The 288,358-nt window shown below is 42.5% G+C and overlaps 1 long non-coding RNA gene across 1 annotated transcript in view; it reads left to right on the top strand.

Annotated features, from left to right (window-relative positions):
- Positions 1-281,939: 281,939 nt before the first annotated feature.
- Positions 281,940-288,358, top strand: part of LOC140594755 (uncharacterized) — a 9,998-nt gene continuing 3,579 nt past the window's right edge. The window contains exons 1-3 of the long non-coding RNA XR_011995995.1: positions 281,940-282,074; positions 285,813-285,919; positions 287,348-288,358. The exon at positions 287,348-288,358 is cut by the window's right edge and continues 3,579 nt beyond it. This is a non-coding gene — a long non-coding RNA (uncharacterized lncRNA). The remainder of the gene's footprint in view (positions 282,075-285,812; positions 285,920-287,347) is intronic.

Raw genomic sequence — 288,358 nt, 5'->3', positions numbered from 1 at the left:
ATTTCCTGGTCCTTTACATGTAACTGGATTAAATCCAGAACATTTTGAATGTTTTGTTGTGAAGCTCTAGGTCTTACTAAAATAAAATACTATAAAATGTCGATTTGTTGTATTAGCAGGTGATCAGTTAGGTCAGACAGAGTTCTAGCTCACCTTCTGTGAGTGGTGGTTCCAATGTCAATTCTGTTTTTCAAAGCCTTCACTATGCTTCCTTTGGTCTATTCCATACATTTCAGTTTGGTGAGTTAGGGATGTGTGTCACTTTATACACAGACTCAGGGATCCTCTTTTCTAGAACTCTTCCACCATGATTTCCCACACACTCTTTGTTTTCTATGGAAACCAGAAGTTTCCCTTTCTGAGTCCTCTGGCTAAAAAATCAGAGTTCTTCTTGTGCTATTGAGAAAGTCCATGGACATGTGCCTACCCTCAAGACAAAGTGCCTTAAGGAAAGAAGAGGGTAAAAAACAGGGATTTCCTCTGTTCTTTGAGAGAGGGTTCTTTTTCAAGTTTCTTTGGCCAGAAAGACAGTTTATCCCTAGTGGACTTAGAAGTCCTCACCATGACCACCCTGTCATGGGGCTGGCACCAGGGAAGGACAAGGAGAAGCCCCACCTCAAAAAAGCAAGAATATCCTCCTATACTCTCCAGGTAATAAGAGGCTCCTGTTCTCAGTCCTCAGGCTATAACACAGAGGAATTTTTTCCAAATTTTGTTGTATGTCCCCTCTCTGCAGTATAGGACTCTGTCTACCTTTAGGTCAAATCTGGGAGAAACCAGGGAAAAAAGACTCTGAAACTCATCCCATATAGGCATCATTATTCAACAACAGACTTCCCTCTCAATCTGCCTGTTGTTGTTAGTGTTTGGAGTCCTTAAATTGTATTATTGGGCAGCCCCAGTGGCCCAGTGGTTTAGTGCCGCCTTGCAGCCCAGGCTGTGATCCTGGAGACCCGGGATTGAGGCCCACGTCAGGCTCCCTACATGGAGCCTGCTTCTCCCTCTGCCTCTCTCTCTCTGTGTCTGTCATGAATAAATAAATCTTTCCAAAAAAATTTTTTTTAATTGTATTATTTTGTATTTTTTCATAAGTTTTTATGACAAATTAATAATCAGTGAGAGAGATAGGCTGGAGTGATCTTACTCCATCTTGGCTGGTGTTTAAATCCATATGTTCTTTTTTTATGTGTCAAATACTACACAATACAATTAAAGATAACAAACAAACAAAAAAGGCCCATCCCCAGAGGGTCTCATAGTTCACTGGAGAAGGCAGATTCTAAACTCACTGTTTTAGGAAATTTGGCTCCAAAAAGGAGAAAAGAAAGGAGTCAGAGGTAAAAGGAGACAAAGAGTAACACTGAATGAGAGGGTTTTTATTGTGAGTTCTTTCTAGTTTTTTTTTTTTTTTTTTTTTTTTGTAGTAAGACTTAGCTAAGTGGGGTTTATAGCTTCTCCTACCCATGAAAGTACATTTCAATTATTTTATATTTATTTAAAATAACATATTTCTGCCTTCCTTCTGATACTAAGCCACATGAAAGCAGGTCCATATCCGTGTGGTTCACCCTGTGCTATTCCACACAGTAGGTGGTCAAGATATGTTTGTTGACAGATTGTGTAGAATCTGGCATTACTTATTGTACCAGGTGCCATCAGGGCTTTGCCCATATCCTCTTGCCTTTACTTCAGTGCATACCAACTAAAACTCTAATTGCCAGATGCCAAATTTCTCTGCATAAGGTCTCTCTCAGGCTTCTAAAACATGTTTTGTCTACCTACTTGGCAGGTAGTTAGTGCCAGGTAATTAATATCTGCTAGAAGAAGGTCTCAACCAATGACTGACAGAGTTGGTTTATAAAAGCCCTAGCCCCATCCCTTTTGGGTAGATTTACTGTATTCTACACTGACTTTCAGAATTTCCCCAGCAGAATTTAGTTCCAATTGCCCACAATGATACCTGGTTTGATGATGCATAATTTATTGGCTGCCTTTTCTTTGACTAATTTTACCATCCTCTTTTGATATTTCTTTATCCTCTGATAATAAAATACTTTCACCTTAACCTTAACTTCAGAGTATACCTCTGGGGCAACCGGAATTAAAATAGTTGCATACTACATACATAGGCATGGTTTTTTATTAATAAGTTTCCTTGTAGCCAGTGGAGTGAACAGAGCACTGGACTTCGTAGCAGACAGTCCTAGTTTATCCACTTATCAGCTAGGTAACCTTGAACAAATCACCTGATTGCTCTGAGGCTCATATTTCTTCATTTGAAATGTGCAGTTAATAAAATCTACCTCATAATATTCTTGTGAGTATAAAATAAAGTTAATAATATATGTGAAAATACCTATCATGGAGGCCAGTGCATAGTGAGTACCTAGAGCATTAGTGTGTGCTGGTTGAGTGTAAGTATAAAGAACTCTTTCTTGTGCTGTGAATCATCATGCCTGCTTTATTTTTTTTTTTTTCCTGTTGTAGAGTGGGGGTTATATTAACATGTCCAGTCAACATCAGGAATTGCTAATGGTGGGGAAATGGAAAGCTTGTATTGTTTCATCTCGAGGAGCATGCTTCTAATTAGCCAGAGCCTGTTTTATTTCAACATAAATGAGCAATGGCTCGGCGGATGGTCCCACTATTCCTGAGTCCCAATGTGCTCCAGAGGAAATGTACAACAAACACTTCAAAAAAAGCACATCGTCTTTTAATTTATATGGATTTCTCTTTTATTTGAGAATTGTTCCATGAAGTTTTCATGGCTTCATAGACTTTTAGGTCATAAAGAGACCACAGTGATCAAGAACAGTCAGACGCCATTGTTGTAAAGTTGAGGAATCAGAGGCTCCAGTAGCCTCTCTTCTCTTATAGTATTTCGGGAACAATGACAACCGTCTCCAAATATCTATAGGATTAATAAACAAGAGAACAGGAAGTTTTATTAAAGTGACTTCAAAAATTAAAGGTGGTGAGAGCATTCTGAATTCCACTGAAGAGGAAGCTTCTGTCAAGTAGAGCTGTTCACAACCAAAGAGATGACTTCAGCTCACCATCACTGGAGATATGCAAGAGGAGAGTGAACCTATATGGAGTACTCTACAAGGCATTTCTGCTCATGAAAGGGAGACTTAATTGGGCACTCATGTACCTTCCAATTTTACGATCCTATAGTTTGGGATTCCTCCAGGAAATGCCTGCATAGTACAGAGCTTTCAGTATATGCTGAGTAAAAACCATGATTGATTACTATCAAACCCCATTGGGTCCCCTCAGGTTGCCTGAGAGATAACTAATTCTCATTTCACCTCTATGAGTCCCTTGGTTTTTCACACTGACACTCCATTTAGGTCCTGTTGATACCATTTCCAAGCAGGTGTTTGACACAGGTAGGGGACACAGGAAGCCAGGCCTGGCCACAGCGATGAAGATGGTTGCAGCAGCCATGTAAGTGCACCACTTGGACCTCCTGTCAAGAAAGAATCTGCCATTTAGCTGTCAGGAGCAATAAGTTGACAGCCTCTAGCCATTAGCAACTTTAGGATCCATCTTAGCTTTTAAGTCGAAGCTCTAGCATTCCCAGGGAGCCCTCACTGCTGACTGAGCATGGAAAATGTATCTAAGCCTCTCCATTTCAGCCTGGATTGGGACTCCTCTTTCAGGCTCTTTGCCCTACAGCTGTTGGACAAGTGACTTTTCAGACCTGATCTGCAGCTCTCCTGCCCTAGTCTTTCTTCTTACCTCCTTTCCTTTCCCAGGTATCAGGTCTACATCACAGGCTGAGACTTTCCCTACCTGCCCCTGCTTCTCTTCCTATTACCTCTCACAGACACCAACCCCAATAAATCTCTTACAGTCCTAACCTGTCTCCACCTATACTTCTAGAAACACTAATTGACTCAATGGCTGACCCTGCAACTATGGTGCCTAAGGCAAAAGGGAACAAGAATTCACATCCAAAAGAAGGAGAATCTGAATCACCAACACATCTGAGGAGAATGAGAAAGCAGGAAAGACACCTGAAGAATAGGATGTGCCACAAAGACCAGAAGGCAGCACCAAGGCTTTGAGAGGCAGAGCTTGGAGAGATCCCTTGAGAAAGAGTGCTGGGTGAGGAAGTGTTTCCATAGGAACCCACAGCCACACTGTCACTGCTCTGCAGACAGATGCCTCCTAATAATGCTTGGTCTTTAAAGGGACCACAGAAAGGAAGGGAAACTGCCCATGCTCGATCCATTGACAATGACTTTCCAGAACAGGAAACACTGACATCAGCAAAGAGCTTGATAGATGTGGAAGTGCCAGCTTTTAGGGAGCAGATGATAAATACAGTTAATATATATATTTTTTAAAGCACCTTATTTATTTATTCATGAGACACACACACACACACACAGAGAGAGAGAGAGAGAGAGGCAGAGACATGGGCAGAGGGAGAAGCAGGCTTGCCTCAAGGAGCCCAATGTGGGACTCAATCCCGGGGCCAGAGATCACACCCAGAGCCAAAGGCCGACTCAACCTCTGAGCCACCCAGACATCCCAAGACAATTTATTGCATGCTTACTATGCATCAGGCATCATTCAGTGTTGTAAGGTCATTGATTATCAGTTTCTGAGGTTCAAGAATCTGGAAGCAGCTTGCTGAATCATTTTGACTCCGAGTCTTTTGTGAGGTTGCAGAGAAGCTGATAGCCAGGGTTGTAGTCAATTAGAAACTCACCTGGGGCTGGAGGATCCACATCCAAGATCATTCCTGTGGTTCTTGTCAGGCCTCAGTTCCTCACCATGAAGGCCTTTCCATAAGGTTGTCTGACCTGGCAGCAGATCCAAGACAGAGAGGTTGCCAAATGTGGAAGCCACTGCCTTTCAAACCCTAATCTCAGAGGTGAATTGCCTTCCTTTATGCCATATCTTATCACCACACAGCCCAAACCTCATATAATGCAGGAAGCATTACACCAGGGCATGGACACCAGGCCAGGAGACAGGGGTCATCCAGACTATCTTGGAGACTGACTGCCACAACCTCTAGAACAATAATATAAAGTAGATATTTTACCAATGAGGAAACTGAGGCACAGAGAAACTACAAGACAGGTGACAGAGTCACGATTTTAGCTGACAGTATATGTTCCTCACCATTTTAAGTACTGTCTCCCTAAGTAGAGGACCAGGAGGCAAAGAAGGAAGGGGGTGGATGTGTTTAAACTTGAAATTGTGAGTTGTTAAGAAAGTATGTCATAGGTAGTGATAATTTGTACAGAGGTATACGGCTAAACAGAGCAATTCTTCATTATCAAGGTGCATTTTACACCAAATGCACATATACAGAATTATTTTCCCATTTTTCAGACAACAAAATAAAAATTAAAAAAACTAGGTGCTTTACCCATAGTTACACAATCAGTACACAGTGGAGTTAAACTCTGATCTTCATCCCTAAGTACAGAACTCTTGTCTATACCCTAGCTGTTCTTTCTGCTAAAGAAAAGGATAGATATTTCAAATTCTCTGGGGTAATAAATAAGGTAACTAAAGTGGGGAAGAACACCTAGAAACTTGTAAATTGGTTAGTTGTGAAATAAAGGAGGCTTGCACTAAAGAAGAGACTTTGTTTCTTTTCTTCCCCCAGTGTTTCTTAAAGTATGATATACATACAAAAAAGTGCACAGGAGTGTGTGGCTGGTTAGATTTTGTAAACTTAAACAAACTAAATGAAAAAACACCCATAACTATTCATTCCCAAATCTCCTTTGCTCTCTCTGTCCCTAATTCGCATACAGTAACCACCATGTATTTACATAATCATAGATTTGTTTCACCTGCTTTTGTAATTTATATAAATGTAATCCTATACTTTCTGCAACTGGCTTCTTTCACTTGATATTATGTTCATGAGATTCATCTATATTGTTGTATCTACCTGATGTTGTGTAGTATTCCACTGTGTGAATACATAATTTTTAAACTGTACCAGAGGTTGGCAACCTATATTCAAATTTGGCCCATGTCCTATATGTCTATACAGCCTGCAAGGTAAGAATGATCTGTGTATTTTTGAACATTTTTTAAAGATTTTATTTATTTATTCATGAGAGACACTGAGAGAGAGAGAGAGAGAGAGGCAGAGACACAGGCAGAGGGAGAAGCTGGCTCCATGCAAGGAGCCCGATGTGGAACTCGATCCCAGGACTCCAGGATCATGCCCTGGGCCAAAGGCAGGCGCTAAATTGTTGAGCCACCCAGGGATCCCCTATTCTTGAACATTTTTAAAAAGCCAAAAGCATTATTTATAATAGCCAAGATATGGAAGCAACACAAGTGTCCATAATAATGAATGGATGAAGATGTGTGATACATACATGTGCATGCAATGGAATGTTACTCAGCCATAAAAAAGAATGAGATCTTGCCATTGACAACATGGATGGACCTAGAGGGTGTTATGCTAAGTGAAATAAGTCAGAAAAAGACAAATACCACATGATTTCATTTATATGTGGAATCTGAAAAGCAAAACAAATGAATAACAAAAAGCCAGACTCTCAAATACAGAGAATAAGCTGATGGTTGCTAGGTGTTGGGGGGGAGGGTGTTGAAATAAAGGGTATTAAGACATATAGATTTCCATTAAACTTCCAGTTTAAAAATAAAAAAGTCACAGAGATGAAAAGTACAGTATAGGAAATATAGTCAATAATATTGTAATAACATTCTATGGTGATCATGCTTATCATGATGAAGCACTAGATATAGAATTGGGTTTTTTTTTTAAGATTTTATTTATTTATTTATGAGAGACAGAGATAGAGAGGCAGAGGCACAGGCAGAGGGAGAAGCAGGCTCCATGCAGGGAGCGGGACGTGGGACTCGATCCCGGGTCTCCAGGATCACGCTCTGGGCTGAAGGCGGCACTAAACCACTGAGCCACCCGGGCTCCCCCTGGATATAGAATTGTTGAATGAATATGTTGTATACTTAAAATTAATATAACATTGTATATTAATCATACTTCTATAAAAACTTTAAAAATAAGTATGACAAAAATTCAAAAAAGAAAAGAATGATACTGTACAGCACATAAAAATTACAGGAAATTTACATTTTTAGCTAATCTGGCTATGCCCTTGCCTTGATCAAATATTTCTGGGAACTCACTATCACCTGTAGCAGTGCTCTCCAATCTTTTTTTTTAACTGAGATATAATTAACGTGACAATCTTTTTGATTCTGCACTACTACATTTTTGTTCATAGATAACATTTTATTGGGCCACACCACACTCACTCTTTTTTCTATTACCTATGGCTGCTTTCACACTACAATGGCAGGGAGGCAGTTGCAACAGAAAGCTTAGCTTATCAGCACTCTATTGCTTTGCACTGTTGCTGGGGCGCTGCAAAGAGAAGTAAAGTAATTATAAGGTAATTTTTGCCTCTTGGTCCTTGCAGTTTGAATATTGATTACCTGGCCTTTCACAGAAAAGTTTTGCTGAGCTCTGAGCTACAGTAGTGATGAGCATTTGAGTAGTTTCTATTTGGATACTATTATGAATAGGGCCGCTTTGAACATTTTGGTTGATGTTTTTGGTGAACATCTGAAAGCATTTACTTTGGGCACATACCTAGGAGTGGAATTGCTGACTAGTGGATGGCGTTCAGCTTGGTGGGCACTGGCAAAGTAGCTTGTGCTCATTTGACACTCTAACTAGCAGCATATGAGAATCCCAGTTGCTCCATATTCCTACCAATAATTGGTATTTTCTGTCTTCGTTCATTTAACCATCTCGTAAATGGGTAGTGGTAATGTGAGAATGGTTTTGAATTGATAATTACAAACTCTTTGTTTAGGCTATGCCAAAAGCTGTGCTAACAATTTCACCTACATTATCACTTTATTGGCAAGTCCATTTCACTGATGTGGAAATAGTGTTCAACAAGGCTAAGAAATTTTAAGGTCACTGATATTAAGTGGCAAAACCAAAACTCAAACTCAAGTCTGATTGACTTCGTAGCCTACATCTCTTCTACTGCACGACATCATCCATCTATGTGACAATGTGATAGGATATTATACCCTTGGAAAGTATCAGCAACTGAGCTGTCGCTAATTGGCATTTAAAATTTGTTAGGAAAAAATAAAAATAAAAAAATAAAATTTGTTAGGAAAAGGGATGCAGCAGAGCTACAAAAGGTGGGTATGGGGAAAGTATGGGCAAATACACCCTCATTTCTGCTGCCTCCTGCTACAGTGGTTAACTGGACGCTTTTTGCTTCCCTCCAGCCCTCTGGCTGGTTGTGTTTATTACATGTTCTGACAGTTGAAGCCCATGGTGAAAAATGATAACAGATTTGTATTCTCAAGATCATCTCCAGATGCTGGCCAGAAGCACCTCTGGATTCATGAAATATTTGTCTTTAGTATTTCTTGAAGATGGATGATTGGAAAAAAAAAAAGTTCTAGGAACATTTCAGTATAAATCACAGGGAATTCCTTCCTTTGGCAATCTGGAATGCATTTCTCTATTTCTTTAAGAAGAATAATGTGTGTATTAATAACTTGGTTGGAATGGAGTCTGGGCCAAGAGGAGATGATCACGAAAATCATTATTGATGGTTTCTTGTAGCCAAACAATCTGTTCCCCCAAACCTGGAGTCTGTCATCTGCAGGTGAAAGGCCACACTGGAGTCACTTGCATGAATCCCCTCCCCTCTATCCTCACTGTTAGTTCTCCACCCAATTTTTCGATCTGAATTGGAAAACGCTCACATCAGGTTCATTAACGTACCCCCTGCTTCTGCATAGGCATTCAAGTTGACACTAGAGTTGTCCTGCTAATCTGGCTATGCCCTTGCCTTGATCAAATATTTCTGGGGACTCACTATCACCTGTAGCAGTGCTCTCCAATCTTTTTTTTTTAATTGAAATATAATTAACATGACAATCTTTTTGATTCTGCACTGCTACACATGAAAATGGCATTTATTTATGAATATATATTGTTTACATTTATGTTTGACATGTTTATGAATTTATATGTCTCACATGTAAATTTTTTTTAAATACTTATTTTTTAAAGGATGAGGTAATAGATACCAGAGGTCAGCAAACATTTTCTGCAAAGGGCCAGATAGTAAAGATTTTAGGCTTTACAAGCTGTAAGGTGTCTGTTGCAACTCTCAACTCTGCCAACTACTCAACTCAACCATAGGTAAACAAATGGATTTGGCTGTGTTCCAATAAAACTTTTATTTACAAAAACAAGCAGCAGGCCAAATCTGGCCTGGGGTCCCTACTTTGTGGACGCCTGATACACACCTTTGGCCACTTCAGATATGATGTAAATTTGAATTCAGGTACTCACATACTTCTGATTTCTTGTTCTATCCCGGCTGTGCATCTACTTTGTTCTCCCTACACCTACAGTGTCCTGCTTTCCAGACAACTACTGCTTATAATACAAAAGTGAACACTGGCCCACATCAAGGTCCAAGTTTGACAGGTGTAGTCCATGCATCCACACAAAGAGCCCTATTCTTTCTTGATTCCAGAAGGAATTCCCCAGAAGAAATTCACTGGCCTAACTCTGTGTGCCTTTCTCATTTCAAATAACACTGTATTACCTGGAACTGCTACCACAGCCACTCAAATAGAAAGAAAAGGGTAAGTTCTCCCAAAAGCCATATAGGCAAAGAATCTTCTCAGATATCTTCTACCATAAAGGGTAGCAAAGAGAAGGAAGTGATTATCACAATGGTCTGGATCACTTTCAGAAAGGAGAACAGTTGTAGCTATAAAAAGAACTTGAGAGACACATTGTCATATATTGCTAATCACTGTTGTGCACACAACACAGGTGGTTTCCTTTTTTTTTAAGGCAGGTTATCAACTTCTTTTAGGCCCTTTGTCAGAATGAATGACGTATGTTATGCTATGATAACAAACAACTCTAAAATCTCAGTAACTTGAGGAAACATGCATGCATGCATGCAGTGTGAATAAGAATAGCTTCTTATTCAATCATGAGTTGGTCCAGAGCTCTGCTCCACTCTTTCTATCAGGAATACAGGTATACTGAGCAACCCCTAATGTTCCCCCATAGCATGGAAAAAGGAAAGTGGGAAATAATGCAATGGTCTTTAAAGGTTCCTTCCCACAAGCGACACACATAACATTCACTCACATTTAATTTGCGTAAGCAGGAAGCTTCAAAGGGTCTGATGTGCGATTAAGCTGTGTGCTTGGATTGTACTGCTGGTACCAATTACTTGCTGCCCTTCTGTAAAAGGATTACATGTCCCCACCCACTGTCATCTGATTATAGGTCAAGTGTTCTTCCCCACTTCATTGATACCAGGCTCAGCCAATGAAATGGAAGCAAAAGTGATACATGTCACATTTGAGCAGAAAATTTAGAGCCATCTGAATGTTTTTGTTGTTGTCCATTTGTCACAAGAATGATATGTCCTCAGTAGGAGCTGTTTATGCAGCACAAATTCTAGAATGAGGAAGATTCATGGAGTGGAGCCATGTTCTATCTATAGCCAACAGGTAACATGTGTGAGAAATAAATTCTTGTTGTTGTAAATCACTGATAGTGTGGAGTCATGTGTTACGGCAATACAACCTAGAAAAAGATGATTAATACAGAAAAGCACCAGAAATGTCAATAAATAGTCCTAATGACTAATAAGGTCAGCCAAAATTTTTACTTTACTCTGCTTTCTGCACACACACACACACACACACACTCACTCTTCTTCATAGAGTCACCCCAAAAGTCTAACAGTGCACTGAAGCAAGCACAGAGTTCAGCGCATCTAGATGTGATAGTTATCTAGGGCTACCATAACAAATACCCGACACTAGGTGGTTTAAACAATAGAAATTTATTTTTGCACAGTTCTGGAAGCTAGAAGTCCAGATCAAGGTGTTGCCAGGCTTAGTTTCTTCCAAGGCCTCTCTTCTTGACTTGTAGATGCTTATCTTCTCCCTAGGCCTTCAACATGGTCTTGCTTCTTGCCAGTCTGTGTTCTAATCTCTTCTTATAAGGATACCAGTTATCTTGGATTAGGGCCCACTTATATGAACACATTCTACCTTAATTACCTCTTTAAAGACCTTATCTCCAAATACAGTCACATTCTGAGGTACTGGGGGTTAGAATTTCAGCATATGAATTTTAAAGGGACACAGTTCAACCTATAACACTGGGTGATATGCAGCAATCTCTTCATCAGAGCATTATGTAAGATGGTGTCTTTATTAGGTCCAGATGTGGCTTCTCTTGATCCAGAGAGCTCTGCACTATAAAGACAAATTATCTGTCCTCCACACACCCAATATACAACAGAATAGAAAAACCACAGTAAATAATTCCATTTAGAAAAGGAAACTAAAGGAGACACATAGCAGACACTGTCCCATAGTAAATCTGAAATCCTACTGGGCAAATCTTGAAGGTCCCTACTTAGGAGTGGGGAATGTGCCTAAATCATGCCTGACTCCACACCTGAGGAGTAAGATCCCTTGTACTTTGTTCCCCATTGTCCTTGGCTATGATCCCTGGAGATTATTACCTTTCCATTATTCTTTTAGGTCACATCTGAAGGTAGGTATTGGGCAGTATGTTCTGAGGTTGATAAGGGGGCAGGAGGGGCTAGACTATTTTATTAGTCTACTGTCTGCCCATAGAATTTAGTGGTCTCAGGGATTTTTTTTTAAAGATTTCATATATTTATTTGATGCAGAGGGAGAACACAAGTAAGGGAGCGGCAAAGAGAGAAGGAGAATCAGACCCTCTGCCCAGCAGGGACCCTGATGCGGGGCTCGATTCCAGGACCCCAGCATCATGACCTACAGCTGAAGGCAGATGTCTAACCAACTGAGCCACCCAGGCGCCCTTGGGAATTACTTTAAAGTTCAGATAGTCAGAATCCCTTTTAACACAGGCAATTTTGTTGTTGTTTTGGGGAGTCTTTTGCCTATTTGTCTGTGTGTGTGTTTTGTTTGTTTGGCAGTATAACAGTATCAAAATCTTTGTCAGTGTTTCTGTCATGGCACTCAGCTCTATATGCAGATAATCCACATTATTATCAGTCACCAGGGAGATGTAAATTAAAAACACAATGAGATACCACTGCTCACTAATTAGAACAGCTACAATCATAGACTAAGAATGCCAAGTGTTGATGAGGAGATAGAGAAAGTGGAATTCTCTAACACTGCTGGGGGAAATGTAAAATAGTAATTCTACCTTGGAAAAGTATTTAGCAGTTTTTTAAAATGCTTAACACCATCCATAATCTCCAGCCATTTCACTTCTAAGTATTTACTCAAGTAATTTAAAAAGAATGCATTTTTGATACACACAACAACATGGGTGAATCTCAAAATCAGTATGTCAAGTGAATGAAACTATAGACACAAGAGAATGAATACTATAGGATTCCGTTTACATAAAGTTCAAATCAATCCATAGGGACAAAAATAATATCAATGGCTACCTAGGGTGGCGGGGTACAAGAAGGGATGAACTGCAAAAAAGAATGAGGCATCTATGGGGGATGATGTAAATGTTTTGTTAGCACCATGGCTGAGGTAGTTCACAGGCATATACAGTTTTCAGCATTCATTAGATTATGAAATTTAAATAGATGCCGTTTAACATATGTAAATAATTCCTGAGTAAACTGAGTAAGGAAATTCATTGAATTCTATGAAAACATTGAATTCTAAGATTTGCCTAATCAATCTCATGAAGATTTATTCCTATATTTTTCATTTAAGAGTTTTATAGTTTTAATGCTTGCATTTAGGTCTATTTTGAGTTAATTTTTGTGTATAGTATGAGCATATCGATATCCAGTTGTCCCACTTGTTGAGTTAACTCTCCTTTTCCCATTGAATAGTCTTGGCACTCTTGTTAAAACTCAACTGGCCATAAATTCAAGAGTTTATTTATGCACCTTTGTTCTATTCCATTGATCCATATATATTTATCCTATACTAGTACCATCCTTCATTTTCTTGCCTTTTTGCCTTGGCCAGAACCTCAAACAATGTTGAATAAATGTAGCAAGAGTAAACATTGTTGTTTTGTTCTTGGTTTTAGAGGCAAAGCATTCAATCTTAATTATGATGTTATGTGCAGGTTTTTGAAGATGCCCTCTATCAAGTCAATGATGATTCTTCCAATTCCTAGTTTTATGAATATTGAATTTTATCAAATCCTTTTTTATATCTATTGTAATTATATTTTTAAATCTTTCATTTGTTACTATGATGAGTTGCATGATTAATTTTCAAATGTTACACCAACCTTACATTCCTGAAATAAATCCCAATTGGTCAGGAGGCACTGTTCTTTATTCGTTGACTCTCTCCTTGTTAGGGTTGTGCCCTAATGCTCTGGTGGCTCTGGTTACCCCAGGGCTCTTTCACCTGGTTCATCTGGTCAAAACAATGGCAGGGATTTCTATCAGAATTTTTGTCACTTGATGCCACCTCTATCATGATCGTACTTTCAAAGTAAAGCCACAAATACAAGGAATGCATCCTATTTGGTTCCCTCATCTCATTTCAATTCCTCTCTCATATCTGCTGCCTTTGTTCAGTCTCCATAGCTTTTGGTTCCTGTTTTATAATTTTTTTTAGAGTTCTGTTATATGCAGCAAGTCACTACTCCATTCTGAGGGTGAAATTTTAATTCAATTTTTAAAATTTAACAATTTCCATCTAGTTTATGTTCAAATGTATAACTTTAAACTTTTATGAAGTCACTAACTGAGAACAATAAAGATGTTTTTCTAAACACACAAAGTCTGAGATTACATTTTACAATTCCCAAGCTGTCATTTTATTTCATCCTCAGCATCCAGTTTAATTTCCTATTTTGTTTTGGCCACACATTATTGAGAAATCCTGATTTATATGGGTATATGGCTGCAAAAATAGAGTTTTTTAAGAAATAATTTATCTTAGGATATCAATCAATAAAATAGAAGTTTTATTTTGAGGTCTGCATAAAGAGGAGTTAAATTGGCAACATAATCCCCTAATCCAAGATTTTATAAACATTTCATGAAAAGCAGACATCTGCTGTCAAATATATTTGGGGAAATTTGGCTGGTATATTTCACTGGAGAGATTTTGATGTGAAATCTTTCAAATTTAACATAACCTCTGTCTTCCCCAAAATAACTTGCCACAGAATCTTTATTTCAAACATACTTATTAACGAATTATAGAATCAGCGTTCCAAATTTTGGTAAGCAGAACTATACATAATCCCAAAGGAACAAGAAAAGGAATGGCATCTAGTAGGTACCTATTATATAGTAGGCACTGTATTAGATGTACATAATTTTATTTAATCCTTCTAACACCCAAATGTGGAGAATTTTATTTTCACATGCAGATGAGGAAACTAAGACACAAGAAAGACTTTGCCCCCCCCCCCCAGTTTTACTGAGATTTAATTGACATTTAACATTGTATCAGTTTCAGGTGTATGACATAATTGTTTGATATATGTTCATATTGTGAAATGATCACCACAGTAAATCCAGTTAAAATCCATCACCTCCCATAGTCATAATTTTTTTCTTATGATAAGAACTTTTAAGATCTACTTAGCAATTTTCAAATATACAACAGTATATTGTTAACTGCCATCACAAGGCTGTACATGATATCCATAGGGCTTACTTATGTTATATCTGGAAATTTGCACCTTTTGACAACCTTCACCCATTTCCCCAAACCCTGTCTTTGGCAACCATTAATCTGTCCTCTTTCTGTGAGTTCAATTTTTTTTTATTTCCTATATATAAGTGAGATCATACAATAGTTTATTTTCTCTGACTTATTTAACTTAACATAATGCCCTCAAGGTTCATCCTTGTTGCCACAAATGTCAGGATTTCCCTCTTTTTATGGCTGAATAATATTCCATTGTATATGTATACCACACTTACCTTATCCATTCATCCAGCAGTGAACACCTAATTGTTTCCATGTCTTAGCTGTTAGGAATAATGCTGAAATACACATGAGAGGTACAGATATATTTTCAATACCCTGTGTGTGTAGTGTATTTTATATATAAAACACAGGCTCATATCCCACAGGGCTTGCAATATCCTGGCACAGGCAAGACCTATTACTCTTGGTCACACCCAAGCACCAAAGTGGACTCAGTGGAAATGGAACTCAACAGGGGTCAGAAGCCCAAGAATTCTCAGACTAGTAGCCAGGGAAGCCAACTAGTATTGTAATGGAGGACAGCCAACATTGTGGCCAGGAAAATGGGTCTGAGCAACAGAAGTAAGAGAGCTGGGAAAATAAAGAGGGAATTTAACAGCAATATGAACAGTTGAAGTCAGGAATGGGCAGACTGAGAAAGGACAAAACTAAAAAAGAAGGCAATCCAAGACTAAGGTCATTGTACAAGGGGATCAGAATCTTCTATCACAATGAGTGCAACTATTTGAAAAGATTAAGAAAAGATATAGGATAATTTTTAAAAAGATAATTTTCTTTTTTTTTTTTTTTTAAATATTTTTTATTTATTTTTTTAAATTATTTATTTATTTATGATAGTCACAGAGAGAGAGAGAGAGGCAGAGACACAGGCGGAGGAAGAAGCAGGCTCCATGCACCGGGAGCCTGACGTGGGATTCGATCCCGGGTCTCCAGGATCGCGCCCTGGGCCAAAGGCAGGCGCCAAACCGCTGCGCCACCCAGGGATCCCTAAAAAGATAATTTTCAAATGAGAGCTAGGGAAAAGTAATGCTAAATGATGTGCCAGGAAAGAGTGAAGGCTTTTGAGCACAATAGTCATGGAGGCTTCTTAAAGAGGTAAAGACATGAATCAAGTCTTGAAGTCAGGAGAGGATTCATATGGGCAAAGAAAGGAGGGAAAACATTTATATAATAATAGTTATACAACTGTCGATTCTATCCTTACCCATCAGATGCCACGTTTGTATCCTCACCAGTATAAAGCTTCGAGGACAACACTGCGGATTTCATATTTTACTGAGGACCAACTATGTAAGAATTCTCAAAAACTAAAGTTGATATTTCTGTATTTTAAAGCATAATGATTAATTTTACCTCAAGTGACTTTAGCAAACATCTTTTGTTCAGTTTCTTAAGGTTTGTATATATAAAGTAGACTTTGTAGAGTGGAGAATAAATTAGACAGTTGGTATAACCCAGTGCACAAGTTCCTGGCTTCAGAATCACTTTCCACTCTAAAATTATCTTTGTGAGACAAGTGACAATTGATCTTGCTATAATTTTTAAAGTGGAAAACTGATTTTTTCCAAAGTATTTTGACTTCTAGTGAAATGTCTTCCCAGCCTGGGCTTTTATAAGACCACAATCTACTTTCAATCATCAACTTTGTGCTAGGAATCTTTGCGAGCAAAACCTATGTCCCATGTATATTTCACTTTAAAGTAAAAATCATTTATCCTATGAAGTGATTAAATTCAGAAAAATAGAGAAAATGTCACGTAGTCCTTTTTAAAAAAAAAAAAAGATTTTATTTATTTATTCATGAGAGACACAGAGAAAGAGGCAGAGACACAGGCAGAGGGAGAAGCAGGCTCCACGCAGGAAGCCCCACACAGAACTCGATCCCAGGACTCCAGGATCCCGCATCAAAGGCAGGCCACCCAGGGATTCCCTGTCATCTTAATATCCAGGGATAACCTCTGTTAAGAGTTTGCTGTGTTTCCTTCCAGATTGTTTCTATAGCATTTTTTTAAAAATAATTGTGATCAAATATTACATTCAAAATATAATATGGAAATTTTACCATTTTCTGATTACAGTGCTATTATAGGCTAATTTTATGGAATTTAGAATTTTTGAAGAGTATTAACAAAACCATAAATGACATGAAATCCATTTATCCAAAGACAAAATATGTATTTTAGTATATTTCTTTAAGATTTTGTCTCTTTTTAAAACCTAGTTAAATTTATGTTGTTATAGAGATCTTTAAGCATAATTAACACTGAGACATTTCATGGAGAGAACCTAGAACCTAGAACCTGATTATTTGGAAAAGGGCTTGGTGAATGATGAGATCTACGACTAGCTGGTTTCTCAGCATTTTCCAATATATATTTTTTAAAAACTTAAGTCATTTAGTGTAGGTTTTTAAATTATGGGAAAAATGTAATATGTTTGTCAGAACAGAAAGATGTATATGTGTATATGGGTCAGCATTAAACCATTTATTTGGTATCCTCCTTGCTCTCCCCTATGGAGGAAGGAAATAATTTTCTTCTTATAGTTAACTTGCATACCTCAAGTCAGCTAACATGCAATAGCTGGTCTGCTCTTACAGTTAATTTAACTGAGTAAATTTTAAAGATCTCATCTTTATTCAATGATTCATAAATCAGATAGTACCCAATCTAAGACAAAGAAAGGAGCTGAGGAGCTGTACAAAGTGAAGGACTTTTATAGGCAGAAGGGAACAGGAACAAGGAAGTTAAACTAGGCCAAAAAAAGCAGATTGGTTATGGCAAAGTTACTTTGCTTTAGGGGCTGCCAGGGGTCTATGAGGCAGATTATCTAACTATTCTGATCAGGTGATTCCTGATTGACTGGTTTAAGGTTTCATTTCTAGGAAAGGGGAAACTCTACTTAAGCCTCAGTTTGCCAACATGGGGCTCAGTACAAGTGACTCCATAAGGGCCCTGTTGTTTTGTTTGTAGCTTTGGCAAAGGTAGAGTTGCTTTGTACTCATTGATTATAAGAAACATCTATGGAATTGTAGAGTGAAGATGAAGGATATAATGTGAAAAACACGTTTCTAGTACTAGAGATTTGTAACAATAAACATTAGAATATGTTAATAATAGCTACTGTTTTGAAGTGCACACTGTTTCTTAGGGATTGTGTTAACCACTTTGTATGCATTATGACTTATATTTACTCATGCATTCAGTATACGTGGGCTACCTGCTAATGGCTGGGAATGCTATAATGGGAAAAGAATCAGTCTGAGAAGGAGCTTGATTTGTTCTCATGGAACTTGGTGATTAGTGGGGAAGGCAGATGTAAGGTGATGCTAGTATAATTGAAGGCCACAGGCCAGTTGGGGAAAGCTTATACTTTGGGTGTGGGTGCTAACTGCTGAAAAGAGGGATGAGCGACTTTGTGAGAAATCTACTTGGCAAAGTGTGTGTCATACTCGTGCAGAGCCAAGGTATGGGGAATTCCAGGAGCTTCAGTGTCTGAACCTCTTGGCCTGACCTCATTGCCATGTTGAAGGAATAAACTGTTCCCACAGAGTAGTGGAGCTGGACTGGGCTGTACTCAGTCCCTGGGATGGGGAATGAGGAGACCAGGAACAAATGCACAGTGAAGCTGCAGTGAGCCACATCAGGTGCTACCAACACCAGCACAGGAGTACTCAGGAAATGCCCACCCTTTGACATTGTTACCTTAAATCCACAGGGTCTCATCTACAATCGTGAAATTCAAAAAACTTTGAAAAATTGAAGGTGTTATTTTGTTTGTAAGCAGTAAACTCATTTGGCAGCAAACTCACCCTAAATTTATGTGAGGCAATTTGTTCTCTTTATATATGCCACATAGAACAAGAATTCAAACATTTTCCTTCAGGAAAAAAAACAAAACATGTATCTCATTATGGGGTGTTTCCTAGACCCAGCTGAGTGTATTTTACAATATTGTAAATTCCAAAAATGTTTGAATTTTAAGACACTTAGGCCTCAAGTTTCCAGGTAAAAGACTGCAGGCATGCATTTTTATAACCCTTACACTTAATATTCCTAACCCCTCAAGGAGGGTAATGCTTTTATTATTCCTGTACTATAAGTGAGGATTACCAGAAAGATATTATTATTATTATTATTATTATTATTATTATTATTACCATGTTACAAAAACTTAGAAAAGACTCAGAAAGGTAAGTGGCAGAATCAGAACATGGACACATATCTGTGCTTTAAAACCCAAACAGAATTTCTGTTGATATTGGTCAATAAGAAAGTATATTGACCTTGATGCCTTCTCTGACCTCTTAAGTACTGGTGTAATTACCAACCACTGTTATCTAAAGAGCAAATTGGTCATTCATGGCTCCCAGGCCAGGTGTAGTATGAAGCAAGCTGAACTGGAACCTTCTCCTATTCCTATGCTCTGAACCTAATAGAACACACAGAGAACACGGGACTTTACAGCCCCCAAGAGGCCTCCTACTGGCCCTCATTGTCTCCTACTCTTCTGGGAGGATATACCATTGCATGCTACCATCAGCAATCCTCCCGCTGCTCCTTCCCCAACCACAGCTGTGGTCTCAGAAACAGAAGAGATCTAGTCCTAGGGTTGAGCATTTACTTGTTTCCAAATTTCTGGTCAAAAATTAACTGTCAATCTAAATTTCGGTATTGGGAGTTTTCACCTAGCTCTGTGTCACCCACTTACTTTCAACTAAGGAAAGTCCTGTCCATGGGTAACCAGATGGTGTTTTAAAATGGTAATCCATTAAGGGGTTAGTATCCAAAATATATAAAGAACTTAGAAAACTCAACACACACACACACACACACACAAAAGCCACAAATAATCTAATTAAAAATGGGTAGAAGACCTGGACAGACATTTCTCCAAAGAAGGTATACAGATGGCCAACAGACACATGAAAGGATGCTCAACATCATTCACCACCAAGGAAATGCAAATCAAAGCTACATTGAGATATCACCTCACACATGTCAGAATGGCTAAAATCAACAACACAAGAAATGACAAATGTTGGCGAGGATGTAGAGAACAGGAACCCTTGTGCACTGTGCACTGTTAGTGGGGAATACAAACTGGTGCAGCCACTATGGAAAAACAGTCTGGCGGTTCCTCAAAAAATTGAAAATAGAATTGCCATATGATCCAGTAATTCTAATACTGGATATTTACCCAAAAAATATGAAAGCACTAATTCAAAAGGATATATGCACCCCTGTGTTTATTGCAGCATTATTTCCAATAGCCAAAGTACAGAAGCAGCTCAAGTGTCCATCAAATGATGAATGGATAAAGATGTGGTATATATTTAAAACTGAATGTTATTGTCACAAAAAAAAATTGAAATCTTGCCATTTGCAACAACATGGATAAATCTAGAGAGTACAATACTAAGCAAAATAAATCAGAGAAAAACAAATACTGTATGATCTCACTTCATCTGTGGAATTTAAGAAGCAAAACAAATGGACACAGGGAAAAAACATATTCTTAACTTTCTTAACTATAGAGAACAAACTGATGGTTACTAGAGATGAAGTGGGTGGGGGTGGGGGAATGGATGAGACAAAGGCATGGTGGGGATTAAGAGTACACTTATAATAAGCACTGAGTAAAATACAGAATTGTTCAATCACTATATTGTATACCTGAAACTAGCATAATACTATTTGCTAACTATGATGGAATTAAAATAATTTAAAAAATTAAAAAATTAAAAAATAATAAAATGGTTATCCTGTCCTATAATTTCTGATACCTCTATCTTCTAAAGGTTTTAGCACAGTTGTCGGATAGTAGATCTTGAATTAGTGCTATCTAATCAATTACACGATTAATTAAGGGACAGATTCTTCTGAAAGAGAAAGTTTTTATCTGCACCAATCGCTGTTTCCAATCTTCCTTAGCCTGCACATTCATGGGCTCTAAGTAAAAATAAAATAGGAAAGTAAACCAAACAAATAAATAATAAATCCTAAAGTTTACCTAGAGAGTTTTTATCATTAACAACATGTTCACCCCCATGGCTTCTGTATGGGGTGACAGGCAGCAGGGTGCGTGTTGACACCTGTAACTGAGACGGGAGGACTAATACAGAGTGGTTCAGAATGTTGACCCTGGTGCCCACCCCAGTAGCTCAGTCCCGTCTAAGCACTAGCCCTGAGACCTTGGAAGGTCATATGAATCCTCTGAACCTTGGCTTCCTCATCAATAATACAGGAGTAATAATAATACCATTGCTTATCTCATTGGGTTTAGGATTAAATTGAGCTAATGTACGTAAAGCAGCTGACTTCAACACACTCAAACTCAGTTACACGTGTTTGCTTCAAGTGTAATATCCTAACGGTATCAATTCAATCTCACTGAGTCCAGCCTGTGTCTTTAAACTTTAGATTCAAAATAAGCAATAACAGCACAGTAACTATGAAGACAAAAACACAAAACTTGAGTTAATTCAATTTTATCATTCTATGTGACCACTTAGAGTTCTTATTTGCATCTAAAATGTAAAACACTGAAATGGTACAAACGGAGAGGTGTGATATTTTTGTTTACACTAGGATATTCATTTTTTAGTTTTTCTTTTTATTACCAGGATACTGTATACCAAATACAACTTTTAAAATTTTCATTGTCTGCATGTCTGTTCTCATCACCATTATTATATGTTTTGTTTCATATCTCCTACTGCATTAAAATAACTTTGACACTCTGGGGGCAACGGGGGTATTAAATGGTCTGTTTCAGGTGTCAAGTAGGTTACGGTTGCTACTCTTAGTAACTGCTAACGTGCTTCTGTGACATGGTAATGATTCACCATACCCTCAGCATTCTCTGGTTGCCTTTGAACCTTGACCCTCTGCAGAGTCAGTAGTGTGGCCCTGAGCCTCCTCTCTCTTTCATGTCAGTTCCCACCTGGAAAACAGAAGCAGTAACAGCTCTCCTGCAGAGCTGCATCCCCAGTTAAATGAAACAGCACAGCACGGGGGCTTCCCAGGGTAGGCCCTCCTCATAGGGCTTCTCCCATCATTTCACCTGCATAAAAAAGGATTATACTTGTCCTGCGCCCTCACCACCCTGACCCTGCCCTCTGGCTGGGACTGTCTCTGATCCTATGATCATGACGGGACACGCAGACAGCAACATAGGGCTGGATCTCCTGAGGTCCTAAGTAGCCACTTCCTCCAACTTGGAAACCCTCTCAGTCCTGAAGATTCAGATGTGCTCAGCAGACGCTTCACATTCATTCCTGGTTCCACAGTGATACTATTCTATGTGTATCCAAGGTTAAATACCATATGTGCTCCACCAAATATGCTGCTGCTACATATTCCATGGCTCACATAAAACTGGATAGAGTAGTTTGGCAAATAAAATACAGCATTTGCAAAGTATGGTCAAGATTTGAGGGTGGGCAGTTCTGCACGAAATAAGGCATTTGTTCTATTGACAAGCTGACGATTCTATACTCCCTGTTTCTTATATTAAGTATGTTGGCAAATTGAACACCAACAAAAAAATAAATTTATTAAAAAAAATAAATAAATAAAAATAAAAATAGGTTCTCTAGTTTAGGAACCTCAAGAGCCCTCCTCACAACTCCAGATCTCCCTGCAGAGTCCTTAAATTCAAGGAGCTTTTGTTTATCAAGATTAGAGCCAAACATATTTGGTTTTTCTACGTGTTCATCTTTTAAAAGTTGAGTAAATTGGGACACCTGGGTGGTTCAGTGGCTCACAAAAAAGTGTCTGCCTTTGGCTCAGGGCATGATCCCGGGGTCTCGGGATCGAGTCCCACATCAGGCTTCCATCATTAAGCCTGCTTCTCCCTCTGCCTGTGTCTCTGCCTCTTTCTCTGGGTCTCTCATGAAAAAATAAATAAAATCTTTAAAAATAATAATAAAATAAATAAAAAATAAAAGTTGAGTAAGTTTAGTTTCTTTGAGTTTTGGCTGAAGATCATTTCCCTTTTTCCAACTCTAGGATGACTATAGTTTCATGAAAAGAAGGATAAATATATTTATCATAATTAGCATTCTAATTACAACGCCTATGTGATTCCCTCCTTACTACCGACAACACGCCTACCCTTAAATTTCATGTATCTTCATGTACACCTGTACACACGCACTCACAATGCTCCCAATGCTGATATTATTCCCATTATATATTAGGCCCCAGAGCCTTTGAGAGCTGAAGTGGCACAATGGGCAACACAGGCTCTCAGGTCTGTGCTCCATATCCTGCAATGCCCTGTGCTTCTCTGTACAGTTTGTAGATGAGGACCTCACTCCCTCCTCCCCAGGGCTACAACCAAGTCAGTATCCTAGTATCCTTTATTTCCCTAGAGTTAATATACATAATAACTTCTCAAAAAATATCTGCCAAAGAATGGGACAAAGTTCTGCTCTTACTAACATTTGTTACAAGTAACATTTTTTAATCAACATATCAGTTCTTTCTTTAATACCATTATATAATCCTCTTGGTAGAGACGAAATGGAAGTGCAGGGGACTAAATAAAAACTTCAAAGTCCCATAGCCAGAAGAGAGGTAATGAAAAGACTCGAACACAGGTCTTCTAGAACTTACTTTCTGAGTTCTTTCGAAGAAACCATATTGACTTTTTTGAGTGTAGCTGTACCTAAGAGATGAATAAGTATCCTAGCTACACTGCAGACAGGAATGCGGAAATTACCCTTACTCAGGTGAGGAGACACCGGGATCCTAAGAGAGCTCCAGGGTCACAATAAAAGGACGAAAAGGCCACAGAGGACTTGATGTGAGCAACCAGAGGGAAATGGCCAGGGCTCTGGGTGGACTCTGTGGAGTGCCTGAGTGATGCCCCAAAGAGACCGCAGTGAGCATTGTTCTGGAGGCAAGCTCAGACCAACCACTGAGCCACAGGACCAGCGAGGGGTCCTCTCCTGGCCACAATGGAATCACACAGCCACCTCTTTACCCAGAGAGCCATCCAAGAGAGGAAGAAGGCAGAGAGAGTTCTAGAAGACCAATCATGTATGAGAGAGACTAAGTCACTCAGAAGAGGTAAAACAGATCACGTTCCCTGTTAGTCCCTCTCTCCTACACCTCATTGTCAAGCACAAGGGTGAGGTTCATGAGCAAGATTAGAGTCACTGTAGGAAATAAGCTTCATTTTTTTTTAAATCAAATCTGAGTCTGTGATAAGCTGAGTAACACAGAGGCATATAACATCCAGTCCTCCACACTTAAAGATGAAATTTTTTAAAGCTCATTTTAAAATTAACTGGTTAATTTCTACACATTGAGGGGGCAAAAAGAGAAAATAATTTCTGTAGAAGATCTGTAGATTTATCTATTGCAAATCATCGCATATTCATTCGAAAAATAGTTCTGGGATGCCTGGGTGGCTCAGCAGTTTAGCGCCTTCCTTTGGCCCAGGGCGTGATCCTGGAGTCCTGGGATCGGGTCCCATGTCAGGCTCCCCTGCATGGAGCCTCCTTCTCCCTCTGCCTGTGTCTCTGCCTCTCTCTCTGTGTCTCTCATGAATAAATAAATAAAATCTTTAAAAAAAAAAAGAAAAGAAAAATAGTTCTGACTATTGACTATAAGGTGTTGGGAATGGAAGAATGAACAAAACAGAAGAGGTAGTGAATTCACTACATAAAGTCAAGCTGAAAAGTTTGGTAACTGGTCCAAGGTCAAACCACAATCTCAACTCTGGTGTATCTGATTCCGAAGCCCATATTCTTTCTGTCTCCCCATGGTAGTTAAATATGAACTAGAAAAACACAGAATTTCATGCTTATAACTTGACTACTCTTTTTTCTTTTTTTCTAAAGACCAGATGTACAACTTGTACTATTTAATAACTCTCTTACCTCCCTTAACCTGCCTTAAAGAAGCTTGGGGCCTTATGTCTGTGCCTTTGTGGCCACTAGCTAATGATGAAGCTTGCATTTCAAGAAAACCAAAGTAGCCCATAAGAAATTAAATTCTATAGTAGTGGTTCTAAAATGTGGCCCCTAGACCAAGACCACTAACTTCACCTGGGAACTTGCTAGAAATGCAAATTCTTGGGCCATACCTCAGGCCTACTGATTCAGAAACTCTGTCTGGGACCCAGCACTTTTTAACAACCACTCCAGGGAGCTAAGATGCACACTAGTTTCAGAACCACTAACATAAGGGCACAGGGCAGTGCTAGTTCTCCAGAACTCCGGCACACCTCAGGATCCTTCTTGACATAGAGATCCAAGAAGCCATGCCCAGTGGTCCAGAGTCAGTGTTTATAAACAGACCTATTTGCCACTAGGGTTAATTCATCCAACTAATTCCACAGATGGGAAGATGAAGCTGAGGGAAAGAAATGACACACATAAGGTCACAGAGCAGAAAAGGGCAGAAATAAAGTAGACTCCAGTTTGGTCCTTCCAAACACCACAGTGGTTTGGCTTATGTAGTATTTCCTGATGAATAGAACGTGAAAAGGCAGGGGTAGGGATTGGGTGGGAGTTAATAACTTTTATAGGCCAAGATGTGGGATCTGGTTGAGGAACCAGGATACCATCAGGGATTGAGAAGGAACCTGACACCCAGTTTGGGACTGGAACAGGCCAGCATAAAGCAAAAGAGGCAAAGGAGAAATCTGAGCTGGAAATGGAAGGGCATCTCTCCCCCTTACCCTGTTTGGGCCACATCCAGCTCCCCCAGATCCTGCCTCTGTTTTGCAATTTGGATGAATTAGCTCGCTGGGCGCCTGCTTCCTGGACCCTCCTCCACCCACAGCTGCTGGATCTGATCTCCATCCATCTTCACCCAGGCGAAGAGCCCAAAGGGGGCTCCAGGGAGACTGCAGTCTCCAGCACAAATGAGAAGCAGGACTTCCGGGAAGACCTCTGCTGATAAGTAGAGTCAGGGAACATGATCACCCAATCCTCATGAAATTACTGGATGTGATGGAACAGGTAAAGAATGTTTTGTTCGGGGATAATAAAACAAAACCAAACCCCTCCACGACTCTGGGTTTACCAACCTCTCCCTTGGTTGTGGCCCTGTTGTTTTTTGTGAAACCAATCCCATCTAGAATATTCCTTCAGTGTATATTTAGTACCGAAGTGTCTGAATTGGGGAAAACAACTGGGGTTTTTTCTCACCTTCAGTCCAGATGCGAGTGATTTCATTCTAGTTGGAATTTCCATCACTTAACCAGCCTGGTAAGATACTTAATATCTTCAAGCCTCAACGGTTTCATGTGTAAAATTAAGATGATAATTGAGATAATTCCTGCCCCATTCATCTCATAGGATGAAGTCAAGTGAGATAATAGTTTTGAAAGTGCTTTGCAATCTGCTAAATATCACAGATGTGACTATATGTTACTAGTATCACTTCTGACTAGCTTCTAGAGCACAAATTTACTGGTGTATTTTATGCCTACATCCTGAAGCTTATCATTAAAAGGAAACGTTCCACCCCTGACATCTTCAACTGTAATATCCAAATCTCTAGGTCTCACTTCCTATCAGTCCAGTTTTCCTTTCCGTAACCCTACCACACATTTTTTTTTTTTACTTCATTACAACCCTCCCGTTATTTGCACTGTGAGCCTCCTCTTGCTTTTACTTCCTTCCCTACTCCCTAGAGCTACATGGCCCATCACCATAATCTTTTTGCAGTCAACGCCTTCATGCTCTCAGTCTCTCTTCCACCACATTGTACTCAGATCCGCAGCCTCGTATCACTGTAGGCATCTGCCTTCTCCCCTTCTCCTTCCCTAGTTGCTGAACACTGTTGGAAGAAATGACACAAGTAGATGGATTGCTGCCACCCCAAATTTATGGTCTCCAAGCTCATTGGGCCTCTTTGCCAGAGCAAACATTCCACATCGTACTCTGGTCAAGTCACCTTCCTAATTGCTGCTCCCCTTCTCATAGCAGATAAACGGGTTGACTTTTCAGAGAGAAAACTGAGACTATCAGATAAGTACTTGAAAACTCTCCTTCAAAACCACAAATTACAACATCTACATCTAAATCCAGTGTACCTCCTGGGATCTTGTGCCAGACCGATAGACATCTTTCTCCTTTCCAGGTAAAGTCTTCCATCTCTTTCCCCAGCTGATCTTCACCTAACTCCTCCAAAAATGTTTTCTCTCCTGGATATTCAATCTCTAAAAGGTCAGAAGAAAGTTGCTCCATGTCTTCTTCTAGCTTCTGTGCCCATGTCCCTTTCTCTTCACCAAATCTCCCAAACAGTGGTCGACCATCATTGTCCTTACCTCCCTAATTCCCATCCAGTCCTCCATGTATGACAATCTGCAGCTCTTCACTGCTCTACTGAATCTGCCTTAGTTGAAGTTAACAATCATTGCCTAACTGCAAATTGCCTGATTGACAGTGATTCTCAGTCATGGACTTGGCTGACTGTCTTGGGGCATTTGATAATGCTCTGGCTTCCTCTTCTTCTAACTCTCTTTCATTGGCTTCTGAGATGTGACTCCTTACTGAGCTTCCTGACCCACTCTGACATTTCCTCCATGCTGGTACATATGTACGCTTATATATTTCCTTCATGGTTATGTGTATATTACCTTCTTGGAGATATATTTATATATAGATTCTTTATATCTGCCTCTCCTAAAATGCCAAGTTTCCCAATTTGACTTTTTCTTTTTTAGCTATTAATATTTTCTGAATAATTTCATCTGCTCCAGGGTTTCATGTTGATGATTCTTTTATTGAGGCTGATTTCTAATTATGAAATTCCAACCTGAAGTGTGCAGCCAACTGGCTACCGGACACTTCCATTCAACTGATGCACTCAAAAAGGAATTTAATACCTTCCCCCCAAATCTGGCTTTCGTCCTATGCTCCTTCACTTGGTAAATGCTATGACTAGATACCTAAAATTCTGTATATAATGTTGACCTTTCTATCCCTCACTGTAATAGCATCAAGAGCTGTTTATGTCTTCTCTCCAACTCCTCTGCCTCTGGTAAGTTCAGGCTTTCCCTGTCTCTCCTGTGGATTGCTATCATCATTTCCTGATTGGTTTTCCTGCCTCCAGTATTAGAGCCTTCTAATACATTTATCATGTCAGAGTAATCTTTCTAAAACAAAAACCTATCCATGTGTTCCTACCATTTATTATATGTTCAGTATCCTGCTAAAGTCTTTATATTAATTGTTACATCTTAGCCTCACAGCAATCATATGAAGGAAATGCTGATAATTATAATTTCAGAGGAAAAAAATACCATGTAACTACTACATAGGCAAATCAGCAATTAAACCAAAGCCCACATGCTTTATGTCCATCCACTAATATGCTTCTCCTTGGCTCAGAGAATAAATCCAAACTCCTTAGCATGCCATGTCCCCAGAAACCCACTCATACCCTAGTTTCTTATTGTCTCTACATGAAATTTTAACCTTGCCCTCCTCCCCCCTTCACACGTGAAGAAATGCCTGTTCTTCCTTCTACACCCCCACTAAACTCTATGGAGACTTCTCGCAGAGTGCCAATCCACCTTTATCTTATTCGTTAATTTCTTTCCCACAAAACTGTGTGTGAGCATCTTGAGATCGTCTTTTGTCTCTAAGACCTAACACCATCTTTGGCCTGTAGTACATAGGTTGGCAAACTATGGCCTGTGGCCAAAATCTGGCCTTCCAATTGTTCTTGTATATAAAGTTTTATTGGAACAATGCTACTTCTAGTCACTTACCTGTTATCTATGGCTGCTTTCATACTACAATGTCAGAGTTGAATAGTCAAGTAATTTCAACCAAAACTGTATGGCCCATAATCCTAAAATACTTACTATCTGGCCCATTATAGAAAAAGTTTGTCAGTCTCTGACATAGTAGCTGCATAATTAATGTCAGTCAAATGAAAGAGTACATGCAAGATTGGTTGAATGAATCTCTGAATAATTGGATCATTCTCTACTTTTTTAAGATTTTATTTATTTATTCATTAGAGACACAGAGAGAGAGACAGAGGGAGAAGCAGGCTCCCCTCAGAGCAGGGAGCCCAATGCAGTACTCGATCCCAGGACCCCCAAGATCATGACCTGAGTGGAAGGCAGATGCTTAACTGACTAAGCCACCCAGGTGCTCTGACTGAATCATTCTAAAGAATAGTACCTTTTGGCAATGGAAAGTGAGCAATAAGAAAATTTAGATTTGAGCAAGTGTTTCCTGGCAATTAGCAATGATCTTGGTTTTTTTAAGATTTTATTTATTTGAGAGAGAGCATAAGAGAGAGAGAGAGAGAGTGAGAGCAGGGGGAGGGGTAAAGGGAGCAGCAGACCCCCCATTGAGCAGGGAGCCCGATACAGGACTTGATCCCAGGTCCCTGGGATCATGACCTGAGCCAAAGGCAGACACCCAACCGACTGAGCCACCCAGGTGCCCCAGCAATGATTTTGTTTTAATCATTGCTCCTGAGATGAACAGAATAAGTGGTATTTCATCTATCATCTATCTATTTATTTTTAGAATAAAGTAGAGGTTTGTGGAAGTAGTCATGAGCCTATGGTCCAATGACTAGCTCAGGCTGGAGCTAGGATTTGGACTCTATCATTTATGGAAATCCAGAAGTCATGAGATCCCCTTGTGTCTTTAGAGATCAGTCTCCTGAGGCACAGAGCAGGGCAGTAAAGGACAGGAGGCAGTAAAGGACAGGAGTAAACCCCAGAGGGACAAGGGGAAATATCCAACATTAATAATAACCACTCTGAAAAAAAAAAAATCACTCTGCTTACCCTCTCTGAGTGTTTTTGAATGAACAGTGTCATTTATAATGTACTTAGAAAACATAAAACCTTGCATATTTAGAAGATGACAAAAGACTTTTCTAAATCTTGCTCATTTCACCATTCCATCAAACTGTAAGAATTCCTCAATGAAGAAATAGGTAATTAAGATCAGAAAGGTTAAGTTTCAACCGATCAGTGTTCAAACTTTGATCTCTCCAGCTTTAAAATCCATGCTCTTTTTACCACTCCAGGCCACTTTCCTTTATTTGTAAACACATCAGTTATAGCTTGAAGAAGCCCTCATTTCCAGAGACTTTAGGACTTGCCGTACACCCCTTTGTGGCCTGCCATCCTGGCAGTGTGTTACATGCATACAAGATTTACCAGGCACTTTTGAGAAGCTTTGATTGTCACATTTACATTGGTGTATATTGTTGTTATATTTGTTATATCTGATAGTTACATCATTGTCTCTGCAGCTCTCCCAGGGACAAATGCTGAATTTGTTTTTCAAGCACTCCCAATGGCTAGAGCTAGCCAGGGTATTTGGATAGAGGGTGTGGAGGCTTCCCTAGCCACATCACACCCGCCTCGATAAGGAGACAGGATGCCACATGACCTCCCAACACTTGCCAAAGAACAGGCTAGCAGGGGGATCAAGAGAGGGTGGGCGTGCCTAGTTAATCGGGCAGAGCAGACTAAACAAGCCTACACATTCTGACCTTTTCCTTCCTTTGGGTTTTTAATGAAAATTCTTTCTACCCAAGAACAAAACCAGTCATTTGTTCCTTCACTTAACATTCACTGAGCACCTATGCCAGGACAGGCCTTCTTTCCTGCAAGGAGCCTGCCAAGTGGTGGACAAAACAAACATGTAAATAGACAATAAGGTGGTGGAATCACAAGATGGTGAGAGTCCTATGAGATCTTGGAACAAAGCTCTAAAAAAAAAAAAAAAAAAAAAAAAAAAAAAGCAAGTCTTTCTCTCTAGGACTTGGAGAAGCATCACAGAGGAGTTAACATTGGAGCTAGTTTTTAAAAGATAAGTTGGAATTTACCAAAAAGAGGGTAATAATGATAATAATGATGTCAGTGATTTATTGACTACCTATTATGAGTCAAAAACTAGACTGGGAACCTATCCTTACTCACTAATTCTCACTTCCAACACACTTTAGAAACAATGAAGTGAGTTCAAAGAAGGAATCCAGCATGCCCAAATTCATAAAGGCAGTAAATGGCAGAGCTAGGTCTGGGCCCAGGTTTTCCTGGCTTTCCAAACTGCATTATTTCTGATACTTCTATTTCAGATGAGGAGCAGAGAGGCAGAACATAAAATTTTACATCCCAGGGAAAAGTAAGGTGTTTGGATGAGCTGAAACACACAGCCATGGAGGAAAGGAGCTGAGGATGAGAGACGATAACAAGCTCTGGTCTTGAAGGGCCTTGTATGTGTCGTCCACCATCAGATTTCTAATTTACAAATGTCATCCCAGCAGAAGGCAGGGAGACCAATCACAAAGCTGTGGCCTTCTTCCAGGCCAGCGATCCTGAAGACCTGGAGGAAGAATGTATTTTCACATGATCAAATTTTCAAGATCAATGTGAATGGGAGCAGCGTGCTGGGATGGGTCTCTCAGTAAAACATGACTGCTTTCCTCAAAGAGCCCTTTGAGATCCACTGCATTTTGTAGATGGAAAGTTGAAACCCAGAGAGGGGATGACTAGGGACACAGAGGGCGTCAAGCCTAGACCTCCTGACTTTTGGGGTCTGATGCCTTTCCCCCTTCCTGACAGCCCTTCATGGGCGCTAATAACCCAGACTTCCCCCTCCCTCCCACCTCATATGGGCTGCAGCCATTTCTCTTTCCCCTCAAGTCATCCTGGAATATCTCCCAGTACATGGACAAGATCCAGCCATCTAGGAAGGCTGGCAGGAGGAAGCCCCTAACAATGAACAAATGTTCAGGGAAAACCCCCAGTGATTTCCCAAGCAAGCTGAGACAGAGCAAATCTTCCCGGCACTCGTGCTTCTCTGAATGGGACCAGGTGATGAGGAAAAGCAGGATGGTGGAGCCTGCAATGCCCCAGACAGGCTTTGAAGCAGAAAGCCAAGTGCAATCAGTTTAAGGGATATTACTTACCTTCCTCTGCATGCCAGCAGTGGGTGGGGGAGGAAAGGGAACACTGTGCAGAGACATTCCTTTACTAGAGAACATGGCTTGTTTAAGATTCTGGTCTGTGTTAAACAACGATCACACCAATTCCAACATCTTGCACAGGCTCCTACTGACCTCCCATGGCCACCTGTCCAGCACCCTGGGAGGCTCCATTGGCTAGCCCCCATTTCCCCCTAGCCAACACATGAGCTCTGTGACCCTCAGCAGACAAGGGGCTGACATCCTTCCCTCCTAGTTAGTCCCACTCCTCATAGGGAGAAGCCAGCAGCAGGGAGACAGCCTGTGCCAATAGTGAGTGCCCTTCCCCAACAAGTGAAGATCCCAAGAGCCTTGTTCTTCTCCCAGAAGAGAGAAGGAGTCTACACTGGGTGACTAAGTGAGTAGACCTGGTGAAGAAGAGAGGAAAAAGTAGGATGCTACAAAAAAAAGGAACCAGACAACTTTGAGGACAGACAACAGGGAGCTCTGAAGGACTTTCAGCCACAAGGTATAAACACGTGCAGTATGTTCATGTGTGTCCTCAGTGCCAACTTATTGGAGTGAGACAGCTTCTTCTCAAGAGGCCAAGAAAGGGAACAAGGCTCCCTTTATGGTGTTCTCCTACCACCAAGAACCTTCCATGAGAGCCAGCAGAAAATGTTCTAGCCAGTTCCACCTCCCTGCCTTTGGTCATTTCCTTTTCCTGCCTGGCGTCCTTTCTGCACATTCCCTTAACCCATAGTGAATGTTCCAGTTCATTTCACACCTTCTCTCCCAAAAAGCTTTCTGCCTTAGGTTGGTTTCCTCAGAAAACAAGAGCCCCAGTCAGAGACTTGGATGCTGGTAGTTCATTTGAGATCTATCCCAGAAAGCAAAAATGAGGAGTGTGATGAGTGAAATGAAGAGGGAAAACCAGCATTAGGTGCACTGTCAATGTCGCCATTGCCAGGGCGATGCACGCCTCCTGAGAAGTGTACAGTATGCCTCCCAGAATTCTCCATCGGCTGGATGAGACTGAGGCACTTCTCCTGGGGCTTCTCTGCTACATCCCCTCCCCCGCCCCATACCCAGATGAGGGTTGCCGAGAGCACTGTCTGTGTATTTAAGTTCTCCTGGAAGCAGATGCTGAGACAAGGATTCAAGTCCAAGTCATTTGAGAAGTGATGCAAGGAAGCACCCATAGGAGAGGAGGAAATTGATACTGAGAGGGCCTATGGAGGCCAAGAAGGGTGTGTTAGCATGCAACTAACCATGGCTGGGCAATTCTAGGAGCCAGTATAAAAACAGGCCTCAGAATTACCCCTGCAGAGAGGAGAGGGTGCTGGAGGTTCTTTCTCTCTGTCCTTTTCCTCATTTTTTGAGGTTAGAAGCCTGTGCCCTAGGCTGCAGATAATTTAAAGCCCTTCAAGCATTCCCAGCACAGAGACAGAGTGGGGTCTGGCTGTGGGAGAAAGCCCAGAGGCAAAGAATTATAGCTACTGGCATTGTAATTCAGGTCCATCCAGGTAAAGGATGTAGGTGTGGCATTGCCAGCTTGCTGAACAAGCTCCTCAAATCCAGAAGGCTCTGAAGTAAGGAACTGGAAAACAGGAACTCTGCCAAGGGGAGTGGAGTCTGAGGTGTCCACCACAAGTGTGGTGGCAGTGATAGGCAAGCCAATTGCAGAGCACCGATGCAGCATCTAGTGACATGGCTTTATTATGGCCGGCAACACTGACTTGCTCTTCCCTTCTTTTCAATATCTGTTAAGTAATCATCAGATACATGTAAGCTGCCCCATATGCACATGTAGGTTGAATACTTGAAAGTAGATTGCAAACTTTTGGGGGTCAGAGTTCTGCAGCTTAGTCTTTTCGTCTCCTTTAGTACTTAACACAAAGCTTTGTACCTAATTACAATTTGTCTACTTTGCAAAAAATATTGAAGGCTTCATTCAGGAGTTCCCTCCCTTCTCTATCCATATAGTTATCTTCCTGTGTATATGCCAGGCCTTACATCTCTTCTTTCTGTCTTGGAAATAACAAGAATGGGATTTCTCCCTTTCCTGATTTTGGCCAACTCGTTTGCTCGCACTTTTGACACAATTGACTCTGCCTCTCTTCTGCTGTCCTCCTTCCATCATTTCTTCCCTCAAATTTTGGCCAACTCGTTTGCTCGCACTTTTGACACAATTGACTCTGCCTCTCTTCTGCTATCCTCCTTCCAGTCATTTCTTCCCTCAAATTGTCTGCATAGCAGGGATGAGGGCTGGGTAGGAGTCCTGAAATCTGAACCATCCCACTCCACTGAGGGTTTGTGCAATGTGTCAGAGGAGGTCTCCTAAGGAGCCCTTGGGATGAAATGCAGGATCTGGAATGCACCATCAGTTCTGGCAGTCCAAAGGCTGGTATCCTATCTGGCTTGGCAAGAAACTCCATTCTGCATGATCATTTGTGAAACGTTAGCCTGGGAAAGGGGGCATCTGCTTTGTTCTTCCCTTTAGACCCCTACAGGGTGACCTTTCAGGACTGGAATGAGGTGCAGAAATGCTTGAGTCAAGCCCAACACACATACTGTCCTCAGCTTCTCCCACTAATTCCAAGGTCTGCCATTTCCTAAGACTCAGCTTAGCCTTTGGAAAATGAATTGTTCCTTGTCAAAATCACTTAGATGCCTTTAGAAAATGAAAAGTTCCTGTTGACCTCCTTGGAATCTAGAAAGTCAAGCGGCTCAAAAAGTGGAATATGGATCTGAGAAGTATAATAGTCTTTCCGCCTCCTCAGATCCTTTTGGGAACAAGGTTGGAAGTGAATGAATAACCCTACATAACTTTACAAAATTAATTTATGCATAATCCTTTTCTTGCCTCATTCTATCCTTATCCCCAATCTAACTCCTATTGCCCTTCTTGCCACAGGTCCCATGAAAATGAGGTTGAATTATATCTTTAAATATCCATGTATACTTGTAACACATGTAGTGTTGGTTGGGAAGCATATACGTCTTTAATTTATATAAATCATATGGTGTCGTAAACCTCATTCTGTTTCTTCCTTTTGTCACTTAGCAATAGGATTGGGGGTGGCGGTGGATGGGTACAATGTTTGTTTTTTTCTTTTTTTCTCTTGAAGCATATCACACAAACAAAAGAGTGCATGGTCTTTGAAAACTGTCCATGTGAACTTCCCTGATATTATGTCCCTCTCCCACTATAGTGAACATTATGTTAATCCCCCTGAAGTGAACATTATGTTAATCACTTTCTCTGTAGTGTTGTTCCATCTCTGCACAATATTCCGTTAATTGTCTGGTTCTGCTGTTTATGTAAATGAATCATACAGAATGTGTTCCTCTGTGGCTTGCTTTTTCAGCACAACTTTTTTTTTTTAATTTATCCATGTTGATGATGTAGCTGTAGTTTATTCATTTTCATTGTTGCAGAATATATTGTAGAATACAGAATACATGCTGATGTTTTTCATCTGTTTACCATAAGTAGTCATTTGGATTGGTGGTGGTGGTAGCAAGACCATTCTGAATAATGTTGTTATGAACATTTTAACCATGTTTCTGTGTGCAATGGGGCAGGAGTTTGACAATGAAATAGGTCTAGGATTGGAACTGCTGAGTCATGGGGCACAGACGCACTCCTGCTTTAAGAAATGCCAAACTACTTGACGGGGTTATTACATGAACTCAGTCTCTCCCACACTATGATGGTTTTCTTTCTCCACATCCTGGGAAACACTTACATCGTCAAACTGTTTACCACTGTGAACATGGCAAGCCTGAAAACATCTTCATTTTGGTTTGACTGTGTCTTCCTCAGATGCCAACGAGCTTGAGCATCTCTTTATAAGTTTATGGAACATTTGTGTTTTCTATAAAATCCCTATTTGAATTTTTGCCCAATTACCCCTTAAATTGTTCATCTTTTTCTTATTCATTTATAGGAGTTTTTAAAAATATATATCCTGGATACTAATCCTTTATCATGTATATGTGTTCCACATATCTTCTCCCAGTCATCAGCATTAATTTTAGCTATGTTTATGGCATCTTTCGATAAACAGAAGTATCTAATTTTAATTAAGTAGAACTTATCAGTTGTGTGTGTGCTGTGTCTTGCATAAAAAATTATTTTCTTGTGGTCATTAAGATATTCTTCCAAACTGGTACACCATCGTGGCTTTACTCATGTTATTTACCTTCTCTGAATCTTGGTTTGAAAAATATTTGTGTCCTGGAGGTTTTATGAGGGCTACATGTGATAAATGTGTGTGAAAGAACTTAGCAAAGCACTTCACACATAATTGGGACTCAATATGTATAGTTCATCCATTGGAGTATAGTGCAGGTTCTATCTTTCACAGATGTTCAACTTTGCAAGTAATTTCATTTTAAACCGTCAGTATTTAGAGTGTGTCATTATATGCTATACAATATGTTAAATATTTTATTGTTCACCAAAACCTTGTAAACAATATTATCACCACTATCATATTGATGAGGTAATTAATACTCAGAAAGTAAGTGATTTACCTTGGGCACAGCTATTAAATGGCAGAGCCATTATTATATTTCCTATCTGCCCTTCTATCGAGACTGTGAAATACTTTATGGGACAATTTGTGTTCAGAGAATGGCAAGAGCCCTGTAATGTGGAAAATAGGTTATATAAGTATGTATGTGGGGATGTGGTAGAAGGAAGAGGGTAAAGGTGGTCTACATATCCTTTTGCTTTTCACTTTATGGAACATGTGATATAATTTGCTCTCGTCTATATCTTCTATCCCCCTGAGACCTGACTCAGAGTCTTTTGAAACCACCCATCCCCCAGAGTGTTCCTGCATAAAGATGTTGTCCATAATTGAACCAACCACATTCTCCTTGAACCTACAGCCCTCCTTCATAAAGATGGTGTCCATAATTGAATCAACCACATTCTCTTCTCTAAGGAATTCCACATGAAATGGAACATTGCTCCAGTCATAATGTAACTGGACTCCAGTGAGTATCTTTTTGTAAGAATCTTGAGTCACCCAGGACACATGTGTCAACAGGGCTTAGAGCTCTGTTTGTTTGCTTCCCTAGACAGATGTTGAAATAGGATCTCCCACCACCAAACTGCCCAGACAACCAAGCAACTCAGTAACCACTTGCTAAAGCTAACACTGGCATTCAGTTTCCCACCAGATGAATTATAGCATGGTGTACTTTGGGTCCATTCAAGTCACTGAAGGTTAGATCTGAAAAGACCTTAGCAATCATCTAAACACCTTATATGTTATAGCAGAAAGGGAACCCGATTCAAAGACCGGATGCATGGAAGTAAATCTCTACATTAAATGTACATCTTTACTTGAAGAACATTGTATAATGGCCTTCATCTATAAAGGGAAGATTAAAAAAATACTCCCCCTTCTTCCATCAAAGGGTTGTTATTAGAATCAAATCAAATATTATACATGCTTCTGTGATGATCAACTTTAAAACGTTGTATATGTAAGAGAAGAAAAGCAAATGCAAACATTTGTTGGCCTAGTTCAGGCTTTTACAAATTCAACTCTATTTAATTGTCCTATAAAATGCATAGCTAAGAGACTGGGAAATTTTTGTATGTGTCCAGATCAAAACAAAGCATAGGGCAGATTCCACAGAGAAATGGTCCATTACTCCCATTTTTAAGTTGTGCCTACACAGAGCATAGATGCCATTGTTCGGCCCTTCCCTTGCTTATGGAAGACACTAATTAATAGTGGCTATCTTTCCTTTTTTTGTATATTTTTTTATTGGAGTTCGATTTGCCAACATATAGCATAACATCCAGTGTCCATCCTGTCAAGTGACCCCCTCAGTACCGGTCACCCAGTCACCCCAACCCCCCACCCACCTCCCCTACCACTACCCCTTGTTCATTTCCCAGAGTTAGGAGTCTCTCATGTTTTGTCTCCCTCTCTGATATTTTCACTCATTTTACCTCCTTTCCCCTTTATTCCTTTTCACTATTTTTTATATTCCCCAAATGAATGAGACCATATAATGTTTGTCCTTCTCTGACGGACTTACTCAGCATAATACCCTCCGGTCCCATCCACATCAAAGCAAATGGTGGGTATTTGTCATTTATAATGGCTGAGTAATATTCCATTGTATACATAAACCACATCTTCTTTATCCATTCATCTTTCGATGGACACCGAGGCTCCTTCCACAGTTTGGCTATTGTGGACATTGCTGCTATAAACATCGGGGTGCAGGTGTCCCAGCATTTCACTGCATCTGTATCTTTAGGGTAAATCCCCAGCAGTACAATTGCTGGGTCGTAGGGCAGATCTATTTTTAACTCTTTGAGGAACCTCCACCCAGTTTTCCAGAGTGGCTGCACCAGTTCACATTCCCACCAACAGTGCAAGAGGGTTCCCCTTTCTCCGCATCCTCTCCAACATTTGTTGTTTCCTGCCTTGTTAATTTTCCCCATTCTCACTGGTGTGAGGTGGCATCTCATTGTGGTTTTGATTTGCATTTCCCTGATGGCCAGTGATGTGGAGCATTTTCTCATGCGCTTGTTGGCCATGTCTACGTCTTTCTCTGTGAAATTTCTGTTCATGTATTTTGCCCATTTCAGGATTCGATTGTTGTTTCTTTGAACAGCTATCTTTCAGATGAGCATCTACATGGTTTTAGAATCTTCCTCAAGACAGGAAGTTATTCCAGGAAGTCACTGACAATTATTTCTCAAAATTAAGTCTTTGATATTGTTGAGAAACAATGAGTTCAGCTATATCCTATGATAAATCCCATGTAATAAAATTTGTTTCAGTTATCTTTTGTTACTTAACTTACAACCCCAAAACAATGGCAACTAATTTTGTAGGGTGGCTTGAAGTTTCCTCAGATGGTGTGGCTAGGATTCCTCATGCAGCTGTGTTTAGCTAGAGATCTGGCTGGGCTGGAAGGTCTAAGATGGCCTCACTTACAAGGCTCACAGTCAATGTCGGTTAAGGGCTGGGCTTCAGTTCTCCTCCATGTGACCTCTCATCTCTAGAAGACTAGACTGACTTTCCTTAGATGACATCTCAGGGTCGCATTCTAAAAGGTCTTATAAGGTTCAGCTTCAGAAGTCACATAATTTAACTTCTGCCATATTCTACTGGTAAAAGCAAGTCACTAGGATATCCAGCTTCAAGAGCATCAGATATAAATTATATAATATTATATATCTATTTACCTATCTACCTATATATGTGATGAAAGGAACAGCAATATACTGGGATGCGAGGAATTTATGGCCATTAAGCAATCTATTAGAATCTTCCCTCTTCCCATAAATTATTCATATTCTTCCCACATGTAAAATGCTATTATCTCCAAACTAAGACCTCCAAAAGTCTCATCCTAATTGCCTTAATTATCTATTGCTTCACCAATTATCCCAAAACTTAGCTGCCTAAAACAAAACTAAGGGTTCATTATCTCCCACATTTCTGTCAGTCAAGAATTCAGGAGGTTAGTTGGACACCTTTGTCTCAGGGTCTCTGATGTGGTTTTAACCAAAATGTCAACCAGAGTTGTAGTCATCTGAAGGTTTGAATGGGACCAGAAAATCCACTTTCAAGATGGCCCACTCATATGTCTGTGAACAAGAAGCTTCAGTTCCTCATTACACAGATCTCCTCCTAAGGTTGGCTAAGTGTTCTCATAATATGGAAGTTAGCCATCCCCAGGGTAAGTGATGTAAGAGAGAGTAAGGGAAAAAAACTAAAGTACCTTTTATGAACTTGCCTTGGAAGATATATATAGTTATTTCTATATCTTGTCCATTACCCAGGCTAACCCCATTCAGTATGGGAGGAGTCTACACAGGAATACCATTTTGGAGGCTGGCTGCCACATAAATTATGGTATCAAGATAACAGTCCAGAATTTTACAATCTGCTTCAGTCCAGATGCAAATGAGTCTCCATAAGTGTGGTTTTCAGGGCAGCAACTCTTGAACATCAGCAACTCCAGAGACCTGTGAACTAAAAAGACAATATGTCTTCCCCAGACACACTCAACATACAACACTGAGATGGGGGAAATGATGGACAATAGACAATTCCATTCAGAATGGGATAGCGATACCCACACAGAAGTCATTTATAGCACTTCTGATATCCAGCTGTCACATGTTATCAGCTCCTCACCCTGGGGGTGAGAAGTGTTCCTGGATTAGCAACACCTTCTTCTGCCTGAGAGTTGTCTCGCTGTTCCCCTCAGCTCTTCACTCTCCCTCCTGAGCTCTAGTTCTAGCTTTCTGAAAGGCTATTCTTTTTATATAGGAAATGGTTTGAGCTTGTATCTGAGCAGCTTTCTCAGGAGCTTATGCTTCCTGCTTCCCACAAGCCTCTTTTCATTTGAACTATCTCTACCTCTCTCAGTTCAAATTAGCAAAGTGCAAGCTACCAATGCTACTGACATTATAATTCTCTTAAAATTTTTGTGGGTTTCCCACGATCTCATCCACATTCACTGCATGCCCCCCAAAGCCAATTCTATCATTCTTTTTAAGACCTCTTTATATTACAGAGAAGTCCACTTCTTTGGGACAATGTCACTGAGATCATTAGAAGGTCCTTTTTCTAGCTAGAGGTGCTTTCTGGACACCTTAAATTTTGTGAGATCTTAACAAAAGGCATTGTAGCCACACACTTGATCTTTGTCCTGAAGCCATTTTTTATTTTGATAATCTTCTGCCAGATGTAGAGACAGGAAATATAAAGAACTATTACTTTCCAACCTAGCAAGTCCTTGTTCTTTTATATTTTCTTCAAATTCTGCTTGCAAATGCTACAGTTATTAGCTCACCTCTCTTCCCTACTTTATCATATGCAGTTGAAGACACGATCTGGTATTTTTATCTTTCTGCTTCAATATCTCCTTAGCCAGATCCAACAAGTTTATGAGGCAAATTTCTATTGTGCACATTCCTACAGTCTGCCAGTTTATACCAAAAATTGTCTTTTCTTACTTTGTCTTCAATAACCATTTCCTTTCTGCTCCTCTATCCTCTTTTCTCTCTTCTCTTTCCAGCCTCTACTCACCACCTAGGTCTAAAGCCAATGCCACATAGTTGAGGTTTTTCTTATGGCAGCATCACACTTCTAGTTAGCAATTTGCCTCAGTTTTCTATTGCTGTATAACAAATCATCCAAGATTCGGTGGCTTAAAACAACAGTGCTTTAAGATATCTCACAATTTTGTTTTGGCTAGGTCATTCTTCTGAAGGGTTTTGGAGAACTCACTCCTTTATTTTTGATTTCCACATTTTCAATCTTCACAATTGGGTGGGGGTTGTCATGGTTAGAGGCCCAGGATGTTGCTACACATGCTACAGTGCACAGAACTCCCCACAACAATGAATTATATAGCCCAAAATGTCGATAGTGCTGAGATTGAAAACTCTGTGATAAGTATTTTGTATGCAATATCTTCTTTAATCTTTATAATAGTGCTATTAGTAGGTAAGATCCTCATTATTTACAAAAGAGAAAAGTAAAGCCAATTCGAGTTAAATTATCTTAACAAGATTACATGATTAGCAGAGGGCAGTCAGAGCTTTAATACATATTATATGCCTAAGCTCTTAACCATGATACTATTTGATGTGCATTCCACTTGGATTGTTGATCTTCATAAAAGATCAGAGTTTTCTAAATATTAAAACCATACCAGGCAATAGTCTAATCTCTCCACCAATGATTTCTTCTTTGAGTTTTTCCATTCTATCTTAGCTGCTTTTCCTAGAAATAGAGCCTGAGGCAAGGATTAGTAGGAATGCGTTACTTAGGAGGTACAATACTATTGCTGTAAAAGTGAACCAAAAGAGAAGTGAGGCAGAGAATGGGAAAATAATGCAAGGGTATACATTACAGAAAGGTACCTATATGAGGCAGCTAAATGGGATGTCTTAGGCTATTCAGAGTGGGGATGCTCCTTGGTTCAGTCCATTGGAGGGAAGAAGGGAGAGGAAATTTATTTGCCAGATCCTTCACATCTCCTGAGTTCCACTGCTCTGTTTGCCTTCTAGGGGTTTAACTCCTCCACACTCCCAGCCTGCCTCAACCCCTGCAGCAGCTGCTCAGGAAGCCAGGTCTTATACCTGCAGCTCAGTCTTCATCCGAGTCCAGAAGTGTTATGAGATACAAATGCTTTCAGACCTGTTGTTGGTTGACCTCAAGTAGTTTAACTCTATGGGTCAGTAGAGAGTCAGACAGCTGCAACAACTGGAATGGAAAAGGTATCAGAAGTTCAGGAGACAGGTGAAGGCAAGAGAATCTGCGGTATGACCTAAGATGTGTCTGATATACTCTTCAACATGCTCCCCCATCACTGGAAGGAAACCTTTCTTTCTGCCTTGAATGAACTAAGGTATCAGTTGGGATTCATTAAGATTTAGAAGGTAGACAACCCAGATCAAACAAGCTAAAATGCTAAGAAAAGAAGGGAAGTTATTGGCTCGTATATCTAAAAGTCCAGAAGATCAGCAAGTTTCAGATTTCTGACTCAGTCGTGTGACTCCAGTGGTATGGCCTTGAAGTTCTCATGGCTAAGCCTCCTTCCATGAGCCAATTTTATATTCATACTGGTAGTGACATGACCTTAGTAACCTTAGGTCTCTCACCACATATGACTATATCCCGATATGCAGAGGAAGAAATGAACTTTCTCCATTTGATTCTCTCTTATAAGTGAAGGCATTTTCCTAAAGCGCCCCGCAGGGAGCTCTCCCTTGCAGTTCTCATTGCCCAAGTTGGGTGTGGTCCATTTCTCAATAATCCCCATTTAGAGGGGCCTCAAGCACACTGATTGGTGGAAGCTTAGATCCTGGACCAATCATTGTCAAGAAAGAGGGATTACCGCCACAATTTACACCAACCAGGGCCCACCTCCTGCACTGGGATATCCTTTAAACTGCAACACTATAAAATGGAGGTGGAATACAGAGGCAAACTTGACATCAAAGATAAAACCACGATGTCTACAGAAGACAGCCTTCCAAAGCTCTTAAAGACACAAAAACCAAGCTGCCATCTGCATTTCTTAGAGTTATCATGAGGTCCTGACTCACTTCAAATGCACTTCTTCAGGGATCTTGCTGTTCTTCTCCCCACCCTCCACCCCTCAGGAAGCCATCTCTCCACCATCCCTGCCTTTGATGGCCTTATTCTCAAGCTAATCTCAAAGGCTTTCCCGGATGGTTCACAGTCAGAAAACATAGGCTATAGAAAATGAAGATTTTAGAATTAGTAGGGATCTTAGAAACCTAGATCGGGTTTTGTCATACTGTATGTTATAGAGTCCCAAATGCTCAGTAGAGTGCTGTCAGATATGGCCTTCAGGGACTAAAGGAAAGAGCTAAAGAGTGTGGCTCTGGACACTCTGCACTCACCCAATCAGGGTACTCATTTGATTTAGTTTGAATTGAATAATCAAATCAAATTTGAATTTATTTATTTTACATAGTTGCATATTTTGTTTTAAGATTAACTTTCCTTTATAGAAAGGATTTCTTGAAGATGGGAAGGAAGGTTCCAAACAAAATCCATTTATCATAAAAGTGAGAAAACTGAAGCTCAGAGAGGGGTCCGAGGCATGTTTTGAAGGTCATGGTGCTAATCTGAGCCTCATCCTCAGGACCACTATGCCGTATTTGGAAAGATCCATTCTGTGCCTTCTGAGTCTTATCTTTTCCAGAGCCAATGGCCTAAGCTCTTGGAAATCTTGCTTACAGAAAGACATTCCAAGTCATCCCACCGATTCATAGTTCAACTCCTTGTTAAAATCACACAAAATTGTGTAGTGCCAAGAAATGAGCATGATGACTCAGATGCATCTGAGCAGCAGAGAGAAGACCAGGACTACCTCGTTCCCCATCAGAACGCTGAACTCCTAACAATGCAGCCAGGGATCACATTAGCTACTTGGCAGGCACAAAATACCATTGCCTCATACTGTCCATTGAAACTCTTAAGACTTTTTTTCATAAGCTGCTGCAAAGACTTTTCTTCCCATTTTGTTTTCAACCACTTGTTTACTTAGACCCAATTTCAGGACTTAACATTTATTTTACTTAGTCTAAGAATTGACAATTATAAGTGTCCAACCCTGTACATTTCTGGGCAATGAGAATTCTAGGACAGGAGTAGCAAACTCACCTCCCTATAGGGACCAGCCAGGGAGGGAGGGACATAATGTTAGTAAATGAAGGCAGCCAGGTACAAGTCAAACCTGTGATATAAGAACTCTGGTAAGCTGGAAAACACAGCCCTATTTAAGGAGACAACATCTACTCAGCTTCAGCTCATTTTTGCATTACTATGCAAAAATCAAGCCCAGCATTGCTCTGTCTTCTGATTTTGTAAGAGAAGCCAGAAATATGGATATTTACTGGAAATATTCAGTCTTAAATGTTGGCCACTAATTTAAAAAGTTCTAATATAATCTTTAGGCCAAAGAAAATACATCTGCAGGCTGGGTTTGCCCATAGACTCCAAGCTCACAACCTTTGCCCTGTGGGGATGAGAGAGTGAGGCGGCACTGGTTATTGAGACAAAAGTGTAAGATGATGTATTATCATGGATTTAATAGCATAACATTTATTTTTAAGATTCCCTTGTTAATCACACGCTTGGGCATTTTAAAACTAAAAAGAATCTTGGAGATTATATTGTTTAATTTTCTTGTTTTTACAGAAGAAGAATCTGTGATGCTCAGAGAAGTAACTTGGCATTTAATTAAATATATTTCAGTGAAATGAATAAAAAAATAGATTCTCAGAAATAGAAGGAGCTGGCATGGTCCCCCAGTTCAGGGTTTCTCAACCTCAGCACTATTGACATTTTGGACTGGTTAATTATTGTGGGCACTATCCTGTGCCCCGGAAGATGTTTAGCAGGATCCTGGCCTCTACCCACTAGATGCCAATAACACCTCCCCACAGTCTTGTGGGGCAAAATGGAGGCAAAAATATATCCATATATTGCCACATGCCCCTGGGGAAAAAAAATCACCACTGCCATTCACCTACTCCTTTGTCTTACAAATGAAGAAACAAAGCCTCTGAAAATTGAAGTTTTGTTGAGGTTACATGGGGAGTCATTGGCACAGCTGGTACTAAGTCTCAGGTATCTTAATTCCCCATAGAGCACTCTCTTCTCCAGGTCCTGAAAATCTGAGCTACAATTTCATCAGCAAAAGAGCTGTCTAAAATTGCATTTTTTAAGTTAAGAGGCAAGATGATAGTGAGGAGCACAGCATCTAAGACTAACATAAATGAACTTCAATCTTACCTCTTCTACTTACTAACTTTGTCACACTGACCAAATTAACCTCTGGATATTTGTCTCCTCATTTGAAAAGGTGATTCTAAGAGATAAAGGTTTTTGTTTTTGTTTTTTAAGATCTATTTATTTATTTGAGAGAGAGAGAATGGGCAGGGTGAGAGGGAGAGAGCCTCAAGCAGACTGTCCATTGAGTGTAGAGCCCAGTGCAGGACTCAATCTCATGACTCATGCATTCACGACCTAGGCCAAAATCAAGAGTCAAATTCTTAACCATCTGAGCCACCCAGGTGTCCCAGAGATAAAGTTTAGTTTTTAAAATGGTGGTAAAATGTATATAGTCCTTGCCACATAATAGGCACCAGTCAATGAAAGTAGTTATTTTATTATACTCATAGTTATTACCTGGCCTGGGGCCATCAAACTACAGCCTCCAAACAAAATCTTTCATGTCTTTTTTAATATGGCCTATGAGATAAGAATGATTTTTACATTTTTAAATGGTTTTTAAAACGTTTTTAGTTATGTTATTTATTTTTTTAAGATTTATTTATTTGAGAGTGAAAGAGAGAGAGCATGTGCACACCAGGTGGAGGGGCAGAGGGAGAGAATCCTAGAGAAGACTCCCCACTGAGCTAGGAACCCAACGTAGGGCTTGACTTCACAACCCATGAGATTGTGACCTGAGCTGAAACCAAGAGTTGGATGCTTAACTGACTGAGCCATCCAGGTGCCCCCTAAAATAATTTTTATAAATACTGTTTCGTGATAGATAAAAATCATGTAAAATCAAATATCAGTGTTCACAAATAAAGTTTTATTAGAACACAGCCATGCTTATTCATTTACACATAGTCTATGGCTGTTTTCACAAAGCAGAGTTGAGTAGTGCAACCTAGATCATGTGGCTGGCAAAGTCTAAGATATTTAATGGCCCTTTATAAGAAAAGACTGCCAGTCTCTTAACTAGATCTTTGATCTGCAAGGAGAAAACAGGCAGCCACAATTTGCACAAAGCCCTCTGATGTATGGGAGGAAATATAGCAAAATAATCCATCATTGCTTTTTGGTGCTCCATTGCTATTCTAGTGCCTCTAACCATGTGTTTAACTCTGTTCACCTGAGATATTTCTCAGCATCTGTGTGCATCTAGTATTTTCAGAAATAGTTGTCCGAGGGACATGAGAAACCTTTACTTTTTATATATGTTCTCTTTTGAATAAATCCCATTGTAGACTTGATACTTAGAGGTATTTTTCAAAATCTGGAATATTTATCAGAAAGAAAGGAAATGGTTTGCTCAGTGTTAAGCCAACCACATATTTTAAGTGTTGCATGATTTGGACAGGACAATAAAGAAGGATATCCGGCAAAAAGGAAAAATAGATATGAGTTATCTGCCAAGACTAAAATTTAAGAGATGTTGTCATATCACCTTTATGTGTGTGTGTGTGTGTGTGTATATATATATATATATATACACACATATATATGTATGTGTGTATGTATATGTATATATGTATTTTATATACAAAATACGCTGAGCATCTTTGTTTTTATTTAACCTGACTATAGGCCAAGGGTTTAAAAATCAGGATACCTGTTTATTTTTTTTTTAATTTTTTTTTATTTTTATTTTTTTATGATAGTCACAGAGAGAGAGAGAGAGAGAGGCAGAGACACAGGCAGAGGGAGAAGCAGGCTCCATGCACCGGGAGCCCGATGTGGGATTCGATCCCGGGTCTCCAGGATCGCGCCCTGGGCCAAAGGCAGGCGCCAAACCGCTGCGCCACCCAGGGATCCCGGGATACCTGTTTATAGTCCTCGCCTTGCCACTAACTAGATTTGTGGTTTCTGGAATTTTTTTTCAACACAATACAAAACATATATTGACTGTCTAATGGTGCCAGATGCTGGGCTGGGCATTAGAAGTGCAAAGATAAATCGGACATGGTCTTTGTCCTCAAAGATTTCACCAAGGGTGTGTTTAAGTCATTGAAGTCCTGTGAGGGTCCGTTTTCTCATCTGGAAGTGTAAGGCACTGAACTAAATATTTCACCCACTCTAGAAACTGATATTGACTTCCTTTGTCTTGCCATACCTTCTAATAACAAAGAATAAAAATAGAACTGTATCATTATCATCATTCAATTTTAAAGAATGCCTAGTCACACTCTGTGAAGTAGTTCACAGGTAATTATATTACAGTATAATAAATGCAAAATAGGAGTATGAAGCACATGAAATGAAGCTACCAATTTTTTTTCTGAATGAAGAAAGGCAGGCTTCACAGGACAAGTAACATTAGTAAACTGAATGATGAACAATGAATAATGATGAGTTCATTGATGATGTGGTATGTTGGGCACTCTCATCTATGAGAAGGGGTAAAAGCAAACCAAAACAAATGTAGGAGATGAGGAAGAAGATTGGCCAAGAGAAATAGTCCCTCCCCAACTAGAGCTGGCAATTAAAAACCAAGGAAGATGAGCAAGATTCAGTCTAATCCAATCTAAGACCAGGGAGAATTTGATACAAAGAGGGGAGGGGAGCTATGTCATTCAGGCTTCAGGATGGTTAGTGTTCTTCATGCCACAGGTAAACTAAAAAGGTTCACTCTACAGGAGATGATGGAAGTCAGGCACAAGGCTCCCCAGGGGAGAGGGGTGATGAATACCAGGAGAGTGTCAGGCCAGTAGATGACTACTCAGTTTTTGAGATTTTGCTCTGGACCAGTAGGACAGAAATAAGTACCCAGGCTCAGAATCAAAAGACAGCACCACCATGCTCATGGGTATCTGGAATAAGGGACGCACATGTGAAGGTACAGATTATTCCCAGACCTCATGTTTACATGGCAAGAGAGCTTTACATGACTTGTCAGTCCTGGGGATCATAATCTTGCTAGAGTGGGTACCATGGCAGAAAGCTCAGGCATTGAAGGGGCAGGCAGGATTGGTTGCAAATATAGAGAAGGAGGAGAGGTCTTTATAAATGGAAGCACAACATGTGCAAAAGCACACAGATGCACTTCTAACTCTTCAACAACCCAGATACTCCCCTTCTTGCCTTCCAACTTGTCATCTGCAAATGTATCTATAACACAAATGAGAGAGGCCCCATCATGCCTCTCCATTTGTTAAGTCCTAAGTAATTTGGCAAGGGATGTAGGATTCATACACATTGTTTAATGTTTTCCTGATTCAATTTAACTAAATTCCAAACTTTAATCCCATTGTACAAGGCACTGGATATAGCCAGACCTGCCTTCTTCAGGAAGGATCCCTTGACATTCAGACCCTCCAGAAACTTTGGATGCCTCTGCCTGACTTGATAGCCACATCTTCCCCATTTCCCATTACAACATCACTCCACTTACTCTTCCATTTCCAAAGGTCCCCTGTACACGCCTGTCCCACTGCAGACAGTTCAGAGCACACCTGGCCAAAGCTAGTTATTGACCTCCTGTCCCCACCCCTCCACATGGGACCAAGGTCTTACCAAGCTCCCCAGTGTGCTGTGCCAAAGCCTTCCTCTCTACCCACCCCCACACTCAGCCTCCACTCTACTCCTAGGCCATAGTGCACTTGCGGGAAATTCAATCCATATGTTTCCTTTTCTTCCTACAGAACGCATCCAGCCATTGTTTAAAGAGGGAGGCAACAGCCAAGAAGAGCCACGTGAGGCCTGTCTTAGCCTTCCAATCCTTCATTAGGGAGCAAGGAAAGAAGGACTTTGCCAAGAGCAAACCTGAAACATTCCTTTGGGTTTGGTTCAAAGACTGCAAGTCCATGCTTCCACACAAACGTGTCCCTAAGACTGAAGACTTAAGGCACTGTTCAAAGGATCTCTTGGGCATGAGGAGATGAGAATAGCCACCACCACCACTGTCCTGGCTCTGAGATATGTGTGAAGGGAATCCATTCGTAGGAGGCTCTTTTACATGATTACCTTCCAAAGCTGATACATACCCTCTCTGAGAATATCAATTCTTCCTAATTATAAGCACACACTACTACAGATCAACAATATTACAGTTCAAAGAAACCTGAAATATGCATTAGGTGTGTCTCAATTATCTCATTTTAAAATAAAAGAAAACAGACTCAGGGAGGGCAAGGGACTTGCTCAAGGTCAAACTGCTGATCAGTGTTTCATGAAGAAGCCAGGACTTGTGATTCCAAGTTCAGAGCTTTGGACTCAGTGCTTCATGCCCTGACCTCATAAGATGCTAAGTGCCTAATACAGACAAGATTCATTTTCTTTTCTTTTTTTTTTTCCTCTCTCTCGGTTTTTGGTTTGTTTTGGTTTTGATTTTGGTTTCGGGGTTTTGTTTTGTTTTGTTTTTACCATCACAAAACTTTGGTTTTGTTTAAGATCATAGATACAAAGAACAGATTAGTGATTGTCACAGGCTGGGCATGGGAGGCAGGGGGTGGTGTGTGTGAGTGAAATGGGTAAAGTGATAACTGCTATAAATGTACAGTAATAAAAGTAAGTCATGGGGATGTAATGTATAGCATGGTCACCATAATACTGGACTGTATTTTTTTCATTTTTTAAAATTTAAATTCAATTAATTAACATATAGATTATTATTAGTTTCAGAGATTCAGAGTGCAATGATTCATCAGTCTTATGTTAACATCCAGTGCCCATTACATCATGGGCCTTCCTTAATGCCCATCAACCAGTTACCTCATCCCTCCTACCCCTCTACCCTCCAGAAAAATTCATTTTCATGTTTAACCTTCCTGGCTTATTCTGGACCAATCCTTTTTAAAACTTTTCTTTAGGGACACCTGGGTGGCTCAGTGGTTGAGCGTCTGCCTTTGGCTCAGGGCGTGATCCCAGGATCCAAGATTGAGTTCCACATCGGGCCCCCTTCAAGGAACCTACTTCTCCCTCTGTCTATGTCTCTGCCTCTCTCTCTCTCTCTCTCATGAATAAATAAATAAATCTTTAAAAACAAAAATAAAATAAAACTTTTATTTATTTATCTATCTACTTTCTTGTGTGTGTGTTTGGGGATTGGAGGGAATTCTTTGAACCCACCAGCTAGGGACTCTTAGGTATCCTAATAAATGTCTATATAGGCTTTCCTTAAATAATTTTGAAGACCAGAGCTCACTGCCCTCTATATTGGCTTGTTCCATCCTTGGGCAAGCTCTAGTTACTAGAAAGTTCTTTCTCACATTAAGCAGAAGTTTGCTTCTCTAGCATTTTCCCCACAAACTCATATGCTTACTATGATCTCCCAGATTTGCTTTCAGTAGGTGCCAAGTAGGGAGGTTCCAGTGCTCTTACAGAGTGAGCACTGCCTTGCCAGTGTAACAGCACCTTTATCACCATCACCCCTGGGGCTTCTGTCTTTACCCATAATCCCATCAGGGAGGGTCTTCTTTTTTTTTTTTTTTTTAACTGAGATGTAATTAACATAGAACATTTAAAAAGTTTCAGGTGTACACCATAATGATTATATATATATATATATATATATATATATATATATATAGTGAAGTGATCATCACAGTAAGTTGAATTCACCTTTATCACCATACATAATTATAAATATTTTTTTCTTATGGTAAGAACTTTTAAGATCTCAGCAACTTTCAAATATTCAATACAGTATTATTAACTATAGTCACTATGGGGAACATTACAACCCCAGAACTTATTCATTTTATAACTGGGAATTTCTAGCTTTTGACCCCCATTACCCATTTTGCCCACCCTCCACCTCCCACCTCTGGTAACCACCCATCTGTTCTTTGTATCTATGACCTCAGGGGTTTTGTTTGTTTGTTTGGGGGACAGAGTTGTTTCTATTCTACATATAAGTAGCTGATATATTATTTGTCTCCCTCTGTCTGATTTATTTCACATAGCATAATGTCCTCAAGGTCAACCCATGTCCGTACAAATGACAGGATTTTCTTCTTTTTTATGAGTGAACAATACTCCATTGTATGTACGTATACGACATTTTCTTTTTCCATTCACCTGCTGATGGACACTTAGGTTGTTTCCAAGTCTTGGCTATTGTGAATAATGCTGCAATAAACATGGAATTGCAGGTATCTTTTTGAGTTAGTGTTTATGTTTCCTTCAGATAAATACCCAGAAGTGTAACTGCTGGATCTCATGGTGGTTTTAATTTTTTATTGTATTTTTTATGAACATTGTGATAGTTGAAGACCCAAGATTCTATTAACTAAGATCCCATCAGAATCTAAGAAAAGACTAACAAGCATTATAGTAAAAATGTATTTTATAGGGCACCTGGGTGGCTCAGTGGTTGAGTGTCTGCCTTTGCCTCAGGTTGTGATCCTGGGGTCCTGGGATCGAGTCCCACATCAGGCTCCCCATAGGGAGCCAGCTTTTTCCTCTGCATATGTCTCTCTCTCTGTGTCTCTCATGAATAAGTAAATAAACTCTTTAAAAAGAGAGAAAGAGAGAGAGAGAGATGCAAGTAAGGAGGAAAGGTAGAGGCTGGATTCCAAGGAACCCTGCAGATAATAGTGGTTATGGAGCGTAATGTCATTTAATAAAAAAAATATGGGGACTTCAGAGTCAAGCAATAAATGTCCAAATCCCAAATTCTATACCAATTGTTGGAGAAGGTGTTTAGCCTTCAGCCATTAACCAGTATAAATCCCTATCTCATCATCTGTAGAATGCAGATCAAAACATATTTCCAAGGATAGAACGAAATTGTAACAAATATAAAGTGTCTGACACACTGACCAACAAACATAAAATTCCCGTCTCCCACATAGAAGATGAAGCCTAGGAAGCAGACCATTGCTCTGCCCTTTGCCAGTCTATTCTAACACCCGATGGCTCTTTGCCACTTGACAGGGGAATCCTGAAAATTGGAACCTCAAAACAATCAAATCCCATGGGCTTAAGATCCAGTTTGGCAGTTATGAAAGGATATATTTCTTTCCTTCAACCAGTGAGCACAGTTTCATTCTTCCTATATATACCTTGCCTTGGGCAAAAATGAAACAAACCCAGATATCAAGATGTTCATGAGGTGGGATGGGGGCGTGGGGAGCAGGACACCAGTCTCCTAGTGTGCTAGGGTATTTGCACAGCTGCAGTCAATTAGATGAAACTGTAATTGTTTTATACTTTTGCTCAGTGCTTAATCCTGGAGAAAGAAGAATGGATTGTTGATTTTCCTTTTTCATCTTTCAGTATTTTTGTTTTGTTTTTATTCTCATCATAATATTTAGATAGTATTTGTGTAAGGAAAAGCAATCATAATGAAATGGATAATCAAATAGAGTGCTCTAAGGCACATTTACAAGAGCCTTCATCTCAGAAATGCTTCATTTACTCAGACAGTGGGCAGCCAAGGGCATGGGAAAGTCTGTTTCTATGGACAGGGAAGTGATCCATGCCAATCAGCTAGAGGGTTCCTTTTTCAAAATGCTCCATATACAACACATAGCATAATAAATCACATCAACAAGCAAACAGGAGGCACCATACGCCTTCCAGGTGCTGAACCCATGCTAAGGACTGGAGGTGCCAAAATGAGTATGAGCCTCAGGGCCAGGATGAGGGTAAGGAGAGTGAGACATGCGCTTTAGGAACAGACTTTAAGGGAATGCTCCCAAAATTTCAGTTATCAAGATAAAAAAAAAAAAAACTGTAAAGCAATATTTTAAAAAAGAAAACTTAATGCAACAAAAACCCACAGTGAACAAAATATCAAAACTTTGGTATGTTTTTACTTTTGATTATTAGTTGAATGTTCATTTAGACTGTGCAAAATTTTAGGAAAGCCACTCCTGGAGTTAAGAAACAAAAACATTTATCTTACAAATCATAAAAGCTACCTCAGTGCTGAATCCAAAAAATACAAGATGGAGAAAGGGCAAGAAAAAAGATACATGAAAGCCAAAAACATATGACACAAGACAATTATAAAAAGAACTTTAAGTATTTTAAATCTTCCCCCTTTAAAAACTGAAACTGATAGTAACTTTTAAAATAAAATCCCTTGATTTAAAATTTGGGAATTAGATTAAGAGTCAAAAAAATATTCACTTCCTTTGACCTAAAAATCATACTACAGGGAATTTATCAAAAGTATAACTGAAATGTGGAAAATGTATCATTTGTAACCAAAAAATTTTAAAAGAACACTCAACAAAATATTATTCAGTCATTAAAAATAATGGTCATGACATCTAATGTTAAAAAAACGATGAAACAACATAATAAAGTGAATAAAGTAGGAAGCATAAATACATATACTGCAGTAATAGCTACATAAGACGTCACAGAAAACAAAGGTAAACACGTTAAAATTATAATAGTGTATTTATTTTGATAGTAGAAATCTGAGTTTATTTCCCTTCCTTTCTTCCTTTTTCCTTTTCTTCTTACTTCTTTCCTTTATTTTTTCCCTTTATTTCTTCCTACCTTCCTGTTTTCAGGAATTATATTTTGATGTATTTTGTATTTGTATTTTGTGGTGTATACTTTAATATTATATGGCATTATTCAGGGTCCAGGCAGGGAACAGGTGGCATACTCAGAGATCATTGAAAATTTAATTATAAGAGTACTTTCAGAGCTTTGAGCAGAGTTAAAGGAAGCATCAGGAGATGATAAAATACAACGTCTAGCAATAGCTGGGAGCTGTTACTATTTTTAGGTCAGAAGAAGAAAGAGGAAGGAACAGTTTCTAAAAGTAAGAGAGAACTGTAACTAGGAGAAAGTGTTCAGGAGGAAGAACAGCCACTACAAAATCCCGGTACAGCATGAGAAGAAATAGTCTGGTCACTCTCTCTTCCCCTCTTCCTGTCTCCTGCTGGTATCTGCCACTGGCTGAGTTGAGCGAATGCTAGAGGACAAGGGAACCTACATAATGAGGTCTGCTGAGGTAAGTGTCTCAGGGTACAGAGGAGGTAAGGACAAAGGTGAAAAGTACATCTGGAGGGACAAAATCACTATATCATTTTATTTCTAAAATGTATAAATTAAGTCAATAGCATTTGAAACTCACTTTTCTAATCCATCAAAAACAAATAAAAGTAATTACAACCTTAGGGCACCTAACTCTTAATTTAAGTGTCCAACTCTTGATTTCAGCTCAGGATTGAGAGATGGAGCCTTGCATCGGGCTCTGTGCTCAGTGGGGAGTCTGCTTGAGATCCTCTCTCTCCTCTGCCTCTGCCCCTCCCCACAACTCACACGCTCAGGGACTCACTCTAAAATAAATAAATTAAATAAATAAATAATTCGTACCTCATAAGGTTACTGGGTAACCTTGAAAATCATCAATGCTGTTGTTTTGTCATTATTATTATAATCATATAGTGATTATAGTGATGATGGTAGTGGAATTAGTAGTGATAGTGTGGCCATGGTGGTGGTGATAATGCTGGTGGTGATGGTGTTGATGGTGCATATAATAGTAACAGTTGTAGTGATGGAGGTGGTGGTGATGGAGGTGGAGGTGGGGATGGGATGGTCATAGTGATGATGCTGCACACATGACAGTGGTGATGACGGTTGTTGCGTCATTGACACCTTATCCTTTTACATGAAATGTGGGTTTCCTATGTTATCAAATGCTACCTTTAAAGTGCATACAGCTCTATTCACAAGTAAGTAATGGCATTAAATATATCTTCTCTGAGATCAGATATGATCAAATGGTAAGACATTGATCCCTCAGGACATCTCTATGACATCTCTATGACACTTCTTTAAACTATGGAAAAAATTAACTCAATCCAGAGTACATTCACTGGGAAGTTACTACATGGCATCTTCAGAAAGAAAGTTTCTATCTTCATCGTCTCTACAGCTGACAAGGACAGAAAGTAGACAGACATACAATACTGTGAACACAGCCTGTGAGTAGTGCCTGGTTGAGCGCCTAGCACCTACTGACCCTGAAAATATTTACTTAAGGAGTACTCAAAAGCTCTATGGATTATTATGGTAATCCAAACCAGCTTGATCATGTAGAGAGAATGAAACTGAGCACTTAACTATTCTAACCACTTCACATGTTTCAACTCAGTAAATCTCAAGTCTTACAAAATAGATACTAATATTATTCCCATTTTAACAGATATGGCAATGGAGGCATTCAATTAGTTCTATGTTGGAAGACTCAAAAAGTTCTATGTTTGTACAGCCAGCAGGAGAATAACTTAGAATTCAAACCTGGAAAAAAAAAATCAAACCTGGAAATCTCAGTGCTAGAGCATGGACTCTTTCTCCTAATGTCCTCAGAAAAGGCTTCATGGTAGAGGAGGTACAATTAGAACTGAGCCAAGAGGAAGGGGTAATGATTGGAAAACTCTAAAGAGGGCCATTTAGGGCATAGAAAATAGCTTTTGGCAAAGACCCAGAGGGAAACCACAGAAGTAGTTTGAATGATACTCTCAGAGATAACTTTCAGGAAGACAACCTGGGCCTCAAGACACCAGTAGATTGCACGGACTCATGTTTGGAACAATGAAATAAAGAGAGAACAAGTTGGAAAAAGTTATCCTGGATTCCTTGGGACCACAAAGGATGTCTTACTTGTCTTCAGAGGGATCTCTCTCCAGCATTAATTTGCAAATGTGAGCAGTAATGGTGGGGATGGGAAGGACACACCATTGTCAATTTGATGCTCTTTTTGTTGTAACTCTAACAGCACAGCCACACCTGGGGCAAGCAGGAATGAGCTCAGTGATGATCCTGACCTATACATGGGAGGTAGTACTGGGTGTGGGCAGAGGAGCAATAATACAGAACAAAGAAGGTCCAAGATGAGAGCAATGTCTCAAGCCCAGGAAGGAATGGAATAGAAAACCAGAGCCTGGCTAGGTTTCACAGGAGAGCATGGCTAGGCTCCAGCAGAGGGCAACTTGGGGAAATTTCTCTGCAGTTTCCTGTTTCCCAGCTGCCTTTTATTGGCTCAGCCCACCTGCTCCAACCCTGCTCTCTGCCCAGCACCTAAAGGCACAGCAGCACCTCTGATTGTTTCTGCTACATTAAGACTGGCTGGAAAAGATGAAAATTCACCCTACCTCAGGACAGGAAGATGAATGAGTTACAGGGAAATTATTTTAAACTCTCCTCAAAATAAAAACTATAATATCAGGGTGGTCAAGAATACAAAAGAAAATATATACACAGGCAGAAAAAGGCATGAGAAGAAACCTCTGTGCATGTGTTTTCATTTGGCTAGGTTTCTTTCAAATAAAAATGTTGTTGGGAAAATATTCTGAGTGAGAATTTCTTTTTTGGCACCAAGTTGGCTGTGTTTGGGCTCCCTTCGCAGAACACCAGGGCACTTCAAACCAAGTGCAGGATGTTGAGTGTGGTTACCTGCCATAAGCCTTGCTGCCAGCCTGGACTTGGCATGTGACTTGAATTCCTCCCCACGTTCCCTGGCCATTTCATCCATCTTCTTTGACAGGTGGCTTGGGGACCCTGCTCTTGCTCAGCCAAGTGACTTTACTTCTTGCTTGCCTCAGTTTCCTCATTATAAAATGCAGTTAAAATGGCTTGCTCAATAGCCTTCACCAAAATGAAGAGCTCATTCTTTGTTTAGGCTGTAGGGGGCACGTGAGTGCATGGACAGATCACTTATAGGTGTCTGGACAGGAGGTGGGACATTTTCAGAGGGATGCTTCTCATAATTGGGGCAGTTGGCACCTTCCAAATGCAGTTTGGTCAGGGGAAGGTGGGAATCAAAGGAAATTTACAGCCAATGGAAATTTTTAAAAACATATATTGGTTACCTCTTCTAGGGAGAGACGCCAAACAAAATTAAGGGGCCCTTTTAATAGTACCAGTGTGACAGTCATAGTTGAAGTATTTCGTTTTCATCCATTTACTCATTTGGTTTAATTTTTTGAAGTATTTTTAAAGGAATTTATTTATTTATTTATTTATTTATTTATTTAAGACAGAGAGAGAGAGAGAGAGGGTGGGGAGGGGCAGAGGGAGGGAGATAATCTCCAGCAGACTCCTGCTGAGCACAGAGCCCAACATGGGGTTTGATCTCAGAACCCTGAGATCATGACCCAAGCTGAAATCAACAAATACTTAACCCAATGAGCCACCTGACACCCCTCATTTATTTAATTTTTAATAAATATTTAGTAAGTGTCCTCCATACTCTCAGGCACTAACTTAGTACTGGATTATAATAGTGAAAAAAATCAAAGGGATGCATCCACTCCCCAACAAGTCTTGCCTTTCAGTGAAGGATGCAGACATTAAACAAATACATATATACATACATACAAGTTCCCATAGATGCTATTCCTGGAATGGAATATTATCCTCTGAAGATGATCCCAGGGGCTCAGTAAAGTTTGCAAATTCCAGACTACAAACACCACATTTGAGCTAAGACCTGAAGGGTGAGCAGGAGCTAGCTTGAGCAGAAAGAGCATTCTAGGCAGAGGGAACAGCAGGTGGAAAAGCACTTGGCAAAGAGAAGGCCAAATTATTTGATGACAGATGGTAAGGGTATAAGGATGAAGCTACAATCTGAGGAAGAGACAGCACAGTCCTGTAAGTGGCATTCAGATCTATGGGGCTTATTTTAGCAGCAGTGGTAATTTGCTGGACAGTTACTGAACCACAGGGGAATGAATGACATGAACCACAAGAGCGGGAGCAACAAACAAGGGAGGAGGGAGGCTGTCACCAGAATCTGAAAAGACACAAGGTCAATGAGAGCTACAGGGATCTTGGTGCAAGCTAGAGCAGTTTGGAAGGCTCAAGTTGTGGGGGTTGTTTTTTGGGGGGGATCCCAGGGACTTGGCTTACTGATGGGGAATGGAAAGGGTAATGAAGATGACAGGGAAAGCTGCAGGAGTCCCAGACTATTCCAGCAGAGGGATAGAGGTATTATCTGTGTGGTGGGTGAATGATGCGGTCAAAGCAGCTTTGGGGAGCCTGCAGCCTGACACACAGGGAGGACTTCAGGTGCAATGCAATTGCTTATTGCCAAGCTTGAGGAATATACAAAGTCTTACGGCAGCAGAAAGAAAGGAGTCACTGATTCTGGCCAGAATTAGAAGAAAAGGAATCACAGAGGAACAGTCATTAAAGCCTGCTCCTGGAGATGAGGAGTATTTAGTAGGTTGAAAGATCTTCCAGGAAGAAGAACAGCATTTTCATATCTACAAGTAATAATGCCAATCCTACAAAACATTTGAGAGGATTAAATAGGATGATTTATGTGAAAATATCTAAAACTGTGTCTTGGAATTTATTGATGGTGCTTATACACACCTGTCACCAACCCATCTACCAGCCTGTGTTGTACATGTTCATCTTATTCTTTGTCAGCCGAAAGGAGACTAAAACTCAAATTGGCTTCCTTGCCTCTTCCTAACACACCTGAATAAGTATATGAAATAGTCAACATGTGTGGCTCTGCTCTACTAGTTACTGAAGGTTGCAAAAATGGAATTAAGGTGTAAGGCTAGTTGTTTTTATGCATTGCCTTTTTAGTCATATTCCTTTAAGTTTTAAAGTAAAATTCATTTTGAAAATTCCTAGTCTCTCCATCTGTCTCTCTACTTCCTTCAGTCATTAGCGCAGGATCTAGCTCAAGAAGATGCTCAACAGAAGTCAATGAAATAATATGAATCAGGAGAACATTTACGGGGTACTTCCCATTTTCCAAAAACTGTATTAGGTGTGGGGGCACAGAGATAGTTAAAGCAAATGTCCTGTCCTCAAGAAAGTCAAAGAAATAAATCTAAAGGAATAAAAACACATACAACCATACTTACATTCAGGATGATAAATGTGTCCCAATAAGTATATACAGTCTCTCTCCTGCCCCCCAAAATTCAGAAGTTAACAGAATACAGCCAAACCAAAATATTTTTCAATCCGTAAGCATTTGCAGGCTTGAAATCTCCAAAGCAGAAACTTGAAGGTACCAAAGCATACTATAGTATGGTCAGTGGAATTCCTTGAAGTTACCATAAATATTGGCCAAGCCTTTCCCCAGTCCTACATCTCGTCATAAATCCCCCTGCTTCTTTTCAAGAACTTTTACATTTGATCAACGATGCAGGGTGATGTTTAAACCAGGCCATTTGGAATATTCGATTTTCATACATAGTTTTAAGATTTTAATTTCCAGTCTGCAAGCCGGCTTGGATTTTCCCTGTCCTGAAATAAATCAGGATTTCCAAGACATGAAAGCAGGCTCCAAGCACAGAAGGGCTCTCTGAACGTTCAGCCTGGTTGCACTGCTCAGTCAAGTCATACTTACAAACAACTTACCTCTCACCTCATCTCAGTCCTGAGGGGATAGCCTGGAAAACTGGCAGCTAATGTGGTGAGAGAAAAATACCCAGCACTCAAGATCAATCTGTCAAAAAGAGGCAAGAGCCATTCATCAAAGGAGAGGGGGACAAACTCAAAGATGTGAAACATTTACCCAACAATTCTGAAACTAATTGGCCCCTCTACTTAATCTCTTTCTCCCCTCCACGTCAAGCTGGTGGCCCACAGAGCCATAGAGGGATAGAAGCTCATAACTGTAGAACAGATGATGTACATAGGATATTGCTAACATATCACAGAATCATCATGATAAGGCTAAAAAGGTCTTTGGAGTTCATTTACCCCGGTTTGGACAGGTAGCACTAGGGAGTAAGAAGAGTCCTGAACTCAGGTCGGACTGGAATAGGTTCAAGTCTTTCACTCATTATTTGCAAGCTATGTGATCTTAGGGAAGTCACTTCAACCTGTCTGAAAATTGCCTCATCTGTCAAAAGGGAAAAATGTCTTACTCATAGGGATGCTATGAGAGTATGATAATATTAAGTAAATGCACCTTGGAAATGCTACTGAACATTTAAGTGGGTGAGAAATTATTATTATTGCAAAGAATACAATAAATGCTACTTGAATCCCAATCAATAGTAGAGTAGACTTCACTAACCTTCACCTAACTGACCAAGTAGAATCAATAGCTTCCATTCATTTTGCAAAAGACAGAGTCATGCCCCTGGCACAGAGAATGTCCAGTGCTAGTGTCCTGGTCTCCAACATGCTAAAAACTTTATCTCCCACTAGTTCAGTTGATATGATGATCACAAGTCACCGATATTTGGTCCCCTATTCGGTATTCTGTTGTATTTCTGAAAATAATTTTTAAATTTGATTAAATATTATATAAACTAATAAAATATGAATTATATAAAAGGAGTTGTTATATGAAAATATACGTGACTGCTATGCAAAAACTATTTAAAGACAACTTGGTAAAAGACACTATTGTCGAATTAATAGCGAACAGACTATTGTAAAAGACTAGGAAAAGAAATCACAAAACTCTAGGAGGCCCATACATGAAAATTTCCTCCAAATTTCTTTTATATCTTGCATGACTTTAAAGAAACTGAAAAATTCGGAGCTTATGAACCTAATAATTCAAGAGAGTGAACTGAGCATAGTTGACATCCATCGATGGCTACGTGGACAAAGCAAAAGCCTTAGTCTTCCTTTGCAAGATTATTATATGAATTTTGCATTAATAGGACTTTCATTCTAACTAAATCAAATAATTAACCAACTACTAGTTTTAACTGGCTTGTAAGTAATTATTTATTGTCACTTACATACATGACTATCTGCTGATCTGTAGGAACTTTGAATATAAATCATGTTTAATGTGAGCTTGCCATTGAGGAACCCACAATCTAGTTACACCCTAGTAAAATGTGAAATACTTGCAATTCAATTCTTGACATACAATTTAACTTAAAATTACCCTCCAAGTATAATGGTACCAAGAGAAGAAACTAGATTTTTAAGAATAGCTGGAGCACTATTGTTTCTATTTGCCATTGCCATGAACTACCTGATTTTGTTATCTCATCAATTCAGGGATAATGTTTCCTTATTATCAATTCTCCTTCAGCACTTAGAACAGAGTAGCTTTTCAACCGGTATGAGCAACTGGCATGAAAGGTATGAGAAAACATACACTGCACTTTGAAGGTGGGATTAAATGTAGGGGACAGTCCAGGAGGCAGGAAGAGACTGAGCAAGGCCAAGAGAAGAAATGTCTCCTGGATCCATTTGTTTTTGCAAACATTACTTGAGCCTCTCCCTGGACATCAGAACCTCTCTTCCTGTGTGCCAAATCTGACCAGTAGCCTTGTTTAACCCAGACAATGGGGATTTTGAAATTTGAACTAGTTGCCATCATTTATGTATCAGGAGATGTCATGTAGAGATTTGCAGTTTCTCCTAAAATATGTAAAGGTCCAGCAACACCAGCATTCCCATATGGAAGCAATGAGCAGGCACTTTTCTATGTAGCCACTCTTCCCTGGAGATGAGACATGACCTCCCCATTATGTCATGGCCACCATTGCTCCCTGGTTGGCTTCGCTCATTTATATTCCTGTGTGCCCCTTTGGCAGTTAAGGTTTAACCCCTTCCTGGCTTTGTGCCTTGCTCTCTGGAGATGCTGGGCCCCTGCCTTGGAGGCGCTGTGAAATAACAGGGAGTGATCCAGGTGGCAGGTGACCTTAACCTGAACAAAGAAATGGCAATGGGAAAGGAAACAGAAATATTTGTTCCAGACATTTTTTTAAAGATTTTTAAAATTGATTTTAGTGATGGAGAAGGGGTAGAGGGAGAGAGCTGACTTCCTGCTGAGTGCAGAGCCAGATGCTGCTCAATTTCATAACACTGAGACCATGACCTGAGCCAAAACCAAGAGTCAGATGCTTAACCAACTGAGCCACCCAGGTGCCCCTATGCTCCAGACATCTTTCAAAAAGTAAAATCATGGGGATCAGTGAAAGATCTTTTCTAGAAAAGCAGAGGCAGGGTTTAAGTAATTTCAGGGAGGGGATTCCTGGATGGCTCAGCAGTTCAGCATCTGTCTTCTGCTCAGGCCATGATCCCAGAGTCTTGGGATCGAGTCCCACATCGGGCTCCCCGCAGGAAACCTGCTTCTCCCTCTGCCTGTGTCTCTCCCTCTCTCTCTCTCTCTCTCTCTCTCTTTCTCTGTGTGTGTGTGTCTCTCATGAATAAATAAATAAAATTTAAAAAAAAATAATTTCAGGGATCTTAGCCCAAAACACCAAAAGAAAGGCAATTGAAATGGGATAATTAGGGAAGAAAGAAGCAAAGGAAGGAGCAAAGGAGAAAGGAAGGGGGAGGAGGCAAGAAGGGAGGGAGAGAGAGGAGAAAATATTTAAGTGGCTGCTTTAGCAAGTATTTTCCACATAAGCTGGTTCTAGGGGGATACTGGGATAAAATTTTGAACATTCTGCATTTTGAGGCTATTGCACTCCAAGGGATGATGTCCATTGGGCAACAGGGAAGAAAATTGATTTCTTCAACACTCTTTAATAATAAAAATAATAATGACAAAACATTTAATCTGCATTGAAGATGTACTCTTATGCCAGATACTATGCTAAACCCTTCCTAAGTATAAGCAATCTTTTGTGATCTATCCAACAATCATCAGAGGTGGTGGTAATAATAAAAACAATAAATAGAAGCAGCTGATAGAAAGTATAGGGTCGGCTGCCTGAGTGGCTCAGTCAGTGAAGCGTCTGCCTTTGGCTCAAGTCACGATCCTGGGGTCCTGGGATCGAATCCTGCATCAGGCTTCCTCCTCTGTGGGGAATCTGCTCCTCCCGCCCCCTCTGCCTGGTACTTCCCTTGTTTGTGTGCACGTGTGTGTGCTCTCTCTGTCTCTGTAAATAAATAAATAGAATCTTAAAAAAAAAAAAAAAAGGGTACAGAGTCACCGTGCCAGACCCTGTTTTCAAGCCTTTGCGTATTTTAACTCATCTGATTTTCACAGCATCCTTGTGAGATAAGTATTTTGTTACTGACTGCATTTTATGGATGAAAAAGTTAAAATCAGGAGGACTTAGAAAACTTTCCCATGATTACATGACTGGTAAGTAACATCATTGGACTTTCCACCCACATCTGTCTGACTCCGTGGTTTAAGTGTTGGGCCATTACAGTCTCCGAACATTCTGTGCCAGGAAATATGCTTGGCACTAAGCTCAAACAATAAAATAAGATAGGCGGTCTCTCCTGTCAAGGAACTCATGGTCCCAAAGGGAGGGGCAGATGTGTGCACAAACACTCCAGGCTAACACTCAAGTGCTGTCTTGGAGATGTTCAAGTACCAGGTGCTATGAAAGCACAGAGGGTGGGGAGCAGAATCTATCTGGAGGCACAGAGGCTGGGGCATTAGACAGGCAAGTGAGTCTGCACAAAATCCCAGGACAAGGAAGCAGACTCTGGAAAGATGGATATACATTTGCTAGGCTAGGAAGAGGTAGGGTGGGGGCGGGGGGGTAGGAATGGAAAAAGACATCCAAGTGTGGAAGTTTAGACTTTCTTTGGGGGAACATCAGGATGTCTCCAATGGCTGGGAATTCCCAAAGGCAGCAGAGGGTGGAGGAAGAGGAGAAAGGTAAGAGCCGACAGACCTGGACGGAAGACCTGAAGGGCCATGCTAAGTGAGGAAGGAATGAAGGAAGCTAGTCTTTCCCGTGAGCACGGTCATGCAAAATGGGTGGGCTTTTGTCCTGCAGGTAAGGCGGAGAAATTGAGAGTAAGATGCTCAGATCTGTACCTGAAAAATGTCCCTCTGACAACAAGGTAGACATTGGATTGTGAAGGGGTTTCAACAGTTTGAGAAGAGGCATTTAAGAGACTGTGGTGATGGTCCAGGTAGAAAAGAATGAGGGCCCTGAACTCTAAAGGGCAGGGGGAAAAAAAGAGAAATTTCTGAATTCTAAGGTTAACCGATTATGCAAACATGTCTTTGCAAGGGGAACATAATCTCTGGCTTTATAGCAATCATTTGGAAGACAGTACAGTGGTAATATAACTTCTACAAACTCCGTTCATTTTGACTATGAATAACCTTTACTCAATTGAAAAGGAACATGGCTATTTTTGTCCCTATATTTATAGCCACGATTCACCTCTTACAAGGGATCTGAGGTGAGACTCACTAAATGAAATGCAACATTTGGCAAGTGGCTTCTTCCTAAGAGAACTAATCCGGCTGCATAAATCAGCCTGTCGTGTCAAATGAGACAAATTCAAGTTGAAGAAATCAAGAAATATCCTCTACGTCAGCCTGGGACCACAAGTTACTGTCCCTTCCTTTGTCTGGAGAAACAAATGGTGAGAAAGTGTCCGGTTTGCTGTACTGCTAAGTTGAGCATTTCTCCGGGAAAAGGAAGAAATATTGAAACCGGCAGGGAGTTTCAAACAGAGCTTCCACACCCTTTCCTGAAGACACTTAAAATTATATAAGAAGACACGTAAATAAATCAAAACTTTAAATAGGTAACACCTTAATCTTAAAACAAATGGACTGTAAGGAAAGTAAATTTTATATATAAAATAAATGAATACATATACATAAAACAACTCACATTTGTGCACAGAACATTTTTGGCTTCTAAATCTCACTGAATTCTTGCAATTAGGCTAGGAAAGAACTATTATCCCCATTTTGTAAATGAAACACTGAAAGTCAGAGATTTAGGGACCTCTTGAAAGTCATACACCTTTAGTTGTTAGTGATAGAATTAATTCTAAGCATCAGTTTTACTAATTCTCATTTTCACGAAAATGGGGTATTATAAAAACAGTAGGAGCTAACACTAGAGTGGTTACTATGGATCCCCTGGGTTAGTCATGAAGCTCTGCCCATTATATACATTATCACATTTAAATTCTCAAACCCGCTATGACAGAGGCAGTATCATGGTTACCACTTTACAGAGGAGGAAATTGAGGCTAGATTTGGTCATTACATCAAGGTCACACAGATCATTGTTGGTGGAGTTGGGGTTCAAACCCTGGCACTCGGTGTCAAATCTAGCTCTTTAAGCAAACACACATCTATTTCGATCTTAAATCTTGCCTCTACTAGCTATCAACTGTCTAGCCTTGGACAAATTATTGCATGTTTGGGACCTCTGTTAAACAAAATTGTGTGAGTGTGTGTGTGTGTGTGCGTGTGTGTGTGAGAGAGAGAGAGACAGAAAGAGAGAGAGAGAAGCCTGGTTTAGCATCTTACTCTTCATAGGCCACCAATAAATATTAGTTCCCCTTTTTTCAACCACAATGCATTGTCACCAGACATTTTTATGACAGAAATAACCATGTTAATCTAACATCATAAAATAGCAGCACTTCTATTGACAGTGGCAAAAAAAAAAAAAAAATAGAGAGTATATCTTAAGCTCATTTTAGAGTCATATTTCACTGCTATCCTCAAAGTTTTCTCCCTGGGTTCTTAGCATAGAATTAAAATAAGGAAACAAAACTACATTTGTTCATAAAATTAATCATCTTGCCAACAAAACCCCATTTGTTGTGGAATTCCCCAATGACCTAAGCATATTAAGTCTATGATACTTAGTAATACTATAACTTAAATAAGTAAAAACTTGTTAATCAAAGACGGGTCCCAGAAAATTATCCTTTAAACCTACAGGCTTTAGAACTTCAAAACTGAGGCACTTGGATTTGAAACTACGTCATGCTTGAAAACCAGAGTTCCAGTGTTCTGGTTTCTGAGCCCAGGTAAATGTGCTCCTTTTTAAACATAAAAGAACTTCTGGATTGCCCCCTGTCATAATAAGAAAAACAGTATTATTAGTTTATGTTGAGTTTTAAAGCTGCAGTCATAAAAGTGGCTGTGTGTTCATGAATGCATAATATAATTTCTATTTTACCAATCCTGAATATCTAATATACTATGTCAAAAAAATGATAATACTTTGAGCTGCTAGGCATATTTTTACAGCATACAAACTCTTGTGCCTATATGGATTTATGGATCCCTTTCCAAAAAATCTGTAGCATCTCACAGTGATCTACAGGGTAGAACCCAGTGTTCTAAAATATTAGGACTAGAAGGGGGCATTTAAGGTCATATAAACCATCTCAGTACCCAATTAATTCTTCCTAGCTTTAATAGTTTGAATGCTACGCATGTGCTATCTATAGGAACATACTTAAAGAGGTGGCAGTTGGGGACGCTGGAGCAGAGGAAGCCTGGCCAAACAGATAAGGGTGTGCTAAGCACCTCACAAATTGGTCTACCCTGCTGTGGAGATATTAGGAAATTCTTCAGAAGGAACTTAAATCTGTTGCAATCTTTGATGTCCCTGGATCAGTCAGGGTCTCACCAGGAAAATCAAAACCACACTAGTGATTTCAAATGGGAGGGGGAGGGGTAATACAGGCTCCTAGTTTTTTTTTGTTTTTGTTTTTTTTTTAAGATTCTATTTATTTATTCATGACACACACAGAGAGAGAGAGAGAGAGAGAGAGGCTGAGGGAGAAGCAGGCTCCAGGCAGGGAGCTCGACATGGGACTCGATCCCAGGTCTCCAGGATCACACCCCAGGCTGAAGGCGGCCTTAAACCCCTGGGCCACCGGGGCTGCCCCAGGCTTCTAGTTCTAAAAGCACTAGAAGGCAAAGGAAGCCAAAAGGGGGTGGGTGGGTAATCCCAGGATTAGTAACTGCAGAAAGCTACAACCCAAAGAGCTGGAAGCACTAAAGGAAGGAGGCAGCATAGGCTGTGCCCATGAGCACCCTCACTGCCCACCCTGCAGCTGCCTAAGGAGATGGCAGCTATAGCACCTGCTGCTGTAGCCAGGACCGCTCCACCTACCACCTACTGACACTGCTCTAACCTAGCAGTCACAGACAATCAATTGCCCATCAGGTCTACTGCTACTAGATCTACTGAAGGCAGCTGTCACACACAGCCACCCCTTTCTATCTGACAACACCAAAAGCAGAAATAAAAGAGCAATGACCTTCCCCCTTCCAATCCCCTTTCCCCAATTCTTCCTCTGCTTTACAGTCTAGTGCTCCTTCTTCCCACTGGTGAAACAGAGGAATGCCAGCCATCAGGGGTGTTGGAGGAGTGCCACCTGCAGAAGTCTGCCCATGCCCTACTGGCCTGAGCGCAGAAACCTTGGAAGGCTGCTGACAGTGACACCAAATGATCTGTGCGGCCCACACCTGCAGCTCTCTGTTTAGGTCTCATCTTTTTAGCTACCTTTGACTTCCATCAATAATAGAATTGTGATTCTACATAATCCGATGCACTTCCTCCTAACACAAAGATCCCTCTGCCTATGTCTCTGCCTCTGTGTGTGTGTGTGTCTCAAGAATAAATAAATAAAATCTTCAAAAAATGGAAATTCTGTAACCTAAAACTGAACTAGGAAGAAAGTTACCAATAATACTCTTCATATAAAATATCAAGTGTAAGGGAAAGAGACCAAAAGAAAGAATTGGCCAATACAAAGGATACATAAAATATAAGAAAGAATGCAGATACAGCTGCTTCAGTCTTTGTTTCTGTAATGGGTCATTTATTCCAAATGTGGTATTTATCTCCATCTCCTTGCTCTTGGCCAACACCCTGATGGAGAGACTCAGAGTTCACCTGTATTACTTACCATCACTCTGAGCCTTCCTAAATCCAGGTGCAGCATCTTCCAGACTTAGCTCTGAAAAGTTAGCGGGATTGGTTGTACACTCTCTTAAGTTTAGGTCAGTGTGACTGTGACAATCAGTGAATATATGACCTTATGAAAAGTGTTAGTAACTTCAGTTGATGATTTTCTTTCTGATTATGAAAATATTTTTACCATTTACATGTAACATCCTTATCAGTGGATGTGTTTAAGACCACCATCTTGTTTTCTATTTGATCCATCTGTTTTTTGGTTTCTTTTATTCTCTTTTTTTGATTTCTTGTGGATTAACTGCATAATTTCTAGTGTCATCTATTTTATCCTTTTATTGGTTTGTTAACAATAACATTTTGTTTTATTTATTTAGTAGTTGCTTTCAGATTTACATTGAACATCTTTAATTTAACACAGCCCAGTTTCAAATAATAGTAAATTACTTCACATGAAACATAAGAAGCTCATAACAGTATATTTCCTTTTTAAATTTTCTTATTTTATTTTTTATTTTAATTCCAGTGTAGTTAAATACATATTACATATATATTATTACATATTAATTTCATGTGTACAATTTAGTGATTCAGCACTTCCATCCAACACCTGGTGCCCATCATCACAAGTACATCCTTAATCCCCATTCCCTATTTCCCCCATCCCTACACCCTCCACAAGCATCACTTTGTTTTCTGTAGGTAAGAATCTGTCTTTTTTTTCCTCTGTTTGTTTGGTTTCTTAAATTCCATATATGAATGAAATCATATATTTGTCTTTCTCTGACTGACTTATTTCTCTTATCGTAATACTCTCTACCTCCATCCATGTTGCCATGTTGTTGCAAATGGTAAGATTTCATTCTTTTTTATGGCTGAATAATTTTCCGTTGGGTATGTATGTATGTGTGTGTGTATATATGCATATATATCACCTCTTCTTTTTTTAAGATTTTATTTATCTATTTAAGAGAGAGAGAGAGAGAGCATGAGTGGTGGGAGGGGCAGAGGGTGAGGGAGAAGCCTATCCCACACCATGCAGGGAGCCTGATATAGCACTCGATCCCAGGACCCTAATATCATGAACCTGGCAGAAGGCAGACATTTAACTGAGTCACCCAGGCACCCCTATAGACCAACTCTTCTTTATCTAGTCATCTATCAATGGACACTTGGACTTCCATAGTTTGGCATTATAAATAATGCTGTTATAAATATAGGGGTGCATGTATCCCTTTGAATTAGTGTACGACAGTGTATTTTCATCTTCCCTTTCCCTTACTTATTCATCATATATTTTTCCTCTGTATATGTTATAAATTTCACAATATACTATCATTATTTTTTATTTTAAAGAATCAGTGCTCTCTTAAAGATAATCTTTTTAAAAATTTTTTTAAAGATTTTATTTATTTATTCATGAGAAACACAGAGAGAGAGAGAGAGGCAGAGACACAGGCAGAGGGATAAGAAGGCTCCATGCAGGGAACCTGATGTGGAACTCGATCCCGGGTCTCCAGGATCAGGCCCTGGGCTGAGGGCAGTGCTAAACTGCTGAGCCACCTGGGCTGCCCAACAGATAATCTTTTTTAAAGAGAAAAATATTTTATACTTACCCACATATTTACCAATTCCAGTGCTGTGCTTTCATCATGTAGATCCCAGTTTCCATCTGGTGCCATTTGCCTTCAGACTGAAGAACTTCCTCGAACATTTCTCATTATGTGGGTGTCAGGTGACACATTCTGTCATCTTGTACTTGTTTGAAAATGTCTGTCCTGCCTTTCAATTTTGCATGGTGTGCACTTTCTCCATTAGAGCCTTTGGCATTTTCATCAGAGTTACTTTTAAATTCTCGGTCTGATCATTCCAAAATCTCTGCCCTAGCTGAGTCTGGTTCTGATGTTTGCTTTCTCTTTTCAGATTGTGTTTTTTTGCCTTTCATGTGCCTTCTAATTTTTTGTTGATAGTCAGACATGATGTATCAAGTAGAGAAATGAAGTAAATAAATAGGCCATTAGTGTGAGGTTCAGTGTACATCTGGCTAGGAGTTAAGCTGTGTTTACTGTTTGTTGTAGCTGTAGATGTCAGAGGATAAATTTCCCTCTGATGCCTTTGTTTTTGTCTCCCCTGTTGTTTTTGGATGTCCTTAGAGACTCCTTATTAAATAGGACCTGAGGCTTGCAATTCTTTCAGCTGTAACTCTCTGTTATTACCCAGTAGCCAAGCTGATATGGTGGTGTGTGGTACAGACTCCAGCAGCAGGCTTCTGCTCCTGGGCTTTCTCCCAGGAAGCTGTGATTCCTTGTATTCACCTGTCCCTCCAATTTTCAGGGACCCCAACTCTCTCATAAATCTTAGAAGAGTTGCTGATTTTCACTTGGTTTGGTTTTTTCTTCCTGTGAAACGGGAGTAACAACTTCCAAGGTCTTTACATGTCAGATCTGAAACTGGGAGTCTCATTGCCTTCCATTTATAAGGGGATATTTTTTCTGGACATAGACATTTAGTTTGACAATCTCTTTCAGCACATTAAAGATGTTGTTCCATGCTCTTCTGTCTTGTGTGTTTCTGATGAGAATTCAGTAGTCATTCCAATATTCTTCTCCTTTATATTTGATGTGTCTTTTTCTCTGGCCACTTTTACAATTTTCTCCTTATTGCTGGTTTTCAGCAATTTGACTATGATGTGTCTGGTTGGTTTTTAGTTTTTTGTGTGTTTATCCTGTTGAGATTCTTGGAAATATTTTGACAATTATTTCTTTATGTGATTTTTTCTTTTACCATCATCTATCACCCTGTCTTTTCTATTTGCATGAATATTTCTGTAGATGATTAAGGTTTTCGGTGGGTTGATTTTGTTGTTGTTGTTGTTGTTGTTGTTTTATACTTTTTCCCTCTATGTGCTCTCACTCAGTTTCAAGCTTGCTAGTCTTTTTTATTTTTTTTTTTTGTCATTAAGCTCATCCAGTGAGATTTCATTTCATTTACTGAAAATTTCACCTCTATAGTTTCCATTTGGTTCTCTTTTTTTTTTTTTCACTTCTTGACTACTATGTTTCTAGTATTCTTTAAATCCTTACAAACATTTATAACAGCAGGTCAGGAATCCTAGTCTGTTAATTCTATCATCCCTTGTGACTTCTGGACCTATGTCTACTGATTGACTTTTCTTCCAGTTATGGGTAACATTTTTGTTTCTTTGCCTGTATAGTAAATTTTTATTGAATTGTAAGCATTGTAAGTTTTACATTTTTGAAGATCTGGATTTTATTGTCTTTTTTTAAAGAGTCTGAAAGTTTTGTTTTGTTGGGCACTTAATTTGTTTGTGAATCAGCTTCATGCTCTTAAAGCTTGTATTTACACTTTATTAGGGTAAATCTAGAGTAAGACTTGCTCTGCTTGTTCCCTTGCTCTGCTACTGTCCCATGAGCCTTCTTGGGTCATGACAGGATGTCCTGGATGTCCAACAAGGTCTCTATACTCTGGCTATTCAGAACTCCAAGTCCTTTGTGGGCTTTAGGATTTGTTTGGCTTATACCTCTTGGCAGATAGTTTTTGCTGGATATTTGTTGTATGCTTGACTTCAGAGAGTCCCACAGACTCAAGGGACCCCTATGCATATTTCTGGATCTCCTTATGGGCTTACCTCCCTCTCTGTGGTACTCTGCCCTGCAATTCAAGTGACATAGGCCTCCTCAAACATTTATTTCCTCAACTCAGGGAAACTAAAAAGCTTTACTTGGGTCCCCACTCCCTGTCCCACATTCCAGAGAATGCCTCAAGGCTAGAAGCTGATTATGAGACTCACTTCATTTGTTTACCTTCTCTCATGAAGCATGACCCCATACTCTGCAATGTCTTTTAAAAGAGATATAACGTATATTATTCAATTTTTCTAGTTGCTTATAGCAGTGAATGAGTCTATAATCAATTACCAATAGATATTTTTAGCATTTCAGTATAGCAAAAGGTATATAGGAGATTCCACACATTCATTTATGCATTAATTTAACAGAGTTATTAAATAACTAAGAAATCCCTGGCAATGTGCCTCAAGAGAAAGCAAAATTGTACACTAGGAAAAGTCTAATACTTGGAGTCAAGAGGTCTTGGTTTCGATCTTGGTTCTATTTTTTCACTGTGAGACAAGTCACTCAACCTGAATCTTATTCCTTACTGTTAGACCAGGATAACAACATGCCTACTTTGCAGGATTATTGGTAGGGCTACATATATTGTATACAAAACAACTAGTGAATTTCTGGCACATAGCCTGAGCCTGATTAATTGCAATTATCATTTTTATCAAATGTACTATGAATATAATTGAGGAGACAATAAATCTGCAGATTGGAGTGAAAAATGCCTCCATCGGAGGCTAGCAATAACCTTGTATCCAGAAGTAAAGGCATAAACTGGGAGATATCCAAGAGAAAGAAAGAACAATGAAAACTGAGAGCTTAAAGAAATAAACTTTCCCTCCAGTTAAGTAAGAGAAAGCCTCACAGTATGCAGTCTGAGACTTTCAGAATAAGTCATACAGGCTTGGCCAAGCACTGAAAAGCAGACCAGCAGCTACTGATAAAGCAACTGGATTCCTTAGAGACAGAAGACAGAGTACCAGGAACAATGGGACCCAGTGTCAAGAAAGTTAACTGTAGCATATGACCACTGATAGCAAGACGGCCCTCAATGTCAGATGGCCCTCAATGTCAGTATCCATAACTCAGATGGAGAGCTACAGCTAACTCTCAGATTTCATGACATGCAGAAAGAAAACTGTGCCAAGTTAATGAGCCAAACATGAAGAAAATAATGTTTCCAGTTAATTAACCATATGAGTAAAACTCTCTGATTTGAGTGTGTGTTCTATTTTTCAGAAATACTTAGAAGAGCTGCAAGAAAAGATTATGGGTAAAGGAGGAGGGGTAAATGCTACATCATAAATAACTCATGCTACTAATTAACTGGGGATTTAAATGAAAGAGTGAATCATGTAGGTATAAAGCTTTACATCAGGCCATTTCCCAAAGCACACCAAAATCTACTTTCTGTTCCAACACCATTTTTCCAAGTAATCTTAACAGAAATATTTTTAAATAAATTAACATTGTGTTAATTTCCTTGTGTTCCGATTTATCTCTTTTAATAGAATGTAAGCACCTTGAATTCAGTCAATGATGACTTATTTTTCTTTATATCCTACTAGCACCAATTGCTGATGTGTGGCCCATATTAGGTACTCCATAAGTGTTTTAAACATAAAAGTTTGACTGAATTAATGGATGGAAAGAAAATCAACCTTTCTGACATAATTAGCAAGAAAAAAATTATGAAGGGATGACTTTTCAAAAGAAGCTGGCCACTGACCAATCAGAACTCTGACAGTTATTAGTGTTAGGGCACATTTTTGCCTAAAGCTTTCAGACAAATCATTACCCTGTCCCTCCCCAACCTCCTAACCCAATTTAGCCTTAGAAATACTCATGGTTATGTTGAGACAAGCTCTCAGATGCACTAAGAGCAGAAAATAAACCAGAGCAATTGATGACATGAGAACTTGATGAGATCTTAGAAATTTTATGTATAGTCTCACTTTGGTTGGTTTCCACTTTACTCAATTAAAATTATTTAAAATACAAGACAATATCAATCAATAAATTCAGAAGGAAATAAGACTTGTTAAGTGACATTATGTAAGAGAAGCTATTTATGAGATTTTGTCCTCCATTTGTATCAGAATCATCAGATATGGGCTTATTTATCAGTGACATTCCTGGGATTACTTCTTAGAGTGGATCCTTTGAGAGTGACCAAACTATGCTATTGAATAGATGATATAATGTTTTCAATGTGGTTAATTTAAGAACAATGATATATGATGTACCAAATAATAGCAATAACTGGATTCGTTTAAAACACAACTGAGAGCCTGAGGCTACTGTCCAGACTGTTGTGAATTCCTTTATATGCACAGTCCAAGTTCAATGACACTTTATCCCATCAAGGTGTCACTTTTGGTATCAAGGCTTTTATTACTATTTAAACAGATCTCTGATTTCCACAGTCATCTATATTTGCCCAAAGTCCAAGAACCAAATCTATATTAATTACACCTTAGAAGTTTAAGTGTCATACATTTCCCTGGTCCTGCAAAATCATCTCTTTCTATTCTCTGATGGCCTATCCTCTCCGTAGTCAATATTTATTTTTATTTGAAGCCAATAGCCTTGTGTTGCCTATGCTCTAATAAGTGTGAGAAATGCTTTAAAATCCTTTCCATACAAATAGTAACTGCTTGACAAGATCCTAAGCCTCAAAAATTTGCCTTTTCCCCATTAGACAAAAATCAGTGAGGGTTTTTATTAAGATTATATTAGATATAAATATTTAGTAAAATTACAATACTAGTTGTATAATGTAACAAGCTTTAACAAATGTGTGCCCCCTGTAAAACTTACATTTCTATCAAAATACAGAATATTCCCATTGCATTCTCTCATAGACTTTACCAGGCAATCTCCTATGTCAAAGAGAGTCCTTCTAAAATTTGTATTCTATAATAAATTGGGTTTTGCCTCTTATAAAATCTCATATCAATTAAATTACATGAATGTACTATGTTTTATCCACCTTTTTTGGTTTACCATAGTGTTTAAGAAACTTATCCATGAAATTTGTTCATTGCTGAGTAGCATTTGCTTCTCCATTTACCTGTTACTAGACAAAACGGTTGTTTCCAGTTTGAAGCTGCTATAAATATTCTTGTGCAAGCATTTTTGTGGACATTTGCTTTCATTTCTCTTAGAACTATACTTAAGAATAGACTTACAGGGTCGCAGGGTAGGTGTATTTTAACTTTATAAGAGACTGCCAAAACTCTTCCACAGTGGTTTAGCGGCCGCTGTGCTGCCCAGATTCCCCTTCCAGGAGTAAAGCATGCATTCCCTCATCTGCTAGAAATGTTGGCAGCTCCCACCAACAGTGTAAGAGGGTTCCCCCTCTCTCCGCATCCCCACCTGTTGTTTCCCGTGTTGTTAATTTTAGCCATTCTGGCTGGTGAAAGTGATTTCTCATTGTAGTTTTGATTTGTATTTCCCTGATGATGTGTGATGTTGAGCATCTTTTCATGTGTCTGTTGGCCATCTGTATGTCTTCTTCTATTCGTGTCTAAAAATCTATTTATGTCTTCTGTCCATTTTTAAACTGGATTTTTTTGGCTGTTAAGTTTTATAAGTTCTTTATATATTTTGGACACTAACCCTTTATCAGATATGTCAGTTTGAAATATCTTCTCCCATTCCATAGGTTGCCTTTTAGTTTTGTTGATTCTTTACTGTGCAGAAGCTTTTTATCCTGATATAAAAATATTGATTAGAAGGGATACATGCACCATAATGTTTATAGGAGCATTATCAACAATAGCCAAATTATAGAAAGAACCCAAATATCCATTGACAGATGAATGGATAAAGATGTGCGTGTGTGTGTTTCTGTGTGTGCATAATGGAATATTACTCAGCCATAAAAAAGAATGAAATTTTGCCATTTGTAACAATGTGGATGTAGCTAGAGAGTATTACACTAAGCAAAATATCAGCCAGAGAAAGACAAATACCATATGATTTCATCATATGTGGAATTTAAGAAACAAAACAAATGAACATGGTGGGGGGAAAAAAGAAGGCAAACCAAGAAACAGACTCATAACTATGGAGAACAAATGGAGAGTTAGCAGAAGGGAGGTGAGCAGGGGGATGGATCTAAATGTGTGATGGGTATTAAGGTGAGCACTTGTAATGAGCACTGGGTTTTATATATAAGTGATGAATCACCAAATTCTATGCCTGAAACTAAAATACTGTTAACTGGAATATATATTAACTAACTGGAATTTAAAAAAAAAAATTGGAGAAATTGAAAAAAAAAAAAAAAAAAAACGTTGGCAGCTGACAGCAGTAAGCTAAATCACTTTCTGGGACATGCCCTTAGCAGAAGAGAGCCACCTCATCCAACACCCCAACACTCAGAGCTGGAGCTAGTGTGAAGCAAGCAATGTATGTAGGGTACAAAATTTGTAGAGATACTGCTCTGAGGTTGGTGCATGTACTGCCCCTTGTTTCTCCTGCAAACATATATCTACACACAACTTGAGAAGCTCTCTTCTCTACCACCTTTAAGGGCTAGGCCTACTATCAATTTTAGTATATGTGCTGCTGAAGCAAGCACTAGGCCTACTATCAGATGAAAGGTAGCAACTTACAGTTTTTGCCATCATAATAACTTTTTCTGTCTGTAATTTGTAACTTACAAAGCATTTTCATCTGTAGATTCTCTTTTTGTCCTTGTATGAAGCTTAGGAGGTAGAGAAGGGCTTTATAAGCAATGAGATTGATTCAAGACATTAAGTCATCACCAATAACGAAGCCAGAATTAAAACTAAGTCCTAACACATGGCAAGTACCAACCTTTTCTATAACTGCCTTCCTAATCTGCTAGAAATTCCTTCCTAACAATTGGCTTACAAAGAGGAAACGGTAAAGGACTGAAAAATGCATGAGGACTGATGATAGAGACTTTCCTTCAGCCAAACTATAAGGCAATAACAAGGCATACTGGCTCTGCGGTAATGAACTATCTCTGGTAGTGAGAATTCTCTAACGTGTGAAAATTGCTTTCCTCATTATATGTAATTGTTTCCTTTCCCAGCACTAAACTATTAGTCAGTAGAGGTTTATTCTTGTTCTTTAAGAAATTGGACTATCATTTTAGGGCAATCATATTACATCTCATTTTCCTCATGTATAAAACTGGTTCTCAAATTAATGTACAATTTCAGAGACTATATGTGTGTGTGCACATGTGTGAAAACTACCGTACTATTATCACTACCAATCTGACATTTCATGAAAGAATACAATAAAAAGCAATCCTTTGAATAAATTCAGCTGATGAGACCAATATAAACCAAGCCTGAGCTGAGGACTAACCTTTAGAAGTCACAGTCTCAGGTGATCTTGAAGACCCTCTTAATTTCCAAAGTTACCAGTTTCTCTAAAGGCAACATGACAGTGTTTGTAAAAAGCATGGTCCTTGATGGTGGTTAACAGTTTATAATATTTCTGATTTTCTGCAGGAATTTCATGAAGAGGCTTGCTGCTGTGAGCTAGACACCAGAGGATAGGCCTGACCAAAAGAAATCTGGTAATGAAAAGCAATGTTTGGGATGCCTCAGTGGCTGGCTCAGCAGTTGAGCATCTATCTGCCTTTGGCTCAGGGATGATCTTGGGGTCCCAGGATCGAGTCCCACATCAGGCTTCCTGCATGGAGCCTGCTTCTCCCTCTGCCTATGTCTCTCTCATAAATAAAATCTTTAAAAAATTTTTTTTTAAAAAGCAATGTTTGATTGTCAATTTATTTTGTTTGGGGACCTTTTACATCCATAGAGTACCTGAAGTTTTCAGAGCCCCACAGATAACATACCCCAGCAGCACTGGGGGCCCAACATAACTGATTGGATCTGCAGCATATAATGGCCCTTGAACTTGATGGCTGAAGTAGGCAGTAGATCTTTCATTCTTAACAATCATTTTCAATCAAAGCAAACTTGAAAAGACACCTCTGACACAGTCTCACAGGGAAAGAGTTCCAACTAGCAGTTTTCAAACCCCATTTGACAGAAAAACAATTCAATATCATCTTTACATTTGGCCTTTTACCATTTACTTTTGTTTAAAGCTTTTATTTAAATTCCAGTTAGTTAACATACAGGATGGTATTAGTTTCAGGTGTATGATATAATGCACTTGTGATGAGCACCTAGTGTTGTATGGAAGTGTTGAATCACTATTTTGTACACTCATTTACTTTTAAAAGTGTAGGATGTAAACCATTACAGTACTAAGTCTGATGTTATCCTTCATAGTTTGTAAGCAGTATTTTCTTATGATCCCTCATTTAATCCTATTAGCGATCACTCTTTTCTCATACTGAGACACAGACCAGAGACATGACCTTCACAAAACCCTGGAGCCAGAGGCCAGTGGGGTCAGATTATTTGCCTGGATTACAGTTATTCCAGATTAAAATCTCTATAGATGGACACCAAATTTGTATCCAGAACAATAAGTTCAATGCCCAGTGTGTGAAAGTCACCAATAACTATTTTTTGACTGACTGAATGGATGAATAATCATACTAAGGAACTAAAGAGTAAGATTTATCCTGCTTTTTAGCCATCTTTGGCTACACATAATGAACTTCCTGAGAGCTTCTGGAATTGCAAGCATGGAGATGCCTGTGGACACGATCAGCTTCTTATTTTACGTAATACATGCACATTGAACTACTACCACATGAAAGGCAAGATGTTAAATATTATAAAAATTTTACAAGAATATGTGTGGACTTTATTTATTTATGTCTGGAAAATGATATTAGTGAGTAGAAAAATCATAATTTCCCACACCCATTCCACCTCTTCTTCCCACCTCATATGCTGCCGGGTTCCCATCAATAAGACTGGTATATGCAAGCATTAGCCTATAGAGTCAGGGTTGATGTTAAGACTTCCTGTTATTCATCCCAGATTTCCATGACAGTCAAACAAACAGGGAAATAACAGAAGGATATACCAGCTTTTCCATCATGACCATGTTCCTGTTAAATTAAATACGTCTTATTAAGTAAAATGCTTTGTTCTACTGACTTCCAGTAAAACTGGACAATTTCATTTTCATTTACAGTTATCTTCAGTTAGTAAGAGTTCCTAACAAAAACTTATATTAATAGTTCTCAATCCTGAACACACTCACCAGGGGAGTCTTAAAAACATATAATGCAATTTCCTGACTTTACCCCAGATAAAGTAAAACTGAATATCTTGGTTTCATCTTCAAGTTGCTTTTCCAAAAAAAGAAAAAATTAGGAGCAAGTATATAGTTTTGCTATTTAGGGATCAGAGAAATGAGGAGGTAGCTGGAAGGGGGATGTGAGGTAAAGGGAGTATTATTTTTAAAGATGAAACATCTTACACTGTGTTTATACCCTGTTGGGAAAAGTCCAGTAGAGAGAAAGGAAAAATATATTGAAGATTCAGGAAACAATGCAATTACTAGAGGCAAATCACTGAGTAGGTAAAAGAGGATGGAATCCAGTGTACAAGGAGAAGGTCTGGTCTTTGATAAAATTGTGAATGTTCATCTATTTAAAGGAAGAAAGGCAGAGTATGTTGGTTGGTAGATGTCATGGTGAGAGTATGTACAAATTTTACTTTCTCAATGAAACTGGAAGCAAGGTCATGAAGAAAACAGTAGGGATAGAGGGGAGAGGTACATTGGAGGCTTGAGAGGCAGAGCAAAGATGAAATTCTTACCTAGGAGAGGAGCATAGTGATTGAACCGGGAAATTATGGAGCATGCAAATGCCACATCAACAAAACAGACAAAGACCTACTCTTAGGCATTTACATTCCCATGATAGAAAAAATAAACAAACAAATAATTAGCCTAATGTCAGATAAACTCTATGAAGAAAATTATGTCATGGTAATGCATAATAAGGGCAGGATGCCCCTGGTAGGAACAAGACCTCTTGATTAGATAACACTTGGAAAAGATCTGAATAAACTCAAGGAGTAGGATTAGGTATAGGGGGAGTCATCATTCCAAAAAAAAGAGAGCCCTAAGCGCCAAGTCCACAAGGGAACACCTTTGGTGTATATAAGAAACAACAAGTAGATGCCTGTGGCTGGAATGGAGTGACCAAAAGGCAGAGTGAGAGAATGGAAAAGCAGAGAAGAGGCCAAGGGAAAGACTGAGATGGGCCTCATAGAACATGAAAAGGATTTTGAGTTTCTTTTACATATTTAGGGAAGCCACTGGAAGGGTCTAATCAGGGAATCACTACTCATCAGACTTCTCTTTTAAAAGAATCTCTCTGCTTGTCTACTGAGAATAGACTTCCAGGTGGCAAGTATGGAACCATGAAGACCAATTAAGAGATGTTTTCGATGATAGTTCAGGGGAGAGATGGTGGCAGTTTGGGAGTGGTAGTAATGGAGTAGTGAGAAGTGGTCACAATCAGAATATATTTTGTAGATAGAACCTAGCAAGATTTATTGATGATTTGGTGTGAAAGAAAGTCAAAGAGGAGAATCATAGATGACTTCTAATATGTTTGCCTGGGCAATGGAGCAAATGGCAATGCCATTTATAGAGATGGAGAGCTCTTGGGGAAGAGGGAATCAAGAGTTTAGTTCCCACCTAACCTCCAGAGAGGGAAGAGGGGCTAAAGAGGGTTGAATCAGTCACAACAGGCCAATGACTTGATCAATCATACCTATGTAACAAAATTTCCATAAAAATTCCTAAATGCATAGTTTTGGAAGCTGGGTCAGTGAACAGACCAAAGTGCTGGAAGAGTGGCATACCTAGAGAAAGCAAAGAGTCTCCATACTCCCCTGCCCCAATAGCTTACTCTCTATGCATCTCTTCTGTTTGGTTGTCCCTGAGTCATGTCCTTCATGAAAATCAGCAATATTAATAAAGTACCTGCCTGAGTTCTGTGCATCATTCTAGCAAATTCTCAAGCCTGAGAAACAGGGGTTTATGAGAACCCTTCCAACTTTGCAGCCAAGTCTGAGAGAAGTATGAGTTACCTGGGGACCCAATACTTATAATTGGTATATGAAATGATACAAATTATACAAGACTGAGGGCAGTCTTGTAAAACTAGGCCTTTAATTCTATGAATTCTGATGCTAACTCTGGATAGTTAGTGCCAGACCTGAACTGAATTGTAGGATACCCGGTTGGAATCCTAAGAGTTAGAGAATTGGCTGGTATGAGAAAAAAAGAATCTCACGTATGTGGTATCAAAAATGTTGTGAATAAAAACATATCAGAAGTAGGTAGCCCTTAAAATTCACTGAACAAATCTTTAGTCTATTGAAAGATTAACTATTTGCCAAGAATTTATTATTTATATGTGCTTTAAATCATGAGACCATAATGTAACTTTATATCCAATATGAAAGGTATTTTAAAAACACAACCAAAGCTTCTTTTTTAAAGGGCTTACAAAATAAACTTCTAGCAAGCTTTATTTTAAAAGAGAAAGTAAAGACATAAATAAGCAATATTAGGAATAAAAGTGTCTATAGCGGGCAGCCCGGGTGGCTCAGGAGTTTAGCACCACCTTCAGCCCAGGACATGATCCTAGAGACTCGGGATCAAGTCCCACGTTGGGGCTTCCTGCATGGAGCCTGCTTCTCCCTCTGCCTGTGTCTTCGCCTCTCTCTGTGTGTCTCTCATGGATAAACAAAAATCTTTTTAAAAAAAATTTTTTAAGTGTCTGTAGGTAGAAATTCTGTAAATCATAACAGAAGACTGTCAATAATCTAGGTTGAGAAATTTTAAAACTTAAATAGATTGGACAACTTCTTAGAAAAACATAACAAACAAAATTAAAAATAGAACTACTATATAACGTAGCAATTTTACTACTGGGTATCTATCCAAGAAAATAAAAACAATAATTCAAAGAGATAATATGCTAATATGCATCCCTATGTTCATTACACTATTATCTAAAATAGCCAAGGTATGAAAACAACCTACAAACTTTGATAGATGAATGGATAAAGAAGATGGATGCTTAACTTACTGAGCCACCTAAGTGCTCAGTAAGTTAAGCATCCAACTCTCGGTTTCGGCTCAGTTCATAATCTTAGGGTTTGTGAGATCGAGCCCTACTTTGGGCTCCATGCTAAGCATGGAGCCTGCTTAAGATTCTCTCTCTCTCTCTCCCTGGGTCCCTCCCCACTCCCTCTCTAAGGAAAAAAAATGTGATATATATACAGAATACTACTTAACCATAAAAAAGAATGAAATCTCAGTATTTGCAACAACATGAATGGACCTGACGGCATTATGCTAAGTGAAATAAGTCAGACAGATAAAGACAAACACAGCATGATTTCACTTTTAAGTGGACTCTAAACAAACAAACAAACAAAACCATACCAAAAGTCATAAATCCAGAGAAAATAGTGGTGGTTGCCAGAGGGGAGGGGTCTAGAGGAGGGCAAAATAGGTGAAGAAAATTAAGAGGTACGATCCTGCAGTTATAAAATAAATAAGCCATGGGGGATCCTATGTACAGTATGGGGAATGCAGTCAATAATACTGTATCAATTTTGTTGGTGACAGATGGTAACTAGACTTAGTGTGGTGATCAGTTCCCAATGTGTACAAATGTCAAATTGCTATGAAACTAATATGGGATCTCAATTATAGTTCAATAAAAATACATAAAAATAAAAACACACAAAGTAGAAGTCACACTTTTGAAAGAAGGAAGGGAGAGAGGTTTGATTGTTTCTTTCCCATCTTCCTTTTTTTTTTTTTTTATAGAGGGCTGAAACAAATATGGCAAAATGTTAATATCTGTTTCATCTTTGACATAGATTATAGGTGTCTTCAATGCATGATTTTTCTATGCATGAAATCTTTCATCATTTTAAAAATATTTTCTTTTTAAAAAGCATAATATAATTGCTTTAAACACTCTTTGTGATAAAACTGGGCAGTAAATCCTTTGTACATAAAAGGGCAGTTCATTCTTCTTGATTGTAAATAGTGAAGAAAAGTTTTCTTGTGTGTTTGTTTGTTTTGCAATTGGGACATTAAATGGACAATTTTCTTTAACATATGTTGGTTGTCTTACAAAATAATCTGGATCCCTTTACAAGTCAGGTTGCTGAGTTGATCATATAGTGAAAGACTAAAGGAAATGATTAGAAACAGATGTGACATTTTAAAAGCTTCCACCATAAAAAAAAAAAGGAAAAAGGACAAAGAGGGAGCCAGGGGGATAGTTGAAGTTATAGTACACTTCCACAAGCACCCTTTCACCCTTACTAAAGAAAGTGCATCACCACACTCCATCCCAAATATACAGAGAAGATACTTTTTACCATATAGACAAAAAAAAAAAAAAAAAAAATGCTGATTCAGGAGCTGCTTGCTCTGAGACACAATTAAGAATCAGAGCAGTATCAGTAGATGAAATCTCATGATGCCTACTCAAAAGGGGGTTAAAAGCAGGGATGCAGGATTTATATACTGTAAAGTTCTACAGAAACTGAAATACAGTAGAGAAAGAAATACAGAGTCTTAAGAAACCAGGGTAGTTATTGAATTAACTAAGTAGACTAATTTCCATCAATTTCTGGACCCTGGCAAAAATCTCTGTGGGTCACTTTGCTCTTAACATCAAGTATTACCTAGTTTTGCTTGGAGGCAAGTCATTTCTGCACATCTTCTGAGGAAAGACACTGAATATTTTGTTCTACACTAATGTATCAAGGATAAATAGTAAACTACTGTAGAAAACAAACAGAGTCTCCATTGAGAACAGAAAGCAGGTCTGTTTGCAGTCCAACAGAAAAGATAGAGGTTTCCTAAGCTCAAGATTCCCCAGCTGTGAAGCATCTACCTGGGTCCTGCCACATTGCCCCATAGAGTTTGGAAGTCAGGGGAGCCAATGAGAATAAGAAGCTCAGGCTTGCTGTATTGTGAGTAATAAACTCTGTTGTCTCTGATCCAGTGGTCTTGTGACTTCGGTAAGCACCCACAGAACTGTGGCAGGGTAACCTGCATTAGCTTCATGTTAGAGTAAAATCTCAAACCCTGAACAATTCTTAATTAGTAGTACTTCTAAGGCTGGTGGTTGAATATATGAAGTTTGGGCTCCACAAATAAATATTGATTACTTACTATGTGTCAAGCACTCTGCTAAGTAAGCATTTGCCATCTGTTGCGTATTTACTCCTCATATTGGCTCTCTGAGGAACTGAAGTATATAGCAAGGTAACACAATCTACCAAAAGTCACACAGTTCGTAAGGAAGAGCTTCAGGCTCCCAGTCTAGGCAGCCTGACTGGAGCATCTACTCTTAATGACTTCTTTTCTGTGCAGCAACAATTTGAAATTGCACTTGTGGTCCCTATTAACAATAAGGAAACAGATTCTGAATTGTTCACGCTTCCTCAAAATCACAAAATTCACTGATGTGAAGTTATGATATCGACTCCATTATGAAATCAAAAGGCAATGATTAAGTAAAGAAGTAGCTTTTGAACCCTTTCATTAAAATCTTGATTCTTATAATAATTCTTTATTTTGTAAGTCTTTTACTAAAAGCAAATGAAGCAAATTGTGGTAAATAAGATTACCTGAAAGATGCTAAAACTAATAGACAAAAGTTTGAGGAGAAACAAGGTTTTCATAATTTCAAATTGCCTTCCCCAAACAACTTGACTGACTACAAAGGAAAATACAGAAACTTTATAGTACAGAAATTCAGCAGACACTAACTTATCAACTCAGTGATGAAGCTGTGTTGCCAGCAATATGACAATTGACATCATAAACTCCTTGATATGAAACAGTGAGAAGGACAACATCATTTTCCTGGTATTCTTGCCAAAATAATGGATCTCTCATTCCAATCATGAGAAAACAACAGACCTACCCAAATTGAGGGATATTCAACAAAACAGCTAACCAATATTCCTCAAATGTGTCAGGGTCATGAGGCTGAGGAGAGACCACAGGCCTGTTATAGACTAGAAGGGACAAAGGAGAAACAACAGTGAGATGCAATGTTAGATTGTGGATAAGGATCTTGGAACAAACTGAGAAGAACATTCACATTAAAACTGGTCAAATTAGAAAGAGGTCTATAGTTAGTAAGATTAATTTACTGTACTTGATAACTACATTGAAGATGTTCATGTTCACAAGAGCAGGATGAGGAATATATGGGGGAATTCTTCGTATTCTTTTTTCAACTTCTCTATAAATCTGAGCTCAAAATAAAAAGTTTTTAAAGATCTAAATTATTCTGTCATTTATATGTCTTAAGAAATGTACTATAGTAGTTATGGGGCACCTGGCTGGCTTAGTTGGAAGAGCATGTGACTCTGAATCTTGGAGCTGTGAGTTTGAGCACCACATTGGGTGTACAGATTATTAAATAAATAAACAAACTTTAAAAAAAATTAAAAAGTATAAATGTACTATAGTAGTTAAGAACATGTTCTCTGTATTCAAACTCCCTCCAAAATTCCTACTTATTAACTATATACTAACTGTATTAGTGTAACTTTGGGGGAAAGTTATACTAATCATTCTGTGCTCCAATTTCCTCTTCTCAACAGTGAGTGGCACAATAATTCCCACTGTATAAGATGGCTGTGAAGCTTAAGGAAGGAAACTATTGCTAAAAGGCAAAAAACAGAGGTGGACACAGAATAAACACTCACTAAATGTTGTCTTTTTTGTTGTCAATAGGCACTGGTTCACCTAAGCCAGGCGCCCTAAGGCTTCAGCTGTCACAAGATGGTCTAATCAAAGATATCAATCAACTCTTGGAAGTGAAAAGCAGACAAGTATGAAGAGCAAAGTTGTAGCCTCACTAGAGCTTGCTCTGAACCAGGCATTGTAAGCTCAAATGCCAAAGGAGACTGTGCCGATAGCACCAGAGTGAAGTCAATCGGGGCAAGAATGTGGAAAACCGAGATCCATACCCTGTCCGAGAGAACAGTTGCACTCCTGCTACCACCATGATGCACTGTGGCCTGGCGCTGTCAGATCTTACAATTTTTCAAGACAAACAGGGGATCCCTGGGTGGCTCAGTGGTTTAGCCCCTGCCTTTGGCCCAGGGCGTGATCCTGGCCCAGTCCCGGGATCAAGTCCCACATAGGTCTCCCTGCATGGAGCCTGCTTCTCCCTCTGCCTGTGTCTCTGCCTCTCTCTCACACATCTCTGTGTTTCTCATGAATAAATATGAATATGAATAAATAAATAATCTATAATCTAATATATGAATAAATAAATAAAATCTTAAAAAAAAAACAAAAACAAAAACAATAATCGTGGCTTTTTATAAGAAAACTTGCAACTTCTAAGTGTTGGAAAATAACTTAAAAATATAAAACCCTCTAAGGCCAATACCACAAAGGCCAAACCAACCATGTCAGTGAACCAGATACAGCCAATAGCCTCCATTTTGAATGGCTGACTTCACTGTGGGTACAACTAAAGAAACAGAAGGAGAGTGGGTCTTTGAGGTCAAAATACCTCGGTGCAAATCCAGTTCTGTTGTTAATTAGTGTTACCTACACATACATGAATAAATGAATAAACATACGCACACCTTTCACCTGGTCTTATAAGCTTGGGAAACAGAATGACATAGAATGAAACACAATTTTTTTTGAACTGAAAGTCTCAAGAATCTTTCATATGCTCAGCTACATTGTGAGTCCACAGTCACAGCTACGGTACCCATTTTATTTTTTTCAATTTCATCCACATCGGGCCTTTTTTCATGGGAGCCACTCATGGGACAAGTGCTGCCTGATAACACTTGAGGGACATCAGACTAAATGGTCTCTGAGGCTCCTCCCTACCCTGCCCTGCCTTGCCCTGCCTCTCCATGATTCTGGACTCAGCATCAAGGTCACCTGTCCCCCCTTTTCCTCACAATGCCTGGTGCATGGTGGATTCCTGGTCACCCCATGACCCAGCCATGGCTCCTGCAAAGGACTTTGGGGCTCATGATGCAGCCTGTATCTTAGGTTAGGAAAAGAAAAAACAGCAGGGAAACAAAGATGCCATATTGGGCTGAACAAGCTTGGACTGTGCAAGCTGGCAGGCTCCGTCAGTTGGCTTTTATTGCTTACAAAGGAAAAGCCAAACAAAGAAGGAGGTGGAGTTTATTTCTGTAAACAGCATCTTTCAGAAAGAAAGAACTCAATCTCCTCCAGAAGAGGTGGCCTCGTTGCTTTTACAATCAGAAAACATTTGCAAACAATCACTTGGTTAGAGAAAACAAGTTCAAACAGTAGAACTGTGGATTTCCTCTGCGTGTTGGGGTGTGTGTGTTTTAGAAGGAAGGCAGGGGTATATGCAGTAGCAAACATCTCATCTCTACTTTTAAGAGCATTTGGTATCTGAAATGTGAAAGTAAAAGGTTTACACATGTAGTGCATTTAAACTCTAAGGCAAGGGATTTTACTCCAAATACTCAATTAGCTGATGTGGAAAAGAAGTCTCAGGTTGAGTGGCTCTCCTAAGGAATCAATTCCACCCCATTCCCTTCCTCCCTTCCATCCTTCTGTCTCACATTCTCTACCCAAAATGCTGCCTCTTAAAGTACAGGAGCATTTTAAGCCATGGTTCACAAAGCTACAACTCTAAAAAAATAATGCCAGCAACGGCAAAACATACAAACATGGGAAAAGCCAAGTGTTGGTCAAGGTGAGGAGCTCAACTCTAAAGCAACAAAACCACGTACCAACATCCAAAGAGAATCTAATGACATCGCTGGGAGACATAATAAACTATTGGAATAATAATAACTCTGCCTAACAACCAACATTTAGTCAGCTCTCTGTGCATGCCTTGCACCATCCTGAATGGCATCACCATTTTAATAGAACTCAGGGTTAGGAGGCCTAAATAAGTAATGCCCAAGGTTACCGTTGAGAAAGAAACAAATGAGGATTTGGATCCAGATGGAACTGGTTCCAAAGCCCTGCATTGTTCTATGCACCAATGAGAAGCTACCTATGCATTATGATGTGTGAGCTGATTTTTGCATATCTAAGGAAAATACTCATTCCTTGTCTACTGGGTCTGGCATGCATCGCTTTCTGTGATCGGTGCTGAAGATGAAGCAATGAACCAGACCCCATTGGGCACTCAAAGTGGAATCTGAGAGTGAGGAAGGCTATAAGTACTATGATTTGGGGAAGGCAAGAGCACTGTGGGGGCCCATAAGACTCGATTGGAAGGCCATGGAAGGGTATTTGGATTTGATGGCATCGGAGGTGATCCTTGAAAGAGAACAGCATTCTCAAAGGAGAGGCAAGAAGAAAATGCTGCTCTGGACACAACTGAAGTTCTGGAGAGCCAAGGGTATGGGGATAAACACACGCACTGGAACATGACTGGGTCATGGGGTGTGTTGAGAGGCAGAGGGAGATGCAGGGGAAAAACCTGAGGATCTTGAATTTCAGGCTGAGCTACTTGTACTTCATGTTGTAGGCAATGAGGATGGAGTGGGCCAGGTTCAGTTTGGCTACAGAAATGACCCAAATTGAAATAGGAATCAGCCTGTGGGTAATGCGGACTAAAAAGGAAAATGAGCTTGTCAAGTCAGATCTATGTTAGAATTCCAGTTCTGCTACCCACTAGTTGTAGCACCTTAGATAAATTATGTCTCCAAGCCTCAACTTCCCCATTTGTAAGATGGGAATAATAAAATCGTCTCGCTCACAAGTTTGCTGTGAGAGTTAAAGAAGAACCGACGCAAAGTGCTTTTGAAAGTGCCTCACACATGTGAACTATTATTCACATGGTGGGTCCTGATTTGCATAATGTTTGGTTTGTCAGTGGTTTGGGGTAATCAGTGCCAAGGTCTTTTTTCCTTTAAAACTTGCCCTCTGGCTAGGATTCACAGAAAGCTGGTGGTGTAGCAAAAATGAGCACTGGTTTTAGAGACAGGCAGGCTCAGTTTCTAATTCTGACACACCAGTTGTTGGCAGAGACCAAACTGAGTAACTTTAGGGCAATTATGACTCCTTTCTGAGATTCAGGGGTCCTCTTTTGGCACAGGGTTAGCATGGCGCTGATAATCATCACACATATTGGCGCCCTTCTCTTCCTTTCTGGGCCTGCTGATTCAGCAGGTCACTTCACTTCTCCCTGCCTCAGTTCTCTCCTTAAGAAAATGGGGCTAACTATCTGCACTGGGTGTTTACGGGATTATTGTGAAGATCAAATACCGGATGGGATAACATGAACCGATGCTCTGTAAACTGAATCTGTTTATGAACACATGTGATCATTATCCAGTCAATGTTTGGGTGGTTCCACTGAAATTCAGAGTCCCTGAGGCAAAAAGAGATCAATATCTGGAGCAGCCACAAGAGCTCCAAGAGGACTGACAATGAAACTTTCATCCCCTGGCCCCATAATAGTGAAAAACAGTTTACCTTGGTGAGGCTCTTCATTGCCACCCCATGAAAACAGGGCTAATGGCTATAAAATGAGACCCGTTAAATCTACACAAGTCTGTTTCCTGGATCCCCTCAGCCTTCCCTTTCTCCTCCTCTTCTGAAACACAGCCCCAGCCCCCACCCTTCTCACAGCAGGAAGTCCACCATCTGTGAAAGTCATAAAACACACAACCCAACAGGGAAAATCACCCTGGTGCACACAGAGACACTCACACAACACGTGCAGGACATGTCACCCCTTCCTGACTATATCTCTGAGGAAGGAGGTGACCAACCGGGAAGAAATGCATGGATGGAGTCACTGAGCAGCCCTGGTGATGTGGCCATGAGCATTTCCTGAATCCTTTCTACAGGCTCTGCCCAGAATCCACCCTCTATGGACGTTTGCAACTAAATGCTCTTTAATAAACGCTGATAGCATTTGTTCCAAGGGTCTTCAAGAGTTGCCGACCAAGGGGGACTCCCCTTAAGGTTTCCTCTTCTGTCATGAGAAATGTTGCCTCCCAGGTCACCCACAAATGCATAATGCCCCAATTTGGAAATGTTATATTTGTTTTTATTCCTGCTTGTGCTCCCCTGGGAACAGCCTAAAAGAAAAAGATGCAGAAAATATACTGGACCAGAAGTGAAACAGCCCAAATGCAAATACTAATTGTATTCCTTGTAAGTTAGGTCATGGGTGCATCATCGCTCACCTGTAATATGGGGTAATAACACTACCACCCAAGATCCTTGGGAGGTTAACAGAAGCATTTCAAAAATAAAAGAGTCTTTTATACTTATAGTGTTGGGCAAATGTGAGCGGGCATCATTCTAGAGTGCAATGAATAGGAGACAGGAGACCTAGGGTCTGAATCCTGGTTCTGCCATTTAGTAGGCATGACCTTCACAAATGATGTCACCTCTTGAACTTGCATCTTCCTCACATCACTGAAGAAATATTCATGAAACTTCTATCATGTGGAAGGTAATGTGGATCATTCCATAAAGTGGTCGTTAAATATAAGGGATAAACATTATATTACTGACTAATTACTACTAGTTAATTATGTGAATCATATAAGGTCATCACTTCAGTGTAGTATCTCCCATTTTGATCTACATTTCTAGGTTGAACTGTTCTCTGAGATCTTAACCTTCTATTCTAATTTAAATTTAACCAGTTTTGAGATATTAACTTTTTTTTTAAGATTTATTTGAGAGAGAACTCAAGCAGAGGGAGCAGGGGCAGAAAGAGAGGGAGAGAGACAGAGATGAAGGGAGAATCTCCACCAGGCTCCTCGCTGAGCACAGAGCCCAACGCAGAGCTTGACCTCACAACCTGAGATCATGACCTAAGCCGAAACCAACAGTTAGACGCCCAACCAGCTGAGCCACCCAGGCACCCTGAGATATTAAATATTTTTAATTTCTACTTTACTATTTTAAGATAGTCATATTGAGTAAGCTGCTACAAATGCTTCGTAGGATGAAATGTGATAATGATGTATCAACAAATAATAGCAGAGGAAAATGTTCCAGGATGAAAGTTCACTGATTACACTTAAGTAAATCTGATATCATTCTTTGATTACTCAACCTCAAACCTATCCTAATATGACTATTAAAACAGAGATGCTTGCTTTTATAAGATTAGATAATGCAAAAAAACAAAAATAAAAGAAGGAGAAGAAGGTGAAGGAGGTGGAGGAGAAGAAGAAGAAGGAGGAGGAGAAGAAGAAAGACACTGCTCTGGAAGGTTGCTGTAATTCACATCATTGTAAAAAATAATATTAGGAGTTTTCCTGATAACTAGTTTTGAAAATGGGGGAAAATGTTGACATCAAAGAGTGCTGTCTTTTGAATACTATGGAAACTGGTGATAACTCCCACCCGGAAAGGGATGGGAGGAGAAGAACAAAGAGGAGGGCATGATTAGCCAAAGGCAACTGGTTTTGTGAAAATACCCACTAGGCATCAGATAGTGTCTCACAGCTACCCACACATTTAAATCCTCACAGGCCTATAAGGAAGATGGCACTATTTCCTCTTAACAACTTAGCCAAGCCCACGTGACTGTGGATTCAGCCCCCAATTTCTCTGACCAAATTGGCACTGTCTTTTCACTCCACCATGCAGACTTCCTCTGTACCCCTTCCCAGCTTTGCTGTTAGCACTCCCTGGGCACACACTCTGCTAGTGCCCTGTGATGTAGGTAAGCCCAATGGGGGCCAGGTACACCCAACTCGCACTATCCTCCTTTCCCTTCTGACCCCTGGTCCGTTGCTGCTCCACAGTGCCCACATAAAGGACAGAGCAGGCTTAATAAAGAATCAGCCAGCATCTCCGTGTATACTCTATCCGGGGTGTGGAGGAGAAAGTTTCTAGTTATGCTTAAGAGAAATTATCTTCCATTTTAGAAGTTTCCATTATGTGAGACAACTCAGATTGGCATAAGGAAGGAGCCCAGAACTTTGCCACAAAGATATGAGTTGAAGCCCAGTCTCTATAAGCTGTATGATAGTAATTTCTAGAATGACAGAAATGTTCTGTGGCTGTACTATCCAATATGGTAGTCACTAGACACATGTGGCAATAAAGCACTGGAAATATGGCTAGAGAAACTGAACAACTCACTTTTAAATTTTATTCAGAATTTACTGATTTACATGTAAATGGCCATTTGTGGCTAGTGGCCACTCGGTTGGATAGCACTTGCCGCCTCGCTGTGTTACCTTAAACAAGTCATGTTTCTCATCCTGAGCTCTCTCAACTGTTCATGACTCTGTCACCTTACAACTTGGCTGGATTGACAACGTGAGAAAAGAACCATTCCAGTGTCTAGCACAAAAACATATCCTTAATAAGTATTCAAGAGGTTTTAGTTGAATCTGAAAATGTGAAGTTCATAAGAGTCCAAGAGAAATGCATGTTAAAAGTCTAAGCCTAGATTTTTCTCCAGAATTGATTCCTTATGATTGCTTTATTCATCCAAATTTCATTTGCCTGCCAAGAATGACCTCGGAGAAAAGGAGGGCTGAAGAGAGGCACGCCAGTGACAGGACTGCAAGTACAGTCCCTACCCCATTACTGCCCTGCTTCCCCCTGGAGCTCCAGCGGGTCATTTTCTCCAGGTTGTAATGATGGGAGTAGCCAAAAGCAAGGCAAAGTGCTATGCGCATCTGATGTAGCTAAACATCTTTGAGAGTTTTGCCAAAAACTTCTCTCCTTCTCCACTTTTTAAACACGTTTTCAGGAAAATTTACCCATCTGGTTCTGATTCATTTGCACTTAACTCATCAGAGGGTGGTGTTGTAATACCAGATTGACTTGCAAAAAGTTCCAATTCACATATCTCCCCAGCTTCTATCCTTAGAAACTGGGGAATGGGTTTGGCCAGCAGATGAACAAAGCACACTAAAGAAGGGACAGAAGGCATGAAATGGCAGTTCCAGCTCTGTTGCAAACACTCCATGTACTCCGAGCTGTTCCTAATGTCTGGGGTCTGGGCCTGCTCTCCTGGGAAATGAGGGTTTCAACTGAGTGACAACTCAAATCCATACAAAAAACTAGCAATGGTTCTTTAATATGGAAAAGCCCAGTAGTCGTCACAAAGAACTCACACAAAATTGGACAGAATGATGAAGTAAACCTAAAATATGTTTTGTAATGATCAAAAAAATAAAAAAGAAGAAGAAGAAAATGTGGTCACCAGAAGTTTGTGTGCAGGAAAATCAAATAATTCTAGATTAGCCTTGTTCTTTAGTTGGTAAAATCACGAGATTACTAAACCTGGCCTGATTTTTGGATGGCTCTATACTGAACAAGGTCTTCTGGGCTGGTCTGTGAGATAAAAGACAGCAATAAGGATGGGAAGATAGTACGGTTTAAATGGCAAATCCAGACCTTATCTATAGGGCAGTGTGAAACCAGAAATCTTTCTCTTTTCACTCAACCATTTGGTCCAGCAAGGGTTATAAGACCTCCTATGATTAGTGCTCATTGAGATGCTATGGGGTAGAGTGTTTCATTGAGCAGAGGTCATCACTACATGGTTCCTCTTGAGATGAATGCTTGTAATTGCATAAAATGAACTGCAGGATTTCTTAAGTAGCCATCTCAACCAGAGTTCTTAGGATTCCATTCTCCTTGAATCCTGAGGAGTTCCCTACAAAACTCACTGACTACACATATGAACACTGCTGAGATGATTTCCTCAAAGTCCTTAGTTTAAATGATCTCCTCCAGGATAACAACTCCCAAAGTACACCCCGAGACTATATTTTCTTCTGATTTCTTCTCATATATACAACTTCCTCCTTAATATCTTCACTTAGAGGTCTTACAGGAATCTCATACTAATTATGTCCAAAATAAAACTTAACATTCTTCTCCCACAACTGTTCCCCATCCAATGTTCTCTATGTCAATAAAGAGCCATGCCATGAACACAGTGGATTGAGAAACATTAGTTCAAGAGACAGCAGGTTCAGCCACTCTAAGTCTCTCATCTTTTTGTTGAACTTGGTGAACCTGGAGGCTAGAATATTTTGAGCTAAACGGAATCTAGATCTATCTTCTTGAATCTCTCACTCACTAAGGCTGCTGTTAGTTAAGACATTATCTTCTGTGAACTTCAGATTGTTGATTCACTTCCCTCCTAGGATAGGTGTTCTTGCATTAGCCTGTGAGGTCTGGAGAGTGGAAGGAGTACATTCTGACTGTTCTAGATTCTTAGCACAAAGCAAGTACAACAAAGTGAAAGAGATTCTGTTCTCAACATCCTCCTGCAATTTCTTGGTACCTTCCTTCTAACATTATCACACAGGCTGTAATTATCTCTCTTTATGCTTCCACACTAGATTGTAAGCTTCGTCTTCCTTATTCATCTTCACTATCTTGGCACGAAGCTCATAGCCCAACAGTTAGTGTTGAGAGACTATATAACGAATGCAGCAATGACTAACTGAATGTATGAATGAAGAGTACAGAAATAAAGGAACTGATGAGGTGTTCAGTATACCAGCCAGTCCTGGCAAGCCCTGAACATGCTTTCCAGCCCATGTCTCCTCACACACATTCCCTTTCCCCCCTACCCCAGGCCACTCTTGGGAAGAAAGCTTCAGGAAGTGCTTAATGTTCAGTGGAAACTTCTCACCAACAGTCAACACCCAGTCATGATTATCTCTCTCTCCTCTTTCCCTCCCTCACTCTTTAAAGTCACTTGTAGTGTCTTTTCCTCCCTCCAGCTTACCCATTATTTACGATAATGACTTCAAACACCAAGCACTGCTATTCAGGGCACAGTGAAAATGTGTTTTTCCCATCAGTCCGGATGAAATAGTTTCCACTGTCTGTTTCCCTTGCAGATAGCAATCAAGGTCCGGGCGCAACAATTAAAAAAAAAAAAAAAAGTCCAAACTCTTGTCCGATATAGCATCTAAAACTTGTCCTTGGAAAGCGACACCCCAGGGAATTTAATCAGAAATCCTCTTGGCTTGGCCCAACCCACTGCTCTTGAATACAGAGTATTTGGAATGATTTGTTTCTGGGAGCTGATTTCCCTATGTTTCCCCCCTATTCTTCCCAGAAGGCCAAAATAAGAGCCCTTTGAAGAATGTTATTCCCTTTAGACATGGGCTGGGATCTCCAGAGTCTAACGCTAACCTATGAATTCTCACTGTCATCTTTTCTCTACATCCTCTGGTGACAGCCCTTGAAGCTCTGACTGCATTGTTCCCTGAGCTCTGTGCTCCCTCACTTTGGTTGACTTCGTATCACCAGGTCAATGTCTATTACTTACTGTATCACCAGTTTAATACCTATCAGGGCCCTATCACTTATTGGTTATATGACCTTAGACAACTATCTTACTGCCTAGCCTGTGTTCCCACTGTGTCTCACAGGCTAGCTGTCGAGGTTAAATCTCATATAGCAGACACTACAAAAGAATTGGTCCTCAACCATTTGGAGGACCATAGATTCACCTTCCCCTTGTCACTCACTCTCTTCTCTGAATTTTTGTAGCAGTAGTACCATATGAACATAGAATTCTCAGCCAGAATGGCCTATAGAGATGGTCATCTGAAAATTCCCATTTCAAATGCTTAGTACACACACACACCGGCACAGTACACAAACAAACCACACTACACCACACACACACAGCAGACAACACAAGACACAACACTTGCATACACCATACCACTCGTACATGCCATACACACACACCCCCACGCACCACACCCCCTATAAAACACACACCATAAGCTAGGCATTTAGACATTTGTCACTTCAAATTCCAAGGATGGCCTGTTTCCCTCCACTGAGGAGGGCACCCCTGGTGCTCGGTCCAAGGACTTATGAGGAAGCACCATGGGAAATAAAGAAAAGGGATGTGCTGTTTTTCTAAAAACTTTTGTTCTTTGGTGAATTTAGACCCTATTTTTTATGCCCATTGGTGATAGTCATTATTAATAAGTAACTAATAGGTAATGTAAATGCAAAATATTACCCTCTATAAGGCACGATGCTTGTACATTACATGCAGGATGTGTTTAACCCTTACAGTATACTTAAACACCTGCAGCTGCTACACAATCAAATTGCAGGGGGAGCAGTCATCCTGCCATTCTCAACTGCCAAGGATCCAGCCAACTTTTGGACCTCCCACTCAGTTTTACTCACTGACAATTAGCAGAACAATTGTACCTCAAGCTGGGATGATCAATGATTAGCCAGCCAAAGGCACCATGAGTATCAGTCTTACTATGTTCCATTCATAACTAATCCAAAAAAGTAACAGGTGGGCCTCCAGGGATCAGGGACTATGGGTGTTTTTGTCATTTCATCATGCTACAAAAATGCCTGATGTTGTGGTGCTAGTTCTGGGCATCTCCCAAGTAATTCCAGATTCCATGTGATGCCTGAAGCTCCTGGCTCCAGATTGGAATCAATAAACATGGTTTTGCTCTTCAAAAATGCAAAACAGTTTATGTAGAGACCAAGCCAGCTATTCTCTGCCAGAGTATTGGCATTAGGTTAAGAGAAAGTTGTGGGTTTTTGCTGGCAAAGGGGCAGAACTAACAATCTACCCATGTTGTTATCATACACTACTGGGTAGGATATAGTTATCCCAGCCCCAGAGGTTGTGGAGGTGTTATGTTACATTAAGCCAGGTACCTGGAATTCTAGTGATACCATGTAGGGAGAGGGCTGTAACCTTTGGGACAACTTAGCCATGCATATAATATTTTTAAAAAACCCTGCTCTTACCCCTTTCAGTAACATATACAGAGCACATATATCCATATCCATATATATATATGGAACTCCTAAAGTTCTGAAACAGTGTAAGACTTGAAAGAATTGGGTCCTGGTAGGGTCAGCATTTTCTATTCCTTTTTCCATCTCAGTGCTGGGTCAGATGCCCTATGACCAACTTCCTCCCTTTAGTCACATGATTTCCAAAGTACTTTCATGTTCATTATTTCATCAGTCATTCACAATGACCTTGAAGGGTTATCATTTGTGTTTCCCAGATGTGGAAACTAGAGGTCAGATAGGGTCGGCAACATGCCAAATATCCTACAGCCCACAATGGCAGAGATAGAACCATATGACTGTTTGGGCTCCAGCTAGCCTGGATTTCTACCTGCACCTTGGTACCAACAAACATTATGGGTGATGACCTAGACTCCCTGCCCTAGGTGACTGGAAGAAACAGTCCCTTTTAGACTTTGCTAGACTCTGTGTCTTCCCACATGCTGATCCCAACTGGTCTTTGACTCCAATTCAATCTTAAATTTCCATTCAAAGGACTTTCTCAAGGTGGCCTTCTCTGACACCCTTATGTTAGTTAGGGGTTCCACTGTCACGTATGTGCCCAAAGCATCTTGTTCTTCCTGTTTTGTAATACCACAATTACAATAAACTTTTCAATTGTTACTTTCTTTGCTAAGCTGTAAGTTCCAAGAAGCAAAGGCTATATTCGGCTAGCGTAATTCCTAGTATCTTTTAGGCACTCAACACAAGTATAGTATGAGAGAGCAAACCATTCTGTCTCATGCAGAAGTCTAGACAGGGCCAAAGAGCATCAACCCATCAATCAGAGGAAGACTGACCAGGGGATCCCTGGGTGCTCAGCTGTTTAGTGCCTTTCTTCAGCCCAGGGCATGGTCCTGGAGTCCCGGGATCGAGTCCCACATCAGGCTCCCTGCATGAAGTCTGCTCCTCTCTCTGCCTGTGTCTCTGCCTCTCTCTCTGTGTGTCTCTCATGAATAAATTTTTTTAAAAAATCTTTAAAAAAAAAGAAGAAGACTGACCAGAGGTAGCCAGAGAACAAGTACAAAAACATGTCCAAAAGTTCAGCAGCTGATAGTCTGGTGTAAGCTACTTATTGGCAAGTCTAAACTGAGGCTAGGAACCAGGAATATAAGACAAGAGGCAAGGGGAGGGGGTTTGTTTCCAGTAGGGTGAGTCACTCAAAGCTCCCTTCTAGGGGCCAGAGGACCAACATCCCAAATACAGGGCCGGGAAAACCAAGTTCACAGCTCTCTTGAGGACTGTTTAGTTAAAACAGATGGCTCTGTACCTTGACAGATGCTTTCCTTTTGTTGGATGCCCAACCATCGCATGTACTAGAAGAGGAACTATATATCAAAGCACTGATAGACTATCATGGCAGAAGGTATGTTTTACTTTTTTTTTTAAGATTTATTTATTCATGATAGACAGAGAGAGAGAGAGAGAGAGAAAGAGAGAGAGGCAGAGACACAGGAGGAGGGAGAAGCAGGCTCCATGCCGGGAGCCGGACGCGGGACTCCATCCCGGGACTCCAGGATCGCACCCTGGGCCAAAGGCAGGCGCTAAACCGTTGAACCACCCAGGGATCCCCAGAAGGTATGTTTTAAAAAAAATTATCCTGATAGATAGAGAAAAGCTACACAAGAATCAGTAAGGCCACCTAAAATGCTAACAAACAACATAGAAGGAATGAGAGCAGAAATGACAATAGTGAATATCCAAACAGAATGAACAAAATTGAAACGTATTACAAACATACGCCCTGTTGAGCTTGAAAACTGATAGGGTACATCATAGTATCCCCTTTGGACTGGCTTCCTGTTTACTAAGTACTTTTATGTACTTTACCTCATTTGAGCCTCATAAGAAGCCTATGTGTTGGATGGATAAGGAAACAGGCCCGATGGGTGACCTGCCCAAGTCACACAGCTTAGAGGGGCTGGGCGGGGGCCTGGAGACCAGGTGTGCAGAGCACCATCTCTGAGCCGTCCATGCAGCATGGGGCCCTTGTGTAACCCAGAGCTTTGGTCATAGGAGTGCACTCATCTCACTCCCCAGGGATCAGGCAGTCTTTGATCCTGTTTATGTATTCATGTTTATGTAAATGCACATTTATAGCTGTGCATTTCCCAGCAGCGAGGTCTGAGGATTCCTGTCAGCTCTGGGACTCCGATAACAGTCTCAGCCCTGCCACACTGAGACCCCAGTGCCTCATGAAAGCTCTGCTCCCTGTGAGTCAGACCTGTTTTTCGTCTTTACTGTTATTACTGATTACTAAAGAAATCCCAGGGTCCTTGTAAAATATCCAAAGAAATTTGAAGAAGATAAAATTCTATATACTCTGCTACAACTTCACTTTTATTTGATAACATAATACCAGACACTAACATTTATGGAGCTAACCCTAACCCTCAATTAATTGGCAGACAGAGGGTGAGGCATTTTTATACACAGTATCTCATGTAGGCCTCACCACAGTCTCAGACAAGCACTATTAGTACCTCTGGCTCTCAGATGAAGAAACTGAGGCTCCCAGAGAGTAACTGACCCTGATTCACAGAGCCAGTGAGTGGCAGAGACAAAATTCTGGTCAGGTCCTATGATTCTAAAGGCCACACACCTACCTGCATCCTTATGTCATGGATATCTTCCCAAGTCAGACATATTCGACTGTATCTGTTTCTTGCAGAAAAGGTTATTGTCTTTCCCCAAAATATTTCTTGCATTTAGTTACCTAGAGTGAAAGGGCCAATCCACAACTCATTAAAAAAAAGATAAAAGTCACATTCTTTAAGTAAGCTTTAGCAGGTTCCTTCCTATCTACTTGCCAGGCCAAATATCCTCATAGTTATGTCCCTTTGTCTGTGGTGACAAAGCTTGGCTATTGGGTTAGGTCCTGCCTATACCACTCACTTACTGAGTGACCTTGGGCAAGTATGCACTCTCTCTGCATCCCGGCCTTCTCATCTTTATAGTACGAAGTCTGGGTGGCCTCTAAGGACCCTTCCAGTTACGACCTACTATAACCTGTTATTTCTCATGACTTCCTGGAATGTGGATGGGCTATTTTTATAAGATCATTTATTTAAAATGAAATTTAAGTGTACATCATAATATTCAAAATGGTAGATTGCCAGGGAAAGGAGATGGAGGGTATATTAATTTCCAATGGCTGCCATAATAAATTATCACAAACTTGGTGGTTTGAAACAACAGAAATTTATTCTCTCTGCTCTGGAGACCAGACTTTGAAATCTGGTGGCTGCTGGCATTCTTGGCTTATGACTACATCGCTCCAATCTGTTTCCAGTCTCTGTGGTCATGTTGCCTTCCCCTCTTGCTCTGTGTGAAATCTACCTCTGTCCTTTCTTATAAGGACATCTGTGATTGTATTTAGGGTTCATCCAGATAATCTGGAACATCCTTCCCCATCTGTACATTCTTAACTTAATCACATTTGTAACAGCCCTTTTCCAAATAAGATCACACTCACAGGTTCTAGAGATTAAGATCTGATATATTTGAGGGTCAATGTTCAGTCTACTACAGAGGAGCACTGAAAACCCCATTTCAGCTGCTTTGTGATGACACTCAAGGTGATCTCACAACGGCGTCATCAAGAACAACAAAGGCCAAGCACAGGCAAATTTAAACATGCTTCGGGTATTTGATAGATGGCACAGACAGAAGGAGGAAAAAAGGTCAAGAGAGCCTCACTGTAGTGGTATCATTGTGTAATGGAGAAGCAACACACAACAATATCACACTGATGGGCTGAAGTGTTGCATCCCACAAACCAGGACAAGGCCATTAAAAAGCCCCAAATAAGCCAATAAATGAGTAATTTTATGATGCTAACCATTTGTTGTAAAATCAAATAAGCTCTTGGTGTCAAACTCTCCTCTGAGCTATCCTATTCCCTGTAATACACTTAACTATTTTTCTTTCAGGAAAAAATAAGCCACATTTTTCATTCCTGCTGGTACTACACATGTATTCCTTAAAGTGGCATGGGACCTCTCAGCTCATCTTTTGTCTTAACAAACCACTAACTTCAGGAAATGTTCTTAAAAATCAAGGTCCAAATAATAGTTTAGTAAACCTAAAGAGGTCTACCTTTTTGAAAATTTCCTAGGAAGTTTGGATTCAAGACTAGATTTTACCAAGTACCAGCTGGGTTCCTTGGGTAAAGTCATACCTTACTCAACAACCAAACAGCTCAACCACTCAGAGACTGGCCATCCACCATCCACCCCCCCCTCCCCACCACCACCAAAGCCACATGCTCTCTCTTCTGATTTAGAATAATCTTGAAAAACGTCTTATCTACACTTTTAGACCATGAGCTCCTAGGTGGGAGGGGAAATGTCTTAAAGAAAATGATGGCTGATTTACTGAGCCACGTGTTCCCTTTAGCACTCAGTAAAGTTCCTATAAATGATGGAAATTACTTCTATTTTACAGATGAAAAAACTGAATGCTTAGAGAAGTTAGTTGACTATCTCAAAACTATACAACCAGAGAAGGAGAAGTCAGGATTTATGCCCTGAGTCCAAACTTCATATTCTTTTCCTCAACTCATGCTTTTTCTCTTATCTCTAGCTACTATAGTACCTAGAATGTGGGAGATCCTGGAGAAAACAACTGATGGGTAAGAATTAAGGAGTGGAAAATGAAGGGAAAAAATACTTGTTTGTACTATGTATGCACTATGCCACCTTCAGAATGTTGGAAATCATGAGGTTTGTACATGAGAGAGAGCAAGCAGGGGCAGATCAGAAGAGAGCAATGATATACAAAATAAAGCTTTACAAATTACAGCTTTGCACTGCCCACAGCAATTTTCATAGGTATTATTCCACTTGATTCTCACAAAACACCTGGGAGATATGAAGTATGAAGAAGTATATTTTCACTGCCAGTAATGGAAATACAATCTTTGATGTTAAGTAACTTTGACTTCTAAGTGGTGGGGCCAGGATTCAAAGCCAAGTCATAGGACTTCTTTCCAGTGCTTTTTCCACTGGGCCTCACTGCTTCCTCTTCCCATGGACTTTCCTTGTAGGCCACAAAGCCTTTACCTATCACTTGCTCAAAGGCTCTGAGGCCTGCAGCCTTCAACCAGCCTCCTACTATCACATGCATACACACACACACACACACACACACACACACACTTCCTTTTGCTATATTTACAATGCCCTAGGAGTGAAGAAACAAGGATAGGGAGCCCCAAGAAAGGATAGAGCATCTGTTAAGGGCATAGGACTCATGATTTGATCACCACAGCTTTCCCAGAAGTTCTGTATATGTGTATGTATTTCTGGGTGTAAATAACACCCATGACATAAAAGAAATCATAGATCTTTTATGATTGCCAATACAGGCACAGTGTCCTAGAAAACTCAGACTTGGGTGAGCACCTAACTTCTCCTTCCCCTCACTTCATCTACAAAGGGAAACTACAGATGATTTTTAAGAATGAAGGTGTTCATCAGCACAAAGTGTCTTACACAGATTTAAGCAAGAAATTATCACTCAACTTATTTAGTTAACCTGCTTCTTGTATAACATGGTTGCCCTTACATACTCCTTTTTTTTTTAAATGTCCTGATTCCACTGCATGAGTTCAATAGCTCTGGCAAGTCATACATTATGAGTTAATTAGAATCTGATTATAAGCTCCCCCAGGCCATAATCTCCAGGAGGACAGGCATGTTTTCCTTATTTAACACTCTAGTCTCAGTGTAAGATACAATGTCTGCTACTTGGTCAACAGTCCACTAGTAACAGAGTAGGCTGAATAAACAATGCATGGGCCTGAGCAAAAATACCAGTATAGGCAACTGAATTTTTTTCCTCATACATATATATATATATATATATAGAAGGCTTCAAAAGAAGCTCCTTAAGTGTGTATTCTGATCTGAAATTCATCTTCTGCTCCAAATGCAGAAAACTTTAAAATGATGTTATCTTTGCCAGACACCAAGAAATCAAACTTACAGTTTTGTGTAATGAGTTTAAGATTCCTAAGTTGTCATGTACTATATGTCAGATAAGCAGTGGGCATTTATTGTTTTGCCTATTCATTCTCTTTTCCCTCATCATCTGTATGTGTCAGCCCAATTTTTTTTTGAGGACCCCCTCACGCCAGTTGGTCCATGCCATTCAGGGAAGGCTGATCCCACTCCCTGCTCCATGGGTGGGCATATGACCCACTGACCAATGAGAGTTCAAAAAAACCACCATGATTGGACCAGAGAGGTGCACATGACAGGCAGTCCCAAGATTTTAGTTAAACTATTGGAACAGCAATTCTGTTTCCCAGCTTAGATTGCCAAAATAGTAAAGTCTATTCCTGAAGATTTGAAGATGCCAGTGGCCATCCTACTGCTACAAGAATTTGCTTGAGAATGAAGCTGGTCAAAGGAAAGCAGGGCAAGGCAAGGAGTGAGGAAGACTATTAAAGATAATCTGGGTCCTACCATGACGGGTGAGATAATAAATTTCCTTTGTTTCTTAAGTCGGCTTCAATGAGTTTCTTTCTCAAACAACCAAAAGACTCATGTCTAATACAAATTATCACCTCAAAGTCTTCAGCAGTTTAAGAAAAATTGATAGGAGGAAAGTATAAAATTGGGAAAATTCTATCCATTAATTAAATTCACTGTGTAAGGCAAAAGCACCATCGTTCACTTTTCAATAACTGACACTCATTGAACACAGTCAATATTTACAACACTCTACTATGTGTTAGGCACTGGGCAAGGCCATAACATGGACACGGTCTGAGCTAGCAGCTGCCTCTGAGAGCTGACACACTGAAAAAAATGCCAGTGCAGGAGGGATGGATGAGTCTTCCTTCAAAGAGCCATGAAGTCAGCTCTCACTTGCGTCTGGCATGAAGCAAGCAAATGACTCTAAATGCTTTTATTAAAAAGTGAATTAAGGGTCAGAGGTGAATTTCCCTTAGTCCCCAATTTCCTGTCTGTGTGCAAAAAAAGTAGATGGGGGACGGGTTGGGGGCATGACTTGTTAAACACCAGATGAGGATCCATGGTCGCTGGGAGAGCTGCACCATAGGACCTGGCCAGGTGGGCCTGGAGGCTTTAGATGTGGAGAAATAGTTCTGTATCCCTATGATAGAATGTCTAATATTGTTAAGGACACTGGTTGCAAGAGTGATTAAAAGTGTGTGGGGAGGATTGTAGGGGGTGGATTCAGGGATTAGCATTTAAGCAGATAACCAATAAGGGTGAGAAGCAGAGGGTCATTTTCATTAAATATAGGCAATTGAGAACACAGAAGAAAAATACCAATATTACTTCCTACTTTTGGTTTTCTTCTCCTTTCATATGTCTGAAACAATCCTCTTCTGTGGGGCTTTCCTCTAAATGCTAGATGATATTAAGGGATCAAACCACCTCAGTATTGAACAAAGGCTCTGCCACGGGTTATCAGTATACTACATAGTACATTACAAATTCTCTCAGCCACTCTTTCCTTACCTTAAAATCAGAAATTCATGGGACCCCTGGGTGGCTAAGTGGTTGAGCAGTTGCCTTTGGCTCAGGGTTGAGTCCCACATCGGGCTTCCTGCATGGAGCCTGCTTCTCCCTCTGCCTATGTCTCTGCCTCTCTCTGTGTCTGTCATAAATAAATAAAATCTTTTAAAAAAAATCAGAAATTCAACATGGACCTCTAGGATGGTGTGAGAACTGTATGATGAGATGGGCAGAAGGCTTAAATAAGCCTTGTGCATAGTAGGAACAAAACAAGTATTAGTTTTCATTCCTTCTCTCCCCTGTCTCAACATTGTTTCCAGCAAACATAGGACACCTTATGGAGCAAGACAGTAGAATGGACAGACAAATGAATGGGGTCAGGCAGCCGGAATTTGTATTTTACATTTGCTGTCTACTATCCATGAGACTCTGACAGTTTTCAAGTTCATGGGGGTTTCTTATCTTTAAAATTAGCATAATTACGATTGCCCTGTGTACTTCACAACATTGTTAAAAAGAATAAAATGAATCAATGAATTTTAAAATGCTCTGAAAATGAATATGTGTTACATCCATATATGAGTATATGTGTGTGTGCATATATATATATAGTTTTAGATATATTAAATTGTACATGATATAAAAGATAGACTAAAATATTCACAAACATTAAAAATAATCTTCATGACATTAGTGCAGCCTGGGTGGCTCAGCAGTTTGGCACTGCCTTCAGCCCAGAGCATGATCCTGGAGACCCAGGATCGAATCCCACGTCGGGCTCCCTGCATGGAGCCTGCTTCTCTGCCTGTGTCTCTGCTCCCCCCCCGCACCGTGTATCTCATGAATTAATAAATAAAATCTTTAAAAATAATAATAATCTTCATGACATTGAATTTGGCAATGGATTGTCAGATCTGACACAAAAAGTGTGAGCAACCAAAGAAACAATAAATTGGGCCTTGTCAAAATGAAAAGCATTTGTGTACACAAGGGCGTTCTTTATCAAGAAAGTAAATAAACTATCTACAGGGCAGAAAATATGTGCAAATTGTATATCTGATAAAAGCCTAGTATCCAGAATATTTAAAGAACTTCCATAACTTAACAAAAAGACACACACACACACACACACAACTTAAAAGGGGCAAAAGATTTGAAAAGACACTTCACCAGAGAAAATATACAAATATACATTAGCCAATAAGTATGTGAAACGATGGTCAACATCATGAGTCAATAGGGAAATGCAAATTAAAATCACAATAAGGGGGGGGGTGCCTGGCTGCCTCATTTGGTTGGTGGAGTGTGCAAATGTTGACCTCAGGGTCATGAGTTCAAGTGCCACGTTGGGCATGGAGCATATTTTAAAACAAAAACAGAAATAAACAAAAACAAAAACAAAATACCACAAAGGGTATTTTGGTATTCATAGCAGCTAGAATAGCAATTTTAAAAAATAGAAAGTAACAAGTGTTGGCAGGATGTGGAGAAACTGGACCCCTTGTACATTGCTGTTGGAAATATTAAATGGTTCCACTGCTGTGAACAAGTTTACCATCTGCTCAAAAAGTTAAACATAAAATTACCAAATGACCCCTCTTATGCTCTAGACCAAAAATAATTGAAAATAGGTCCACAATTCCATTCATAGGTCTAACCCAAAAGAACTAGGAAAGGTACATAAGTAAGTAAAGATGTGTAGATGTTCATGGCAGCATTACTGACCATAACCACAAGGTGCAAACAGCTCAAATGTCCACCAAAGGGTGAAAGGATAAACAAATAGTGGCATATATATGTAAGTGCAATATTACTCAGCTATCAAAAGGAAGTCCTAATACATGCTGCAACATGAGCAAACCTTGAAAACATATGCTCTGTAAGAAAGAAAGAGCCAGACACAAAAGGTCACACATTATATGATTCTATTCATGTAAAATATCCAGAATAAATAAATCCATGGGGAGAGAATGAATTGTGGTGGTTGCTAGAGTCCTCTAGAGTGATAGAAATGTTTGGGAAGTAGATAGAGGTGGTGGTTGCTCAACATTGCTCAACTGAATGCCACTGAACTGTCCATTTTAGAATTGTTCCTTTTTTGGGGGCACCTGGATGGTTCAGTCAGTTAAGTGTCTGACTCTTGATTTCGGCTCAGGTCATGATCTCAGGGTTGTGAGAGCTCTAGCCTTTTGTCAGGCTCCGTGCTGAGTGTGGAGCCTGCTTGAGATTCTCTCTCTCCCTCTGTCTCATGTCTCAGTGCTCACTCTCTCTCTCTCTCTCTCTCAATATAAATAAATAATAAAATGATATGGTTCCTTTTTTGTGTGAATTTCACCTGAATAAATTATTTTTAAATAGGTTGACAACTTCAATAATGTGAAAAGATGGTCTGTTAAAGAATGGCTATGTATCAAAATATGTTGGCTTTTTAAGAAAATATAGTAGTCATCCCATAAATTTTTTAATAAACTAGTAAATGCATCAATAAATCAATTAACAACATTATCTTAGAAAAACAGATTATTGGAAGGAGCACAGAGAAGATTCCAAATAAACTTTCAAGCAACATAAAAGAATCATTGCCAATGATATCACTGTTTTGTGTCAAACCATTACCAAGTGAAACTGAAAAAAAATTAAAACTATCCATAAATTTGCCAAGATAGCGTGTAATACTATGACATAATGGTGAGTTTTTCCAAAGTATGTTATTTGTTTATTTTATTTTTTGGTAATCCCTATCCCTGTCTCTACTGAAGAATGTTCTTTCTTCAAATTAAAACTAGCTAAAAACTATTTAAAGAACACTAAGTGACAACATTTGTCTTAGCTCTGAGGCTCAGTCAGCTGAAAAAATAAAGTTGAAAAACTTATGATTAATTTTGTTGCTATTAAAATGCAGACCATTCTAAGTTTGTTTATGGTTTTGAAATGTGTTTCTATTGACAGGATATTTTCTTTTGTATTATGTGTTTTAAGGTTTCAAAGTTTATTTACATAAAAAGATTACATTTTTGAAAAGAGTGCTGTTTGATTATTAATAAAATTCAGCCTATATGCTAGTATATATCACTCAGGATCCAACCAGTTAAACAAAAACTGAGTCTAAAACAGAAGGAATCGGGCAGCCCGGGTGGCTCAGCAATTTAGCGCCGCTTTCAGCCCCGCGTGTGATCCTGGAGACCCAGGATCGAGTCCCACATTGGGCTCCCTACATGGAGCCTGCTTCTCCTTCTGCCCGTGTCTCTGCTTCTCTCTTTCTGTGTCTCTCTCATGAATAAATAAAATCTTAAATAAATAAGTAAACAAATAAATAAATAAAACAGAAGGAATCTGGTAGAAGGAACTGGTTGCAGAAGTGGTGAAAGAGAAGCGACATGTGACACCTAAGGTGCTCCAAAGGTTAACAGTGGCAGGAAGTTGCTACCTCCTTGGACTAAAAAAACAAAGCAAGGTGCCCAAGAGCCAAGATCACCTGGCAGAAGCGGGAATCATAAGCCAGAGGCTATGGAAGAAACAAAGCCTCAGCCTGAGATACAAGACACACAGGGAGAAGAAATACCCAGGCTTTTCCCTTCTTCCCACTCTCCAGTCTCTCATTAGTACATCACACTGGGGAAACCCAGCCAGAAGCCAGCTGCTTGGTATAGAAGCGTAGGCAACAGGCTTTAGATGCCAGCCCTCCTACAACATAAAGACAAACAGGAAAGGATGAGAATGAATCTGAGGCCGAGAAGGTCAAGGACCAACAGAGAAGGCAAAACTGAAACTAATTTGCATGCGATGGCTGCACTATTACACGAACCAGAGACACTCAATCATATACATTCAGTCTCTGCCTCAGGATTTTACCAGGTACTCTGGGAAAATAGGCTGTTTGGTGATTAACTTATTAGTACATAGTTCACCCCATCTATAATAAAAAATCACACAAATAATAAGTAAAACACTTTATGTCACAAGTAAGAAAACTAGCACTTTGCATAGCACTTTCATACACATTATTTCCATTTTTGAGATGAGGAAATTGAAGCTTGAAGAGTTGCCATGAGCCTGAGCCTGCCATGAACCTGGATCACTACTATCGCAACAAATAATTTCTCTGTGTTCACCCCGTTCTCTTCCAATTTGTTTTTCATACATTGGCAGTGACCTCTTAAAAAAGCACAAACATGACACTGCTACTTTTTTACTCAAACCCCTTCAAATTCTTCCTATTACTCTTGAATTAAAGACCAAAATCTTTAATGTAACCCAAACCACAAGGCAAAGTCTGGCCTTTCCCCAACGTTTCATCCCCATCCCATGCCCTTTCTCCCTAAGCACCAGCCACACTAATTTGCTGTGTCAATTTTTCCAAAGTATAGGCTCCCTCTAACTTCAGGGACTTTGCATATGGTGGTCTTTCGGCGCAGAATATAATCCCCATCTCTCTCAGGGGGCTCACTCCCACAATCCTAGTTATTAGGAGACAATAAATAGCTTTTTTATTTCTGGAAAAAAATGACTTAGTTTATTCATTCAACAAATATTGATAATTGCCTCACACACACACATTCTCTGCATAGTAATTCATCTCCCTGCTTCTAATATCCACCCTTTTTGGTTTTTCTTATACACATTGAATGGCTTATTAATAATAGCAATAATAAAGGACAAAAGTAAATGCTACTATTTATTTTGAATTCTAAAGCCTTTTTGTCAGTCTGGGCCATGGGAAGAACTGAGTCATTGGATTCTTAGATTCAAGTTGGCCACAAACATATTGTTGGTGATGTGGCTTTTGAAATCCTAAACACGGCAACAAGAAAATCTGAAACCCTTTGGCCCCTATTATTATTTTAAGTCCTCACCCTAATAATGACTAGCATTTTTCCTACTTTTTCACTAAGGAATTTCAAGAGTCCTCCCTTCATGGGGCCCTAGTTGGCTTTCTTACTATATCAGCAACACCAGTTTTCTGCAAGAATTATTACTGCAACAAAATGAATTCCACTCAGGCAAAAGCCTCTGATCCTGAGGGGTTTTGTATGGAAGGATGATTGCTCCCACTCTCTATCCTAGTTCTATGAGAGGAGGAGGGCTATTGGCTGGCATCCTTCAGATGACCCTCTACCCCCAGAGTTACCTCTTCTACTGGCAAGGAAGAGGGGAGGGGCTCATGTCTAGCCCCTGAGTGAGATAATGAATGTAAAAAAATGAGAGAGCCTTGAGTCATGCCTAATCACGGCCTTGGAAGTCAAACAGACCACAGTTCAAATTCAAAATCTGCCACTGACTGACTAGCTGGGTCTTCTCCTGCAGCTGTGCTATCAAATATGATAGCAACTAGCTACATGAGCTATTTAAATCAGTGAAGGCAACATACAATCAAATACTTAGTTTAAACTGATGAAGACAACATAAAATCAAATACTTGGTTTCTTAGTTGTACAAGCTACATTTCCAGTGACCAAAAGTCTAGTGGCTATCATACTGGATAGCACAGACAGATTACCTCCATCATCTAGAAAATCCTATTAGATAGTGATGATCTAGAGAATGGCACACAGCCCCTTTCTCAGGGCCTCCATTTCCTCACCTGTCAAATGAGATCATATATGAGATCATCCATGTAAAGTACAGTGCTTGGCACAGAGTGAACCCTCTCCCTTCCATTCCTCAAGGAATATGGACTATTGAGGGTAGGGATCTCATGTAATCACTTTTGTATCACCAATACCTTCCTACCACAATATCCCACTCAGAGTGCTCAATAAATACTTGTCAAACTATACTAACTATACTAACATTTCAAACCAAGCTCAAACCTAAATTTTCCCTACCATCATCTGAACGCACTAGGGATGAAGAAAAGAGGATATTATATGTAATACATACACACACACACACACACACACACACACACACACACATACAGATACAGGGCCCAATATTAGTAAAAGAAGGAAGGAAGAAAGCAAGGCAGGAAAGAAAGAAGGAAGATTCATTGACAGCTATTAAGAGTTAGTCGAGGGATCCCTGGGTGGCTCAGCGGTTTAGTGCCTGCCTTTGGCCCAGGGCGCGATCCTGGAGACCCGGGATCGAATCCCACATCGGGCTCCCGGTGCATGGAGCCTGCTTCTCCTCCCTCTGCCTGTGTCTCTGCCTCTCTCTCTCTCTCTCTGTGACTATCATAAATAAAATAAAATAAAATTCTTTAAAAAAAAAAAGAGTTAGTCGATGCAATGTGAAGCACTTTCTTCATATTGCTTTATGTAATCCTCACAAAAATCCTATGCAATGTCATTTTAAAAATTTTATTTTAAGTAGGCTCCACACCCAACATGGGGCTTGAACTCATGATCCCAAGATCAAGAGTCATGCTCTACCAACTGAGTTAGCCGGGAGCCCCTGAAATGTCATTTTAATCCCTATTTTACTTGTAGAAGAACTGAGGCTCAAACACCCAAAGCCAAAATTCAAACCCATATCATTCTGAATTCAAAGTACATCCTCTCGCCTATTGTATACTACAACCTTCCAGTGTGAAGGCAACCTATCTGTCGCTTGTCTGCTCCAGTAGATTCTTGTGGTGATAAAATGAGATAATGATTGTGAACACTCACTGTAACTCTAAGTATCGTGCAAAGTGGCCATTATTATTTTGTACTTATTATTGTGAAGCTCTCCAAAGCTCAAGTCATAATGCCTAGGTTAGAATACAGGCCAGCTATAAGTCACCTAACCTCTCAAGGCCTACCTCACAATCAGAATAATAACGACAGGATAATACTACCACGCATGCCTCACAGGATTGATGTGGGAATTCTACAGACTAGTACATTTAAAGTAGTTAGAATAAATTCTGGTATGTCTTTATCTCCATATAGATGTTAGCCATTAATATTATAACTATTACTATTATATGATGAAGACATAGGAATGGAAATATTTTAAACTGAAAAATATCCTGAATAGAGGTAAAGAGTCTAGATTCTTCAACTTCTTTTTTATAAGTCAAAGTAAGGGAAAGGGATATTATCTATCTTTCAACCAGACCTCCTATGGAGATAATCCAACTGGAACACTTTGGCATTTGGGCATCAAAGTTCTAACCAGTTATGTATGGCCACCAGATATATCAGCTGATGGAGAACCTGGTGCAGCTCAATCTGTCAGGTGGAGACATTAGAGAGAGAGTGGTTTTCATGTCCCAGAGAATAGAAACTAAAGACTGACAAGTGAGCCAACGTCCCATGGCAATCACAAAGCAAGTTTTAGAAGTGTGGACAATATGTAGCAGTGACTATTAGACAAAATTCCCCCTTCTGTGGTCTCCTGGAAGCCCCAAAGGTAAGAGAATAAGAATTAATACTAAAGTCCATTGTTGGTGGTGTTTATTACTTATTGGCTTCTATTGTCCCAAAATGACTTACTGCACCTGGATGTCAGAGAGCTTGTCTCACAAAATTAATTGTTTACCTTAACTCCACTTGGAGGGTAGAGGCAAGAGAACTTGATTCAATTTATTACCCAATGTCTGCTTGTTGCCAGGGATGTTGAATCCAGTCCTGAAAAGTTAAGAGCCTCAAAAATGAGAGACACACACTTAGAATAATGCATTTCAAGTGGGTGCTCTTGTTTTTTCCTTCATTTGAGGAAGTATAGAGAATGACTCCTCAATAAAAATTCTGAGAACCTGACACAAGATGTTAGCAGCACTTGTACTGCAGGCAAGTTGTAGAAAATAAGTGACAGGAATTCCTAGAGTCCTAGGTCACTGAGAATTAGCTTCATAAGCAGGAGGGGCTTGAAACCAAAATGGGGCCATTGGAGGATGCTGGATGAAAAGTTTCCATTCCTGACATAATCTACTGACCATGACTGGCAGTTGGTTAAATGAGGGCGACAAGGGGAAGAAATTTTTTGAAAGACCTCTAAGATTTTCCTTAGCATTTGAGAAGATGGTGGTGTTATTTATTGAGAGACAGTCCCAGGAGGAAGAATGTGGTGCAAACGAGAAGAGAAAGAAGAAGAAAAAAAAAAAAACAGCTTATACTGAGCACCTCTACATACTGAGCACAGAACTAGACACTTTCTATGCATTTTTTTGTTGAATCTTCATGGGAATCTATAAGGTAGGTATTATTATTCACATTTAACAGATGAGAAACTTCAGAGGGTCAATGATTTGCCAATAGAACCAAATAGCGTGAGCCCAGCTGCTGGAGACAGATAAACCCTGGATTCAAATCCCAGTTGTATCACATATCAAGCACATGGCGTAGACTATTTAATTTCCTTGTGATATGCAGAAGTAACAATATATGCTTTATGAGGTTGCCATAAGGACAGAGAGAGGCAAGACATGTCAAGTGTCTGTATGGCATGAGTTCTCAAAAAATGTGGGTGCTATTTTCGTCATTATCATCATCCAACTCACATTTCTTTTATGCAATTAAATAAAAAAATAGATAGGACACAGCACACTACATGCTACATAGTAAGCATTCAATAAATGAGAGCTACTATCTTATTAGGGGTATTAAAATGGCCTTTGCACTCTTCTTCTGACTCAAAAACCCAAAAGGGAAGCCCCTATGCTGTCTCACCAGCAGGATTTCCTCCACAATAAAATCCTCTGAGTTCGCTCAGGTGCAACATGATCTCCCTTCCCCTGGACTCTGGCAACCTCTGTCAACCTCCACCTTCCCCCAGGCTCAGGGCAGAATAATATCCCTGTCCTTCCTCTGAGGGATGTAAAGCGGCTTAAATAATTAACGGTTGTAAGGTGCTTTGAAAAGAGAGTGCAAAACACCATAAATCCCAAGAATTAATTCATAATATCAGTGGTGGGCTTGACAATTATATATGTCATATTTGTTCAGCTGTGAGAATGGTTTAGAACGTCAAAGTTTGGAGTGTGGTCCAAATCTCTCAAGACCAAGGATTTCCTGCAACTTTATATTGTCTGTATTCTCTAAGGCGAAGATTGTAAAGTTCCAATCTCCTAAACACAGCACTAGGAATAGTTGCATTTTATTAATTTAAAAAAAAGTTTCTCTACTCCTCGGGCCCCACTTGCATTTGCAGTCAGGGTTTTAGAAGGCAAATGGCGGAGTGAAAAGAACTCAAGATGCAGAGTTAGTAGGGTATCTTCAGGGTTCTAGTTCCATCATTCCCTATCTGGAAATGTTTTCGTTCCTGATTTAATCTGAGTCTTCATCTCCTTCTTAAAAAATGGCTGATAGTGGCACGAGTAATTCAGGTTGTGATAATGAACTAATGACCTAATGCTTTCACATATTTTCACCAGGAGTTTACTGAGTATCTTATCCTGTGCCAGACTCCTCCTAGACACTGGCAATCACAAAACAAAAATTCCCTGGTCTTAAGAGCCAAGAAAGACAAACGTATGGCTGATTGCAATAGGATGGGCTAAGATCTTGCTACTCCAAGTGTGGTCTATGAGCCAAGTGGCAGCAGTGGTGTCATGAAGATTATTGAAAACACAGAATCTTAGTCCCACCTTCAACCTGTTAATCAGAATTGGCATTTTCACAAGGTTCTAGGGGGTATTTCTATGCATATTAAAGGCTGAGATGCTGAGCCCTAAGGGCAATGCTAAATTACATGCAGGCGTTGTGGGGCTATGAACTGGACAAAATATGATGCAGCTGGTATCTAGATGGGAGTGAGCAGGAGGGCAGTGAGGGGAGACTGGTGCAGGCTGGTAAGCCAGCAATCCAAAGGGATGGCAAGATGCAAAAGCACAGAAGGCTGAACCAACATGCAGCCTTCAAGCTGCTATAAGGAATTCAGTATTTCAGCATTGGGCTTGGGCCTTTTTTTGTCAATAGTTTAAATGGCAGTGAGTTGTCAATTCAAATATGATAATCCCCGAAAATCATTTAAGAGCTTTTCAAGATGTTTATATTAGTATGCCTGTGTGCACATCAAATTGCATTTGAACTTCAGCTTTGATGACAAGTGTTTCTCTCATATAAACTGCAAATGTGTTTACTGGCCAAGAGTATCCAACAGTAAGTGAACAGTCACATTAAAATCTGTAATTGTGGCTCCTTTCAAACGTGTTTGGTGTTGTTGGGTCAAAAAAAAAGAAAATGAGAAAGACAGACAGACAGGGACCCAGAGAAGAAAGGGAGGAAGGAAGGAAGAAAAAGAGCAAAGGGGTGGGGTGGGAGAAGGAAAGAAAAAAGAAAAAAAAAAAGGCATAACTCTTTTCAAATCAGCTTATCCTACATTTTGTGTAAAAAAAAAAAAAAAAAAAAAACAAGTCAGTCAGGCTTGACTGTTCTTCATGCCTGGTTTCTACTCTTCATGGTCACTCCATCATTTGAACTTAAGTCTTTTTACTGTCTTGGTTTTTAATTGACTGCAATTTTGTTACTTTCTGTATGCAGTTTTAGGGATGCTCTGCACTAGTTCAATATATTTGAATTTGTCCTAACTCCTGCGGTCTGGCTCACAAGGCCTTCATGACAGGACACTTGCCTGCCTTGCTGGCCTCACTCAATTCCCTATTCCCAACCTACAAATAAAAACATATTCCCTTCCTAGAGATTATCCAGATCTGTCACATTGAGCCTTTTTAAAACACTCTTCCCTCTGCCTAGAAGCCTTTATCCTTAGGAAAATCCTCACTCTTCAGTAGGAAGAGTTTGCTGTGGCTACCATTTACCTGAGACTTATTACATGTTCTCAGCAATTTTTATTCACTCTTTTCAAATTTTTTTTTTTAATTTTATTTATTTATGATAGGCACACAGTGAGAGAGAGAGAAGCAGAGACACAGGCAGAGGGAGAAGCGGGCTCCATGCACCGGGAGCCCGACGTGGGACTCGATCCCGGGTCTCCAGGATCGCGCCCTGGGCCAAAGGCAGGCGCCAAACCGCTGCGCCACCCAGGGATCCCCTATTCACTCTTTTCAAATTACTGAACATGCAACCTATTATCTGCACCCAAGTACTTGTGTCAGGTTCTGTTTTCTAGAGAACCCAAACTATAAGGGCAAAACACCTTCACATGGACTATCTCATTTTAACCTCAAACTATCCACAACTTCTATATATCAGTTATATTCAACCCAATTTTAAGCACTGATCATTAAACAGCAAGTATTCTCTGAGCAGCTACTGTTATCCTAAGCATCATTCAGTACAATTTATTACTCTAACTCTCTGGCACTTTGGGAATACCTGGGATTTAATCCTTGCCTTTTCTATGCTCAGACTCCCAGATTCATTTGGCCTTTGTAGTCATTGGACTCAGACTTTGGCCCAACACAGAGAGCGCAGCCAGAGTACTCCTGACCACGAGCAGCTTCTACTCCAACACTTTGTGGGGGGAGGAATGCCTTCCCCACAAGGGCATTCTTCAGAATATCCTTTTTCATGTTCAGCTAAAATCTTCCTATTGAATCTCCACCCACCAGTTCTGGTTCTGCTTTTTGTTCCTTCAGAGTGTCAGCTTTCACTTCCATATCATTTTTATAGAATCTGAGCATATGAGTATTAAATGAAACTCAAAGAGCATCTTCTCAATTTCCTCATTTCAGAGATAAGAGGATGAAACAACTTGTCAGTGACAAAGTGCATATGAGATAGATACCCACACTTCAACCTCCTCCGTTGTAGGTGATGCTCTGGCCCCAACAGCCTATGGCCTCTCACTTATCCTGACAGATTCAGCCAATGTGGGGGCCACTTGTGCACACAAAATGTGTGTGTCCTTCCTGTTGTTTCTGCTCACAATTCTTAGCTTGGACAAGACTTGTGAAATAAACAAAGATTTATGACTTTAATATGCTTTATTAAATGCTCAGTTGTTTCTAATCAAAGTCATCAAATTATAAATGAGTTTGCTAGTTTCTCTCAAAACCATGGTTCTTTTACTAGAAGACCAATTTATCATTCATTCAACAAATATATGTTCAGTATGTAGCATTTGTCAGGCATTGCTAGGTGCTGAAGCCACAAAATTGAAAAAGACATAGTCTCTGCTATAGAAAGCTCACAGCAGTCAAGCAGGGAAGATACAGACACTAATGTAGAGGTTATGAGTATGAACTCCAGTGTCAGAAGGGCCTGAGAGAGACTTCCAGCTCTCCCACTTTCTAATTACATAACTCTGGACAAGTTAGTTACTGTCAGTAGATCTCTATTACATCATTAGTAAAATAGGGTTATGTAATATATTATTAGCTTCAGTGTATTCTAATGATGATTAATGACTCAATAAATTATAGGCATCTTTATATGGTACATAATTACTGCTTAATAAGTTATAACTATTATTATAGTTATTATAATTAATAAAAAATCTGTTAATTTAGCAAATGTTTATTATCTTTTCTCTGAGAGGCCATCTATTATATATGGTTGACATGGATACGAGCCATCCAGAAAGCAGAGACTTTCTATCCAGCTGCAGAGGATATGATGAAAACACAGCCTCCAGCTGCCAGTAACATCAAAGTCTGCATTAGTGGGAAGGAGCTGCTTTGCCCATGGTCACAGCCTTCCCTAGGCAGCCTATGTCCAGAGACCAGGCAAAGTGAGGATCTAAATTCCAGCCGTGTCAGCACAGGTCAAATCAACTCTCATGAGCAATACCCTTCCAGCCTTCTTCATGGGGGCCCACCCAGTTAGACTGTTCCCTCTGACCAGTCCTGCTTCCTCACAGGTGTTGATCTCTAAGAGACATCCCACATCCTAAACTGTATCTCCACATCTGCTTTCAGAACACCTAACCTACAACAGTACTATAAAGTCAGTAAGAACATGAGCTCTGGAGCTATACTGCCTGGGTCTGAATCCTTACTTCTACCTTCTGGGCTCTCTTGGTTGTGTTACCCAGTGGTCTGTTATCTTGGGGTTTTTTTGTCCATAAAATGGAAGTTATATTACCATCTGCTTCATAGAGGCATGCCGAGGACCAAATGAGTTAATCCATGGTACATACTTAGAAGCTGCCTGACATTGTTTACCACTCAGGAAAGGCTACTTGTTACTATTTCCAACATTATTACCATAGACTAGTATGGGATGGCCACACCCTGGGAGCAGAGAGAAATTAGGCATGGTGACCCTTGCCCACAAGATGTCTGTGTCTGAATGAGAAAGATCTGCTGTGGTTGTGGAGACAATCCATAATTGGAGCCTGCTTCTCTCTCTGCCTAGGTCCCTGACTCTATCTGTGGGTCTCTCATGAATAAATTTTTAAAAATTCTAATCTAAAAAAAATCCATAATTGAAATACAAAATCCTCCTGAAGATGGGGAGAATAGGAGGACAACTAGTAGAGGCCTCCATAAAGGAGGTGACACTCCTGTAATGACACAAAGAACAAAAGAAAGTGAAATGAGATTCAAGTCTGGCCCTGATCCCCAGCCTACCGTACTTACTTCTGCCCCTAAACAATGGTAAACACTAATAATGATACCATCTAAGAGTACATAAAAGATCTTCACTTCAATTCTCTTTCCATCAGCTTCTTCACTTCCACTAAAAGGCAGAACTCTAAAACCCCAAACTGCCTTCGCTCCCAGGTCAGGTGTATCCCTGCCACCAAGCCTGCCCCACTAAAAGCAAAACAAGAAAGTGTTAAGTCAATTGGATTTCTGAGAGTTTTACTCAGGAAATACAAGAGTTATTTCACCTGAAGTAATCACAAGACTATGCACATCATGAATACTACAGTCAGGAATTTCTCCCATTCACAATCTTTACCAGTAGGGACAGCTAAAAATGAATATATACAGTATTGGTCCCTCTGAGCTATTTTTTCTCATAAATTTTATTTATAACACAAATAAAAAGACAAGGTTTGTTACTTATGCTTATAACCTATTCAAATATGGAGCAGGGTGATTTTTACATTTGATTACCATCTCGTTGACTTATGCATTTCAATAAAACCAGCAATGTGTGCATATTCTCCCAATATTCATGAGAAGTCATGGGAACTATAAATTACTTAAACATTAACTTGCTTAGGACTGACACTGTTACATAAAAACAAATGACATATTCAACTTTTTTTAGTACCAAGTGGAAAAGAAAAGCATAAAGAAGAAAATGTGTTCATTTTATCCTCCCAACAACTTCCATGAAATAAAAGTGTCATTCACATTTTACATATGAGAAATAATGAGGTTCATAGCTGTTGTCTGTAGGCCAGGTAAGCAATGACCGACAAAATCACGACCAACACAACACAATACAAAAAAACAGGTGCTCTGTTAATGGCAGCCATGTTGCATGGGAAGAATTAAACCACAGAGCCCCAAAGACCCAGGTTCGAATTGTAGGTCTGCCACCTGCTCTGTGTGATCTCGGGTGTGTTTTTGAACCTCAGTGTGCCTTAGTTACCTCAGCTGTAAAATGGTGGGTAGAGCAACACCTGTTGCATCTTGGACTTCTTGTGAGATTCAGTGAAGTGCAAGAAGCAATGGCTGTTTAATAGCTATTATCTTCCTTTCCCACTGCCTTCCAATATTCCTAGCTCCTCTCATTCTACCAAAAAACGAACAGTTTCTAGGGTCAAAATATCAAATCCTGATCCCCCTCTCCATTGATTAGATCACTACAGAAAAGAACAGTTGAGTTGAATCCCCCTTCCAACCCAGCCCAGCATCCTAATGCTGCCTCCCCAACCCCTCTGATAACATCCAGAAACCCTAAAGTACTTCATTACTAACAACGTCCTTTAGAAAGATAGTTCAAGTATGAATCAAAACCTGGAGCACCTAGAACCATGGCACTGGAGGGACTTTCTTATACATCCAGCATAGAACTTTCCCAAAATGAGTTCTACCAATGACTTGTTCCACAGTGTATTGATTAGCGCAATATGTCAGGTTAATTAGTATGTCTTTTTTGGGGTGTTCCGGTGCCCTTTTTCATATCAAGTGAACCAAAAACACCCGCAGTAAAGTCATGTCCTTAACTTTATTTTCCCTACCCTTTCAAATGCTGACTAAACTCCCTTTTTGCAGATAACATTTTGTAGAACCAGAATTCTACAAACTACAGTTTCAAAAATGCACCCTCAAATGGAATTACTTGGCGGGGGAGATGACTTCTAATCTACAGAGACCCTTGCTAAAACCTTAAGTTCTAGAACTCAGAGGGTCAGGAGGTATTAAGCATCGTCTAGCCCAGCACTTCCATGGAGATAACCATGGTCACTGAGAAGCTCAGAGATGGCCCAAAGTCAGCCAGTAAGCTAATGGCAAATGTGAGACCTGAACCCAGCTCCTTGAGCCCCATGTTTATGTTCTCCCCTGTAATCACAGGGCCTTTTGGTTTTAGCCTAAGCCATACGGTTGAAGTAAGAGGGTTTGTCTAATGTATCCATTCATTGATTCATTCACCCATTCCTTTACAAATCCTCCTGCATGAAAGAAAATACACAAAGTACTAAAGACATAAAAGCTCTGGTCTCTCCCTTCTAAGAGTTTCCACCTTAGAGTAAATTAAGATATATATAAATGAACAAATAGCACAATGCAGATCTGCTCTCAGGGAGGTATGTACAACAAAGTAGGAAAATAGGAAGATTCTAGAAGGAAAAGAAGCATGTGCCATGTGATGAAGGTCTGCAGAGGAGGATCAGAGAGGGCATCCCCAACAGAAGACAAGGCTTATATTAAGGCATGGAGACTTGGCACACCACAGGGAGCTTGAAAGATTGCTAAGAAGCCTCACTTGGAGACTGCCCTCTGACCAGGAGCTTTTGGTGTTCCCGAAGCTTTGGATCTGTCACTTCCCTTCCCACCCTGCTTATTCATTATTAGTCCATTCACTTATTTATTCATTTAATAATGCCACTGATCAGCATTCACTGGGGGGTTCTGGATATGTAGAATATATCAGCAAGTCCTTTCCAGCTACCCTGCCTCCAAACCTCTACTCAGCCTCTCTTCAGACACACACACATACACACACAATAATTTTCTTGCTCTTGGTTTACTAAGCACAGTAAAGGACAGTGACTTCGTGCATATGAAAGAGACTCCATCAATTAAAGCTCTCCTTGGACTGATAAAACTCTCCACTGACTTTTAAAAGGATCTGCCCTACTGGCTTGGGGCAGTTCTCTCACTTCATAACTCTCCACATCTGTCTGTTCTTCCCCAGAACCCTCCAGGGTAATAGCTGCCTTTCAGAAGGTTGCTGCTTTCCCGCTCCATGAATGTAAGAGAATTCTGTCTCCAAATTGTCCACTGGATAACTCCAGTATTCCATTCCTCTTAAGAATTGCCAGAAATGCTTCTTATATAGCTCAGGCCCAATTTTTTTAAATTTAAAGTCAATTAGCCAACATATACTACATTATTAGTTTCAGATGTAGAGTTCAGTAATTCATCAGTTGCATATAATAGCCAGTGCTCATCTTCTCACATGTCCTCCTTAATGCCCATCACCCAATTACCCCATCCCCCCCAGCCACCTCCCCTCCAGCAACCGATTTTGTTTCCTATAGTTAAGAGTCTCTTATGGGTTGTCTCTCTCTCTGATTTCTTCCCATTCAGTTTTCCCTCTCTTCCCCTATGATCCTCTTCACTGCTTCTTATATTCCAAATAGGAGTGAAACCATATGATAATTACCTTTCTCTGACCGACTTATTTAGCTCAGCATAATACCTTCCAGTTCCATCCATGTCAATGTAAATGGTAAGTATTCATCCTTTCTGATGGCTGAGTAATATTCCATAGTATATACTATATATGTATATATGTGTACATATATATGTATATAGTAGTGTGTATATTGTGTGTATATATATACACACTATATCCTACATCCATAGTGTATATATGTGTGTGTGTATATATATACACACACACATATACACACTACTATATATTTATACACACACACTACATCCTCTTTATCCATTCATTTGTTGATGGACATCTGGGCTCTTTCCAAAGTTTGACTATTGTGGACATTGCTGCAGATGCCCCTTCATATCACTACATTTGTATCTTAGGGGTAAATACCTAGCACACAGTTGTTAGGTTGTAAGGTAGCTCTATTTTAACTTTTTGAGGAATTTACATACTGTTTTCTAAACTTCAGGCCTAATTTTTAATAGATTACCTGCCTCTGAGATTTAGAGAAGTGCCATCTATCTTGAGACAATATATCCTCACTTCTTTTCATAAGAATTTCCTCTGGGGGCAGCCCCGGTGGCCCAGCGCTTTACCTGTGCCTTCAGCCCAGGATGTGATCCTGGAGACCCAGGATCGAGTCCCACATCGAGCTCCCTGCATGGAGCCTGCTTCTCCCTCTGCCTGTGTCTCCACCTCTCTCTCTGTCTCTCTGTCCCTCATGAATAAATAAAATATTTTTCTTTAAAAAAAAGAGACAATTTCCTCTGGGAAGATAAAACATGAAATGTCAGCAAAGTACAGAGCTTGGTAATCAGACAGAAGTGAATTTGATTCATGAACAAATTATTTTACCTTTCTGAGACTCTTTATTGTATCAGTAAAATGGGGATTAGTAGGATCTACCCAACAGGGTTATTACTAGCATAAAATAAGAGAGCATGGGTAAAAGATTTGATATACAAGAGCTGTTTAGTGACTACTCCAGAAGTAAAGAAAGTTTCAACCATGTGGTCCGTGCTTCTTGACAAATTGTGAGGTCTTAAGTCTCCAAAGGCAGCCAAGAACAAAGATTGCCCAAAAAGAGTTTAATAATTGGCTTCTTTGACTATTTCCTTGAATTAGTGACTCATCAATACACCTGCAAGCTAGAGGTTACACTTCTTTGTGGATCAAATTACAAATGCTATTAACCTGTGGGAAATTCCATATTTAATTCATAATTTATTAATGAAACCAGAATGGGTTTTTTTGCGGTTATGCACTTGTAAGTTCCACTTCTCACAAACAGCTATGTGTCCCTGCATGGGTGACTCAATCTGCCTAACATAATAATTACATATTTCACATAAATATCACAAAGAACAAATGAGATAAATGTACATACAACACTGTATTTTTCAATATTATTTCCCCAGTAAATAAAATTGAAAGAAAATTGAAAACTCTCCCTGCCTACTATCAGCTAGTCTTTGAGAAAAAGGAAAGACAAACAAAAGAAAAGAAAAAACAACAAAAAAACAAACACAAAAAGTTAGCTGTAAAATAAAGAAACATTCATTATGAATTTTATTACTCCAACTACTGTAAACTGTGTAGGAATCAGAGCTGCAAAGCTACCCATTAAACTGTCTGTTCTTTCCTGTTTAAACAAGGCCCCTCTTGGGTCCTGGCTGCCTGAGCCTTCATGGGTCTGCATCCAGGAAGGAAGACGTTTCTACGGTAACCGTTGAGGCCTTCTCTGGAGGTTCTCTGGGAGAGGCCAGGGTCTGGTGCAAGTGACAAACCCCAGCTCCCTTGATAATGTACAGAAAGGTAGCAGCCGTGATGTCCAGGCATGAGCAGAATGAGAGCATTCAGGCGTGAAATCCCTTTCAATTGGCCGTTTGTTTCCCCCAGTTGGAGAATTCACTTTGTGCAGCTCTTTTGAGAAATGGCCGACCCAGGCTCAGTGGTGTATAAACAATAAATATTCCAGAAGGAAAGATATTTTGGAGATTTGGGAAGGAGGATAGTAGGCATCCCATTGTAATTTGGTTTTAGTTTTTAGAAGGCCTGAAAGTGTATGAGATCACAGGGAAGAGCCCAATAGCCTAATTTTATAAATGGGGAAATAAGTCATGAGAAGGATTGGCTGGGGGGGAGGGGGTGCGCGGCAGGGAAGATGGGTCAAAATCATAGAACAAGGTGGTTGGTATCCAAATACCCTAAGCTCCTGATGAATAAGGCCTGCATTGTATAACTGGGACCATCACAATCCAGTGTGGTAAGTAGCCACGTGGGGAGCTGGACAAGAAGCAGCGGGGATATGAAACAAGGAAGAAAGAGAGCTTGAGCTGAGACTCAAAGAAAAGTAGAAGTTGCTATCATTATTTAGCTTTACATTGTGCACTATCTCCTTTAATCTTCACAAAATCTCTTTTATAAGTGTATCACCACTGGGCACTTAAAAAAAAAAAAGAAAAGAAAGAACAGGATTGGGTTAGTCACTTGCCCACACAGCTGGCAGATGGCAGGGTCAGAATTCAAACCCGGGTCAGTCTGATTTCTATACCCATGCTCTTTATGGAGCACTAATATGCTGCCTGTCATTAGTAAGTGCAAGAGTCTAGCATGCGGGTGAGTTGAGGATGGTGTTTTGGGTAGGGAACCAAATAGCACAGGCGAAAGGGACAGAGTTAAAATATATAACATCTCCATCTGGTATCTACCAACTTCAAGTGGCACTGTCAATCTCCCATAGCATTGTCTAGGCATAAGAGAGCTGCAGCATTGCTTCTGAATTCTAAGAACCTGTTCTTGGCCGTAGTGGGACAATCCGAGACTTACTCAATAATAAAATCCTGCACACAGTTGGTGGCCTGGATGCAGCCCCTACATCCTCCATGGAAGTCGGAGTAGTAAAATCTATAATGAACCATTCTCTCTTTTACAACTTACTTTTACAGCTCATGAGTTTCTGTAGGCTTTAATCATCTGCATCCCCCTTCATTACAGATACTCAGAGTATAAAGAATTTCCATCTCAGTTTCTTTCCACGGGGACATATTGACCCTTGGTGCCTAGAGCCAAAGTGGTTCCAGTTCAGTAAAAAGTTTTTCATGGAAAAATCCATGGTTGAGCTCGATGGAAAAACTGTCTGTTCATTAGGGACCTACCCAGTCCACGCAGGAGGCTACACCAGTTCATGCCAAACAGAGTGAAAAATAAAGAAGGTTATCCAGATGTCAAGGCCAAACTGGCCATGCTTATGTAGGAACTATCTAGGTTATAATAGCCATAAATGACTGCTTGCTCTGCAAAGAGCACTCTATATACAGAGTCTTATCCTCTTCAAAATCCTCTTTGTCATGGTACAGATGAAAAAACTGAGTCTCATAAAAGTTTAGCTGCTTGCCTAAGATCATATAGAGAGTAAGTAGCCAAGCCAAGATTCCTACCCATAACTCTGATCCCCAAACCTCTACTCTTCCCACATTACTTCCAAATCATCAATCCAGCAATCAGTTGGAGTTATAATTTTTGCCACCATTCTGTCCTATGCTCCACAGAAGCCCACTGGTTAGAACATATGATCAAGCTCAGCAGACAAGTATCTTTTATGCCACAAGTGCTATGCTAGGTCCAGAAAAGTTAGAGATTGTTTCATTCTATAGATTAGTCAGTCAATGAATACCTTCAAGTGCCAACAGTGTGAGAGATGCTGATGCTAAAGGGGTGAGCAAAAAGCAGAGATGAGGGGCACCTGGGTGGCTCAGCCAGTTGGGCATTTGCCTTCAGCTCAGGTGATGATCTTGGGGTCCTGGGATCGGGCCCCACATAAGACTCTTTGCTCAGCAAGGAGTCTGCTTCTCCCTTTCATTCTCCCTCTATTCTCTGTCTCTCAAATAAATAAAATCATTTAAAAAAAAAAGGCAGAGATGAAAGATCTCACACTGCAATAGGTGCCATGAAGAAATGGTACATGGAGCTATGGATAAAATGGGAGTTGGGAGGGGAGAGGCACTGTCATTAAAACCGGAGAAAGAGTCTCTGAAGAAGTGAGGAGTAGGCAAGACTGGAGTCAGAATTGAGGCAGGTAGAGAGAAATTGGAGGATACTTGTGCAAAAAAGAAGAGAAAGGGATAAGTAAACTGGTAACTAACTGTAAGGTAATGTGACTTGGTGTTAGACACCATGCTTCCAGAAATGGAAAGAAAAGGTAGCTCAATTACCCCAGGGTAGGGATAGTTGGAGAACACTTTCAGCAGACAGTAGTATCTAGGCTGAGAACTGAGGGATGAACCAGAATCCAACACACAAAGGATTGGTGGACTTGTGCACACAGAGGAGAGCGCCCACACAAAGATCCAGAGACAAGAGAGCATGTGACATGCTTGGGGAATTGCAAGTACTCTCATGTATCATGGGACTAAGAGAACAAAGGAAGGGCCAGGATGGAGGTGGGGATATTACAGACAGCAGCGCTGGTAGCAAATAATGATACTACTGAGGAAAATCATTCTGATGGCAAACTCGTGGGTCAGGGCAGATTTGTTTCCATATGGATATTTATTAATAAGACAGATGCCAGCACCATGAAAAGGAAGAGGAAAAGGAATTGGAAATGGAGCCAAAGTTTATTGAGCACCTACTAGGCCCCAGAAGGCGCCTTTTAGGCTGAACTCCATCCTGTGGATAAAGAAACTGAGGCACCAGAAGATGAAGCAATCTAATCAAGGTCACACACGAAACAGATGGTGAGTCAGCATTCATACTCTTTCCTTCTGAGCTGACTTCTGGATCTGTCTTGTGACTCTATTTCCAAGGGCTTTCCAATCTGACCAGAATATTACCCAAGTGGGTGATTAAGATTGGCAAACAATAATGGCATTAGTCAGGACTCTTATCTGTAAATGACAAGAATCTAAATTCAACTTGCTTAGGATTAATAATGGATGGTAGGTATGTCAGAATTGAGGAAATAATTAAGGAAATGTTTAGCACTGGGGCATAAGAGAGGTAGGAAGCCACCAGGACCTCAGGAACAACTGGACTCCCTAGGGCCCTCTGTCCCTCTTGTCTAACTTTCTACCTATGGGCTTTATTCTCTCTTCCACCCACCATTGTTCTTCCTCCATGCAGTAGGAGTCTGGTTGATTATACATGGATGTGGAGCCTCTACCACTACAGAGGGACCTGCTCTCTCTGTTTCAGTTTTTAAACCCAACCAAGGAAAGATCTCTGATAGGTCCCGTGTGGATAAGTTTCAGCCCATGAATCAATCAACTACAACAAGGCTCACAAACATAGCTACTCAAGTTCATCCCTGTGCATTGGGAGGTTATTCTCCAAAATTCTTTGTGAATCAAGAAGCCACTCCAAAGAGTACCTACTAAATTAAATAACATTTATCATTTAGGGGAGATTTAACATATGGCAGTCTCTGAAATGAGAAAGTACATTGTTCTATCCTGACTTCATTTCGTTCTGCAACAGCCATGAGAAGTAGTACTTTCCAATCTACATAGAAGGAAACTGAGGCAAAGACAGGCCCATTTATTTGCCCAAAGTCCCACAGCTAGTAAGTGGTAGGGTTAGGATTCAAATCCTGGACTGACTCCAAAGTCCTGCACTTAACTCACTTAACTCACTTAACTCCCACACTTATATACTCTCTACTGCCTGTGACTAATGCCTTGTGCTTTGGCCTCCCTGGAACTAAAGCGAGATGGTCCTAATCCAGATGTGCTGGGATCCACCTCTGCTACCGTCAGATGATGTGGCATTGGATGAGACCCCTAATCTCCGTGCCTCCATTTTATTGTGTGCAAAATGAGAGTAATAATTTATGCTTACCTGCTTCTAGGATCACAAGATTAAGTGGGCCTGAAAGCAAAGTGCTTACCAAAGAATTCCATTTTAACAAAAGTGAGCTACCATTATCATTTTATATGTCATCATTCCAGTATGCCATGATTTTCAAACTTTCACAATGGAAACCAAAACCTGCCCTTTGAAATAAGAATGTGTTTGTGAAGAGCCAATAGGCAGACCCAAATGTTTTGGGCTATATTTTTTTAGAACTCCAGATTGACAGAATTTAACTCAGAAAACAGAAATAGAGTTAATTTATCCAGGATCCAAATGGTGGTCTCCTCTTGGTTTTGTTCAAAACAGACATAAACATTGCTCCTCTGGATTCATTCTACACGGACACCACCTGGTTTCTGCTTATTTTTTCATTTCACCCGCTTCAGGGATATTGAATTATAATTGGTTTCTGCTGAACTTTCTCATGCTGTGAAGTACTGATTAACAAAGAAAATGAAAGTGTTCTTTCATTTGGTCAACAAGTTCTCCCCTGCTGCAGTGTTTCAGATGGCAGTCCTTTAAGGAATTCAGGCTCTGGGGAATAATCTCCATCCTTAGGAAACAACTGCAAGGCTCTAACGGGAAACCTCTGGAAGCTAACATTCTGTGGATGGCCTATCAGCCACAAATTTGCCCAAATGAGGAACTGTGGCATAATCTTCCTGCTCCTAAATCCACACGTGTACTCAGGCATTAGGTCAGGTGACGGTCTCCAGTCTATGTCTTCTCTACTCTTGTCATATCTCAGCACAGACCTTCTTCCTACCTCTTCTCCAGGACTGTTTTTATTTTCTTTTTTAAAGATTTTATTTATTTATTCATGAGAGACACACAGAGAGAGGCAGAGACATAGGCACAGGGAGAAGCAGACTCCCTGTGGGGAACCCGATACAGGATTTGATCCCAGGACCCCAGGATCACACCCTGAGCCAAAGGCAGATGCTCAACCATTGAGTCACCCAGGTGCCCCTGCTCCAGGACTGTTTAACTAGCCTCCTAACCAGTCACTCACTGCCACAATGGTGCCAGAATGAGCCTCTCGAATCACAGATCTGACCATGTCTACCCTGCTGAGTGACTCCCTATTAGCTAGATAACAAAGCCCAGATTATTGGTGTTCTCCATAATTTGACTTCTGTATATCCTTCTAGAATCATCATATCACCACTCTGACCCACCACACCAACAGAATCCATCCTGCTCTGTCATCAGGACAGTGATACTACCTTGCTATCTTTTAATTGAAGCCCTACAACATGTCTGGTTCTGTAGAGCACTTTTTCACAAATTCTCAGAAACCTGTGAGATATTTTTACACTTTTATTACACTGAGATTCAGAAAGTTAAGGAAACTGCCTAAGATCACCCAGGTGACAGAACAGAGACCCAAACCTGCACTTTCTACACAACTAGTATCTTTGTGATTTCTCTTCCCTCTGCTTCAATACCCTCTCCCTTTCTTTGCCGGCTGGCTAACTGCTACCCATCCCCTAAGATTTGGCTCAAATATCACCCTAGATGAAACTCAGAGACACCGCAGACAGAGAAAGAAAATGAACTAGAGTGGGAGGAGGGGAAACTAGTGAATCCTCACTCTCTCACCTAAGCCTGCTTGTCTATAAAACAGGGGTAACAACCCACACCCTGCCTAACACCTGGAGTTTCGGGGAGGATCAAATGGAATTCTATATTTGAAACCACTTTGCAAACTATCAAGCCCCATATAAATACAAGTTATTATTAATTGTTATATTAATTAAATAATTAAATCCCAGCTATAATAATGAATCTAAGAAATTACTGTTAATGACTACTAATCAAAATGCATGTTGGTAGTAATTATGCTAAGTAAAATTCTCAATAATAATGATAATTAGCCCTGATACTGAGAAGTGGCTCATGGTGGTGTGGACTAACATGAAACTGGAGAGTAAACATCATAAACGAGAGTTGGCAAAAGGACACAGACATGGCAAATGAACCAAACAAGTAGATTAGCCTTGAGCTCCCTGGCCAAGTTCCATGGTGCTGAACACCCAAACCACCTACAATGCTATAAAAGCATTTGAGTTGCAAATGTGTATATATATATATATAGGTATATGTATATATATCTATCTATATATATATCTTTTCCTGTGGGAATACTTTCATATTAAGCTTCACTGTGTTGACTTTTCATTGGTCCACAGACATGCCGTTCCCTAACACCACTTACACATCACATTGCCCATGCCTCCTAACAGACCCAAGACCCTTCATGTCCTAGTTCATGGAAGTTATCAGTGAAGTCTTCCTGGATTTTTTCTGGAAGACTAGGGATCTCTCTCCCTTGTATTTCTCCTCACCTTTAGTTCACTGGTCTACACTACCAGTATCTTTGTGATTTCTGGAATTTATGATCCCAGTTTCAACCACTTGCAAGCTGTGCTTCTTTAAGAAATTACTTAAAACATGAGCACCTGGGTGCCTCAGTCAGTTAAGTGTCTGACTCTTGCTTTTGGCTCAGGTCATGATCTAAGGGCCATGAGACTGAGCCCTTCATCAGGCTCTGAACTAGGCATGGGGCCTGCTTAAGATTCTCTCTCTCTCTCTCCTTCTGTCCCTCCCTTCTCTTAAAAAATAAAACAATACCGGGATCCCTGGTGGCGCAGCAGTTTGGCGCCTGCCTTTGGCCCAGGATGCGATCCTGGAGACCCGGGAAGGAGTCCCGCATCGGGCTCCCAGTGCATGGAGCCTGATTCTCCCTCTGCCTGTGTCTCTGCCTCTTTCTCTCTCTGTGACTATCATAAATTAAAAAAAAAAAAGATATAAAATAATAAAACAATACCAAAAAAAAAAACAAATAGAAAACCTATGATTACGCTTTAATTGTCTTATCTATTATATGAGGACAATAGCAGCATGGGCCATACAGAATTGTTTTCAGAATTAAATAAGACATATACAATTTTTAGAATAGGATCAGACATGTAGCACTTGATTAACATAAATTATTATTATTATTTATCATTATTATATTTGTCTCTATATCTATTGCTCTGCCAGATAGTGAGCTCCTTCTTTTTGGGTCCCTATCTCCTATACTTGCCACATCATAGCTGTTCTTTTCATTGTTGTTATGAAAATGGGAATGAATAGAGGATGTCCTAAAGAAGCTCTGTGGACAAGAGTCAAGGCAGTAGGGTGGAAAAATCATTGACTATGAAATCAGATTTGGTTTAAGTCTTGGCTCTGCTGTTTGCTTAGACATTGGCTTTGTGCAAGTCACTTCCCTTTCCTAGGACTCAGTTTCCTCACCTAGAAAATGGAACCAATAACCCCTGGCCTACTTCCTCACAAGGCCCATTGTGGGGTTAGAATAAGGAGACGGATGTGAAACTGCTTCGTAACTGGAAGTCACTAATCAAATATAAGATACTTTCCCTATTATTGGAACCATCTGGAAGTTGTTTAGACTTACAAATTGATAGAATCAGTCAACACCTACTTGGCTTACACAAAAAGTGGTTGTTAGGCTTGGTACTTTTAAAAGCCCTTAACCTACTATGCATATTGCGGGTCTTCTCCATATTCACCTCAATTTGAGAATTTTCAAGTATCTTTCCCCAGAGACTGAGTAACAACAGGAATTAAAAATATAGCGAAAGCTGAAATTTCACAAGATTTTCAGTTTCTATTTCCCTTACGGGAGTTTTTAGAGCCATGGCTAATAGCTTAGTCATTAAATGCAGCTCAATTTACAGGGTTTCAGAGGTGTCAGGAAGGTCAACCTTGGGGGTTACTTTAGGATAACAGGGAGTTCAGATTAAGATAGCCAGTAAATTTGGGAAAGAGAGAGAAACACAGAGATGATAAGAGCACTGGACTAGAAGTCAGAAATCCTAAATTATCATCTAGTTCTATAGCCTTCTTAGTTAGGACAACTTCCCTAACTGGGCTTTAGTTTTCTTGATAAAATGTAGATAAATCCCCCCACCCCCACCCCATTTCATTACCATTCAACAAATCACCTTAAACTTAGTGACTTTTAAAACATTAAGAGTTTGTTTCTTACAATTCTGTGCATTGGTTAGACAGGCACACTCAAGGAGTATACGGGCCCTCTCATGGAGCTGCATCCAGCTGCATCCCAGGTAGCTGGGATCTGAGCTAGGTCTCTGAGTCTTTTTGTACAGTCTTTTTGTACTTTCATATGAAACAAGACGACATGTGTGTGTGTGAGGTGTCCTTTTTTCCTGGCATAGTGTTGTACTATAGTGAAAGTGGAAACTGTATGGACTCTTAAGGCACAGCCTCATTAAGCATTATTTCCTCCATATTCTACTGGTCAAAGTGATGGGGGAACACAGGGCTAGCTGAGGACAAAGCACGAGCCTGGGGCAGCACATTGATAAGTCCTTGAAACAGGCAAAGGGACATTCCTCTAGGTACTCAACTGCCTCAATATTCATACTTTGCTAAGGGCAAAAGGCAATCTTAGCCCAAACCCCGGAGCCTGGAAGCCTACTTTCACATATAAAAATTCCTTAAGAAATTTACCTTTATCTCTAAACCCCCAAGATACCTGTTGGCAATCATCCTCCAAGCACATGGCCCATCGATATACATCCAAAGGGTCTCATGACTCAGGTTTTATTAGATGGTAACAACTGACATTTTCTCAACAATTAGCCCCCTCAAGGTCCTGGAAACCTTGCTTCCAAAATTCCTTAGAGAGTACACTATCCTCAAACCCCTCACAACTCCCAGGTATATAATCAGCCACCCCCTCACAGGCCAGGGGCAGCAGCTCTTCCTGCCCACAGGTCCTGTCCCTGTGCTTTAATAAAATCACCATTTTGCACCAAAGATGTCTCAAGAATTATTTCTTGGTCATCGGCTTCGAACCTCATCTATATTCCAAAACTTCATCAAAAGCAAGTTATACAGTCAGCCAAGAAGTATGGGTTCAGGAAATAGATCCCGGTATTTGATGGCAGAAAAACAAAGTCAAATTATAAAAAGGGACATGGCCACAGTGAGGAATAATTCATTGGAGGCCATTTTTGTATCAATCTAACACACATCTCTCCTGCCTCTGGGGTTATTTACAAGCAGATAAGCTGATATAATTATAGACACTTTGTAAAGACTTAAGTGTTATGTCATACAGATGGAAGAGAATTTAATTTTTGTCCTAATATTTGCATTTGTATTATTTAACTGGTCTCAAGATGATCCGGGTTATGTTTTCAGATTTTGATTCTCTATTAGTTAAGAAAAGTGCATAAGAAAATAAAGGAAAGAATCCCAGATAGCTGATAGAATTAGAATGTAATCATTTTCCAATCTATAATAAATTAGTGGGTACAGGTTTTAAGCATCAGTAACTGCAACATCACAAAAACTAAGACCACTACATATTATGTGACCATTAAGGGGGAGCACTACATCACCTGTGAAGTTCTCTTGCTAGAATAAAAACATTGACTCTTGGTGATGCCTGGGTGACTCAGTCAGTTAACCGCGTCTGCCTTCAGCTCAGGTCATGATCTCAGGGTCCTGGGATAGAGCCTTGCATTCAGCACCTTTCTTGGCAGGGAGTATGCTTCTCCCCCTCCATCTGTGCTCTCTCCTTCTGTGTTCTCTCTCTTGCTCTCTCTCAAATAAATAAATAAAGCCTTAAAAAAAATTGACCTTAAATCTGATCAAGCCTCTAGGTACAACTCCTCCCAATTTTCAGGAATGACAAAAAAAAAAAAAAAAAAAAGAACATGTTAAATCATACCACACAAGTGCAATCAGCAAAATCTAGACTGAAAACACTATAAGAAAATAACCTCCTTTTTAAATAGATAAATTAGAAGGGAATATTGCCAAAATAGAGCACTGAAGAGGAAGAGGAGGGAGAGATAGAGAGAGAGGCATTACACTGATGATGGCAGTGAGTGGCCAGTACCTCAAGCATCCATTGCATACACAGTCCTGATAAGAAAATTTTGTTTTCCACATACCTGTATTTGGATGCCCTACTCTTAGGCCCCACTTCATGGTGCCTGAGGTCAAATTTAAAAACTGTGACTTTGATGATTTTCTGATTTCTAGAATCCATCCTCACATTAAATTCTTACTCATGGGTCTGATGAAAAACGAAAATATAAAAACTAATAGATTGAAAGGAGCATGACTTCTGTAGATGGATAGACACTTCTTATTCCTTCCACTAAGTACAGCTAAGCTACAAATCCTAAGCACTATATGTGGAACAAATGCAAGAAGATTCTGAAAGGTGTGGAAAAGAAAGATCAAGAGACCTTGGTGATGAGGGAGCAGAAGGCTACCTGAGGACCAAGCTTAAGCTGACACCTTGCAAAATCCTCCCTCCCCCACTCCTAGGGTAAATCTGTGTTACATTATTCCGAGAAGCTCCCAACTGTCTTAATGCTAATACTTTACTAGAGGGAAAAACAACCTTAATTTGTCAAAGGCAAGGCATCCAGTATCTTGTAGGTCCTCTTTAGCATATGAAAGTTCTTTTGAAAACCTCCCTTTTTCCTTTATCTTCCCCAACCCCATAGTATATAATCAATTGCTCCTTACAATCCCCATGCAGCTCTTTCTGTCTGCCCATCCTGTTCCTGTGCTTTAATAAAACCACCTTTTTTGCACCAAAAGAAAAAAATTACAAAGGGGGGAAAAAGAGATTGAGAAGAAGCCTAGGCATTAAGAGAAACCAGTAACAATGTATGGGACTTATTTGGATTCAAATAAACTAAGAAATTACGACATTATGAGATAACTGGAAATTTGTAAACTGTATAATTGAGGAAATGAAGGGATTAAAGCTAATTTTAGGTATGAGCTGGTATTATGATTACATCTTTTAAAAAGACTCCTTAGTTTTTAAGAGTACCTATTAAACTATTTACCTGGGAAATGATATAGCTGAGATTTATCCTACAGAGTGGAGACAAGCAGATGGGGGTACAAATGAAGCACGTACGAATGCCCATGAGCTCATAAGTGTTAAAGCTACCTAATGAGTACATAGGTATTTATTATACAATTCTGGCAACTTTAGTATACCGTTGAAATTTTCCATAGTAAATATATACTTTTTAAGAGTTGCACAAGTGGTCAGACGGCATTGGGTTCCAGTAGCAGCTCCCACATCTCCTCTCCTTAATTGTATATTCTTGAAAAATTCATTTCACTTCTCTGAGCTTCCATTTCCCTATCAATAAATAGGGATAATCTCCCGTCATTAGTTTCACGTAGTGCCATAAGAACCAAATGAGTTCATAAATATGAAAACATTTGATAAACCATGAAGGGCAACCCACATGCAAGGACTGTTTTTGTCACTATCACCACTGACCTTGAAAATAATTAGGATCTGTTGGCCCCTGCTGCCGCCTGAGTAACAGTATCTCTTCACAGTTGGTCTGCTCCCGTGAGAAATTAAGCACAATGGACTCAAAGAGCTCTATGGGCAGAGGCTCTGACCTTGACAAAGGGCTTGAAGATTATTTTTTAAATCTCATCTTTTGTCTTGATCTTAAATCCAAGTGAGGAGAACTTCTGCTTCTGGTCAACATGGAGCAAGAGAGACTGGATTTATTCTCATCCATATGATACATATTTTTTTTCATATGTAGTATATGTTTCATATGTATATGTATGAAACATTGGTTTTCAAGAGATGTGGGAAATAAATAAAGCTGAGCCCCACAATTGCCCGGATGACTGCCTTGAAAGAGATTTCAGACAAAACCAAAATAAAAGACATCAAGACTGGAAAGGAAGAAGTAAAATTGACTTTATTCACAGATAACATCATCATCTATGTAGAAAATCCTATTGATTTTACAGAAAAAAAAAAAACTACTAGAAATAAGTGAGTTTAGCAAAGATTAGGGTACAAGATCAATACTGCAAAGATCAGTTGTATTTCTAAATAGTAGCAATGAAAGATCAGAAATTAAAATTATAAAAAGGTATTGCTTCGAATAGCATCAAAAATATAAAATATTAAATATATATATAAAATATTTAGGAATGAATGTGAAATAGCTATGAAATACTTATGTACTGAAAACTATAATACATTGCTGAAAGATGTTAAAGAAAACCCAAATAAACAAAGAGATTACTGCAATCGTTATGGTGAATGACTCAGTATGAAGATGTCAATTCTCCCCAAATTGAGTGATGGTGCCTATATATATATAGGAGACAAACAATAAGCTAGTATAATATGAAGTACATCATATGGTGAAAATACTATGGAAAAATATAAAAAACAAAGAGGGATAAAGAATACATTGTATGTACGCTGGAGGGCAGGGGTTCCTCCAAGGCCTCTAATAAAAGGTAACGTTGGAGCAAGGACTCAAAGGATGTAAGAGAGTGTGGGGCATTCCAGGCAGAGGGAATATCCGCACCAAGACCTAAAGGCAGCAGCGACACCAACAATCCAGGTTAGAGAAAACGATCATCGGCCTCAGTGGCTTGTTTCAGAATCAAGCCTAAGCCCAGTGTGGCTACAACACTGGGTAAATTACGGAGTACGGTGGTAGCAGACACAGTAGGAGATGAGTGTGACGATGTGTACAGCCTGGAAGCTTCCCATAAGGACTCAGACTTTCCCTGTGTGAGACAGGAAGCCATTGGAAGGTTCTGAATAGCAAAATAAGGTCAACTGACATGTGCTTTAAAAATGTAATTTAGCGGGATCCCTGGGTGGCGCAGCGGTTTAGCGCCTGCCTTTGGCCCAGGGCGCGATCCTGGAGACCCGGGATCGAATCCCACGTCAGGCTCCCGGTGCATGGAGCCTGCTTCTCCCTCTGCCTGTGTCTCTGCCTCTCTCTCTCTCTCTCTGTGTGTGACTATCATGAATAAAAAAAAATAAAAATAAAATGTAATTTAGCTAAATGTCCATTGACCAGTGAATGGATAAAGAAAATGTAGTGGGGGAACCTGGGTGGCTCAGTCAGTTAAACATCTACTTCAGCTCAGGTTGTGATCCCTGAGTCCTGGGATCAAGCCCTACATCAGGCTCCCTGCTGGGTGGTGAGCCTGCTTCTCCCTTTCCCTCCACCACTCCCCCTGCTTGTGCTCGCTCACTCTTGCTCTCTTAAATAAATAAAATCTTAAAAAAAAAAAAAAAGAAAGAAATGTAGTGTATACACTACACACACACACACACACACACACACTGGAATATTACTCAGTCATCAAAAAGAATGAAATCATGCCATTTGCAATGATGTGGAGGGAGCTACAGCATATTATACTAAGTGAAATAAGTCAGCCAGAGAAAGACAAATACCATACAACTTCACTCATATGTGGAATTTAAGAAATAAAACATGAACATATGGTAAGGGGAAAAAAGAGGCAAACAAATCATGAGACTTAAGGTTAGAGAACAAACATGAGTGTTGGAGGGAGGTGGGTAGGGATGGGCTAGATGAATGAGGAGTATTAAGGAGGGCACTTGTTGTGATGAGCACTGGGTATTATATGTAAGTTATGTACCACCAAAACCAATATTGCACTGTATGTTAACTAGGATTTAAATAAAAATTTGAAAATAAATAAATAAGGCACAGGGTTAAAGAGCACAGCATAAGGAATATAGTCAATAATTTTATAATAAAGTACGGTGACAGGTGGTAATTACACTTAATTTTATAATAAGGTATGGTGACAGATGGGAATTACACTTATCATAGTGAGCACTGAGTAATGTATAGAATTGTCAAAACACTATATTGTACACCTGAAACTAAAGTAACATTGTCAACTATACTTTAGTAAAACAAACAAAAACCTTAAAAATTTCAAAAAATTTAAAATTAAAATTAAAATGTAGCTCAGTTACAATGTTGGAGCAAGGCAGGAGGGGAGCAAAAATAGAAGCAGAGACCCACTGGTACAATAATCTAGGCAAGAAATAATGGGGTCTCAGGAAAGGGTGCAGCATGTTGTGGGTAATAGGTGGACAAATTCTAGGTATATTTCTAAAGCACTCGTAGACAAACTAAATGTAGAAGAGAAAGAGAAGACACACAGAAAAGGCAGTAAGATTTTTGGTTTGAGCAACTAGATGGAAGGGGTTGATGAGGTCTTTTCCAGCTTTGTTGAGATATAATTGTCACATAACATTGTGTAAATTCAAGGTGTACAATGTGATGATTTGGTACACATTATCTATTGAGAATGACCACCACAATAAATCACTTAACACGTCCAGTACCTCATGTAGTTACTTTTTATGTGTGTGGTGAGAACATTTGAGATCTACTCTTTCAGCAACTTTCAAGGATATAATACACTATTAAAACTACATTTGCTATGATGTACATTGGATCCCCGGAACTTACTTATCTTAAAACTGAAACTTTGTACACTTTCACCAACATCTCCCCGTCTCTCCCATCTCTCGGCCCTGGCAGCCATTTAGCATGATGCCCTCAGATTCTACCCATGTTGTCACAAATGGCAGAATTTTCTTCCTTCTAATGGTTGAATAATATTTCATTTAATATAAATATATATTTAATACACTCATTACACCTTCTGTATTCATCTGTAGATGGATACTTAGGTTGTTTCTATATCTTGGCTATTGTGAATAATGCTGCAGTGAACATGGGAGTGCAGATATCTCTTCAAGAACCTGATTTCATTTCCTTTTGTATATATACCCAGAAGACAAATTGCTGGGTTTTATGGTAATTCTAAGTGTAATTTTTTGAGGAATTTTCACACTGTTTTCCATAGTGGCTGTACCAATTTACATTCCCAGCAGCAATGTACAAGTGTTCCTTTTTCTCCACATCCTTGTCAGCACTTACTGTTCTGTTTTTTATTTTTTTATTTTTGATAGTACTAACCATTCCAATGAATGTGCAGTGGCATCTTACGATGGAAGACTATGAAAGAAATAGATCTTGTGTGACAATCGGGGGGATCCAGGAGCTCAGCTATAGGAAATTCCAAGTCTGACATTTTTATTATCCAGGTGAGATGTCGGATTGACAGGAACACTCCGGATTTCACTGAAGAAGCCAGAGCTAGAAACATAAATTTACGACATGTCAACACAATGACAGCATTTCAATTGTTGGGCTAAAAACGTGGACAGACAACTGGTCAGCAGTTTTGTTTTGTTTAAATATTTTATTTATTTGTCTGAGAGAGAGAGAGAACATATGAGAAAGAAAGAGAGAGAGCTTGAGCAGAGAGAGCTTGATCCCAAGACCCTGGTACCATGACCTGAGCTGAAGACAGATGCTTAACTGAGCCACTAGGCGACCCTAATCATCAGTTTTAACAATGTAGAAACTGGTGATCTGGACAAGAAAACTTTTGTGAATAATATGGTAAAAGCTTAATTGGGGAAGGTTCTAGAGAGAAGGGGAGGAGTGGAATTTGTGACAGAAGGTAAACGGGGCTGCCATGTGTTATTTGCCTGTGGCAATCGCAGTCTATACCTGCAGGCCAGTGTTATATCCCATTAAAGTGTCCCTATCTGGATGACAAATTATATAACAATTCAAAGCACAGGCAACTCTGTCTAGGGATCTATTAACATACTCAACCCATTTGCTCATGTAACCGTGCACTTCTTCCTATCTGACTTTTGGGATGTCACATCACTCCCTGTCCAAAGAATAAAGGCCTGGAGGATTCTCCTAGGATGATCATTCTCAGTGGTGACTGCACAGTAGAATCACGTGGGAACCAGAGCCCTACCTCAACAAATTTAATTCATTTCACCGGAGGTAAAGCTTGGGCCTGTATTTCCTCCAAGAGACTCTAATGTGTAGCCAAGGATGGGAACCACTGCCCTGAGTAATGAAGAAGCAAGCAGCGAGTAGGTCCTGATGAGCTTATTATACACCACTCTTGAACAATCTCTCCAGGATCCTCCTTTCTGCTCATCCTCTGCTCAGTGATCTGGTTCATATGGTCATTTTCTCTACCTTGGACTACAGATGCTTCTCTCCAGAGAGTTTCTCTGCCTCTGAGCTAACCATCCCCAGTCTGTTTTCTTTCAGATTAGCTACATATTTCTCTTAACTAACTCTGTTCTTCCTTTAAAAACTTATGATGTAGCTTTACTAACTTTACATTAAAGGTCACCTTTCCTAAAATGCCATCCAAATTCCCATTAGTACTCAAGAGTTGCACTGTAAATGAGGAAGGATTAAGCTCAGGCCACTGGGGTATACAGAGGCATAAATAGTGAATGACAGGACCAAGCAACATGGGCTTGGATGGTTGGCTTTTTTTTTAAGATTTTATTTATTTATTCATAGACAGAGAAAGAGAGAGAAAGAGAGAGAGAGAGAGAGAGAGAGGCAGAGGGAGAAGCAGGCTCCACACAGGGAGCCCAACATGGGACTCGATCCTGGGTCTCCAGGATCACACCCCGGGCTGCAGGCGGCGCCAAACCGCTGCGCCACCGGGGCTGCCAGGATGGTTGGCTTTTAATGTCTCATCAGACAGAGATTTAGGAACTTATGGATCTATGATTGTAAGGAATTTCCCACTTGACCCAAATTCTTGAGCACATTTTCCTCAGGCAAACCTTACCTGGATAGGAGTTGGGAAATAGGGAAGGGGGAAAAGTAGGGAGTGAGATCCCTCATTTCTCATTCATTCTTACCCCATTGTTAGCCCTGTCCCATTGAGAAACTACAATTGTTCCTTAAACAAGGCACACTCTCTCACCTCCAGTCTTTTTTTTTAATTTTTTTTTTAATTTATTATTTATGATAGTCACAGAGAGAGAGAGAGAGAGAGGCAGAGACATAGGCAGAGGGAGAAGCAGGCTCCCTACTGGGAGCCTGATGTGGGACTCAATCCCAGGTCCTGGGATCCTGACCTGAGCCAAAGGCAGAGGCTCAACCACTAAGCCACTCAGATGCCCCATCACTTCCAGTCTCTAGCACATATTATATTCTCCTCCTGGGTTGCTCTTTATCTCCCTCCTTCAGGTAGCTAAATTCTATTCATCCCTCTGAACTTAGCTACAGGATGAATTCTGCTGACAAGGTTTCCCTGGCATCTGTCACTCCCTTCTTCACCACCCTGACCAAGTCTCGATTGAGGACCTTTAATGCAGCATCCCCCAGCACCCTATAGTTCCCTCACTATAAAAATTGTTACTTTACACGTCCATCTTCCCAACTAGACTGCCAGGGCCACATCTGTGAGTTCAAGGCTCAATAATTCTCTGTTGAATGAACACTAATATGAATTCAACATAAAAAGTCAGTGGAAATATCTAAGATAAGTCCCAAAAATCACAGGTGCAGAACTTTCCTTTGACATGTGACAGCCCCAAGGATGTCACACCTAACCTGGGCCTTGTTCTGCCCAACCCCTGCTGGTGGACGTGTGCCTCACTTTGGCCCTGGTGCCTGCAACGTATGATTCATGCTGAAAGCACATCTGAAACTCTCATCTTTATAGCTCTTTTCTGAGAAAATTACCCAATCTGGCAGTCCTTCTGGCCTCACTTGACAGATCACAATGAGCCAGGCCAGATGGGAGGGGGAAAATGAACTCCACCATCAAATTGTCCAACGCCTGAAAAATGTTGGCTTTGGAATGATGCAGGCCCTCTCTTGTGCATCGACTAGAACTGGAGGAAGGTGAGCTCTACCAGGCCAAAGCAGTGAGGTCTCTGTGTTCCTGGCTGAGGCCCCCAAGCCAGCTCTGTCTCCACAACAGAGCTCCCTGCCAGATGGGGCGTCACAGCTGTGGAATCAGAGAAGTTGTGCAAGAAGAGAAAGAAGTTTCCAACTCAGCAAAAGAACAACTCTTGGAGAGCGAGCTTGGGGAGAGTGGGAGTGCGAAGTGAGGCCAAGAATCATGAAATAAAGTCCACGTGGCAAGAACTAAGGATCTTAGCAACTGCAAGATCTAGAGGGAAGTGAATGAGCAAAAGTTAGGGGGAAGAATGAGTGTGGTCAGGAACACATAAGGAATTCCAGTGTTTCCTTACAATCTGTTGTTTGTTGCAAAACTTTGTCTATGGAGTCAAGTTGTGTATTAATTAATTCGCCAAGCATTTCTGGAGCCTTTATACTTAACTGTTGATATGTACCAACTCCTCTAGCTTCTACTGTTATTGCCATTTTAGAAATGAGGAAATTAAATCTCAATGAGGCTCACAAGTGATCAAAGTAGGCTTTATGCCCAGGATGTGTCTGATCCAAAGCCCCCGTTCTGGATTGGAGCCCACCCCAAAACCCCTCCTGGGCTGAGCGACGCTGGGGAAAGTCATTTTTTCTTACCTCATCTATAAAATAAGGATGTTGTAACCACTGACATAATCTATACGAAATGATTTTGTCAACCATAAAGCATTATGCAAATTTGAGTTGCATGTATTTATTTGCCTGCCTGTTTAATTTTTTTTTTCATTCTGCAATGAAGCCTACATGAGACCACACACAGTAAAATAACCCTGTTCAGTAATCTGAATACCAGTGCAGGTATACGAAAGAGATTAATTCCTCCACCTGGTAAGTCTTCATGGAGAAAGACTTTGCAGGCACAAATAAAACCCAAGGATTCCAATCTCACATTCATAAAATCATTCATTCAGCAAACCCTTACTAAGCCCCAGCATTGGGCCAAACCTGAGTGAATGTAAGTGAATAAAACACAGTCCCTGCCCTCAAGCATCTCAGAGCCTAGAAGAGAAAACGGAGTAAGAACAGGCCACTTTACAAGAATGCCTAGCACCACAGAAGACAAAAACACAGCAAGTTGCAAGTCTGGGTAGTGACAGAAGGGCCCCGAAACCAGAGCAAGCATTCCTGGGGACAGGAACTTCTGAGCTTTTTCTTGAAGAACAGACTAGATTCTGGGGGTAAAAGAGCAGGAATACTCACACCCAGGGAGGAGGGGGTGTGTCAGTTGGCAGTTCTGTGGAAGCTTCAAGTTGTAGGGGAGAGAGGGATATGGATGATGAAGCTCCTCGAGCTAAAACAGCTCCCCTGGTTCTGCTCATGAACGTCCCCATTCCAGAGTCCAGTGAAACATCAGGGAGTCTTCCAGAGTCTTCAAGGGCTTTGTGCCTCACTCAGACACTGGCTTTTCCAGTTGCTCCTACAGCTGGGCTTTAGTGATCTCTTACCTATACCACATATCACTTTATTTGTAAGCAAAAAAAGACAAGCTGCCCCAAACTGGAATAGATTATATAACCATTTTCCTTAACTAAATGGTGCAAGCCTTGTGTTAGGTCATTGGAGCCCGCCATGGCCACTGACTTGCTGCATAAACTGGGCAAATAGTTTATCTTCTTGGCCCATTTCCTCATCTGTAATAAAGGTGTAATAGCTTCTACCACATTAGGTTGGTGTGAGAATTAAATGAAATAATACATACAAAGAACTGAGTGCAGTGTCTCACACACAGCAATGATGCTATGTAACTTAACGATCGTTATGATAATTGCCTGAAGCGCCAACTTCTACAATGCCAGTCACTTTATTTTTAACTTTAATCATTTCCAGTGACTGGGGAAATACACATAAAGAGTGAGAATAAGGGGAAAATGCCCACAAGAATCACTGATTAACATGGGGGAAAGAACACAAAAACCCAGACCATAAAGTCTCACATGGCTGCTATGGTACAGTTTCAAGTTTGACGTCCAGTTTCCTGGCAGCCAAAGCAAAAAGGAGAACCAATCCATAATTACTTTCCCAGAACAGAGCTTCTGAAGGAATTCCTTCCACCGGCTTCACAGAGGAGGCACTACGTGATATAGTGAACCGTATTCACAGCGGTGTCTAGTCTGTTTGATCCACCATAACAAAGTACCAAGGGGGGTGAGGGGTACAGCTTACACAACAGAAATGTATTTTCTCCCAGTTCTGTAGGCTGGAAATCAGAGATCAAGGTGTCAGTGGAGCTGTTTCTTCTGAGTTCCCCTTCGTTGGCTTATAGATGGTCTTCCCTCTGTGTGTGTCTGTGTCCCAATTTCCTCTTGTTATCAGGACACCAATCATACTGGATTACAGCCTACCTACAGGACCTCATTTTACCCTAATTACCTCCTTAAAGGCCCTATCTCCAAATATAGTCACATTTTAAGGCAGTGGGTATTTGGACTTCAACATATGAATCAAAGTGGGACACAATTCATCCCATGACAGGGTTTCTGACCCAAAGGCTGTGAGGATATAACCCAGCTTGATTCTGCAAGGCACCCTGTGGATGCTTCTACCGCCCTTCTGATGGCTCAGCTTGATTCCAAAAGAGAACCCAGAGCATCCAGAGAAGTGAATAAACTATGTACATTCCAAAAATCTTTTGGGAAGATCACATGCCTCAGCCAGTGCTGGAGGGTGAAGGTGAGGCAGGAGAAACAGAGACCCTTTTTCTCACTATGGGCCTGGAGTACATTCAGTCTTGGATGCTCATAAAGGCTCCTAAAGGTAGTATTATTTTTAGGTATATTGCTCTAGCAGTGGTGTATAGCTAAGACAGAATAGGGAAAGCAATTAAGAAAAGGCTGTAACTACCCAGGTCAAAGATGCAGATCTAAAACTGGCTTCACAGAGGTCATGGTTAAGAGCAGGAGATCTGCAGCCCAACTGTGTCAATTCAAAGCCCAGCTCTACCGTTTACTGTTTGTGGGAACTTGAGCACATTATTAAGCTTCTTAGATCCTTGGTTTTCCCATTTGTAACATGGGAATAATAATAGTACCCAATCCCACAGAGTTGGTCTAAGGATCAAATGAGAATAATGTGATCAACCCTACATGATATACATGTGCTGGGTGAGTAGGTAGGGGTCCAGGAAGGCTTTCCAGTAAAGGTTACATTTGATCTACCTCCTCAATGAAGAAGTAGGAGTTGGCCAAATGTATGTGAAAAGAAAGGACCGTCCAGGCTAGAGGAACAGCCTGACAAAGGCAACTGTATCCTATTCAGAAAGCCACTGAGAGCTCCATGCAGTGACTAAGGATGGCCACGAGTATGCCCCCATTCCTTTCCTTTCAAGCACAGGTTGGGACAGCACTGCTCCACCTCTGAAGTTAAATGGGGCCTGTGACTGGCTTTGGCTTATGAAATGTGAGTACAAGTCTGGTATCATTTCTACAAGCCACATATGTAATTTTACATTTTCTAGTAGCCACATTATTTTAAAAGGCAAAAAGAGAATGATGAAATTAATTTAATAATATATTAAGTATTCTAACTTCATATATTCAAAATAGGATCATTTCACCATGTAATCAATATACAAATTATTAATGAGACATGTCATATTCTTTTTCATACTAAGTGTGTTGTACTCTAGGTGTGTATTATACACTTGCAGAACATCTCAGTTTGGACTAGCCCCATTTCAAGTGCTCAGTAGCCTTATGTAGCTGGTAGCTGCTGGTTGGACAATCATGGTACATCTTGTAGAGGCTCTGTGACCCTCAACTAGTGATCAAGAAGCACAGAGCAGGGGCCCAGCCAAACTTGGTGAACACATGGCATAATCAAGACATAAGTCATTGTTTCCATAAGCCATGAAGATTTTGTTATGTGTTTCAGCATGACCTCTCCTAACCAACATATGCTTCTTGTTGCTAGAATATAAAGGAAACCAAAGTAGACTGGAAAGAGGCAGGAGTCAGTTAAGGAGAGGTCTTTTATGAGATACTCAGGCATTTGGATTTGATCCTGAAGGAGAGCTAATGGATCTCATGACACCATTCGTTCAGATTTGACAGGCCATCCTGGAGGCAGGGAGAGCAAAAACAGGGGGCTGGTGCAAAATCCAGACAATGTGGCCTGGTATAGAGACCAAGGAAAGCCCAAACAGAAAGGCAGACATGCTGTTCTCCATCGACCTGCACACGGAGCAATCTGTTTGATTCCATGTACAAGGAATCAAACAGATTCTGTTCTGTGGCCAAGCCAGTGAGGGAACCATCAACCTGGTCTCATGTGATCTGCTGTGGCTTCAGTTTCATCCTGTAGCTGTTGGCTGTGAGGCATCATTCCACAGATCCATCATGGTAGAAGCTTTTGCCCCAGTGAAGCATTTTGGATCTGTTTCAAGGTCATTTTCACATTTCAAGGAAATTTTCCTCTTGTTTTTCTTCCAGCCCAGGCCAGACTTCAAAACCTCCAGCTTTTCAAAACGCTCCAGCTGGGATGGGGAGTGTTCCCTCCTATATTTTTTTCTTCCACAAATGATATGTCATAAAGAAGAGACAAAGAGGAAAAACCAGTGATTGGATAATTCTGCATCATCCACAGAGAGGAGGTCAGGGACGGGGGTGGCTAAGGAAAGCCATGCAAATAGATAGGTGATGATTTGAAGTCACCACATCAAAATCCATTCCATGGATCTGAACTATTGTATTTTGAGAATTCCAGTTATTTATCTTTTTTTTTTTGAGATTTATTTATTTAGAGAGAGCGCGTAAGAGGGGAGAAGAGGAGAAGGAAAGAGAAAGAGAGAGCCTCAAACAGAATCCCCGCCGAGCATGGAGCTCAACACAAGGCTCAATCCCAGGACCCTGACATCACGACCTGAGCCAAAATCAAGAGTCGGCCTCTTAACCGACTGAGCCACCCAGGTGCCCCTGGTCGTTTATCTTTTTAAACACGAGGGAAGGAAACATTGTTTGAGTTTGCATTACCATAAAAGACCTCTATAGAAAACATCTTGGCAAAATGACAGTGATAGCCAGGACAGAAGTTTGTTTAAAAACTACTTTGGAGGTTAAGAGACACAAACTTCCAGTTATACTGTAATAACATCCAATTGTATTAGTTCCAGTAATAGTGTAATAACTTTGTACCATGACAGATGGTAACTACACTTACATGGTGAGCATTTTACAAGGTATTTAATTGTTGAGTCATTATGGTGCACACCTGAAATTAATATAACATTGTACGTTAACTGTACTTCAACTAAAATATAAAGAAAAAAATAAAAATTAAAAAAAAACTACTTGGAGGCTTTTCTCTAAGATTTTTGTACAGAATACTTCCTATCAGTGATTTTCCTATTATTTAATCAGCCTTGGCCGAGAGCAAGTCCCAGTGATGTGGAGATAAAGCTTACGCAGGCACACAGACAGCAGGACTTATTTAACTGCTGTGTAATGAAGCGGAACTCAGACCGAGTTGGAGTTCTAGCACTTTCCTGCTATGTGATGTCAGGCAAATCCAATGGGCTAGCCCCATTTCAAGTGCTCAGTAGCCTTATGAGCACCTACAAATTTCTGTGCCTTGGTTTCCTCATCTGTAAATGGAGGGTAATATTCCTACCACCCAGGGTGGTCATGATGATTCAGTGGGAAAACTGGCATGTTAACTGCTGTTCCATAAATCTCGGGTGTTTATCTGGATAAAGAAATACATGGATTTGAAGCCAACAAACAGAGGATAAAGATCCAGTTCCGGCATTTCCCAATCATGTGACCTTGTACAACTCACACACATCATTTGTCTATATTCTATAAAATAGGATGACAGCACTTGCCCAGATTAAACAGCATGATGTATTTGACATTCAGCTTAGTCTTTATCCTCTAGAAAGCAGTCTGAGGCAAGGACTAAAGGGCTCCTTCATGTTGGAGGTGCAAGCCAAGTGAGGCCAGCGTGAGGAAGCAAAGCATAAATGAGCGGAAGAAATACGCAAACTAATGTGATGTGTACATTGCGATGATGCTACTCTTTGTGAGGAGTGGCAAAGAGATGCACATCCTGCAAATGCATGTTCATTCATTCCTTCAGTGGATAAGACTTTCTGGAAGGTCTGCAAGCAGACACTGCCACTTGGCACTCCACAGAAGGAGGAGAGAGGAAAGTGTCTCCCTGCCTCCCTGGTCAAGGCTGACCCTGGGGGTCGAGGAGGGGGGGCTAGCCTCCCGCACCTCAGTGGTATCACTGGGCCCCTGAATAGCTTGACCAGGAAGCATTTCATCTGTCTCAGTGGAAAGGTGCCATCATGTGGTCTAGCTTGTCCTGTGGGTCATGTGGGCCAGGCAAGCCTGGGCCTTGTGACCCCAGATGTCTCACAGACAGATGTCACCATTGTGGCCTCAGAACACCCCAGTCCTCCCATACTGTGCTCTCTCCTTGTGCAGGGGGAGGAGGGGACATCAACTTGCACACCAGGAGTGAGATTCCCATTTTTAAAAGGTACTTTAAAAGTTTAAATGTGACCTGAACATTTTAGAAATGAGGAACTGGAGGCTCAGCGAGGGAAAGGGACTTCCCTTAAGTCACAGAGCTGCCACTGGCAAAGTCCCTCAGACCCGTGCTCCTCAAATCCCAACACGTCCCTCAATCTACTAGTCAATCTTGTTAAAAAGGAGATTCTGATCCCGTGTGTCTGAGCTGAGACAGACATGGGGGCCTGTGGACCATTTTTTGAGTAGCAAGGTTTTCAGCTGCCACAGTCACTTTGGAAATCCACACCAAGCACCACACAGGTGAGTTGGCATTCTTCCTTCTTTCATCCACTGCCTTGATTCAGATTTGTTTTCCTTAACCATCAACTGCACCTGATTCTGTCCTGCTTCTGAACTTCTGACTTTGCCTCTTATTTTCTTCATGCTATCCATGCTGCCTCGGCCTTTACGAGATGACTTAATGCTTCTCCCTTCTTTCTCAGCTCAGATTTTGGCTACCCCCCGCCCAAACAGTCCCACTTGAGCATATCACTTTGGCTGCCCTGCCTCAAGCTGCTTTGAGTAAATGTTCTCCCTCGGCCCTCCAGCCCCAGTGCACTCCTTGTGGTCAATGCCTCTAATGGACTCTACTTGTTCCTTTTTGTGAAAACCACACTACAGAGATCCCAGGTCTCTCGTGCACTTTCCACTATACCTTAATTCAGCCTTAATTCTAAGATGTAATAAGGCTGAAGGGGATTGGTAGGGCACGAAAATATTTTTGTGCTGGAATGTGTGCTTGTTTCCAAAAAAACAAAGCTTATAGTCAAACAGGAATACTCTGGTTTCCTAAAACTCACAACCAAAATAGACTTTCTTTCCTGTTTATCCTACGTATGAATCAGATCATGCTTCAGTTACTGATTTGCTGAATGAATGACTAGAAGCCAACCCGAAATATTTATTAAAGCCTACTATCTTTAACAGCATAGCATACAGAACAAAATGGCCCAGAATCGGTCAGTAAAGGAGAAACTGAGTCTTCACAGGGCTGGTGTAAGCATTAAATGAGTTAATCACTTAACCGTAAGCCATATACATTTTTCCCACCACATAATAAGCACCCAGCAAATGTCAGCCAGCATTATATCAGCTGAAACTCCTCCCCTCTGACTCCCACTCAATAAATTATATTGGAACATAAGTGAGTGAGAGTGAAAAGAGAAAACGAATCTTAATAAATTTAAGAAGATTAAAGTCATAACAAGAATGTTTTCCAACCACACTGGAATATATTACAGATATAGCAGGAAAGCACTTATGCTAATTTTATCAGGAACTGAGATTTTTAGTGTGTAAGAAAAAAGATATAAGGATCAATCTAATAAACTTAAATGAAACTCTGTATTACTACATTTGGATTGGAAATGATTAGCTCAATCCTGTTATTTTTAAAAGTGAATCTTCCCTAGTTACGTCCCCTAAAGAGGCCCAGAAGCAATCACAACCTCACAGTAGTGAGCATCACTGGCACCCAAATTATGGATTATAAATAGCACTCCCCTCCAAAACAAACAGGATTCCTCTGAAAAATGGATGATGTCTAAGATTTAGAGCAAAAGATTTCTAAGGACTTCCTGTACCAGAAGGTAGGAAAGCTATCAAGGACTACTGATGGTTTGATAAAACAATGGTCAAAACAATGACAGCTGCAATGTATTGAAACATAGTGCATTGAAAACCCCATGTGTTCGTTATGATACTCAACAGGAAAATAAATAACCTCAACATTCTCAGTGTTCACATTAGTGGTAACTAGGCACCAACTCTTAACTGAATATCAGCAATTAAAAAAAAAAAAGAAGCAGCATTTATCTTGCCTTTTCTCAAAGAAAAGGTTTTCAGGATAATCAGATATTCACAATTTGTGAGCATAATAGGTCTTTACAGAGTAATTCCAGCCCATAAATGTGAAAAGATGACGGAATTTTAAGAATTGCCACTTTTCAACCCCTAATGAAATAATTCATTCAAGCAAAGATTATCTATAGATGAAACCATTAGACGAAAGGTCAAAGGGACATTTCAGAACAGAGATATCACGATATCACCATCTGAAACCCTGGATCAAATTAGCATCATTAACATTGTTCGGATTTCACGTGGCTTCTAATGTGATGCAACATGAAGTACAAGGCACCAACAATGAAATGGTCTTGAAAAAGAAGTTGGACTTGAATCCCATCAAGACTTTAAAACTAACTTCTAGTTATTGTTTTTTTTTTTAAGATTTTATTTATTTATTCATGAGAGACACACACACACAGAGAGAGAGAGGCAGAGACACAGGCAGAGGGAGACATGAGAGAGAGAGGCAGAGGGAGAAGCAGGCTCCATGCAGGGAGCCTGACGTGGGACTCGATCCCAGGTCTCCAGGATTAGGCCCCGGCTGAAGGCAGTGCTAAACCACTGAGCCACCTGCGCTGTCCTTAACTTCTAGTTTTACTATAAACAGAAGGAGTAGAGAAATCAATTAAATGAGAACACATGATGAAGCAAATATAGACAAGTTCAGAATGTGGGACTTTCTGCAAGACCTAGTTTCTTCAACAAGAAAATGGTATAAAATGGGAGAGGACAAGGAAGGAGGAAGGGAAGAGGGGAAGAGGCTGTTCTAGATTTAAGACAAAAGGTTTAAAAACCACAACAACAAAATGAAATATGCATCAATCTTATTTAGATCCTGATTTAAACAGCAATAGTGACATCACATTTTTTAGATAATTGGAGAAATTTGAGTATGACACCAAGGCATCAGAGTGAATTGTTTTTAGGTATGATGATAATCCTTTGGTTAGCTTAGAAAATGTCTATATTCCTAAAAGATGTATCTTGAACTATTCATAAGTGAAATGAAATGAGATCTGGAATTTGAAAACACAACCCTTGCGTAGAGTTTGGGTAGGGGGCAGAGATGATGAAGCAAGAGAGGAAAATTCTCTCTCTCTCTCTCTCTCTATATATATATATATATATGATATATGGTATTGGAGCTTATTAAATTGTATTATGTTATAATAGTAGCAAATAGTATAATCTCCCCATGTTTGTATATGCTTGAAAGTTTTTATAACAAAAATATTTTTAGGGGCACCAAGGTGGCTCTGTCAGTTAAGCATCTATCTTTGGCTCAGGTCGTGATCCCAGGGTCCTGAGACGGAGCCCCACATCAGGTTCCCGGCTCAGCGAGGGGCCTGCTTCTCCCTCTCCATCTGTGGCTCCCCCTACTTGTGCTTATTTGCTCTCTTTCTCTCTCTCTAAAATAAATAAAATCTTTTAAAAATAAGAATATTTTTAAATAACATAGGAAAACCTTGAACCAGATTTAATACACATTTTGTTAAAAATCATTTACACACCTTAAGTTTTCTTTTTTATTAATAGCAAAAACTACCCTGTTGCACGACCCACCACTATGCCAAACATGGCATCATGTTTGCTAACCACTAATGCTGTGTGTGCTCCATCCCTGTGCAAACTGGTTTGAATTAAATGAGTGTGCTCATTTGTCACCCACCAGACTGTGGCTTGGGAGCAAGAACTATGTCTTATTCAAGTTTGAACCCCAGCGCTGGTACATAAACAGTGCTCAGAGTAGATGCACCTAATCTGTGAATATTCCTAAGTATCAGCCAGAAATTGTTCAAAACTCCGATACCTGGGCATTAACCCTAGAACTTCTGATGGAGAGAGTCTGGGGGAGAGGGGTCAGGGGAATCTTTGCTTTTACTAAATTTTCCAATGATTCCTATGCACATTATGTGAAGCCCACACCTTGAGAAACATTTACTTATCTGGACCTTATTAAACAGTCATGTAGGACAGTTTTATAGCGGAGTTCAGCAATAAGTAAAGCCAATTAGCAAATGGATGTCATGTGTGCAGTTATGCACAGGTTTCAGAGGCTCTGATTTCTGAGGTTTAAATAACGAGAAGGACCAATAACTAAACGCAAAGGAGGCAGAGCAGCTTCAAATGCAGCATTTGATTTCAATTTTATCTTCACTTAAATGGAAACTTCTGCAGGAGTCAAAAGCAAAGCTTCTTGATTACAGACAGCGCAGCCATGGATACATATAAATCCTAGCCTTCTAGACAGCTTTGTGAGAGGGATAAGGAGCACACGGCACTAACCAGCATGATTATACGAGGCATGTGCTTATAATAAGACTTAAACGAATATGGGCTTCCTCAGAGTCCAATTATAAAATTTCTCATTCTCTCCTGTCAGCCCCATAGGAATCTGCTTCAATCAGCCAGCTCATTGGTTGGAGTAATATTGTTTCCATACAATTCCTTATCCCCATGCCAACATACTGTTAATGGTGGGTAGTTCGTTGCCTGATGAGCCTAGAATTGCCCACCACTAGAGTTCAAGTAGAGGACAGATAGATGGTCAACGAAGGATCATGCTGTCACTCAGTGTCTTAGAAAGAAAGGCCCAGGGGCACCTGAGTGGCTCAGTGGTTGAGCGTGTGCCTTTGGTTCAGGTCGTGATCCTGGGGTCCTGGGATTGAGTCCCACTTAGGGCTCCCTGCAGGGAGCCTGCTTCCCCCTCTGCCTGTGTCTCTGCCTCTCTCTGTGTGTCTGTCATGAATAAAATCAGAAAGGAGGAAGGAAGGAAGGAAGGAAGGAAGCAAGGAAGGAAGGAAGGAAGGAAGGAAAGAAGGAAGCCCAAGATTCCTGCAAACTCTGTTCTAGTTGTCCCCATGTTCCTGCCCATATCCATGCTTGACAAATGCTCTGCATTTTGACTCTTCTCCCATGCCTCTGCTTGCCCAGGTCCCACTCATCACTGAGCTGCAGCCCCAGGATCAGCTATGTGGGGCTCTGACACCAGGCTGACAGAGGAGGCCCCTTCTCTGTTCTCACCTAAGCGGCCTGAGCTTACCTCCATCATAATATCATCAACCATTACATTTTGTTATCGCTGTCACAACCATGAGAACCAGCTCTCACTCTCTGCCATATTCCAAGTATCCTGCACAAACCTGATGCATTGTAGGTACTCAACAAAGGCAGTACAACTGACAGAGTGAATTAAGGAATAAGTACTGAATCTGCAGGTCTGAGTTACTCAATCAAGCTATTTCGAGTGAAGTGTGTCCCCCAAGTTGAATTATTCAAAACGTTTTCAGGAATTTCTAAAATATTAGAGAATTAGAGAAAAGCCAGAAGACAGGAAATGGATAAGGAGTATTAGTTTCTCAAAAAGCAACTGGAGGTTAATTTAAAAAATCACAGACAGTTTAATGTAAAACTGATTACTACCAAATTTAGGAGCATTTTAAAAATGAAGAAGTGATCATTGGGATAGACATAGCTTTTCAAATCATAAATCCTGAAAAATCCTCTCCCACTCCAGAGTTTGACAAATCTTGTATAATGTCCCTGTGAAAAGAGAAAAACATCAGCAGGAAGATGATGCCATTTGGACAGATCTGTACCTGGTCAAATTCATATAGTAATGAATGTATCAAAATCTATCTGGAGGGAAAGTGCTCTCCTCACTTCTTGGCCTTTCCTGTTTAACTACAGTACAAGTTACGTAGCAAAAATTTATAAGATAAGCTTACTAAAAACATTCATCCATTCAACAGACAACCATTGAGCACTTACTTTGTACCTTCCCTTGAGGAGGTCACTGCATAGTAAACAGCCAGTTATACTACACTGTGATGGATGCCATCACAGATTCTGAAGGAGAATGGCAAGAGGCTGACCTAAAAATCACTGTTGTTAACAAGTGGCCCCAAATAATCCTTGTTGTTACCAGGCAAGATTTGGGAAATCATGGTAGATAACACAGTCAAGTTTAAAATACCTCTCTCTAAGGACAAATAAATGTAATTAAGGAAAAAAATAGGAACAAAACTTTAAAATACCTCCATTGACAAGAACCATGAGTTGAAAGATAGAAGAAATGTAATGATGGGCAAAAATTGATCATAACCAATTTTACAACAAATTAATGTATGTTATCTGGTCTGACAGGTCTGTTAAAGGGCAGGCGTATCCACACATTCTCTAACTTACTATCTTTACTACAGTAGGAGACAAAAATAGAGTATGACCCTAGGAATATAATTTCTTTTCTGAGGTTCAATGTTCTCATCTCTCTAATGGACATAATAATAGGACCTGCCGTGAAGAGTGGTGTAGGGTCTCCAGGTATGGTTGTACAGGAAAAAACTGGAATATTTATTTATCAAATATTTACTGAGTGACTACCATATTCTCATGATAGGCTCTCGATGCACATTAAGCACTTGGCACCATGCTTACCACATAGTAGATGTACCCCCAAAATGGCAGGTATTATTATTACAAGTCCAGTTGTATTGATCCTGGCTATCCATCCCGAATCTAGAAACTGTACTTGCTTCTTAAGGTTCAACAATGGGAAGGTCTGTGCTGGGATACTGTAGTTAGCACATCGTAAATCTCTTCAGAGCTCTTCCCTTATCGAGTGTCATTGAGAGTTCCAGCCTCTCAGGATGATGTCGCTGTGGCTCGACTTCTTAGGAGAATCAAGTGTTTTGAAATCAACTCATGATTAGTTCCCTGCCTAAAACAGCTTTCACTGAAATTCCTCATGTCTGAACGTCTAAGCATTGTTAGCCTGGGACACACAAGCTAGCACTTAATTTCACCATCTTGGAGTAGAAAGAACGATCAAGATTATTTTAAAAGATATGAGTTAAGAGCTTGGGATTTTTGGAGTCAGACAGTCCTTTGTTCAAACTCTTACTTGTCTGACCTTGGGAAAGTTAGCTTAATGCACTGTGCTGACCTAATGAGATTATGTACCCAGCAGGAACTCATGAAATGGGAGTAGTCAACTGTATCCTCAAAAATGGGCTGCTCTAGTCAGCGATCAAAAAGAATAAAATGTGGGGGAGCCTGGGTGGCTCAGTCAGTTAAGCATCTGTCTTTGGCTCAGATCATGATGCTGGGGTCATGGGATAGAGCCACCCATCAGGCTCTCTGCTCAACAGGAAGCCTGCTTATCCCTCTCCCTGTGCCCCCCACCCCCACTCATTCTCTCTCTCTCTCTCTCTCTCTCTCAAATAAAGTCTTTTTTTAAAAAGTACACAAGAAAAATGAAAAAGAAAAAAGAATGAAATCTTGCCATTTGCAATGATGTGGATGGAACTAAAGGGTATTATGCTAAGCAAAAGAAGTCAGAGAAAGACAAATATGATTTCACTCCTATGTGGAACTTAAGAAACAAAACAGATGAAAACAGGGGAAGGGAAGAAAATATAAGATGAAAACAGAGAGGGAGGCAAACCATAAGAGACTCTTTAACTATAGGAAACAAACTGGGGGTTGCTGGAGGAGAAGTGGGGGTGGGGACAGGGTTACTGGGTGATGGGCATTAAGGAGGGCACGTGATGTAATAAACACTGGGTCTTATTTCTTTTAAGATTTCATTTATTTATTTGAGAGAAAGAGACAAAGAGAGAATAAGCTGCGGGGAAGAGCAGAGGGGAGCGAGAAGCAGACTCCCCACTGAGCAGGGAGCCTGACCAGGGGCCGAATCCTAGGACCCTGAGATCATGACCTGAGTGGAAGGCAGATGCTTAACCTACTGAGCCACCCGGGTGCCCCTGAGCACTGGGTGTTGTATGCAACCCAGGAATCAATAAATTCTACCTCTGAAAGAAATAATACACTGTATGTTATATAATTTGAATTTAAATAAATTTACAAAAAAATAGGTTTCTCATTGGTTCAAAGTCCTCCAGGTAGTGAACCCAAATTCTCCTTCCTCTAACTTCATTCTTCCCAGTGGTCTAAAATCACCCTCTGAAGGTTCATATAGTCAGTTTACCTCCTATCTTTATCTGAGAAAGCTCTTTAGATAGTCGAAGATAGCACTGATGTCTCCCTACAGTGACCAACTACCCTGATTTGCCCAGGACTCGGGATTCCCTAGGATACAGGGCTTTCCATGCTAACATTGGGAAAGTTCCAGGCAAACCAAGACAGTTGGTCCCCAACCCCTCCCTGTTCCTCTCCAGGCTGAATATTCCCATGGTCTTCAATCACTGCTTTTGTGACACATTGTGTGGTCCCCTCATCATCCTATTATCCTTTCCCATAGGCATTCATTTTTTTTTGTAATGTCCCTCTAGAATTTGCCACAAACCAAGAGTGGGTGGGACTCATGAGTCATGGACATATATGCATTTTAATTTGCCCAAGTAGTGCCAGCTTGTTCTCCAGAATGACAACACAAGTCTGCACTCCCACCAGCAGTGCATGAGGGCTTCTGGTCTCCTTCTCCATGATAACACTTGATATTACATAGCTAAAAATAATGTTGCCAACCTAGTTATGATGCCAAAGTCAAAAATACATTTGTAGTGTCCCACTACCCTGTCGGAGCTGATTGAACTTGATCTCTGACAATTTCTTCTGGTATTTCTGACATGGACTGCTGCCAAACTAACTCTCCTCAAGCCAGTATTTCTACATATAAGCTTACATTCTGGACTTGACATTTATCTTTGTAAAATGTTACTTTAATAGTATTAGCCCAGTGCTCTGGTCTATCGAGATTATTTTAAAGTCTTTATTCTGTTGTCTATTTTTTTAGTTGCCCCTTTCCACTTTGGAACAGTAAAAGGAAAGGAAAATGGTGTTAATTTTCTATTTTACACACAGGAAACTGAAGTTCAAAGAAGCTAAGTGACTTGCTCAAAGTCTTGCAGTGACAAGTGGGAGAAGCCTGCTTTGCACCAGGTAAAGGGTCTGAAGCCAAAGCCCCTCACACACAGGATTATACCAGACTTTGCAAAATCATGTGTATGGGATACCCGAGGACTAATCTAGACCCCCTTCAGTTTAACCATTTAAACCACTATTTTCAGAATCACAATAGTACCTTTTCTGACCCTTGTGAGTAAAACTCTCATGAAAAGACACTAAACATGGCTTCCTGGAAAAATTTTCAAGACCTCAAAAGATATCATGGCAAAAAAGAAGTTCAAGATAGGAAAAATGTGTTGTTTTTTTTTTTTTTTTAATGATCTGCACACTTTCACATGTGTCACCCACCTGAAAATCTTCTTCGTCCATCTAGACAACTCCTGTTCATCTCCCAACACTGGAATCAATGTGATCTCTTCTGTTTTGTCTGTTCTGACCACCTCCTCCTCACTGGAGAGATTTAAATCTAGGTACTTTGATTCCAGAAACCACTCTTTTGACCCTTATATACATAAACTAGCATGAGAAGAAACATGAAGCAAACATATACTATGGAATGATTTACCTTACAATAGATGTATGACAAAGGCAGAAAAGAAACATGGAGGAAGAAGCACCCCATTGGGCTGGGAGAGTCATGGAAGGTTTTCAGAATAAGTGACTATCGAATTGACTCTTGAAGAAGGAGTAGAGTTTGCCAGGTGGACCAAGTGAGGAGAGAATTTCAAGAGAGAGGAAACTGAGAGCTAAAGCTGGGGAGGAAGGAAAGGGCATGTTTCTCCCCAAAACACAATGATACGCTCTTCCCCCAAGTATCAGTCAATCGAAGAACCTTTTGGAGAAATAAGTCTGGATCTTAGGCATCATCTTTGAAGTAAATTTTTATTTTACCCTTAAAGGGAAAGAAACCAGCCACCAATCAATCAGTGGTATATAGCGAGGATTAATCGTGTTTCCCCAAATTCTCTGGTAAGAATTGTCTGGGGTTCTGACTAAAAACACAGCTTCCCAGGCCTTCTGGAGCCTCTTATTCAATGGGTCTGAGATGAAGCCAGGAACTAGCAATATTTAACAAGTACCCCCAGGAGATTCTCATTATCAGAGAAGTTTAGCCAACATTGGGCTAGCCTGGGCACTAGGGTTTAGGGCCTCTCCCACCAGTCTTTGCTGGGGAAGCAGACCCCAGCATGGAAGTCAGCCTTCTGTTCAGTTAACAATTCAATCATACGGACCACTGCCCTGGATAACTCCAAGATATATTTCACTAAAGGATATGACTTATGGGGTCAGCAACCTTGTACCACTTTTCTCTTTACAAACCCAGACTGACACTTTTCCTACACTGTTCCATCTAACCCCCTCCACAATCCTGCAAGATAGATATGTTCTACATTGTACAGATTTGGAAACCAAAACTCAAGAAGTTTGGAGACATGCAAAAGGTCCTCCAGCTTATAGTAAGTAGCCAACTTGGAATTCAAAACCAAATCCACCTGAGTCCATGCTTTGCCCATTATCCTGGCTTCTGGAAGGGTCTCTGGTACAGCCCATCCTCAGAGAGTCAATCTATACAAATGGTTAGCCATAGTTCAAATCCGCAGGGCTTGATTCAGGATCTTGCAATTTTAGGTTGACCCTTCACTAACCTCTACTCCCCCATCCCACCTGCTTCATAGCAAAAAGCTATCCTGTTTGCTCCTTGCCACTCTGCTACAATTTTCCACCCTGGATTATTTGTGGCTATAACAAGCAAGGCCACGCCAATGCCTGGCATTAAAAAAAGCATGAGCCTTCATTCCTAAGGTAATGAGACCTTTTTTTTCCAAGTTCCTTCCTCCAAAGTTCATGAACTTTAATAAAAAATAAAATAAGACTGGCTCTCTTACAGAGCAGACCTCTGCTACAGGAAGCCAGGGCTGATTGGGTAAAGGCATTGCCTGAATGAAAAAGAAAATGTATTCATAGATTAGCTCCGTCTTTACTGACCAAATCTGTAGAAAGCCACAGTAGGAAGCACCGAGGCCCACATCTGAGCTTCCTGACTGCACAGCGCAGGTATTGCTCGTAGCTCAAGGGCAGAGTGGATGTTTACAGCATTTTCTTTCCCTTGGAAGTAGAGCTTTAGAGAAGCATGACACTCAACCCTTCAAAGTGATTGGAGACTTGCATCCATCCAATCCCTACGTACCACAACTGCCCAGAATAGCATGAAATGCCCAGGAGATGAGTGGGAGTTGGCTCACATTCTGACCTCATTGGCCTCTTATTCCCCAACGCCAGTGGCCACTGCCACATGCTTGTATGCAGCTGCCCCAGAATGGCCCACAATGGTTCCTGTCACCATTCTGATGGCTCCTCCTCTGAGACTCTTCAAGTCCACTACCCACCCCTCTCAGATCCCCAGCTCTCACAGCTCACTCACACAACCACTACTCTGGGGCCCCACTGGACCCTCCGGGAACTTGGCTTGCCTGTCCATCGATCTCCTGCTAGCATTCACACACCTATTCAGTAGACACCCTGTGAATGCCAACCATGAGCCTGGTGTGAGAGATTCACCTAGAATAAGCCCCATCCCTGCTTTCCCAAACTAGCCTCAGTCCCTCTGGCCAACCTAGACCAGCCTCTCACCAGCCTCGAGACCCTTCATCTGCTCCACCCAGTCACTCACCCTCACTACCTGAGCTGCCAAACTGCCTGGAGAAGTTTACCTTATGATGCTGAATCGCACCGGAAAAGAATTAGCAAGCTCCATCTTCCCTTCAGCTGCTATCCTGCAAGGCTGCAAGAGAAAGAATGTAGACCCCCCTGACATGCTGTGTAACACCACCAGGTATTCAACAGATACCACTACCACCCATCCGATGTTTGAAGTCAGCCGGGCCTCATGGTGGAACTGGAAATCCCGTTCCAGTGCGCTCTGAGCCACAGCCCCCTGGTCTGTAAAACGGAGGCAGGGAAATAATAACCTCGTGAGGCTGGAGAGAGGATTTAGGAACAAATATGTCAACAATGCATATTGTTGAGTTGAACATATTGAGTTTTCCTGGGCCTTCCCTGAATGACCATGGTCCGTCTGGGCTTAGATCCTCCCCTACACTGTTGCCAGGGTCCTAGGTGGATTTTCTGACCAGCAGCTTCACCCCATTGGATCCGAGGAGCTCAGCTGATGACAGGTTTAAGACCTGCTAGGCTCCTAGAACCTATGCCACCGCCTCCTAATTCCCAGCTAAGACCACTGAGAAGATCGTGGAGAGGTTCAGAAAACAGCTATCAGGAGCTCTTGAAGCCTTGGAGGTTTTGTGCAAGGGAAACGTAACATTTCAGTGCCTGGAGCTCAGCACTCCCAGGCACCAGGCCCCCCATCCCAGATGTGGTGGGCAGTGATGAGGAGGAGTGCATTGCATTTCCTATGAATTAAACCATCGGCCCTGAGAACAATGTTGTCATTGATGGGGAAAGGTCGCTGAAATTCCAAGGACACTTGAGGCCTTTCACTGGGCTGAGACAGAGATGCCTAATATTAATCCTACGTAATATGAGTCTCTGACAACCCACTTTCTAAGGGGCCTGCTGGCAGCTCAATTGGCCAATTCACTGTGATTCAGTGCATCCTCAAGGAAGTGGTTTGGAAGGGGGAGACTCTTTTTTTTTAATCTATGATCCAAAGCTCCCCCCAAAATATATTAGCACAGACCATGCTGATTCTTGGGGGGAAAAATACTTTCTGTACTGAAGGCTTATTTAATTCAGGGTGGGAGGGACCAACCTCTGAGCACAGTGTAATTAATGTTCTTTCATTTATTAAGCACACACCAACGTGGTGCCAAATGTAACTAATGCACAGACTATTTCTGCTGCCCTCCTGATGGTGACCTTGGATCTAGGGCCATCTCTTTGCACTCCCACTCTGACTGGTGCTTTAGGGGTCATTTATTTATGTGGCAGACACTTAACCACCACATCCCCTAATCCAGGCACTAGAGGGAGGGATCAAATGGCAAATAAGACAGAGCCATTCTCTCCCCCTACATAGTTTATTAACTAACTAGAAAGTCAAGCTATGACTTTTATTACAATGAAGAGGGATGGGTGTTACACTAGGGGACCTTCAGGACCCTGTGAGTACATACAACAGGCAGTCCAACCTGTAAGGGCAACCTGCAGAGCATCTTTGGAGAAACTGACATTTCAGCTGGGACTAAGCAGAAGGTTGAGTTAGCCTAGGAAAGGGGAAGCAGGAAACAAGGGGCCCAGAAGGAGAGCACTCTCACTAGGCTGTGCAGAATGAGGTGCAAAAGAGGGAAACCCTGGCTGATGCAGAGCCAGCTGATGGAGGGAAGGGCTGCCCTCACCACTCCCTTCCAGCTTGCCAGGGTGCACATAATTTTCAGACCTTCTTTGGCTCCATGCTTGGCAACCAGCTCTAAGTGGAGGGAGTAGGGGGTAAGGGTGTGGGAGTAAGGGGTAAGGGTGTGGGAGGGGGAAAAGGGGGAGAACTGAGGCCACACCCATTCTTGTGTCTCCTGGGTCTGAATCCTGTGAAGGGAGAATCATGGTGAACTGGGGAGATGAAGGTTGTCTACTGAGCGATGCTGATGGTGTAGTGTTTCAGCGATGGCCGGGGCGGGGTGGGGGGGCTACATTCCTCTATTCCTGTTCTGTATCTTCGCAAGCGAGAGAAATGACTTTCCAGAGAGTAGGGGGCATCATAAGTGATCTCTGTTTCCCCAATTGAATCGTCATCTTCTGCCTCAGATTAAACTCTGTCCCAGAAGTGAGAATTTCTGCAGATGAAGTTTTAAGGAAACATGAAGAGCAAGAGCAGAGCTGAAGGACGGGAATTTGACCAACACTATTTTTATTTTCAACAATGAGAAAAAAGTAGACGAGTAAACTTCAGTGGTGACCTTGACATGGACACCAAGCCATGATGGGGATGGGGTCATCAAGAGGGAAAACTCAGAATGCCAGAAAAGGAAGTGGTAGTGACTGGGAGAACAAGATCACTCACCTGGCTACCTTTTTGTGGAGAGCTTAGTGAAAAGTCTACAGTTTCTCTGAGATTCGACAAGACATAGCTCAAACTCTTCTTTGGCAATTATTTAATATGCAGTCAGCAAACATATTGCCAAATGTGGTTATGTCTGCAGAGTGAAGGCCAGAGTGTTGTGAGGACACAGAAGAGAGTCATCTACCCCAGCCTGTAGCAAGGCTGGAAGGCTTCCTGGAGGAGGGAGACCTGGGCAGATATATGTAACACACATCCAGCATATGCTATAGGACAGAAGCATGTAGTACAGCATGGTGTGAACTCTTGACCCAGACTGAGTGAGGTCAAAGTGGGCCCTGCCAATCACCAGCTATGTGACCCTGGGCAAGTTCCCCTCACTTTTCTGTGCCTTAGTTCCCTCACCCATAACATAAAATAAGAATAATAGTACTTAGCTCACAGGCTTGACGTGAGAATTTTCATGAAAAGTCAACATATGCAAAGTGCACAGAATGGTATCTTATGTGATAAGTGCTATATAAATGTTGGCTATAATGAAGGAGATGCATGATTATTTTTTTTAATGAATAGACTTTAAGCAGTTTTAGGTTTATAGAAAAAATTGAGCAGAGAATACCGAGTTCCCACACACCCGTTCCCTCCACACACCATTTCCCCTTTTATTAGCATCTTGCATGAGTGTGATGCATTTGGTGCAATATTGGCACATTACTAACTGAATCCACATTCTACGCTAGAGTTCACTCTCTGTGCTGTACATTCTATAGGTTTCGATAAACGCACCTCGTGTACCATCCATCACTGTATCATATGGAATAGTTTCACTGCCTAAACATCCTCTGTTTAGGAGGATGTTTTGCTCCTCCCCCAATTTCCTATCCTCTGGCAACCACTGATCTTCTTACTGTCTCCACAATTTCACCTTTTCCAGAATGCCATATAGCTGTCATATGGCATGTAGCCTTTTCAGACTGGCTCCGTTCACTTAGCAATATACAGTTAAGTTCCCTCCATATCTTTTCCTTGGCTGTATTTTCATAAAGGCTAGGTGTATTCACACCAAGTTGAGTGACTATACTCAAAGGAAGCTAAATGAAGGGTCTTTACCTCATCACTCCTTAGTAAGTTCTGCAAATCTTTGCCGTTGAAACTCTATTTCTAATCCTCCGTTGAAGGCTTTCCCATCACTAAGGCTTTTTGCTGCTAGTGAAGTGACCCCGTTATAATACAAATGTTCCTAGGAAGTCACATTTTATTTTTTTAAGGCTTTTATTTATTTATTTATTTGAGATAGAAAGAGTGAGAAAAAGAGAGCATGAGCAGGGGGCAGAGGGAGAAGGAGAAACAGATTCCCCACTGAGCAGGGAGCCCGATGCAGGCATCGATCCCAGGACCCTGAGATCATGACCTGAGCTGAAGGCAGGAACTTAACCCACTGTGCCACCCAGGTGCCCCAAGGAGGTCACATTTTAAATAGGACCTGGACCCATAGCATTTTTCAGCGGGAAGGATCTCAGCATGAGCAGTTATTTTAATGGAGAATCATTATTTTAATGATTTCTTTATTTTAATGGAGAATCAGGATAGAGGCTTGCTAAAGAGTTTAGCACAATCACAGCCAAGTGACATGTCACTCACAGCATGTTACCTGTCACCTGAATGCAGGTTTGGATAGGGGCAGTCACCACACACCTGGACCAAAAAACTACATCGCAGGGTTCAACAAAAAATCTTTTGAATCTTATCCATGAACATATACACCATTAAAAGATTATATAACCCTTCTCAATAATAACAACATTTAGGTAAATCGGACTATTCCTTTACCAATATGTGTAAGACGATTTGTCAGGCGTGCAGATACGCAAGGTGAAAACAACGTGCGCTCTCAGAAGGCGGACATAAGCCACTGCCTGAGGCAATCAAGGAAGGCTTCCCAAAAGAGGCGACATTCGGTCGGGCCCTGAAGGATAAGCACATATAGGTGGGAAAGGGCTACAGACAAGCAAGATGAGGAAAGTGTATGATGTTTATCCAGGAGGATGGAGCAGTTCGGCCTGGCTGAGAAAGGGCACACCGGCGTCTGACAGACACGAGGCTGGACACCCCCACGTATGGTGTCAGGGTGACCGTAGCTACAGCTTGCACTGTGTCCTCACCACTGTTCCCAGGGCCGGGGCTGCTCCTCTAGGCTGAGCGTGGAGCACGTCTCCCTGAACACTTGACAAAAGGCAGTTTCCAGCAGGTTCTAGAGAACTCCGGGACCCTTTGCTTCTTCCCGGTGTCCTTGGCTGTTGGGTGTCCTCACTGTGTCCCCAAAGAACGTTTCCTTGTTCCTGAAGGGCAGACAATAGAATTCTTCAGAGACTCTCAGGAATGAGACATCGGGGCAGCCTTAATTCAGCCTAAGGGTAGAGGGTGGGCTTGCCTTCCAGGAAAGCCAGCTCCTCAACCAAGTGCCTCCAGCCCTCCTTCTACCCTAGGGCAGCCCTGCGCTTCCTGCTCCTGCTGCCCCTGGGAAAGAAGCAAGCTCCCAGCCAGCCTCCTGCGGAGACAAGGCCCCAAGTGGCTTCAGTTTAGCCGCCAGAGATGCAGGCCTCCTCCAAGCTGCCTCCTCAAGCCCGTCAGAGTATAGGGGGCTCCAGGCCTGCAGATCCCCCTCACAGAGACACCAAGGCCACACGCCAACGCCTGGGCCCAGAGGAGTCAGGGGTGTCGTGGACCAGGTGCAGCTCTTGGGAAAGGGCGGGCTTAGGGGACTGATTTCCCACCAGCCCTTCCAGTACCTGTCTCCCCCTGGCTGCCCCCGTCTCTGTGGATGAGCAAGCACTCGGGAACACGCACAGCACATACATCACATGCACACAACACATACATAACACACAACACACATCATACACGTACTACACAACACACACACACAAAGCCACGCACATCACATGCACACAACACATACATCACACAAAACACACACCATACACATACCACACAACACATGCATCACACACATCACATGCATATAACACATACATCACACACACGCACGCACACATACAAGCAGCACAGGTGGCCTTCTTGTTCCCTGCCCTCACACCCAGTGCCTCTCCACACTGTCAATCGTCCCTGACCAACCGCCCCCCCCCCCATTAATTCTGACACTCTCAGGTACCTGCACACTGTAGCACCACTGTGGGCATGGAGTGTGGGGCAGTGCTCAAACCGGATGGACCAGGACTGTCCGGCCACCCAATTACATACCTCTGTGCTGGTGTGTAAACCTTTCTCCACCTCATTTCCTTACCTACAACCAGAGGAGAAAGAAAAAGAATGGATTAAAGAACGTCAGATACATAAATAACAACAGTAGCTGTCGTGGAGTAGAATCTCAAGTAGCTCCCTCCTGCAGCCACCCTCAACAAGTAATTCAAAGCTTTCAAAGGAGCACACATTGGAATGCTCCTTGGGGGTCAAAGAGAGGCAATCAGATGGGGGAGGAGCAAAGGCTCAGGGGCAAATCCTGTCGCATTTAGTCCAATTTTTATTGTAAAGAACAGGAACGCCACTCAAATTGCCTTGTAAGAGGTTAAAAACATTATTGCTTTGGCAAACCTGATCAATACTCCTAATATCCCTCCTTCTGTTCTTCCCTTGCGTTGAGCGCACCCTGTCTCCTAGTGAGACACACAGGCTGTGTCTCTCTCCTCCACACCCACTCCGACACCACATTTCCTAGCCTGGCTTGCACCTGCCTGTGAGCACGCAGGGAAACATAAATGAAGGAGAGGACTACCATTCTCATGTCGCTTCTTTAAAGGAGAAACTAACTGCTCCTCTATCTTCTTCTGCTCTTGCCCCTTGGCTGAGAAATGGATCCCTGGCAGCAGTCCCTCTAGATGGAGAGATGGGAGGCATATGCTGAGAATGGCAGAGCTACTCTTGCAGCCTTGGACCTTTTACCTCTGGACTGTGATATGAGACAGAAGCAAACTTCTATCTTATCGAAGTCCTGCTGCTGGTAAGTCTTTGTTGTAGCAGCATACATACCCTCTCACTGACTAACACAATTCCCTTCAGGTGTGGCTTGATCCAGCAGTTTCCAACCATGTCACCCAGGATCTACTTCCTTTCGTTGTCTCTGATGTGCTTCCAATGATGTCTGTCTTATTCTCAGAATCTACATGTCCCCTTCCCTAACTGGTCCCTATACCCTCACCTCACCCTAACCACAGCCCTCAAACAGCTTTGGGGGCTTCTGTGATGCTAACAAAAATTGCTTTTATAAATACAGACTTCACCTTCTCACAGAACACACTCTAGAGAAGAGTGGTATTTCCTTCTATTAGTATTGACAAGGGCAAGAGGGACACTGAACACAGAAAGATAAGCTGGCAAAATTATATGACCTGGGTCACTCAGTGATCTTCTTTGCACATCTTGTTTAACTGTTTATCTAGAGCCATTAGATCAGGATTTACATGGAGTACAATGGCCTCTAATGTTCACAGGGTGTGCTTCCAGGGCCCTCTTGGGTTTCTATTGTAGGAGGCAAGCATCTATTTCCCACAATGTCCAATCAAGACACACAATGGAGGAAATAAACTCCCCTAAATGAAATTAAGTGCTGTTAGGAAGTAGAAATGAATACTGGGAAGCTAAACAATGGTAAATGTCCACTCCATCACCTATATGCTAATATTATCCAAACCTGTCACTAGCCTGAACCCTCTCCAGTGGCTCGGGACAGGACATGTCTCCAGAATCCATCCATTTCTCAGTCCCACCACCTTATGACACTAGCTATGTGGCCATCATGTTTCCACTGGACATCACCCAATAGCCCTTTCAACTGGGCCTTCCCATTTCCCATCTTGCTTTCCTCTAATCCTTCTTCTTCTTCTTTTTTTTTTTTTTTTTTTTTACCATAATCAGAAGGGTCTTTCCTAACCTGCCTTACAACATCATCCTCTAAAAATCTGGCCCCTCCAACTCCTCCAGCCTTAGTAATTACAACCAGCCATTGCTGCACTCCCACCACCTGAGAGCTACACCGTCTGCTCTTACTTAGTTCTTGAACCACTCAGTCCTCCAGTGCTTTTCAATGTGCTTTCCTTCCACTCACACACCTCCCCTATAATTTACTTTTTGAGTACTCAGGTAAACTTCATTTCCTCCAAAAGGCCCTCCTGACCAGTGAACTAGGTGAGCCTCCTTCTCTTTTTCATAACACAGAATTCTACTTTTGAAACACTCATCAGATCTTTTTTTTTTTTTTTTTTTGATACTCATTTACCATGTGCCTTCTCTTCTTGGCTGTAAGCTCCTTGCATTGCATATCATAAATCAGATAAATGTTTTAAGTAAGAATCAACTCTGCAAATTCCCAAATTACCACTCTGCCAATGCCTCTGCTTATTCAGGTATCACCTTCTAAGCTTCCTTCAGGTGCCAAGTCTTTCTTTGCTAGCCCTTGAAGCCGCAAAGAGTAAAGAGGTGTGATCCATACTTCAGGACCCTCAGAGTCTAGTATGTGAGTGAACAGCTTTAAAGGCAGAGGCCTTGGTTCCCTCACCTGTAAAATGGGGCTGTCTGCTAAAGCAGATGTCTCTGGTACCTTCATCACACCCTAATTTCAGCTGCAACTATGAGGAGTATTTCCACACAAGCTCAGAATCGTCTTGTACTGCCACCTTTCCACCTCCAGCAAGCATCTTCCATCATTCAGCATTCTGCCCCAGGGAGCCCCAGGGCTTCCTCCAATATTGTCATCATCTACTTGCCCTGTGTAGGTAAGCTCAGTTCAGAAACGCAGAAGCATCAAGGACCCCAAGACCTCAGGACAGTTCCTAATCAACATGGCATAACTGGTGGGTAAATGCTCCAGCCACCCACTTTTCTAGAAGACAGAACTGAACCCACACTGTCTACCACAGTGACCTCAAAAACACAAATTTATTTTGTCTTTTCCTCTTTCCCTGTCTTCCTCACTCTGGTCCCTCAATCCTTCTTGGGATCCTCTGTACAGGTACCCACGCCCTTGTATCAGGCTCTACTTTGAGTGAAACCCAAATCAGGGCACCATATCCACAAAGTTATTCCAAAAATTACCTATAGTAACATGAGTGACATTCTAAACAAATTTCTTAGCACACTGTCCACGCTTAATAAATTGTGGGTATTAATGTAAACTATTATATTCTTGGTGGGGGGAGGATCAAGTGTAATCCAATAAGATGAATGCTATAATGGAAGCATAAAGTGGTTGAAAGCACAGAATGAGAACAGGTGAAGCAGCCCTGAAATTTGGAGGAAATCAAGGATGCTTCACGAAGTTTCTCTCAAACTGAGCTTTCCTAAAGGCCCACATATCAGGAGAGAGAATTCCCAAGAAGGGACCTAGAAAGAATGCAATAATGGCATATGAAAGAACACGGCATGCTGTGGGAAGCATACAGAGTTCCATATCACAGGAGATGGTTTTTAGGGGTAGAATTGGAGGGCACAGAGTGCCTTGGTCTCAAGGAGCCCCTACCGAGGGGAGAGACAAAGCCTGAGACACCCCCCAGAGATGGGCCACCAGGGCTCTCCTGCAGATAGCTGCAGAGAGGGATACACAACGTTCACTATCCATCTACACACATGCTTTCCATGCTTCTGTTTATTTACACTCTGCCTGGCTGGATGGAATCAAGGCATAATTCATGACCCACCCCTTCGGCACCCTGCAGAGAGGGGGAAGCAGGGACCATCCCTGTCAAGTGCCAGATGTTTGGCAGGGGCCTAAGGCTGCTGATGGCTTTGGAGGTAAAACAGGAAACTCTTCTAGGGCAGGAAGCCTGGAAGTGCAGAAGTCTGCCGAATGAAAGACAAGTGGCTTCAGAAATGTAGAGGATGACGAGACTCGGAGCACAGTCGAACACATCTGGGCTGCAGTCCCAGCCTTGCTCCCCGCCTGGCTGTGTGGTCCCCAGCAAGGCACTTCCTCAACCTGAACCTCAATTTCTCCAACTGATGTCCCTTCCAGCCCCGAGATTCCCAGAGTCCATGAGGCAGGACATGGATCGAACTTCACTTTGGAGCTTGAAGAGGATGGTGTTATCCCAAACCTCCTTTTCCCTCTGAATGAGCTGGTGGAATGAGAGGTCTTTGAACCAAAGGAGTTAAAAAAAAAACAAAAAAACAAAAAACAAAAAACAAAAAACAACAGAACAAAAACAAAAACCCTGAGGCCTAATCACCTGGCTTTGGAGTAAACAATGACTTTTAACCACTGAGACACCGAAAGGGTAGATGGGATTGGGTGTGAAGGTGGGTGGGGAAAGAGCCAGACTGGCTCTTTGGAAATGCTGGTAGGCTAACTCACTTTCATCTGCTTATGTTAGTTCATAAGCTTATGTTTCATCTGCTTATGTTAGTTCAAATTTGGTAGCCAAGGGCTCAAATTTGGTGAGCCACCTGGGTGGCTCAGCGGTTTAGCACCTGCCTTTGGCCCAGGGCGTGATCCTGGAGCCCCAGATCAAGTCCTGCATCAGGCTCCCTGCATGGAGCTGCTTCTCCCTCTCTCTCTCTCTCTCTCTCTCTGTGTGTGTGTGTGTGTGTGTGTGTGTGTCTCTAATGATTAAATAAATAAAATCTTTAAAAAAACAAATTTAGTAGCCAAGAGCTACTAAATTTTTGCTCAAGGTTTTCCCTGTCTCATGTCCCTCTCTGCATCCTGCTCTAGCCGTGTTAGATGAACTACTCTGCATTCTCCAAAAATGCCTTTATCTCCTTCTTCTTTTTCTTTTTTCATATTGTGCATTCATTCAACCAGAAAAGAAAGAAAATGCTGATCAGCTGCAAATTTGAGATTTGTTTTTAAGTGAGTAACTTATTTCGCAATTAGTAATCCAAATAATGCTCTGGTACATGCTGTTTTTTACTTTTCTAATTGGTTGCGTAGATGTTTTATATAATTAGTAAAAATAAGCCATGTATGAAAATTCTAAACCTGCCATTCAAGGAACGGATCATAAAAGTCCTTCACTGGATTTTAAAGACATTCAGCTATAATTTCTCCATAAGCCCGAAGGCTGGCTGTCAAAGTGATAGAAGCTGTGAGGTTTCTTATTTCAAATAAGAATTTTTTATGGTGTGGTCTACCTATGCGGGCAGGAAACTTAGGAAAAGGCAGGTAGGTTTCTCGGCATTGAAACAGGAATGAAAAGAAGTTGGTGAAAGTCTATCTCTTTGAGTAAACACACCGGTTGCCTTTTCTACTCACAGGGTAGACTTGTTATAAAACAGGGGCAGAATTATTTGGTTTCCTATCACTCTGGGTAGGAAAGTGCCTTGTACTTTGCCCATTCAATTGTCTCCATGTGGAACATCTCGGCTCCTCCTTATGCATCCTTCAACTCTCACCTCAAATGCGTCCTTGTTTATTTTACCAGTGGTTGGATGGCCGGAATGGGCCATGGTCATAAAGTACATCAGAGGCAGACCAAGAGCAGAACAGGCTTCTAGCTACCCTGTTCTATATTCTTCCCTCCACACCAGGGTTGCCCAAAGGGCACGGGGTCCTGAGTGTTTAGTTGTTTTCTGTTATCTGTCTTCCTCTCCATTTTGCTAGAAAAGTCTTAGTCCTTGTTAATACCAAAGGCTATAGAATATCCTGCAGTTCAGCTGCAATTTAGAAACCATTATTTTGTAAATTTAACACAGCACTTTCCAAGTCATTTCAGCCTTTTCCTTCTACAACATCCATTAACGTCTTATAGAATTACTTTTCCAGAAAATACAATTTGGGAAACACTGCTCCCTATCATGATTGCTCCTCTGCATTTCCTCCCCACCTCTTAGCTGGGGAGCCAAGAAAGACCTTTGTTATATAAGTGAGATGCTAAGATATTTGGCCTCTTTTGTGGCTATAGGAGAAGTCTATTTTACATTTAAGTAAGAACCAAATCCAAAGAAAGTGGACAAAAAGAATGAAAGACAATTTAGGATAGAAGAAGGAAATGTTCAGTTAACGTATGTTCTACAATAAACATGTATTTGTTTTCAATTTTAAAGATACTTTAAAATTATGAGAATTCTATTACAAGGCCGAGGAGATCTTACTAAAGATTTGCAGGTTAAAAACTGGGAAAATGTGATTTTTTGCAATTTTAAGACTGCGAAACTATTGCTTTACAATATTTACCAAATTCCAGGTCTATTCCCATCACTACCTTAAATTAGTTTTTGGCTCACCCCCACGGAGGTGATCTAGATTCCCTTGCCCCACTGAGAGCCAGATATGTAAGTCCACCCTGATTGCTGAATTGGCCAAAGGGTCCTGCCAGTGGACTAAGCCCTGGGCCATCCCAATTCCTAGAGATTCAGAATCTCCACCACCAAAGCTATGAGGCTCTCCCACAGAGGGTCAATGGAGAAGAAAAAATCAAGACAGGTGAGACCGTGAGGAGTTCTGGGAAGTTCATGGGCCTTGAAATCAGACCAGCCTGGCTTCAAATTCTGGGTCTCCCTCTTACTGCCATAGACCCAAAAGTTCCATATCCTCTCTGAACACTGTTAATTTCCTTTGGAAAGAAAATGGCTAGAGTAAAAGATGATAGGATTGTCAGGAGGTTTAAACCTGCTGAAGAAGGTGACAGAGGTGTTCCCTGGGGCCTCTGTTCCTGCACAGAGATCTCCAAAGGAACAGCTGGAGTCCCCTGTGAATGACTGAAGCCCTCCTCCAGATATCTGCAAATTCTAGGGGCATCCCTTGCTCATATATATATATATATATATATATATATATATATATATATATATGAGTCTAGGCTCCTATGTTAGAGTTGAAGACTGTCCCACTCAGCACTGAGAACAATATAAAATTCAGTCCATTCTTCAGTTTCTAGCAATAGCAATAATGATCACCATCATCATAATAAAATCACAGTTTATGAACATAGTACTACTTACTGACATTCCAGAGGGAGAGATTTACATTTAAAACATTAGGAATTTCCACATTAAGGTACAGCCTGTCCTTAAGACTTCCTTGGCCTCCTGCACACTACCAGGTGCCGTTCTCCATGCTCCACCTCACTGGCTTCTTCACTTGCACTGCACTTTCTGCACCTCCCCTCCCTTCTCTTCTTCTAGAGCAAAAAGCAAATTCCTCTCACATTCTCAGCCAGAGGAGTTTGACTCTTCCTTTGTTGCTGAAACTCCTGATAATGCCTTTATTCCCAAATAGTTTTTCCAGGTATTTTCATAAGAAAGACAGTTATCTCCCTGAGTGGAATTCTAGCCATTAAGACCAAACATTTAAAAAAAATCACTTCAGGGACACCTGAGTGGCTCAGGGTCCTGGGATTGAGTCCCTCTGCCTGTGTCTCTGCCTCTCTCTGTGTGTCTCTCATGAATAAATAAATAAAATCTTTAAAAAATAAATAAATAAAAAATCATTTCATTATGCACAGATACAGAACCAGTACTGCAATAGTGGCAAGGAGCAGAGTGGGCTGGATGTCTTGTCTTCATTGCCCTATATCTTGTCTAGCTGTGTGAACATAGGTGACACGTCAAGCCTTGTGTCCTAACATGTAACATGAAGATTATAACAGCACTAAACTCATAGGGTATTTGTAAGAATTAAATTAGTTAGTACATGGAGAAAACTCAGAACACTGCATGGCACATGATAAAGCCTCAATAAGTAGTAGTTATTTGTTTTTATTAACCAAGATAGACTCCATTTCCTCTGAGCCCTTTTTTCACGATAGCCCTTTTCATCTTGCATCACCTACTTTAACTGCAGCCAACATCTCCTAAGGTGTTACCAAGAATATGTACCATTTTGAGCACTGCGGTTCATTATCATGACAAACTTCTAGCCGAAGATACTTGCCTGGAGACAGTGATATGACTACACAAAAGCAATGCACTAGCAGCCTGGCATAACAATTTGGAGTCAGACAACCCAGGTTCAACTGTCAATTTGGAAATGTGCTTGCAGTGTTATCTTGGATAAGTTGGTTGACCTCTCTGAGATGGTTTCCTCATTTGGTAAATATGAGTAAAAATAAAACCTACCTTACAGAGTTGAGAGGATTAGAGATATAACATGTAGAGAAACATATATGCTTAGTACCTGGTACCTGCTCAGTGGGTTAGATGGTGGAGGTGGTCATGGACATGGAGGTATAGACATAGAGGTGGTCGTAGTAGAGGTGGTGGCGGTAGAGGTGCTGGTGGTTAAGATGGAGGTGGTAGAGGTGGTGGAGGTAGAGGTGATGCTGCTGAAGGTGGTGATGGTGGTGATAGAGGTAGTATAGGTGGAGGTACTGGTGGAGGTGGTGGAGGTAGAGGTATTGGTGGTGATGATGGAGGTGGAGGTGGTGGGGGGGTGGTACAGGCAGAGAAGATGGAGGGAGTAGAGGTGGATATAGCAGAGGCTGTAGAGGTGGAGGTGATGGTGATAGAGGTGAGGTGATGGTGGTAGGGGTAGTAGGGGTAGAGGGGGTGGAGGTGATGGATGTAGTGGAGATGGAAGTGATGGTGATGGAGGAGTAGAGGTGGAAATGGTAGAGGTAGAGGTTGTGGAAGTGGAGGTGGTAGTAGAGGTAGAGGAGGTAAAAGCGGTAGCAATGGAGGTGGAGGTGGTGGTGGGAGAGGTAGTAGAGGTGGAGGAGATGGAGGAGGTGGAGGAAGAGGTGGTGCGGGGGTGGGTAGTAGAGGTACAGGTGGTAGAGGTGAAGGTGGTGGTGATGGAGGTGCATGCAGGTCATGGTGGTGGAGGTGGGAGAGGTAGAGGAGGTAGAGGGAGTAAACAGACAGCATAACCCGTAGGTTTACATGGTGGAGTCTTGTTCACCATTTTTCACCCAAGAGGCTGTGTACTCTACTTACAGTACACTACTTCCCAAGTCCTATTTACAAACAATCTTTGAAACACACTGAGAATATCCCTCACCCACAAACTCATCAATAGCAGTAACTATGGATAAGAGTTTCACAATTTTATTTTGTCCATATATTTATAGATCCCTGAGATCATGCCGTATAGATATTTTGTATCCTGCTTTTTACTTAACACAATATTAAAAGTATATTCCCATGCCTTTAAGTTCTTTGTATACTTTAACAACCACATATTGTAAAGTTCTGCCATAATTTATTTAACAACTCTCTTTTTACTGGGCATTTAGGTTGTTTCCAATTCTTGACTATTATAAATAATGTAGCAATGAACATTTTTGTCTGCATTTTGGATGATTTCCTTCGGCTGAATTCCTAGACACAGAATTACTGGGCCAAAAAATATGAACTCACAATACATATTGCCATACTGTTATCCTGATCCTTCACATATCTGAAGACAATGGTCATGCTCCCAAGTTTTTTTCTATAAGCAAAACATACCCAGATCCTTCCATCTTCCTCACGTAATTCAGTTCCTGGTGCTGCCCCCATTCTTGCTCCTTTTCTGGGGACGACTCCTAAGCTGACATTCCTTGTTCTTCTGGCTCTGACCTACTTTACCTTTGCCCCTCGTCTGTAACATCTCACCTCACTCTGCGGGCACCTTCCCATCCATGGCCTCCCCATGTACACCCAGATACTGCATTCTGCTGTTCATTTGTGGACTCTATTCCTTCAGTCCAGGATGCCTTTCACACTCTTGATGTCTGGGCAACTCAAGCTCATTGGTCAAGAGAGGGCTCAATGTCCACCTCCCCTCTGAAGGCTTCTTGATTCCTTCCTCCCTGCCCCAGGCAGAACCAAACTGCTCTGCCAGCTAGCACAGAGTCCCAGCACCAAACAGATGACCCGCTTATATGTGGATAATTCAGAAGTATTTAATAAAGACATTCTTTAGGGAGATGTGGGCAGGATGGAGGGAAACTCTAAGAAATAGCACAGTACCCACGAGCCGGTGAGACCTTTAACATCCCCATGTCTGAAGGACAGGAAGAGGTTACCTGGAACTCAGCAGGAAGGAGTTGTGTAGGAGGAGCTATGATTTCTCTCAAGGCACAAAATCAGTCCAAGGTAACCCCTGGAGAATAATACCATGACTTTATTCTTCTTTCTCTTTTCCATCTCCTGCCTAAGCTCCCATTAGCAGAACCCAATCAAATCCAGGGACTAGGAAACCCACTGATTCAGTGCATACAGGTCAGCATCCTGGAGTATGGAGCATGGTGGAGAAGGGTGGAGAGCAGATCTGAAGCACAAAGAGAAGAGCCCCGTCTCATCCTATTAAAGCTCATTACCCTTTATTATAGTTAATTACCAGCAGGTATGCTTCACCATCTGGACTGAATAGATGTTGCCTCACACACCTCCAAACCATCTTCTGCACTATGACGTGACCACTTTGTTCTCTTAGTCAACATTCTTAAGAGCCCCACAGTGTCCCCAGTGCCTACAGAGCCAAAAAAAATAAAATAAAAAGTATTAGCATGACTAATGCCCCTGGTGGCCGGGCCCTTGCCTTCCTCCTCATGTCCTCAGGGCCACCTCTCCCTTTCCTCCTACTTCACAACCCAGCAACATGAACGCATGTCACTCCCTGAGCACAGCATTGCCGCAAAGGGTCTATTCTTTTGTCCTGACCACACTACCCCCACTGGAAACCTCCTACTCGTTCTTTAAGGCTCCGCTCAAGGGTGACTTGCACTGTGAAACCCCCTGCCCCCACCCCCAGACAACTCTGGGCTTCTTCTCCAAAGTTCCTTTTACGGCCTATGTTTTATTAGTACTTTACATTATAGACGTTTATAACTCTGTATCCCCCAAATAAACTACAAGCTCCTCTAAGGCAGGGACCACATCTTGCTTCACCTATTTCCCTGGTACCTAAAGTCTCTGGCACATTGTAAACACTCAATATCAAATTAGTGAATGAAACATTGAATTGAATAAAGATATTTGCAGTTTAGGTAGAGTTCTCATTTGCTGTATAGGATTGTTTTTTAATGTATGCTTGCTCTTTATGTACTTATAGGGGATGAGTGTGTGACAGAGGGCAGAAGCTTATGTCCTGGGCATCTCTCAGAACCAGGTGGCACTGGCCTCCATCTGTTCTGAGTAGAATTTCTGCATGAACGTCGGCATCCTCGGGAGGACAAGTAGGAGATCCATGTAGAGCCTACCCATTGTACATCCATTTGACAGATGGACCCTGTTAACAGGTAACTTGCCAACAAGCCCTTAGGAGCTCTTGTGTCTGCTTCCTAAATCCATTTTGGAGCAGAAATCCATTTTATTAGCTGAAGACAGAATAGACCAATTCTAAATATTTGGAAAAGCTTAATCTTGCAAATTAGCTAGCTGTCCTCTGGCCACATGGTGGCCACTTGTGTGGGAGGGAAGCAGGCCCATCTCAGGACAGACCTTTCTCTGTTTCTTGAGAAAACACAATAAAACACCCTTCTCCTTTCATCCACATCTGGCGGCTGCAAAAACAGTGACCCGTGGAATTCACATTTTCATACTTGACAATGGTAGGCCAGCGTCCAGAGGTTATTCTTGCTGTGTTTATGAAAGAGTGAAGCCTGTCAGGATAAGAAGGCTTCTGATGAAGTGCTTATTGAGAAAACATGCAGAGATTTCTGTTTCCCCAAATTAGAGAAGGAGCTTATGATAAGAAACCTTTTCATTGATTTCCCCTCCTCCGCTGCTTTCCTGCTGTCCGGCAGCATAATTACAAGCCCCAAGGTTTGGCCTGGTGAAGTCCTAGAGAAAATTCTCCAAAGTGGAATAGGTCAGGGGGGGTCCTAACTCTCAAAACCAAGGAAATGCTGGCTGGACTGAAAAAGGAGATCTGTTGTTGGGGGTCAGGTTCTTAACTGCATGCTGATTGGCCAGTGGGAGTGGCCTGGGGTGAAGAGAAAAGCACCTTCTGAGAACACTAGATTGGAGGCAGGTAAATCCCAGGATGAAAGAGGGACATCAAACAGAACAAGACTCAGCAAGGAAGTTATAGGACAGAGCAGAGCAGCGGTGAGACAAGATTCAGAGTTCATGGGGACGCGGGGAGGGATGCTTAGGGCCCTTCCTCCACTAACTAGCAGGCAGCTTGATCGCTTAGACTGCCTCGTGTGTAGGTGTGAATCTGCTGAGAGCACTGAAGGGACAGCCTAAGTGGGCATTGATGAGAAACTATATTCAGCAGTCATTTTTGCCCTCGTTGATATAAAAGTAGGAGAAATTAGTTTGCTGAGTCACTGATCGGTTCATTCAACAACATTGCATTAGACTTTTACTCCCTCATGGGCCCTGTCCTGGGCCCTGAATTTACAGAGATACAGCAGACATTCTCTGGGCACTGAACAGGCTCCCTGATCTCCACCAGGCACCCTCTCTCTCACTAGAGCAGGAGATTTCTAAACCCCATATCAGGCCAGGGCATTCCGGGATCAAACCCCCGCAGTGGCTCCTCTTTAAGGAAAGGGAGTAAGTCTCAGCCCCTTAGCATGGCACACAGCCCCCTCCTACCTCTCCAGCCCGACCATGGTACCCCTGTCCCAACCTAGCCCAAGATCTCTGCCTCCAGGCCTTCATGTGGGACTTGCTCCACGCCCATGGTGGTATTTCCTCTTCTGTGCCTACCCAATCCTTCTGGGCCTGCAGTTGTTCCCTTAGATGTTACTGTCCAACCCCAACACCAGACTTCGGTCCTGTGGTCCTCAGGATGTCTGCATATCCTGTCACATAGCCCGCATTCCCCACTGTCTTCGAAGCACTCTCCCTGCCTGCTTCCCTTCTCTGCCTCTCTTAGGAGCCTGACAACTTCACAAAGGTGACTGTCATCCTCTTCACCTTGTTATTTCCCTACACACAGTGAAAGGAAGGGTGCTTATTCGTCCGTGCTCAGAATAATCACGCCTGGACTGCCGCCTACATTGTTCACCCCAGGCTAGACACTTTCATAACTATCTCATATAATCTTTACAAAAACTGCAAGAGGATCACATTAAGATCTCCCTTTCCAGGTGTGAGTCTGTGACTCAGAGAGGGTGAGGAATTTGCCCAAGGTCTCAGAGCTCAGAAGCGGTGGGTGGCAGCAGGATAAGAGAGTACTCTCTTTCTCCACGGCCACTGCAGGGTCATTCGTGCCAGCCCAGCTATCTGCACTTTAGTGACAGCTCTGCTACCCGACCCAGAAAAGGAGGAGGAGGAGGAGGAGGAGGAGGAGGAGGAGGAGGAAGAGGAAGAAGAGGAGGAGGAGAAGGAAGAGGAACTCTAACACACCTCACTCCTCAGAGATACTCAAGGCTACTCTAGTTTTATTTCTAAAGGAGTGGCTTTTCTTACCTAAAGGTTGTGTTGCTAAGGCTTTGGATTCTATTCAAAGGGATTAATCTTTTTCTAATGGGCCTCTGAACATAATAATAATGGGAGAAAGTATGCAGGATGAAGGCTTTTGTGTGTGAAGTCTCCTGAGAAAGTGGTAACAAATCCCCAGGAAGGATACTGGGGAAGGGAACCTGAATGGGACTGTGGGGTCCTCCTGGCTTCTGGATCCCACCCTTGAGTGTGATGGATAGTGGGTGGGATGCATGCTGGTACAAAGAAGAAAATCCAGTCCCCAGGCCAGCAATGCCATGCAAGGCAGGCTCAGCAGAACAGAGGTCTGCACACTTTTTCCTCCTGTACCCTTAAAACAGCTCTGTACCCCCTCACACATTTTAAGTTGACATCTGAAGTTTTTCAGCGAAACTTTAAACATGTTGTAAATATTGACATTTTAAAATAAAATTGCTACATTGCTCTTTTGCATGTACCCTATTTGGTCTAAATACCAGTTACTTAAAACCCACCACAATCCATTTGAAAAATGTACAAACAAACTCTTCTGTAGCAGCTGGAGATGGTACATTATTCTTTTTTCTTCTCGAAAAACTCCTTGAACTCCTGTTTCTAGGTCACTTCTCCCACAGGATTTTATCCTAATGTATTAGATTTTTTATGCTAGAACCTTAGTCATTTATTGATCACTCAGCACTTCTGTGAAATGTATGCATAAATTTTAAAATTGATTTACTTTCCTGAAACCATAAAGCAATAGGTGTTTAAAAGAGGGGTGGGGAGGGAGATGATGAATGGTGCTGTGGGAAAGAGAGGAGAATTTGCCAGAAGGAAAACTGTTGGTGAGATCAATGGTAGGAAAAAACATACATGGAAGTTGAGGGGCTAGAAGTTGATTCCCCTAAAACTATCTATGCCTACACATTTCTTGAAGAGTCTTTAGGGGGCAGCCCACGTGGCTCAGCGGTTTAGCACCACCTTCAGCCCAGGGCGTGATCCTGGAGACCCGGGATCGAGTCCCACATCAGGCTCCCTGCATGGAGCCTGCTTCTCCCTCTGCCTGCGTCTCTGCCTCTCTCTCTCTCTCTCTCTCATGAGTAAATAAAAATAAAAGTAAAAATCTTTAAAAAAAAAATAAAAGTCTTTAGGTACCTCCACAGGGGCATGTGCCTCAGATTCAAGACGATGAAGCGGAGGTCTGAGTTAAAGCCACGTCCTCCTGACCCCAGACCCCTTACCAGCAGCTTTCGAGCTACTAGATAGTCAGGGAGTGAATGTGATCTACACCCACCTGTGCCTTAAGTTCAAACCAAAATCCCTCAGCAACCCTGAGATGCTATTCGGACAGCTACACAACATCTCAAAACACCCATTAGCTCTATGGGAACCAGTGGATATCCAACTGGGAAGAGCACCCGCGCCTGGACGGCAGGGCTAGACAGGACACAGGAGTTCACTCTGATTTGGGAAGAAGCAGCGGTCACCACTACAATTCCCATGAGCCCTCATCTCCAGACCCTGGTCTCATCTGTCAACCCCCAACTACCTGAAATACTTTGCCCACTATATTATCCGTGTTGTGCGCCCAACTGGAAACATTCATTCTTTGGACTTTGATGATTTTACTTAAGTATCACCTCCTCTGACTTATTTAGCAAAACTGATTACCATATCCTCTGCATATTAAGTAGTATTCTTAAACTCAGCACATTGTGCTATCTATGTGTGAGTGACTGTGTCTTGCCTTCTTTGGAGACACGAACCATATCTAACCATCCAGTTTCCCATTTAGTCAATAACTGGGAAATGACTAAAGTCATGAAGGGACAGTCAAAGGAAATGTTTCTAGAAAAAAGTTTTATGGGTCAATTGTGTGTGTGTGTGTGTGTGTGTATAAGATTTAGGTACTTTTTTTCTTTTTTAAGTGAGATTTAAGTAGTTTTTTTTTAAAAAAAAGATCTATTTATTTATTTTAGACAGAGCAAGAGACACACACACACACAGGGGAAGGGCAGAGGGAGAAACAGAATCTCAAGCAGAGCCCACACTGAGTGCAGAGCCTGACATGAGGCTCAATCCCGCAACTCTGAGATCATGACCCAAGCTGCAATCAGAAGTCAGATGCTTAACTGACTGAGCCACCCAGGCACCCTGAGATTTAGGTACTTTTTAATGTCAGCTGTTGAAGTTACTTACTTTGGCCCCTAAAGTATACCATGCTCAGGAAAAATGGCTTCAGATGCTCTACAGGAGCTGCAGCACAGAGTGAAACCTATGTTCATTTTCTGTTTGCATTCCATCCACCTGTTGCTGAACACCACTGAAAAAGACCTTGATCATTTTGGAAAACACAGGGCATCCCAGGTAGCAGAAGGTAAAGTCATCAAGAGTTGCACGACCATCTTATTAGGATGTAAAACAGTACATTTAGCCAGGACTGTCTTAGCTCCTAGAGAAATGTGTCAGCAAACATGTCATACAAGCCACTGTGCTGGGCTAAGTAGAATTCATTTTGATCCTTCAGATGTTGGTTTTGTTCTTGAATTCCTCAGATGTTCTGACCCCACCTACCCCATGGATGGACCTTACTTATGGATGCAGAAACTTAAATCATTATTGTACTATAGGTAGATTATGCTTAATTTCTCTAATTTCACTTTTATTTTATGTTCTTCAAAATAAAATTTTCATTTCAATCCTGTACAGATTTGATTCCCTGAATCAGTTTATTGTCTTCATCCCAGTTTATTAATTATAGCTTCCATCATTGTGAATTTTATTTTGTGGCTATAGTATCTACCAAACCCAATTTCTCGTATCGTATAATGCAGATCTAGTTTCCACAAGAAACTTTGATTAATCCATACATTTTTTTTCTTGTTTGGTTCAATAACAAAGATGTGCACATGCAGATTGAATCACTGCCAGTTTTATTTTGTGGTGACTCCTTACCCACATTCAGTGTGCCCTGGGAAAGACTTTGCAGTTTCAAATGATACCAACACATTGTGATCCTTTGGTCAAGCTTAGTCTAAATTAACAATAAGATGGAAAGTTTTACTCAGGATTTTGTTGGTCACAACAGGAAGGATTAGAAAGGGGGGGGGGGTGTCAAGCCACTCTGTTTCCTGCTTGAACAAACAGGTGTATAGAGGACCCAGGACACAGAATATCCAGATGAGGCCTGAATACAAACAGCATAGAGATGAGGTTGAGGAGTTTCGATGGGGACAGTGTGTGAATGGCCTTGAACATGGTCAAGATGCAGTTCAATTACAACTGCTGTTGGGGCTAGGTCACCCTTTCCAAGCGTCTGGCCCTCCAGTTTCCTGGCTTCTGGGAGGAATCATCAGTCTGGTCCGAGGCTATTCATGGAGTGTGCTGTTCTTGGGCTGTGACCCCTTTTAGGCCAGCACATGTGTGCTTTGCTTCCTGCTTCAACCACATGCCTCAGTTGTGGGGCAGAAACTGAGCACAGTTAGGAAGAGACAGTGAACAGCAGGGCGCAACCCAGGCATTTCTGGGTCCTGGGTTGAGACACAATCATAAAATATCCTCAGGGACACCTAGGTGGTTCAGTGGCTGAGCATCTGCCTTTGGCTCAGGTCATGATCCCGGGTCCTGCTTCTCCCTCTGCCTATGTCTCTGCCTTTCTCTATGTGTCTCTTGTGCATAAATAAATAAAATCTTTAAAAAATATTTATTATTATTTTTTTTTAATTTTTTTTTAATTTTTATTTATTTATGATAGTCACAGAGAGAGAGAGAGAGAGAGAGAGAGAGGCAGAGACAGAAGCAGGCTCCATGCACCGGGAGCCCGATGTGGGACTCGATCCCGGGTCCCCAGGATCGTGCCCTGGGCCAAAGGCAGGCGCTAAACCGCTGCGCCACCCAGGGATCCCTATTATTATTTTTAAATATCCTCAAATTTTCACCATTCTTCCTCGAGCAAGTTGCTTAAACTTATGCAGGGTCCATTTTCTCACGTGTAAAATGAGAGAGCTGGTGAGAATTCATGAAAAGAACTTCTCTCAGGGAGCGCTCACTATAGGCCTGGCACTCCTCTGGGTGCCTTACAGAAAGGGGCTCACCCCGCAGAACAACCCAATCAGGCAGGCACTAGTCCGACTCTCTTTACAGCAGGAAACCAAAGCCCAGAGAGGTTAATAACTTGTTCAAGATTTCACAGTTAGTTCTGGGTGGACTTGAACCCTGGGACTCTACTTGTTAAGTAACCCCCTCACCAACACACACACACACACACACACACACACACACACACACTCCACCTAATTAATTAGCATGAATGTCTGAGGTATTTAGAGCAAGTGGGCTCCTTGATTGGGAAACCTGCAGAAGAGCCCTGCCCGAGGGCTAAGCATAGAGGTGACATGATGAAATGTAAACTTTAGAAAGATTGTTGTGCCTATCCTCTCCCAAGGTTAGGACTGAAGCACCCTCCCTAGGATGTGGGAAGTCACGTGAAAAAAAAATAATAAATTCAGACTGCAGACTCTAGAACAGGAAGGGCTTTCCCATGTCAGCTGCCCTGACCCCCTGCTGTTGTCTGAGATCCCCAGGGGAGGACCTGGGCACAACACTGAGGCAAGTTACAGCGAGCTCCCATTCCAGCAGCTCCTACCTCAGTTCTAACCCAGTCCTCCAGCGCCACACTGCCTCAACAGCATTTGGGAAAAGAGTAAAAAGAATAACCCAACCAGTGCGATCATGGTGTTCTCCTGTGAAAGAGCCCATAGACACACCCCTCAATGCCTGACCTCCGCTTAGCCTCTCAGATTTCTCTGGAAATAACACTCTCCTTATCCTGCACAGTTCCCAGCAGACTTATCCGTTGGCCTTTCCCTGGGAACAGAGGTACTTCAGAGACATCTACTTCTGACTGTCAGAATGAGAAAAACATCTGAATGGTGTTGGAGGGGTGGGGTGCAAGGTTTCAGTTCTTTTGATGCTTTTAACCTCTGTTTTAACCCACTGCAAACTTATCAGACACCTCCTTTTTCCCTCTGCGTTTCCCCCTCTCCCCTTACCTAGCCATCTCTCCAAGTGCCTGCCTTTGCAGACAGCCCACTTAGATCTGGATCATAACTTTTCCATGGCATAGTTGCACAGCCCCTGAGCAAGTCACTAAGTACCTTAATTATTCTGAGCTTCAGGTTCCAAATCTATGAAATGTGATAATTGTATCTTCCTCAAGGAGTTGTACTCAAAGGTTAAATGAAATTGCACAAAGGGCAATGTTTGTAAAATATCTTTAAATCATCCCCTCCCTTTTTTATGATAAGCCTGAGCAGCATGTCCCCTACATCAAAGTAGAGAAATAGAATAACAAATGCTACCTTATATTTTCATGGCACTTGAAGTCACACATTAGTGTTGCTACATTGTTGGCTCTAATTTTGTTTACTGATGCATGAGTGAAATTCCATTCTCCAAGTATTTATGAAAACTTAAGAGTACCTACCTCCTTGTGTTGCTGTAAGGATTAAGTGAATTCATTCAAATATTTAGAAAAAGAGTTATTTCTTATTATGTATATTGCTATTATGATTGTAGACCAGCTGCTTTGATAGCTGCCAAGAACATGGAAATGAGTAAGACACAGATTTTGCCCTCAAGAAAGGTCCAGGCATCTTATTGACTTCTTTTAAAGGTAAATGAAAAGAAGCTCAGAGAAGTAATTTATTTGCCAAGATTGTGAGTTGTTATGCGACTGGGACAGGGCTCTAACCCAAATCATTTGAGTTGGAGAACATTTCCATGTTCTGCACACCACAGTATCAGATCATATTGTTTGATTTCAGCTCTCCTCCAACATGATCAAATCCTTGATCATGACTGTTACTACCAACCAGCTTTATGACTCCTGTGCTGAGATGCTCCTTGGGTTTTAAGGACAGAGAACAAAGAGAAAGAGGGTCTAGAAAATTATATATATATAATTTTATATATATAATTAAATAAAATTTTATATATAAAATTATATATAATTTTATATACAAAATTATATGTAATTAAATTAAATAAAATTTTATATATAAATTTATATATAATATATAACTATATAATACTATATATAATATATAACTATATAATATAACTATATATTATATATAAAATTATAAATATATGATTTTTATATAGTTTACATAGATAAATTATATAAGTTAAATATATATGTATAAAATATATAATTACAGATAAATAATTATAAATTATAAAAGATTCTTTATCAATATATATTATGTTTGAATTATTACATTATTACTAAAGTACAATTTTTATTATTATGAATTTATAAATATAAATTTAAATATATATATATATGAAATCATACATAAATGGAGAGAGAAACAAAGCCTGTTGTTTACGAGGCACCAACCTAGAGATCCTTTTACTAGATACCTTCATATATCTCACTTATGATGAATATTGCTGCCCTCATTATTCTCAAAACCACATCTTAACAAAAAATCATATACTTCTCAGGTAGCTGGGGGCAGCGGCGGGTTCTGGATCTGACTCAGAGCAGCTTCTAATCTAACACCACAGAATTTACATTCCAAAAATATTGAGACAGTATTGGAGCTGTCTTCCTAGTTTGGTAGAGTTGACATCTAGAGTGTTATAAGCATTTCAGATTTGCTCCGTCTAGCCTTTCATTCTACTCTTATCAAGCAGCTTCTAGATCCTGGCTCCTGTGCTAGGGATCAGAGATGTGAACAACGCTGTCCTAGCCTGCAGAGAGAACCATACAAAGATAATGACAAAAGATGAGAAAATAAAAGTATATTCCCAATGAGTCCCAAAGGTGAGATGGTTAGCATGGTGTCACACTCGCTTGTGACACAAGAGAAAAGACTATGTGGTGAATGACCACATAGTGGGCCAAGTGAAATACCAACCCAGGGCTCACATCCTGATCACTTTCTTCCATTTCACAGGTTCTCTAAATAACTGCCCTCCAAGTGGGTTAGGACTACTCAGCAAGTGCTCACTGAATGGACGAAAGCTGGACAACCCAAGAGAAAGGTCAGCATCTGGGAGAAGTCTACTCTACCACACACCCATGTAACTTTTCCTCTATGCAGCTCAGTCCACAATACATACTGAGGACCTACTGTGTACTTGGCACTTTTCCAACCATCAGTCTGATTTCATCAAAGAACTCACCATCCCGTAAGAAATCAAACAAGCCAATGTAAAGAGCACAATCCAATGAATCCAATATGCTAATGTGACCAGCACACACGAGCCACTCAAAAGTTGCAATCAATAAAGGAACTTTATATGTCTCTCACCTGCTCAGTGGGGTAGTCTTTCCTATATTCCTGATGAGGCAGGACCCTGACTGCCTTGTTTACTCTTAGATGATCAGAAGTTTTATAGTCATTTAAAATCCTTAATAAAGGGCACCTGGCTGGCTCAGTCGGAGGAGTATATGACTCTTGATCTTGGGGTCGTGAGTATGAGCCCATGTTGGATGTAGAGATTACTAAAAAAGAATAATAAACTAGTTTTAAAAAATCCTGAAGTAAAATCTTAATTCAGCAAAGTCAATGTAATAAGCAAAGCTTCCAACTTTGCAGAAGATGAATGCTTTCTCCTCCTCCTCCATTTCTGGTCTACTGCAGTCCAGGGAAGGGTTATAGACAGTGTCTGCATCCTTTCACACCCCACCTCCTCCTCCCACAACTTTGCTACCTTTGGTCTGGGGGCATCATTCTTCCCCACTATCCTGCAGCCCCTGAGGCGGCACACAGTCAATCCTGCATGTAATAGGCCCTCTGTGATAAATTTTTGACAGATTCATTTGAAGACGCTGTTGACTACAGCTGTATGGCATTACCGTTCCCATTGCATCCACTGCCCATCTTTCTGCAAGAGCCTCCAGTATCCATTCATGTATGCGGTAATGGAGACAACATACCCTGTACCGTAGCTGTTGCCCCTACAGCATTTCTCTGCTGCTAATGAAAGAGCGAATTAATCTTTCTTGAACCTCTATATGTCAGGTACCAATCATTTCACTCATTTCCCAAAATAACCCTAAGGAATATGTATCACTTTACCACTTTTCCAGATAGGAAAAGTGAGTTTCCAGCAGGTTAAGTGACATGCCTGAAGACACACAGCATCTACAGGGCAGAGTTAAGTTTAAGGAGCTCTGACTCTGAAACCCATGGGCCGTAATGAAAGGACAAGTCAATTATGAGACAGGAGACCTGGGGCTCATCTCAGCTCTGCCATTCATTTGACCATGGCCTTGGCTAATTTCCACCTCCTGTCTGAGTCTGAGTTTCCTCATCTGTAGATGAAGGAGCTGGATACGGTGACCACTGTGGACCTTCCAATTGCAGAGCTCTGAACTACTGATAGGTGCTTAAGTTAGTCCCACTGGCCAGCCTACATGTTTTAATTCAGAATTTCCCTTGTGGTAATCTCTCTTGTCTTGTTATTTCCTGCCTGCACTTCTAATCTCCTTCATCTGGGGTCATTCGTATTTCTTTTATGTTACTCATGTTTACAGAGGGCCTGATTTAGCATCATCTGCAGATTTCATCAAAGGGTATTTATTCACCACCTACTTAAGGGACCTTAATGGGCCAAGTGAAATACCAACCCAGGGCTCACATCCTGATCACTTTCTTCCATTTCACAGGTTCTCTAAATAACTGCCCTCCAAGTGGGTTAGGACTATCCTGAAAACCTGGGGCTTTGGGTCAGCTGGACCTGGGTAGAAAACTTATGAGTTACTTAACCTTTAGCCAACCTTTCTGGACTTCAGTTCCTTCATCTAGGAAACAGGAATAATTACACCCACCTCAAAGGGCTGTTTGAAGTACTGGCACTGTGTGTGGAATATGGAATGGTCCAATCCAAGGCCTGGAATGAGTTACTGCCCTTCCACCTTCTCCAACACTCAAGGCTTCAGGAATGGCCGCCAAGAAAACAGAGCTTTCAAAAGAGGTTCTCTCTTTATCTGAATAGCATCATGGAGAGTTTTCCTGCAATGACATATAATATTGCCCATATGCCTCTTAACACCTCTTAGACATATATTGTGTACCTTTGGCCTATAATAAGGAAGGGAAACAAAAATCTCAGGTCTCCCTGGTGAGTGACCTTGGAGAGGTTATTTAATCTTGCTAAGCCTCTTTTTATGAGGCTTCTCTAAGTCTCTACATTTTTCCACAGCTGTGAGGATTAAATGGAGTAATGCAGATATAATGTCAGGCAATGATAGGTACTTCATCGTCAGATGGCACTACATTTGAATCCCCTCTACCATTTACTAACTTGAAGACCCCTTTAAGGCCTAATTTCTACAGCTGTCAAATGGGGATCATGATTCTTATGTTTAATGTAATTGTGCAGGTCCATGCAGTGCCATTAGTGGGAGTGCCTATCACATACAAAGTGCTTGTATATGGTAAGATCTATCCCTTTACTTTTCCTAGATGCTTTTGAGTTGTGTTGTCATGATTAAGAAGAACTAAGGGGTATATTTAAAGAAAAAAAGAGGTAGAGATGCACGAGGGCAATACAAGAGACATATATTCCTTTTGTTTGTCTGGGTTTTTTGGAGGGTTCCTAAGAGTTAAACTTGGGGCAGGATCGAGATATCAAGATGGTTCCACATAAACAAAAACTTTACTAGGGGATTACATTTGGTTCATATCAAAATCACTCAGATCCAAAGATGCATTCCAAGCAGTTGACATCCATTTCAGTTGGATGCTAATCCCACTTTAAAAATTAATCCAAACTTGACAAGAAGCTGATCTCATGTACCTCACCAGGACATCCCACTCCCAATCAGTTTCCTACGAAGGAAATGGGGAGCCTGGCTGTCAAAGCCAGAAATGAAGACACGCCTTTCCCTCATTCCATCTGAAATGTGCAGTTTCAGAAAGGACTGAAACAGCCTGGTTAAATCTCATAAATCACTGCTGCTATAGCCTCTTTGCCTTTCACTTGAGATTTACCAAAAAAAATAAAATAAAATAAAATAAAATAAAATAAAATAAAATAAAATAAAATAAAATAAAGCACTCGTGTCCTTTCCTGAGATCACTGGATCCTAGAGCCCCAGCACTGGAAGGGCCTCCAGGAGCTTGACTCTTCCCTTCTCATCAGTCCTTCACACCAAATAGTTACCAAAGCCCACAGTTCTGTCCTCCTGCCATTCCCTAAACCCAGCTCTTCAACTTTATCCCAGCTTTTGCTCCGTTGGTCAAAATCTCATCACTTCTCACTTAGACTATTGCAGTTATATCCCAAATCTTCAGGACTCAGCCTGTCCATCCTCTCTCCTGCAGTCAACATCTTTACAATATGCCAATATGACGATACTACTCCTTGTTTAAAAGCCCCCAGCAGCACCTCTCAGGATCAAGTACAAAGTGTCCACTTTCACTGCTGACACTGGGCATGTTCTGCCCCATGTCTATCTCTTAAGATTCTTTCTCTGCCACTGTACCCCCTTATACTTTGTACCCCAGCCATAATTAACTTTGAACTGCTGTCTTATTTCTGGAATGCTTTAATACACCTGGAACGACCAGAGATCCCCAATGCACTCTTCAAAACTAACATAAATATAATCTCCTTTTGAAGGCTTTCCTGACTTCTCTCCATCCTCAAGGACAGTTATCTGCTTTCCTGCCTGTAGCCCCACACACATGTCATCACTCTGTTTACACTGTCTTAGAATTATCAGTACACATGTCTGTTGTCCCCACTATGCTCTGAATTCCTTGAAAGCTAAAGCCATATTGTAGTATCTTGGATTCCCATGTTCATAGAGTAGGTGTGAATGCACTCACAGTCTGTAAATATTCACTGACTGTCTACCATGTGTGTAGCACTGGGAATTTAGAGCTGAACATGGACTCTGTACTCAAAGACTCTACAGCCTGGAGGCACAGCCAACATACAGAGGCAAAGAATAACACAATGTGACATGGTAGACAGAACACAAGGTACTCTCAGTAGAATCCCAAGGAGAGGCCCTTGGGACAAGCTGGGTTGGGAGAGAGGGGAGAAGAATATTTCCAAGAGGATATGATATAAGCTCTTTCCTTTCAATTTGAATTGCATTTGGGCTTTTAGAATTTCAGGTTTATAGTTCAAGATGGCAGACCAGACATGGCTCCCAGATAAGACCCATTGAACAGATAACAAAGATGTACAAAATAGAATACATAAATCCCTGGCAGTACTGATTAACAGACCAAAAAATTGGGTGCAATCCACACACAAATCTCTGAAGGGTGGAAAGCAAATGCAATTACTGAGGCATAAGCTAGAACACAAGAAGCAGGGAGAGACACAGAAGACTACAGTGAGTGTGTGATCTAGTGTAACATGGTGGAGCCCTAGAATGGCCTGGGAACAGGAGTGAGCAGGCCTGGGGAGCCAGAAAGGGCTATGGGATGGTCATCATGAAGGGATCAAGGCTAGCCTGAGGAGGGCCCAGAGTCAGCATGACAGCTGGGGATGGAGGCAGAGAAGAGTTCAGGGCAAAGCCACAAGACCATCTTGAGCTGAAAAAAAAAGGAGAAAGATGCTCCAACCAGGAAGAAAGTATGCTGCAGGGCTCCAACCCCACAGCACATTCCTTTTCACCGTGGAAATTGTAGGAGCTCAAGCAAACTGCTCTACTCTCTACCATGCACAATAAGGACCAGCCTGCCATCCAAGAGGACCTGCTCATCTACACAGAGCTCTCCATCAGCCCTCCCACCTGGAGAAGAGGCCTTTTGGATAAATGGACCTGAATCACTAAAGGAAACCATGGCAGCCAGTTGCCTGTGCTGTCAAGTGAGAGTCACAAATAAAAGTAAGCCAACTGGGTCAACATTTGAGGAGAACTGATGAGAAATAGAAATCCCAAAACTAAAAAAAAAAAAAAAAAATGCAAGCAGTGGCGCCTGGTTACAACAGAAATAAGGAAAAAACAGAAGAAAATTTTCAAGATATATTTCACCACAAGCCAAGTTACTGTCCCCATGACAAAGAGGTAGTCAAGGGTCCTTAGAAATACGAATTGTGCTCACCAATAGGCAAAAAGTTTCAGCAATGGAGCCAAATGATAGGTTGGTCATGGCTAGAGACCAAATGAGTCCTCTGGGAGATGAAGTCAAAGAAATCTCATGGCATAGGTACCAGAAGACAAGAGGAGGGAAATATGTGAAAATTGTAAGTCAGAATAAATGGAGAACAAGTCCAGATGGCTCAGAATTCCTATAATAGGAGTTTCAGATATGGAGCTACTAGTGAAAGTCTTGGTGTGGCATAGATATCAAAGAAAAAAATAGGAAAAAAAAACATATTCCTCATCCTTAAATAGAGATTCAAGTCTTCCGAGGTTGAAAGGATCATTTCAGTATGAAACATGACAGATATAAACAAACAAACAAACATGACTCTCGGTCATGACCTGGTGAAATTGTGGCAAGACAATCCTAAAAGATGCCAGGGAATTTGGCAATAAATGTGCCTGAAAAGGACAAAGGATCAGACTGCATTCAGATTTTGTATCAACAATCACTGACCCCAAAAGACATGGAAGAGTGTCTCTGAAGTTATGAGGGAACATGCTTTTGGGTTTAGAACTTGATAAGCAGTGTGAAGCTAATTTAAGAATTTCCAGGATTTGGGGGGACTCCAGAAGATTTTGTAATAGGCAAAAAATGACTACTCCCCACCCAAGGTGTCACATCCTAATTCCAGAAACTTATGATTATGTTACCTTATGTGGGCTTGTAGATATGAACAAATTAAGGACCCTGATGTGGGTCATTAAAAGTGGGAAACTTTTTCCTTTGCAGTCAGAGGGAGATGTGACTGCAGAAGAATGGTCAGAGGGATATCACATTGCTGACTTTGAAGGCAGAGGAATGCGGCCATGAGCCAAAGGATGCAGAGGCCTCTAAAAGCCAGAAAAGGCAAGGAAACAGATTTCCCCTGAGTGTCTCCAGAAAGGAATTGAGTTCTGCTTATATTTTGATTTCAGCCTAGTGAGCCTTATGTCAGACCTCTAACCTATAGAAGCATTAAGGTAATAAACGTGTGTTGTTTTAACCCATGAAACTTGTAGTGATAAGTTACAGCAGCAACAGGTAACTGTACAGTTACCTCCCACACTCCTCTTCTGAAAACAATTACTTGGGAATACACTCTAGCAAAATGAAAAAGGAAGCTAAGAAAGAGAAATAAATATGATGCAAGAAACAGTGGAACTAATCCAGAAGTAAAATGTAAAAACTGGCTTTACAGCCATGCAGTAAATCCAGCAAGCATTTCATCAAAATTGGAACAGAAAGCCAGAAATTGGGATGCCTTGGTGGCTCAGTGGTTTTGCACCTGCCTTCAGCCCAGGGCATGATCCTGGAGACCCGGGATCGAGTCCCACGTCAGGCTGCCTGCATGGAGCCTGCTTCTCTCTCTCTCTTTCTCTGCCTCTCTCTCTGTATCTCTCATGAAGAAATGAAAGAAGAAAGAAAAGAAAGAAAGAAAGAAAGAAAGAAAGAAAGAAAGAAAGAGAAAGAAAGAAAGAAAGAAAGAAAGAAAGAAAGAAAGAAAGAAAGAAACCAGAAGTTTCTGTGGAAAAAAAATCTTAAAGGAGGAAGCAAATTCCACTGCAAAATCAGAGGCTAAGAAGCCCCATGACCTCTAATATATGGTGAATACATTTGCATATTCTACAAATTTTTTAAAGATCCACTAGGAACTTTGGGAAAAATGAAAAGTTGTACAAACATCATAAACCAAATATATATGAATTTAAGTGACAGAGAGTAAGGAAAGAAATCTATTTACCTTTGATAACAGGAATATTTCTCTTAAGCTTAGAATTAACCATTTCTTCTCCATAGGTTCAGTAATACTTCTATATTCTGTATTAAATACTGTTTACCCAATTATAATATTTGAGATGCCTTTTTTGAGGGGTTAGAATTAACCAATAGACAAAACAGGTGAGATTTAGTTATAATTATAGCACCAAACATTACTGGTATCAACACTAACAGTATGAACATAATGTTGGCCATCAGGAGTTAAGAGAGAGGGGAGGTGAAAGGACAGAAAGTATAGTTACACGATGGGAAGTCAGTAGTATTGTCTAAATGGTTGACACAAGAACAGTTTAAGGAAAGTCAGAAAGAGAGATTTTTTTAATTGAAGTATAGTTGACATCCAATATTAAATTGTTTCAGGTATATAACATAGTGATTCGACAATTATATACATTACAAAATGCTCACCAAGATAAGTGTAGTTACTGTAACCACACAAAGATTTTACTGTATTATTGACTATATTCCTTATGCTGTACTTTTCATCCTCCTGCCTTATCTATTTTATAACTGGATATCTGTACCTCTTAAACCCCTTCACCTATTTTACCCATTCACCCTTACATCTCCTCCCCTCTGGCAACCATCAGTTTGCGTGTAAAACTGTATGAATATATCTATATATATTTAATTTATAATCATTCATTTAACAAACACTCATTGAGCGACTCTCTCTACTAGGCATCTTCCTATGTATTGGGAATATAACAGTGAGCAAAATAGACAAAAACCCTTTTTTATCAGAGACACTACATTCTAGTGAGTAGAGACAGACTATAAATAAGTGCATGACTTATCTAGTGAGTCAGATGGTGATCAGTGATGTAAAGCGGAAGTCAGCAAACTTTTTCTGTAAAGAGATAGTAAATATCTTAGGTTTTGCAGGCCATTAGGTCTCTGCTACAAATAGTTTGTATAGCAGGAAAGCAGCTGTAAGCAATACATAAACAAATGCATATGGCTTTGTTCCAGTAAAACTTTATTTATAAAAGTAAGGAGTGGGCCAGATTTGATCCATTGCCTAAGGCCATAGTTCATACCTTTGCTATACAGAAAAATTAATCAGGGACAGGGGCTAGAGAAAGCCATAGATGAATAGGGTGACATTTTTTTTGGGGGGGGGTGACATTTTAAATAAAGAGAGGAGAGCGAGACTCAGGAGAAATGATACTTGGGAAATGACCTGAAGGAGGGCAGTGAGTGAGCCTTACAAATCTGGGAGAAGAGTTCTAGGCAGAGGGAACTGCAAGTGCAAAGACTGAGCAGGGGGTGTGCAATGTAGAGACCCTGAGGCTGGAGCAAGAAGAGGGAAGAGGAGCATAAGAGACAGACCGAAGAGGTGAGGGAAGATGACCATGTGGGTTATGGAGAAGATCCTGTGGTGTCGCAGTAAAAGTGTCATCCTTCAGCCAGCAAGACCCCATCACCCATGATCAGAATCTGTACTTTAACAAGACCTTGGGTGAACCCTATGCACACTACAGTTTGAAAAGCACTCTATGGAGCCTCCTCAGCCATCATCAGGACTGGGCTCTTACTCTGAATGAGAATCAATTGCTGGCTGAGCAGAGGAGTAACTCAATCTGATACTTATGTTAAAAAAAACCTCTCTGACTACCATTTTGTTCTTAAACTCCAGGAGGCCAGGGAGGAAGCAGGGAGATAAGTCAGAATATCTCAATAATTCAAGTGAGAAATGACCATGATTTGGACAAGGGGACGTAATGAGAAGTGGATGGGGTCTAGACACATTTTGGAATAAAGTCAGTAGGATTTTCCATCAGTCGGGACATAAGACATGAGGGAGATCAAAAAGGAGTGAGGGAAAGAGGGTGGTTATAAGATTTGGAGATTGAGCCACTGTGAAGATGGCACTGGCATTTACTGAATAGGGAAGTCTGGTGGGGAGTGGGTTGGAGAGGCAGGGAGGGGTGGGGCCCAAGACCATGGATTTCACTGGGGACACTGCAAGTCTGAGATGTCTGTTAGGCATCCAGGCAGAGACATCAAGCAGGTAGTTGGAGGTATGAGTCTGGGGCTCAGTAGAGAGGACCACTTACTCAAAATACTAAAAATAACTTGAAGAACTGCAATTAATAGCATAAGAGTTGGAGAGTGAGAAGGGATTCTGGAAGTAGAGCAATGACCTAAATCTCCCATGGCAGGAATCAATAAATACTATTTAAGTTTGAGAGATTAAATAATACCACACAAGCATAAGAATTAGAGTGACAGTGGTGACCTACCTGAAATAAAAAAAAAAATCAAAAAGGATGTGTTGATGTTAAGGGAAATGAGCCAGTCACACGAATGTTGCATGGCTCCCCCCACGTAGAGTAGACAAATGGAAAGAGAGACAGACAGGAAGTAAAGGGTGGTTTGCCAGAGATGGAGGTAGGTGGGATTGGGGAGGTACTGTTTAATGGGTACAAAGTTTCATTGGGGGAAGATGAAAATTGCTGTAGAGACACAGGGGGGGATGGCTGCACCACCACATGAGTGTACTTAATGCCACTGACCTGTACACGTAAAAATGGCTAAAATGGTAAATTTTACATTATGGACATTTTACCACAATAATTTTTTTTAACTTTTGTAAACTCACAGAGTAATCACATACACAAAGAAGAAATAGTTACTTCATGGGATGGGAGATGACAGAGGGAGATTTTTGCTTTGTATTGTGTACTTTTCCATGCCGTTTGGCTTTTTTAGCCATACGCACCCATCATTTTCATATTTAAAAATAAAATATTCTAGAAGAATGAGTATGCAAAGGGAGACTTTCAATCCATGTTTCTGCTTGACTTGCAGCTCAATTTCTCAAAACACTATTTTATAGAAGCTGATTTCCAAGAAGCCTTCAAAGCTCCTTTTTATTATTATTATTATTACTAGAAGCCATTCCCTTGGAAGCAGACACTTGTGATTTTCCGATGGAGCTTGCTAGTCAAAGCCCCGAAGGATAAGTGCACTTGGAAAACGACTCAGCACAGCTGCCCGCCTTTGAACGGCCATGTTTTCCAGGGCCCCTCCAGTATCCAGTTGGCTTCCCATCCCACACATCCGTCAGGCAGCCAGTATTTATTGAGTTGCCCGTGGTGGGGGCCAGAACCTGCTGGAGCAGGCCCATGACCGAAAGCCATCCACCAGCAAAGCAGACCTCAGGAAAATCCCAGACTACAGCTGCTCATCGCCCAGGCTGCAACCAGCAGGCTCTATGATGCCAATGCGAAGGCCTCGGATAAAGCCTTCTCATCTTACAGAATTTACCAGAAATCTTAGATTCAATGCAGAGGATTCCGGCATGTCAGAAGAGACTTCAGAAATCATACTGTAAAACCATTCCTTTTTATCCAGGAGGAAAGAAGAGCTAAAGATGTGCAACCGCACGCAGTGGGTTAGAAGCAGCGCCCAGGCCCAGAAGCAGGTGTGGCTATCAGGAAACATGCCATGCTCTCCTCGATAAGTCTGAAAGGGCCTCCCAGAATGATGAGTCCTGTCCTGCAAGGGTAGGTTGAAAAAATAGATGGTGGCTAAGGGAGTAGGAAGAGGGGAGGAAGCAGGGAAGGAATACAGACATGGAAGTGAGGTTACCTTGGCAGAGTAATAAACAGCATGATGCGTAAGCCAGAATTCTCTGGACTGTGAAGCCACTCAGTGGATACACGGTTTCTCTGCTGATTGACTATTTTATTCATTGTATGTGCCAGACCCTGCTCACTGTGCTATGGACGTAGACGTGGCCAGCCCTCAAGAGAGAGTCCAACAGACCAGATGGTTATCAAGGCTACTAACAGAGACAGTAGCAATACTGTGTGAAGGGCATGGGATAGAATAGTATTTCCTAAACTTTTTTGGATCCTAAAAATTCACCATCCCAGATTTACTGAGTCAGATTGTTCAGGGGAAGGGGCTGATAAATCTGTGTTTTTTACTAAGAGGCCCCCACTCCAACCTCAGTAATTCTTATGATCAGTCAGTCTGGCCTTGGAATCATTCCAAGCTGAATCCAGTTCTGTTTCAGGCCAATGATGTTATCTGCCTAACAAAATTACCTATTAGGAAATTCACCTTTCACCTGCTTCTAAGTCCCTAAGACTGCTGCCTTTCCCAACTGTCAAGATATAGTCACTTTATATTGTTGTACAGGTTGTGTACTGCACAAAGACCCCAGTCAAGCTATTGAATGCCTGCTGTAATGCTACCCTGTACTAATTCCTCCACCCAGAAGAAAGTACCCCATTTTTTTTTCATCCAAATGCTCTAAGCCTTGCCTCCTATTGAACTGTGCCTTCCCAGAGGGAGTGACTTTTGTAATTCTTTAGCCCAGATGAGCCACTTTTTTTTCTAATTTGTACACAGGCCCCATACAGACCAGCAGGATCCCCAAAATGGTACTGGTACCTTCTACCACTCCCAGAATTCCCTGCTGCAGAGGCTTTCTTCCTCTCTTCGGGCCTGTACCAGTCTGATGTATGAGCCAGTCTTGTCTGAGACCTTGTCAGTCAACTCGGTCCTGCAATAAGGGATGTGGCACCCCAAAGATTGCCTGCCCCATGCCAGGAACAAGACAGTGTAGCTTGTGACTGACAGTATGAGTTTCAGAGTCAGACCTGAGTTCACTTCACCACCTTACTCTTCCATGCGTGACCCGAACAAATGGAGTATCACCTATTTAAGGCAGATTAAAAAGTTTCTTACACATTTCTTTGTTATAAGTGTTGAACAAGCTAATGCATCTAAGAGTCCTTAGCACAGAGCTGAGGACATGGTGAATTTGTTTCCTATGAGTGATCTCATAGGATTTACACTTCACCATGACACCTTTGGAGAGTTATTATCATCCCCGTCTCAAAGATGAAGACGATGAGTGTTGTGGGAGAGATGGGCATTGTACAGAGCTGATGTCCAAGTCCAACTCTGTCTAATCCGTGCTTTTTCTACTTTTGCCACTAGATCCACATGTCAACTTTTCTCCAGTTTCCAGGTTTGAGCAGAATAAAGGATAAGATTTCACCCTCAATTTATAAATGCACCTACATTAGGCCTCCCAAACACAGGTATGATGGGAAATATAGCCTCTTGAGTTTGAGGGCCAATTCAAATGGGTTAGTAATCACTGCTCAGAAGACCATGGCATGAAGGATGGCAAGAGCAAGTCAGAGTTCATAGAGTAACATGATTGATTAATGATGTCAGCCACGGGAATGGGGTCCAGGAACGATGGCAGGCCCTACAGTGCGCACCCTACCCCCTTTCAGATTTCAACATCTGCCCAAAGTCAAGCACACTTGATAAAAAGGGAGGTCTAAAGGTACTAAATAAAGCTGTTAAAGACCATTAGCACCTTATTAAGACCTTTTCCCAGATGCAGCCAGAAACAGCCAAAGAATACAGAATGGAGGAACATTTTGGAGAAAGAGCATAGAGCTGTCTGAAGCATTTAATATGAGGAGCACAAACTCAGTTCTGTGTATCCCCAGACTTGTTGGCTCTATCTCTCCCAACATCCGGGGAGGTGGAGGGAGGTCACTATGGAATTCCAAAACCTCCTCATGAGGTCCAGTAGGAGTTTATGTGGGACCCGGAGTGATCGCCCAATCTTGGCTGTTTCATCTGCAAAAGGCAGATGATAATCTCTAACTCACCTTGGTTTTATAACAAGATAAATTATCTAAAGAAGCTACAGAGAACTCCACCCCAAGTAGATGCTTGAAAACTTTCATTCTCCGCTCCTTCTCTTTCTCCCTTGGCCGGAACACTGTGACATGATAGATCAGGGCTGTTGAAGCATAATTTGCATACGGTAAAACTCATTTATTTTGGGTGAATAATTCTGTGAACGGCTGTAACTGACTGACCCAGTAAGATGCAAGACGCTACCCTCACTCCAGAAAGTTCCTCCCTGCCCCTTCCCAGTCAGTCCCTCGCTCCCACCTCCAGCCCTGATGAACACTGACCTGATTTCTGCCCCTACAGTGTTGCTTTTTATTGTGACCTATTTTAAAAGCATAAGTCCAAACAGCAAGTAATTCTCTTGAGTTTTTCTTTTACATCGTACTCCAAAACAGCTCAGCTCTGACAGCTCAGCTCTCTTTTCCAGGAAAATTCTTCATTAAGTAAATGAATTCAATGTGCATATTAAAAACATTCAGCTTAGTATTCCTTCTATTTATAGCCAGAGTTTCCCCAGCATGGGCCCAGCAAGCTGTCAGGGTCTCCCTGTCCTCTTCAGCCCACACTCTCTCCCCCCAACCCTGCTGCACAGCTGGCTCCAGGCCCAGGTGGCACAGGCAAGTCAAAGTGCCAGAAGGGGCTTGAGGAAGCGTTTCCTAGGGAGCATGATCCTTGACTTTTCACTGCAAACTTAAGAACACCCTGGAATCACTGTGGGGAATATATGGCCATATAATAACTCACAGCAGCATGGAGATGGAGAAGAAAGAGAGCTACACTGGAAGCAAAGGTAAAAGTAGGGATGCATAGGGCTATGAGGTATCTAAAGTCCTGCCCTGCAGAGAAGTACCTTGATCCAGACAGATCACTCACCAATCCCTGAGGTCACCTCCACTCTCCCCTCCTGTGCCAGAGATGGTGCTAAGCATAAAAAATTACAGGTGGACAAGCAGAGGAAAAATAATTAGAACTGGTTTCCATTCACCAAAAACTTAGTATCTACCAGAGAGATAAAACATGCAGGGAAGGAAGTAGTCAAGTGGAGGAGAAATAGCATAGGCTATGATGCTAAAGGGAATGAGATTTTGTTTATTTTTATATTTTAAAAAAGATTTAGTGCTTTATTTTAGAGAGAGAAAGAGCATGGTGAGGAGGAGTAGAGGGAGAGAGAGAGAGAGAGAGAGAGAGAGAGAATCTCACACAGACTCCACACTGAGCATGGAGCTGGATGTGGGGCTTGTTCTCAAGATAGCAAGATCATGACCGACCCAAAACCAAGAGTCAGATGTTTTACCAGCTGCACCACCCAAGCTCCCTGGGAATGTGATTTTTTTAAAAAAAGATTTTATTTATTTACTCATGAGAGACACAAAAAGAGAGGTCGAGACACAGGCAGAGGGAGAAGCAGGCTCCACGCGGGGAGCCCAATACAGGACTCAATCCCAGGACCCCAGGATCACAACCTGAGATAAAGGCAGATGTTCAATCACTGTGCCACCAGGGGCCCCGGGAATAAGATTTTAAACTGTTTTTGTCATTTGCTGGTTGTGTGACCTTGGGAATGTTGCTTCACCAATCTGAGCCTCATTGTTCCCATCCATAAACTGGAACTTACATCCATCCTCAGAGGGGTATTATATAAAATGAATAAGCTAATGGATATAATAATAGATAGGAAAGTGCAGGTTCTTTCTCACTTTCTGTGTTTGTCAGGGTTCCCCAGCAAAACAGAAATAGTAAGAGATGAGAGAGAAAAAGGGAAATAAACAGCTCTCTCCCTTTCTTTCTCTTTCTCTCAATATATATATACATATATACATATATATATTATGGATCATAGATGATAGGTAGATAGATCCATCAACAGATCAATAGATCAATAATAAGGAGTTTGTTCATGCAGTTATGGAGGGTGAGAAATCCTAAGACCTGTAGTCAGCACACCAGAGACCCAGAAAAGCCATGGTGCAGCTCCAGTCAGAGGCTGAAAGCTTGAACACTAGGAGAGCTGATGGCAACATTCAGTCCAGAAGAAGCTAGAGGCTTGAGAAGCAAGAAGAGCTGATATTCCAGTTTGTATCTAAAGGCAGGCGAAGACTGATGTCCCGACTCAGCCCTTAGGCAGGAGGAATTCCCTCCTTTTTTTTCAAGTGACTGGATGAGGCCAACCCACATGAGGGAGGGCGCTCTGCTTTATTCAGTTTACCAATCCGAAAACGCCAATGTCACCAAAAAGCACCCTCACAGACACAACCAGGATAATGTCTGGCCAAATGTCAGGGTGGCCTGTGGCCTGATCAAGCTGACACATAAGATTAACCATCACCATTAACCCTCCAGAAAAGGAGCCAGTGTTCTAAAAGGGGTTAGATCAAGTGCCAGGATGAGAACAAATGAGCAAAAGGTGACTTCTGGCTGGGAAGTGTGGAGGAGATGCGATCTGGATCTTCTCTTCACAGCTATGGCTGCATCGAGCTCTGAGGCCAATCCGCATCCCACAGGACAGGCCTGGCGTTAGTCTCGGTGGCTTCCCATCAGTCTCGGCCACGTCCCAAGCTGTGACCCCTCACCTTCCATCTTGGGTTGCAGTGTCTGTCTGAATTCTACTAGTCTGTAGGCTTCTCAAGGATACAGTCCATGACTGATGCAGCCTCTGCCTGGCACATGGCAGCGGTTCAGGAAATACTCGCAGAGTGATACATTATCTAATGCAACCATTTCATGCAAGAGATAAAGCAATTAAGGCATAAGGCTTGCTTGCTCATTCATTCAGCCAGCATCTGCTGAGCCCCCGGAATGCCCCGTGACAGTAAATAACGGTAAATATAGAGAGATAAGCAAGACCACATATGAGCATCTAAAAGCTCAAGCTACTATAAGGCACGGAAATGAAAAAAGAAAGCTCCTACTGTGTGCAAGTGTTACATCACTTCACCTTATATTCCCATTGTCTGTGCATTCATTCATTTATGCAAAAATAGGTGTTGAGCACAGACACTACCCTAGGTTGCACGGGTTCCACGGTAAACAAAGGAGGTGTCGCTCTGCTGACACAAAGGGTTTGCAGTCTAAGGGGAGACAGAGAGAGAGAGAGAGAGAGAAAAGGAAAGAAGGCCATTATGAAAATTGCAGTATTTGCAAAATGCAGAAGCATCTAAAGAGAAAGAATATATCATCTGTCTGGGGGAGTCAAGAAAGGTTTAATAGTCTTTGTGAACTGAAGAAAGAGTGCCCGCTCGGCAATCAGACACGCAGGAAGCATCGAATCAAGAGGACGTTGCACCTGAGGCAGAGAGAATGGCTAGTACAAAGGTCTGGACCATGGGAGAACATACACAAATAAAAGCTTTCATTTCGTGATGGAGCCTCTTACAGTTGAATTTTGCCCCAAACATCATATTAAAACATATGACCACAAACCATGGCACACCACAGTCTAGCTCTGACTCTTCATTCTAGTTGGTTAAATGTAGCCCTCTGTGTGGCAGAAATCCAACAGCTTCCAACATGCATTGCTCAGAAAAGTCATGTCAGGCCGGGCTAGGACCGCTGGGTCAGGGAACGGCCAAGGGCAGGGGATACTCCTTAGCCACCACTACGTATGTCTTTGTGGCCCTGTCGGGATTCGCCTCAACCAATCATTATTACATCTTTTGGATTAAATCTTGCTTTAGAGGATCACAGACATGGCAAGCTATCAGAGAGCTGAAGTGGAGGCTTGCTTGCTCTGTTACCACATCAAAACAGCCTCACTGAGACTCAGCTTTCTTGATTAGTAATTGCTCATCGTCCCTGAGGGCTATTTGCCAGGCACTGTACTGGGCACTTGAGTCCATGGTCAGACCTCTGTCATTCTCATCGAAGCCTCACTGCAGTCACTTCATGTGGATACAGGTATTAGGATTCTCATTTTACAGCTGTGGAAACTGAGGCCCACGAGAGGTGAACTGATGTGTCCAGAACTGCACAGATGGGAGCAGACTATGGTCCAGAGCTCAGCAAGTACAACACATGACCTTGTGCCAGCTCCCTGCTAGAAGTAGAGGTGAATATAATCCAACTACAAAAAAAAAAAAGCGATGCGTAAATATTAATTAGGCTTTCCAGCCCGACTATGCCATTCCTAGACTTAAAATGATTCTTCAGTCCCTCCCCCACCAACCACGGGATAGGCCCTGCTCCCCGCATTCAGTTACCTTTACAACCTAGCTTCTGCCTCAATGGCATTCATGTTTCCAATCCCAACACCAAATATGGCGCATTACATCCTTTAAACTCCAAACTATGTACTGTACATAATACATGGGTAGTTCCTCAGCTTCCTAATGTCTAATAAGGAGAGTTTTGACAAGAGACTGTAAGGGTTCTCTATGACTAAAGAAACTCTGGAGACTTCTACTTCTGGCCAAGGTGAAGTACCAGAGACCAGATTTACCTTCCCACCTAAGACAACTAAAAAAAAAAAACAAAAAATCAATGGTTCTCCAGACATTGGACTTTTAGGCAAGGAAGGACCATGATTTCTGAAAGATGGGACACAAATTGGGGAAATCTTCTAATTGACCCCATTTATAGCCTGAGTGAGTTTCTGGGCCACAGCACTGGCTGAGGACCCAGATGAAGGCATATGGACCCCTTGATTTGCAGAGAGAAAGCTGGGAGTCTGGAAAGACCGAGGGAGGCAGAGTTAGCAGGGCAGAGTGCTGGAAGGAGACTCACAGAGAGAGAGAGGACTCCTGAGATCTACGTATGGTCCCCTCACCTATGCAGTGGAGTGTGCCTGGTTGAGGACTACTCAAGGCAGGGGGAGGAACCGACCTGGTATGAGGAGAAGAATCAACCAATCGACACTAACCTACAAGGTAAAATTAGCCAAGGACATAAAACAGTGATTATCAATGTATTCCATGTGATCAAGAAGCTCGAGGGAAAGACTGAGCATGTAGAGACATGGAAGTTGTAGAAAAGACCTAAACCGAATTATGATGCCTGAGATGAAGTGAATTGGGTGAGATTAAAGGCAGGGTCAACACTGAAAAAGACAATGAACAGAAAGACCAGCCACAATCAAACACAGAGGAAAACACTGAACAGACCATCAGTAAGCTTCAGGAGAACACTAGGGAATGACAGAGCAAAACACACTGGGCCACTATATTTTTGAATCTTGTATTTGAAAAAGGACTTGTGTCTAGAATGTATAAAGAATTCTCAAAATTCAATAATAATCTAAAAACCCAATTTTAAAAATGGAATAAGATTTTAACATACACTTTACCAAGAAAGACAGATGCATAGTAAATAAGCACATGACCAGATGTTCAACATCATTAGCCATTAGAGAAATGCAAATTAAAACCATGGTAAGACACACTACTTGTCTCTTAGAAGGGCAAAATTATGAAAGACTGACATACCAAGCTTTGGGGAGGCTGTGGAGCAAATGGAGCACTTACAGGTTGCTGGTGGAGATGTAAAAGCTTGCAACCACCTGGAAAACAGTTTGGCAGCTTTTAAGAAAGTCAAACACCCATCCATCCATTGACCCAACCATTTTACCTTAAGGAACTTTTAAGAAGGCTGGGATCCCTGGGTGGCTCAGCAGTTTAGCGCCTGCCTTTGACTGAGGGCATGGAGTCCCGGGATTGAGTCCCACATCGGGCTCCCTGCATGAAGCCTGCATCTCCCTCTGCCTGTGTCTCTGCCTCTCTCTCTTTCAGTGTCTCTCATGAATAAATAAATAAAATCTTAAAAAAAAAAAGAACTTAAGGCTAATGTTCTTGGCAGCTTTATTTCTAATAGCCAACAACTGAAAACACACCAAATGCTCATCAGCAGGTGAATGGACAAATTATGGTCAATATTTACAATGGACTTGTAGTCAGCAATACAGAGGAATGATTGAAATAAAATGGCAAATTTCCAAATAATTATACTGAATAAAAGAAGTGAGTTTTTGTTTTTTAAGAAAGAGCACACGAGGAGAAGGGTAGGGCAGAGAGAGAGGCAGACAACCTTAAGCAGGCTCCACACTCAGCATGGAGTCCAACAAGAAACTTGATTCCACGACCTTGAGATCATGAGCCAGATCATGAGCTCATGACCATGAGCCAAAACTGAGTTGGCCGCTCCACCGACTGAGCCACCCAGGTGTCCCAGGAGTGAATTTTTTAAGGAATACTTACTATATGGTTTTATTTATAGGAGATGCTAGCAATGTAAACTAATTTATGGTAACAAAAAGAGGATCCGTGATTGCCTGGAACTGGGAATGGGGAAAGCGCAGATAGGGGGCCTGAGGAAATTCCAGGAGGCGATGGTCACCTTTACTATTCTGATTAGGTTGATGGCTTCACAGGTATCTATGCAGCCATTATCCAACTGTCCACCTGGAAGCTTGTATGTGGAAAGGGAGGAAGAGGAGAGGGTGAGGTCTACTTTTGCCCAGAGGCAAGGGATGTTTTCTGTCTTCTCAAGGGTACCAGCCCCAGGCTGTAAGAGGAATGATAAAGGAGTCACACCACAAGGTCCCCTCGAGGAGAAGATTCCTTTGATGGACACTCTGGAGTGCCCGCTGGTTACCACACTCCGCCTCCAGTGCTTTGCATGGTACTTCATCGGATACTCAACCGGGGAAAGCGCTGCTATTCCTCCCACCTGCCAGGTGAGAACACAGAAGCCCAGGAGGCCAGGAGGGTTAAGCACCACACCCGGGGCTCCCTAGCAGAGCCGACATGGAATGAATGACTTTCCCCCAAAGCATCCAGTAGGGCCCACCACAGAGCCGGTGGCCCATAAAAGTGAGTTGAGACGGCTCCACACAGTATTCCAACAGTGAAGACAACCCTGCCCAGCAACTGAGGAAGGCAGAGCAGTCCAAGTTCAAACCCACTTGCCAGCTATGGGGCCTTGGGCTTGAGATCTTATCTCTCAAGTTTCCCCATCTGCAAAACAGGAATATAAATCCTTTCAGGGGGATTTGAAGCTAATTTGAGTAATGTGCATGCAGAATATGAAATAGTGGCTGATACGTCATCAAGTCTCAAATATGACAGTTAGTGGGAGCGGATTCCGGGCTTGCACAGTGTTTGCTGACCGACCGGTGAAAGAAAACGTGTGACGGCCCTGAAGCGCCCCAGATATAGTCCACCTGGAAACTGCCCCAGATGGCAGACCTGCCCCATTCACCAAGCCTCTGGGGTGAAGAAAGGGACCTATTTGTGTCCTCAGAGGTTTGAGTCTCATCACTGATCCCTCTCCAGCCCTGTCTGGCCATCTCAAACCCCTCAAACCCTGTGGGGGATCCTTGACCTGAGGTCGCTTGTCTCTTCCTGGACAGAACCCCCACAAGTCACTGCCTCTCCACCTTCCACCTCACCCCCTGTTGAATATCCTCGGCCCATCTTGGCACTCTCAGACTCAGGAGAAATGGTTCAGAGCCACTTGGTCCTCTTTGGAGTGGATAAAACTGTTTAATTATTTAATTAATGGCTAAGAGCCCTAGCCGACTCCAAATACCAGCTTGTGACTTTGGATAAGTTATCTGATTCTCTGTGCCTCAATTTACACACATATTAAATGGTGATAATAGTGGGTGCCTGGGTGGATTAGCTGGTTGAGCATCTGCCTTTTGCTCAGGTCATGATCCTGGGGTCCTGGGATCAGGGAACCTTGAGTCAGGCTCTGTGCTCAGAGAGGAACCTGCTTCTCCCTCTCCCTCTGCTCCTCCCCCAGCTTGTGCACATGGGCGCACTCTCTCTCTCAGGTAAATAAATAAAATCTTTTAAAATAAATAAATAAATAAATAAATAATAAAATAGTACCTACTTCATGGGGTTATTTTGAGGGATTATAAGTGAAAAAAAAGCATTAATCATTTAACATAAGTCTGGTAAGAAGAAAGTTCTCAACAAATGTTTGCCATGCACTTGGTTATTGTTACCATGGTTGTGTCTTCCAGCAGCTTACAGAGTCCTTTCACAACTGGTGTGTCCTTGAAGAAGACCCAAGGGATGAGGCCTGAGAAGTGAAATGGCCTTGCTCAGGTCACAGCTGGCAGAAATGGGGCCTTAGTCCTGAGCCCTGATGCTACAGTGGCTATTCCTGCTAGTGTTCTGCATCTGTCCTGACACCCACGTCCATCGTTTCTGGAGAAGAGCAGGGAAACTTTGCCGTGGAGGCTTCAGTTCATTCCAATAAGCATGTACTAAAGTGAGCAAAGTGTTCAGAGCAGCAGGAGCCCTTGAACAGAATACATTTTTAGCACAAGACCTTCTCATGAGGAGGTAGTGTCAGAGTGGTTAAAGACCCCTGTCTTTGGAATGAGGCCTGGCTTTAGATCAGCGCTCTGCTACTAACCAGGTATATGGCCCTGAACAAGTTCCTTGATCTCTGAAAAGCTTCGTTTCCTCATATATAGCATGGGGGATGGCAAGAGCACCTACTACATCTTCTAAAGCACAGAGCATAATGCAGACACACAGAAATCCTAAATATTATTATCCATCTTTTACCCTCCAGTTGGTACTTACTCCCCCTGGGGGCAGAGACCAAACCCTTTCATACAGCCTACAAAGCCTGAGTCTGTCCCTGTGTGCCCCTAGCCTAACAATCCACTGTGCTCACAACATGAGGGCACGTGAGTGAGAGGACTTTGTAATTTCTCCTCCAGACATGCTTTAGAGTGCAAAAGGCTCTAGTAATAACGATTCTGGGCCACAGCTGGGACTGTTCCCAGCAAACAAGGACTTAGGTCCCTACACACTGACCTCTCCAATTTTGGTTTGTGCCAAACTCCTTTGCAACCTCATGCATGCTGCTTCACTTAACCTCCTTCATCAGTTGACCACCTCCTCACCCTTCCAGACTCACCTAACAGGACACGGTCAGCCACAGCCCTTACAGTACTCTAAACTCCTCATCCCTCTCCCACACCTTTCCTGCCAACAATTATTTCTATCCAGGTTAACTTATGTCTATCTCTGCCACTCCGTAAGCTCTGTAGACACAGGCCATGGCTCTTACTCATCTCTCTATCTCAACCATCTAGTGGTTACTGAATGAAGGAGAAAATGAATCAATGAAATTATTACCACATTTGACCTGTGCAATAACTCTGTAAGATAAAAAAGCATTATCATCCCCAATTTATAGATGAGAAATGGAAACAGAAGCTAAGCACCTTGCCCAAAGTCATATAGTGAGTGAATCACTGAGCTTATGGGACCCTGATCCTCAGCTCAGTGCATTTTCTGCTACTCCACATGGTCTCTTCTTCCTCTATTTCCATTTCTTCCAGATCTGAATAATTCAATCTCTACAGTGAATAGCTGAGAGATTCAAGAAAAATCTCTCTGAACATAGAAAAGCCCTCTTCCTATTTTAGCGTGAGGTTGGAAAGGAAGCTTATTTCAAACAGGTATTAAAAATAAACAGTATTATCAGGTTGAATGTAGCCTATATCAGTGGTTACTGGGATTGAACCCCCTGGGCAATGTCTAGGTTGACCTCATCTTTCTGTGGGCAGCACGGTACCACCAGGTTCTGGCCACACTCTGGAGCCTCAGCCCAGGAGACTCACATGAGGGCAGAGCTCAATGTCCCAGTGCTCAGAGGCAGCCAAGACTGAAACCAGAGAGGCTTCTTGAACTTGCAGGGAGAGAGCAGTCAATCAAATGCTCCATTACCCACTGCAAGTTATACCCAGGGCAGTATGAAGCTCTCTCAGCAGAGAGAGCTGTGTATTTTTCAAGGTGTTTCCACAAACAGCTTTATCTTCCTTTTTATCCTACCAACAACTAAAAAGAGGTGTGGGAACACGCAATGTAGCAAATATAATGAGGACCCTGGGATTTGGAGCCAGTCCACATCGGATCCTATTTCTGACACTATCTATGGAGCTTAAATGAGTCATTGAGCCCCCATGAGCCTCAGTTTCCCCATCTATAAAATGAAGATAGTACATCCAGTGACATCACAGAGACAACTAGATGATATAGGTAAAATGCCTGACTCGTATATTCAATAACAGTTCAATATTCATAGCCCTTCAGTCTCAATGGCTAGATGCTATTTCACTGAGTGGGATTTCTTTATAGGGAGGCCCACCAGCAAACATCCTCCTCCCCGGTTCATCTCCATAGTTAAACAGCAGGCTGAGTAAATATTTGCAGGATGAATCAATAAACCAGTGAAAATCTGTCCTACGATGGTACCAAGAAGCCCTTCCCACTCTCCTGGTTCAGGGCATAAACGCTTCTGGAACAATGCACTGACAGGCATTGATGGATCACAACTCGGTGGATTTACCAATGCCCTCAGAGCAATCAAGTTGAAAGAAAAACCCCTTAGAGCACATTGACGGGTGGAGGAGGGACCGATTGGGTTCTGATGAATCCCACACACGGCCTGACAGGGTGAATGGCAGCCTCGTCAAATCTGTTCTTGGCGGAGGCACTTGGGGAGTTCTCACTTACCAGCCTCTCCAGACCTGTCTGTCTGTCCTCCTCGGCAGACCCCGCCTCTGATTGGGGAGGCCTGAGTCAGGCGACTAGGGGGGCCTGCTGATTGGAGTCAGCTCTCCAGGGCTGTCAGCTGGGGAGAGGGGGGTATTGAATTCATCAGTCTTGTTGACAGGGCGCGGGGGAGGAGAGGGAGCTCCCAGAGTGCAGGGGAAAACCCAGGGGAGGGCAACGCTGTGAAGAGCAACTGGTTTGGCCTTGGGCATGGTGACCCCTTGAGCCAGATTAATGACCCGCAGATTCCCATTTTTGTTTCAAATTGTGCTACACGGTGGATGATAAACAGTAGCTCTTGGTCCTCACTCCAATACTTGATCTATGGAAAGCTGTAAACAATTTCCTAAATTTTTTGCTTAATGTTTTTAGATGTTCTTGATGTCATACAACATTTTGCTTTTTTAGGAATTAGACATTCTGTTACCCTTGAGGAGAAGGGAAAGATTTTGGAATTTACTGAACACCTACTACTATATACCGTGTATGTACATGTACGTTTGTCACCTCATTGCTCTGAAAGGGAGACACGAATATTTACCAGTTATAGATAAGGAAACAAGAAAGACGACAGGTGACTACCCTGTCAAGTCACCTAGAGACAGTGATGACCCAGAATTTCCACTCAAAGCTACTCAGCTCCACAGGACACCTGAGTGGCTCAGTGGTTGAGTGTCTGCCTTTGGCTCAGAGCATGATCCTGGGGTCCCAGGATTGAGTCCCACATTGGGCTCCCAGAGGAAGCCTGCCTCTCTCTCTGCCTATGTTTCTGCCTCTGTCTCTGTGTCTTTCAAGAATAAATTTTTAAAATCTTAAAAAAAAAAAAAAAAGAAAAGAAAAAAGCTGGGGATCCCTCGGTGGCTCAGTGGTTTGGTGCCTGCCTTCAGCCCAGGGCGTGGTCCTGGAGTCCCGGGATCGAGTTCTCCCTCTGCCTGTGCCTCTCTCTCTCTCTCTCTCTCTCTGTCTCTCATGAATAAATAAATAAATAAAATGCTTAAAAAAAAAAAGCTACTCAGCTCCAAAGTGCAGTCCTTCCCCACCCCACCCACTTTACCTCTGCTCCAGAAATCAGTAACAGGGATCCACTTTGCCTGTTGCTCACTTGTTGATAATATTTACATGCTTTTCAGTGGTTAATTTTTGAAGTAAATTATTTCTCTCTATGCGTTTTAGCCAGAGTCCTGTTAAGTTCCCCGCCTTCATTTTGTCAGTTGTCTTCATTCCTACAACGTCCAGTCCAGCAGGAATCCGGAAGAGTGCTTCCTAGGACCTACTCCAGGCCTGGGCCACACTCCAGAACCCACCAAGATATAACTTTTCAAAGGTTCTCAGAGAGAGAACAGGCATGGTGTTTATCCTTTTCCAAATTTCTGGGGCTGTCCTCATTAGTAGGCTGTAGAGGGGAGAGGAAGACTTTCATGGCTGGTGCAGAGAGCTGGGCCAGTGTCTCCTTTGGTTACGATGCTCTGGGATTCTGTGAGTTAATGGGTGTCCTCTGGCTCAGAGTCCGTATTCCACGCTTCTGCCTTCCCAGCGTGGCTTCCGTGTCCAAGGACTATTATTGTTAACCCTGGGGCTTTCAGGGTAATGATACTGAATCACAGATTTGGAAGGGCTAAGTCCAATCTACCATTCCATACTTGGATTTCATCTATCACAGTGCCGCTTACCCTTCTCCAGGACAAGGAGCTCTGTATCTCATTCCTTCACTGGACCACATGGCTGTCAGAGAGGATAGTGACATAAGGAAGTTACTCCTTCCCTTTACATTATTTCGGGTGGAGGGCACAGCACAAGCAAAAGACATGGGAGAAAGAAAAGCCATGTACAGTCAATGAGGATTTGGAATCAGAGCACTAGAACTCAAGTCCCACACCTTCTACTCCTCAGCTGGTGACCTTGGACAGATCATTTAACCTTTGTGGACTTGATTATTTCTTTCCTTGGCTGTAAAATAGGCAGTAATACCTGTCCTATCTACCCCAAGAAGTTGTTGTATCAAAGGAGACAATGAATAGTTACTTTTACAGAGAAAAAGACTATGTGCATTTAAAATACAATAGTTTTTTTAAAAACATATATAATACAATGCTTATTATCATTGATACTCTCTTATTCAACTTTTCTACATTAAACAAGAAAGGAAACAAAGCAGTTGCATTATTTTGTTTTCTTACTATTTGCAAGTGAGATGTTCAACATCTATCATAAAATCCAAAGGTGGCCCTTGACCAAGTTTTGCCACTTAGTGAATCCAAAATATTCCCAGACGACACCATAAAATTGCTTTTCCCTCACCCCCAAAACCCCTCCCTGATCCGGGCATACTCTCCTGGCCTCCGTGGGAAGAAGGCTGATACTTGTGCTGATTTGCACCCAAGCTGCCTGGGGCTGCACTGACAGAGACAGATGTCAGCAGGGTGAAACCAACAAATTAATTTTGCCCGATGACCTAAGCCAGATGTGGACAGAAGTCTCAGAGGGAAGAAAGAGCAGGGGGAAAGATATGGTCTCTCCCTGCTGTGCCACAACCCATTCATTCTGTTTTTTTCAAGATTATTATATAAGCCATAGACCTCGAAACTGTTCTCTACCCTAAACCTTTCCGAAACAGCCCCCGGGTTACCCACACCGAGCACCTCTGGGTAACTATGGCTATCACTTTTTGCAAAAGGCCTACTTGATAATTTCAGATGCAACAAACAGTTCTTGAACCCGATAACATATCATTTAATTCTCAAAATAAACCCACGTGGCAAATGTGATCATCCCCGTCATTTAGATGCAGAAAGTGAGGCCGTGGGAGGCAAAAGTGCTGATCCAAGTTCACCAGGTGGATCCTCTACCCTTTCCCTACAGAGACTACCATGATCATGATTTCCATGTTTATCGTTCCTTGGCTTATTTTTTAAGTTTTACCACATGTGTGTAGTTTTGCAAACATTTGAACTTTACATAAAAGGAATCACACTGGATGTTCTCTTCTGCAACTTTCTTTTTCTACTTAACATTACGTACTTAAGGGATCCCTGGGTGGCGCAGCGGTTTTTACGCCCCTGCCTTTGGCCCAGGGCGCGATCCTGGAGACCCAGGATCGAATCCCACATCGGGCTCCCGGTGCATGGAGCCTGCTTTTCCCTCTGCCTGTGTCTCTGCCTCTCTCTCTCTCTCTGTGACTATCATAAATAAATAAAAATTAAAAAAAAAAAAAAAAAAAACATTATGTACTTAAGGTTCATCTATGTTGTTCCTGAGACTGTTCCACTATTTGGTATTGCTGCATTGTTCCCTTGTATGAATACTCCACAATTTATTTAGCCTTTCTACTGTTGATGGATATTTGGGTGGTTTCCAATATTTGGTGAGTATAACAATGCTGCTATGAACTTCTTGTATATATCTGCTCTGAAATTGGCTGGGATATATAATAGGGCCAGCATTGCTGGGAAAGAGGCTTTTGTGCCTCAAAAACTGCTTTTCGAGATGCTTTTTATCGATTGGCACTTTCATCATGGCATGAATGTCCCAATTAGCAACACTTGGTGCTGTCACACTTTTCTGAGTTCGTTTTTCCTCTCTCTGCTCTCCCTTGGCTTCAAGCACCACTGCTGAGCTGACGGCCACCAAACGTTTATCTCCAGCTTATGTCTTTCTCCTAAGCTCCAGATCATATATTCAACTCCTCACCTAATGGCTCTCCTCCTGGTTTTCAGCCAGAGCAAATGCTACATGTCCCAAACTGAGAATATCCTTTTCACATGGCACATGTATATCACACCATCTTTACTCAGTCATCCAAACCAGAAACCAAGGCATCATCCTAAACGTTCCCCTTTTATCCTACATCCAAATCCTGTTAATTCGACCACTCAAATACCTCTTGAATCTATTCCCTCTCTCCTATTGTGGTTCACTGTTATTTCTGGGCTCATGGTAAGATTGTACTTCCTCATTCTGTGAAATTGGTAAGGCCGTATGACGTGCTTGACAAAGAAATGTGTGCAAGTTTGACAGATGTCACTACCAGGCAGAAGCTGTAAAGCTCAGTGCATAATTTACCATGACCCAAACCCCGTGCCACAATGACTGGCAACATCACGTCTGGGAGAGGCTCCATCAGCCTCAATTCCTGAGTGAGAATAACAAAACCCTGCTTACACATAATCAACATGTAGTGTTCACAAAAAAGAAATCTTTGCTCTTTTAAGTCACTGAAATGTTGAAGATACTTATAACTACAGCATCACCAAGACTATCCTGACAAACACACCATTCTTTCCATCTTCTGACTGTTGAACACGCATCAACAGCTGGATAAGAGAATTTTCCAGTTCCCTTGGAGTTCACTGCTCTGAGATTTGGGTTTTTTTTTTTCTTGCGACTTCCTGAATAAACTCTTATGTTGGCGTAAAAATAATAGCCTTTGAATGCCTAAATTTGGAGTGTTCTGAGTTCTTTCCAAGTGGCATGCGTTGAGGTTCTGGCACTTTCTTCCAGGGCACAGCCACCCTCTATCTGCGTAAGTCAGTTCTTATCTTCTTTCCAAAGCCATCAAATCCTAAAATAGTATAAGTTAGGAGTAGGCTAATATCTTTCTGGCAAAGTCCAGTGTCAAGTTTCAAGGACACCATTTGACATCCAGCTGACTGAGGGACATAACCTAGACTGTCTGTTATGCTCAAAGACCTACGGACCATTGCTTTTAAGGCACTGACCACACTGAAGCCACATTATGATACTGAGTGAAAGGAAATTAATGCTGGTTGAGCACCTTCAAGTGTCAGGCATTTTCTGTATACCGTCTTGTTCAAAACCACCCTGTGTGTTAGATATTATTAACAGTCTAGCTGACAAGTCATTCCCAAAAAATAGATTCAAATGGAGTAAATGACTAGTTAAGGTCATGAAGAAGGCTCTGGCTCTGAAGCCCAGAGCTTCAGGTTTCTTGTAAAGTGTTCTTTCCACTCCACCCTTGACTCTCTTAATTGTGTCACTTCTCTTGATTTAGAGATTAAAAAATAACCCAAAAGCAGGCAGATGAATTTTCTGAGTCTTGACTCACTCACCTAACAAGCACTGCCTCCTACTCAGTGTGAGTAGCAGTGCCACAGAGGGGAAAAATGGAGAGATGCAAGATAGAATAAGAATAAATTCCTGCCCTCAAGGGGCTCGTGATACATAGCAGTATGCAATGACACGCAGGTGGATTATTTATGCTGTGCTTTGGTGAACGCATCCATTCATGCATTTGGCAGACAGTAAGGGCTGAAGATTTGTAGATAGGATCACAGCCCCTCTTTTCAAGGAGCTCACAGCCCAGTGTCACAGGTGAAACAACAGGAGGTTGTCAGGTAGGGGTGGGGGGGAGAGCGTGGCCGGTTCTCTCAGGTGAGTTAGCAAAGACTTCATACCTGGCGTCATTATGAAGATGGGTTTTGAAGCACAGGGTGATAACCACTAAAAGGGAGTGTTCCAGGCCACTAGAGCAGCATAAGCAAAGATGCACGGGGCAGGGCTATGAATTCGGCCTAGAGAATGAGGGAAAGCTTCCCAGAGGAAGCGGCCAGTCCACAGAGCCTTGAAGACTGACTAGGACAGACCCTGCTGACAAGGTGCAGAAAGGCAGAGCAGACAACAGCAGATGACGAAGCATGGAGGCTTCTCTGGAAGAAATTTCAAGCATCTGAGCATACCTGGGTTTTGAGGTTCGCTCTAAGGGAGTAGCAGAAAATGAAACTGGAGAACAAAGGTCAGAAGCAGATCATTAAGAGCCTTGAGTGGTTTGCAAAGACACCTGAAGTATCTCTTATTAGCCAAACAGAGCTATGGATATTATGTCAGTACAAGTTTCTTAAAAAATGCTTAGAATAGAGCTTGACATATACTGACTCCTCAACAAATGTTAGCTGTTATTTTTAAGTATTGTCTTCGCTTTGGCTGCTACATTAAATACGACAGACTGGGTGGCTAAAACAACAGAAATTTATTTGGTTTGGGGGGCTGGAAGTCTGAGATCAGGGCGCCAGCATGGTCAGGTTCTGCTGAGAACTCTCTCCTTGGCTTACAGATTGGGCCTTCTTGTCACATCCTCACATGACAGAGAAGCCAGCCAGCCAGAGAACCAGAGACAACTCTCTAGTCTCTTTTTATAAGGGCACTAATCTCATCCTGGGGCCCTATACTATGACCTCAACTAACCCAAATTACCTCCCAACAGCCCTACCTCCAATACCATCACACTGGGGATTATGGCTTCAACATATGAATTTAGGGAGACCCAAACATTCAGTCCATAGAAATTATTCTAAAAAGGTGTTCTAAGAAGGCAAAGATATGATCACATTTGCAATTTCAGATGCACACCACGGTGGGCATGTGGGATGTTCCCTCCCACCACTGGCAGTAATGACTTGTGTTGGAAGGTTAGGCCCTGCTCCTCCTCTCGGCCCCCAACCACAGTTAGGACACAGATCTGCTCATGTGCTGGTAACTCACAATGGATTGAGTGTCCTGAGCGACAGAGATGGTATTGGTCTTTGTGTCCTCAGCACACTGTGGCCTAGAGTGTGTACTAAAATAATTTTAAATGACTTAAGTCCACATGACCACATGCCACTACAACTGGTCTCCACTCCCCCCAGGGGAGATTTCCTCCTTTCATATCCCACATTCAGGTGCCTTGTCATTGCAGTCTGACCTGACCCTCAGCTCACGATGTCATGTTTCAAAAGTTCCTACTCACACCATGGGTGATTAAGTGTGGTGTCTGTGTCCCCTTCACTTTCCAGCCCCATCCACAGCCAGGTTTCCAGTTTCTTCATATTTGCCTTGAAATTGATGACAAATGAATTTTGCAACACATCTAGGAAATTACCTCAATACTCAAGCCATTTCCTGGGGCAGTTTACATTCTTTAACGAATGAAGAAGGTTGAAGTACTTTTTCTTTTTTAACCCCCTGGACCACTGGCAAACCCTTTTCACCCATATAAACGGATAGGGGATGATGTCACAGCACAGTAAAAGCTCTTGCTGCTTTAGCCCTCCCTTCATGGTTAATGACTGACTCAGTTTCCTCTGATCTTGGCTCCCTCTCCAAGACCGACATATCAAATCACTGGGATGTCTCAGACCTCTGCCATTCAGATGATGTACAGTCAGAGAGCTTGTGGAACAGGACACTGATTTTTTTTAAGATTTTTTTTTATTCATTTATTCGGCACAGAGAGAGAGAGAGAGAGAGAGAGAGAGAGCAGAAGCAGGGAGAGCAACAGAAGGAGAGGGGAAAAGCAGACCCCGCTGAGCAGGAAGCCCGGTGCAGGGCTCGATCACAGGACCCCAGGATCATGACCTGAGCTGAAGGCAGATGCTTAACTCACTGAGCCACTCCCAGGGGCCCCTGATTTTTCAACATCATAGTGTTAGGCTGCACAAACTATTGAAACATCCCAGATGGATCACTTAGCCATTCATTCATTTAAGCAACATTTATAGGGTTCTAACATATAAGCCTGTGCTGGATTCTGAGGTCACAGAGGTGAATAAGGCTGATACCCTGCCATGGAGGAGACAGAGCATTATGCTGGTTCTAGGTAAAACAACATGCCTAAGACCTGCTCGGTCACACCAGTGAGTTTGCAGGGCAGGTAGATAAGGAATACATGTAATCACATGGCTATGACACAATTAACATAATAGTGAGGATAGTAAGAACTTTAAGGAAATATGTATTTACACTCTCTCCATATACATATATATATGAGAGATACATATGTTATGGATAACTATGTAGGTATATCAAAGTATGTATACCTATCCTAGGTATGTCCTATAAATTTCCTACATATTAGATTATAAATATGTTTCATATGGATATACTTACTCTAGTGCTGGGAGCCAGATGCTCTGCAAAGTGTTTTCACAAATCAACTCATTTAGTTCTCACCCTCTCTCCTTGAAACACGCACTGTCACCAAACATCCGCATTTTACAGATGAGAAAACCGAACCTTAGGCATTTATGGAGTGTGCTCGTGATCTAATATGTTGTTGAGCAAGGGCGTGAACCAGGCAGGATGTCTCCAGAGGCTGTTCTTAATCTCAAGGCTATAAACTGCAAAGGCAGTGAATGATAGAACCCTGCCTAGCTGGGGAGGCTGCCTCTACACAGGGACTGGAGGCAGGGAGGAACAGCTTGAACAGAACTTTTTGGGGTGGGACACTGCACACCACTCTCTAAGGATGGCAAATAATTCAGTTTGCAAAGAAAGTTAAGAGGTCATGTGGAAGAGGGATCAGCACTAAAGCCAGTGGGTAGAGGGTGCAGGCACACAGATGATGATGACTGGCTGATGACCTGCATGCATGTGCAAAAGTGAAGCATCTCCTCTTTCCTGCCCAGTTTGGCCTGTTTGAAGAGTCCATCTGCCTGCCATGTTGGTAGTTGACTTGAGCTCTGAGATTCCACTAAGTTGACTTTTTAGTCCAATGGCACTAGAAGGTGAGAGGCATCCTCTCTCCCCTGAAGAGACCACCCTTGTCCATACCTGACAATAAAGGCACTCAGGACCTGTCCAGTTGTCTACTGCTGTGAAAGAAACCATCCCAGGCCTGAGAGTATAAAACAGTCATCATATGGATAAAGAAGTTGTGGTCTATGTATACACTGGAATATTACTCAGCCATTAGAAATGACAAATACCCACCATTTGCTTTGACATGGATGGAACTGGAGTAATAGGTATTATGCTGAGTGAAATAAGTCAATCAGGGAAGGACAAACATTATATGGCCTCATTCATTTGGGGAATATAAAAAATAGCGACAGGGAATAAAGGGGAAAGGAGAAAAAAATGAGTGGGAAATATCAGAAAGGGAGACAGAACATGAGAGACTCCTAACTCTGGGAAACGAACAAGGGGTGGTAGAAAGGGAAGGTGGGCAGGGGGTGGGGGTGACTGGGTGACAGGCACTGAGGGGGCACTTGATGGGATGAGCACTGGGTGTTATGCTATATGTTGGCAAGTTGATCTCCAATAAAAAAAAAAATTTTTAAATAAATAAAAGTCATCATTTTATTGTGCTCACAGATTCTGTGTGTCAGGAATTGGGAAAGGGCAGAGCAGTAGGGCTGCTGTCTGCCCTACGAAGTCTGGGACCTCATCTGGAGGATCTTAGGCTGGCATGACTTGACAGGGGGCAGCAGGGATCACCTGGAGGCTCCTTTACTCTCACAGGTCTGAGACTGCTAGTGGTGGTGAGAGTCTCCGCGGAGGCTGGCCATCAGCACGCCTACAGGAAGCCATTCCAGGTGGCTGCCTTGGTTTCCTCACAGTGTGGCCACTGGGCTCTAAGAGTTACCATCCCAGCAGAACCAGAGGGAAGTGAATCACAGAGGGTCACTTCTAGTGTAGTCACAACTCCATCCAGATTCAAGGGGAGGCAACTAGACTCCCTCCATTAAAATCATGAATGTCAAGGCTATATTGTAGGAAGAGCATGTGGGATGGGTGAGATTGTCATGCCATCGCTGAAAAATAAATCTTCTGCAAAACCTCATATTCAGAGATCCACCCCCCACCCAGCTACCTTATTATGGTGTTTGCTAAGAAATGCCCATGCAGCAAAAAAGCATCATCATTAGCTTCACCCAATTGCCATCATCATTTGACCTCCAAGTCCTATCCTACAAGATCTTAAGATGCTTCCTTTTGAAACAGTGATCCAGAGACCATTCATACAAGATGTGACCTCAGTAGGAGTCCTTTCTCAAGTCCCTCCTCAGCTCTTCTGTTTTCAACCATCGTCCCTCCGATCTCCACAAGGCTGGGTTTCTCCCCATGTGGCGCTTGATTCAAACATCACTTCTTTGGAGGAGCCTTCCCAGGTTACCCATGCTAAAGTGCTCACTCTTTCCAGTACATTATCTGGTATTGTTCTATCCCTAATACTCCCACTACCTGAAATCATCTCATTTATTTATATATTTTCTGTGGCTTCCCCCCACCTCACTCCCTCTGTGTGGTAACTCCCAGAACACAAACCTTGCTCTTACTGGTCTCTGGCACCCAGCCCAGTGCCTGGAACGCAGGAGACACCCACTAAACAGTCCTTGATTGAATATGTGGAAAATGATGCCATACCCAGAAATCTTTTTATTTCTCATTTGTTGGATTTGCGGTAAGGAGAATAAAGAAAGGGCTTTTACATATATCTCAGTAAAAGTAAACTTCCTTTCTTTCTCCTCTCCATTTCCTAAATCCTCTCCCAAAGTTTTCCCCTTTTTTAAAAACCATGTGATGCACAGAAGAGTGCCGTGCCTGATTTTGCAAAAAGTTAGAAAAGGAAGACATAATGACAGCCTCTTGAATTGCATCTCCATAGAATTTCTGGCAGTTAAATATATTCCACTATAAATTCCCTCATGGAATTCTTTATAATATTAAGTGTAGCAAAAAATATATAAGAATATAAATAATATGTAATTCATTTATATATATAAAGTCTATTTGTTTATTAATATATTGTATGTATTTGGATTATTTATATGAAAAATAAATATTTAAAATTTATATTTATTATATTCAATTTTATAACACGTTTTATAATGCTTATGATTATAATACTTATATAGTATAAAATGTATGTTTATAACATTAGTTATGTAAAACATAAATATATATTACAAAATCTAATAAGAGTAGCTTAAAAATAATTTTCGAGCTCTAAGTTTTTGGTCTTTCTTAAAGATTTTATGTTGAGTGAAAAAAAGAAATTACATCACAGTAACACACACATTTGTATTTTAAAAAAAACTCGTAAATATCGACAGCACTAAAAATAGCTTGCTTGAATTAAACAAAGCCCCTGGTTTGAAAAACCTCAAATAAATGAATAAAATGGAAAGCCAAAGAGATCCCGCAGAATTTTATCTTCATGTACTGTTACTCACATACTCTTTATTCTTCAATGAGGGAATTCAACATGATTAAGTCTCCCTGAGGTAGATTTCAACATATTTTCACTTTCTCGTCCAAGAGTTTGATAAAGGCTGACCTCAAAGGAAAGGAAGTCTTTGGCTCTTCTAGGAAATATACTCCGGAGCCTTGTCTTCCCCAGTCCACCCTCCTTGCCCCGACCCAACACAGTCCCCTAATAACCAAGCAGCACTCATTAGCCACCTACAAGCGCACGGACGTAGGCACAGCAGATCTTACCCAGAATTTTTCACAGGAGTAAAATTATACTCACTCACACACCAAAAAGGAGGTCTGCTCGAAATCTTTTAAAAACCGGGTGCTTAATTTATATGAGACGGTGTCTAGACATTTATTTTCTGGAAATATTTAACTTGGATAAGACATGTGGCCCCCAAGATGAATGCAGGATTGAAATATTTCACTTGAAAATCTGTGCAAGGAAACGTCTGGTTGAGTGCAATGAGGTTAAACATCGAAATATTTTCCTAGAATGGAAAGGTCATCCTGTTTGCTATGTGCTGGCAGGACACCGCATCTGAATACTCCTGGTATTAGGTTGGAAATATATAGTTAGGCAGTAATTGCTTTTGTTGTGCCTACTTTTCTGTAGTTACATATATATTTACATGAGTCTGTATGTGACCACTATAACCCAGATAGTTACTGGGGGAGAAATACTATGATAGAAATTCTGGAGATTATATACAATGGGAGCTTCATTTGACTTTAAATTGGAAGCTTTGCCTCAATACCTTAGACCATTGAGGCCAGCAAATTTTTTCTCTAAAGAGTCAAATGGTAAATATTTTAGGATTTGTAGGCCATACAGTGAGTCACAACTACTCAGCTCTGCCATTGCAATGTGAAAGCCGCCAAAGACAATACATATGCAAGTGGATATGGCTCTGTTCCAAGAATTGTGTTCACAAAGCAGACATTTGCCAACCCCTGTCCTAGACCAGTAGCTGTTGAATTGTCTTAACCATGACTCATAGCAAAAAATAAATTCTATACCACCCAAAACACAAACACAAAATATGTATGTGTGTCTCCATGTATGTGTGTGCGTTCACAAAACAATACCTTTATAATGAGCATACGCTGCTGATTTTTGCTATTCCATCCAATTTGATTCTAAATTCACTTTTCAGACGCTGACAGCCACCATCTAAATTGCTTTCAAGACCCACTAATGGGTCACGACCCGCAGTTTGCAGAACACTGTACCAGGCTAACTCTATGCTTGTGTTTCAAGTGAATAGCGTGTGAATAGCTAGAAGCAGACAAAGAATCACTGTCCCTCTGTTAATGAATAGGAATGCTTGCCTTTAGTCTGAGGGCTCTGCAGTCTGCTTGGGTTTTCACATCTCTGGGATCTGATAAAGTTGTGACCCAAAAACCAAGGAGAACATATATTGCCAAGAACGAGTATAAACGGTCTGAATAAAAGCCACGGAACAGGAAACTGGATGCCTTATCTCTTCAAATCGGAATTGGGAAATAGAATCTTTTCTCTTTGCAGTGACCCTGGCAGAGTTTGTAGACATCTTTCTCTAAATGGAACCCCAACGGGCAAGAAACAAGGAGGAAGAACCTTTCTAATGAAACAGACTGAGCTCCCGAGTAAGAACCATACACTTGGCCCTTGGCCTGCCCCAGCCACTCTCTGCCTGATGGCCTGGTCACGTCACTGACCCTCAGTTTCCCTCCTGCTAGCTGGATGATCTCTGAGCCTCAGATGCCCCAACTGTTAAGTAACATTAGCTACCTCCGAGGACCACCATGAGGATTACACAAGGTAACGATGTACATACAGTGCTTCCCACAAGCCTAGCCAGTGCTTGTTATGGAATACTTGCTCCTAACACATAATACTTGATATATAATACTCTTGCTACTAGATCTATAATATTTGATACATAATGCCTGCTACCATTCACCCATTTTTTTTTTATTTTGAAAAATTGCAACAGAAAAGTTAACAGTCCAGGGGCACGTGTGTGGCTCAGTCGGTTAAGCATCCAACTCTTGGTTTCAGCTCAGCTCAGGGTCCTGGGATTGAGCCTGAGTTAGGATCTACACTCAGCAGAGAGTCTGCTTGAGCTTCTCTCTCTCTCTCTCTGCCTCTGCCTCTCCTCTCACTTGTGTGCTCTCTCTCTCAAATAAATAATCTTTAAAAAAGAAAAAGTTAACAGTCCAATTAATGCCATTTTTTTCTACATAGGTTTACCAACTACTAATATTTTGCCACTACTGGTTTTTCCTTCTTCCCCTCCCTCTCACATACACAGGCACACTCCTTCTATCAATCTATATCTATATTAGCATGTTTATATTTTATGACCCGTCTAAGCATAACTACCAACATCAAAAATACTGCCTCTCTGAGGCACCTAGGTGACTCAGTCAGTTAAGCATCTGTCTTCGGCTCAAGTCATGGACTCAAGCCCCACATTGGGCTCACTGCTCAGTGGGGAGCCTGCGTCTCCCTCTCCCCTACTCCCCTCCCCCCCCCCGCCCCATTGTGCTCTCTCTCAAATAAATATAAATCTTTTAAAAACTAAAACTAAAACTAAATAAGTAAAAACAAAAACAAAAAACACTGCCTCTCTAAATAATTCAACATGCATCTCCTATCTCTTACCACTATATTCTTTAAGATTATACCATTATGGCCCAATACTTTAATATTTATAAATTATCTAATATCTATTCCATATTTAAAGGTTCCAAATTATGTCCTTTATAGCTTTTTTTCTTTTTTCCAATCCAGAATTCAAACAAGTATCACACACTTATTTGGTTGTCCTGTGTCTTTAGTTCTATCTCTACACAACATTCCTTCTGCCTGCCTTCTTTTTCCTTCCTTTCTCCCTTGCTTCTTTCCTTCCTTCTTTCCTTCCATCCTTTCTTTCAGGACATTGGCATTTTTGAAGTGTCCAGGATAATTGATTTGTCATGTGTAATTGGTTTAGAACAAATGAATAAATATATTGACATTTTTTTGAAACCAGACTCTCACTGTAAAAGAATGGGTGTTACAAATATGAATGAGTAAGGTGAGCAAGGATCTTACAGCACTGAATTTGGACTAGAGATACCAAATTCTGTATTGGTCAAGGTTGTCCAGAGAAAAAGAACCAATAGGATGTATACATATATTGAAGGGGGATTTGTTTAAGGAATTGGCTCACAGAGTTATGGAGGCTGGGAAAATCTGCAGGATGAGCTAGCAGGTGGAGACCCAGAGAATAGCCAGTATTGTGGCTTAAATCAAAAGGCTGTCTGCTGTAGAATCTCCCCTTGCTCAGGAGAAATGGTCTCTTCTCTATTTAGGCCTTCAAGTGATTTGATGAGGCCCACCCACACTATGGAAGGCAATCTTTTTTATTCAAAGTCCATTGACTTAAATGTTAATTTTATCCAAAAACACCCTCACAGAAACATCCAGGATAATGTCTGACCACATATCTGAGTGCCATGGCCTAATCAGGATGACATATGGAATTAACCATCACAGACTCCAATATCTCTAAGATACAGATACATACACACACATACATTTATTTATTTCAGCTCTGTACTGAAAGGCCGCAAAAGCAATGGTACCCCAGTAATACAGAGTACACATGATGGCCGAATCCTGGTTTCTAAATGCCATTCTCCACCGAAAACAACCAGTGCTCCTTGGAGAAATAGCTGATTCTGGCTCTGGGGCAAAGAGAGGACAAGATAAATCTGGAACATCTTATGCCAGTATAATAAGGAAGTACTCACAGGTCATTGGATACATATCAAAAAAACATAGGCACTGGTTTGAAGGAACGGGATCCCACTGGTCAAATCATTTGGGAAATCAAGATAAATAATGACGGCAATGATTTATAGCAGCCTCAACAAAAACAAAAGAAGAATCCATAAGACCATGATAATACTTATAAAATAAACATCTGCATGGGGATGGAAAGGGAGCTATTCTCCAGAATGGTTATACTAGAAGGAAGGAAAGAAGGAATATGTGTTCATCTCCATGCTCTCCACGTTTTTATGTCATAGAGCTCTTTGAAATTCAAGAGCAAAATTAGGCCAGTCTCTCTAATGCTCACGAGTAAGAGGAATTTGATTTCCTCCACAGCCATAGGATCTTTTCTCTTGTCCTGGTCTTTTCTCTTTTTTTCTATTCGAGATTCCACATTTCAGTCTGAAAATCCAACTATAAAGGGGGAGCAAAAGTTATGTTTTGCTTGTAAGTTATATAAATAGGCTCAGGCATTTCACAAAACATACACATATCAAATCACCACGTCATACACCATAAGTTCACACAAATTTCTATTTTGGATATATCCCAATAAACCTGGAAAAACAAAATAAAAAGATTGAAGGGTTTTCATTGATAGTTTGTAGGGATATGTGATGTGGCTGCTCCCAAAATTTATGAGACCTCAGACTGCATTCAGAGGAGCAAAGGCCCCAGAGAAACAGAGGTGAACTTTCTATTTGCCTCTGGGTTTGGAATGCTGAGACCAGTTCTTGGACACAGATAAACTGAATGCTTGCCCACAGGAAACTGTCCCGTTGGGTTAAGGAAGAGGGAAGGTGGGATGGAAGATAATAAAACGAGTTACTGAAGAAAGGTTGGGACAACTGGAATGCTGACACCGGTAGTGACAGCACCTGTTTGCAAGGAGTCGACACCAAGAGTTGGACACTGTACCAGCCCCACCAGTCGCTTTATGCACATCATGTCCCATGTTCCTCCGGATGTTACTCTGAGAAAGCTCAGTTAGGTGGGGTGCCTAAGGCCAGATTGCCACTAAGGAGCAGAACTGGGATTTGACCTACACCTGTGGCCTCCAATGTCCCCGCCTCCTGCTCCTGGTTCACACTTGTTTGGGCCTGAACGTGAGGTTAAGTTACCAGGGGCAGATTCCAGCTCTGCCTCTGTGTGACCTTGAATAAACTGCTCCTCTTCTCTGAACCTTGGATTCTTCAGCCTTTTCTCAAAACCTCAGCATCCCTGGCTCTCCTGGTTCTCCCCCTCTTTTCCCTGACCCCCCCTCACGCCCCCACCATTAGTTCCTCTCTTCTCCACCTGCCCAGCGGCTTACACTGGCCCAGTCAGCACAACGGGGCAGGGGCGAGGAGAGGAGGGGCAGGACACCGAGAATGGCACATCGCTCCTCTGTGGCTGGCTCTGGGGCCTTAATGAGGAGCGCAGTGCACAAGGGTGAGGGAGGAAGCTCTGTGTTGTTTGTTTGCTTTATAAATTACCCCTTACACACAGGCAACTTCAAAGCCTAGCAGAACAAACACACTGAACCCACCACCTGGATCTGACAATGTTAACATTTTGCCATATTTGCTTCAGATGTTTTTTTTTTTTTAAACTTAAAACATTTAGTTGAAGGTTCAGTAGAAGGTCCTCTCTGTAAGCTTCCCAGACCTCAACCCCCCCCCCCCACTCCCAGAAGTAATTATCATCATGCAGCGGCATTTACCCTTCCTGACCAGATCTTTAAGCTACAGAAAGACAGGTCATTTTAAACATGCAGAATTGCTTTCCCATGTTTTTTAAATGTACATAAATGATCTTGTCTGTATCTTTCTGCAACTTGCTCTTTTTTATTTAATGATATGTGTCTGTGATTTATCCATGTCGCTAAGCAGAGCTCTACTTTATGCCTTCGGCTGCTGGTTCGTATTTCATCTACAAAAGACCCGTTTATTTATCCATTGCCCTTCATATTATTTGCAATATTTAACTATTCTATAAAATTCTGGAACTGAACATTTTTGTACATCTCCTTCTGCACATGTGCAAGAGTTGCTCTAAGGTACTGACTGCCTCGAGGTTCCAAGGGCATGTTCATAGTCCTTCTATTGGGTATTACCACTTGCTTCCCAAACTGCTGTTACCATTTTATAGTACCATTAGCATGGTATAATAGTTCCCACTTTTCTTCATTCTTGTTAACCCTGTGTATGCTGTTATTTTTGCCAATCTGATGGATGGGAAATGGTATCTCATTCTTGTTTGAATTTCCCCATGACTGGTGATGCCAAACATCTTTTCATATGATTATTGGCCATTTGAACTGCCTGTTCATAATCTGTTAATTTTTCCACTGAGTTGTTTGTTTTTCTTATTGACTTGTGAGAATTATTTACATATCCTGGATAATAATCTTTTAAAACTTGAGTGTGTTGTAAATATTGGGACAATCTTTGTAAACTTCAAAGCAGTGTAAAAACCTTTGGTTTTTATTAGTGTTCATTTTACTCTTACATATGTCTTATCACCTAAACCAGAGCCCCCAGAGGACAGAGAATGTGGCTTCCTTATGTTTATTTATCCAGAGTGAGTGTTAATAGGAAGCAGCCTGGAATTATGGGGGGAAATTATGGCTTTAAAAATAGAAATGGAGCTAGTACTGCCTCTGCCACTGAGCAGCTAAGTAAGCTTAAGCTCGTTCAAGACACTAACTCTAAGCCTGTGTTCTTTTGTTCTTAACAGGGAAGACTCTCTCACGAGGTTATTGTGAAGAATTGCATAAAATAATGCATGCAATAGTGCTTAGTATGAGGCATGACATATACTAGATCTCAACATATATTAGCTGAATAGAAATATGGGTAAATATCTGTTGGTAGTTAATTCTTCAAGGACTGAATAATAATAGCTTCAATCTATTGAGCATTTTTTATGTGCTAAGCACTGCATGAACAGCTACCTTCTATCATATGTTTATCTCTTTTTAGATGATGAATACCAGACTAAGAAAGATTAAATAATTTGGACAGTTATGCAGCTTATAAATGGTAGCATTAAGTTGCAATCACTGGTCTACCTTATTCTTGTCCCACAACTGATTGACTCATGCTACAGTATTTATGGAATGACTACCATGTGCCAGGTACCCCACTAGGCACTGGGTGCCATCGGTCAACAAGATGAACAGAGCTCTTGCCCACAAGGGGCTCTAGGAAAGGACCAAAACAGAAAACAAAGAGGCAAATAACTTGTGATATGTGACAAACGCCTAGTTAAGATAATATGGCAAAGGGCTTGGAGGTTCTCTTTCAGGGAGGTTATCTAGGAAGGCTTCTGCAAGGAGATGATGCTGAAGCCAAAATAAAATAGAGGACAGGGCAAGCTGACCAATCAAAGGGTAAGAGCATTTCAGGCAGAGGCAACAAGTTCTAATGGATATTATTGACTTAACTGAAACAATTTTCTTATCCCATATTCCCCACTTGTGGTTCCTGCTCACTCCTTTTAGCTTAACCCATGGCAAGGAAGAGAGGAGTATGAGCCCCAAGCATCTGGGAAAGCCATCGTTCCATCCTGGGCCCAGATCACCCCCAGCTGGGCAGCAGCCATCTGGACACCTTCCAGATGCGGGCCGCCCTCCTCCTACCAACTTCCCTTCCATGTCACTGTTCCATCTCCCGGGCCCCAAGGCTGTGAACTCAGCCAGATAGGTTTGGCTTTGTTTCCCAGGTAAAAACTCTTTACCCTACCATCAACAGGGTGGACATTTGCAGATTGGCCTGTATGTGCATGAGCTGAGAACCCCAGAGGATTGCTTCAAGCCTGGAAGGCTGCCAGGTTTTCATTAAACCCCTTGTAAACCCACACTGCAGTTCTACGGAGCCACATCTGCCGAGGAAGTCATCTGTGATTTGTATCGTCGTGCTCCAACAAAACGCCAGCAGTGTGAAAAACTCTCCCCTCTGCTCTGCAGTGAACTGGAAAAGTAACATTAGTAATCGCTTCTGCAGGCTCCGTAATGACATAATGGGCACTGGCTTAAGTCTTAAACCACGGCTGATGGTCCCTGCCAACAATCTGGGTGGATCCAAGATGTCCTAAAAAATACAGGTCATCGCTCATGCACACCTCCCTTTGTAAGGGAGTATAGATAATGAATCCACACTTGGTGTACAGAGAGAAAAAAGGCAACTAACATCTAATGACTGTCTGCGAGGCGTCAAGCACTTTACAAGCATGGTAACCTGAAGAAGCAGACATGATTATACTCATTGTGAAGGAGCACCCAGTAGCACCTTAAACAGCATTCATTCTGGCTTAAGTTTGTACTTTCTCACCAATTAAGTGCTTCTTTGCAGCTTATCTTTTAACTCAGGCAAAAGACCCTGTGGGCACAGCATCCCCCCCTCCCATGGAAACCCAAGCTACCCCCTCAAACAATAGGGACTGCCCTGAGCCAGCAAGACCCCAAGGGATTGTCCCTGAGACAATGATCGACCTGACCTCTACTGCCCACCTGTACTATCTACCCACCTTTGTCCCACATTTTCCTGATAGACACCTAGGAGTCTTTTTAGCACTTTGGAGACAGACTTTGAGCCGCCGGTCTGCTCTCTTCCCGGTGGTGGCCTCACCAAAATAAACTTTCTTGTTTCACCCCCACTCATCTCTGCCTTTGGATTTTGTCAGCGGCAAGCGGCCAAACCTGATCTGTTTGGGATGCCCGGAGCCAGGGACTCTGGCACCTCAGCTACAATTTTACAGATGTGTAAACTGAGGCCAGAGATACTAGATGGCTTCCCAAAGCCACATAGGCAGGCAATATGGCTGAAAGTCAAACCCACATCTCAGGAACTCCAAAATCTGTGCTTTCCATCACCCTAGAAGAACCTTAGGGATGGCATGCAAACCAAGTGTTTGGTAGCTCATTTTTATTTTTCTCAAGCTATACTTCAAGAAATTGTAAACATAAATAAATAAATAGATGAAGAAATAAATAATAAATCCTGTTAGAAATTTGTTAAAAAAAAAAAAAACAAATCAAGACAGGTAGGGCATCTTCCACTCATAGCAGCCTGGATCTTAGTAAAGCCACTAAATAATGGGATCTACCCATGGGTTACTTCAAATCCATGATACTCACTTTGAATTAGATGAACCAAAAGGCTCTCCCCTTCCCTGCTTCCTTTGCACTCCTCCATCAAGCCGACGTATCCTGCCAAAAAAAGAAAGGAAGGAAGGAAGGAAGGAGGGAAGAAGGGAGGGGAAGGAAATGAAAGGGGAGAGAAGAGAAGAAAAGAAAGGAAAGGAAAAGAAAAAGACACAGCCTGTTCCTAAATCCTGAGCCCACATCCAAAGATGGAAGCATCCAGCAGGTGTCCATTTCACAAAGCGCACCTTCCAAAAGCTATGCTCCCCCGTCTGCTGCTGCGGACCTGTGTGGTCTCATGCTGTCTCAAGGCTAAAGTCCTTTTTCTTCTGAAATTGCAGATATCCAGTTTTTCCCAGGGTCTCCCTGGGGCTGTCCATGACCAAGGACAAAGGATGAGGCTCCTCACAGAGAGGAGTTTAGACGTAGCAACAGGGAAGCAGAGAGTAGTAGAAAAAAGAGCCTTTGCTTCAGGACCAAAGAGACTAAGGTTTGAACCCTGGCTCTGATGGCTGATCATTGTGTGAGCTCAGTGTTTACATTTCTGAGCATCCTTACATGGTCAGTGGCACTCACCATGCCTACCATCAGCGTGACTCTAAGAAGGCGAGAAGAAATACATTGAGGAGACACAGGCATGTGGTAGCTTTCAAGAAGTTCATTTGCTTCCCTGATCTTCCACATTTATCTCATATTTGGCTAAAGCTTCAAAGAAAGACTCCCCAGAAATGTCAAAAGAGTTGCTAGTTTTCTTTTAAAAGGATGGTTTTGATATTTCAGACGCCGTTGGATCGCCCAAAAGTTTCCCTCTCAGTGGCTTTTCCTCTTCCCTCACATAAACACCTAGAAATAATTTCCTGGTCTACATCCCATGGAAGCCAAAGAGCACCTGGACTAAGAACCAGGTCATGCTTAAATCCATTGGTGGAACTCCCCCTTCTTCCATCGGCTGCCCAGTTAAAACAAGGTTTCACTTTAAAAAGGGGGGAGGTCGTCAGAAAAATGCTGACAATGAGGGAAAGCTGCTGCTAGGGGGATAGTTTGAGGCTTGACTAAGATTCACAAAATACAATCACCACATCCACAGCCACAAGGTGAGCTTTGCAAAAAGAATCCAGTTGAGCATCAACACTGTTGCTAGAGCAAACTGCTCGGTGCTTCTGAACTTTGGTGTCCTCCGCTCCAAAATAGGGCCTGGAGATTGTAACACAGCCTTGCAGGATGGTGAAGGCACTCACGTATTAAATCTAGATAGCAGGGATCCCTGGTGGCTCAGCGGTTTAGCACCTGCCTTCGGCCTAGGGCGTGATCCTGGAGACCCAGGATCAAATCCCACGTTGGGCTCCCTGCATGCAGCCTGCTTCTCCCTCTGCCTGTGTCTCTGCCTCTCTCTCTCTCTCTCTCTCTGTCTCTCATGAATAAATAAATAAAATCTTTTAAATAAATAAATAAATAAATCTAGATAGCTACAAGACTCGGTGCCTGGTAGACAGCAGGTGCTTAAGAAATGGCTCTTTGCTTACAAAACAGTTTCGATCTGCACAACAGCCTTGTTGAATGACCCATCCCATTGTTTCAGATGAGGAAATAGAGAGTCAGAAAACTAAAGCATGCTCAAGATACCACAGCCCTGGCTTGCACTGAGAGGATCTGCAAGCAGATTTATTTGGCTGCAAAGCCTGTTTTCCTTCCAGTACACACACACACACACACACACACACACACACACACACACACTGCCACGTTGGTTGCCGCGGACGCAGAGTGGAAGGGAGATTTTAAGCGTGTTTTGTCTCCATCTGAGTTTCTTCCTCTCCTCTGGCTCATTTGTTCCGTCTCTGTAGCCCTGGCTGAGGCCTCCACTACGCTGGCAACCTCCCCCTACCCGGCTGCTGCTGCTGCCAACTGAGGTTCCCACACAGCCAGAAAGGCATTTGAGAAACCGCATCCCCTCCACTCCGAGCCCCGTGCCTTTGAAGTGAGCCTGTCATCTGACCGGTACCTACTCAGGCTACAAATCCCAGACTCGTTTCCTACCTGGAGCCCTGAGCTCCCCCCGTGGTGCGGTGCAGACACTAGATAGTCTGCTTTATTCCTCACGTGCTTCATTTCTATCCAGCCTGAATTTCCTAAGCGCCTACTCTGTGCCAGATACTAGGCTTGGCTCTGGAAAGAGAGAGAAATGAGTAAAACACAGGCTCTGCCTTCAAAGAACCCACGGAAGATGACAAAATCCAATTTGGTTCAGCTTAATAAATAATCGCTGAGCACCTACCATATGCAGATCCGTGCAGGGCACCAGAGAACACGAGCATAAATAACATGTCCATCTTCTCTGCAAGAGCTTCCGGTCAATGGCGCAGTGGCCCACCTGGCACCCTAACACCTGCCGACACCCACTGCCCACTATGGCTCTCAAGCTCTGCTGCATACACATTCTCTCTGGTCCTCGAAATAAAACAACCTTTTGAGATACATGTTTGAAAGAGCAGAAAAGTTTTGCTGTCCAAAACCAATCATGATGATGAGGATTCTAGAATTCAGGTCTGCTCTTTGTCTCAAAAGCTGCTAGTTTCTTGGCAGGTGGTGGCAAATCCGTTGTTCCTATTATTACCTCACATTTGAATGGTGTGCATGGATTTTCCAAAGCATGTTCCCTCTATTATCTCATCTGAGCATCAACATCCCTGTCCTGAGTAGTACAGCGGGGTTTTTTTGCAAGGCCCAGAGATCGTCACAAGTCAAAGGAAAGAGGGACGGCCAGCACCAAGCCCTATGATGCCACTTAGTCCTCACAACACCCCGGCGAGGAACTATTTTCTCTCTCCTTGTTTACATTTGAGAAAACTGAGGCTTAGAGCATCTTTCCCAAGTACACAGAGCTAGTCAAGATGAATCCTGGGTTTGAAGCCTGGTCCTGTAGCAGCCAGTACCTCCAACAGCCAGGTCTGTCCTCCAGACCAGCCAGCGTTCTCATCAGAGAGCTGGGACAGCCCAGCCCGCCTTGTTGAGGTTCAGAAAATAAATGGTTTTGTGGAAAATCAGCACAGGCTTGTTCCCTAGGCCCTATGACTTTGGGAGACACTCAAACTTCTCTGGGCCTCAGTCTCCCATTTGTCAAGAGACAATGCTAACCTCTGGGTCAGCACCGGAGGGCTCCGTCAGAGTCTGCACACAAGTGAAATGGATAGGAAGGTGTTGGAAAAGTCACCCATGTGGGGGGCTGCCCTCCATGAAGCTTCTGCTGACCTATGACTATGGAATCAGAAGCCCAGGAGACAAAAAGCAGATGGGTCACAATCCCTCCTCCCTCACCCCAGGAGCCCCACTCTGGAACCAGGACCTGCACCTCCAAGGGGCCAAAGCAAGGGCCATTGTCCACAGAGCCAGACTCCTGCCCTGCTGACATGTCTGCTTTTGCCTCCTTGGCCCGGCTCAACTTGCAGACTTGTGGGGAGGGGCTGTCACAGAAACAGACGATCTGGTCACAGGGTAATGGCGTCCAGGCCAAGAGCCCACTTTGTTTTAATGAATGACACCAAACACTTAGGCTATAAACTCTTCAGATTGCTGGGTCTGGCAGTAATTACATGCCTCCCATTAATAAATCCTACTTCTGAATGGTTTACTGCACCCCTTTCTTCAAACACTGCAAGCTGAAACCTGTCAGATGAGGCCAGAGGCCTTGTGAAGAGAAGGCAAATAAGACGGGGCAGCTTTCTGGGCAAGAAAAGCAAGCGCCCGCAGCAGGGAGAGAGGCACAGGCTGAGCTCTGCATCTGGTTCCGGGTTGGAAGGGGGTTTCTGATCCCCACCCCCGCACTCAATCAGTTGCTGACTCCCATATTTAACTCCCAAAGTTGTCTTGAGCTATCTTCACTGCCTTGATTTAGGATTCACCAGTCGCACCCGGAACAGAGAGACAGTCTGCTATCTTGTCTCTATCTCATTCATGCCACCAAGGCAGCCTTTCCAGCTTGACCCTTTCCAGGGTCAGACCCTGTCCCTCCCGAGATGGTCCACCACACTCCAGGATAACATCCAAACTCTTCCCCAGCCAAGGCCCATCGGGAGTGAATCCTGCTTACCTGCCCAAGCACATTTCCTGGAAATTGTTTTCCCCACCTTACTCACCCCCGCAGTTCTCAGTGTGTGGTCCTGGGGCCAGCACCATCAACGTCATCCAGAAACACTTGGAAAATGCAAGTTCTCAGGCCCCGCCCAGAGCTACTGATTCAGGAACTCTGAGGTGAGGCCCCTCCGGATGATTCTCATTGCATAATTTTTAAAACATTTTTATTTTCCCATAACCTCTACACCCCAGCATGGGCCTCAAACTCACAACCCTGAGATCAAGAGTCGCAAACTTTACCTACCAACTGAGCCAGCCAGGCACTCCTGACTGCATGATTTTGATGACGGTTTTGGAAAACACCACTTTCCCCACTTTCTCCTAAACTTTAATGTGGGCAGGAGCCACCTATAGATTCTGAGTTAGTCTGTCTGAGGCAGAGCTCAAAGTTCCTCTGTGCTAGAGGGTCCCCCGTGCCAGGCCGATGCCGGTGGGTCACACACCAAACTGAGCAGCAAAGCTCCGGAATTCAGCGAACTCTGTAACTTCCCAAGCCTACCTTCTGCCCCTTGCTCTATGCCTTGAGAGTCCTGTCCCTGTATCTTCCTCACCTTTCTCTTCCTCCCTTTCTCACCTCGCCATCCATAAACAATTCTACTCACCTATCGAAAGCTCACACAGAGGGATGCCTGGGTGGCTCAGTGGTTGAGAGTCTGTCTACCTTTGGCTCAGGGAGTGATCCTGGGGTCCTGGGATCGAGTCCCGCATCAGGCTCCCCATAGGGATCCTGCTCCTCCCTCTGCCTATGTCTCTGCCTCTCTCTGTGTGTCTCTCATGAATAAAGAAGTAAAATCATAAAAAAAAAAAAAAAGTTCACAGAGCCCCTGCAGTCAGAAGACCTCCCTAAGCCCTCCAGGTGAATGAAAGCCCTCTTTTTCCTCTGCTCCCACGTGACTCCGCACACACCCCTCCCAGCAGAGCACAGGCCACACTACACTGTCTGTCTGTGCTTCCTTATCCACGAGGAACCTGTTAGGAACAGGGCCTCTCACCTCTCAGCACCGACACAGTGCCTGGCACACAGCAGGAGACAAGTGGATAGCAAGCGAACGATTGACTGGATGAATGAATCCTTGACAACCAGTCGCACTAGTGGATAGAGGAGGAAAGTATCTGGGAGGGTTGGCTGTTCACTCCTCTACCCATCACGGACCTAAACTAACCACCAGGTTCCTTCTAAAGCATGCAATCGCAAACTGCTTTCTAAACCAAACCAATCTTCCTAATCCTATAAGACAGAAACAAACAAACAAACAAAAAAACCACAGAAATATGGCCCCTCTGACCCAGGAACCCCAGAGAAAATTTCCAAGAGAGAATATCCAAACAGGAGGTATGTACACGGGGATCCCTCAGAGAGGAAAGCTCCACGTGCTGAAATTTCACGATTATGAGTGTGCCCACTTCCCCTGCATGCATTTATTGAACCCCTACTATGTGATAAGCATTAGCAAGAATTGGGGATATAAGACAAAGCAGATGTCTTCCCTGCTGCCAAGATGGTCAGCTAGTGGGGGTAACAGACAGAGAAGGGTCAGGACCACACAGAGTGACGAAGACCGTGATTCTGGTGCAGGTACACCGAGAGGCAGGTGCCTTCCATTTTGCCAGGAGGGATGAGGACAGGTGTGCAAGAACAAGTGCTGCTATGTGGGCTGAGTCTCGAAGGCTGAGTGAAGGTCTCAGGATGCCAGGAAGAAAGAAGGGCACTGCGGGCAGAAGGCACGGTGTGGACACAGGAGCAGAGGGAGGGAAGAAGACCGCCTGTTAGGGGAGCCACCGGCACTCCGACCCAGGAGGGGTATGTGGCTTGGGGTGGAGGCTCATGACTGCAAGTGGAGCAGAACCAGGTCCATCATTTTTAGTGAACATTCATCAAGCACCGGCTTGGCACAGAGGCAGGCGGTGCAGATGCAGACAACCATAAATAACATGGTTTCTGCTATCCTGGAGTTTATAGTTTACAGTTTGGTAGGAGCTGTGGGGGGAAAAAACACAAAGGAACAAATGAATAAAAGATTTGCACAATGTAGTGTATGCTTAGCTGAGCCAGAACTCTCGCTACAGAGGGAGAGCTTTAAAGTTCAGATAAAATGGTCAAGGATAGGCTCTCCGAGGAGGCGAACTGAATCATAGGAGGAAGAAAGGAAGTAGAGACAGAAGAGAACCCCAGGCAGAGAGAAGAGATTAGACAAGACCCTGACGTCAGAAGGAACACAGCAGATTCAAAAATCCAAAGCGGATGGAATTAGTGAGTGAAAAAACAGTGACCAATTTGTTTTTTGAAAAATTGTATTAATTTATTCATGAGTGACACAGAGAGAGACATAGGTAGAGAAAGAAAAAGGCTCCATGCAGGGGGCCCGATGTGGGACTTGATCCCAGGACCCCGGGATCACGACCTGAGCCAAAGGCAGACAGTCAACCACTGAGCCACCCAGGTGTCCCAACAGTGACCAATTTGGCAAGAAGGGATGGGAAAGGGAGACAGGCCACGCTGCCTGGGTCTCGTAGGCCGTAGTGGGTGTTTCGCACCGATTCTAAGCGCTGCAGAGCCTAGGGGAGGGCTCAGGAGCAGGAGGATGATATGAGCTAGTTTGTTTGGAGTATTTTGTTTGCCCTTTTATTTTATTTTTTTTTCCAGAAAGATAACTCTAGTTCCTTTGTAGAGAATGGGCTGGAAGGGGACTGGTGAAGACAGATCTTTGCTAGAAGCTATGCAATTATCCTGTTGAGAAAAAAAAAGCCAGGCCTGGAACTAACGTGATGGCCAAAAGGATAGAGAGAACAGCCTTGAGAGGTCTCCCTTAGGAAAATTCTACACTAGAAGCTCCAAACAGCAACTTCCCGTATTTAAAGCAAATATACAGCAAGTTCTCTTTCAGGAGGCATCCATTGGAAAGAGCACTTTCCCTTCAGCAACATGCCTTCCATCTGCCTGAATTCTGGGTGGGGACCCTGCCATCTGACTCGAGGCATAAAGAGGCTCTACAGCAACCATATCCGCAGCCAACATATGTACAGATGCTGGCAGGCACTGAAAAAGGCCCATAATTCACAATTGTCTACCTTGCAGTGGAAAGATGCCCAGCCAAGTCTCCCATCAATCTGAACTCCTGAGAATTTGGGATGTGAGGAACAGTGGGAAAGGAGGTGCTCCACAAAAGGAATGGCAGGTCGTACCCAGTAGGCACGCATCTGATTCCTTTTCTTAAACCCTCTATGGTGCCTGCCCTATGAAACACACATCACAGCACTGAGCAGTATTTTAGGAAGGGGAGTTTTTACAGGGGCTCCTCAGACCTTTCAACAAATCCTAGTGTTAGATCTCAAAGATCTCCAAGGAAAATTTAATCCCACCCCTTTTCTGACAGGGATACTATGATCCCTATAAGCAACTTTTCTTTTCTTTCTTTTTTTTTTTTTAAGCAACTTTTCTGAAATCATGTAGCTACTTTTTGCAAAGCTATAGCTGCAAGGTTGGTCCTCATTCTCTGTGCCCTTTCTCTACAACTCTATTCACACTTTAGTGAATAACTTACTGAGCATTTACTACACATGGGGCTCTAATTCTCCATCCCATTATAGAAATAAACTTTTGAAACATTAAAATGTGAATACATGCACACACCAATCTCGACTGACTGTTGTCATGGCCTCTGGGATATTCTGAACTCCTGAGAGTGAGGGAACAGAATCTTATTTGTCTCTATGTATCTAGTCAAGGAACTGGGCAGAGAGCACTGCTTATCAATGAATGAGAAGGCATCCTGGTTGTTTACGGACTGTTCACAACTCTAAAATGAGGCCAAGTGACATCTGGTACAGACAGTCTCAAGCAGCTCTGCTTTCATGGTGGCTCTCTGGATGGAGATACTGCGGTAGTGGGTGGGTGGCAATGATTTTTTTTCCCTTGCTGGTCAATTGCCTTTTCAGGTGGTCTTTATTAAGTCATCAATCTTTCAACCCTGACAGTCACTGTGACCCACTGCAGCTCAGGAAAGGAATCTTTCTTAATTACCAGACCTTTCTTGCTCCCTTGAGATCCCTGAGTACTACACCAGGTGGAGCTGATGGATGTGTCATCTGGTTCTACCAACAAATGAAGTGTCTTGTTTGCTCAAACCTGAGGGCCAAACTTGCTATTCCAGCACAGTCAGAGGCCCTGGCTAGCCCCCCATATTTTATGTCTCCAGGAAAAGACCTCTTCACTCCAGCATTCGGAGCGCTGCTAAGGGGTTAATAACACAGACTTCAGAGTCAGACCCACGGAGCGTGGAGTCCCATCTCTGCCACTCACTAGGAAGCAGATCACTTGAGTCCCCAGGCTTTGATTTCCTCACCTGTGCCACTTTGAAATGCTCAGTCCTGGGGCCACTTCTCTTTTCTGTCTATACTCATTTCCTTCCTGATCTTACCTATGGCTTTAAGTACTATGTGTATGCCAAAGACTCTTCAATGTGTATCGCAGACCTCTCATCAAAACCATCGACTCAATATTTAGCTTAACATCTCAACTGGACCATGTAACGGACATCTCAAAGTCAGTAAGCCCCAAATTAACCTCAACTCCTACTTTGCCCTGCCTTCCCCCATCTCGGTAAATAACACTCCACTCTACTGGTTATTTGGGTATAAGATCTTCAGGTGGTGTACTTTCACATCCCCCGCCTGTCCATCAGCAAAGCCTGCCCGCTGCACCTTCTGCAAGGCCACCTCTTCATGTCACCCATACCATCACCACTGATGTCCAAGACGCCGTTAATCCCTCACTGGGATTGTTGCAATAGTCCTCTCATTGATTTCCCAGCTTCCGGCCTTGCCCATGGTGTATAGTGCCATAATGATAGTTTGTAATATTAGATCACCACGGCTCACTTCTCTACTCAAATTGCTCAGTGATTTCCCATTTCACTCAGAAGAAGCTAAAGGACTTACAATGCCCTAGAGGGCTCTACAAAATACTTCCTTTCTCACAGCCAAAACTTCTTCTTTTCCCTTGCCTCCCACCATGCTTCTCCTTCAAGCCATCCCAACCCATCCCACACCACCCTCTACTGTGCCTCCAACCTCCCACGAGCATACATCCACCTCAGAGCCCTGGCAGGAGCTCTTCCCTCTGCCTGGATCCCACTGCCCCTGGTTATCCATGGGGCTCACTCTCTTACTTTCTCCATGCCTCTGCTCGAATGTCATACCATCAGAAAGGCTTTCCTTTAACCTTCTGCATGATAGCAGCCTCCTCCTTACTGCACCATTATCCTGTAGTCCTGTTCTAGTGCCCCCTCTTAGCCTTACTGCCACCTGAAGTACTCATTTGGGTGTGTGTTGTCTGTCTCCTTAACTTCCACGTAAACTCTTTAGGAGCAGGAATTTTGCTCTGCTCATCACTGTGTCCCCAGCATCTAGAATAGTGCTTGGCATAGACTGGGTGCTTTATAATGAATCAATGAATTCATTTTTAAAATGGACAGTAAAAAAATAAAAAAATAAATAAAATGGACAGTAACTGTTGACCTACTAGGATATTGGAGTGCTTGAATGGGATGTCATATAGGGTCTGTAGGTCCTCCTTCCAGTGAGGCTTCCATATGACTGCAGGTCCTGGTAAATGATAGGGTGAGAACATCATAAATTGGGCCTATTGAAGAAATCTGTCCTTGAGACTTTAATTCTTTAATCACAGAAGTAATGAGGTCAGCATGACATGGCCCTTTTCAACACTTGTTTAGAGAAAATCTACTTAGAGGTGAACCAAAGCAGATATGCACATGAGCACACACCTAAGACTTATCCCTCCCCTGTTTCTAAATCCCTCTGAGTGGTCCTCCATGAGTTGAAAGAACAAGGCAGCAAATAGAATCAGGTTTTAAAAAAAAAATAACTTCAGCCAACTGTCACTCGGTTCAAACCCACAGATGTAGGATTCCTCTAGGACCTTGCCACATGACCCCCACCTCTCAGGCCTCTAAGCTGCTGAGCAAGAAAGTGCCAACACCTGCAAATCACAGGCATTGAAATGATGAGAGAGAATGAAAGAGGAAGGGAAGTTAGGAAGAGCCTGAAGCTCTTGGGAGAAAGAAAGCCCAAAATAAATACAATTTTTTTAAAGATTTTATTTATCTATTTGAGAGAGAGTGAGCAAGAGAGAGAGAGAAAGCACAAGCAGTGGAGGGGAGGGGCAGAGAGAGAGGGAGAAGCAGACTCTCTGCAGAGCAGGGAGCCCAATGGGGCTCCATCCCAGGACCCTGAGGTCACGACCTGAGTGGAAGGCAGATGTTTAACCAACTGGGCCACCCAGGTACCCCTCAAAATAGCTATTATTATACAGAGATATGTGAGTGTGTGTGTAGCATACCTGTTATATAATGCTTTGTGTATAAAGAGACAAATTCTGTAAGCACATATAATGAAATGCTAAAGAATTTATCTCTGAAACGCTGGGAACATGGAGGATTTTTATCTCTTGTCCTTATCTTTATTTGTTTTCTTGCAACAAACATATTTGTGTGGTAAGAAGGAAAAGGAAGATACTAGCCAGAAGACAGCAAGCCTCACTGTTTCCCAGACAGCAGTGACACCTGGTCCAAGCGTTTCCCTGTGTTCCTCAACTTTACCCCCTTCCTCCTCCCGTTGTGTACTTTACTCATCCTAACATGAACGTTTCTGCTTGGAAAAAAAAAACGGCCTTCACCAAAAAAGAATTGAAGAGAAACAGCAAGTATCAATTGTGTGTGAGGGAAAACGATGTACCCCAACAATAAGTAAAGAGATGCTATGTGGAGTTACAGAGATTGAGCCATATTTCTCCTAATAACAACAACCACAACAGCAATCATAATACCCAATGCTGGCAAGAGTGCAGTGAAATGGATAGCCTCCCACATTGTTGAGGACATTGTAAGTTCGACTCTGGGAGAAAAGCAATCCTGGCAATATGAATTAAGGTTCATGAAATGTCTCCAAATGCAAGAGAAACAAAAGCAAAAATGAACTGTTGGGACTTCTGCATAGGAAAGGAAACAGTCAACAAAACTAAATGGCAACCTACAGAATGGAAGAAGATATTTGCAAATGTCTTAGCAGATAAAGGGCTAGTAACCAAGATCTATAAAGAACTCATCAAACTCAACACCCAAAAAACAAAAAAATCCAGTGAAAAAATGGGCAGAAGTCATGAACAGACATTTCTCCAAGGAAGACATATAAATGGCCAACAGACACATGAAAAATACTCCACTCAGCATCAGGGAAATACAAATCAAAAGTACAATGTGATACCACCTCACATCAATCAGAGTGGCTAAAATTAATAATTCAGGAAACATCAGATGCTCAGAAGGATGTGGAGAAAAGGGGAAACTCCTGCACTGTTGGTGGGGATGCAAACTGGTGGAGCTACTCTGGAAAACAGTATGCAGATTTCTCAAAAAGTTAAAAATAGAGCTACCTTACCCAGCAATTACCCTACTGGGTATTTACCCAAAGGATACAAACATAGTGATTTAAAGAGGCACCTGCACCCCAATGTTTATAGCAGCTAAGTGAAATAAGGCAGTCAGAGAAAGACAAATATCCTCTGATTTCACTGATATGTGGAATTTAAGAAACAAAACAAATGAACACAGAAGGGAAGGAAAAATAAAATAAGAGGAAGGGACGCCTGGGTGGCTCAGCTCAGGGCATGATCCCAGGATCGAGTCCCACATCCAGCTCCTTGCATGGAGCCTGCTCCTCCCTCTGCCCATGTTTCTGCCTCTCTCTCTGTCTCTCATGAATAGATACAGTTAAATAAATAAATAAATAAATAAATAACAGAGAGAGAGAGGCAAACCATAAGAAATGCTAAAATTTAGGAAACTGAGTCATTGGAGGGGTGGTAGGTGGAGGGACAGGATAACTGGGTGATAGGCATTAAGGAGGGCACTTAATGCAGTGAGCACTGGGTGTTATGTGCAACCGATAAATCACTAAATTCAACCTCTGAAACTAATTTTTTTTAAATCCATGAGATTGGTCAATGTATTTCATTCAGTAATTCAACACCAGGAAATGTATCTTTAAAATATAATAAAAGGTGCTGTCAAAGATTTATGTTCCGAGATGTTCATATTAACAGGAAAAAAATAGCTCTGGTCTATCCACACAATAAAATATTAAATCACCATTTGAAACTATCGTCATGGGGGCACCTGGGTGGCTCAGTCAGTTAAACATCTACCTTCAGTTCAGGCCATGATCTCAGAGTCCTGGGATCAAGCCCTGAATCAGGTCCCCTGCTCAGTGAGGAGTCTGCTTCCCCCTCTCCCTCTGCCCACCCCGCCTCCCAGCTCACGCTCACCCACTCTCTTTATCTCTCTGTCTCTCTGTCTCTCTCTCTCTCTGTGTGTGTGTCTCTCTCTTTCTCTCTCTCTCACATGAATAAATAAAACCTTTACAAAAATAAATAAATAAAACTATCATCCGAAGACAAGGGGCAATATGCTCATGATACTTACAAACGCACACCATTATTACATGTAAGTCATGGATAAGAATCTAAAACATTTTACAAGGAAATATATCGACCTACTTACATTGGATATGAAAGAGACATAGAAAATGAGCATTTATTTGAATTTTCTAGAGTGTGGGTATGCTTTTTAAAGAACTTCTTAAAATCCCTTCTAAATTAAATTGGGGTGGAAACTGCCTTCTCTGCACCTCAGTTTCTCCATGCCTCAGTCTCCTTCCCTCCAAACAATGCTCACTGCAGGTGTGTTAAGAGTGTAGGACTGGTTAATCCATGTGATCCATTAAATGAGCAATCTCTGAAGTGCTCAGACACTACCAGGTACATGGCAAATACAAGATGAATATTAACTATTATAACTGTGATTCTTTCTTTTTTAAAAGATTGTATTTATTCATGAGAGACACAGAGAAAGAGAGAGAGAGAGAGAGGCAGAGACACAGGCAGAGGGAGAAGCAGGCTCCATTCAGGGAGCCCGACGTGGGACTTGATCCCAGGTCTCCAGGATCACGTCCTGGGCCAAAGGGAGGCGCTCAATCGCTGAGCCACCCAAAGATCCCAATTACTATGGTTCTTTTATAATTTGTCCTTACCTTTCCTCCCCACTCCCCTTCTACCACATTATTCTCAGAAATTTCTCTTCTCACTTAGGTCCTTTATGCACTTCCTACCCAACCCGCCTTCAGACTTCAGATTTGTTACCTATCCTACCCACAACCTTCTAAAAGCAAACAAAAAGATTATCTGTTCACATAACTTCTCACAAACCTCAAACATCTTCCAGCTTTGAGATGCTATCCAAACACTTCAGTCAAAAAAAAAAAAAAACACTTCAGTCTATCATTTATGCTTCGTGCTTCGTGATCAGCCCTAGTTTTCCTTACAGACTTGCATCATCACACACAAAACAGCCCCTGCTGCTGTTGAAAGGCAGATGCGAATTTCTCCTGCACACCACAAAAAAACCGGGAAGGGGCCACGTGCTGTTGACGTGCATCACGTCCTTCATGCTTGCACACCGGCGAGCACTGTCATCATTTTACAGAGGAGGAAACAAGATGAGATAAGTGACTTGCCCTAAAGTACACAGCTAGTAAATCACGGAGTGGAGATCTGAAGTCCATGCTCTCCCACCCCCAACACTGACCCTCACCACCAACCCCCAGGGCCTTTGTCCTTCTGCTTTCCTTCCTGCGTGCCTGCATCCAGGTATACTGGAAGTATACCTTCCAGTTCAGATCTTCTGCATCACCATTCTGCAAACATGCCATGTTTCATCCGGGACCCCTTAGGTTATGGCTTCTGGAATGGCCCATACATGCCAAACATGCGGCCTTGCCCACATGAGTATGTACACCTGTGTACCACACAAGTATACCCCTTCCTAATCTCTCTCTTGGACACCATTCCTCCCTCTAAACCCATTTAAATCCTTCCTCTTTTTTTTTTTAAGATTTTATTTATTTATTCATGAGAGACAATGAGAGAGAGACAGAGACACAGGCAGAGGGAGAAGCAGGCTCCATGCAGGGAGCCCGATGTGGGACTCGATCTCAGATCCTGAGATCACACCCTGAACCAAAGGCAGACACTCAACCGCTGAGCCACCCAGGTGTCCCTAAATCCTTCCTCTTACATAGTCTTCCTTTGCCCTGCCTTATTCACTGAAATACATCGACGTTAAGAGGTGGTTCACTTGCAGTAAACGGATTACTGAGATTCGGGCTAAAGGGTCAGCTGAGAGGCAGTGGGCACAGATCCACCTGCATGCAGTCTTGACGGTCTAGCAGCTAAAACCCTGAAATTCCAACCCCAAAGAGTGTCAGGCTCCTAGGAGAGATGAGGGAGGGCTGGCTGAAGAGGCAGACGGGGCGTTGGAGGGGGGCGCTCAGAGCTGCTTGGCATGAGGGGGCATGTCATGTCAAGTGAGGTTGCAGCCAAGTCCTGAACCTGTCACCCTAGACAACTTATTTCTCTCTGGGCTCAGTCTCTTTCCATCTAAAATGGTATTAATGAGCTGGCTGTCCTCTGAGCAACCCCATCCTCACCCCAAACTCAGCATAGTGTCTGGCGCATGCAGGTATCCCATAAATGAACTCTGACTCTCTAAGACGGAGAGGAAGCAGGTTCTTCCAGAGAGGAAAAGACCCTCTTCTCAAGCTGTAGGCTCTCAAGAAATGACTCCTGCCCCAGGGGTGATGGATCACCCTTCTCCCCTTTCTCTCAAGATCCAGACCAGGTTTTCTTGGAGACCCTGACCATTCCTAGGCAGGGAGTGTTTAATTATTTCTCTGTGAGGCTGTAGCCCAGCTGGACAGAGTTCATAAACCAGCCAGGTCTTTATCTTAACAAAGAGCCTGAGGATCAAATTCTCCCCTCATTAAAGGCCCAGAAATCTCCCCGACAGCGAGGACTGGGAGTTCTGCAGTCAGCCTGAACTCGGAATTTGGTTTCTTAGTGAATTCCTCCATGGGCTCAAGCCTTGAGAGTTTGGGACAGTTAGGGAGAGAGAGAGGAAAGAGCAGGAGGGAAGGAGGGAGGGAGTGGGAAGGGCCCAAGAGAGAGTAGAGAGAGGGAAAACTGAGCCTCTGGTAGACCCAGGACCTGGAGATGAGGCAGGAAGGAGCTTGCTGAGACGATGGTGGCATAGAGCTGGGGCCCTGGCACATGCACTCTCCCCAGACCCTCTGAGCACCCTGAGCACACAGAGTCTTCTCATGTGCAGGAGGACCGAGCCCCCAGCTGGTAAAGCTTGAAGCTCCTCCTCCTTACTCTGGAAACTCACCTCTTCCAGTCATTGTGCAGGTTTTCCCAACTATGTGCCCAGACTGTGGGGTCACCAGGGGCAACATCCGTTCCCACTTCTGTCTCCCAACAGCCAACTGGGACAGGTTCAGAGTCAGAGACTTCTTTCCTCCTGCAGATAATGCCACATATGATCATCTATTTATGAGTAAGTGACGATACGTAGGGAGAGCTCTAAATGTGTCCACCAATGTGCACTTGTCTTTGTTTTAGCACAGTTTTTCAGTATGTACGAGTGTATATGTGCGGGTCCAACATGGAACCATGAGACCTGAGTTCAAATCCTGCCTGTGTCACATACTATCCATGTGAATCGCACAGATCTCTTCTTGTCCTTGAGGTCTGATAGGGCAGAAAGAATAATAAGGCGTATTCCCCAGGGTGGTTGTGGGGACTAAATAAGAGGATACGTATGCTAGTGGGAAAGGAAACATACAGCGTGCCTTCACTCACATGAGGTAGCTAGTCAAATTTGTAGGAACAGAAAGTAGAACAGAAGTTGCTGGGGGCTGGGAGGAGAGGGAAATCGGGGGTTGTTAATGGGTGTGGAGAGTTTCAGTTTGGCAAGGTGAAAAAGTTCTGGAGATGGTTTCACACAACACTGAAAATATGCTCAACACTATGAAACTGTGCTCTCAGAAATGGGTCAGATGGTAGATTTAAGTTTTGTGGGTTTTTTACCCCTTTTAAAAATAAGTGCAAATAAGAGAATATAAATGAAAGGGCCCTGCATAGCATGGCACGTATTGTGCTTGATTCGGTCTCTCACACACACACACACACACACGCACACACAAGCACATGCACCCATGGTACATGCAGTGCTCTTTTGTAGCCGTGCTTATAAGCAGCACACAGGAACACTATTCTAGGAAGCTGTTCACAAATAAAGAGTCCCATTATTGGCTGCCTCGCTTGATAAGCACAAGTTACGTGCTAGTGGACAGGAGGGAGAAGATGGCACAAGAGAAATAAATAGGAGAAGCATTAGGTAATATCTCCAGACTCGAGGCTAATGCTTCATTTTTTTCTTTTCTTTTTTCTTTTTCACATACCTATGTGTCTGTTGGTATGTCTGTTTGCACGTAGCTACCACTCATTCGGCATCTTCTGAACAAGTATTTTAAATACCTTGTCCCACTGAACATTCCAGATCACTCATCACCATGGATAAGGAGGTAATTATCTGTGGTGCACAGATGAGACAACTGAGGCTCAAAGAGCCAAGTTATTTACCCAAGGTCACGTGGCTAGTTGATGCAGCTTTATTTCAAACTCCAATTTCTTGAACTCCAAAGTCCACTTCCACTCGCTTTGACAGGCCGGCCTCTTTCCTTATAGGGCACCCTATAAGTGCTGAAAGCGGATGTTGGGTGTGGATGTCGGGTGAATATATTCCCTTCGAGCTAGAAGAATATACGACACCCTGGATATGAATTGAATGAGTCATGGGGCAGACCCAGTGCCAGCTGGGTAGTTCCGCATGTTAGTTCTAGCTCCTGGGGCCCCTAGAGACCCCGTGGGATTGCCCACGGGGGAAGAAGGCCAAGATTGATGAGGTCCCAGGCATAAGTTAAACCACCAGGGACTAGCATTCAGGGTTGAGAGGGAGCCTTAGAGGTAGGGGAATAAGGGTCAAAAGGCAAGACAAGTCCAGAAATTAAAAGCAAAGCAATGGACTTAAAAGCAGCGTGAAGCAAAAGTACTTTGGAGAAGGTACTACGTGCTGTCCACAAAAAGAAGCAAGCCGTGGCTTCCCCTTCAAACAGGGCCTGGGACATGACTGGGCTTAGAGAGACCACAGGAGAAACACTGAGCATGTTTCTGAAATGGGCCTTTCATTATTAAATGGGCTATGTACACCAGCCTACGAGCCAGAGCCCAAAATGACAGTCTGACTCTAAGCTCTGGGGATAAGGACAAAGCAAGCCAGTGGCATTTTCCATCCTAGGTGCTTTAGCCCCTCGTCAGCCTTACAAAGCCTTACAAAAAAGGGTTAGATCTTCCCCTCCACTGCCCGTGGATCTATTGGAAAAGGAATCTTACGGGTTTTTCAAAAATTAGAGCTGAGAGAATTGCATGGGTCAGAGGACACATTGTGGCAGAGAATGCCGAAGAAGTGGAGACTGCCCATCTGAAGACAGCGTGGGGAGCGGGACGCTTGGACAAGGCTCCCTCTTGGGCTGAGTGCTCCCCACCCCTTCCTCCTGGCTCTGTCAGGGCTAAGGCAGAGATGCTAGAGATGACACTGATCACCGCAGTAAGAAGGGCTGAGAAAAAGTCTTCCCACGGTCCTCTGAAGAAGGATGGTTAGGGGCGCCTGGGTGGCTCAATGGCTGAGCGTCTGCCTCTGGCTCAGGTCATGATCCTGGGGTCCTAGGATCGAGTCTCGCATCAGGCTCCCCACAGGAGGCCTGCTTCTCCCTCTGCCTGTGTCTCTGCCTCTCTCTGTGTGTCTCTCGTGAATAAATAAATAAAATCTGTTTAAAAAGAAGAAGAAGAAGAATGGTTAGCTCTGGATTCTGGTGCTCTTGTCTCAGGGCAATTGAGCTGTGTGGTTGAGGGTGGCCCGAGCAAGGCTCTTGGAGAAGGTGACATCAGAGCTGGGACCTGCATGAGGGCAAGAGGCTTAATAGATGGGGAAGCATGATTTTAGGAGGAGGGCACAGTGGGTGCCAAAGTCTGGAGGCAGGGATGATTTGGGAATGTTGGAACAATGAAAAGAAGGTCAGTGTAGGGGGGACCTAGCATGCGCTACCAAGCAGGGCATGGAGAAGTACCTAGGGACTCCTGAGAGCAGACAAAGGCAGACACTGCAGGACATTAATTTTCTCATTTGTAAGTGGAGCTATTCCCCTCCCACTAAGATACTGGACAGGTGAAAGAAGTCTGCCAATGGAGACACTCTAGTCCACATCCAGGTCATATTCTCGTGGAACTATTTCTCTGAGGACCAGAGGAATACTCAAATACAGGGCTGGCTGTGGACAGCATTCTTTTCCTGATTTTCCCATCACCCGATAGGCAAGTGAGCAAATAGCAACACCAAAGGCATGTGGTTTGGCAAGAACGCCCTCCTTGGTGCCATCTTATGACTAGCATGCAGGTACCAGCTGAGAAGCACACGCAGGAATGAATACGAGGGAGCTCCCTAGTTACTTGTCACAAAAGTTTGTGAACAGCTCATCCGTGAGGACCACCAATATTGGGCACCACTTTGATGGGTGAAAGTGTGCCCTGCGTCTAACAGAGCAGAGACAGTAAGATTCAAGTTCCCTGGGAGCTCCGGTCCAGCATTGGAGGCGATCAGGCTGGGAGAGGCTTCAGACAAGATCTGTGAAGAATTTTCTAGGTAATGATGCCAAGACCGAGAACTTGGTGTTGAGTTGGGTAGGAGGACTTTAAGGCTGTTCCCTAAAAAACATGTTATTAACATTCTGACGGTGTTGGCAGTGGGGGTGGTGGTGACCCAGAATTCCCTCCCACATACCCAGCCAGGGTGGAGAGCAAGGGAAGGGACTCTCCTCATCTAAGTATTTACCCTACATGCTTGCACTCAGACATAAAACACCCATGCTCAGTGGTGAAATCCCATCTCCTGCCTCCCCTGCCAATCCCCCACCCCCAACCAAGGTTGTCTGTGTCGTGCCTTGTACATGTGTGCAGAAAGAGGACTCATCACCCCCTTAGAAAGAGCCAACAGCGGAGAGAGATAAACACTGGACTAAGGGAAGACATGGCTTTGGATTCTAAGTCCACCCCTTCTCCTCTGATTGAATCTAGGCAACCCCCTCACCCTAAGATCCCACTGTGCTTCAGCTTCCTCACCTGTAAAATAGGGACCTGACTTAAGCCTTCACCTACAGTTCTGGATTGCTCCAGGGACACTACACAAATATGGGCTTCAAGAAACAATTCGGTTTAATAAAGAAGTGCAGCAAAGAAATGCTAAAACTACACGAATTGTGTCTTTCCTCCAAGAGCTCCAGGTGAGACAGTAGCACCATATTATAATAATCAGCAGCAGCAGCTTTACAGAAAGACTCCCCCTGGGATATCAGTGCTTAAGAAACTTCCTTGAGACTTTGAGAATGATTTGATTTGCATACGTTTGGATTGCAGACAAATATTCAGGAGCCTACCCACCCCACACACATAAAATGAATCTGTCTTTATTATTACAAGTTTATTCTTACTTGTTCTTTGACTTGACAGATGTCCTTCTGCCCTGGCCCCCCGCCCCCCTGCCCGCCCCTCAGTCTCCTGGGAGCTGCATTTGTTAGAAAGTCATGATCTTTCAACCAGTAACTACTTACCAACCACTTACCAACTCTCTGCAAAGTGCTGGGCACAGTTCTAGCAGTCTTCCCTCATTTTCCTTATTCCTGCAACAACCCCAGGAGATCACTGCTATGCGTAACCCATTTCACACACAAGGACACTGAGGATCAAAGAGATTAAGTGACTTATTCTGGGTGACACAGTGCTATTCTGGCTCCCAAGCACTCACTCTAGCCACTGCATGAAAGAGACAGCAGCTTCCTGCCTGTGCATTGTCCTCTATTGGTTCCACTAGAGATGCACAGCCCCAGCTCTCCCTTGCCAGCAGCTCCAGACCCACACAGCCATCCACGCAGCTAGCTCTGACGTCCCCTGAAGTCAGCCATCCAAGGGCTGCTCACTTGTAGCAGATCAGCAGGACTTTCCACTGCATGGAGGACTCCAGCCTTGCCAAGTTCTGCGCCAGCCAGGCTCCTGGAGGTGGGCCTCGTGTGTTCCCATTGCATAAGTGTTATTCCAGCCAGTTCCTGGAATCGGAAATACGGCAAACCATTCACCTAGTGGGGAGCCCTTGCCCAGGAGGGACGGTTGTTTGGTTAGCTGTGCCTTCAAGGCCCTTTCCAGGAGACCAGCTTGTGAAAAGGCTTGTCTAGCAAGGCTCCTTTCTTGAGTCAAAGTTGCTTTATTTCCCCTATTCTTCAGTCACCCAACACATACTTTTCCACCCAATGATCTCTGAAATCCACCTCTGCAGCCTCTGCCCTGGCTCAGGCCCACTGCCATTTCTGGCTAAAATCTTACTGTGGCCTCCTCGCTGGTCTCCCAGGCTTCCTGCCTCCAGCCAGCACCAGCTAGGGGCCAATCCCCACACTGCAGCCAGGAGGATCTTTCCAAACGCCAAGCCTCTTACATTAGGCCGCAAGATAAAATCCTTCAATGGCTCTCCAGCATCTAAAAAATAAATACTCTCTGCTGTTTGAATTATTTGCAATGAGAATGTATTCTTGTTTTAATTTGAAAGAAAATGTTTGAAAATGCTTACTTAGATATGCAAGGGGGCACCTTACTGGCTCAGTCAGTAGAGCATGCAACTCTTGGTCTCAGGGTCACGAGTTCAAGCCCCACACTGAGTGAAGAGATTATTTTTTAAAGGAAAAAAAAAGTTTCACAGATATGCTTCCTTCCCTAAAATGCAAGTTTCTTGAAGTAGGAAAAAAAAATCTTTTCTGTTTCTATATCCCTAGAACACAGTTCAGTGTCCTATGCGTGGTAGGTACATACTCAAGATGTGTTTATTAAAGGTCAATGAACCGATACTTACCCAGTTAAAAGGAACTTATGAAGAGGATGAGATATTCTTTGTACTTAGATTGGATCCATAGAATTCCAGCCAAATCAGTTTCTTCAGTATGTGCGAAACTATCTAAGATAAAGGCCTAACTTCCATTATAATTTTTGCTACTGAAAATGGTTACTAGGCCCCTTTAGTTAATCCCATTTAAACTAGAACTCCAGACTTGGATCTATTTGTTTGCCAGGTCTCTCACATACCAATGAAGGTATTCAAATTGCCTAGGGACCCTCCTTTTAATGAGGTCCCAAGAAAGAACCAGAGCAGTGTGGAAATTTACCAGGAGGGCAATTGCAGCCCCATGCTCTATATTCCCATCCATCTAGAACACACACCAGTGACAACTGACAACCTCTCCCACAGCTTCTGTCTTGGGGGGTCAAAAATACATTCGGTCACATACTAGCTCTGTAACCACTTCAATTCTTGAAACTGTATGTTTGCATCTGTTCATGGGTTACTTGTGAAAAACAAGTGAAACCTCATAAAATAAGGTTTGGTAAAAGGCTGATGCATTCACGGAATACAGCAATCCACTGAAATGATTACAGTTACCTATGCACAAATCTGTCTCTCCTGCAAGATGAGGCACTTGAATTGGAGAGACCATGTCTCACTAATCCTGCCTTCCTCTGAGCTCCTAGGATGTCCTCTTGAACTGATCAGGTGATCAGCCAATGATCTGGACAGAAACTGACACAAGGCCTAGATGTGTTGGCACCACTGGCCTCTAGGAAGAACAAGGCCAAGGCTATGGGCACAGCTGTGGGCCCTAACTCCAGCTGTGTCTTTGAAGCAAAAAAAGACACACCACCAAGTAAGGCTGTACCTGAGTCAGTCTTCCAAAACGCCTTCCAGGGGAATGTTTTATTCACATCCTCACTGAACTTGCCCAAGTTTGGGATTTATCCTGTAGTTCCAAAAGCTAAGAAACCTGCTTTTGTCAGCCCCCAAGAGCTGATCCTTCTCTCATCCATACCGAGAGCAGATCTGGAAACTGGATTGCTCATGTGTTATTGGACAGTGAGAGCAAAAAGGTACCATAGTATGGAAGCAGAATCCACACACTGGCACAAATAACCCATTCTCTCCCTCTGGGCCACACTGCTTGGGATGTCACATCATATATGCTGAAGATTGCAGGGTGACCTTCGTATCAGTGCAAGAGGAATTACATGAATAAACTATCTAATAGCACCTAATTAAGATAGTCTTATGTGATTCCTAGCACACAGCATGGACAGAGTGCCAAAATTTCCCTCTATGACTCTGCTTTCCTTCCTTCTTCAGATATATTTAAGATCTATGCCTGGATTAAGATCAGTTGACTCTCACAGTCCTAGGAGCCATCCTGTCTCCTCACTAATCCTCTTGTGCCTGTCTTCAACTTTAACTCTCAAAGGATAATCTTGTTTCCATATTTCTGAGGACCCCCAGGAAGTTCCTTGTAATCCCATGTACTGGCAACAATGGTGTTCCTTGAGAACAGCCTGGTGCAACAGAATGAGCATAAAATCTACAGTCAAGAAACTGGGATTAAAAACAGGCTCAGACACTTGCATGAAATGAACCGCATCTCATCATCTGTTAAATGGGAATAAAATGCTAGTAACTCTTCTCCTGAGGTAGTGGCCGGGGTCAAATGAGGTCAAAGATGTTATCAACCCCATATGACAGGCTAGTCATTATTTCTATTCTTTTCTATAATGTCTGGGAATAGGCAAGATATATAAGTTTACTCCATTAGGGCGTTCTATAGTTGACACAAACAGAAAAACCACCTGTCAAATAGGAAGCAGCGTTTAACAGGGAACCACGGGGTAGCCATCTTCTCTCTCAGACCAGCCACATCTCTTTTGCATCTGAACTCTTGGTCCCAGACTTCCCTAAAGATATGTCTGAGGAAGCATCCAACTGGACATATTTCCAGAAGAGCTGTCTGGGGAGAGGTTTGATGTTTTTGCCCCATTTTGCATGTAACTGGAGGTTCCAGTGATATGAAAGCCAAGAACTGGGTGGAGATTCATCCAGAAAACAGCCAGACTTTCTGGATACCAGAAGGAGTTCACTTGGGGTTGGACTGATTCAGCTGTCAAGCAGTAGCAAACACAAGGATTCCTTTTTAATGAGCGCTAACCAGCCCACCCCTCGTAGAGTATGAACAGCATGAGCAGTATTTGGCAGAGGAATCTACCTACTGTAGGGTCATCCACCGGTGATCGGCTCAGATGCAGCCCAAAGAACTGGGAGGTCCTTGCAAAACATCCACCACTGATAATTACAGGACAGCGTGCTGTGGAAACCAAAGCAGATGTTGACTCCCATTCTATCATTGGCCTTGATGCACATCCTTCAATACTTCCTAACACTCACCCTTCCTAAGACGTATCTCCTGACTGTGATCTCCTCATGCCATGACCATTTCCTGCCTCCTCCGAATCTTTGCTCATACTGTAATCTGGCAACAATCAGTGGGGACGGGTGTGTCAAAAAGGCCTTATCTGTCAGTCTCTAGTATCTAACATGGTGTCTAGACAGAGAAGTAGCTCGGTGAGTGTCAGGTGGATGAATGAATGAATGAATGAATGAATGAATGAATGAGTCGGTGAGTGAAGAAATAAATTAATGAACGGAGGCCTTTGCTTTCCTTCTTCAAATATAAAGCAGTGGCTTTCTTCGTTTTTTCCTAGGACTGTCCAGACTGTATGGTTTTCATAGTACAACAGAAAAACAGGTCAGGGAAACCTGAGGAATCAGAATGAGTTTCAGACTAACTGGATTTAATTTTCAAATATCCAATGATAGCCTAGGGGAGTCTAGCATCAGTGTGAAGATCTAGGTGCACAGATGTGGTATAAACCCTGAATAGTCACCTATTCTGTTAAGGTGATTTTTTAAAAACTCTCAGGTTGTGTCTCCATGGTGCATGACCTGGATCAATGCCACTTGTCTTCTCATGTCAGAATAGGTTCCATAGAGGCAAGATTGAAAATGACTGCTTTTCAAGTATCCAGAAGTGTGTGCTTCTCTTACAACTGCAATATAATATAAACATCATTATCACCCTGAGAAATCTGAGTCTGCAAGAGATGAGGTGATTTGCCCACAATTGTATCACTAGCTCACACAGACCCACGATCCAAATCCAAGTCAGTCTGCTTCAAGGTCCATGCACTTCCATCCACTACTAGAGATCGCAAGCTAGGTGCGTGGTTCTCAACCTTGAGATACCTGCAGAGCCTGTTAGAACCCAGACTGCTGGGCCTCCCCTCCAGACTTGCTGATTCACTAGGTCTGGGATGGGGCCTGAGATTTTATCATTTTACCATGCTCCCCGCTGAAGATGCTGATGCTGGCTCAGAGATGACACTTTGAAACACTTGGCTAGAGTATCAGAAAGGACTCTTAATTGTAATTTATAGAAGCGAACAGAGGATAATTTGAGCAAAAAAGGAGCATCTTATCACACGGCTATCAGGCATGCACTGACCCCCCAATAGGACAGGATTGGGTCTCAGATAGGTCTGGAGCCTCTGTCTCCAGCTTTTATCCTCAGCTTCTCTTCTAAATGTGCTTCATTCTTCTCCTTCAATTACACTAGCTTCTGAATCTGCTCCCCTGCCCCCACCATCTAGTGATAGACCACATGGTTGGCAGCATCTTCCCAGTTATGCCATGCAGAGTGAGCAACTCAGAAAGAGACTGAATCTTCTTTGCTATCTCAGTCCCAAAGTTCCCAAACCTTGCTCGAGTAGGGTGCACGCTCCCGGCCTAATCACCTGTGAGCAGGACTATCATGTGCATGGCTACCAGGGCTCCACCACTGGAACCACACAGACTGACAAAGAAGGCTAGTTTGCAGAGAAGGGAATTGGGTCATAAATTCGAGAGCTGACCACCATGGCTGGGATGTGATAAATGTGCAGACAGACAGGTAAGAAGTGAGAAAGCTGTATGAAGCCAGAGTAGTGACCAGAACACGAAGGATGGTTGGGAAACCTTTTAGAACAGGTTGCTGATGATCTTCAGAAATAATGTTTTTCCCTGGGACTGGAAGAGACAGTAAACAGTAAATCCATCTGGTTTGCAAATTCTCTTAAACAAGTCTACACAGACAATTCCTAGGGCTGAATAGAGCCAGTTCTGTTTTCTTAGAAGGAGAACAATGGAATGTGGAATTTCAGAACAGTGCAGCTGGCCAAGCTGGGTCAGGGAAAAGGCACAGATCACATTCATTAATGTTTTGCAAACCCACCCAGGCCCCACCCCCCGCCACCCTCCTTGCCTCTCTCAACCCCACCCTGCAAGGGAAGAGCCTAAGGTTGCTAAAAAGGGATGAATTTGAGGCCAACTGGGTCAGAGGTTTAGTGAGGCCTTCCCATGCCTGGTGCCATGATTCTGTGAAGGGCGCACTTCCACCAGGCCATGTGCTGCGGAGCTAGGACCCTGTCCTGGCAGCCCCTCGGAGTCACAGGCTTGCTTGTTGGGACTTTCTGTGATAGGAGTATGGGGAGGGACAGGTGCCAGTGGAAGGCACAGGGGAAAGAGCGTTGGATTTATGATCCTCAGGGGGTTTAACTTCTGACTTCGGCAAACTGAGAGACTAGCCCAAGTAAGTCAAACTCCCTGCCCTCCCATCTCGTCAACTGCAATTGGGCAACATAATCATCAGTGATCCTCTGCGTCACTAGGTTGCTATGAATAGCAAATGTGAACGGCTGAGATGATCTCACATGAGGGAGGACAAGGCCACCCCTGGCATGCACGGCGTTTTTACGTAAAAGAGAAAAAGGCACTGCTTCCCCTGTGCCAGCGCACATGGTTAGCAAGCTGAGCACAGGCTGCATTTCTTCCCCTCAGCTAGGCACCCTGTGTGGGGAAATATACCTCCACCACCTTCACAGCCACCCTTGGGCCACGCGTGCCACCTCCAGAGGGCCACAGAGGGGGCTCCATCAGCTTGGCTGACAGCAAGAGGTAAGGACAGCAGTCAGGGAAGCCACAAGCACTCCTCCCAATCCAAGTTAAAAACAGCCAGAATGAGCAACCCCCATCTAGTAACCCATCCTTGCACCCAAGGAGAATGGCAGAGGAGAGTCGTAAGTATGCTCTCACTGACACACTTAAGTGGGTCTGCACCATCATGAAAAAACAAAGATTTTTAGAAGCTTCAAACTGGCTGGTATTTTCACTAAACTCCATCCGGCATCTCTTTTCCTAGGCCACACTGTATCAGGCCTGGACTTCCAGGTCCTTCCATTACCATGTCTATATAACACAAGCAGAGGTTTGGTGTTTAAAATCATCTCCGAGCCACATATTCTCAACCACGGGAGTTCATAAATTTAAGGGGATGTTAACTCTATTTGTCCTTTCTTTCTGCTTTTTGCTAGAATCTTCTTTTTCTTTGATTACCTTTTTTTTGCTTCTGTCTTTGTCTAAAATGCTGTTAAACCTATATTCCCATTCAAGGTTATATTTTGCCTCGGCGCCCTGCATGCTTCTTGCTGAGCCACAGTGCCTGCAACTCTAGTATGTGGGATTATGAGAAAAGGGCTACGCAAAGCACAGTCTTGGTTTTTGTGTCCCTAGTGCTCAACTATCGGTCCTTGTCTCTTCCTCCAGCCTCACTCCACCCTGCTCTTGAAGCTCCTAGATTCTGACGTCATTGCCCATTTTCCATTGACATTATCCCCTTGCCTAATGAACTTGACCCTCCACCTGCTCCCGCTCCAGCCAGCTACAGATCCTGAGATCCCCTCCCAGCTAACTACACTGTGATTCTCTCCTCCTAGCCTGAATGCTTTGGGGGTAAGTCATTCTACTGGTTTGGCTGTGCTTTGAGGCTTCACACATTCATCAACCCCACCCCTCATGAGTTATATACCCAAGAGGCCACTCAACCTCAGGAACCCAAAAAGGGTAAGGGGAGCTAAGGGAAAACTCAGTGAAATTTGGAAGGAACAGAAAGGTGCCCTTCCTTCATGAGGGGAAAACCCACCCATCCCACTTGTGAAGAAGACAGGCATCACGAATCACTTGGGAATAGAGTCTGAGCCCCATATTAGCAGACTACCAGGAAAACCTCAGTGAGGCCCGAGGGAGGCTTTTAGGAGGCTCAAAAGAGCTGTAAATACATTTCGGAAAACGTCAAGTGAAAAATCATTAGGTTCTTAAAGCTGATTGTCAGTTAATACTTCCGGGATAAGGTTGCCTGTATCTACATACCTTTTCTAAATTACTGAATGTTTCCGAAATCTGGGGCCCCCGGTGTATATCAGCTTCCAGGCTTGTTTCACTCAAATTCACCCTCAAGTATCCAGAGGTCTTGCCACTTGTCTGCTAAGAACCTATCAGGTGTTCTATTGCCACTGCTGAAGCTCAGTGGGTCTTTGGTCTGGACACAAGGCCCTGCAGGACCAGGGCTTGCCTACTGACCTGTCTAGACACCTGTCCCCATCATAAGACTCTTTGTAAGGCAGGGCCCATATCGTCTTTATTTTTGAGTCCCTATCACCCAGAGTCACATGGACACAGAGCGAACACTCTGTAAACAGTGACTGTAATGATTAACTAATTAATATCATAGACCAAGTGTATCTGATTGGGACCTAATCCTATTTCATTTCTCATTTTTCTATAAAGGAAAAAGCTAAGTGACATCACTGAGTTTCAGCCACGGAACCGTGGTGGCCCTGGACCTTGCGAAAGCAGTCCATAGGGCTGCGGGACTCTGTGGCTGGGCTGGGACTCGCTCGGCAGTGAGCATCTGTGCGGCTGAGTCCCTGAGCACTATGTTGCCCTGGTTCGAGAAGTGGAAACTAGTGAGTAGCCACTGAGCCTGCAGCCAAGGAGATGTTTTTCTAGTCTGAACCCACACACCCAGACAGTCCCGAGAGATCCTGAGGGCAAGTGAATGTCCGGTTACACAGGAACTCGACTCCCCACGGAGGCCACCCCAACACCAAGCCCACCCCTGTCTCACTCCCCAGCACCCGGAGGTCTGACGCCCACTTCCTCCACCGCGTTCCACAACAATGATTGGTCTCTTGGCACCCAGGCTAGCTTCTGTTCCCCTGTGCCTTCATTCCAAATGCCTCGTGGAAAGGTTCTACTTCTAAGTTTTCTCCCAAGAATGAGGGATCCTGTGTTGTTCAACAAAGCCAGCAGCCTTAAGCGCACTCTGCAGGCTTCAGTTCAAGGGTGCTCTCCATGACTCTTGGCAGCACGAAGCAGCTGTACTAGCTGTCTTCCCACCACAGACCCTCTTTACATCCCCCAGGCCCAAAATAGCCCAGAGTGCAGGCATGAAGCAAAGGTCAGAAGCACCCCAAGGACAAGCAGGCACTTGTCTTGTCGACCCGATGACATTTCTGCTAACTTGGGACCCTTTGTGAAAGGAAACTTCTCTAGCAGGCAGCTGAGCTGAGGGTGTTGGAGAGAAGCAGTGTAGATAGTAGAAAAAGCAAGGGCTGTGAACCCAGAAGGTCCAGGTTTGAGTCCTCGCATCCGGCTGTGGGATCTCTGACAAGCCACTAAAGCTCTTGGAGCCCCCTTTGCCAAGGTTCTATGAGGTCAGAGAGATACCATGTGCCATGTGTAGAGCAAGGAGAGAACCAGCGAACTTGTATATTGCCTGAGTGCCAGATTCTTCATCCATGAAAACCAGACCCAAAATACTCCCCCTCCCGCTGAAATATTCTCAGCAACGTCCTGAAGCTCAGGGAAGTTCAAGAGCTTTCCGAGGTCACACAGTTAATGTTCCGGAACCTGGATGGAGCTCAGTCCTGTCTAATTCCCATATCATATCTCCCAAGGCTCATCCTTCCAAAGTAAATGTAAGACTCCACTTTGAGCAAATTCAAGCCTTTGAGAGAAGTCATGTTTACACATAAAAATATGTCTTGTGCCCACATATATTCGGTAGAGACTTCTCAGGCGAGGTGAAACATATGGGCTAGGCTTTGAAGAATAGATTGGATATGCCCCATTTTCCTTGACCAACAGCAAACCTGAACCGGGCTGGTGGCCCCCCACTGGCAAGCAGGAAAGACCTGTGAACACCTGTGCTGTCTGCACTTAACCCACCTGCCCACAGCTTCCTACGTCTTCCCTACCTTTCCCTTCGCTGTTCCACTCAAAGTCTATTTTATCTTGCACTTTTGAGTGCATCTCTGTCAGTAAGCCACCTTCATATATTTTGCAACAAGGCAGAGGATACAGCAGTTCCCTACCCTACCCCCACCTGAGCATAGACAGGTCACGTTTAGACACTGCTTGGCCACTGACTGGTTTCAATGCTCACTTTCTTTGAGGCCCCCACCTTGAAAGCAGCCCTGTTCCTGCAGTTGGGACCACTTGCCCTCTCCTTCTCTGACTCTAGCTTCACTAATTCGGGACCCTGAGGAGCCCCGATGTGGGCAGTCAGGCTTTTGGGGAGCAAGCAGGGCAGCCCACTGAGCTCGCTCACAGGGTGGTCCCCATCTCGGCAAAGGTGCCTGAGGTGCTTCTGCGGGCCACTGTCAGAGCCCGAGTCCCCAACTCTCCCTGCACCTACCCTGAGTTCCTCTGGGATTGGGCTTCTGCTCTTGTCAGACCCTATCCCAGAGCAAACCTTGAGCCTGAGGCCCTTAGACACAAGCACAACGTGGAACAACCTGACGGCACTCAGACTTGACCATTAAAATCAGTAGGGCAGAACAGAAAAATGTCAAGTCACCTGAAAGGCCTCAAAGGGCTCCCAGCCAGGAGAGGCAGAAAACCCCCATGACTTCCAAAAGAAGGCGAGTCACACTGCAAGGGAGCTGGCCAACCATTTCAACTGAAAAATAGAGAAGGTCACAAAGTCAAACCAAGGGACACTGTCTATGGGGCAGATTCAGCCCAACAATCCATGGCATTTACAGCCCTATGCCTGGGACTGCCCCAACTGTGTGGTAAATAATTGACAAGTCTTATAAAGAGGTTATATGTATTTACTTCTTGTTCCTATATTATGTTTATCACACAGCTTTGCATATAGGGGTTAGTTTTACCGGTAGGTCTGCTTTCAGGGCAAGCACGAGGTTATTATGCCAATGGGGACATTCCATTCTTGTCACCTTGAATTAGCAAGGTACATGCACAGTTTGGCTCCCGAGTCCTCCTCCAATCTGCTTAACAAAGTCCACCCCTGAGGCAAAGATCCACTGCCAGAGACCTCACAAAGTAGACGTCTACGTTTGAAAACCGGCACAGCTGTGGAGAATTCACCGAAGGAGTGAATGACAAACTGTGAGACCCTTTGGTGGCCAAGCCATTAGGTAGGACATGCAGCTGCCAGAAAAAGCACTCTTTCCTACCGTGGAAATGCTACCTCTCTCTGACCCTCCTGAAGCTGCCATCCACAAGAGTGTCTGCCCCCTTTTGAGATGGCTGTCCACCCCTCTCCGCGTAGACCTCACTCATCCTGGTGGACTTCCTGGCACCTGTTCTCCCTCTGGACTGCCCACAGTCCCTGGGGAGCAAGTACATCTTGACAGAACTCACCCTTGCTGTGCATTTGGGCCAGACTCTAACCACCAGCCAACACCCTGTTGGTAAGAATAATTACTGGTACCCAATCGCTCTCCATCCAACCCGTCCCATTGCTTAACCGAAGTCACTCCCGCTTCGCTCCCTGGCCACTGCCACCCCACCCAGCTCATACAGGACATAGAAGATCATCTCCTTGGGTAACTAACATAGTCGAAATTTTCATATCCTAGTATAGATACTCAGTCTGGATCAAGAAACAAGAAGGTGGCACTGGAAGAATGCAGATTTACTAAAACAGACGTTTCGTGTTTGGTTATCCAACTGGCAGAGATCTTTTGATATCATTCGTCGAGGGAGCAGGAACACAGGAATGTTCACCCACTGCTAATGGAAATTTAAATTTTTATAGCTTTCCTGGGCATAATTTGACAATACTGTATATTGAAATGTCTTGAAAACTCAAATGTACTTTAAACCATCAATTGTATTTTTAGGATTTTATCCTAAGGAAGTAAAGATACACACAAAGGTTAAACTTCAAAGATGTTTATCACAGTATTTCTTGATACTAGTGATAAACCAGATGCCAACTAAATTATTTAACAACAGAGCATTGGTTAAATGAATGGCACATCCACATAATGAACTACTATGCAGCCCTTTTAAATCCCATGGAAACATATTTATAGGTGCAGAAAGATGTTTACAATATATACTGTTAAGCAGAAAATATACACATGGGGAAAGTGTCAAAATACCATTGTGACAATAATTCTTATTTTTGAATGGAAGAATTAATGGGTAATTCTTATTTTTTCACTTGTTTCAGTATCTTCTAGTTTTTAGACAGTGAATATGCATTTACTTCAGTGGTATAAATAAATAAACAAACAAACAAACAAACAAATAAATAAATAAATAATTTTTTTTCACAAGTATGGACTTGGGACTCACACGAACTTGGAATCCCAACCAGGCCACTGATGAGTACTGTGACCATGGAAACATACACTCCCTGAGTCTCATCTTTCTCCTATCCAATATGGCAATACTAGCACTTTCCTCATGAGGCATTTGTGAGGATTACATGAGGAAACATAAATAAACCACCTGGCACTGAGTAGACATTGATGACATTTTCCCCTTCCTTCCTGGATGTCCAAAAATACCGCCGAATAACAAATCGCAAAGACAAGATGGTCAAACACACACCCTAATTATGTAAAATGTAGCTTGAACACTTAGGAAAGACTCATATTTAATGCTCCAGGCTTAACTCTTTCAGCTCTGATCTCCCAAACCCACGCTGCAGCATACACACAGAGACCCCTAGACTAGCAAGTCTGTCTTGCCATCCAGGTGGAATCAGGCAGGCTGTGTGACCCAGCCCCATCAGCAGGTGGGGCCCATCTCTATCCCGTGTCTACACACAGCCTGCTACACCCACTGGCCAGCCCTGTACACGGCTCACGGAAGGCTATCCTACCAGACTGACTGCAAAACATTGGGAACCTCCTCTCTTGCCCTCTCTTACCTGCTCCCACCCTGATCCAGGTCCTGTTCATGTCCCACTCAGACCACTTTGGACTTGAGCCTCCTGGCTCATGCATCTGCCTCTCCATCAGGAATCCAGTTGGGATCTGCCCTGCCTTCCTCCAGCTTCTCATTCATTGATTCTCCAAACTTGATGCCTACTTCATGGATACCAAGCTCTGTGCTGGCATATAGAGATGGATTCGAGGGAGGTCTTGCTCTGGGGGCCTCACAGTCCGGTGGAGGAAACTGGCAGGGACATTTTTTTTTTTAAAGATTTTATTTATTTATTCATGAGAGACACACAGAGAGAGAGAGACAGAGAGAGAGGCAGAGACACAGGCAGAGGGAGAAGCAGGCTCCATGCAGGGAGCCCGATGTGGGACTCGATCCTGGGTCTCCAGGATCACACCCTGGGCCAAAGGCAGGCACTAAACCTCTGAACCACCCAGGGATCCCCTGGCGGGGACATTATAATGCTATGGGATAGTGACTATTAACATAACACAGTACTTGTTCTATGCTTTTAAAAACATTAATTTATTTAAAATAAGAATAACAAACCCACTACATGCTAAAGTAAATAGCATTTTAAATGAAAAAAAAAACTACATAAAATTAGTAGGAAGAATGGCATTGCTTCACACATTGGCAAATCTCTTTAATGCCTGACTTATTAGCATACAGGTGGATGTCTGCAACCTCTTTGGCATTCAGTCTATGGTGATACAGTATTTGTGTTAAAAGGTAAACTGAGGCACAGTAAAAATGTTAAGAGCTTATTTGGGCAAAAATCCATTTGAATCAGGCAGCATCAAACCAGTAGTGGTTAGGAGTGCTTCCCTGGCAGGAGCTGGGGGCAAGACTGTCACAGACAAGACAAGGAAGCAAAGAAATGACTGGATTGGCTGTAGCTTAAGTAGTGGTTGCCTTATTTGGGAAAGCCTTTTTGGCTGTGATCGGTTTTCTTTACATTTTGATTTCCTAAACTTGAGGCATTTACAGGCTTAAATTCTGGTTTGCTTGCCTAGGCTACTAAGGCATTAGAAGTGTCTTAGCCTTCTTGTTTAATTAGTTTAACAGCTGAACTAAATGAAGAAATGTGGCATCACACAGATGTAGGGTCGGCAAAGGGAGGACTATTTTAATAGGCTCCTCGGGTAACTGGATATTCTTCTTTGATACTTCACCAGCACTTGACGAGAGGTGGTTTCTTAAGGGGTAGCTGCAGTGTGCCATGTGACAGCCCACAGTGGAGGATATGAGTCTTCCAAAATTCTCAGTTTTCATTTGAACTCTCTCACATTTGATCACTGGCAGCAAACACTGTCACTTGTTTTCTGTGAAATGACAGCCCCCCAAAATCGGCCAACTACCCAGGTCTGATAACCACAGTGTGTGTCGGTCATTCTTTCGAGGGAAAATGATGTTCTGAGAAAAAAGTAACTAGCTCAGTTCCCAACTCAAACAACCGTGCCGGTGTACTTCCTCGAGACCACCACTGCACCCTGGGAGGCAGCACAAATACTTTATGGGTACTTCCCATTTCATCACACAAAACATTAAAAAGATAAGTACTCGAGGGTCGAAATTTAATGAATTTGGTCACTTTTACTGCTTCACCAAGCACACCCTGAAGTGAAACTGACTTTTTTTTTCTTCTTCTTTTTTTTTTTTTTTACTGTGCACGTGTGGTGGTGAGTCATACAATGATTACTACTGTCGTTTGGTACAACTGCCTTCATGTGAACTAAGACACCAGTAGTTTTACCCGCTGTTGCTTTGGCACCATCAGTTCAAACACCAACTCAAGGAAAAGAGAAAATAAAATCATAGTAGTAGGATGAAAATAATTTTGATCTCATGGTTCCTGGAAAGTGCGTCAGATTCCTCCTTGGACTATACTTTGAGAACCACTGCTTTATGCAATACTATCTGGGATAAATGTGGGGCTACAGAAGCTTCTTCCCACGGATCAGAGTTTGGATTAAAGCCCTGTCCTGAGCCTCATGACTGCAACAACCTGCTTGGTCTAGGCCAGTCCCTTTCCCACACTGCTAAGAGTCAGACCCAGTCCCTTGGGTCTGGACCTCCAGGTTCCAACTCAGATGGACCACGGACCACCACCTGTCATCAAACAGACCCACCTGCCTGCACTGCAGCTCCCCTCACTCCTACAGAAGCCAAGGGGGTTCACCTGTCCCGAGCCCTGACTATGTGCCAGGCATGTCCTAACACTCCTGCAAGGTAGACACTATCATCCCAGTTTTGCCAGTGAAGACACCGAGGTTCAAGGAAGCAGGATTCACACTCAGATCTGTCTGGCACGATCGCAGAGGACCCTTTGCTGCCTTCTGGTCGGTTCTCACAGCCCCATTCCCGCCCCCGGCCTGGACTTCCTGCCCTTCGGGTCCGCCTGCTGGTGAGGTTCCAGCATGCTTCACAACCAAAATTTCCTGAAATGAGAAAATTCCCAGCACTCGCAGTTTTAATCATCCAGCGTCTGAATTCCTAACGCTCACAAATCACTCAGATGCTGGAAACCGTGAGACACATCAGCCTCCGGAATAGATCATCGGTAACGTCGGAGCTGGGCTCGCCTCTGCCGGAGTCTGTAGTGTGTGAGGCCCGGGACGGGGCCTCCCTCCAGGGAGCACTTCCACCCCAGCCGATGGTGCGTCATGTGTGCCTCTGTACCGCACACGGGAGTTGACATCCTCTGGCCTCTTCCTCGGTGCCAGCGACTCCCTGGAAAAGCCCAAGCCCATTCATACGAGGCCCAAAACAACTCCCCAGGATGTGACCAGGATAAGAATCACATCCTAAGACTCAGCTTCAGGAAAGTTCATCTCAAAATAAACCCAAAGCTGAAGTAAATAAAGCATTCGGATTATTTTGGGAGGGCAATTGATCAGAACTAGAGAAAGGAAAAAAAAAATACTATTGTCCACAGCCTTTGTTCAGACATTCTGCATTTCTGGTACATCTTGCTAAGTGGTGGTTTCATATCTGACATTGATGCAAGGGGGAAATGACCCATGTTTAGGAAAATTATACCATTTCTTCTGAGGGTTAAGAGTGTCCTTTAAGCACTGGTTTGAGATAGGGCAGAGAGTCTGATGAAGATTCAAGGTTGTGATGATTAAAGCCAGGCTGGAAGAAACATGTAATTTGTACCAAGGAACCAAGAGAATAACAGCTAAGGAAGAACTGCAGTGAGCACGTAGCAAGGGGACACTGCAGCCTGGGCTCCGAGGGGGAAGCGGGGCCACAAGCAGAAAGTACGATTTCCCAGGACAAGAGAAGGAACAGGAGTCGGCATCAAGACGGTCAAAGCAGTTGGCATCATGGACACCAACGGAGCCGTCGCTGACACAGTCTACCCTAGCAAACAGGTTGTACCATCATGGCATGACCACGATCATCCCGCAATCACATCCACTGTTTCTCGAGTCTACCCTCCTTGGCTAGGCCCTGGGAATATCTCACTGATGACACACTGTCTGTGCCCTTGAGGAGCTTCCGGGCCAGTGAGCAAAACCTGTGTAGAGACAAGGATAGGAAGGTAACAGTGCTATGAATTCTGAGGGGGAAGGAGGTCCACCCAGGATGCTTCCTCGGGAAGTGGCCTAGTTAAACTCTTGACAAGGACAGCAGTGGGGGCAGGGCGGGCGGTAATAGATGGAGGTGGACACCGATGGTCAGCACGACACTCCCAACGATACCCATCATCAGCTTTCCTTGGTCTGCATCATGTCACTCCTCCTAAATTCTTCAGAATCGGTCTAACTTCTATGGTCCTTAATTTAGACATGAGAAGCGATACATGGTATTTGGTTGAGGAAAGCCACATAATCTAGTGGTGAAAAACAAGGAGTTTGGAGGCAGACAGACCTGGGTTTGAATTCTGTATCTGCACTTACTAGTTGTGGAAAGTTGCTGAACTTCCTGGAATCATATCTACCTCACAGAGATGATGTAAGAAATAGAATGAAGTACCTAGAGTGTCTGGCACATTCTTTCTCTGAGATCAAGTAACCACTTCCCAAATATCCCTCAACTCCACGTGTTACTCTGTCTCCCCAGTGCCACAACCCGATCCAGGCTGCCATCCTCTCTCCCCAGGACTTTGGGAGCCTCAGCCCTGCTGTCCCTGTTTCCTGTCTTGTTCCTCTTCGGCCCCTTCTTCACACAATCACTGAAAACGCTTTCAGGTGTGCATGTGCCTGTTCCTTTCCTCTGTCTCAAGCCCTCCACAGCTCCCCTTGTCCTCAGAGCTGAAACAGCAGTGGCTCTCAGGGCTTTCATCATCCGACCCTGCTGACCTCCCAGCCTGACCTGTTCCCGCCTGGCCCCTCACACTCCAACTCAGTTTAGCCTCCAGAACTTTGCATGTGCTTCCTTTCACCTGGAATATGGTCTCTGAGCCCCTACCCTCTCCTTCTCCAGGCTAATGCTCTCCTTCCCAACACTCTATGCCTCTGTGCTTCTGTCAGGAAGCTCATCATGACTCTCCCCCCACAGCAAGACTGGATCGGGTGGTGCCCCTTCTCTGGGCTCCCATCATGGAACTTCCATGGTTTCCCCATTGCCATGCTCTACTGTAATCCACTTCTCTGTATCCACCCTTAGATAGTCCTCTCTTAGGAGCCAGTGTTGTACTTCCTGTCCACACACTCTGGCCTGTTTTAAATGAACAATCTCACAGCTAATAAATGACAGAAATGAGATTAAAACCCAGGTCGGTCAAATTCCTACACTCATGGCTTCCCCACTAAGACCCAACTAAAGACAGGTAGTGCCATGCCCTGGGCCCCACGGATCTCCTCCTAGGTGTGCACTCACCTTCTGCCAGGAATGCATATCCCTCTTACCAAGGAAGATTCTGCTGGCATTGTGCAAAATTACCATTCTCAAGAACAACACTCAACCCACTGATTTTGGTGCAAACATGTTGGAGTGACAGTGATAACAGGGGGCTTTCCTGGGCTTAGGACATTGGTTTTGAGGAGTGGCAAAAACCACACTGCAGCTCAGTTCAGGAGAAAATTCCTGGAAATTTGAGCAAGCTGGTTAGTTTCTTACTCATTAAAGTGCACCGAGCCAACTCTCATTCTTTTGTCAATATTTGCAGACTGAAAACATGACAAACTGCTCTCTGTGCTGGTCAAGATGTGGACACTTATTGATAGGACTGGGGACAAAAATCCCCTGGGAACAAAACAAGTTTCAGGACTGGCTACAGGATAACTTTTTCCCAGTTGGGGAGGCTCCACCGCAGAATGGGAAGAGAGTGTGTACTGAGTAACCATGGGAGACTCTCCCCTTCACTCTCCCACCCATAATTATTTGAGTCCAGAACATGAAGGGACTCCTATGTCATGTAAGGAGCTATGTCATATAATACTAATGATGCCAGGTATTGAGGACCCTCATTGTGGTAGATATATTTAACGTATCTCTATAATCCTGAAAGCTGAGAATTTATACAACCATATTATGAATCTGGAAAATGTCGTAGGGAGGTTAAGACCTGTGTCATTGTCACTCAACTGCTAAGTGACAGAGACAAGATTCACATCTGTCTTTTATGCTCCGTCTCACCTGCCACCACTCTCTCGGGGCCCCAGCCACCATCATCTCTCTTTGGAAATGCTCCAAATGGTTCTCCCTGCTTGCCCTTTTTCCCTCCTCCAATGCAGAGTGTTCTTTAAAAATGCAAATCAGCTATATTCACCTTCTTGAAATCTGCTTGAAATCTTCCCATGGTAATTAACAGGCATTGCTGCTACTTCCCAGCATCCATCTTGCCTGTAACATTGTGGTCTGGTGAGCCTCGTTAGCTAATCTGGGGAGTCCCATTCGCCCTGCTACAGGAATTGGTAATCCGAGCAGTTCATTCTCTTGGCTGCAGAGATTGGGCAAGGTGTAAGGAGCAGCCATTAGTCAGAGGCTCAGAACTGATGTTTTGTTCTCATTCTAGGGCTGTCTCTCTGTGTCTCTGTCTCTGTCTCTGTCTTTGTCTCTCTCTTTCTCTCTCTCTCTCTCTCTCTCTCTCCAGAACATGAATGAACAAGCACAGCCTCTGTGCCTGCTGGAAGCCACCTTGGGAAGGAGACACTGGCTTCCATGGGAGGAGAACAGAGCCCAGGGAATCACACACACAGGCTGGAGCCTGGCTGGGCCACATCTGAGGACTCTCTACCTTTCAACCTTTCACTTAATGGCGCACCAATAAACCCTCTTTATTATTCAAGCCAGCGTGGGTTAGGTTCCCTGTAACCTGCCCCAGAAAGTCTCCTGAGTAGTTCAAATGCCTCCCAGTGCACTTGGAATTGCATCCCTACCTTGATATTAAAGGCCCACTCATCTCCAAGATCAATGAGCACTGAGGACAGGAGCTAGACTCTCATTCACCCTGGTAGTGCCAGCCCCTCACAACCATCTAGCACATAGAAGGCACTTTGCTTTAAAAATATACATATATAATATATTATAATATTATTATGTATTTTATATATAAATTATATATAAAATTTATATCATAATATTATTATATGATTATATTTTATTTATATAATTTATATAATTATTTATATAATTATAATTATAATATTATTAATATATATATTATATATTTTTTTTCAAAGCAAAGTGCCTTCTATGTGCTAGATGGTTGTGAGGGGCTGGCACTACCAGGGTGAATGAGAGTCTAGCTCGTGCCCTCAGTGCTCATATATATTTATATATATAATATTATATTATAATATATATTATATATATAATATATTTTTTAAAGCCCATGAACCCAGGTCTCTCTCTAGCACATTATCTGCTTCCCAAAGATAGGGAGTCCAGCTGGGATCCCATTACATTATATGCTGGATCCACCTCTCTGCAAGATATCAGTGTCCTTAGACATTCAGGCCTTCCATCAGTGTCCTTGGGGAGACTTCCATCAGGGAGGGCTTGGCCATTCCGAGTGTGAGGATGTCAAGCAGTGCCTCTGATTGCCAGATGCTCCAGCAGGGGGCAGCTCCCGGCAACAGCCAAGCTGCAGACTTCGAGAGCGCACCTTCCTCCCACCCACCCCGCCTTGCCAAAGCCAAACCTCTGAACAGCCTGGAATTCCCACAAGTAAATGGGGAGGGGACTTAGAGCCACTAGGATCTGGGTAGCAATGAACGTCTCCAGTGGGGCACAGGGAAGGTCCAGGCGTGGGTCAGAACATTTTATTCCTTTGTTTATCTAACTAGCAGGCCCTTCCTGCCTCAGGCCCTCTCTGCAGTGGCTTCCTCCGCCTGATGACCCAGCTACTCTACTCACCGACCAACCTTTGTCTTATTTCTCTGCAGTGTTTATCAATAACTGATTTTGTTTACTTGTGTGTTTGTTTTTCTCTGTCCCTTCTTCCCTAATATAAACTCCATGAAAGCAGAGGCCTTGACTGTCTGCCTCCCCACCACATCTCTGGTATCAAGAATCTCCTAATAAGCACACATTATCAATGAACAGTCGGCCAGCCCCCTCCCAGGAACCCACCTTCATCTCATCAGTTAAGCGTCATTCAAATAGGCCGCCACCCCCCTCACGTACCATGGTCTCTCCTCTCAGAACCACTTTCCATCAAGACATAAAGACTCCTAACTCTGGGAAACGAACTAGGGGTGGTGGAAGGGGAGGAGGGCAGGGGGTGGGGGGGAATGGGTGACGGGCACTGAGGGGGGCACTTGACGGGATGAGCACTGGGTGTTATTCTGTATGTTGGTAAATTGAACACCAATAAAAATTAATTTATTAAAAAAAAAGACATGTGTCTTTCCTTCATAGCTCTGATCACGCTGTAAAATTATCTCATGTGTTTATATTTACTTCTCTGTTATCTGCTTTCTCAGATTCTCTATCATTCCCTTTGCATCCCCAAAGGCAAGATCACTGCCAGTGAACATTTACGGAAGGAATGATAGAAGGAGGGTGGGAGGGAGTCTCCAAGGGTTTGGAACTGGTGGACATGAGGAGATACAGCAAAGAAGGAATCGGATTTGATTTCAGAGTAATTCTGAGAGGTAAATAGGGCAGGTTTTGCTACATGAAGAAAGCACAGGTCAGCCATGTTGGGGCTGTCTCAAAACAGCATGTCTGCCTAGGTTCCAATTTGATCCATTTTCCAGCTCTTTCTCCTGAATCATGCAGCTCTCTTATTGAAGACTTACCTCCACACACGCTTCAAGGAGCAACAATCTCCCTTATCCCCGTCCGTACGGAGTCTCCTGAGGGGGAGACTAGCTATTTGAGAAACCAGAACTGAATCTCTTGGTTTGTTTGTCTTCACAATGCTTCAATTAAACCACTTTAATGAGGCACAAGCAGCCAATACCAGTCTGATATAAAAGTCTTTCCACGCCTTTGTGCTACAGCCAGGTCTCTGGCCTCTCTCAATTATTACCTTAACCATGCCCTGGAGACCGAAGGAGCCAGTTTATTTTGACTGGGAGATTGTTAAACTGCAGGAGGCAAATCTGAGACGCTGCCAGGCTGTGATTCCCATTGCTCCTCACGGCCACGGGGTGCTGAGAATAGCCAAGGCCGCTTCCTGCTGGAGGAGGAAATGGCAGCTTCCTCAACTCCCGGAAACATTACTTCCTCTCTGGTGCCTAGCTTTGTGTTAACCAATCAGACACCCTCTTCCCACCCCAGGCTCCGGGAGACCTGGTCCAGGCCTGTAGAAGACATCCTGTTTCCCCTGAGGAAGTAGCCCAACTTGAAGGAGCCTCTAGGGTACCGCGTGAAGGGTGGGGAGGGAGTGGGGCAGGAAGGCAATGACCAGTAGTAATAATAATAGTGTCATCCAGTGTCAGCGAAGTACTAAGCCCCCACTCCACCCTCTTGTCCTGACACTCAGAGATCTAAGTAAACTTGACCTAAACTCTCACTGGCCTTTGATAGTCCAAAGTCATCAAAGTTTGAAAATACAGTCCTTTTCTTGTTTGTACAGAAAATAAGCTCACACCACACATTCCAGGAATTTAGAAACACTGCCGTGGAATTTGAGTGGTCACAGGGCGCCGACATATTTCTTGGCAAGTAGATTCATGGAGACGGCTCTGGAGCCAAGCTTCCTGGGTTCAAATCCTACTTCATACTCCCTATCCCTTATTAACTCTATGTTATTAGCTAAGTCAAGTTCTCTGGGCCTCAGTTTTTTTCTCCCTTTCTCTCTTTCTAGGGGAATAATGGTACCTACTTCAACAAGATTCAGTGAGATAAAGCACTTAGAACAGATAAAGCACTTGGCACAGCTCAGTACTCAATAAATGTTCATTACTGTTTTATTCTGCTTCCTCCTCCCTTTCAGAAGGGGAAAAAAAATCCCGTTCCTTGTCTCATGAATAATTGTACCCCTTCTCTGAAACCTTGGCATCAGCCAATATCCATACTCTTCCATGGGAATGGGCCTTGTCAGGGTATTCCTCTGAGTGCTCTCCCTGTAGGCCATTCAAGTGAATGCAAATTTCTCGATCTCATTATCATTTATTACCATTTAATAGCAACCACTCAAATGATGTTTTATGATATTATTCCATTTTTTAAAATAAATTTCATATTTTAGGATAGTTTTATCTTTACGGGAAAATTACAAAGATAGTTCCAGATTTCCCAAAGACTTCACACTCAGATCCCCCATTTATTAACATTGTACATGAATGTGGTACTTTTGTTACAATTAATGAGCCAAGGCCAGTATATCATTATTAACTGATAAATCTGGATCTGTATTTACTCAGGTATCTTTATATTTTACCTAATGTGCTTTTCCAGGTTCAGGGTCCTATCCAGGATAACATATTATGTTTAGTTGTCTTGTCTCCTAGGTTCACAGACCTTCCTTGTTTTTGATGACCTTGACAGTTTTGAGAACTGGTCAGGTATTTTACAGAATGTCCCTCAATTGGCCTTTGTCTGATGTTTTTCTTATAACTCAATAGACTGGGTTTGGGGAAGGAAGACTGCAAAGGCAAAGTGCCATTTTGATCATATCATTTCACCATACACCAATATGACCTCTCATTGTTGATGTTGACCTTGAACACCTGGCTGAGGTAGTGTTTGCCAGATTTCTCCATTGCAAAGCTACCATTTTTTTTCTCCCTTTCCATCCCACACTCTTTAGAAGGAAACCACTATTTGCATTCCACACTTGAGTAGGGAGATGTGCACCACCTCCTTGATGACAGAGTATCTACATAAATTATTTTGAAGCCTCCTATATGGGCAATTTGTATATTCTCCTTTGTTTATTTATTTAATCATTTGCTTATACCAGTATGGACACCTGGGTATTTGTTTTATATTTTGTGTTATAATCAAAATCTTAACTTACTTATCTTGTTGTCCAAATTATTCCAGCTTTTGGTCATTGTGAGCTCTTTCACTTGGTTCCTGCAGCCCTTTGACATAGTCCATCACTGTTTTGCTTTATTTTGTCTTACTTTTGGACACTTTCTCACTCTCTGGTACTATGAGATGCCCTAAGCTCCTCTTATAAATTTCCTGCCCCAGTCCTAGATTCACCGATGTCTCAGAGAACTGGATACTTTTACTGTACAATGATGTTAATAACCTAAATCTGGGCACTAGGTGTGCTCACTGTGACTGGAGTGTCCTTGCTTCTAGGTTCGCTCAGCTGGCACAACTAGTTAATACACGTGTGTGTGATAACCCGTAACCCATGTATTTATACATACCTATACATATTTCTATATTTAACCATCTGTGTCTATATTAAGCTGAACACCACTGACACTGAGGTCTTCAACTCTAATCCATTACCACATGGGTCATTCTAGCTTCCCCCCCTTACTCAACTATGTACTTTTACTCCAGCAAGAAGAAAGCTGACTTCCAGTATCCATTTATTTAATTGTTCGATTGCAACATATAAACGACCCTTGAACAATGGGGGGGCGGGGTAGGGACACCGACCTCCATGCAATTCTAAAATCCCCAACTTTTGACTCTCCCAAAACTTAAGTACTACCAGCCTGCTGTTGACTAGAAGCTTTGCTGATAATATAAACAGCCTATAACACATACTTTTATGTTATAGATATTATAGATTCTATTCTTGCAAGGAAGTAAGCTAGAGAAAAGAAAATGTTATTAGAAAATCATAAAGAGAAAATACATTTACAGTACTATATTGTAAAAAGATCTGCATGTAAGTGTACCCGCACAGTTCAAACCCATGTTGTTTAAGGGTCAACTATACCTCTAAAGCAGTATCAGAATTGTTGACACATATTCCATGGGAACTATCCTTTTAACTAAAGTGCAGTGTTTATGGGATGCCTGGGTGGCTCAGTTGGTTGAGCGGCTGACTTCAGCTCAGGTCATGATCTTGAAGTCCTGGGATTGAGCCCCGCGTTGGCCTTCCTGCTGAGCAGGGAGTCTATTTGCTTGTCCCTCTCTCTCTCTCCCCTCCCCTTGCTCATGCTCTTTCTCTCTAATAAATAAAATATTTTAAAAAAATAAATAAAGTGAGTGCTTATATACAGTTCCTTCTGCCTTTAGTTTTACAAACTCCCCTCATTTCCAAAGTTACTCAGTCCAGTGACTTCTTCCTCCACCCCCTTCACTAAAGTTATGTCATACACGTGTAATACAGTTAGACTGCTCTGTCACATTCTCACCCCATCCTGGATCCCTTGATATCTCAATGGCTTTCCTTTAACGTGTATACATGAAGGTTCATTCTGGCCATATAGTTCGGCATGTTTTCATAGCGCATAATGTCATGCGCCCACGGTTACAGTATCAAATCCTAAAACAAACCCTAAATTTCACCTATTTAACCCTCCCTCATGCTTCTGGCAACTACAGATGTTTTTAGCTCTACTTTAATTTCACCTTTTCTAGGAGAGCATATAACTGGAATCACAGAGTACGCAGCCTTGGCTGACTGCCTTCTTTCATCTAGGAATACGCATGTTAAGAGTCATCTGTATCTTTTCAAGGCTTAATAGCCTTTTTCTTCTTATGATGGAATATCTCATTGCATATATGTACCACAGTTTACCCATCGACTGGGGAGTATATCGGGTGTGGGGGGGCAGGGAGTGGAGGGAGGATCCAGTTTTTGGTGCACAGAGTTTCCACATCAGAGAAATACCTAGAAGTGCAGTTGCAGGATCATGTGGTGAGACTCTATTTTAGTTCCAGAAGAATCTGAAAGACTGTCTTCTAAAGAGTCATGCCATTTTGTGCTCCTACCAGCAATAGAGTTTCTGCTGCTGTACATACTCATCAGTATTTGGTTATTGTCGGCATTTCAAATTTGGGCCACTCTTAGAGGTGTGTAGTGATACTACACTTAGTTACTAGTTACTGTCTTAACTTGAAATTTCCTAATGAAAATGATGTCAATCGTCTTTGCATGTGATTAGTTACCTTCTGTAAACCTTCTTTGGTGAGGTGTCTGTTTTAAGTCTTTTGCTCATTTTCTTATTGTGTTTTAAGTATTCATGTGTATTTTGAATAGAAGTCCTTTCTCAGACACGTGTTTTGCCAGTACTTCCTCCCATCCTGGGGCTCATCTTTGGACTCTTTTAATAGTGTCTTTCACAGAAAAGTTTTTAATTTTTAAAAAAAATTTTAGACGCTTTTAATTTTAATGAAGTCCAAGGTACCAGCTTGTCCTTTCACAGACCATGTCTTTGGTGTTGTATCTACAAACTCATGGCCAAGCCTTGAATGATTTTAAATATGTTCTCTTTATGTAATCATGATCCCATTGCTCTGAGGCAAAATGTGTGTTACATCCATTTTGCAAAGGGAATGGCTGCCTGCCACACTTTTCTCTAAAGTATCTTTAAACAGGCAAAAGAGAAAACAGGTAAGAACTAAGAGAGAATGGGTAGTTTATAAAAGCAGGCCAAGACAAGTATTAAATATCTTCAAAGCTCCCTATTCAGCTTTAAAATTTCAGCATGTGACTATCTCCTCCACTACCTAGCTGATTTTGTTTTAATATAAATATTATATTATTGTTGCCGGAGCATGCATATGCACACACACACAGACACACACACACCACTACCACCAACATTGTGATAAAACCTGTGCTTCATCAGGAATTTTCGTGTTTATTGAGTGGGTGACTTTGCATCCCCCAGGACAATGACATGCTCTTTCCAAGAATATTTGTACCTCTGTTTGGAAAGCAAACTGGACTGAAGGAGGGGCAACATTCAGTAACTTGTCCAGTGTCATGCAGCTAGCAAAATGACAGATCCAGGATTTGATTCCTGAATGAGCAGACTCCCAAAGCAGTGCTCCTGGAGCCTGTGGGCTGCAGTATGTGTGTGTGCCAGATCCTTGGCCAGAGACAGTCTGGCTCAGGGAGGCTGATGTTACCTCCATCTCAAGGAAGCACCCCTCTCCCCCCCCCCACCCCCACCCTCACTGACCTGGCCTTCCCCAGGCTTCACAGCCTCTAGAATCCTACCATGTAATTTAGGCTTGCCTCCCCCTTTTAAGCATAACTACAGAAAGGGAAAGAGCAACCCTAGAATGTGCCTCTCACTGAAGCATGTGAATGTGGGGTGGGGGGGCAGCCTTAAGGGATGATAACCTAAAAAAAATTACCGATAGTAGAAAACTTTCTATGTCAAAACGATTTTTTGCTGAAACAACAATGCACATAATAAAACGTACTGAGGAAACTTATAATTATGCCAAATTAAACTGTGTAGAAGTGTCTCTCTGGCCGTGAGAACCATTTATTTCTCGGTGCAGTTGCATTCAGCCACCAGCCCAGGGTAGCTGAGGTTCTGAAAGCAGCAGCTACAGGAGAGAAAGAGGTCATTCTCTCAGAGGAATGGCCTTTGCCCTCCAGAGCTGGGATCTGACTGGCTCCTCTGGAAGGAGTGGGGGCTGCCAGCATCTCCCAGTTGACAGCGGCTTTCAAAGACCAGCACTGGGCAGAGGAGCCTCTGTGCTCCCTGCCCGCCTCATGTGGATCTCCTGCATTCAGCAAACCTTCCTGTGTGGGGGCGTGGGCCCCCCAAATCCACCCTCGCCCCCAGAAGACAGTGGTCCCAGAACTTCCCTGAAGGTGTTACCCCTTTTTCACATGCCGGCTGGAGGCCAAGGCCTAACTTTGTCTCTACTGCACCAATGACTAGCTCTGTCCTCCTGCCTGACCTCCCTAGACCACTTTCCTTTCCTCTGCAAAATAGGTATCCCCTAAGGTGGGGTCGACCCACCTCCTTGCTTTGACAGAGATTGCTATTCCAGCAGAAAAACTGGCAAAATCTTTGACAGAGATTGCTATTCCAGCAGAAAAACTGGGCAAGGAGGTGGCTACATGGGTGAGCCGGTCTTCACAGCTTGCAGCAGAAACTTCAAGTCCTTTCAGTAGCAAATGGTTCCTCTCTGATGCATGTAAAACATTTAGCAGGGCGTGCTGAGCCAGTCAGTGTTAAAACTTTCCTTCCCTTTTCTTGCAACAGCTTCAAAGCACCCCCACCCACTTTTGCATGCCTCACTGCCCAGGACTGGGCAGCTCGGCCCCACACCCCGCTGACACCCTGAACCCCAGTGCACCTTCAGGGAGAGCTTTGGGGTGACCACCATCATTCATGTTTCAAAGACTCCAAAACGGGGCTCCGAGCCCCATCCTGATCAGCGTGACCAAAGGAGGGAGCTGGAACAGGGGGTTTTGGAGGATTAACCAGCTCTCCCACTGAGAGGCCGGGCAACCTGTGTTACTAAATCCTCCTACTGGATTAAGCCTGAGCCCACAGATCACCAGCAGCCTTGAACAGATGTGACACAATGGGACACTTTCTGGGCCTTGGTCCAAAGAAGGGGCTAAAAGTAGACGACGCCTGGGCACATGGCACTTGTCACTCTCTCCCTTGTGTTATTTGTCGAGGCAGCAGGGTGTCTTAAAAAGAACATGAGCCAAAAGACCTGGGTTTGCTCCCAGCTCTGCCACTTGCCAGCTGTGTGACCTTGAGTGGGTTACTTGACTTCTCTGGGCCTCAGTTCCCCCAGCAGAAAAACGGGATTCAATTTATGGATTTCACAGACTCTTGAAGGATTCTGAAATAACACGAAAAACTCATTTCCCCAAAAAGCCTGTGCATGAAATATGAATGGGACTTGCCTGGGCTGGGATGGAGGCCTGGCTCAAATGGCATCTCACATCTGTGGCTTTCCTCATGGCGCCTTGCTCATTACTTCCAGCTTTACACGGTCTTTCAAGTTTCTCTCCTTTTGATGGTGGCTTCTCAGAAATAGGGGTCCCACTGCATTTATCTTTGCTCTCCATCACCTAGCCACCCATGGGTGCCTAGAAATGTATATCAAACTACAAGCACTTGGTAGCTGGTACCTCCTCCGCCATCATGAACTAGCATATCTATCGATAGGTATGTCCCATCTCCCCTCCTAGACTGTAGGTGTTCCAAGGACAGCAACCAGGTCGGATTCATCCATGCATCCACCATGGTACCACACTGGATAGACGCAGTGGGGAGGACCCACCTTCCACTCATTGACCTCACTTAGACACAAGCTGCTACTTCCAACGTCTGCATCTCTGTTCCCTTCTGCATTCCAAACAAATATTTCTGGTGATCAGACACCCGGTGGGCCCTGGGAGGAGGTGAGAGGGGACAGGTCAGTAGTAACTGCTGCTCCCTTCTGTCTGCAGTGCCATTCCCCAAACCACATCCTCACACGGAGATTCCTACAGCCACCACCTTGTCACAGCCAATTTGCCTACTTGACTCATACTTCTTCTTCAGAATACAACTCAGGTGTCACCTGGCTGTCACAGTGGTGGTCTGCACAGCAGACATGCAGGACAGCTGGCAGGAGCCCAGACACTGGAGTCGAAGGTTAGCCCTGGCACAAATGAGCTGTGTGACTTTCAAAAAGTCATCTCCCAAATCTGAGCCTCAGTTTGCTCATCTGTAAGATGGAATGATTCTTCATCACTGAGGGTGGAAACCTCTCAGTGAGCAGCTGCTGTCGATGCATAGGAAGCATTCCTGGATCCCAGACCAGATCAGGTGCCCCTCCCCTGGACTCTGAATGCACCCCGTGCTTATTCCTGTGGTTGCCATTCATCTGAGTGTTTTAACATCTGCTCATTATTTGTGGCCCAACTAGATGGTAAGCAACTCATGGGCAGAAACTCTGTGTTGGTACCCCCAGCACCCAAGAGCAGGCCAATTCATTGTGTGAGCGAATGAATGGATGGAATGAATGAAGGCACGAGTAAATAAAGTGTCTTAATAGGCCTTCAGGCTACACTGACAACAATGCCTATTCTAAGTCCCACGAGGGCTAGAGCTGGGGTTGCTCAGAGTGGCTCAGGTCTGAACCCAGCCTAGGATATCACATTGGGCCCTGAGGACAGAGCAGTGAGGGCAATAAGAACTAAAAGGCAGACTCTCAGGTGTCCTTGTTACTACTGACCTGCCCCCTCTCACCTCCTCCCAAGGCCCACCGGGCATCTGACCACCAATAAATATTTGTTTGGAATGCAGAGATTCACTTACTCATTTAAAAAATATTTACTGAGCCAGACACCATTCCAAGCAATAGGTTACAGCAATGGATGGGACAAGCATGTTTACAGGACAGACAAGAGGAAATATGATTCCTTAGAAAGGTGACATAAGCCCGTATCACCTGTCATTGTGGAGAAAGAGGAGGAGGAGGAGGAGGAGAAGGAAGAGGGATGGACCGGGAGCCAGGAAGCCCACATTCATTCTTTTACTACCAGCAGTCATCTCAGCCAAGTCACATAGCTTTTCTCTGCCCCACGACATGTTACTTACACAGGACGGTTATATCTGCCCTACTCACAGCAAGGTCAGAGAGTCATATTGGGAATGATTCTAGAAAATGCTGCGGAGTCAGGGAAGGATGACAGCTTATTGCCACAATGACCTGGTTCAGTGACCTCCGTCTACCCCTCCAAGCCTTTACTTCTTCCTCTGTAATGTAGGGATAAAGACTCACTTGGCCTACCTCCCAGAGTCCTTGTGGTCTCAACCTAGACCACAGAAAGGACACAGGGCCTGGTAAACAGCACACAGCACTGACTTTGGAACTCCCTGCTGTAGGCCTGTCCTGAATCCACTCATACCTCAATTTCAAAGCCTAGCTTCCCCTCAGGTGAATCAGTAAGCTTCACTGACCCTCAGGATCTTCATCTGTAAAATGAGAATAATAATCCCTGTCTGGCCCAGCCCACGGTGCTGTGAAAATCTAATGAAATGATGGATATGAAAAGCTTTGGCAAATGCTGACATACTGTATACACGATAAAGTGTTTGGTAAATCTGAAGCATGATTGTTCTTTATGTTGTCGTATGCTCCCTGTGGTAGAACTTGACTTGGTCCCACATCCCTACCCAGAGAGAAAGAAAAGAACCATTAAGATGGTCTCCAGGCAGCCCAAACGTGTGCAGAATCTCACTTGATTCTTGAGGTGACCCCATGTGTTATGCAGGAAAAGAGGGTGTTTTCCCTTATTGGGGAGGAAGATAGAATAGGATTCGGGGTTGTCACTATTGTATCTACAGTGTGACCTTGGGTGAGTTGTTTTCCCTCTCTCAGCCTTATTCTCCACATTTGTCAAATAAAGAGATCATATTCTTTTTAAGAGGCTTACAACTACAAGAAAAAAAAAAAAGGTGATAATCAATAACTCGATTTGTTATCTCACAGCAAGAAACCCAGCTAGAAGGGTCCCAGGCTGGCTATTACACGGCCTCAAAGGGGTCAGGGCCACAAGCCAGTTTCTAGGTAATTCTTTAATCCTAGGCGTCAAGATGGCTCCTGCAGCTCCAAACTTGACACCCTTGCTCATAATGTCCCAAGGCAAGAGGAGGTGCGTGTTTGTCTTGGGCCTCTTCTTAAGAAAAGAATAAGGAAAACTTTCCCAGATGTGCCCCTTGTATTTCATGGTGGGGGGCGGGGGCAGGAGGGTGATCACATGCCTCTTAACTAAACAATCGGGAAAAAGAAAAAGAAATTACCATGATGAGCAACAAAGTCACTGTTCTAATAACAAGAACCAAAGTAGAAATGGCTGCTGGGCAGGCAACCTTCAGCGTCTGACACAGGCTCTGGATCTCTGAAGTCCCCTCAAACCCCGAAGTGCAAGGATGAGATCAGCCCAAGGTCACAGAACCCCATGGGAGGAACTGAGACACCCCCCACCACCACCTCTGCTCAGTCTCCAAGCCCTACCCTGTTCCTAGTGGATGGAACTGGGTAGCAGGTGGTGCTGGTGAATGAACCCGGACTCCACAGCTGTGAATTCTCCTCCGGCCTGCAGGACGCCCATTCAGGCAAGGTGCACCTCTGGCAGCTTTCTAAATTCTATTTCTAAAAACAGTCTAGCCTCCAGGCCTAGAGCCCATGACCCCTTCCTTTCCTTCCTGTATCTTCTAATAAATAAACAGAAACTTATACAAGTGACTTGAACAAAATAGAAATCTCTTCCGCTCCCCGCCCCCCCCCCCATGTTGAGGAGTCTAGAAGCAAGCAGCCCAGGGCTCCACCATATCTAAGAACCCAAGGTCCTTCCATCACTCTGCCCCTCCAACCTCAGCACATCTCCATCCTCAAGGTTATTCCGTGGTCCAAAAATCATTTCTTTATCATTATGTCAACATTCTAGAAGGAAAAGGGAAAAGCAGAACCACTAGCACCAACAAAGACCTTCTTCCTACTCTCTCTCTCTCTCTTTTTTTTTTTAAGTAGGCTCTATGTCCAATGTGGGGCTCGAATCCATGACCCCGTGATCAAGAGTCACATGCTGGACCAATGGAGCCAGCCAGGCACCCTTTACCCTCTCCTGTTTTTAAGGAGACTTCCAACACATCCCATCCCCAAACTCCTTATATCTCATTGGCCAGAACTTCAGCACAAGGTCAGACCTCGCTGCTAAGGAGGCTGGGAAATGCCCTTATTAAACTGGGCATTTTGCAATTCCCAATTCACTTAAATTAGTAAGCAACACAAAGAGAATGGATATGGGGCAGGCAGCTCGCAATCTCTGCTACAGTTCCAGGGCTGATCACCAGAGGTAACATGAGTTCTGGATAAGGAGATCTGGGTGGTTGATCAATGCAAAGTGTTGGAGGACAGGGGACACTGGGCAGTGGTGGCAGTGGTGGTGGTGGTTGTCTCTCTTGGTGCCTGGCTCCCTATGGCACGTAAACCATGTCTACACATCTCCCCAAACCTCCTCACATGGAGGGTGGGACTTCTAGGTCAACTGTGGGAAAGTGAATCTGAGGAAAGGCTCATTCCTTCATTTGTTCATTCTTCCATTCCATTCAACGAGAATCTTCTGCATGCCAACAGCTGTGCCAGACACTGAGGATTCAGAGACTCATCATCAGCCCCGCTTCTGGGAGTTTATAGTCAATTGAAAAATCCCAGGAAAACATCCATTATGACACAAAATTCCATGTTAAGGACAGGAACAAAGAAACAGGAAGCTAGGAGAGGAGGATGCTAACACAGGATGCTTAAAAGATGAACAAGAGCTCGTGGGGAGAGGAGGTTGGAGAGTACAGGAAGGAGGCCAACATGTGAACAGGTATGAACGTGTGGAAGAGTGTATCACGTTCCAGGAACATCTTCCCACCACGCTGACCCTCAGGTAAGGCTGTGCTTTCTGAGCTGGCATTGTTTATTCTATTTGTTTGAATTCAAACAGATCAGAGATTGGATCTCAGCTCTACCTAACAATATGAGTTCAGACAAGGGTCTTCATCCTGAACTTGAGCTTTCCCATCATCATGAGCTGCAGTGTCCTGGTCCATAAAGGCCATCAGCCATTGGTGGGAGGGACTGAGGTCATGCATGCACGTGCCTGGCCTGATCCGGACACACAGTGGGCTTTCAATCCCTGTTTCTCCCCTCCTTCCCTTTCCCCACAGCTGTGGAGTGAACCCAGCAGGTTCCAGGGAACCGAGAAGAGGAGAGAGCCACTGACAAATGGCTTAAGGAGAACAAGAGCAGTTTCTGTCTAGATCATGGAACAGGAAAAACTCAGACCAGAGAGAAGCCACGATGCATGCTACAGAGCCAAGTGCATTGCTGGCCCTCTGCTAAGGCAGCTGAGAGAGCTCCCACAGCAGGGCATGGGGGGTGAGAAGGAGAGGGGAGGAAGGTGGCCCTGCCTGGTGCTTCTGTGACTCCCTCCTGCAATTCCCATGACTCCCTGTGCTGGCTTCCTCCTCTGGAGAAAGGTGGGAGGGGGATGGCCGCCCTGTACGTTGCAGGGTGCAGGCCGCCCAATGAGGAAGGCTCCTCCATCCCTGTGCCTCTGCCAGCTGGGCTACTCACCCCTGGGCTGTTTGCTAGCTCTGCTTCTGGGACCGTCTTGAGGCTCAGCGCCATCCAGCTCTCCCTTCCTTTCACCTTCCACACCCTGCCCTTCCTGACCCCCATCTCCAGGAAGCCCCTTCTGACAATGCCCATCTGCACTGACCTCAAGACGTCATCAGGCTGGACCGCACCATGAGATGCTCACGCCCTTTCTTCCATTTTTTTCTGTTCCGCTCCATCCTCACCTCACCTGGTCCAAAGCCCTCTGGTCTCCCTGCACCATCACTCTCAGAGGGCCTCCCCCTGCCCCACCACTGCCCACTGTAAGTCAAGGCCACATCGTCTCTCCCCTGATAAGACAACATCAATCCCTCAAGATGCCACGCCCTGGCTCCGCTTCCCTGTCTTTATCTTTTGGGCTTCCATTTACACATCACGTCCTTTGCAACCCTTCCTTTGGCCTTTGCCTCTAACACTACCCAGACTAAGTACTCCTACCAGGAGCCCCTTTTGCACCCTGATTCCCCCATGACTCCTCTTATTAATGCTGAAACTCACCAGCTTATGCCTCTTTCCCCCTCCGACAATACATCATACGAGAGCAAAGGCTTGTCTCTCCCACTTTTTAGAATTATCCCCAGGACCTACCCTGGTGCCTACCTGGGGCAGGTGCACGAATGACCTACCATGAACTAAGCAACTTTCCACTGATTACACCGAACCCACAAGAGACGCACAATGAATGTCACCCTGGCTCCAGCCAGTCCCCAGCATTTATCTAGTGTCCACCAGGTGTCAGACACTGAACTAGGTCCCAGGAGAGATTGATAAATAGGGCAATCCCTGCTCTCACAAGATCCCAGGCTGAGGGGGACAGGAGACAATTGCAGTGGAGGGTGGTGAAGTCAAAGATGCAAGAGATGCAACCCCACTGCTATAGCAGTACAGGGAGGGAAGCCAAACTTCATCTGGGAGAATCAGGGAAGGTTTCTCAGAGGAGGTGGTAGTTGATGGGTCCTTTCAGATAAGGGGGAATTGGCTAGGTTTAGGAAAGAGGACTGGGCTGGTAGAAGTAGCAACGTGTGTAAAGACAGGGAAAAAAAGGTCCCTACATTAGGGGCAGGCTGAGAAGCCCAGGGTCATGGGGGTGTAAAGTCCAAGAGGGAAGTGGAGGCAATGAGGCTGGAGAGGAAGGCCTCAGGGCCCACGTGGGAAGGACCTTGCCCTGCTAGATGATGCAACTGAGCCCTGATCCTGTAGGCAGTGGGGAGCCATGGAGGCCTCTGAGCATGTTAGTCACGTGTTCAAGTTTGAGATCTCAAAAGATGTCTCTAAGCACAGAATAATCTCATATCCTACCCTCTCTTTTCACAAACTCTCATTCATGTCCTCCATCCTTCTTCCTGCAGACCAGTAATTGCCAAGGTGTGGCTCTGAACCAGCAGCATCACATCAACTAGGAAGTGGTTAAGAATGCAAATTATTGGGCCATGCCTGACCCACAGAATCTGAAACACTGGGGGTGGGGCCCGCCATCTGTGCTTTAATAAGGCCTTCAGGTGATTCTGGTGTACACTCAAGTTCAAGAACCAGTGTTCCAGACACCCCAGTCTCCTAAGAAGGGAAAGGATAAAATACCAATATCCTCCCTGAAGCCGCAGAGCTCTCCAGAAGCACACCAACATGAGGGTCTCCATTGCAGTAAACTTACTCTTTCCCCCAATGAACATCACAGCACGCCTATCGAGTGGAGGCAGAAGGCAGAATGGTTCGTGCCCTTACTCATTCTGCGCTTTATCCCACAAAAATTATTGAGTGCACGCTCTTCATGGGTCCAGCTTGAACTCAGACACATCTGAGCCTTGAGTGGAGCAAGGCCTCCAGTGCGGAGGTGAGACAAGAGAGCTGGGTGAGCTCAGTACCCAGCTCTGCCTTCAGGAGGGGCTGTCCTGGGGGGAATCTCTAGGTGTGCATTGCACGGTCCCCCTGCACAGGCTCGGGAGGAAGGGGCTCCCTGCTGTGCGGGGAAGGGCATGGGGTGGGGCACTCCAGCAAACACCAGTGACACATGTTTCATATTATATGCAACATTCTTTGTGGGAGCCCCAGTGAAAAATACACATGGCCAACCATCCCTTTCTAGGCAGGAGGGGCCCCAGGAAAGGGGATTTGGGCTGCTGGCTTTATCAAGACTTAGAAACAAAGTGAAGGCTTTGAGTTTATTAGAAAAACACATGGTTTGTGTTTGGGTTTTTAATTTAAGGATCTAGAGATGGTCTGGATATCAGGGGATACCTGAGGAGCCCACCTGGGTCTCAAGACAACGGGAGAGAGTGCATGGGATCTGGCGTCTACCCCAGCTCCCTGACTTCCTTGCTGTGTGGCAGCAGGGGATCCACCCGCTTGGCTGGGCTTCTATTTCCTATTTCCCCATCTTGAATATGATAATAACACTGCCTCTCCCAGAGAAGGCGCTCTGAAGACTCTGTGAAATGGCATGTATGATGCTTTGTAATACATATCACATGAAAAGGATTCTTCTTATCATTGTTATACATACATAATTCAAAAGGAGATATTGTCCAAAAAATTATCCAGCAGCATAATACAGTGGAAGAACCATGGATTTGAAGACATTTAAAACTAGATATAAATCCCAACTTCAGGGATCCCTGGGTGGCGCAGCGGTTTGGCGCCTGCCTTTGGCCCAGGGCACGATCCTGGAGACCCGGGATCGAATCCCACGTCGGGCTCCCGGTGCATGGAGCCTGCTTCTCCCTCCGCCTGGGTCTCTGCCTCTCTCTCTCTCTCTCTGTGACTATCATAAATAAATAAAAAATTTAAAAAAAAAATAAATAAATAAATCCCAACTTCACCACTTCCTGGCTGTGTGACCTTAGGCAACTTATTTCACTTCTGAGCCTCGGCTTTCTCATCTGCAAGATGGGGCGGGGGGGGGGGGGGGCGCGGGGGATGCAGACAGGCTGCTGCAAGGACTAACATGTACTCTCTGTAAACATGCCCGGCCTAAGGAGATGCCTCTGTACAGGTGAGCACTGCACCCCAAAGATGCGCAAAGATGCCCAAAGTGGCACCGCCCGTGTCCCCGGGTCTGAGGCCACTCCGAGTGTCAGCTCTGTGTGCACAACCCCTCGCTGGAGGAGAGAAGCTGCCTGCTTCCCCTGACACGCTTCTGAAAGCTATTCTTCATCCTCACAGCTCTGGGAGCCACCCCAGCCACCTCGATCAAATTACAGGTCCATTTGCTTCCCTCCCGGAGCACTGTGGTCTGGAAGCTGCCCTCCCCCTCCCCCACTTCTCCAGCCTGGTGAGCTGGGCCAAGAGCTCGGCTCTGAGTAGCACAGAGCCAGCGCCTCTCATTCAGGCACACAGAAAGTGTCACAGCTGGCCCCATGGTCATTCCCTTGTAAGCGGATTCACCAATTTCCAGGCCCCAGGAAGCGGCCCCCAGCCTCTACTTCTTTTCAGCTGAGTAAGTTCCCTGGAGGGGAGGAGGTTTCATAAACCCCCAGAAACCTGGCAGGTGTGGGTGAGGGATCTGATCCAAGGCAGGGGGGTGGGAGTGAACATTTGTGGATCATCTCCTTGTGTGCTCAGCAAATCCCAGCATGAGCATCACCTTTCTGGGGGCCCCTCTCCTGGCCCTCCCCCAGACTCGGTGAAGTCCTGCTACAGGCTCCCTCAGCAAGCTGCACTTCTTCTGGCAGTACTTACAAGGTTGAGTCTTTCTTCCCTGGTAAGCTTCGTGAGGGGCAGCATCAAGTCTACCTCCTTCTCCAGTGATTCCTCTAGCACCTGCCACAGTGGCTGCCACACAGTAGGTGCTTCACATTCTACCAAATGAAAGAAGAAAACCGTGTGGCAACGCTGTAGGATAAATACCATTTTCCTGACTTTTCGGAGAGGCCACCAGGACTCCAAGAACTGAAATGTCTTACCCAAGCGGAAAAGCCAATGAACGGTGGAGCTGAGATTCAAACCCAGGCTTTCACCAGGCCTCGCTGCATTTGATTCATATTAAGAACAGGCTTAAAATGTTAACAAAGGCAATTTTTAAAAATAAAGAAGCTGAAACTGTTTGCCCAGAACTCCCTCTCCACCCCCAACACAGCATGATTTGTACCAAGTGAGAGAGAGGCTTCTGAGAGCTCCGTGCAACCCACATAAGGCGGAGAATGGGGACAGGGGAGGCCCTTGTCCCCAGCTGCCAGGGACTGGCTCCTCACGCTGAGCCCCTCCCCAGCTGGTCCCCACCAGGGCAGGACGGGGAGGAAAAGTCTCTGGGGAACAAAGACCACATTTTCCCCTGGGAAGCTGAGAACCAAGCGCTGGGGAAACAATAGCCTTGCTGGGATCAAAGGGAGCCAGGCCCAGACAAGGGACAAAAGCTGAGTCCTAGCGGGGAAAGAATGACAACCTGCTCTCCTCCTCCTTTTGCAAAGGTCTCCAGAGAGCAGACAGGGGCCCACCCCACCTTCCCACTTCCCCTCCCCACATGGCAGAGCCAGGAAGCAGCCGAGTTGTTCTTATCCCTGCCAGCCTGGTTCTAGTCCCTTTTGGGCCTTCCCTCAAGTTTTTCCTCTGCCTAAAGTACTCTTCCCCTCCTTTCCTCTGAAGTGACTTACTCAGGTTTCAGCTCAAGAGCTGCCCCCTCTCTGCCCTCTGTGACCCCATGACACCTGGACCACTTGCACCCTGCTGTACATTACCCCCACCCAGGTGTCTGCTTCTAGTTACAGTGCTGAGTGTGCTGAATTATTACTACCAGTGTCAATGCCCACCTCCCCGACCAGGCTGTGACCACATGAACCTGGGACCATTTCTTCGTGATTTCTTAAATGCACTGCCTAGCATATGGGGAGACCAGTGGATAAAGAGTTTGCTGAATGAATAAAGCAATGAATGGCATATAGTGAGCTCTCCCAAGGCATGGAAATGCACTTCGGGTGAATCCAAACCTCTCCGATTTCTCAGTGTCCCTCATTCAGTGTTGTGCAACTAGCATTCTTAAACTGCCCGCTCTGCTCAGGGCAAAGCTGGGTGCTGAGAATGAATCAGTCAGCAAAACAAAGTTCCTACCCTCATGGAGTTACAGACCAGTGGCTGGGGACAGGGATATAGAACTTAATCGGGATGCCTGGGTGGCTCAGCGGTTGGGCACCTGCCTTTGGCTCAGGTCGTGATCCCCGGATCCGGGATCGAGTCCCGCGTCGGGCTCCCTGCGAGAAGCCTGCTTCTCCCTCTGCCTGTGTCTCTCCCTCTCCTCTCAATCTGTGTCTCTCATGAATAAATAAATAAATCTTTAAAAAAAAAAAAGAACTTAATCACATCACTGAAAATTATGTCATGTGCTATGAAGGAAAGCACAGGGCAAGACAGTAAAAAAGCCTATGAATTTCTGCATCAATATCTGTTGAGAGTCCACTGTTATGCCATTCAGAGTTCTAGGCTCTGAGAGGGATAGATCAGGGAACTATGTCTGTTATGGAGCTAACTTAGCTTAACAGAGGATACTGGTCCAGGCTGGAAGGGCTTCCCTGAGGAAGTGACAGCTGAGTCAAGATCTAAGGGATAAGCATTAAGAAGGCAAAAGGCAGGTAGAAAGACTAATAGTTTGCTATGATTGGCATTGGGATTAGGTTGCCTGTAGAAAAATATAAATGCCTACACACCAAAAGGCCCATAAAAAACCTGGTGGCAGAAGTTGGCAGGTCAGTCAGAATGTGTGAAGGTCAGGCTCTAGTGCCCAGAGAGACTTTGTTTTTGCCCAACATTGTCCCCATGCTAATGGAAATGGAGAAAAGTCTGCTGCTTCACAATGGCCTGCAATGAATGGTCAGAAGGACTGGAGAAACCCTTTTCTGACCCAAAGATAGGGTCCAGGAGCTAAAGTGCAAAGCATCCCCAAGAGGGGCCCCTTTGGAGGACCAGGCTCAACCTAGAATTCCCAATCAAGGGACAGCCATTTACCATAGCAAAAGTAAGAAGTGATGCCTTAAGATGCTGTGTTCACTCGACAACTACATGTAGTTTGTAGTGCCCGTTCACATAGGAGGTCCCATCTCTTCTGAGGGCAGTGGCCACACCCTAGGTTTCAGCAGGACTGGGTTCTACTCAGGTCTTCTTATTCATCTTGGGTGAGTTATTTCACCACTCTGAGTCTGAATTTCCTCATGTGTCTCTTGGGACCAATCCCTCTCCCTAGCAGGGCTGTGGTTGGGATAGGGTATTACTAGTCAGCTAGGACTGACTAGTAATAACAAAAGTACCACAAGCTGGGGGGCTTAAGCAACAGAGAGCTCCACGGCTCTGGGGGCTGAAAGTCAGATATCAAGGGGTCAGCAGAGTTGTTCTTCTGAGGCCTCTTTCCTTGACTCATAGATGATTGCCTTCTCCCTGTGTCTTCACATGGTCTTCCGTTTGTGTCCTACTTTCTTCCTCTTATAAGGACACCAGTCATACTGGATTAGGGTTCACCCTAAAGACCTAATTTTAATTTAATTACTTCTCTGAAGGTCCTATCACCAAATACAATCACATCCTGATGTTCTGGGAGTTAGGATTTTGACATATACATTTCAAGAGAATACAATTCAGCCTGTAACCGTTGTAATAATGCTTGTAAATTCCTGCATGATGCCTGGCACACAGCAGGCACTGGCTAGACAGTAAGTATCATTGGCACTGGTATCCCAGGGAGCCACAGTAGAGACGATGAGCACCAGTTCTCCCTTACACACTCTAGTGGACAAATGGAGACTGGGAGATACCAAACAAAGTGCTGAGTTGTCTTGCAACCTAAATGACCTTGGCAATACCTTGTGGCCTTCTCTTTGGTAACAACAAATAGGATGCACTCTGTACCCCATAATATCTATGTTCCTTTTCTTCTCACATAGTTCCATTGTGTAAATAGTAAAAGATCAAGTTCCCAGCTCTGGCCACTCCAACAGTAAGACAGGAAGGAAGCTAAGGTTCTACCATTTTCAGAACCAGTCACACGAAGACTCACCAAGGGCTCAGGGTCCAGCTGTTGCTCTGAACATGTAGTTGACGCAACTCCAGAAAACATTCTCTTGCTTACCTTTACCCTACTGCCCTACCCAGCAATGGGAGCAGCATTTTTCTTAGAGGCAAATCAGTTATAATATTATCAAGCAAAGAAGACATAACTTAAGAAGCTGTCCTAATAAGACTCAACTGTCCCCAGGCAAGACTAATCCATCTGGCAACCTGCCCTGCCCTGCCCTGCCTTGGCATGCTCAGAACAGCTGACCCTCCAGGAGTGGGTGACAAGGCCAGAGTACCAGCTTTGAGGTAACTTCTCATATTGCCGCTTGTTTGGCGAGATGCTAAAGAGATTGTTGGGGTCTGTGGGTTTTTCTAAAGACTGTATCAGCATAGCATTTTTGCAATGTGAGACTAGGCAGTTCCTAAAGATTGGCCTTAGTCTATTGTATTTGCTTCCTCTTTGAATCCAGTCAAATCAAAATAGTGATGTCAAAAGAGATGAGTGAGCACAGGAGAGACGCTGAAATGGCACTTTGGCACAGCAGGAAAAACAAAATGGGTTTTGAAAAGGTGCTAATTGGTCTCTGGGCCAGTGAGGCCCTATTTGGGAGTTCACTGTGCTCCATTCTGAACCTCACATTTTGTGTTGACTTTCAAAATGACCAAGCTCATTGCAGAAAATTTTGAAAATAGAAAAAAAAATGTAAAGGATGTACACACTCATTTATACACACATGCACGTACACACACACACAACTCATAAGCCTATCATCTCCAGATAATTATTGAAATAATAATGCTGGGATGCATTTTATATCAGTCTTACTTTATGTTAAGTTGAAATCATACTACAGATAATGCTTTAGATCTTGTCTGTGAGGGGTTTTTTTTAGCTTATTTTTTTTTTAATTTTTATTTATTTATGATAGTCACACAGAGAGAGAGAGAGAGAGGCAGAGACACAGGCAGAGGGAGAAGCAGGCTCCATGCACCGGGAGCCCGATGTGGGATTCGGTCCCGGGTCTCCAAAATCGCGGCCTGGGCCAAAGGCAGGCACCAAACCACTGCGCCACCCAGGGATCCCCGTTTTTTTTTAGCTTAAGTGAGGTATAACTGACATATCTTACTGGCTTTAATTAGCATTTTATCATAAGCTTTTTTTGAAAAAAAAAATTAATGTCTGCATCCCACCCCCTGAAGTGATGGTGTTCCATTGTTGTTTAGCCACTCTCCTGCTATGAATGTTTTGGTAGTTCTGTTTTCTGCTTTATAGTGGATGGCTTTTGTCATATTGGCTGGTCTGTTATAAATAATGCTATCTTGGGGCAGCGCGGGTGGCTCAGCAGTTTAGCGCTGCCTTCGGCCCAGGGCGTGATCCTGGAGACCAAGATAGAGTCCCACGTTGGGCTCCCTGCATGGAGCCTGCTTCTCCCTCTGCCTGTGTCTCTGCCTCTCTCTCTCTGTGTGTCTCTCATGAATAAATAAATAAAATCTTAAAAAAAAAATGCTATCTTGAATATCTACGTACTTAATCCACCTTCTTGTAAGGGGCTGTCACTTCCTTAATTTCTACACCGTATTCTCAAAACAACTTTGAGAATTAGGTAGGACTCCCATGGAGTTGATGAGGGTCCCAGAAGCTGACAAAACGCAGCCTGTAAACTGAAGCAGAACCCACTTTTCTAGACCTGGAGCCCTACGTTCGTTCTACAACTCTATGTTTTGTGTTACAAGGTGAATGTGGGGAGTATGAGCCATCTGACAGCCACATCTCACCAGGAAGAATGGGAGGGACCAAGAATTCTGCATCTGTTGGGGAGAAGACGTTGAAAGCAAAAAGTTCTTTCAGCACCTGCCAGGACAACAGATTGATACAAAAGCAAGCAAGGACATCTTTATGGAAATTAGAGATAATTTCCATTCAACATAAGGAGAAAATGTGGTGCCATGGGTTTGACAGAAGACGGACCTGAGTTTGAATTCCTGTTCCAACACTTACTGATTGTGTGACCTTGAGCAAGTCACTTGTGTTTTATGAAACTTAATCCCCACAAATTTTAACCACATATAGCTCTCCTGAGGGCTACTGTGCATTTAGCACACATTTTGGCTTATAGCACGGGCTCAAAATATAGTTGCTATTATTCCTAACACTCTGTTATAGCTGTCCAACTCTAGAATGGACCACACTGGATGTTCAAGCAGAGTTGGGATATCATATATGGTAGAAGCAGCCAGAGGCTGAGCCAGGTCATAATCTAAGTCATATTGTAGGAAAAATGTGAGCCAGAGATAGGAGCCCTGGATGCAAGACCTTGCTCCATTATTTAGCAGCCAAGCCTAAGAACAAATGATTTACCCTTTGGGGCCTCAGTTGCCTCATTTTTAAAAATGGGTATAATCACAATGGGCTACTAGGGGAGAGAGAGGAAACTGTTGATATGCAAGCATCCATTATAGCTCCAAAAATTTCCACCAAAGTCTATTAATTTCATGATTATCATTCCAACTCAATGATGCGATGACTCTCCCGGGGCTTCACGGGGAAGATATGACTGCTGTCTTCCGGCCTCTGCTGCCCCTCACACAGTCACTATATCTTACGTGGTTGTTTGAAGAGAGAGCCAGGAAGGATGAGCAGTGCATGCCTGGAGTTTGGAAGGGCTCACAGTGCTGCCTGTAGAACCGCCTTTCATCTCCCAGGAATGTGTGTGCTATTTACAGAACAGATAGATAGTGCCTCGT

This window comes from Vulpes vulpes, chromosome 12 (assembly GCF_048418805.1).
Source record: "Vulpes vulpes isolate BD-2025 chromosome 12, VulVul3, whole genome shotgun sequence".
Classification (NCBI taxonomy): domain Eukaryota; kingdom Metazoa; phylum Chordata; class Mammalia; order Carnivora; family Canidae; genus Vulpes; species Vulpes vulpes.
The sequence above is the reverse complement of the archived record's forward strand: the minus strand, read 5'-3'. Positions and strand labels throughout refer to the sequence as shown.